The sequence below is a fragment of the Clarias gariepinus genome, chromosome 10 (genome assembly GCF_024256425.1).
Source record: "Clarias gariepinus isolate MV-2021 ecotype Netherlands chromosome 10, CGAR_prim_01v2, whole genome shotgun sequence".
NCBI classification, from domain to species: domain Eukaryota; kingdom Metazoa; phylum Chordata; class Actinopteri; order Siluriformes; family Clariidae; genus Clarias; species Clarias gariepinus.
In genome coordinates, this window is record NC_071109.1 from 5,303,064 (window position 1) to 5,591,421 (window position 288,358).

General features: G+C 38.2%; 17 protein-coding genes, 1 long non-coding RNA gene and 1 other non-coding gene across 32 annotated transcripts in view; 8 read left to right on the plus strand and 11 right to left on the minus strand.

Moving 5' to 3' along the window:
* The window catches only part of si:ch73-43g23.1 (uncharacterized), a 5,279-nt gene extending 3,105 nt beyond the window's left edge, over window positions 1-2,174 (minus strand). The window contains exons 1-2 of the mRNA XM_053505963.1: window positions 2,148-2,174; window positions 383-504 (exon numbers count right to left, since the gene is read on the minus strand). The gene's annotated coding sequence lies outside the window, so the exon portion shown is untranslated. The remainder of the gene's footprint in view (window positions 1-382; window positions 505-2,147) is intronic.
* Window positions 2,175-5,224: 3,050 nt separating this feature from the next.
* Window positions 5,225-14,763, plus strand: slu7 (SLU7 homolog, splicing factor). 2 transcript variants are annotated; one of them, XM_053506523.1, is made up of 15 exons: window positions 5,225-5,327; window positions 5,734-5,973; window positions 6,415-6,568; window positions 6,661-6,741; window positions 7,223-7,387; window positions 7,473-7,538; window positions 9,208-9,339; window positions 10,971-11,068; window positions 11,250-11,317; window positions 11,511-11,650; window positions 11,757-11,918; window positions 12,164-12,268; window positions 12,352-12,423; window positions 13,291-13,401; window positions 13,519-14,763. In XM_053506523.1, exons 2-15 carry the CDS (start codon window positions 5,819-5,821, stop codon window positions 13,696-13,698), a joined length of 1,689 nt encoding a protein of 562 aa, XP_053362498.1. In that variant the 5' UTR covers window positions 5,225-5,327; window positions 5,734-5,818; the 3' UTR covers window positions 13,699-14,763. The 2 variants fall into 2 exon arrangements, with proteins under 2 accessions (XP_053362498.1, XP_053362497.1); XM_053506522.1 differs by having other exon boundaries at window positions 5,231-5,327; window positions 5,767-5,973; window positions 13,519-14,762.
* Window positions 14,764-14,874: 111 nt separating this feature from the next.
* On the plus strand, window positions 14,875-18,506 carry c1qtnf2 (C1q and TNF related 2). The gene is made up of 3 exons (XM_053506211.1): window positions 14,875-14,991; window positions 15,191-15,441; window positions 17,581-18,506. The coding sequence occupies exons 1-3, from the start codon at window positions 14,957-14,959 to the stop codon at window positions 18,219-18,221; spliced, it is 927 nt and encodes a 308-aa protein (XP_053362186.1). The 5' UTR covers window positions 14,875-14,956; the 3' UTR covers window positions 18,222-18,506.
* A 3,976-nt stretch (window positions 18,507-22,482) lies between these two features.
* nocta (nocturnin a) lies at window positions 22,483-29,831 on the plus strand. Of its 2 annotated transcripts, none has more exons than XM_053506440.1 (3): window positions 22,483-23,129; window positions 28,233-28,502; window positions 28,591-29,831. In XM_053506440.1, exons 1-3 carry the CDS (start codon window positions 22,949-22,951, stop codon window positions 29,427-29,429), a joined length of 1,290 nt encoding a protein of 429 aa, XP_053362415.1. In that variant the 5' UTR covers window positions 22,483-22,948; the 3' UTR covers window positions 29,430-29,831. The 2 variants fall into 2 exon arrangements, with proteins under 2 accessions (XP_053362415.1, XP_053362416.1); XM_053506441.1 differs by lacking the exon at window positions 22,483-23,129 and adding an exon at window positions 23,220-24,081.
* Window positions 29,832-32,762: 2,931 nt separating this feature from the next.
* Window positions 32,763-49,498, minus strand: elf2a (E74-like factor 2a (ets domain transcription factor)). Of its 3 annotated transcripts, none has more exons than XM_053506124.1 (9): window positions 49,119-49,498; window positions 44,769-44,916; window positions 43,254-43,452; window positions 37,734-37,826; window positions 37,013-37,123; window positions 36,767-36,847; window positions 34,830-35,022; window positions 34,453-34,737; window positions 32,763-34,212 (listed from the first exon to the last, which is right to left on the minus strand). In XM_053506124.1, the coding sequence occupies exons 2-9, from the start codon at window positions 44,841-44,843 to the stop codon at window positions 33,774-33,776; spliced, it is 1,476 nt and encodes a 491-aa protein (XP_053362099.1). In that variant the 5' UTR covers window positions 44,844-44,916; window positions 49,119-49,498; the 3' UTR covers window positions 32,763-33,773. The 3 variants fall into 3 exon arrangements, with proteins under 3 accessions (XP_053362099.1, XP_053362100.1, XP_053362101.1); XM_053506125.1 differs by lacking the exon at window positions 49,119-49,498 and adding an exon at window positions 46,127-46,272; XM_053506126.1 differs by lacking the exons at window positions 43,254-43,452; window positions 44,769-44,916; window positions 49,119-49,498 and adding an exon at window positions 40,317-40,459.
* A 3,187-nt stretch (window positions 49,499-52,685) lies between these two features.
* Window positions 52,686-72,769, minus strand: mgarpa (mitochondria localized glutamic acid rich protein a). Of its 3 annotated transcripts, XM_053505106.1 has the most exons (7): window positions 72,570-72,769; window positions 69,304-69,404; window positions 68,484-68,589; window positions 59,200-59,511; window positions 56,223-56,915; window positions 55,722-55,773; window positions 52,686-54,400 (listed from the first exon to the last, which is right to left on the minus strand). In XM_053505106.1, the coding sequence occupies exons 1-6, from the start codon at window positions 72,655-72,657 to the stop codon at window positions 55,754-55,756; spliced, it is 1,320 nt and encodes a 439-aa protein (XP_053361081.1). In that variant the 5' UTR covers window positions 72,658-72,769; the 3' UTR covers window positions 52,686-54,400; window positions 55,722-55,753. The 3 variants fall into 3 exon arrangements, with proteins under 3 accessions (XP_053361081.1, XP_053361082.1, XP_053361083.1); XM_053505107.1 differs by lacking the exon at window positions 59,200-59,511 and having other exon boundaries at window positions 72,570-72,768; XM_053505108.1 differs by lacking the exons at window positions 52,686-54,400; window positions 55,722-55,773; window positions 56,223-56,915; window positions 59,200-59,511 and adding an exon at window positions 62,131-62,431 and having other exon boundaries at window positions 72,570-72,751.
* Window positions 72,770-76,764: 3,995 nt separating this feature from the next.
* On the minus strand, window positions 76,765-79,648 carry ndufc1 (NADH:ubiquinone oxidoreductase subunit C1). The gene is made up of 4 exons (XM_053506336.1): window positions 79,546-79,648; window positions 77,957-78,060; window positions 77,778-77,840; window positions 76,765-76,841 (listed from the first exon to the last, which is right to left on the minus strand). Exons 1-3 carry the CDS (start codon window positions 79,589-79,591, stop codon window positions 77,781-77,783), a joined length of 210 nt encoding a protein of 69 aa, XP_053362311.1. The 5' UTR covers window positions 79,592-79,648; the 3' UTR covers window positions 76,765-76,841; window positions 77,778-77,780.
* A 2,223-nt stretch (window positions 79,649-81,871) lies between these two features.
* On the plus strand, window positions 81,872-96,528 carry naa15a (N-alpha-acetyltransferase 15, NatA auxiliary subunit a). Its single transcript, XM_053506281.1, has 20 exons — window positions 81,872-82,146; window positions 83,771-83,855; window positions 84,021-84,125; window positions 84,519-84,676; window positions 84,783-84,917; window positions 85,350-85,503; window positions 85,701-85,820; window positions 85,908-86,003; window positions 87,140-87,246; window positions 87,372-87,444; window positions 88,507-88,679; window positions 90,953-91,105; window positions 92,384-92,512; window positions 92,624-92,837; window positions 93,118-93,311; window positions 93,459-93,567; window positions 93,652-93,750; window positions 93,860-94,003; window positions 95,285-95,382; window positions 95,530-96,528. Exons 1-20 carry the CDS (start codon window positions 82,093-82,095, stop codon window positions 95,734-95,736), a joined length of 2,607 nt encoding a protein of 868 aa, XP_053362256.1. The 5' UTR covers window positions 81,872-82,092; the 3' UTR covers window positions 95,737-96,528.
* A 1,586-nt stretch (window positions 96,529-98,114) lies between these two features.
* ugl (ureidoglycolate lyase) lies at window positions 98,115-110,454 on the minus strand. 2 transcript variants are annotated; one of them, XM_053505555.1, is made up of 16 exons: window positions 110,434-110,454; window positions 108,662-108,727; window positions 108,314-108,442; window positions 108,022-108,240; window positions 107,808-107,898; window positions 107,597-107,673; window positions 107,397-107,507; window positions 106,475-106,534; window positions 105,848-106,004; window positions 105,546-105,744; window positions 104,108-104,186; window positions 103,926-104,018; window positions 102,661-102,733; window positions 101,620-101,687; window positions 101,410-101,543; window positions 98,115-98,426 (listed from the first exon to the last, which is right to left on the minus strand). In XM_053505555.1, the coding sequence occupies exons 2-16, from the start codon at window positions 108,665-108,667 to the stop codon at window positions 98,258-98,260; spliced, it is 1,665 nt and encodes a 554-aa protein (XP_053361530.1). In that variant the 5' UTR covers window positions 108,668-108,727; window positions 110,434-110,454; the 3' UTR covers window positions 98,115-98,257. The 2 variants fall into 2 exon arrangements, with proteins under 2 accessions (XP_053361530.1, XP_053361529.1); XM_053505554.1 differs by lacking the exon at window positions 110,434-110,454 and adding an exon at window positions 109,662-109,813.
* On the plus strand, window positions 110,112-119,837 carry rab33ba (RAB33B, member RAS oncogene family a). Its single transcript, XM_053505556.1, has 2 exons — window positions 110,112-110,652; window positions 113,223-119,837. Exons 1-2 carry the CDS (start codon window positions 110,425-110,427, stop codon window positions 113,697-113,699), a joined length of 705 nt encoding a protein of 234 aa, XP_053361531.1. The 5' UTR covers window positions 110,112-110,424; the 3' UTR covers window positions 113,700-119,837.
* Window positions 119,838-120,220: 383 nt separating this feature from the next.
* On the minus strand, window positions 120,221-126,829 carry zgc:113425 (uncharacterized protein LOC541425 homolog). The gene is made up of 7 exons (XM_053506367.1): window positions 126,766-126,829; window positions 124,684-124,889; window positions 124,496-124,555; window positions 123,375-123,506; window positions 123,130-123,276; window positions 122,879-122,939; window positions 120,221-120,565 (listed from the first exon to the last, which is right to left on the minus strand). Exons 2-7 carry the CDS (start codon window positions 124,846-124,848, stop codon window positions 120,462-120,464), a joined length of 669 nt encoding a protein of 222 aa, XP_053362342.1. The 5' UTR covers window positions 124,849-124,889; window positions 126,766-126,829; the 3' UTR covers window positions 120,221-120,461.
* A 1,720-nt stretch (window positions 126,830-128,549) lies between these two features.
* setd7 (SET domain containing 7, histone lysine methyltransferase) lies at window positions 128,550-141,027 on the minus strand. Of its 4 annotated transcripts, XM_053505597.1 has the most exons (8): window positions 140,839-141,019; window positions 139,275-139,404; window positions 135,711-135,912; window positions 135,441-135,630; window positions 134,237-134,318; window positions 132,179-132,296; window positions 131,612-131,769; window positions 128,550-129,465 (listed from the first exon to the last, which is right to left on the minus strand). In XM_053505597.1, the coding sequence occupies exons 1-8, from the start codon at window positions 140,876-140,878 to the stop codon at window positions 129,264-129,266; spliced, it is 1,122 nt and encodes a 373-aa protein (XP_053361572.1). In that variant the 5' UTR covers window positions 140,879-141,019; the 3' UTR covers window positions 128,550-129,263. The 4 variants fall into 4 exon arrangements, 3 of the variants coding, with proteins under 3 accessions (XP_053361572.1, XP_053361574.1, XP_053361573.1); XR_008361210.1 differs by lacking the exon at window positions 135,441-135,630 and having other exon boundaries at window positions 129,286-129,465; window positions 140,839-141,023; XM_053505598.1 differs by lacking the exons at window positions 128,550-129,465; window positions 131,612-131,769; window positions 132,179-132,296 and adding an exon at window positions 132,443-133,160 and having other exon boundaries at window positions 140,839-141,024.
* Window positions 141,028-147,431: 6,404 nt separating this feature from the next.
* On the plus strand, window positions 147,432-151,109 carry scocb (short coiled-coil protein b). Its single transcript, XM_053505600.1, has 4 exons — window positions 147,432-147,589; window positions 148,237-148,307; window positions 148,446-148,544; window positions 150,278-151,109. The coding sequence occupies exons 2-4, from the start codon at window positions 148,289-148,291 to the stop codon at window positions 150,418-150,420; spliced, it is 261 nt and encodes an 86-aa protein (XP_053361575.1). The 5' UTR covers window positions 147,432-147,589; window positions 148,237-148,288; the 3' UTR covers window positions 150,421-151,109.
* A 2,894-nt stretch (window positions 151,110-154,003) lies between these two features.
* zgc:154054 (Alpha-1,3-mannosyl-glycoprotein 4-beta-N-acetylglucosaminyltransferase B-like) lies at window positions 154,004-186,117 on the minus strand. 2 transcript variants are annotated; one of them, XM_053506209.1, is made up of 15 exons: window positions 185,812-186,117; window positions 178,881-179,075; window positions 178,676-178,786; window positions 177,090-177,223; window positions 175,981-176,027; window positions 173,912-174,025; window positions 173,730-173,805; window positions 172,577-172,691; window positions 171,400-171,530; window positions 169,871-169,978; window positions 168,513-168,706; window positions 163,337-163,415; window positions 162,614-162,689; window positions 158,143-158,255; window positions 154,004-155,730 (listed from the first exon to the last, which is right to left on the minus strand). In XM_053506209.1, exons 1-15 carry the CDS (start codon window positions 185,897-185,899, stop codon window positions 155,713-155,715), a joined length of 1,599 nt encoding a protein of 532 aa, XP_053362184.1. In that variant the 5' UTR covers window positions 185,900-186,117; the 3' UTR covers window positions 154,004-155,712. The 2 variants fall into 2 exon arrangements, with proteins under 2 accessions (XP_053362184.1, XP_053362185.1); XM_053506210.1 differs by lacking the exon at window positions 185,812-186,117 and adding an exon at window positions 184,697-184,795.
* A 27,828-nt stretch (window positions 186,118-213,945) lies between these two features.
* On the minus strand, window positions 213,946-219,947 carry LOC128532155 (uncharacterized). The gene is made up of 4 exons (XR_008361273.1): window positions 219,875-219,947; window positions 219,658-219,768; window positions 214,294-214,395; window positions 213,946-213,986 (listed from the first exon to the last, which is right to left on the minus strand). It is a non-coding gene; the product is annotated as an uncharacterized LOC128532155 (long non-coding RNA).
* Window positions 219,948-237,573: 17,626 nt separating this feature from the next.
* Window positions 237,574-247,381, minus strand: mmp17b (matrix metallopeptidase 17b). Its single transcript, XM_053506286.1, has 12 exons — window positions 247,304-247,381; window positions 242,459-242,701; window positions 242,007-242,139; window positions 241,742-241,895; window positions 240,890-240,998; window positions 240,578-240,755; window positions 240,303-240,479; window positions 239,820-239,940; window positions 239,543-239,616; window positions 239,221-239,370; window positions 238,867-239,088; window positions 237,574-238,770 (listed from the first exon to the last, which is right to left on the minus strand). The coding sequence occupies exons 2-12, from the start codon at window positions 242,606-242,608 to the stop codon at window positions 238,379-238,381; spliced, it is 1,860 nt and encodes a 619-aa protein (XP_053362261.1). The 5' UTR covers window positions 242,609-242,701; window positions 247,304-247,381; the 3' UTR covers window positions 237,574-238,378.
* A 5,887-nt stretch (window positions 247,382-253,268) lies between these two features.
* trnaa-ugc (transfer RNA alanine (anticodon UGC)) lies at window positions 253,269-253,340 on the minus strand. Its single transcript has one exon. It is a non-coding gene; the product is annotated as a tRNA-Ala (tRNA).
* Window positions 253,341-253,576: 236 nt separating this feature from the next.
* Window positions 253,577-264,578, plus strand: simc1 (SUMO interacting motifs containing 1). Its single transcript, XM_053505713.1, has 10 exons — window positions 253,577-254,007; window positions 257,232-258,269; window positions 259,235-259,488; window positions 260,840-260,909; window positions 261,005-261,165; window positions 261,297-261,392; window positions 262,240-262,371; window positions 263,049-263,205; window positions 263,770-263,854; window positions 264,005-264,578. Exons 1-10 carry the CDS (start codon window positions 253,879-253,881, stop codon window positions 264,214-264,216), a joined length of 2,334 nt encoding a protein of 777 aa, XP_053361688.1. The 5' UTR covers window positions 253,577-253,878; the 3' UTR covers window positions 264,217-264,578.
* An 898-nt stretch (window positions 264,579-265,476) lies between these two features.
* cnot6b (CCR4-NOT transcription complex, subunit 6b) lies at window positions 265,477-279,225 on the plus strand. 3 transcript variants are annotated; one of them, XM_053505715.1, is made up of 12 exons: window positions 265,477-265,734; window positions 269,191-269,312; window positions 269,748-269,934; window positions 270,638-270,723; window positions 270,825-270,929; window positions 271,582-271,650; window positions 271,817-271,974; window positions 272,068-272,222; window positions 274,492-274,646; window positions 274,743-274,979; window positions 275,116-275,318; window positions 276,277-279,225. In XM_053505715.1, the coding sequence occupies exons 2-12, from the start codon at window positions 269,201-269,203 to the stop codon at window positions 276,487-276,489; spliced, it is 1,680 nt and encodes a 559-aa protein (XP_053361690.1). In that variant the 5' UTR covers window positions 265,477-265,734; window positions 269,191-269,200; the 3' UTR covers window positions 276,490-279,225. The 3 variants fall into 3 exon arrangements, with proteins under 3 accessions (XP_053361690.1, XP_053361689.1, XP_053361691.1); XM_053505714.1 differs by lacking the exon at window positions 265,477-265,734 and adding an exon at window positions 266,635-266,913; XM_053505716.1 differs by lacking the exon at window positions 265,477-265,734 and adding an exon at window positions 266,678-266,913 and having other exon boundaries at window positions 274,746-274,979.
* The last annotated feature ends 9,133 nt before the right edge of the window (window positions 279,226-288,358 follow it).

The window sequence follows — 288,358 nt, forward strand, 5'->3', positions numbered from 1 at the left end:
TACTGTATTTCCAACAGTTTTTATATGATTTTATTAACGCACGGAAAATTTGGAGTTCCTTCAAATAACCTGCTTAAATTCTTTTCCATTTTGATTTTATTAAGATGTAAAGTATGTGTGTCCAAACATTGTCTAATTGATCACATTAATCATATACCACCAATCATGCTAGTGCACAAATTAGATTTGAATCATTTCCAAAAAAAAAACCATGAACCTATATGTTATAATTTCATTCAAAGGTCATCATTCAAATCACATGATTTTTTTTAAATACGTACTTGCCATCTGGTGCTATACTGTGGTGCTATCAGGCCATTTTGAATGGAATAGCACACCCCCTGCTCAAAGTAACAGAACAGACACAAGACATGCACTCTACCACAGAGATGAAGATGAGGCTCCAACAGGTCATCTGCGTTTCTGTGTGATACAACGACCCTTCGTCCAGTCAGGTCACTGAGCACTGTGATAAGTCCAGCCCCCTGAACCAGCACCATAAACCTATAAAAGAATATCCACCAAAGCTTCAGGCTGCTTCCATGTAGCTCCAACGTGACCTGATCCTGCTAAAGTGGTGGGTTTTTGTTCATTATAAAAACAAGCACATACACACAAACACACACACACACGGAAAACCCAACTTGATTTTGCTTTTTTTAAAATACAGTTTAAGCTGTACTGTATCTCTGTATCCTGTGCTAAGCTAAATAGAGTGTTACAACTAGCAGCAGGTGCTACACCAGTCCAGATACAGCAAGCTGCAATCTGACACGCAGAGCTAACAGTCACAGGGCCTCACTAATTATAGCTCCATCCTTGCAGGAAAGCACCTACTAGAAAGTAACACATTTACATTGTGATCCTTCAATCGGATATCTTGCAACAAACATGATTTCTGGAGATTTTTCCTAACCCAACGCGTATCTGACTGATTCCTGTTTAGACTTATTTTTTTACCAGAGATGACCTTAATATAGAGTACTAGTCAAAAGTTTGGACACACCTTCTAACTCCATGATCCTTCCTGATTTTTTTTCTTTCTACAGTACATCGTAAAACAATGCTAAACACATCCAAAATATGCGTTAATCTACTTTAAACAGTTGATATTGAGATGTATCTGCTACCTCTTAAATTCTTTATAACGGCTCCCATCTGAGGTGCTGTTTGTTAATTGGCGGGTAAATCTAAATTAACTTCTCCTCTGGAGCAAAGGTAACTTTTGGTCTTGCTTTCCTAGGAAGGTCTTCATTAAGGAGTTTCATCATTGTGTTTGATGGGTTTTTCAAATGCACTTGACAATACTCTTCTTGTTAGAACTATTCCAGAACATCTGACCTTTATGTCTTAAAATAACAACTGACTGTTGATGTTGTTGTTCTTACTTAATTCCATATGTGTTATTTCATAGTTGAATCATACATTGAATTAAAAGGGGTGTCCAAACTTTTTACTGGTACTGTAATTGTCAAATAGTTACTTACGCACAGCTAGTTAGCCCATGTGAATGTTCGCTAGCTTTACAATAACTATGTACATCACTGGTTTTCACCTTTGTCCTGGAGGCCACACTGCTCTGCATATTTTGGTGTCTGCTCTACCACGCACTGGTCAATTTAGATTTTCAGATTTTTAACCTCATTTAAAAAAAATAGATTCTTGCTTTTCCGATCTGTTTCAAAAGCCAGTTAAACAAAATTTAGTTGTTAGAGATGTACAGTAGATGCAGTTATGGTCAAAAACCAGGGACTTACATTAGATTTACATACATTTACATTTAGGCATTTGGCAGACGCTCTTATCCAGAGCGACTTACAAAAGTGCTTTGTGGTTTCCATTATTGATGGAAAACATAGATCCTTACACTGGGTTACTAGGTTACTAGGTTACTAACTAAGTACTATCAGTCAAACACTGTTGGGAAGTTTTTTTGGCACGGTATTAGTCCAAGTACTGATGAAAACAAATACAGTATGTCTTAAACTGTCGTTATTTGATGTAATGTAGAAATTATCATCTTAAGCCAGTTATATTTATACAAATTATAATTATACAAATGATATGTTAGAAATCATACTCCTTAGTATTAGCTTAGTACTTAGCACTGTTGCCTTGCACCTCCAGGCTCTGGGTTAGATTCCCACCTCGAGGTCTGTGTGCTTGGTGAATTTCCTTCGGGGACTCCACTTTCTTCTCACAGACATGCAAATGAGGCTAACTGGCCTGACTTCCCAAATTGCCCGTAGTGTGTGAATGTTGACCAGAGGTCCTACTACAGTCACAAAAATAGGGATAAATACATTGGTCACCATTGGCCTCCACCGTTGGACTATAGAGGTTCCTAGATGGATGGATGGAATCATACTTCTGCTTAAATCTTTCAGTTTTAGGCTTTAGATAGATTATGGTGATCTATTAACTTATAAGAGCCTAGACCCTTTTTTTCTTTAAGGGACATTTCTTGGGATATAAGACAGACCAAAAAGGCCATAAGGAACACATTTTGAAAGACATCACATTGCATTTTGCCCTGACAACTTTATATGTGACATATGGCAACCTTTTAATTTGATTTGTTCAAGAAATGCAGTCCGAACAGGTTAAATATAAAATAAAATATGTTATTAAATTATTATAATTGTAAATAGGACGAAACTTACTACTTTAGTTTATTACTTTTCAGTAATAAAAACCAAGTTTTCTCTTTTTTTTAATGAGCTAATTCTGTCACATGTGCTTCCCAGGCACCCCACCATTATGGAAATGATGTCATGGGAAGACATGCTCTCAGGATGTTCATTAGCTGTCACTTAGGGACTTCTTGAGTTAATGTCAAGGTTAAAGCTGAATAAGGAATTTTCCAGAACATTTAAAACGTTGACCCGTGTCACCGTGGGTTCTTACGAGCTATGATCTATGGATTTCTTGTCATGACAACATTGTAAAGAATGCAATCATCTTGTCAGGAAGGAATGCTTAGCATTTCTTAAATTCAGTTATGACTCAAATCCCAAAGCGTAGCTGAACAAGAGTTCTAAAAATAAATCTAATGAGCAACAGAACAAACTCTTAGCTTAGCTCCTGCACTCACATACATCATTTTAAATGGTGAACTCCTTTTGGCTGATTCTGATTAAATGTCTTTGAACTAAAATTGTTAAAATTGCTAAAGTTATATTTTCTTGCAGAGACTCTCTCTCTCTCACTCACTCTCTATGTGAAGCTTTTAGCGGCATATTGTGTAGGTGTATCTAACATCACAGGTGAACAAAATTAGTTTGCTCTGGTAAACTTAGGTGAATTTAAATAAATTAATAAGATAAAGTAAATTCTGATAACCCACATCGTGTGAGCTAGTTTAATTAGCAGTTAGCCAACAAATTAGGTATTTAGTAGGAAAGATGCAGGATTTCTTTCTTTCTTTTATTTTATTATGAGAACAGAGATTTTTCCCGAGCAATAGAAGAATTAGTTTAAAATTTCACAATGTTCAGGAAATGCGCAACACTTCTGTTTTCTTGTTTGATGCATCAAGTGATGCAGTACATGAGCTTTCTAAAAGGATTTTGTCTGACTAATGCGTCGACTTTTTTTTCAGCGCTGTTCATGTACCGTGCAACGATGGATGAGGTTACCCGAAAGCTGATTGTGTTTTGCCATATACTACACTATATGGACAAATGTATTTGGCTAAACCTGCGATGACATCATATCTGAATGCATATACTTCAATATGGAGTCTTTTGTAGCTATAATAGCTTTCACTCTTCTTGGTGGGCTGTCCACAAGATTTTGGAGTGTTTTTGTAGGAATTCGTGACCCATGCCTTAATGCTTGCTTTGTGCACTGGGGTGCAATCATGTTTAAATAGAAAAAGGCCTTCCCCAAACTGTTGTCACAAAGATACAATGTAGCAATGTCCAAGATATTAAAAAATCTAAGATTTCAAAATTATTGAACCTACTAGATTAGATTTTAATGGCTATATAAAGCTAAGGGGACAAAGATAGAAATGGGAAATCTCAGAGGTAGAAACATGAGGCCGGGGTCATGTCTATTCTAAAACTTGACTGTATTTTGGACAGGACTCCAGTGTTTTGAAAATGAATTACATTTTGCCAGAATACATTGACACAATAAAAATGGCTTAATTAACATGTAACAACTAAAAACAAGCCAATCTCACAAATTGAAGATTTATCCAGTCATTCATTCATTCATTTATATGTCTTCAGTAAGGTCTTGATCCTGGTCAGAGTCTCGGTGAATACATGATCTTAAATCATTATGAACACACTCATTCACACACACATACACACAACACATACACACAACACACACACACACACACAGTGTGTGGGAATTAATTGGAGAACCAGAAGGAAACCCATACAGGAAATATATGCACTGAACATTTACACAGATACATACAGTTGTTATTACAATTTAAAATGCCATCTAGTGTAATGAACAGTAATGAAATTCATACTTGTCTATGTCAACTTTTATACAACTTGCTTATGACATACAAGCAACACTTAAGCCTAGTGGAAAAATGCCAGTGTTTGACAGATGTTTAAAGCAAAACAAATCTAACTTTAAAGCAACTTACATTCAAATGTCAAAATGATTAGAGCAAAAGAAATGGCATGGTTTGCCTGCAAATTGTTGCTCGCGAACCTCAACCGCTCCAACTTGCTCATCATCTAGACCGCTTTATCCTGTTTACAGGGTCGTGGGTCTTGAGCCTCTCCCTATCACCCTTTAAGCATGAAGAGAACATGAAGATTTTCACCAGCTGATCCAAGAGAACAGAAAGAGTGAAGACAATCGTTTTTGGTATTCTGAAAGGTATGAATATTTCATCTCACTAAATAATTATTGCATTGTTTAAAATCCAATCAGAAACTAATCACGTGTCTCAAAAACAAATCGAAATCTAACTGAATCCAATCAAAATACAATCCAGCGTCTACAGATCCTCTCGCAGCTCCAATGTTTCGACAATATGACATAAAAGGTATTTTTTTATTTTAAGGTGTTTAACCATTTACATTTTCGATCTATTATTTAAAACAATAACTCATACCTATGAAGTAAGGTCATACAATAAATTATTATTATTATTATTATTATTAACCTTTTACGAGGTTGCCGCTACTTTTATTTTGTAATGTGCATGGGTTCCGGTTAGTTTTGTAATGTGCATTATCCGGTTCCGGTTAGTTCGTGTTCACGCTTGTAAACAGTAAGCTAGCAAAAGTTTAGCTGCAGTTTAAGGCTAATTAACTCCGTAATTCCTACGCAAGTCACCAGGTTTAAAGGTAAATATGATGTAGCTTGAAAAAGATTTCTGGAAAACAAAATGTAAAGTTTTTTGCAAAATATTCGTTTTTATAACATTATTAATGATAGCTAGTTTGCTAGCTAACAGTAACTGTCTTAAATGGACTTCACTGACTTAAAGAGGGTTCCTTAGGTTAATATAAAGTTGTATGTTTGTTATCGTCTAAGAATTTTATGTGTTGTGTACAGGCTTGGATTTATTCGAACAGAACAAAACGAATTAAAATGTTTTTATATTTTAGCTGATATGAAGTTTAACACTCATCCTCGTGCTGTTGTAGGAAAATAATCAACGATAGAGAGGTTATATTTCATCCATGATTATAAGTCTAAATTTACAAATGAATGACATTTTCTTAATCTATTTTTTGTGACTTCTATAAGACATATATCACAGCAGATATTTCTGTCATCCAGGCAGAACTCCTGATCCCTGTTTTTCGTGGCTGCTCCCGGTGCCTGGAACACCATGCAGCAAGAACCTGAGACCAGCTCGGGTCAGGAAGGGGTCGTGGACCTCGAAGAGCCCAAGAAAATGACCCGAGAAGACTGGAGAAAGAAAAAGGAGCTGGAGGAACAAAGGAAGCTCGGAAATGCTCCTGCTGAGGTTGACGAGGAGGGAAAGTACGTCCACGAGCAGCAAAAAGAGCTCCTATGATCTAATTTTTACACACACACACACACACACACACAGACATTTTATTTCTCTCATACACAACCATGCGCAGTGTGATATGTAGTGAAATTCTTGTATGACTGTCCGTGATCTAAAAAGGAAGGGTTTCTGTATGATAAAATAAATTGCTCTAGAAAGGACAATTAAAAATAAAATGGAATAAAAGTACAATAAGAATTGAAAAAATTATTCAAATAAAAATTTGGTCAGAAAAAATTACAATAAAACAAAATTAAAGTAAACAAAGTTGCATGAATGAAACTAGAAGTGTGTAAGTTGTACAGATACAACTCCCCCAACACACACACACACACAATCTGATTGACTGCTTTTTATTTACGACGACAATGTGTGTTTTTTTTTTTTGTTTTTTTTTTGTTTACTTTTAGGGATATCAACCCTCACATACCGCAGTACATCTCCTCCGTACCGTGGTACATTGATCCCTCGAAGAGACCCACCCTCAAGCACCAGAGACCACAGGATGAGCAAAAGGAATTGTTCTCGGCTATAGGCGATTGGTATAAGAAAGGCGTGCAGGAGGTAATCAGTTTCCTGACGTCTAGTTTCCTGAAGTCAGTTGAATTCTCAATCTTTGCAGATTAAAATGTAAATAAAAAAAATATTGTCTACAGAAACAAATCAGTACAAAATACAGGAAGGGGGCGTGTGAGAATTGTGGCGCTTTGACACACAAGAAGAAGGACTGTCTGGAGGTAACGGAGTGGAATTCATAATTTTTTATTTTTTTTAAAAATTGGGGGGGGGGGGGGGGGGTGATAATTGATAGTCATGTGGAGTTCAGAATTAAAAATTTATTTGTCACAGTATGATATGCAGTCAAATGCTTTAACGACCGCCCATGACCTAAAAATTAAAAAAGAAAATGGAGTACTCAAATAAAAAATATCATAAAAAACATAATAATAATAATAATAATAATAATAATAAAAATTTTACAAATATGGAAAACTTTTAGTTGTAAAATTTACACTACAGTAAAAATAATAAAATAGGATTGAAATGAAATTGTTTTAAGTGTGGTAAACATTTAAAACACAACTCTGTGGAAATATTATTGAATAAGGTCCAGCTATGATGACGTAGTTATTACACTCCTCCTCTCCCCCCAGTTCAGTGAACCACCTCTGTCTTCTCTTCTTTCGTTTATTTTTTCGTTTGTTTGGTTAATCATAGCGTCCCAGAAAAGTTGGAGCGAAGTTCTCGGGTACAGGCTTTGCTCCAGATGAACATGACCAGGTTCAGCTCAGTCTGGATTACGATGGGAAACGAGACCGCTGGAATGGCTACGACCCCGAGGAACACATGCGCATCGTGGAGGAGTACTCCAAAGTTGATTTGGTAATGTCTGAGTACGAAAATAATTGCTCTTTTTTCTTTTTTTTTTGTTAAACAGTCGTTAAACTGAGACGCTGTTGTATTTCAGGCCAAGCGCACTTTAAAGGCCCAGAGGTTACAGGAGGAGCTGGCCACCGGGAAACTGGATCACGGGGTACGTACCTACACCAAAGAGATCTTTATGATCGCTCTATGTTTAATTAAGTTTTAGATAGCATTAAAAATGTGTGAATCTGTTTCCTGTAAGGATGAATGTATGGCATAAACAGGTGGAGAATTTTTTTTTACTGCATGTCACCTAGGGTTGGAGTATTCCTTCAGCAGTTACAGTTCACTGTCGCAGAGTTTAGGAGATTGAGATTCGGCTCTCTAAAGCTGCAGTTGATTTTTAACATTTTTAAAAATCTTTTAATAGACCAAAATCAATAAATATTTTATTCCCCATTTACCACTCAGTTACTACTATGTATGGACTTCATGATTACGAACAAATAACAGAAAGACAGCAACGACCTCTCCCTCCTTAGAAGCACAGGAGTTTCCCAATTACCCATTTCCTGTTTCGTCAGAGCATTCGTCACTGTCTTATACCTCAAATTGTATTCAGTCATCTAACACACCTACTTTAAACTAACAGTAAATCCTTATATTTTTTTTTTTTTTAAGTAGGGCTAAAATTTTTTGACATTTATCTTTTTTTGGATTTTTCCCTGATTTTCTCCCTAATTTAGTTGTATCCAATTTCTCCAATAGCTCCCACGTTAAGCTACAACTACTCAGTCGGGTGATAGGGGGATAGCACTTAGGCCCTTTGGAATTTTTTTAACCGAAAGTTAAGAATGTTAACAATAATCAATAATTGATCAATCGTTTAAAGGGTTTGGATTTATTTTTACTTAAACAACCCTTTCTTCTAATTTTACTTTTTGATTTATAAAGTACTATATCTATCCACCCATCTATGTAGATAGGTTATTCATCTTGTTTAAACTATTTAAACAAGATGAATAATTAAAAAAAAAGGCTGTAAAAAATACTGCGGTTGTCTCTCTTTCCTCATTTTAAAATGACTGATGGATATACAGTGTGCAGTATTGAACATCGTCTGAACTGCATTTGCGCCCTCTTGTGGTGTACTAGTTATTGGAAATGGGAGCTGCAGAGAAATGTCTCGCAAAACAAAGAAATAATCGATTGATCTGTTGTTAATCTGTTAAATGCTTCACAGTGATTAATTCTATATAAGGTTATAATAATTCGCATCCTTTAAACAGGTTTTCATATTTGTTTGATTAATTTCTATTGTTAAATATTGAACAGCATTATACTCATTTATACTACTTGTGTTTGCTTTTCATTTCTTCGCTTAATTAGGACAGTTTATATCAGTGCTGTTGTAAACCACCACACAGATATTTGAAATAGGCATTTTTATACAAAAAATTAAGAATTGCCGGTTTATTAGATGTGTATTAATTAAATGCAGTAGAAATGTCCCGTTTGTTTGATTGTAGTAACTGATAATGATCAGGGTTTAAATAAAGTGGTGAAAAGTGATATCTTGTGATGCACATTGGGTCTACAACCCTTAAATGTAAAGAAATTATCAATCAAAATCGTAAGAGCTGATTAAATCGTGTAATGCAGCTTATTTGAATTTTAAGCTTTTTTTTTCTTTACATTTTGATCCCTGAGGAAAATAACTGACTTTGAAAATATCAGTGTTATAAACTTTAAGTATTTTTAAATCTGTATCCATACATATGTCTGTGTATTTCCTTTAGTTAAACTTAAATCTGTCCTGTTTATTTTTTCTCCCACAGGAGCGAGAACACAACAGCGAAGACGAAGACGAGGACAAATACGCAGACGATATCGACATGCCCGGGCAGAACTTCGACTCTAAGAGGCGAATCACAGTGAGGAACCTGAGGATCAGAGAAGACACAGCGAAGGTAACGTCCTCATGCGGCGCATCACAGTCGTAGGTTTACTGACCAGATTCTCTTAGGCGATAGCGCACACGTACCAGTAAAAGATTCATGTAAATACTTTAGTGCACGTTTAGACAGCCTGGAAAGAGGATTTATTTTAGTACTGCTGTGAAAAACATTGCGTAAAATATTATGCTTGGGTCGAATGAGCCCTCTTGTGGTGTGAATGTTTAAAGACGTAAGTTAATGAAATTATTATTAGTTTTTACCAAAGTTTTTTATTGGAAATTTAAACAAGATACATATACATGCGTAGATACATGGTACACTATTTTTATTTTTTCCTACCTATTCCTCTTCCCACACTCACAAAAAGAATGAGAAAATAAATAAATACACAATAAACAAAAGAATAATAATTTTGTAAAAATGCAATAGAAAAAGAGACGAAAAAAGAAATCTTCCATTACAGATTTTATTTATTTGCATCAATATTTCTTAAGTGGCTTATAAATGGTTGCCATATATCGTTAAATTCCTGAGCGCATCTCTTCATGTAAGAGCGAATCTTTTCTAGATGACAAAAAATACAAGACATCTTTAATCCAGTGAGCACCCACTGGTGGCATCGACTCCTTCCACTTAACCAGGATTATTCTTCTAGCTAGAAGGGGAGCTAAAGGCGATCTATCATACCGTCCTTGGCGTCATTCAGACGAGCACCACTTGAGTCAACACCAAAAAAATGCATTGAACAGGGATGGTTCTAATGGTATTTGGCATATTTTTGACAAGTTATCAAAAATAAAACTTTAAAAATGATCTGACTTTAGGCGTGTCCAGAACATATGCAGTAGACGTAGCTGGATCGGTCACATGTGGGATCAAAGTCCTCTCTGATATTAGATAGTTTTACCTTGGAGCAGTGAAGACGATAGAGGCCGTTTAAGGCCAACTGATGACAAGTAAATTCTATGTATCATCTTTTGCCAGAGTTTGTCTCAAATTTGTTCCTGTATATCATTTTCCTTCTAAGTAGGTCTAATGTGGCTGAATTACTTGTGTATATACAGCACTAATTATCTGTTTAGCGTCTGGTTTAAATCTATAAACAGAATCTAAGAGAAATAGGGAAGGAGACAAATGAAAAGAGGTATAGAAAAAAAAGTCATTTCTCAGCTGTAGATATCTATAAAAACCTATAAAAATGTGTCCTGGGAATGTTAAACTTTTTGTACAAGTTGTTCAAATGGTCGAAAGGTTGTTTAATGACACACCACCACATTTTAACAGTACTCTGAACAATCAATATGTTTTAAAGGGTTAATTCTTCACGGCAATTAAACAATTATTGATTGATTATTAACATCCATAATAATTACATGACCAGCCTCTTAAACAGAGCTTCATCAGTTGAAGACTGGTTGCAAACATAAACCAATGATGGAGATGGAGGCCTTCCAAGTTTATTTTATAATTTAATTTATATTTTTATTTTATATTTTATTTATTTTTCAAAATATTTCTTTTTTTTTTAATACTTTAAGAACATTATGTTTTAAGTGTATTGTGCACCAACAGATGTAACCTGTAAGGTTTTTTTTTCCTTAATGTTTGGCCACATCATTAAAAACACATTGATTATTTAACAGTACCTGAGGAACCTGGACCCAAACTCGGCTTACTACGACCCGAAGACCCGCGCCATGAGGGAAAACCCGTACTCCAACACCGGCAAGAATCCCGAAGAGTACGTTTCAGTCTAATAATTTCACTTTGATCAGTAAACATTAATAAAATGAGCATTATATGTACAGTGTGTGTGTAGAGTGTTTTCTCTGTGCCAGTTATAGTCTATTAGATGAAGACATGCATGAAAAAAACATGATATTTCTAATGATATTGGTTTGAACCGAACTGTTTGTTTACAGAGTGGGGTACGCCGGAGACAACTTTGCACGTTACAGTGGAGATACAATCAGCATGGCACAGACGCAGCGTAAGTGATTAATCTACACGGTGTATTAATTAAGCGCAGAATCCGTCTGTGCTTAGAGATATTTTGGAATGAATAAATAAAGCTAAACAGGTGCTCGTTTTTTTGTTTGTTTGTTTTTGTTGTTTTTATTTGAGTGCAATCTCTTTTTCCTATTAACATTCTTGCTTGCTGCACTGTCCACTCTGTCGTTCAGTCTTCGCATGGGAGGCTTACGAGAAGGGGACAGAGGTCCACCTGCAGGCTGACCCCACCAAGCTGGAGCTGCTCCATCAGTCCTTTAAGGTCAAGAAGGAAGACTTCAAAGATCAACAGAAGGAAAGCATCCTAGAAAAGGTACGACCAAAGACAACGACTACTACTACTACTATACTTAAAGGTTATTCTTTCTTGTGTGTGTGTATGTGTGTGAGCATTGTCTTATCTGCGTCTCGTCTCGCAGTACGGAGGTCAGGAGCATTTAGACGCTCCTCCGCGGGAGCTGCTGCTTGCCCAGACTGAGGACTACGTAGAGTACTCTCGACACGGCGCCGTCATCAAAGGCCAGGAGAAAGCCATCGCCCGCTCCAAATACGAAGAGGACGTCCTGATTAACAACCACACCGTGAGTGCTGCAATTCAATTTCAATTTTATTTGTATAGCGCTTTTAACAATTGTCATTGTCGCAAAGCAGCTTTACACAATCAAGAGAATTATTTAAGTCTGTATGGAATGAAAGTGTGCATGAATCAAGATGAGCAGATTGTCCCTGGTGAGCAAGCTGCTGCAGACGGCCAGAGGGACGTAAATAACCTGCGCGATATTTAATCATAACAGATTGACTAGATTGATCTTATTTTATTTTGCAGTGTATCTGGGGATCATTTTGGAAAGATGGATACTGGGGTTACAAGTGCTGCCACTCGATGGTCAAGCAGAGCTACTGCACCGGAGACGCCGGCAAGAAAACAGTAGTGAGTCAGCTCTTTATTTTAACTTGATTTTAAAAGACAATGCTTACATGGAATCGCTCGTTAACCAAGCTTTACCTTCACAGAACACATCCGGCATCCAGTTTGATGAAGAGGCAGAGGATGAACACGAGGAGGCGCCAAAGACGCTTCTAGAGGTACTGACATTTCAGCTAATCGCATTCTCGCTTCTGCAGGAAGCGGGGGGAGGTTCCTGATGACTTCAACTGCTAGAAAAATATTTTACATCCAATCCAACAGGATGTGGGGGGGAATCTAGAACTGTGCAATAAAATTGATCATGCAGTTCTACCGTCCTTCCAGGTTTTGATAATGTGTTCTATTAAGTAAGTTTAAATATCCTTAGTTGTTTTCTTTGCTTGATGCAGCCCGGTAAATTGAACCTTCTGAAATTGCGTTTTTTTAGGGGGGTTTTTTACGCAGCGGAAAAAGGAGTTTTATATACAATACCACTCAAAAGTTTGGGATCGCTTGCAAAATTCTTTGTTTTTATTTAGTGATTTATTTTTGTACATTCTACAACAATATTGGGGATTTCAAAACTATAAAATAACACATATGGAATTAGGTAAATAAGTAACACCAAGTCAGTTGTTATTTTAAGACATAAAGGTCAGCTGTTCTGGAACAGTACTCGCAAGAACAGTATTATGTCAAGTGAATTTGTAAAACCCATCAAGCAGCATGATAAATGTCTTTCATGAAGACCTTCCCAGGAAAGCAAGACCAAAACGTTACCTTTGCTGTAGAGGAGAAGATCATTTAGAGTCACCAGCCTCAGAAATCACCAATTAACAAACAGAACCTCAGATTAGAGCCGTTATGAAGGATTTGCAGAAACATTATTGCATATTTTGGACGTCTTCAGTATTGCTTTACGTTATTAGTGTACAAATAAATAAAATCAGGAATGACCATGGTGTTAGAAAGTGATCTTGAACTTTTGACTCTTTTTCAGAGCTATAAAATGTATTCAGATTCTATAATGTTTCTTTTTTTTTTAGCTGCACCAAGAAAAGATGAAGGAAAAGAAAAAGAAGAAGAAGCATAAGAAAAAGAATGAAGACAGCAGTGATGAGGAAGACGAAGCCAAAAAGAGGGAAAAGCTAAAAAAGGTGAGTTAAATCAAACTTTTTATGCCAAAGGTGTTAAGAAACAAATTTCTTCAAAATAGGGCCACGAAAAGTGTGTCCTTTTGCGCAATGTGCTAAAAGTTGTGTGTTGTATGTCAGGCACTGGGCGCAGAGGAGCAGCGGCTGAAGCAGGTGGCTGAGATGATGCAGATTGACGAGAGGAAGAGGCCGTACAACAGTCTCAAGGAGGTGCGCGAACCCACCGAGGAGGAGATGGAGGCCTTCCAGATGAAACGCCCTCGTCCCGACGACCCCATGGCCTCTTTCCTCAATCAGTGATTCAGAATTATTATTATTGTTGTTATTATTATTATTTTACATATCAACACGGGAATTGTGATAGAATGTGAACAGGATGTTCCGCTGTAAATATAGCATGTACTCCACAAACATGTTAACTCAGTGTCTTGATGTTCAATATAAAGATCGAACCTAAAGTTTGTGTGTAATCTCATATTATAATATTCAAACACAGTAACATCTGTCAAGAATTCTGTGAGGAATAAAACACACCAGCTGTGCTGTCAAATATAAATATGAAAATAATCAACGATTGATTTATGTGATGCAGCCTGATCCAATGTGTTGTTACTCCACCACCCTGATGTTGATTATTTTCCTTTTATTCTTCAGCAATTTTCTGCTGATTACCCTATTTCCATTAAAAATAGACAACTTTTTCTGTGTAATATAACTTTTTGTCATCACTTATGTTGCAGCTGCAGATGTTTTTTTTTTTGTTGTTGTTTTTATTAGCTCTGTTGACAATAATAATAATAATGTAAAAAAAAACTTGTTCTTGTTCACAAGAAACCTGGAAACACACCCGCATCCGAGACCACACATAATAAATACACGCCTTCTTCCAAGGCATTAGAACAAGCACATGAATACAAAGTTGTGTTTTGAATTACAACCAGGCAACATGGTGGCGTAATGGTTGGCACTAGTGCGTCGCAAATTCCGGAATCGAGACTTTGATTCTCGACTTTGGTCTGTGGTCATGTTCCCTCAAGCTTGGTGGGGTTCCTTCAGGTACTTCAGTTTCCTCCCACCGTCCAAAGACTAATTGGCGTTCTCAAATTGCTTGTAATGCTTGTGTGTCCTGCAATGGATTGGGACACATTGGGATTGGGATAATGTGTGTGTGTCTCATCCGGGGTGTGTCCCAAGTCTCCTGGGATAGGCTCCATGCCCCATCTTCCCATCAGTGGTATAGAAGATATATGAATTACCACCAGAGCTGCTGCTGATTTTTTAAATCAATCCACCCTTCCGGACCAATCAGAATTAAGAATAAAATTGTGCATTTGTATAAAAAAATGTATTTGCTGTATGACTTTGAATAAAAATTCAAAGTTGCTCTATATGAGCATCTGAACTCCAGCTGAATTTCACGATTTCCTCTGAAAGTCCCCTCCTCCGATTCCAATCTGTTACCTCATGCCCAAAACATCTGGAGCGAGCGAGTAAAAGCGGGGTGGCTGCATCTGCTGTTGTGTGGACAAAACCAAAGATATCCAGCTTTATTTTGAGCATGGGGTCTGGCGTCGCACGTGAACGAGACCTGCGGTGAGTTCTTCTCCTCATGCATTTGGAACAAAAATTCATGAATGAACGACTAATCTTTGCAAACAGGATGTTCTAGATATAAAGAAGGATAAACTGTAAATAAAAACTTGTAATATTTCAGTCTCTTAGCCAGTAGTATAACACACACACACATGTATATATAGAGTGTACTGCGTGAACCTGGTGTCATGTTTTGCAGTCATGGCTGCGTCGTGCAGCCGCTCTTCCTGGCCACTTGCCTGCTGTCTCTGTCTTTTGTTTTAACTGCGAGGAAAGATCACAACTTCACCGTCCAGTCATCTCAGCTTGTGTGCAGTTTGCCCGGGCCTCCAGGAGCACCAGGCAGCCCGGGGCCTGCAGGACCCACCGGGGGGCCAGGAGGGATGGGATCGCCTGGCTCTGATGGACAAGATGGCAAGGACGGGGACAAGGGTGATAAAGGAGTGAAAGGTGACTTAATGCCAATTCGGGTTTTACCGAAGTGCATATAATATAGGGAGTCAAAAATGATCCTTAGAACTTCTGTCTTATCAACCATTTCTAGTTATATTTGTAGGAGCCGCTGTTAAAGGAAATGAATCGACGCCTTTTGACCAATCAGAATCAAGAAGGACCTGTAGGGAGCATCGGGACCGTCCATGACTAATTTTAAAGATTAAAGTTTCGTCCCCGATTGAATGAATTTGCTTACTTAGGAAATTAAATAATTAAAACACAGAAGAATACTAAGCTTGTACTCCTGGCCGTGTACTACAAATATGCAATTTTGCAACATGTCCACTCACATCTCCTCGAAAAACAAAAGAAAATGAGCCTTGATATTTGCATGTAAAAAGAGGATGGCAGAAGGCTAGGCAGATTATCCACACAAGCGCGGTGTCGATTCAGGAGCTGTTATACTGGATGTAATAAACATATTACAGTACAGTACAGTAGTGATGGGAATCACCAGGGGTCGTCTGTAATATTCTTTGGTCGTCTTGCATTCAAAGCTCTTTTAAGAGCTACCCACAAATTTTCAATGATGTTTAAATCTGTGTTTAAGTTTCAGTATAAGTTTAAGTATCCGTGCAATGTTTCCTTGCCACTGGCTGCAACACAACCCCAAAGCATGATAGATCCACCCCCATGCTTAATAGTTGGCAAGGTGTTCTTTACATGAAACTGTCCACCGCACTTGTTTTCAAAACGCATCAGGCTTCTGTAGATGTTCTGTTGCATACTTCTTACACTGGATTTTATGATGGGATTTTATGAAACACATTAGGCTTCTGTAGATGTTCTGACACTGGATTTTATGATAGGGATGCAGGTAAGATTTTCTTCTGCTGACTCTTCCATGAAGGTCTTGTGGAACGGTGCACCACCACTCCTGAGTCTGCTAAATCTTCCTGCAGGTTTTTTGCAGTCAAATGGGGGTTTTGATTTGTTTTTCTGACCAGCACATGAGCAGTTCTCTCTGAGAGTTTTCTTGGTCTTCCAGATCTCATCTTGACCTTCACAGTTCCCCTGAACTCCCATCTCTAAATTACATTTCTCACTGTGGAAACTGCAAGCAGACAACGCTTTGCTATCTTATTGTAGCCTTCTCCTGCCTTGTGGGCATCAATAACTTTCATTTTCAGAGTCTTACACAGCTGCTAAGAAAAACCCATGGTTGTTGAGTGTCTGCAAGTGTGTGCACAAGGTTTGAAGAGTCAAAGTATTTGTAAAGCTGGCTTTTACTAATGAGAGTTGTTGCCATGAATCAGATCTAACGAGCTGACTAAGGTCTGAAACCTTGTAAAGAGAATCTGAGGCTCTGGAACTCAAAGGGTGCCCAAACATTTGCACCGTGCCATAATAATGTTTTTATTTTTTATTTTTGTTTAATTTAGCGCATAAGAAGTAACAATGCATAAATGTTGTGCATTTTTTCAATTTCAAAGAGAGACTGTGTTAACATCTTTTTACTAAAAAAATCATCAAAATCTGTTATTCATCAAGGGGTGCCTAAACTTTTGCATAAGACTAGAGGAACTACAACATTTTGCCATCTCAAATGCAAACATATCTAAATTTTAAAAAATTCCTATTTTGGAGTCGTGAATTGCTGCTCAAAAAAACTGTGACATGCAACTGAATCGACTTCTTCACCCCTATCTCTAGTAAACAGCTTCTGTTACCATATCTCAGGTTCCGTTTTCTAAAGAAATGCATTTAATAATTGTCTTTACAGTTAAACCTTGGATTGTAAGCATAATTCATTTGGAAGCATGCTTGTACAGTAAATAAAAACACTCGTATATAAATATATATATATATATATATAGAGAGAGAGAGCACTTGTATATCCTTGAGCATCAGGGATAAGAGGGACAAGAGAGAGAAGAACCATAGGCTCAGTTGTGATCTCGTGACGCTCAGCAGACAAAGCGCGGGTGTCCTACTGTACTCGTATATCAAGACAGTTTAAAAAAGTTAAAATTTATTTTTGAATTCTGCCAAGGTTCCACTGTATTTCAAAATAATTCTGTACTTTAAATCTTTGAAGGAAGGTGGTGTTGTTGGTGCTGTAATAATTATAATAATACTAATTTCTAATCTTAGGCGAAGCTGGCCGCACAGGGAACCCAGGGAAACCAGGAATGAAGGGTCGCCAAGGAGTTGTAGGCAGGGCGGGGCCAAGAGGTCTGAAGGGGCCACAGGGGGCACCTGGAGTGCGTGGCCCGGGAGGACTGAAGGGTGAAATGGGAGACTCGGGTAACGCTGGCATCCCCGGTGAATGCGATTGTGGGACGCAGGCACGCTCTGCTTTCTCGGTCGCAATTAGCAAGAGTTACCCGAAGGAGCGCACTCCCATCCGCTTCGACCGCATCCTGATGAACGAAGGCGCCCATTACAACACCAGCAGTGGCAAGTTCACCTGCGTTTTCCCAGGCGTGTACTACTTTAGCTATGACATCACGCTAGCTAACAAGCACCTGGCGATTGGACTCATCCAAAACGGCAAGTACAAGATCAAGACATTTGATGCCAACACGGGTAACCATGATGTAGCGTCAGGCTCAACTGTGCTCCGGCTCAAGAAAGGAGACCAGGTCTGGCTGCAGATCTTTTACTCCGAGCAGAACGGCTTGTTCTTCGACCCGTTCTGGACTGACAGCTTGTTTACAGGGTTTCTTATCTATGCAGATCAGATTCCTCAGAGAAACAGTTCTGCTGCTGCTGCTAGCTCCGGGTCGTCCTGAAAGAAGTTATATTGACCACAAGATTCAGGCATATTTTGTTTAAATTTACTGTAAGCTCTTGAAAATTTAACACCATTCTTATGCATGCTGCTTTTTTTAAATTAAGTGACTAGTCACCATTTTCAGGGGTTTGTGGCACCTAAAATATTGTTCCTTTGCTAAGAAATAATATTTTATACCAAAACTGTTGCCATCTGAAGGTCCTTAGATGTGCATATTATATCATACTAAAACCCACGACTCTAATTTACCCTTATGTGTATGTATTTGACAATTAAACACATTTGTACATAACCCTTTTTTGCCTCAATGCCTGATTTAGCTCTAGAGAGTTACAATTGCGGTAACATGGTGGCGTAGTGTTTAGCACTGTGGCCTCACCTCCAGGGTCAAGGGTTCAGTTCCTGCCTTCAGATCTGAATGTGTGAATGGGTTTTCTCTGGGTACTCCAGTCCAAAGACATGCAGATTCGATTACTTGGTGTTTCCAAATTGCCTGTAGTGTGTGAGGGAGTGTTTGAGCGTGTGTGCTTGTGCCCTGTACAGGCCTCCTGTGACCAGGTACAGAATAAGTGGTATAGAGAATGACCGTCTGAGTAAATGAGTGAGAGGTATAATTGCACCTAGTGGTCAAAAATGGGAACAACAAGCACTAAGAGATGCCCACTGGGACAGGAATCATGATGCCCAGTGCTCACTATATGAATATTCTTTGGAAAAGGATCACCACCTCCTAAAAATGACTCGGTCAGTTGAAGCTAATCACCTTCTTAATGGCACACAATGCTTTGTGTATCTAGACTTTGCAATATTTCCCCACTCTTCTTTAACTCAACTTGAGATAAATTTGATGTTGACTGTTTGTGGACTGTAGACTTCAAGCCATTCCACAGATTTTCAATGGGGTTTAAGTCTGGGCTCTGACTAGGCCATGCAAGGACATCCACATTTTTCTCTTTTAACCACTGTGCGGGCAGTTTTGCTGTGTGCTTTGGGTCATTGTCAGGATTCAAGGTAAACCTTCTTACCAATGACAACTTTCCAGCAGAGGGAAGTAGATTTTCCTCAGGAATGTGACAGTATTTTGCTGTCCTGACAAGTCCCTGCTGCAGAGAAACACTCCCATAACAGAATATTACCAACTCCATGCTTTACTGTATGAAGGGTGTTTTGTTATCTTCTGGCGGAAATCCAATACAGCTCATTTGGTGTTTGACATTTTAGTCTCATTTAATTATACCACCTTTTGCTATGTGGCTTCAGAATCATCAAGGTGTGTTTTTGGAAAGCTCAGTGACGCAGACTTTTTTCCTGCAATTTTCTCCCGGAAAATTTATGACACAATGACCGCTCTTTGTCATAAATTCCTACAGCTGCTTCAGAGTGTTCAGAGTGCTGTGGGCCTCTTGCTAGCATCCCTTTGACCAATTTTTTAGCTCTCTTGTCCAGTTTGGAGCAATGTTCATGGCGCTAGGTTGATCCTTTTCCAAAATAGTAATTGTTTTTTTATATTTTTTTCTGACATGTTTTTGGATGTTACAAGGTACAAGAGTAAATACAGCAATATAAAACATAAACTGTGTCTGTCTTCAAAGCAACAAAATGTGATTATTTTAAGGGGGGGGGGGGTGATTATTTTCAATACCCACTGTAGCTTTCAAGATCCTGTCATCAATCCTGATTATGCCCAATCCAATATCTAATCCACAAACAAAAGCAGTGATTAGAAATGAGGAATGAAGGGTGTGTTGCTTGAGGGAGTAATTAGGAATGCTGAGGGAAAGACGGGGGTAGGATCTGTTGACTACAGAGAACAACACAGTGAAGAAGTGCTTTGTTATATTAATTTGAGTTATAATTGAATCACTATAATGTTGTTACTCACATGAAACAAAAAGTGTAACATATCTCTTCAAACTGACCGTGATAAACTAGTTATCACTTCATGCCGTGTTATTGTGTACACATAGCTTTAAATTTATCAGTGTAAAGTGTGTGATTTTGATAAAAGCGCTGATAAAAAAGATCCTGAAATTGTGAAACTGTCTCTGATTTAAAAACAAAATAATAAGAAAACAACTAACTGGTGATTGCAACACATCTGTTTAAACATGTTCCTGAAAAGCTGTAAACAGTCCTGTGCAAACAGGCAGAACGTGCAATTCTTTTAACTGTGTGATACTATGATAAAAGTCCCAAGAGGATTTTACACGAAGCAGAAATGATATTTTAGTATAATTTCATTGTTTATACCGCATGTCTTCTTGGATGTCAGGGTGTAATGGTTAACCGCTTGCTCTGACATGATCTAATTCCATTTCCTAAAATTAAAAACCCATAACAGTGCTATTTAAAAGTTATTTCACAGAGAAGTGCTACTTTTCCAGACAGCATCGTTTCCTCCACACATCCAGTGGAACCGTGACGTGTTTACTGTCAGCACTTAAACACTGCAGGAACAGATTAATCAGAAATTTGGTGTTCTTCTTTTTTTTCTTTCATTGAATTTTTTTCAGGGGAGTTATACAAACTTACTTACTTGGTGTTTTGGGGGGTGATTTAAAAGGTCAATGTCTTACCAAACCTCAGAAACTGAACATCAACCATTAAATGTCATGCCACAGCAGTGCTCAGAAAATGACAAGGGGAAGAGGATTAATGATTAATACACAGCGTGTGTAGAGTGTGGGAAACAGACATGCGTTATTCCATAACTGTACACTAAAAGGTGAGGAACAATATAAGTGTGTGTAATAAAGTAATGAAGTCATTCTGAGAGGTTTTATAAATACGATATAAATTATTGGATCATATCATGGGGTTAAATACAGAAAATATTTTTATATATACTCAGCAAAAAAAGAAACGTCCTCTGACTGTCAACTGTTTTTACTTTCAGTAAACTTAATGTGTAAATATTTGTATGAACAATAAAAGAGTCAACACCATAAGACATAAACTAAAAATGTTTCACAATGTGTCCCTGAATGAAGGGAGGCTCAAAATCAAAAGTACCAATCAGTATCTGGTGTGTCCACCAGCTGCTTGAAGTACTGCAGTGCATCTCCTCCTCATGGAGATTTGTTTGTAACCATTTCTAAATGCCTTTTGAAGTGTGTTTCGGGTCATTGTTCTGCTGGAAGATCCATGACCTCTGGTGGAGACGCAGCTTTCTGACACTGACCACTACGCTGCGCCCCAAAAGTCTCTGGTAGTCATCAGATTTCACAATATTGTTCACACAGTCAAGGCATCCAGTGCCAAAAGCAAGCAAAGCAACCCCCAAAACATCTTTGAACCTCCAAAATTTTGACTGTAGGGGCTGTTATTTTTCTTTGAAGGCTGCATTTCTTTTTCTATAAACAGTGCCATTATGTCTTTTCCCAAAAAGCTCTACTTTTGTCTCATCTGTCCATAATACATTCTTCCAGAAGGATTGTGGTTTTGTCACATAAGTTTAGCGAAAAGCCAGTCTTGCATTTTAGTGCCTTTGTGTGCGCAGTGGTGTCCACCTGGGTCTCCTACCATAGCGTCCCTTTTCATTCAGATGGCGACGGATAGTGTGAGCTAACACTGCGTCTGCAAATCAGCTTGTTTGGAAGATCTCTGGAGATGGACCTGTAGCCTTGAGATTGCCCACAATTTTTTCTCTTAAATCCACAGACAACTCATTAGATTTTTCTCCATGCTCAGTGTGACACACACTCCACAAAGGTGAGGTCAACTTTTCTCCATTTTAACTGGTTGCAGGTGTGACAACTATATTGCCCACACACACCTGTTACTTTCCACAAGTGTGTCTAAATACAAATTAAAGGAGCATCACAAGCTTGAAAAACAATTTTCTTACAATTTTAACAAGGTGGCAATAATTTTGTCTATTTCATTTTTTAGTTCTGTATGAAGTGCGCCCCAAAGTGTGACTTTAAAGTGTGAAGTGTGACTTTTCTTGTGTTGTCCCAGTGCAAAGAAGACAATAATCACGAGAAAATATTTTTGAGAGAAGTGAATTTTCTGACAGAATTGCAATATATATATATATAGTTATATGAATATATATAGTTTTGTATTTAGACAACAATATATATATATATATATATATATATATATTATTGTTGTTGGTATAGTAGTAGTATTTGTATATATTTAAGCTATTTCCGGTGGTGAGATCAGCCAGAGAAACAGAAAAGGAATTTCTCATACGTCATCGGTGACGCACACACTTCCCGCCCCTCCGCTCCACCCAGAAAGTACACGTTGTCTCCTCGGATCCGTACTGAACCATTTTGCCTCTGTGTGTAGGGGTTTATATGGGAATCTTCTTTTTAATTTTTTTTCTACGCGATTGTACGTTGGCTAAAACGTGTCTAATATATTTCGAAACATTTAGATATTATGTAATAAGATGTACGAAACGTAAAAAAACGGAATTATTTCGTGAAGTCGCTCGCGCCTCCCCTGCCGGTTGAGTGGAGTGTCTGGAGAGAGAGAGAGAGAGAGAGAGCTGGTGACTGATGAAACAGGGGGCGGAGCTCCTGTCTGGCTGTACCGGTGTTCGGTGAAGGACCGGGTTAGAACTGAGACGTCTCGGTTTAAACGGCTTTATTTATTTATTTATTTATTATTATAATTATTTTTGTGATTATATACCCGGTTGTACTGATTCGTTGGTTGTCGGACATTAAGTTGTACGGTTAGCGGTGATTGTTTTATGAAAGTTACGGTAGAATGTTCGCAGTAAGGCGCTGCTCCGCGCTCATACCGAGGGACCTGAGGGACCTGGCCGCGCTCTGCTTCTCCTCACCCGGACCCACTCCGACAAAACCTCCCGCTGAACTGAAGCACGCGCGCTCCTCGCCTTCACTGCGCGCGCCCAGCCGGTCCCAGTCTCCTCCAGCACGAGTACACGGTGAGTGTGTGTGTGTGTGTGTGTGTGAGTCCTCGGGAAAGATCAGTCAGGCCTCACCCTGAGAGTTAACTCACGAGATGATGATGGTGATGATGATGGTGATGGTGGTGATGGGCAGGACAGGACACGGTGTCTCAGTGATTCAGAGTAATGGCATGGAAAGGTCGGCGCGGGTGACCGACAGGTGCGCGTTCTCGCATCACCATTTTTTTCCATGAACCTTTCTGGTCACGTGGTTGGTTGACATTTCCTTCATTTAACCTTTATAAGGCGCTATCTGTCTGTCTAACACCTGTCTGTCTGTTGGTTTAACACTGGTTTCCCTCTCTGTCTGTCTGTCTGTCTGTCTGTCTATCTAACGCCGGTCTCTCCCTCTGTCTCTCTGATGGTCTGTCTAACACTGGTCAGTCTAACCGGTCTCTCTGATGGTCTGTCCAACACCGGTTTCTCTGTCGAGACTATTTTTGTATAGACACCCGTCTGTCAGTTTAAACATCACATACATATACAGTATATCATCTCCCTCGGCCTTTCTCTCTCTGTTTTTTCGCATGTGTGTGTTATGAAGTCTCCAGGAAGTAACAGGAGTGTATTTGAGTAGTAATAGCGGATGTGCCGCCCAGTGAAGTTTCTACAGAGAGTTTCAGTGTTCTTCCCCCTGTGTGTAACACGAGCAGTGTATTTTTGCACCCGAGACAAGTTTAGCATGAAGGCACAAACCTGAAACAGAAACCTCTGACCTTTCACCTTTTGTCCAGATACTGCGCTGAATCCAGAGGAGTGTAAAACACACACACACACACACACAGTCACTTTTAAATGCTTTCAGATCGACTTTACACTAACACTTTGGCTCGAGCACGTGATCAGATCAGCGTTCTCCAGTAACAGGCAGATGAGATGGACGTGTGTAAGACCAAGCAGAACCCGGAGGACGTGGTCACACTCGCAGGTCAGTCCGCTTCGAGGCGACAGTACAGGCACGGTGTTTGTGTGTTGACAGGGAGGCAGATATTAAAGGCAGTGACTCGGAAAACAAACCACGGTGAAGGGGTCCAGACCTACGGAGGAGTAACTGTAGCACAGTTTCACAGGGTGGGATCAGCTGTGTTAAAGAAAAAACGTCATAAAAAAACTGCAACAAAACCCACTTTGATCTGATTGTTGTTTTCCTGCATGTGTATAAAGTTCCACATTTTTTTTTTTTTCTTAAACAATACTTCAAAAGTCATGTTCAATCTGACAGAAATGACAACATGGTTTAACCTTGTGTTATTACTAACTGTGATTATTATAACTAGCACAACAATACTAAAGTAAGTTACTATTTCAGTGAAAGTAATATATTAATATTATCTACTAGTTTTCTTACAGTAATATGTTACTATTAGTAAAGGTTATCATACACAACATGAAAAAACCAATATAGTAAGCGTTGTGACACTTGGTGCTGGGGAGCAGATTGGGGGGCTGGGAGGCAACGAAAATGGAAAATGAACACTTATGCTTTTTTATTATTTGTTTATTTGAGCTTAAAATAAAAAAGTGTTTTTTTTTCTTTTTCATATTGGTTTAGGAAATGAAATAAAATAAAAAACAACTTATATTCTTGTATCTAACACAACACATGAAGAAACAAGTAAAATAGTCTGGGAGTCCGTGTACCATCTTGGTTAGAAAAAACAAACATAAAAAGACAAAAAAAGTAAAAGGAAAGTAATATTTGATTTTTATTTTAAAATTCATAAAAAGAAAAGTAAGTAATTTTTTTTAGTATGTGATGAAATGTCAGACAGGTTTTTAGAATTAGACTTGATTTCCTTTCCTTGTTTAAATAATGAAAGTTGAACACTCGTTATTCTTTTTTTAATTTTATTTTTTATTTGAGCTTAAAATCAGAAGTTGGTTAATTAGGCTTTTTTTCCTTAAACATAATGATTAAGATTTAATTATTTATTACATGTACCTTCGCAGCACAGTGAATATTAGTTTTTTTTATGGGGTCAGAGCGCAGGGTCAGCCAGGACACAGCGCCCCCTGGAGGAGTTATAGGGTTAAGGTCCGTGCTTAAGGGCTCTACAGTGGCAACTTGAACCCCCGACCTTTCGATTAGTAACCCAGACCCTCGATCGTTTGAGCGCTAATAGTAGTAAAATAAAAAAAGTAATGCGCTATTATATCTGCGGTATTTATTTTAAAAAGTGAAGTGTTATTACTGTTAACTAACAAAACTAACACATATTACAATGACGAATTTTGTACACATTTATGAAATAGAAACCTGCGCTGCTGTACAGAGTTAACCTTGGCTGTGTTCATACGACCACCCTGAAGCGACTCAATTCTGATTTATTTAAAAAAAAAAAGATGAATTCATGCATCTAATTATTATTATTTTTTACACTAGCAGTGCTAGTAACAGCTGATAAAACAGCTCGAGTTAGGCGTCCTGGCTTTCTTCCTTTTTCTGGACCTCAGTAAAAACGTCTAACGTTACATCCACAGTTCGCGATGTCTGAGTATTTGCACAAACGTTCAAGTTCAAATTCAAGTTCAAGTAGGCTTTATTGTCACTTCAACCATATACAGTCAGTACACAGTGAAACGAAACAACGTTCCTCCAGGACCAAGGTGCTACATGCAACATAAATTTACAACATAAATTAACAGAAACACTAAACTAGCTAACCAGGAGGCCTAGTTAACTGGCTAGCAGAGACAGGACAGAGAGACCTACCATAAATTTACAAAAACTAACTAGCTAAGTATAATTACAGGTTCTATAGACAACATAAAGTGCACGTGCAAATGTGCAAACAAGAGCAACAACAAAGGTGTTAAAACGTGACGTGTTTAACCCAGGTGGCGTACACACTGTTTCAGACGCATCCACATCGATGTTGTCATTATGAACGTGAACTGTCATGACTTTGTGACATGGTTCGTGATGCGAATTCAGGCTTAGCACTTTCTGACGCAGAATAAATATTTACCTCAAACACCTGGCCTTTGACCCTTCACGATTGAGTGAAAGTTAATATCTGGTGCTGACACAGATACGCGAGACGTCTTTCTTCACTGATCACGCATGACACACACGTGACCCGAGCTGTTGGATCGAGACTCCGATCTTAAGAGAAAGTTATGCAAGTTGAGCTGAACAAGCGCTTCTGTTCATTCTGGAGCAGGTCAGAGGTCGACTGGACAGGTAGGGGGAGGTTCATCACTTGAAGCACGAGGCGGGGTACACCCTGTACCATCTCGGGGCACGCGCGCGCGCACACATACACGCAAAACAGGGAATTTTTTTAAAAATCTATGATGTTAGTAATTTTAAAGTTATCCCTGTTTTCCATGGAAATGGTTCTCTTGTCCTGTGTGTGTGTGTGTGTGTGTGTGTGTGTACACACGCGCGTGCGTGTTTGTGTGTTTTTCATCCGGTCGATAGAAAGTGAGTGAACGAGCACCTAAAGATCCAGTAAGTGCAAAGGTTACCTTGGTGTTGCTTAGAATGTTGCAAAACATCACTTGGATTAGCACTTTCTGTGTACGCACACACACACACACACACACACACAAACATGTTATATAATGCTCACCGCCACACCACCGTTACATTCTCAGCCCTTATTGGTTCAGAAGCTATTGATTCAATCCCAGGTTTATTTTACTGCCCTCTAGTGGCGAGACAAATGATTGACACAGTTGACTGGAATTGACGGCTGAATTTTAGTTACCAACGAATTTTAGTGATCGATGAGTTTGGTGACATCATAATATCTTGATATTGCTCGACTAACTCGACACAGCAGCTCGTCACTTCCTCAGTGTGTTACCATGGCAACGTTAAGTGCCTCGGATACCTGTGTGGAAGTTTCACACTACTGAAATAGAATTTCGATCATTCATTAAAATAATTTTTTTTTTAATAACATGCGCTGTGGAAACGTAACTCGGGAAAGATTTCACAGAAAGTGCGGATAACATTAAGGATTTATTTATTAAATAGAGACCTTTAAAGCATCACATTAGTATGATGTCATCCTTCATGATGATGATTAATTATACACTTGCAAGTCGGATAAGACGTTTATATGATTTTCGAGAATGCACGTAGATGTTGCGGTGGAGGCGGCGTGGTCAAGTGCACAAAAGGCACGTACGCACAGCCCGAGGCGAACGCGGCTCTAAGCCGTGCGTGTGTGTTGCGGAGAGCCGACTTTACATTTCCAGTTTTACTCAGAGACAGTTTTAAAAGTAATTTATGCAACACACACAGTTTCTGTCCTCCCTCCTGTGGCGTGCTCTCATGTTATTTGTTTCTGGCTTAGGGGAAACACCCACCCACCCACACACCCACCCACACACACTTATACACACTTATACACACACTAATTAGCCGCTCCATATTCTCCTCAGGTGTGCGTCATTTTGGTGAGGCTCAGGCCCTTCAAAACAGCACACACACACACACACACACACACACTCTCTTGTTGCTACTTTGCTAATCCTAGGATTTTAGATTTCTTTTTTTGCATATCAGCAGGAAATTTTATTAAAACATTTATTTTTATTGTTAGTTAGCACAAGAGCTAAAACAAACTAAAGCATTTTTTAAAAGTTCTGAGGGGAGAAAAGGTAAAAGATCTATAAGAGCCGAGTGAGTTCACGATGTGTAATAGTCGGCAAATAGTCGATTGTTCGTTTGAATAATCATAAGTCGCTAATCGAGAGTCAAAATAGTCGTTGTTTTCAGCTTTAATACACTCCTTGGTGTTATCGTTTCCATAGCAACAGCTCTGTGGCGTAGGGGACGAGTGTGTAATGTGGTTTCTGGTAAAAGCATGTACAAGTATGACACATAAGCCCTTTTAATCTGCGCACACACACACACACTTCCTAAATCTCATGTCGAAAGCCCTTAATCCTGTTTCTCAATAATTCATGTAGATGTCGTTACTAAGAGTGTTTTCTCACGCGCTTGCTGAGAGAGACACACGCTAACGGACAGACGAGCATCTCTGACTAATCTCAGCAGTTTCAGTTGACGTTTGTGATTCATTTCTCTGTGTGTGTGTGTGTGTGTGTGTGTGTGTGTTGCAGTGTGTCAGATGGGCGGCAGCAGTAGCAGTAGCAGCGTGCGGCTCTTCAGTTCTCTGGCTCAGTCTCTGAGCAGCGTGCCGCTGCCGCACACACACGCCGAGACCGAGGAGAGCGAGCTCGAGCAGACGGATCCCGAGACGCTCCTGCGCGAATGCGAGGAAGTCCTGAGGAAGCGCCCGCCCCGGCCGCATCGAGACTTCATCAGAACCAGAGCCAGCGCCGCGCACAACCCGCAGATCCGCGTCATGCAATGGAACATTCTAGCGCAAGGTAACGGCAGTGTCGGATTATATTCTCTAAAAAAATATATTCCAGTGAAAGATCTGTCTTAAACGAGACGTCTCTGGTCTGTGTTTAGCTCTTGGCGAGGGCAAGGACGGCTTTGTGCGCTGCCCGATGGAGGCGTTGAACTGGGCAGAGAGGAAGTACCTGATCCTGGAGGAGATCCTGACCTACAGACCCGACATTGTGTGCCTGCAGGAGGTCGATCACTACTATGACACCTTCCAGCCCATCATGTCCAGCCTGGGCTACCAGAGCAGCTTCTGCCCCAAGCCGCGCTCCCCGTGCCTGGACGTGCGCGGCAACAACGGCCCCGACGGCTGCGCCCTGTTCTTCAGCCGCGAGCGCTTCCGCTCGCTTCAACTCCATCACCTCCGCCTCTCAGCCATGGCGCTCAAGACCAATCAGGTGGCCGTGGTCGCCGCTCTGCAGTGCCAGGTCACGGGGCGGGTCTTCTGCGTCGGCGTTACGCACCTGAAGGCCAGGAGCGGATGGGAGACCTTCCGCGGAGCCCAGGGCGCCAATCTGCTCCAGCAACTCGAGGGCATCTTGGATCAGGAGGACGCCGTTCCTCTGTTGGTGTGCGGAGATTTTAACGCCGAGCCGGGCGAGGAGGTGTACCGCCGCTTCCTGGACTCTCCGCTCGGCCTCGATAGCGCGTACAGGACGCTAAGCGCAGACGGCGTCACAGAGCCGTCCTACACCACCTGGAAGATTCGTCCTAGCGGAGAGTGCCGCACGACGCTCGACTACGTGTGGTACTCGCGGCACGGCTTCAATGTCGATGCCGCTCTCGGCATGCCGAGCGAGGACCAGATCGGCCCTGACCGCCTTCCCTCTTACCACTATCCGTCCGATCACCTTTCGCTCGTCTGTGACTTCAGCTTCATCCAGGAGCCCCACAGGCTCATGTGACCGTAGATTAAAACGGCACCAGCACAACTTCCCGAACATTCCCGAACCTTTTCCTGAGCCACCGAGTACCCTTAACTCGGACGTACAGACTCTCCTGGCTGATCATCGAATTCTCTGTGCAATATGATCTAATTTATTATTTCCTCAGTTGATGTAGACAGTTGATTGTATACCTGACTGATAAGAAAAGAAAAGAAAAAGAATGTATTTACTACGCACAAGTTTATTCTAGTAACGAGTTATATATCTGTTAGCAAATTAAAACAATTATTTAATTTATTAAATGATGAACAGGAGAGAATTTACTGTGATACATCAATTCTCTCTCTATATATTTAACTCAAGTCAGTTTAATCCTATGGACTTTATGGCCAATTAATCCATTAAAATCTTGTAAACACACAGATTGGTCTCTTTTTTTCCACAGCTATAATGTATTTATAACATTGTTTCTTTGGGGGGGGACACAACCTTTTTTCCCCCAACACAAAATTGATCCAACTGCTTTTTAAACTTTTTCCCTGTGCAGAGAATCGATCTGAAATAATGCTGAAAAGGAAAAAAATAAACAGATTTGGCTAGTGGAACAAATCTGTGATTAAATAGAGAGCAGGAAACTTGATTTTTTTTTTCTTTTTTGTGTCAGGCTAGGATTTGTGTGCTTAAAACGAGAAAATATAAATACTCGGGGCAATTATAATGACATTCTTGCTCTTTAAATTCACCTACAGGTCATATGATTATATTTATTTCTCCACATCGCAGCGAGTCGTTCTGTTGTTTCGTCTTTATTTACCTCTAAATTAGAGCATTCCTGACTTACGATTTATTTATATTTTACTTAACAACGATGTAAAAGTGATACACGTTCAGTAGAAAAGCAGAAACTAGGGATGGTGAGGTGAAGCCTCATTTAAAGTGTCAAAGTTTTCCAGTCAATAATTTCACCTAAAAGTTTATTTCCTGACTTTTTCATTGTACTGCCCTCTAGTGGACAAATAATGTGTAGCAAAATTATTCAAGGGCTCATTGCACTGCCCTCTAGTGGACAAATAATGTGTAGCCGAATTATTCAAGGGCTCGTTGCACCGCCCTCTAGTGGAAAAATGATGTGGAGAAGAATTATTCAAGGGCTCATTGACCGCCCTCTAGTGGACAAATGATGTGTAGCACCTAGATCCTAACATCGCAAGGCAAAATATTTAATGCGTTTTCTCTTAACATTTATTATATATGCCGTAATTGTAAAATTCATTGAGGAATGCAATTTTTTTTCCCTAAATCTTTATTTAAGAACAAAATAGTTCCAATATAATGACAGTCACGTGATTCCGACTAACTCCTGGCTTAGTTCGTTGTTGGTCAAGTGACGCTCAGGGACCGCGACACGCGGCTCGAAGCAAGGCTTTATTTGGACACGCCCCCTTCTGATCGATACAAGCTTCGGAGCTTCTCTGTCAGTGACGTCACTATCTAGCGCTCGCCACTCGTTAAATTCGTACTAAATACCAGAGGTGTCAAGTAACGAAGTACAAATACTTCGTTACCTTACTTAAGTAGAAATTTTGGGTATCTATACTTTACTGGAGTAATTATTTTTCAGCCGACTTTTTCCTTCTACTCCTTACATTTTTACGCAATTATCTGTACTTTCTACTCCTTACATTTTAAAAATAGCCTCGTTACTCTTATTTTATTTCAGCTTTTCATTCCAAAAACAAACAACAACAAAAACATCCGGATATATTGCGCCAGCCGGATGAAGGGAATTTGATTGTGGTTGGAAGAGAAGTATAAACACACCATTCTGACACCCTATTGGTTGGTACGAGATCCATCGCACCTCCACATGACGTGACGTCACTCCAGCAAGGACGTATAAATAAAATAGCATTTTCGGTTGATAAGGTTGTGATAAGTAGACGAAGATGTCCGTGATAGAGACTCAAGATTCGAGCGAACCAAGCAATTTTTTTTATCACTTGGATTAATCCTTCATTCTGACAGCACTAATGTTTATTGTAGACAACCATACAAGGGTAACATGTTACTAAGCCTGCCCTGGGTGCACTAATTTTCTTGTATGTTGCCTTCACAGATTCCTGCAGCTAAGCTTGAATGTACATTTACATTCCAATAAAGGTTACCGATGACACGCCTCTAAAGTTTGACTTTTTGCACCATTAAAATACTTATAGGCAACTAGTTATCATATCATCTTCTACATAAACATGTTAATGCTCAGTAGTACACATATATGGTTCTTTAATGTATTTGCATTGTACTAAAATGCATTCTTTTTCAATTGCCATATACAGTATCCCAAATCACTATGGCTGTTAAAAATACAACAAAAAAAACTAATTTTTCTTTTTTTTAATGTGTTAGTGCAGTATATAGGCCTGTGGCACAGCCTAATCTTTTATCCTTGATGCTTTTCCCCCCTCACGTTACTTTTACTTTTATACTTTTATACTTTAAGTAGTTTTGAAACCAGTACTTTTACACTTTTACTTGAGTAAAAAGCTTGAGTTGATACTTTAACTTCTAAAGAAGTCTTTCTAAACCCTAGTATCTATACTTTTACCCAAGTAATGAATGTGAATACTTTTGACACCACTGCTAAATACACAGTAACTTTGATGTAGCTCAGTGGGACAACAACGGTTTAACAGAGTTTCAAACTTCGCAATTAGTGTGTAGAGCAGGAACATTTATAATGAGCAAGAGTTATTGTAAGAATGTACTTAAATGTGCCTCAACTTTTATTTTATTTTTGATGAACACTTAAGAAAAACCCTGAACTATTAAAGAAGCATTGTACTGCATAGTTAAACCAGCTATAAATTTGTCATAAATTGTTATACTCAAACCAATGATTACAAAACAATAAATCAAACTGAAAATTTTTTTAGGCTTGTAATATTCACCAGTGCAATACTCTCTGGTGATGCTAGGTGGCAGGAGTGAGACAGGACCCAGCTATCTATGCAAACAAGGTTGTTTCTTAAACACATTCCCGATTTTTAATAGTTTTTATATATTCATTAGAATGTAAGCGCATTGTTAATCGATAAGTGTCTGTAATTCTTTTCAAAAGACCTAATGTTTCAGTTCTACCGAACCTTGTGAGTTAAATATAAAGAAATCTGAGCCGAGTGTCCTTGAGTGACAAAATACTAGAAACATGAGACTCTTACTTTGAGTACTTTTTGAGACCACCGGCTAAACAGCATGTCCGCTATGACATCCTGTTCCTGTCCATCAATTCCATGCAGATGTTTTCCTGGCACGCACACTCGCTCACACATTATAATAATAATAAGCTTGATATTGATGTCAGAATATTGTATAATGACATAAGTAAAAAAGTAACACTTTTACAATCAAGAAAAAGAGAGAGAGGACGAGTAAAATTCTGAGGGTTTGTTTGATGGATTACATCCTATATATTTAAATCTACTTGGATACAAGCTTGGATAGAAATACAACAAAATATATGCTTCAAATATTGAACATTCAATAAATTTCAGTCCAGACAGACATACACATGAACGTACAGACAGACATACACATGAACGTACACAACTTGTCTCTCCCTTTTTGTGTACACAAATCAAGAAATGTGCATAACAAGTATGATGAATATAAATGCAAAAAAAAGAACAAAAAGATATTGAAACATATTGAAAGTGAAATGATTAAGGTCTACAAAGTTTTAAGATGAATGTTTGTTTGTTTGTTTTTTTAAAGAAAGAAGAAGAAATAAACGAACAAACACTGCCTGATACAAAATATCAAAAAGTATATATTTACACTGTAGGGAAAAAATGTTTAAGGGGGGGGGGGGGAGCCATCCGAAGCGGATATACATTTTGTTCACTACGGGTGCTGAGTCTCTTTATATACACGGCGTCCTTACGTCCATTGGTGCTGGTGGAAATTTTTCGTTTCCCCTCACTGGGTTTGTCCAAAGCGTTTTAATCTCAGGGGGTTTTAGAACCGGTTACAGCTCAGTGCTGTAACCTCATGTCTCCATACGGTGGTCCATCTGGACAAACTTTGGGTCTCGGGTGTTCAGAAAAAAAAAAAAAAAAAGTCTGGGCTGCTTGGTTTCGAAGCGGAAAACTTCAGGAAACTAAAACCGAGTCAGTCATAGTGTTGGGACATGAAGGTGGACGTGAAGGTGGGAGGGGCTTAGCTGTAGTGCTGCTCTCGTCCTCGTGAGCACGGCTGCCATAATGAACCTCGTCGGTGTGGTTCCTGTTCTGACGCAAGCGCTTGATGTTGGTCGGTGTGTGTGTGTGTGTGTGTGAGTGTGTGTGTGTGTGTGTGTTCGGTGTCTCAGCTGTGCATGCCCATCTGATCTACAAGTTCGCTTTGCTCCACGGTCTCCACCTGGATGATCTTGACTTCCTGTGTGTTCATCGCCGCCTCCGCAGGAACCGGGTTGGCGGAGGAAGGCATGGCGAGCTGGAGGACTTGCGCCCCTGTGAGCGGTGCTAGGGTGCGCAACGTGAAGGGCGCGCCCGCTTTGGTGGAAGCATTGGCGGGGAGCGTGATGAGCTGCAGCGTAATGCGCTCTCCGTTCTGCCCCTGTGTGGGCATCAGCGTGGGCACGGCCTGCAGCACCACTTTACCCCCGCTGTTCCCCCCACCCAGGATGCTGCCCGCTGACAGGACCGGAGAGGAGCTCGTAGGAGAGTTGAGGGTCACTGCCGAGACCTTTTGACCTTGCGGCGTTGTCATGACGACTGGCACCTGCATGGCTAGCCTCACCGTCCTGAGAGACACACACACACACACACACACACACACACAACGTGAGAGATAAAAACAAGTAATAAGGAAGTGATGGTGAGATGGACAAAAAGAGCGGGAAGACAAATGAAGAAAGAGAGAGAGAGATGGAAAGAGACAGCAAGAAAGAGAAATGAAGCTTCAGAAAGATGGAGAGATGATGTAAGCGAAAAAAAAAAACTGTTAAAAGATCGGATCTGTTCTGAGATGTTTCCTGTGTTACCTCTGGCCAGTTGTCGTGGCGACCGGTGACTGTTGCACGGACACGAGTCCTTCGTGTCCCGAAGCGATGCTTATGACGGGTGGCGAGGAGGGCGAGAGTCTGTCCTTTCTCCGGCGGTGGGCTGAGCAGTCGGCCGCGGTGGGACTCCCCTGCGCATTGCCCTTGTCCATTCCGTCCTCCATGTCCTCGTCGTCAATAAACACGATGTCTTTAGGCATCTCCTTGAACTGGTACACCAGCCTCTGGCCTTCAACCTTGGAAAGGATTCCTCGCTGATAATAATACCTGTACACACACACCTGTAATTAGCAACACACACAAACACACTCTCTCTCTCTCTCTTCAAAGTCTGTTCTGACATGCTCTTGTGCACTTGCCTGAGCGCTCGTCCCATGGTCTCATAGTTCATGTCCGGTTTGTTCTTGTGTTTACCCCACAGCTTGGACACGGCTTTGGAGTCGACCAGTTTAAAGATGCCCTTCTCCTTCTCCGTCCACTTGATGTACTTGGGGCAGGTTTCTTTATCCTGAAGGAGATCGAGCAGAAACTCCCACAGGTACGTGGTGGTGCCTGTACAGCACAGATCACACACACAATATAAAGGAAAGGTCACACCAGTTCACTCCTGGACACATGCAAGTTTACAGAAAAAGAAATGTAAAAATCAGTGATAACAGTGGCACCTTGTGGACAACGTGTGCAATAAACAAATAAGTATCAGCAGCACTAAAGACTTTTTTTATAGTTTTTTTTTGTAATCTGACGCAAATAAGGTAAGATAGGATTTCGTGACAATTCAGGTAATTTTTCCAATTACGCACTCTTTAGGTCATACCTGCTAATAGTTCCTGGGCGCATTCGTTGCTTTTAATGTTTTGACCCTCTAATGTTTTTTTAATGTTACACCAAATTTCTTTAGGAGACTGTAAACGTGAAATCAAGACAGGGCTTTTATTATTTTTGAAAGATGCATGACATGTATCAATCGCATGAAACTGGAAGTCATGTAAAGGTCTAATTCACGCTAGTTTATGTGATGTGCATCGAAACAACCTTTATGATTTAGGGGAAATAATATCTATTCAGTTATGAATCATGATTCACGTATTACCACACTCCAAGATCTATACAAAAAATAATTTAAAAAAATTATAATATAATAGTGATGAACCGGTCGATCGACCAGTGACCATTCAAAAACTGTGCGTTCGGCCTCCGAGTGGCGCAGTGGTAAAGCGCTCGCCCTATCATCCGGAGATCGCTGGTTCGAACCCCGGGTGATGCTGTTTTCCTCTCACAGCCGGAGGCACAGAGAGAGCTGATTGGCCGAGCTCTCTCAGGGGGGAGGGATGAGAGGTACTTGTGCTCCCACATTAATCACGGCCCTACAGCCAATCAGGGGCGTCTGTGAGCTCGCGCACACGGAAGAAGCGGCTAGCGCTTTCCTCCGAGTGTGTTACTCCGCCCCTAATGTTGCGTGAGCGAGCAGTTCGAAAAGATGCGGTCGGCTCGCGTCACGTGGTTCGGAGGAAACACAGGATAGCTTTTGTCCTCCCGACTGAGTGGTTGTAGTAGCCTTGATGTGTGTGGGAGCCTCCTAGTGACGGGGAGTAATTGGCCACGACTAGATTGGGGAGAAAATCGGGGAAAAAGAATTGGACAGGACTAAATAAAAAAAAATATATAAAAAAAAAACCCTGCGTTCGAAGCTGCAAATGCCCGTGTGCTCACTGTTGAGTTTTTGATAATATAAAAATTCTTATAATAATTTCTTTATAATCTTTATATAATTATAATAATTATAGTGGATAACAAAGATAAGTGCTGCTCAGTTGAATGTTAAACGTTTGTATTTGAAGTTAGTTTGTGTTCTTTAAATGCTGCTCTTTGTTTTTTAAGTGAGAAAACTAATGTTATACATAACAGGCTACATTTAATTACTCTTAAACTAGTAAAATTACTTTTTTAAAGGTTTTAAAGTTGCAACAAAATCAGAAGGAAAATGCAATATCAAATGAAGATATTTATAAATTCGTGATACTTATAGAATATTAATCGAATCGTCACCGGGGTATCGTGATATGATATCAAAGGGTGACCGGTGATTCCCGTCCCGACTGACTACAATTTATTTATTTTTGTATTGTTATTTATTAGCATTATTTATAAAAATAAATGAATATTTATTTTGGGGGAAGATCTGTGTCACGTGATACAAACTGCTTTAACTAAATAAATATTTTAACAGCCATTAACACAATTCTGTGATTAATGTGTAAAAAGTACAGAGAAGTTGCACACGACACACACTCACCCTTGTTCTCTCTCGATTTCCGCTTATAAATAAGATCAAGAGAGCCGTCGCAGCAGGCCCGCGGCAGTTTGGACTTCCGTCCTGCACAAGAAACACCACCATCTGATATTAGCCATGTGCGCCCACACACACACACACACCTCATAGAAGTACAGCAAAAGAATAAGTAATAAAGATTTCTTTAAGTTAGTTGTTTCCCCCCAACAAATTTGTTGTGTGTGAGAGCACAGTCTTATTGTGTGTTACCTCTTTTCTTTTTCTGCAGTTCTGTTTGCTGCAGCACACTGTGAGGATCTTCCACGACCTGCCCCATGTCCTCAGTGCTCACCTCCACCTCCATCTCAGACACAAACTCCTCTACACACACACACACACACACATACAAATAAGACATTAAAACTGACTGACAGGTCGGGATTAAAATATTTTATGTGGTTTTATATTATAAAGGCATCCAATAAGTGAGACAGGCATCCAATAAGTGAGACAGACAGACTGATAGACAGCTTTGCTTCCTGCCAATGAGTACTTTAGGATGTAGCTTTACCTGTAGGATGAAAGAGGAACTGCAATATTTTACTTTAAATGCAGTTTTATCACAGCAATGTAATGAGGTCAACAGACTGATAAATAAATCTCTCATTAATAATATTTAATGTTTATATAACATAACAAAAAAATATAATTTACAGTAAAACATACATGACAGAATGAGCATATGTAATTGAGCCATTTTTTCAAGACAGAAGCGCACGGTGACATCTCACTTAGCACACCACGCATCTACTGAATCACATCTGTGTCAGGTACACATACTGTAGAAACACCAGAATGGTGCTTAATGAGGCTCCACACAGAACTCTGGATTCCGTTGTGTGTGTGTGTGTGTGTGTGTGCGTGTGCGCGTGTGTGTGTGTGTGTGTGTGTGTGTGTGTGTGTGTGCGCGAGTACGTGCGTGTATGTGTACCTGGGCTGTGTTCATCATGAATGCTGGCTGGAGAATCCATGTGCAGCAAAGCTTCAGCTGCTTCAATGGTTTTGTCATGAACTGATACCTCCACTGGAAAAAAAAAAAAAGCAGATGTTAACCTCTGGTCCTTATAATAACAACAACAATAATAATAACAAAAAGAAGAAGAAGAAGAATACAGGCAATTCTCAATTTATGAACGAGTCCCCCTCCGTGAGCACGTTCGTAAGTTGGATTTGTTCTTAAGTCCGACAAAGTGAGTCTTATACGCCGTTGACACTATACTAATTCTGTTCCCTTTAAGCTTGCATATTATGTTTCTTTAAGGTGTTTTTTTTCTACTCATGTGAGTGACTCCCCCTCTCGAGTTGCCCGATTTTGAGACGCTGAGCCAACAGGCTGGTCGTCTAAACCCAAAACACTACAACAAATTTTTCTGAACAGAAATACTTGCCCACTCAAAAAAAAAAATTTGTTTATTTATTTTACAAAATGCTCTACATGATGTTTTCAAGGTTAGCTACAGTTGCACTAATAAATAAAAACTATTAACTATTAGTCTTTTAAATGATTAAAGCAACCGTAATATATAATAGAATAAGCGTACAAGCAAAACCCCAGCTGTGCAAAATAAAAAAAAATTACATAACATATTTCTAGTAATTCTACTTTACTGGCATAATTAAAAATAAAATAAAATAAATAAATAACACAAATAGTATAAAGACATTTTATTAATTATAGTAATACTGCGTGACTGGTTTAGTTTCTGTATTTTTATGCATATTTATAGACAGTTGAGAAACTGTGAAAAAAGCTTGGCTTTTATGAGAGAAAACTAATGCTATAAGAAACAAGCTACATTTAGTTCAGTTGTGAAACTGTTAAATAAAATTAAGGTATACAACTTTCTCAAGTTATAAATTTTTTTCAAGCACTAATATTTTTTAATTAAAAAGTCAAAAAAAATTATATCTAATCAGAACACAGTCATAATACTCACAGAATTACAGTAGAACTTTTGGGCAGCTCTCACACTGTATCTTATATACACACAGGGTGTCTACTGACATATATGCAACATATGTGTTTTATATACTAACTATACAGTGTGTACAGTGTGCAATAACATCAACAAACCTGTCTTTGTGTTACCATGTCTATTAATTTTCTTTGGGATCAATTAAATATCTATTTCTCTAGCCAGAAATGTAATCAACAACCGTCATGAATCGCATCATATATATCTGGTGATCCTTGGTGATTCCTCTCCCTACTACTATACAGTGTTAGAAATAGATTTTACTTTTAATGTCAACATCTTTAACTATTCAGACAGTTTGCTGCAGGCCTAAATTAAAAAAAAAAAACGACTTGATGTTTTTAAACTTATGTTTTTTACAACAAGAACCACCCAGGCAGAATTAAAAAGTCCTTTTTAAAGTAAAAAAAATAAAGTAAAAACTTTAAATGTGTGTACAAAAATATACTGCATGAACAGATTAAACTATCTATACAGACTGTACATGTCCATACAGTAATTATATCTGCAATTGTGTTTTAAGTAAAAAAAAATGAGTCTAACTCAGAACATCTGTAATATTTTCCTGCACATAAAAAGCTGACTCTGTAGTGTTTTGGTGTTAAAATAAAACCTTTAAGAGGTTCTGACTTCCTTCGGGGATAAACAAAAGACAAACTTCCGTGTTTACACTCACACACACACTTTCTCTCTTTTTTTCTCTCCCTCCTAGCAAAACCCGCCCCCTCGCGGTCTTTGATTGGCCGGCTGGTCACAAAATATTTACATTCAAGCTCTCCGATTGGCTGCGCGAGAAATTTTGAAAAAATGTGCGTCAATCATAAGGGGAAAAAACACACCCATTAGGTCTGAAACACTTCCGCCATCAACATCAAAAGAGGGGAGGAACAATATAAATATTCCTTTATAATACACCAAACAGCGCTAAATGCGATTTAACGTAATGTTTAATAAATACAACTTATTATACGAAGACTAAACGCTGTATTGATGAGCAGAGACAAATAAAAAAAAATAGGCCTGATAAAGCGATCAAATCCATTTGTACAAAAAACAACAACATATAATAAGTGAGACTCAGGAAATGAGCTCAAGAGAGGAGTCAAAAAAATAATAATTTAACCAAAACAACAAACATCAATCTAAACTTCCTGCTTTCCCTGCACAACTCACATCTGTCCCGTTACAGAGGGAGAACACACACACACACACACACACCTCGAAAACATTGCATTACAATACAAAACAACACACACTCAGGACTGCTGCATACCCACAATCTATACACAAACTCATTCATGCACTCATGCACCTAGAAAGCACCTTGATTTCTCTCATATAAATTTTTTTTTCTTCACACACACTCGTGCACTTCCGGATTAAAATAAAAACCAGCACCGTTGCATCCTGCGCTTCCGAAAGGGACACATCCGCGCGCACACACACAGCCAGACAGACAGGCACGCACGCGCGCCCACTCGTGCAGTTAACGACGCTTTATAACGACTTAGATCGTAAACTGATTTGTTTTCCTTTACCCGCTTTGAGAAGTAAGTCCAGTTGGTTTTCGGGTTCCGCGTGAATCCGAGCCGCCATATTCCCCCCTCTGTGTACGGAGTAAAGCCGCGGAGCGCAAACGCGCACTACTTTCCGCACTACGTCTGCCGCTTTACGTCTCGCGCGCGCGCGTCTTCGCCGTCTCCTTCCGCTGCTACAGACACGCTTCCGCTTTAGCACTATATACACATATCTATGATCTTTATTTATCCTTCTACATACTATATATTACATACTACATACTATATATATATACACACTCTTAAAAAACACTCTTAATAGTCACAATAACTTAATCGTAATTTCAATGCGCGCGCCGCTGACTTTCCCATCTGACGTTACGAAGGAAGGAAGTAACTGGGCGACTTTGTTTTTTTTTTCAAACCACCAGAGGTCGCTCTTTAGCCATCAATATGTTAAACCCCCTAAAGAATAAATCAATTAATCACTCCACATAACTCCTGACGAAAACAAACGACAAAAAATAGCACTACATTTAAATTTGGGCATTTGGCAGACTTATCTAGAGAGGCAAGTTTCTGTTATTAGCAACTGGACAGCAATGTAAGATACGAAGTGTGTAATCGCATCTAAAAACTGTTTTTTTGCTGTTATTGCTGCTGAATATCTGCATTTTTATTCAGGATCAATGAAGTATCTATTACTAGCTGTAAATGTAATCAGCACCTATCATCATATCTATTTGCTTTGGGATCAATAAGGTATCCCTTGGCTCTTTTTATTTTATTATCAACTTTAACTCTGTAGGCGAAAAAAAAAAAACAGATTTCTTAAAAATCAATTACAATTTTTTTCCTGAAAAAATATTTTTGTCGTGCAACAATCCATAAATAATTTTCTAAAAACAGTATAAATTTCCTTATAATTTCTTTTGACACAATTCAGACACAAACAAAATTTATTTCATATTTATGGATTCACATTATTATTATTGCAGGCATACTGTTTAAAACTTTTTCTTTTTTTTACTTTTTACCTGCTTACTTTTTAATCCGAGAATCACTTTGGAATATTTTTTCCGCACATAAAAAGACTTACAAAAGTGCTTTGAAGTTTTTGTCATTGGATAGATACACTGGTTAATAACCAAGTACCATCAGTCAAACAACAGTTGGGAATGTTTTTTTTGTTTGGTTGTTTTTGTTTGTTTGTTTGTTTGTTTGTTTTCCTTGGGGGGGAGGTTCAACAGGTTTGGACAAATACTTTTTTTTACTTTTTTGATGCGTGTATAAAATGTTTTTTTTTTTTTTGGGGGGGGGGGGGTGGTTCTGCAAGTGTACAAAATAAAAATAACAGTTAAAATAAGTTACATTATCGTTTCAAACGCTGCATGGCTTGCAGCGTTTCCATTAATTTAATTAATGAAAATGTACTAAAATTGTGTAATAATTAGATAATGGCCCTCTTTTGATCAAAAAATAATAAATCTTGTACTGCGTGCTTGTGTCTCTTTCTGTTCAACATCTCTTTCTGACTCAGCCGTTTTTCTGCCAAATATTCTAATACAATATAAGGTTATTAGCAAAACTTAGCAAATTATTCAGTCCCACCACACGGGCAGATGCCAGGGTGTGAATAGTTTAGAGCGTCACCTGGAATTGCGTGGAATTTTTAACTTGAAGGTTATAGCGAGTGAATAATGATCCATCACGGCTTCTTATTCAAGGCTTCTGTCTCCCCGGTCACTGCTGCGCAGGTGTGAACGTTTTACATTTTTTAACGAGGGAATACACAAGGTTGTTGACGGATGGACAAAGTGTAGTGGGAAGCAAGGAGATTATGTCGAAAAATTGTGTGTTTGTCTCATAATATGTTCTACAGGCAAGAATGCGAATCATTTTTGACTCGTTTTTTTATACGGCTCACGATACCTGAAACTAAATTTTGAACTGAAATGTGCAGAACGATCTTAACCCTGGAAAACCCAGACCACCTTATCCTAATAGGAAATTAATAGGAAATCTATCTCCTTTGGCTGAAATTATGATACAGACCCAGTGAATCCTAAAACAGGTGTTTTTTTTTTAAATTAACCCTTTCCTACTACATGTAAAGACATGGTCCATATATGACCCCTTGGGATGTCCAGTATGTTTTACCAACTGGTTACGTTCACTCATGACATAAATTTTCTAATTTCAAAATATATTTATTGATATTATCTTTTCATCAATCACTATGCACATCAAATTTTGCTCTAGGGCAGGAACTAAAAACACTGGCATCAAACATGCCAACCTATCAAAAAACATGTAAAATGAACAGACCTGCAAAAAGGTTTACTACAGTAGCAGCTATGATTGATGTGAAAAAAAATCAGGTTAGTTCAGTCAGTTACCACTAAATGTCAGTGTTATGGGTTCACATAGGGCACACTAGGTTGTAATGCAAAAAGAAATCGTTACTTTGGTGAGTGGGTTGAATATAACGGTGAAGTAAATGTCTGGGTCAAATATGACCCCAGGGGTGCTCCAGGGTTGCTCCAGGGTTAAATCTAGAATTAAAATTAAAGGTCAAGTGTTCCTAATTTAGTTATCGTTCTGTCACACATATTCAGTGTTTCCCACAGAGAGTATATTTGAGCGGGCATCCCAAGGATATTTGCTGACTTAAAAATCAGTCCGCGTGTCTAGTTGGACTAACCCTTAAACCTATAGCACTTGAACCGATAAAAAAAACAAAAGCCTGATAAAGCGATACCATCGTGCAGTTGTGTTAGGACAGAGGAGACTTCGAAAAAAATATTCCTGCTCTATCCCGAGTTCAGTAACAGAAACTGGTTCTTGCTTTCCCATCTGTCTCTATCAGCTCCTCATTGCAGCACAAAGCTCCTCATCTGTAATAAAACTCTCACTGCGAGTGGTTTTCTCAGGTGAGTCTCATCCAGAAGCACTTACCGATGCTTGTGTCTTGCACCTCCGTCTCGACCACCTGCTCCTCCACCACCTCCTGCATCAGGTAGGTGTTCTCATCGTCGCAGACGAGCACCTGAGCGGCGTAGCACTGCTCCACGTCGGCGCTGTTAACCTGCTCCACGATCACCGCCGGACACTCGGCGTCTTCCTCGGGGATCACAGTTTCATCACAACATACCTCCTGATCACACACACACATACAGACACACCAAGCGCCGAGATCAGTATTCTCGAACTGATCTAATCAGCGATAACATACAGACATTCTAGCTCTACTGGGTGTATCAACAAGTTCGTTTCTATAGTAACAGCTCATTTAGAGATTTTAGCCAAGCCTCAACAGTTACAAAGAAAAAAAACGGTGGTCATGGTCATGTTTTCGTGTTGTAGAATTTGATTTACCGTTTTACAGAGGGAGTCTCTTTAACAAAGCTATAGCAATTTTCCCTCAGGACTAATAACTCTTCACTTTCTCAATAACTTGACTAACCTGTTTTAAGATAACTGTAAATGTGTAAAAACACGCAGTAATAAATAGAAAACTGTTAGAGATAAGACACGCTCTGGTCGAGATTCGTACTGATTTTGAGAAATAAAAAAAGTGAAAGCAAGAACTAGTAATTGCGTCCTCTTTTTTTTTTACCCCCTATTACAAAATGTGTGTGTCTTCTTCAGCATCAATCTAACTGTGATGCGTAATGTATCCAAACATCCTAAATAGTTCCAGTATAGTTACAGATAGGAGTTTCCTGTCAAGTTTGTGTTTCCCTTTCTTAAGGTTTCCCCTACGCCCTATCTGAACAGGATTTGATTTGTCATTTCCTGTGTTTACAGGATTTTTATTTGTCCTGATGAACTGTGTCATTGTTTATCGCCATCCTCCCATAATAAAATTACTAAGTACTCACTTTTTCACCAAACTCAGGACTAGTCTGATGATTATTTTCCAGTTTTTTTTTATTATTGCAGGGAAAACGGGAGACGTCTGACTGCTGTTATTTTCAGTATTCAGTCTTGTAGCAAACGCTTCACTGCCACTTCCAGAGATATAACACACTTCATGCTTTCTGACACTTTGAAACATAAGTGTCATTTTATTTATTGAATCTTCATTGTAATCGAGGTTTGTTTTAAACTGAAATAAGAGCCGGTATATTTTCTCCTTTCTGACCTCTCCTTGTGAATGGAGTAAGATCGTGTGACTGTGTGATGCTGGGTCCAGGTTTGCAGACATCTCTTTTTATTTCTGTCTGGATTTGAGGGTTAAATGTATGCGAGGGATGCGAGGGTTCCAAGGATACTGGGGTTGCAGGGATACGAGGGTTAAATATGAGAGATACGAACATATAAATAAATTCAATACCATCGTCCCGCTGATAAACGAACCCAATCTGAATAAAGTCATGAGTTGTGTTTAAGCACACCACACGTCCTAAGCAGTGTGTATGTGTGCATACAGTATATACTGAGGATGTGTGTGGTGCGAATGTTCCATACCTGCTGTGCCTCCTCGTCTCCAGTGACATACTCCAGAACGTTCCCTCCTCCGTCTATTACCACCACAGAGGTCATGACTCATTCCTGAGTGCGCCACACACACACACACACACGATCCTGTATTTCTGCTCGACTTATCCAGAAAAACCTAACAGGACACACAGATGAGGTGATGTTAAAATGCAGGCTGATTGGCTTCAGAGAGTCGATTCTTGTTTCAGAAAACCGCTTTCGTCTCTCACTTTTAACCTTTCACTCCGACCGTTTACATGACTGTTTTTTAAACTTCATACCATGAGTCAGTGATAAATAGGAACTCTTCAGAGAGAGAACGCTTTGGTGTTTCATGTGTGTAAAAAAGGGGTGAAAAGAAAAAGACAGATCTAGGTGGGGCAGAAAACAGGGCTGTGACTCATCGGGTCCTTCATGTTGAACGCAGAATGTTTAAACCGTGCCGTGTCGAGCGTGAACACTCTGGGAGGGGAAATAAAAGAAAATCTGACAGAAAATTATTTGTTTAAAAAAATTAAAACAGAGGAAAAAAATATTCCTTTAAATAATCAATAAAAATTACAAACGTTTTGTTTGTCAAGATGTATGTCTTACTGCAGATCGAACCCGGTTCCAAACGAACATGGAAAATTTCCTAAATTTCATAAAGGCGAAAGCAGGAGTTAAACACGGTTGTAAGGGGGTTTGCCTTAAATAAAAATGATGGGGGGAGGGAAATAAAAGTACAGACATTTTTTTTATTTTCTGTGCAGTTATAATTATTTTCTCCACTTCATTAAAAGTTTTATCCAAGGTAACGAATGCAGAGCTGATCTCATAAACACACTGGTAATGTGCATCGACCCTGGTATGTTTTCTTCTTTTGGGGTGGCTGAAATTGTTGTTTCTGCCAGAAAGGGATTCGTTCCTGAAACAGGAAGTAAAAGCAAACATTTTCGCCGCCTTTTTTTTTTTTTTTGTATGTACAGCTGCTAAAATGAAGCCGAAAGCTGGAGTGTCGCAGAAATACGACTAGTGTGTGTTCTGGAGAAATAAACAAAACTGTTTAAACCAATCACTGCTATAATCATGAGCACTTGGGATGATATTTACAATATAACAACAGCTTGTTAACTTTTTATTTTTTTGCCACCTTCGTATTTCAGACCAATGTGTGCCTTATCAGGTCCTTGAGGCAAACTGAAGAAAACCAGCAACCAAACCGTAAGCAAAAATTTCGCCCTGAGATGAACTTAACATTTAAAAAAACAAACAAACAAACAAACAAAAAATCCAGCTACGGCTAGTTTCATGGTGGTCGGAGAAAACTAGAGAATTAGCAAAAGATGTGAAAGAAACACACGTACTTGAGAATCGAACTGTGGATTTTCTCATTGCTATAAAATTCTGGATGCATTTTTAAAAATATAACGTACAGCGTTCTGTTTTAACAAGAATCCATTCATGAAGAAATCATTTCCCTCAGTAATAAAAACGTGCGTGTTCACAGAGCTGCATGAACACAACAAAAAGGGGGAAGGAAAAAAAAAGGAAGAGATGTGCTTCCTTTCTATTCAGTCACATGGTTTCTTTCTCACACACACACAACACTCATTCTGTTTTCATCTCAAAGTCTGAATCTTGTAAAATTTGCACAACGCTCCCACCCAATGGGACTTTCACGACGTCTTACACGTACTTCTTTACACGACACGTTACTCTTTGTAGTAATTACATCCGAGTATAAATACGCATCATTAAACCACACAGGAACGAACAGGGAAGATCATGTGATCTGTGTGTGTGTGTGTGTGTGTGTGCGTGTGTGTGTAGGGTTCAGTGTTTTAAATGTGCATCTGATAATCTGAAATAAAAGTATGAGTGGAGAAGTATTAAAAGAGACGGGTGTGTGTGTGTGTGGGGGGGGGTTCGACATATTTTGACTTCATTTCCTGCCCAGCTTGTTTACGCAGCCTTTGTTCTTCTGGAGCAAATCAAATGCTGGCTCAATTCCACAACTTCCTAAAGAAAGAAACACGTTCACATTCACTCGCAGAATTCTGAGGAACGATTATACGCCTCAACGTATAAACGAAAATTCAAACGCAGATCTAAGATTAACCATTATAGCGAGAAATAATTCATATACAAGGTCTAGATTAAAGGTTTTAAGGTTGAAAAACTGTAAAAAGTGTCTAAAATGCAAGCATAGAGGGTCTGACAAGTTTTTCCTTCTTTATTATATTATCTACAGATTCATGCATCAAACTAACTCAGCTCAGATCTAATTTTATCTCTCACAAATTTGTTATTACACTGATACAAACAATTATTTGGAAAAGAACATTAAATCTCATTTATCAATCTTACAAAAAATTAAAGCTGTGTGTAAAATGTTGTGTAAAATCCAAACTGTAAATCCTAAGCATACAGCGACGCCGACAACACTCCATAAAAGGGCATGTGCCCTGAAAGCTGGGGGCACAAAACGAGCGCTCAGGATAAATCTGATAAACTGAAGTGGAAGTTATTTTGACTCACATGCATCAACAAAATAAATAATAATAATAATTATAATATTTATAATAATAATAATAATAATAATAATGTGTTTATTCAGTCTGTACTGTATATATATCACCTGCTAATCACTAAAGTCATTTTATTTAATTTAGTTTCAATTTCTTGCTTTATTGAAAATGTTTAATTATATAATTAACACTTATAAATTTAAAATTCCAAGGATTTCAGTGCATTGGATAAACTCTGTAAAAGTAATATTTTAAAGATACTTAAGTGCAGTAATCCATGATAGACATCTGAACCAAATTTACAAGGTTTCCATATAACATGTTTCTTTTCTAACCAAAAGTACAAATTATATATGTCCAAATTTGTTTACATTTAGCTTGTTAAACAAGACCTGTTATTGAAACATATTCCAGCAGCACGATGGTGTAGCATTAGCATTGTGACCTCGAAGCACCGCCAGGGTTTAAGGTTCAATTCCCGCCTCAAGGTCTGTGAGAGAACCGTTTGCATGTTCTCTCTGTGCTTGGTGGGTTTCCTCTGGGTATTCCGGTTTCCTTCCGCAGTCCAAAGACATGCAAATTAAGCTAACTAGCGTTCCCAAAAAATTGCCCGTAGTGTGTGATCGTGTGTGTGTGTGTGCAAGCGAGTGAGTGAATGTTCTAAGTCTCTAGGATAGATTCCACACAAAGAATAAAGCGATATAGACAATAAATGATTTAAATTAAATTAAATCTACTTTTGTGTGCAAGTTGCATATTTTATCTTCTATTTTATTTTTGAACATTTTACAATATTATAATAATAAGTATTATTATATAAATACTTTTTAATCATCAAAAATTATATTTTCATATCAGTTTCCATTGTGTTCTTTTTTTTTCAGTTTCATTGGGGATATATGTTAAAACCAGCCACAACATTTTTTAATGTAATTTAAATAAATAAATAAAATAAAATAATGTGTGCAATTAAAAAAAAAGTTAATTATTTATTATTCCTATCTTCATCCATATTATTATTACTATCATTGTTATTAAGGTATTACCATTTTTATTCTTTATGAAAAAATTTACTAGTTTGGTTTACACTGAAATTATCACTTTTGTGTCTTTTAAATAAATAACAACAATATAATAATAATAAAATACTAATAAAAACGTCGATTTGTTTTCATTATTCTTATTATAATAAGTATCATTATTAATATAGTTATTAAAACTCTTTATGTATATTTTTAGACAACCTCAGCCCAGAATTAAATATATATATTTTTTAATCTTAATTTTTAACACTACAATTAATTAGGTACATTTCCTATATTTTATATTTAACATGTAAAAGTATATAATAAAAATAATAACAATAATAATAAAATGTGAAAAATAGCTAAACCCTGAGCTGATGAAAGTTCCCTGCATAAATGACAGCCTTATTTATGAATGCTGAAGTTGCTAACACCTAAGCTAGCTTTTCGCTGTGTAACGCTACAGATATCATCGCTAGCTTAAAAAACATAATATTTATAGCACATGTACACTTGGAGTTTTATTATTTATCAGAAATTTATCAGTAAAAGAAGCTGCGACTGCTCTAACAAACCGAACTTAGCAGCTAGCATAAAACCAGCACTAGCAGGCCAGTGGCTAATGCTAATACTAACTCTAAAGCTAATGCTAAGCGGTAACTCTATTCACTGCTGTCAGTGCACTTTATCTTTAGCAGCAAATCGCTTGTTTTGTCTCGTTTTCACACACACACACACACACTTACTCACTCACTCACCCACTCTCTCTCTCTCTCACACACACACACACTGTGAGTTCTTACCTTTCAATTGTTGGTCTTTAATCCAGCAGGTCCGGTTTTGTTTCTTGTTCTAATTTAAAATGCTTTGCTAGCTAACTGCCAAACCCGCTAGCAGCTAGCCGTGTCTACGTACATAAACACATTAGCCGCTAGCTAACAGCGAAGCCGCTCGCTCTGACCAGACTGTCGGAGCTGAAAGTTTACACCCGTCCCAGATGTAGGGAGTGCAACGGAAAAGAAGAGTGTATAAATCCGATATTGCTGCACCACAGTAAGGTGCTCTGTGTAAAATTGTGTGTGTGTATATAAGTGTGTGTGTATCTGCAGTTATTTCTATCTATCTTGTGTAGGAGCCGACTGAAGTGAACTCAAGAGAAGTGAAGCTGCTCTGACAAACAGCGCTCGTGACGTCACCGCGTCGTCACTTACGACGAGCGTGACGACTGCAGGACGATTTGACACGACTGGTGTGGGGGGAAATAAGTTTTCCCCCCACACTTTTGTGTGGACTTTGATGTCAGGGCATGAGTTAGGAGAGATTCTTTAAAAAAAGGTTATCCTCCAGAGAATGATGATAAAACCCAGTCAACTTCAACTTTAAGCTTGTTGAAGGTCTTCCCGATCTTGCATCATCTTCCAGTAATGTTCTTTCCCTCTTGAAGTGTGCTGATCAAAACACCTTGAATGACTCGTTGCAGCATCGCTGTAAACTTGCCGAATCATGTCTAATATCTCTGTGGCAGATTCGCCCAGTTTCACACAGAATTTCACGTTCGCACTTTGCTCTAACTTGCTGTCCATGATGAAGTAGCAGACATGGTAATGCATGTGGTCAGAATCGCACCAGCTGCACAGCTCCCGGTGTACACTGGACAATGTCTTTTGGCACTTTGGCACACTGACTTATGAAGGTTGATTCAATTTGTTTTGTGATTCTGTAAGTATTGCAATTTAATAAACATTTTCCAAGATTTCTTTAGAATTCACTTCTTTGATACAGGATGCTGTGCTGCGTGTATGGTTTACAGTGCACCACCTGTATGATTATAGCAGAACTGCAAAATTTTACCACCTTAAATGCAAAAATCTATATATTAAATGTTTTTGGAGTCAATTTGGCGATACATAAATTGTTGCACAAAAGGATTATGATACACAACTGATTCAACGTTTATCCCCATCTCTACTAGACAGAGTACACCCTGGACGGGGTCGCACACTCTCAGATATTTACTCACTCACTGCGGGCAATTTGGGAATACCTGTTACCCTATTTTGTATGTCATTGGACTGTAGAAGGAAATCAGAGCACCCAGAGGATGCACCAAGCACGGGGAGAACTTGCAAACTCCACGCATGCACTGAGTGGGAGAAGTTTTTGTGTGGTTTCTGACTGTGCCACAGTACTGACCCAGCACTACTCCATGTTTAAATGACTTACAGATGACTGCTGAATTGGGCTGTTCCTCCACTCTGATCCTAGTTGATTTGACAGCCGGAGTCGACACCATTGACTATCTTACTTGTGTCTTTACAAGGTTTGTGGACTTTCTGGGTCTGCTCTGGGGGGGCACCTATTATATATGTCAGTGATCAATGATCCGAGTTCGGATCATTGAAACCCTTTCATTCTCCCTTGTGGTGTCCCTCATGGGTCTGTTCTCGGGCCTATTCTTTTCACAATGTACATACTCATGCTTGGTCATAAGCCAGTATAGAGTATTTTTTTCATCGTGACTCTAGCATGTCACAGACGCTCCATCATTAACTTTTGTCATACTGAGTATGTCACAGGCTTTCCTTACTGAATGTAACAGTAGTGTCGTCTATGGCAAAAACGGGTATGCTAGGCTGAGCGCATAGCTACTGAAACCCGAATCAGACCGCAACGCGTCTACATTGATGGTGCATACATCAGAAATAATTAAGGGCTGCAGAAACATTGAAGCAGCAGTGAGTTGACCCCACACTCTATTCGCAGGTATTGGTAGCACGCAGGCTTCGGGATCTTAATGTAGGCAGAGACGCAGGTAAAACTCTAGCTTGTATACTCAGCAAAAAAAGAAACGTCCCTTTTTTTAGGACTGTGTATTTCAACAATAATGTTGTAAAAATCCAAATAACTTTACAGATCTTCATTGTAAAGGGTTTAAACAATGTTTTCCTTGCATGTTCAATTAACCATAATCAATTAATTAACATGCACCTGTGGAATGGTCGTTAAGACCTTAACAGCTTACAGAAAGTAGGCATTTAAGGTTACAGTTCTAAAAACGTAGGACACTAAAAAGACTTGTCTACCGACTGTGAAAAACACCCAAAGAAAGATGCCCAGGGTCCCGGTCATCTGCGTGAACATGCATTAGGCATGCTACAGGGAGGCATGAGGACTGCTGATGTGGCTAGGGTAATAAATTGCCATGTCCGCACTGTGAGACGCCTAAGACAGCGCTACAGGGAATACCACAATCCCTCCATCAGTGCTCAGACTGTCCGCAATAGGCATTCCGTGAGAAGGAGATGCACTGCAGTACTTCAAGCAGCTGGTGGCCACACCAGATACTGACTGGTACTTTTGATTTTGAGCCTCCCTTCATTCAGGGACACATTGTGAAACATTTTTAGTTTATGTCTTATGGTGTTGACTCTTTGTGTTCATACAAATATTTACACATTAAGTTTACTGAAAGTAAAAACAGTTGAAAGTCAGAGGACGTTTATTTTTTTGCTGAGTATATATGTTTTCCAAAACCCCAGCCACTGGATGCTGTGTTGATCGCAAGCCTGAATAAAATGGGAAGGTTGCGCCAAGTTGTTTTGCGTATCAGATATTCCACTGTGGTGACTCCTCGACGGGGGCAGCCAAAAGACGTAACATGTTGCAGATTCTCTATAACCCTACAGGTGGAGCACTCTAAACTATTCACACATTGGAAGACACCACAGCATTGTTTGTTGTAGGAACAAATTATTTGCCAAGTTTGTTTTGAATGTTAACAAAATCTAAAACAAACAATATTAAATCTGGGATATTATAAATCCCAATAATATCGTATCAGGTGATCCCTGGCGATTCCCATCCATAGACAATAACACTAAATTTCATCAAATTGACATTTAATTTATAAAGCAGTAAGTTAATTTTTTATGATACAACTGAATCTGCTATTCCATGATTCATTTGTTTATTCACAAGCCAAAGTGTCAATGTTTGATTAAACAAATAAATTTACAACAAATTCATTTTTGATTCTTAAGAAAACGAGTCGATAGTTGACGATTGCTGTGACTCAACTACAATACCTAGTGTTAGGGTTTTAAATCTGCAGCAATTTGATTTAATCCATAACGATTATAATAATGATACAGTATTTAATGACATCACTCAAACCAGTGCAGTACTTTATTATTGATTTATAAGGAAAACAAATAAGATATTTGATGATACCACTGAAATACTGAAATTTTTTTTAATTAAAATAAATTTATAAATGCTTAAAAAATTTGTTAAAATGATAAATTAAGATTTAAATGACAGTGCAATTAATTGAGAAATAAACCACACCACAATGTATTACCACCACAATTTTGATTCCCTTTATTTATTTATTTTTTAACACTGAAGTGGTACATTTACACATAACCACCACTGACACACTTGCACATGCCGAACAGCAGGACAGCAACATTTCGTCAACACACCACCACCACCACAAATGCCCCAAACATGAAAAAATCTTCTGCATAAGTCAAGGTTACAGTCAGTTTGCTAACCCCGTTTTAAACTGATATGGGGGGAAAAACTGAAACAGGTGTTTGTTCATAAGAAAGCTTTAAAACCGCTGTATTTTGGCCATGTCTGGTTTTATTATTAATGAACTTTTAATGATCTACAAAATCTAGAACAAATCTATAACGCTGAAGCTGTGGTAGATGAATAATAAATCCACACAGCTACACTTCTGTATAATGATTAATACCGTATAATGATTTTGGATTCCTGATAGATTATTTAAAAAAATTTTTTAACCATTTGTTGATTCACATTTGTCGATAGCACATGCTAAGAAGACGGCGGTAATGTACAGAGGATCTTTGTGCTGGCTGAAAAAAAATTTGTACCTAGAAAAAAAACTTTTAAAATTGAAAAAAAACAACAAATAACTCCACCCTGATCGAGTTACAAATTAATTTTTAATTAGTATGAGGTAATAAAATTCTGCAATAAAAATTTTATGTTGAATTCTTTCACTGATATTATTGGTCTAGTTCCACTTAGCAGTTCCCTACATTACCCACAAAGCCGTTTGTCCAGGCTGAGCACCCTAAGACGTCAGCATAGCCAAACTATAAAACACATCACCAGCCAACAAATCAGATCCATATTTACATAACATACGACAACATACTGTATTTTGGTATAAATATATTTAATGCGCCTCAAGGTGGAGGTAAGGTTTGAGGTGAGGTAGAAACGAGTCGTAATACTCCACTGCCGAGAATGATCGCTGTCCGAGTCCAGACACGCTTACAAAATTCCTTAATGCTTCAAAATTTGAGCTATGTATAAAATATCATCTTGAGCACTAAGGAAGGTGTTTCATTGAGATAAAAGATAGCTGCTGCAAAAAAAGGTGTAAGCATACTCGTGGTTTGGTCTGATACTGTTACCATGGCAACATCTAGCTTTAGTGAGGTTTGAGGTAGGTAAAGAAACTTCTATGCACAATAATGTGGTTAGGAAAGTGCTTGAGAACGTTCAAGCAAAACAAATACCTGGTAATTCACAGTGTCTCACATCTTGCACATCGAGAACGCTGTATCCTGGCGTTATTAAGGTGTACCTTGTGAAAGCTGGTATAAGAATAGATAAAAAAAAAACATAAATATGAAATATCTTTTACTGCAGGTTCTTAACCTTGTTTCCCCATTCCTTATTTTAATGTTTTCTCTGCTCCAACACACACTTCAAATAAGAATGGTATGTTTTCTTAGCTGATTCAAGGTGTGTACAGAACAGGAGGTTTTCCAGGATCACGGTAGGAAACCTGTGCTCTAATTGTGTGTGCTGTAAAGTGTTTTGTTATTAGTGGAGTAAACATGGTTCAGTAACAGCTCACAAAATGGTTTGTGTAAACAAACAGAATTGTATAAAGAGGTTCCCGTGTCTCTGTCAAGGCCAAATCCGTGCAGGGGAATCCGTCCGAAATGAAAGTAAAAGTGTGGGGAGAGATGGGGGCTAAAATGGAGAAAGGCACATCGAGTAATCTTCATCAAGGCACAGGTGATCTATACCAGGACATCTGGTGAGAGAGAGAGACAGATTTAAATATTTTTACTTTCCCAAAATGTAGCTCATCAACTGAGATACCCTACCTGGTCAAGCAACAAAAAGTTGCAGTGTTTTTAATAGCAAATATTTATGAGCAATTTACTGTAGGTCCCCTACTTCTGAACATCCGAGTTACAAACTTTTAATAATACAAAAAAAGCACAAAGTGCACAAAGTGCAAAGCGTGCATGTTCACTTGCGGAAGTTAAATCACATCTCAGGTGTACAACGTGCATCCGGGGATGTCCAGAAGCAAGCGTAAAAGCACAGGCAATGAAGTTGGTCCTGCTAAGAAGCGCCAAACAATAGCAATGGCGCAAAAGTGAAAATACTTGAGAGAATAGAGCGAGGTAAGAAGATGGCAGACATTTCTTATTCTTTTAACATGAATCGCTCAACCATTGGCACGATTCTAAAGAACAAGGACAAGATCATGGAACATGTTAGTTTTATACTGTGTATAGCCGAATGTGTCAGTATCCTAGTACCTAAACAATGTTTAATGGACTTAAGAACAAACTGGACTGACAAACGAGCTCTCGAAATGAAACTTGTTCGTACGTCAGAGACTTATTGTACTCCAACCATTAATATATTACAGCTGGCAAAAATTACTTTAACCCCAACTGATGCAGTGAGTGGCTTCTCCTTTCCTAAACAACCATGTCAGGAGATGTATCCTATGGTCATGGAAAAGATGTTACTGTGTTTCAGAGGGGTCAAATTACAGGCCTGCTTTAAGCAAAGAAAACAACTTGCTGAATGTGTCAAGAATTAGTTGCCATGAATTTAGTTAAGAAGCGTCCAATACATTATTAAAACATGGAAGGATAGTGCTGGACCATTCCATTTCCAGCAGGGGGTCGCCACAGCGGAATATAGTTTGCACAGCAACTTGGCACAGATTTTACGCCGGATGCTGGACCATTCCATTTACTTTATGAAAATATTAATGTGATCAAACAAAATTAACAAATAAGCATTTTCGGAGATCACTTAATCGCTTGGTGAGGTTGCCTGAGACTAACTGACTCTTGATTTCTTTAAAATTATTATTATTATTAATTAGAAAGTAGAAAAAGGTAAATACTGTAGGTGAGTATTTGGTGAATGGGAGCTTGCATAATTGTAAGTATGAGCTTGGTTTTAGTCACACTGCATCCTAAAAGATATCAGTAAGCATGTGATGAGGCTGATGAAACTGGATGAAGACTGATTTTTTTAAAAACTGTATCTGATGTATAAAAAAAGTGATAAAAAAATAATTAATTTAAAAAAACAAAAAGAATTACCTTATTAACCCTCCTATCAGAGCATCTGTATCTTAAGCAGGTGGCGCGTGTCCTGTTGAGGAAGAATTCTATTGTCTTAAAGTTTCAAAGAGGACAGTTTTATACTAAAACCCAATTTCATGTAGATATCATCACCATACACTACAGACAATTTTGGAACTTTTACGTATATAATATCAATTCTATAATAAATGTAATATTTACAATATATAATTATTTTTTTTTTTAAATAGGTGGTAAACGGTTAACTTTAAACCACTTTATATTTAATCTAATATTGCTGAAAATATTTCCTAAACTGTTGATTACTGATGGTAGAGTATTTATAAAAGATTGTGACTTGTTATTCCTAAATAAAGTGATTTTTTTCAGTACTTGCTGGAGAAAATGTCATTTCACACTCGGGTTAACAGATTTTAAAGCCACAGAATCTCATTGATTTTTCTGTCATTTTCTGGGGCATATAATAAACAAGTACTTTGTGGTGTTAAAGCTAATTACCTGTAACGAGTTCTGCTGGATTCTCATCCTCTGGAGCTGGGATGTTCCCACTATTGGGGGACATGTCCAGTACCCTAAGCTTCTTTTCTGTTTTTGGGTCTTCCTCCAACATGACTACTACATATTCATGCTTAGACTCTGATTCGTCCAGAGCAGCAGGGAGTGCTGTGGTTTCAACTGCTTCTGAACCTGCTGTGACCACTGTGGCTTCAGTAGCTCCTGAGACTACTGGAGATTCAGAGGGGACTGGCACCTTGGTAGCTTCGGTTGCTGCTGTGGCAACTGCTGGCACTTCCTCTACAACTGTTACCTCCTCAACCTCTGGAGCAACAGCAGCTTCCTCTACCACTGGGGTAACTGGTATCTCCTGAACTGCTGAGGTAACGGTTACCTCCTCAATTACTGGGGCAACAGAAGCTTTCTCTACTTCTGGTGTATCTGGTACCTCTTGAACTACTGGGAAAGCAGGGTCTTCCTCTACTTCAGGTGAAGGCTTTACCTTCATAACTGCTTGGGCAACTGAGGCTTCCTTGACTCCTGGGGTTTCCTCAACTACTGGCGTTTCTTCTACAAGGGCAACCAGTGCTTCTTCAGCTACAGGTGTAGCAAGGGCCTCACCTGGCTTTTCTAGCTTAACTTCAACTGGCTCAACCTCAACTGAAGCAGCAACCAATTCTGTAAGATCCTGGGTTGCTGCAAAACAAAATGAAAAGCTGAGTTTGTACTGTCAAAAAATGTAAGCTTGTGTATCCAATTTACTTAACTGTTCCACTATTAAGGCAAGAGTATATTTTGGAAGGGACCCATCAAGAGCACAAGTGCACACACAAAAACACCTAATAGTACACTATAAGCAATTTAGATATGCCAGTCATACTACATCACATCTTTGGATTTTGTTTTGAAACCCACCAAACATGTGTAGAACATGCAAACTCCATGCAAATAAATTTGTTGCCAACTTTAGAGGTTTGTGGCAACAGTGCTAACAACTAAGGCACTGCACCATTTCTTGAATGACCAACATAACGAAAAACCAACAATACGTGTCTCAGTAAGGTTCTGGACAATGACAAGCAGTCTAAACAGCTTTAGCGTGTCTTGGCAATGGGTTTTGGAAACCAAGTCTCTGGAAGTGGTGATTAACATTTCCAAAATGAATATTTCCTTTGGCTGGTGTTTTAATGGTGTTGGTTGAGAGCACTGTGGAACACTTCACTCCAAAACATGCCAATTTGGGTTGAGATCATACATACATAACTGAAACAGTTTAAGGATTATTTAAGCATGCAAATCAGACAACTGCTACTGTACATAAAACAAGATACCAGACTTTACTGCCAAATATCACTAAGAAATGTACACACAACTGGGAATACTGTATTAGTACAATATAGTAATAAAAAAACTGTTTAGAAAATGAGGATTCACTTATAAAAATTTGGGATGTTGGTTTAAAAAACAGAAATAAAACACAAAACAGTGTTGCGTTCGAACACTTTATTAAATAGTTTGAATTTCCTTGACCACTCCACGTACATGATTATTCACAGCTTAAAAATATGAAATACTTTGGCTTGTTAAGCAATTAGTTAGAGTAAGATTACATGTGCATACTGTATTTATTTAAAGAAAAGAAAAAAAAACACACAATCACAGACACATTCGACTCCTTTTGGGTGATATTTATGGCTCATAAGAACTAAAAGGTAATTTCACAGTATAGCGGCCTGTACAAATCGAGTGATGTGTGGCAGAAAAAGCTAAACTTTTTTTTGGGAGAAAGTATGACAGATTTACAATATGACACTTGAAAGAAAAAAAAATAACAACAAATGTGTTTTCGCATGCATTTAAAGAGGTAGGGCAGGTTAAAGGTTAGTTGGATCTTATGGATTATCCTGGTACTGTATATCCAAATGTTAAGTTTAGATGCAAATGTAGAATAGCTAAGAACAGGTCTAGCACATACTGTATAAGGCACAGAAAAGAAGAGGAAACACTGCTGGTAAGATATTTGGTCACATTTTCACAGGTAGCACAAAGTCCACGGTGTTTTTTTAGTTAATACTTATAAACTAAAAGGTACAGTATTATCCCTGACCTGGCTAAGCACATAGAGGCAACAGATATAAAAATATAAAGAGATTTTTTGGGGATTTTCAGCTTCTCTCAGATATACAATGTTATCTGAAATATACAGGTGTGTTAACTTTATTAACTGCGAAACATAAAGGGAAACTCCACCCATTCTTAAATGAAATGCATAACGGCAAAAAAAAAAAAAAATGCAATAAAATGCATACGCAAATGAAGTGGCAAGTTAGTGCAAATACTCTGTGGGCTGCATCTCCCAGAATGCAATGTGCCTTTTAAACGCGAAACCGAACCCGTGAGTGCAACATTATTAAGTGCAGCGCAGTACTGGGATAAAGAGGTGCATGTATGGATAAATTAAAAGGCGAGATGTCTGGTAAGACGCCAAAAAAGAGTGCCGCTGCATCACTCACTCTATATAGAGATGACGCTAAGGTTAAATCCCGCTGGCACCGCTATGTGCAGGGAGTCAAAGGGTATTGTGGGTAACATCTTCAACCGTGAAGTAAAAACAGATGAATAAGTCAATGAATTTTTTTTTATAATTATTAGTTGATAAGTGATGTTAAGTATTAATAGTAATATGGAAGTTGTTGTTGATGGAGTTTCCCTTTAGGTCAGAATGTTACTATAATAAACTACTCTGTTTAAAGATATTCAGGCTTTGTAGAAATCTCTCAAACGCTAATAAAATAAATAACTGCAAAACACCCTTTGTGTATCTTATTTAGATAAATAAATGTTTGTATTGTAATATGTTTTCTTATTGTTTAAAATATATACCTTTTAATCTGTGTGTGCGCGCGTGTTCATGTGTGTGTGTCTCCCAACACCCCTCACGCCTCAGGTTTAGCCTCCTCCTGTGAGGCTGCTTCCGTACCGTTTCTTTCATCGGCCGTTTCCTCCACAACAGGAAGTGCAGGAGTTTCCAGCTCCTTGGCCGCAGCCTCCACCTCCTCCGCGACCTTCTCCACCTCGTGAGCCACTGCCGCCACCTCTTTAGCCGTCTCCTCGACGACGCCGGCCACCTCGGCGACCGCCTCCGCCGCCTCTGCGACTACCTCAGCGACCGTCTCCACCACGGAGGCGGGTTCTACTCGGTTAACTTCGGCAGGGAGCTCCACGGTCGCCGGCGCTGCTTCTTCCACTTTTGCCTCAGAAGGAGCCGCTACCGCTGCCAATTTCTCTGCATCTTCATGTGCAGGAAGATGGAGAAGGAGGTTAAAATTCCATTATTTGGTCAGTGGCTAAAATGTACCTAGAGGTAGACTGGAGATATTTAATATGAACAGGTGACTGCAAAAGTTTGCACACCTGTTGGTAAAATTCCTTTGAAAATCATAGGAACTTTACTCCGAGCTGGTTTTACAGATTCCTTCAGCAACAGAATGGTCAAATTTTTTGTACCAAGAAATTAAAAGTAAAAAAAAAAAAGGGGTTGCATACCCTTTATGAACATAACATTAGTTAATAATTCTTTACCTGCCTTTGACCCTTTATTATGTGAGCAGCTTTTACATTCCCCGAATCGTGATATGAATACAGGGTATTTTTTCACATCGTTCCGTAGTCTAACAACATAGTGCGTTTTTACACATCTCGTTTCAAATTTGAGATAATTTAGCGAGAATAGGCCAAGTTTAATGTTTTATTTTTTCTCCTTTTTTCAGGGTGAAGAATGATATTCACTAGCAATGAAACGCCATTTTGGTGTTAGAATATGCTCGAACACAGTCAAACAAGAGTGTGCAGCATGCAATTTCGAGGAAATACAAAAATACACCAAGTGTTACACAAAAATGTAAAAAGGAGGGTTTGTGCGGGGCGACCACCAGTATCAGAAGATACCATCAATCAGGTCCGGGAAGAATTTGTGCGAAGCCCCACAAAGTCTATGGAAACCCAGATTCCTCATACTGTAAGCTACAGCTCGTTCAAGCCTTAAACACAGCTGACAGGAAGAAAAGTGAAAGCAATCCTGTGTTGCTATGCAACAAAAATCTTAGATTAATCTAGATTAATCAAAAACTCTAGATTAAATTTTTATAATTTTATTATAAGCTAAGCACCTAAAATTGATATAGAAATTTTCAGTTTCTGAACAAATTACACAAACTTCAGATCTGCAGGATTGTATTCATTCATCTTCCATAGTTAATTCATCATCATCATCATCATCATCCAGTAATTCCCAACTTGCCCCTAGTGTATGATTGGGAACACCAAGTTGCCCGAAGTGTAACTTGGAACACCAATTAACCGAACCTGCATGTCTTTGGACTGTTGGAGGAAATCAGAGTACCTGAGGAACCCCCACAAAGCGTGGAGAAAACATGCACACGCACAGATCCAAGGTGGGACTCAAACCCTCGACCCTAGAGGTGCAAGGCCAAAGTGCTAAAACATCTTTAAATTGCTCCTCTTTCAGTTTCAACGTCTAGGAAAACGCGTTAAGGACACTCTGCTAGAAACATGTGGAACCTGGAATTATCTTCCAACAATGAGTTCCTGTATATGAAGAACACTTCTTGGATGTCTACTTTAAATAATTAAAAGATTTTACCTTTGTTAGTTTACCACATAATTCAATCTATTATTTTATAGTTAAGTCTCAGTATTGTTCTACAATGTGGATTTGTGTCTTAATACCACAAATAAAGAAAACTCTAAAATTTAAGTAGGCGTGTCCAAACTTTTGGCTAGCACTGTGTGATACTTTCTATTTCCAGATTGGCATCAGTTTGACATCCATTCCCCTTTTTTCACTGAATCACTACACATTTCTACTGACACTTCACACCTCATGGTACAATACACTGTCTTTATTCTTAAAAAAAAAAAAAAAAAAAAACACACACTTACTTGAACTGTATACAGTATAATGCATTATTATATTTACTCTATTAGAAAGATTGTTATATATGCTCTTATTTATTCCTAATAAACTTATCTCTGAAAAAAAGGTACAATTTATACAAACTGATATTTTAGAGCCTTTAACTAAATAATTACTGGAGTTATTAATTTGATGTGAAAACACATACAAGTCTTATTATACCTATTTAATTCTAATAGAGACTATTAGAGCTGCGTGTGTGCGCGCGTTATCTTTTTTTTTTATTGATTTATATGTTTTAAATAGATGAATAAATAAACTGAGTGCTGGGAAAAAGTATTTGTGCCCCCTTTAGGTTTGAATTGTAGCAGGTGGGGTTGGATGCCGCCCCCCCCCATCAATAAATGAAATCAACTGCATTTTTTATATTCACTCACTATCTATCTATAATATAAAAAAATTTGTTTGAAGATCTCTATTATTGAAGTGTGACAAATACGAAAAAAAAGGAAGAGGGCAAATACTTCGTACCTTTTCCTTGCTATAAGCACTTTAAAGCATTTTTTGAGAATAGTCTTCAGAAACATGAAGAAAGTTTCATGGACTCACCACTGTATCCCCAGTGTACATACGACACATGTACTGTATATGTAATAAACTGCTGCATTAGTGAATGTGTGTATGTAACTAAAAGATGTTTAATACATTCCTAATTATTAGGAAACTGTTAATTCCTCACATCTCTCTCCCCTTGTCCTGGTCCATGGCCTCAAACACGATTTATCTTCTCCCAAAGCTGTCTATTGAACTAAAAACCAGTTACATGGCACACGGGAAAAACAGTAGAGAAAAGAGATGAAAGGCAACCAGACTTTCGAAGAGACATGAGGACGGTAAAGATGACAGGAACATTAAACGGACTAATGCTTTCCTGTAAAATGACCTCACCACACAGACAGAACCAGAGGCACATTGGGTTTTTTTGGTTTTGTTTTGCATTGCAGGTTTAATGATTTGAAAAAGAGAAAATATGACTTTTACATGGCTTCCTGACAAAACGTTAAAAGCACAGCCAGAGCAACACTTTATACAAGAAACAAGCTCTCCTGTCTAAAGTGGTTTGAGACACAGAGTGAGAAGAGAGGCAGAGTTTTCAGGCGAGGAAAAGGACAGAACAGGACAGACAGCAGGACTCGAAGTTAAAAGGAGGAGTGCGGCGGAAGGGCAAGGCAGACAGACGGATCCGGAGACTCAACTGCACCGGTTAGTTAGTCGTCTGGAAAAAGTCAGAAGAGAGGCAGTTAGAAAAGAAAGGAAAAAAAGAGAGAAACACTACTTGTGTATGTGACTAACACTTAAGCAGTGGAAATAAAAGTGTACACTGGGGTGGCACATGCAATATGTTCTAATGGAAAAAAAGAAAAGAGAAACACTAGAGGGCGTGCATTTCCAGGAAAATACAAAATCTTTACCCATTAATTGTGTGGTTTGACAAAGCAGATGGCATAAACACATTACTGGTGTGGATTTTATTTATTTAATGTTATACATATAATACAGGTGAATGTGTGTGCCAAAGAAGCTACTTTTGAAGTTTATTCACGATGGAAGTGACTCGTCTAGCTTGCCTTAAAATCTCAAGTCAGCCGTTTAAGAGATGATTTCATACAGTATGTGGTTCAAAAATGGCCATTTTTCAGAGTTATACTATCTCGCCTTAAACAATAATCATAAAAAATGCAAATTATTCATATTTCCTTAAAAGTATTGACACTAAAAGAGGTATAAACTTTTAGAAGCATATGACCTGTTAAAATTGTTGCTTAAATTATTTTAGCATTTTGGTCAAAGCATAAAAAGAAAAAAAAAAAATCTGTAGTGTCCGTAACCATGTCAAATTCATTCTCCGATATCTTAACAGTTTAACATTTGGCATTTTAGAATAATACACTTTTTCAGGTTTATGTCCTTTTATGTGAAATCCAGATTGGCCAGTTTTATCTGAATGACAGTTAAGATCATTGAAGGATTTAAATTAAAAGAAATAAAAAGTTATGGACACTACAGACAAAAAAAGCTTGAAATTGTATTTAACAAATGTGTCTCTTTTTATCTGATAAAAATAACACAACCTTATCCAGACGACTTACAAAAAATGCTTTGAAGTGTCCATCATTGGATTGATAGTAACCCAAAAACCCAGTGTAAGTAACTAAACTTTCAAACTTTTTGGTAACAATACCGCGTTTTGTCCGAGAACTCTTCCCGTCACCTCAAAGTTGATTATTTTCCCCATCATAGCACACTCTAGCCTCCCTCACTTTTTTTTACTTCTCTCTAAAAGACGAAAAAAGGAAAAACCACAGAGCACAAATTCCAGAGCATTCATTCTGAGCGGAAAACCTCTTACAGTGGAGACAGTAAACATCACAATATTGACGAGTGTTAATACAGACTGTCAGGATCCCTGTTGATTCTGTACCAGGCAACTACATCAAGTGTTTAAGTGATCTCCATTCATGTTTTTTTGACGGTTCAGCACTATCCTTCCAGGTTTTTGATAATGTGTTAACTAGGGATGCACCGAAATTTCGGCCGCCGAAAATTTTCGGCCGAAATAGCATTATCGGTTTCGGCCGTAACGTAAGAAAGCGCCGAAAATAAAAGCCGAAATTGTCGCCACGCCTCTCCCATCCTCCCGTCTCGTTCGCGCTGTCATCACGCATCAAACACGGAGTATGTCGGCGGTTTGGAAGCACTTTAAAGTTTCAGATGAGGACAGCAAAGTTGCAATATGCAACATTTTTTTAATACAAACAAAAATATTTTAAACATGTTTTTTAATGAAGCCATTTTCGGTTTCGGTATCGGTTTTCGGCCAAGTGCATCCAAAAATTTCGGTTTCGTTTTCGGCCCAGAATTTTCATTTCGGTGCATCCCTAGTGTTAACCCTAGGTTTCTAATCCAGTTCTAGTCATTTCAAATCTCCTTAGTTGATGCGGCAAAATAATTTCACCCTTATGAAGTTGACTTTTTTTTGGCCTGGTCTGGGTTGACCGACATACTCCTCTCTCTTTCTTCCGATGTCATTAGCAAAGTGAACGTTAGTGACGGATACCAAATGTGATGTGTTAATTCGCCAAGGCTGCACAAACATAACATGTTATTGTATAACAGTTGTGCTCTGAAAGCGAAGGAATGCTGTGCAGTGCTGCAGGCTTGGAGGGACACCAGACAACACTCTCGTCTCATAGATCGACTTTCTCGCTGGTGCCCAGTTTCAAAAAGAACAGCTTTAATGTTTAAATATTAAATACAACATCAATGTTACTTTAAAGCCAGGTGATGCACAGGTTTCTACAAACAATTTACACCATTAAGCCTAAACCAAATCTCTAATAATACTACTACTACACTTTTACTCCCTTGTACTTAGATCACCTACAGTACATAACATCCTATAAAACCATGTCCCCAGTAAGGAGTTCACAGCCCTGAATCTAAATCACTGGTTGTGCTAAATGGCTTACTTATCCCCACCACTATCGACCTACAGTATATTTCTATGGGTTTATACTCATACACACACCTAAAGCGATATACTGTAATACGGTGTGTGTGTGTGTTAATGGAGGTCCAGTGTATATCGAGATGTTTGTCAGCGGTATAGAGTACTGAAAGTAATGTGTAATACGCTGTGGCCTGGTCCTAACTGCTGTGTTTACATGGAGGAACCCATAACAGAGGAATGATGGGATTAGATAAGGAAGGTTGTGTTCGGAAGTATTGCTGTATCTGGCATGTGTTTGAGATTACAGCGCATGTCTTTAAACAGCATTATGTACAAAATAAATCATAACTGGGCCATGCTGTAATAGAAAAATAAATAAACAAACAAACAAACAAACAAAAACAAAGGGCGGTGTTTATTTTTTACTAGTTTTAGGAGTTTTATTTCTAGATTAATGTACTGTATGTTGTTATATGTACAGTATTTCATTTATTTATTTTCCCATAACTGAGTCATGTAGGGCTGAAACGATTCCTTGAGTAACTTGATTATTCGAGTACTTCGATTACAAACAATAGCCAAAGAAGAAAACTTTTAGTTCTGAAAGTTAAGTTGCACAACTTGGTGTTTTTGTAGAATTATTTATTTTAAAGTTTGCTTAAGTTTTTTTGATATTTAAAGTAGGGCTGTGCAAAAATATCGATACATCTAACTATCGCGATAACTTCTTTTACGATAGTGTATTGATAGTCAAACCTCAAGTATCGATCCAAGTTGTGCCAAAAAAACTCCTCCTCCGCTCCAATAGATGTCACTAACTCGCTATTAACAAAACACTAAGCAGTACGGTATCAGAACAAGTAAGCAAGCAAAACATGAGTGAGCATGGCGGAAAATATAAAAATGCCTCCAGCTTTTAGGGCTGACGTGTGGCTGCACTTCGGTTTCAATACGATACCAGGGAGTACCGAATTAGACAAAACAAATGTCATTTGTAAGCTTTGCAAATCTATCTTAAAATATTCAGGAAACACTACGAACTTGCGTCATCACTTAACAAGACACCACGCAGATGAATTAGCGGCACTGCGACCTCAGCCGAAACCTCTTGATTTAAGGCAAACTACACTGGATAACATCACTAACAAGCTTCCTTCTACCTCAACTCGCGCAAAGAAGATAACGGAATCAGTTGTGCATTTCATTTGTAAGGATTTGCGGCCGTATAGTGTGGTTGAAAATGCCGGCTTCAGGCATATGGTGAATACTATGGAGCCGCGCTACGTGATCCCCACTCGTAGACACATAACGGACGGAGCAGTGCCCACAATTTACGAAGAGGTAAAGCTACATGTCAAAACACTGTTAATATGTAATCATTTATTAGTTATCAAAATATTTTAGACACTTAAGTTTCTAATAGTTTGGAGGCAAGAGAGTTTTGGTGACAATGAATACCTTATATTAGAGCATTATGTTCCAGTTTTATGTTTACTTGATGAACTTAAATTTTTTTGCTTAAATTTATTTTAGTTTTATAAATTGTTTATTTAATTTATATGTAACTTTAGTAGCATATACATTTTAGTTGATTGTTTAAGTGTTAAGTGTTTTATAACAATATGGACTTCAATTACACTGTGCCGTTCTAATGAATTGGAATGGATGGAAAATAAATTGAAATTGGAATTTTAATTCGGCTGCCTACTTTATCAAGTTGTCAATATAATGTGACACCCATACTAATACAAACTATTGCAATATATCACAATATGTATTGTATCGCAATATATCGTGATTTATCGTATCGTGACCCATGTAACGTGATACGTATCGTATCGTGAGGCCCTTGCCAATACACAGCCCTAATTTAAAGTCACTTAAAATTCCTTTTTTCGTTTTTGCATCTGAGAAAAGGCTTTAAAATAAGAATGTATAGCACTGTAATGCACTTAATTCATCTCCGTCAACTTTAAGCTATTCCTTGTATTGTGGATAATGACAATGTTTATTTTTGATAAAATGCTGTATGCATTTAAAAAATAAAAGATTTCTTTAAAAAGAAAAGCAATTAATTTTTGTTTCTTTTATAGATTTTACATTGCCCTTTAATTAAGCAAAAGTACATTTTATCCGGTTACTTGATTAATCGATTACATTTTTTTGTAGAATACTCAATTACTAAAATATTCGGTAGCTACGGCCCTAGACTCATGAGTAGACTCCCAAATTGATTTGATTTAATTTAATTTAATATAAAAATATATATATATATATATTAATATGCTGTGTAACTTGTGCTGTTGATAGTATACGCCCAGATATCACCTCATTTAGTGAATTGACAAAACACTGAAGGCGTCCTAAATCTACAATAATCCCCTGTGAACAGTTGAGATGTATCTGCTACTTCTGCTCTGTAAATCCTTCATAACAGCTCTAATCTGAGGTCCTGTTAGTTAATTGGTGATTTCTAAGACTGGTGACTCTAAATGATCTTTTCCTCTGCAGCAGAGGTACGTTTTGGTCTTGCTTTCCTGGGAAGGTCTTCATGAGAGACAGATTCATCATGGAGCTTGATGGGTTTTACAAACGCACTCAACAGCTGACCTTCGTGTCTTAAAATAACAACTGACTGTTGGTGTTACTTAATTACCTAATAATGTGTGTTATGTTGTAGCTTTTGAATAAATCCAGTATTGTTCTATGAATCTAAAAAGCAAGTAACATAAAAGAAAAAACAATAATTAGAAGGCGTGTACAGACTTTTGACTCGTATTGTATACTCATATACATTACCGTTCAAAAGTTTGGGGTCACTTGCAAATTTCTTTGTTTTTGTTTAGTGATTTATTTTCACATTCTACAACAATACTGGGGATTTCAAAACTATAAAATAACATATGGAATTAGGTAATTACGTAACAACAACAAAAACAACAGTTAGTTGTTATTTTAAGACACAGAGGTCAGCCTTTCTGTAATAGTTCTTGCAAGAACAGTATTGTCAAGCGCATTTGCAAAATCCGTCAAGCACCATAATGAAACTGGCTCTCATGAAGGCCATCCCAGGAGGGCGAGACCAAAACCTACCTCTGCTACGGACGAGAAGTTCATTTAGAGTTATCAGCCTGAAAAATGACCAATTAACAGCACCTCAGATTAGAGGCGTTATGAAGTCTTTACAGAGCCTTCAGCATTCCTTTACAATGTAGAATGAAAGAAGAATCAGGAACGATCATGGAGTTAGAAAGTGATCCCAAACTTTTAAACGGTAGTGTATATATTAAAGAAAGTGTCACATTTAAAAGTTAGTACCCCATCTTCTTCTAATTCTATATATATATAAAAAAGTAAACTTTACACCTTCCACATTCCGAATCCTAAAAATCAGGCAAGTTATTTTTTACTTAATCAAAACAAACCCATACCAATTTAATCACAAAAATTATGATTTATAAAAAATCCTAATAAACTAAGATCTTCTCTTCAAGTTCACACTGCACTTGTTTTTTGTAATATCACTTTAAAAAGACAGGTTCTCAAATGAGTGCGGCTCGGTGGGGCTATTTTTGGTAGGTAACCTTTCTTCAAGGTTAAAAATACACCTGACCTTTCACCTACTCACCCTCATCACACTGGGAGGGAAAAAACGGACGCTTATTGTAATCTCTTACTGACTCTGTATCTCCCCCTCCCCCACTTCTGGAGTGCACAGTAAGCACTTTAAACACTGACTAAGCTGAATAGTTTGTTGGGGAATGCTTCGCTCTGTGTGTGTGTGTGTGTGTGTGTGTGTGTGTGTGTGTGGACTTACTCTTTGGTGGCCATGGTTTAGTTTTGCCCTCGTTCTTGGGCCGTGCCGCAATCTCAGTCATACGCTCAGTAAAGCGAGCGCTGTCTCTACACACCGTCCTGTACGCCTGTAAATAATAATGAAAAGAATTATCACATAATAAAGTAAAGCTGCTTTACCTTTTTTTTTTTTTTTTTTAACACCATGCTAGCTTCTATGGTGGCTATATTCATGGCGAGAGTCAGTTTTTTTTATCCAATGTTAAAACTAGAAAAGTTGTAAATTTGAACTAAATTTGGATTTACTTGTTTAAAAACTTAAGAAAATAAAACGAGAAGTAAAAGGAGTAATAACAGGAGTAAAAGAATTACAGTTGAATAAAATATGTTTGTTGGACAGAAGGGTTTTACATGATGATGAATTTTCTCTCGATAGTAAAAATGTGTGTGTAGCTTTTGAGTCTCCTATTCTAATCTTGTATAAATTACTCAATCTCAACGATTATTAAAGGAAATGTATGTTTTGTTCCAACATCGGGATTTATTTCATGTAGTTTTAGACACTGATCCTATTCTGATTGCCATTTATTTTTGATGTATACATTAAAAATCTGTAATACATATAGAGAGCGTTTGACTGGTTTCTTTGCCAGTTTTGTCTGCATTACTAGGGATTCCTGAGTGTCCAGGTATCAAACAGAAAATTATATTAAGATGAACATCATAACGATAGGATTTCCACGATCTGTTCTTATATTTTCTGATGCTTGGAGACATGATTTTGAGTCTGTTATTATAAGCTGCTTTTCACACTCGTAGGCCTGAAACAATGTAGGACTTACATAAGTCACGGCAGCGGCGAAGGCTCCACCACAGAGCAGGACTAACATAACGTTCTCTCCAGTACCGCCAGGAACAGAGGACATGAGCCTCCGAGGAACGACTGCAGAAAGAGGGAGAGAGAGAGAGAGTGCAGGAAGACGTATGGTTATCAACAATTTAATGTTCTTATAAGATAAATAAAGTCAAATCAGCTTCTGCAAAACATCAACTAAAGCTTTTCTATGTTTTTTTAAACAATGACAAAATCATTTGCACAATAGCAACAATAGTATGCCGAAATTAAATTAGTACACAAGTACATATATAACATATTATTAAATGATGGCAATGACCATTGTCTGTATCGTCTCAGTATAACAGCATTGTAAACAAACCGCAACCCTCCAGTACGGACGCACAACAGGGTTGACATCAAAAATTAATTTTAGACCACAGTTACCTGATCCTTGTTTACAAATAGAGTTGTTGTGCCGTGAAACAGAAGAGACCCAACACATCTTAAACAGGCAATAAAGAGAAAGCTTTCTCTTGAAATTCGACAAACAATTGCACGATTTGAGACACACACACACACACGTCAGGGTACAACATATGCAAATACACAGTGTGACATTTGGTACTGGTTTAAAATTTTTTTTTTTTTTTTTTTAACTTTCTGAAATACACACATCTCTCAAAAAGGTACAAGGCATACACTTAATACTATCAGTAACTGAAAATGTTCCTAATACACTTGTTCTAATATTTAAGGAGCCAATACTAAACCAGGACTGAATGACACAAACATATAAATGATATTTAAAGATTTTTTTTAGCTATAAAAAGTTCTCAGAAAAGCGTATGATAACATAACATTCACAATATTGATGTTATTAAATTATAAAATTTTCTTATTCTATATTAAATAAATCTAGGTCTAAGATTTATTTGTAAAGGTTAATTTGGTAATGTTCCAGGATTCAAAGTGTACTCCACACACACACTCATAATCTCACAGCATGTTTGTTTAAGAGATGGCATGTGGTGACAGAGTAAACTAACACGGATTTCTGAGGTAAAAAAGGCATCCTGCTATCCGTTAATCCAGTAGGATTTTAGAAGTGTGTATGCGGTTTGGGTTTATACACTGGACAGGCGTTTTAACAAGGATGTTCCGCGTCTAGTTCATCATAATGGATGACAAGCTAACTTATCTAAAGGTTTGTGTCATAAAAAAATAATCCTAGAACACTCACTGTAGCTGCACAATTTAAGTTCCACCGCATGACCCCCAAATTTTTTTTTGTACAATACCCATCACTCTGGAACAGGATCAATCTGAACTCATCAGACCACATGACCCTTTCCCATCGCTCCAAAGTCCGATCTTAATGCTCCTGTGAAAAGTCAAAGCCTTTTTTCTGATGAGTCTCACTAATCACTGGTTTTCACACACATCTGTTTAATCACAGTCCCACAGGTTCTCGTGACTGTGTGTGTGTATGTGAAAATAATCTTACTTTCATTATTAAACACAGCTTTTTATTTAATTTTTTAACAGTTATTTTTTACTTCACAAAGTGTTTAAGTGATTTTTCCCCCGACCACATTTCTTTCACAAGATTGACGGTTCAGCTCTATCCCTCCAGGTTTTCATTATTTCCTAAAGAGTTCATAATGGAGATCATAAAAATAGAAGACGAATCAATTATGAACAGTGATTCTTCAGTGTGGTGATTCACGTATCATCAATACACTGACTCTAAAATCTATTTTATTAAAAAAATTAAAAAGGTTTTACATTTATAATAAAGATTATTCACTCAGAATTGGCTGGTTTTCAGGTTTCTTTATAATCCTACAGGTAGTGCACTCTGAACTATTTACACTATTTAAATAGAATCATAACTGTTTATCGTACACACTGCCGAGTAATGTAGGTTTTTTTTGTTTAACTCAATTCGAAGTTAAATGTTAAATTCCTGTATTTGAAGTTAGTTTGTATTATTTAAATGCTGTGCTTGATTTAAGTAAGAAAACTTAAAAGGAATAGGATACATTTAATTACTTATTAAACCTTTTAAGAGTTTAAAATTGTTACAAAATTGAGGAAAAATGGAATATTGAATCGGGATACAGTGTGTAAAAAAATTGTGAGGTTGAATCACAATTTTAATTGAATGGGCACCGGAGTATCGTGATAATATCATATCAAGAGGCAGGGGTTCCTCCCATCCCTTGTAAACATGAAAGTGTTTGCAAAAATAATGGTAACGCTGGTCAGCGGAGGGAAAAATCATTCCTTGGCGCGGTACATATCAATCGTGCCTAATGTAAAAGCGCTCTAAACAGACTCGACAACAGTTCCCGAGCCTGAAACAATTGTGTTCTTACTCAGTAAACTGAACAAGATTTTGGGGTTAAGTGGTCTTGAAAGCGATCCCTAAATTGCTTTAAGAGTTAGTGATAAGGCTTTCTCTGGACAAAAAACACTTCCGGCCCTCGACAAATCAGAGTACAGTGCAGATTATTAGAGTTTGATATATTTGTATAAATAAAGACAGATAATCAAGTAACCAATAACAACATAAAATATAATATGGTGTAGGAAGACATTTTAAACCTTGACATGTTGTTGGGTTTAAATGTGGGTTTCTCTTTAACACACACACGATTGAACAAACGTGTACGCATGCATGCACATGTACACACACACATGCACGTATGGGGTCATTTTTCCAGCCCCTCCTCCTCTCACCCCTTCCAGCTCTAACCAAGGTCATGAATGTAAAATCCTACTAGTACATTTTATCTAATAAACAAACAAAAAAAAGAATGCTCAAAATAATTCTTGATAGCAATGCTGTATAGTATTTTTTTAAACACATGATTGTGCATGCTCTCTGTATGTACAACAAAAAAACATTACAACCTATCTTACAGTCTAACAATAACTGTAATAACTGTATAAAAAGAAACAGAAAAAGGGGGTTGGAGTAATAAATTCATTTTTAATGTAAAAAAATCCTCACTTAAACTTCTTCATGCATTAAAAAGCCGGTAAATGTAACACAAGTTAAATCTAATGATCTGACCTTCACCTCCCCCTTTAAAAATGCACGTGCACATGTTTTAAACAAAAAACCTAAAATTCCCATTTAGTGCATGCATTATACATTGTTTAGATGATTGCATAGCACATAGATGACTTTTTCTGTGTCAGATATTACATTTTAAGGTTAGACAAGTTACATAAAGCATAACTTTAAAGCATGTTATCTCTCACCATCTCTGTGCAGGATTACACGGTGTGTCATGGAGTGTCTGCTCAGAGATGAAAACCTCTGCAAAGCCGCCCTGCACGGATACATCATCTTCTTCCAGGGAGAGACGACTGTGGAGAGAAAAAAGAGGCAGAGCTACAGTACAGCAGCAGCTCAAGTGAGACAGCAGAGAGCAGAGCAGGAGAAATTAAAGGGGACTGGGGAGTCGGTTTAATGAACCGAGTCTTTCTGGGTGAGTCGATTTGCATATATGTGCTGCTTATTGCATTACAATTTAATTAAAACTAGCATAGAATTCCGATTTTTTTTTGTTAATTTTTTTTTTACTGTCGGAAAACTTAAACAATTCTCGCCAGAAAATAATAACAAAATAGAAATTAACCGATTCGGTGATTAAAGTGTCAACACATTTATGCGCGAGTCAAATCGAATGAACTCATGCGTACCACTCACACTGTGCGTACTACGTAACACTCATGCGGAAGTGAATTCCTGTTTTTATTATTATTATTATTATTATTATTATTATTATTTTAAATAAAAATATTTTTATATTTTTAATTTTTTATATTTATAGCTTTATCTAGCATTTATGTGCAGCCAAAAAACACCCGCGTGCGAGTCTATTTCGTCCAGACTCACGTGACTCTTTGGGCAAATGGAGCTGTACAGTGAAACAGGCATAAGACTAAAAAAGATGATTTTCTCCATTTTAATATTTTCCTACACGTCAAAAGTTGATATAATTGCTGACAGAAATTATCATGTTTAATCCGAAATTTCAATCATATGTAAAATATACTGATGAATATTAAGACCACCTGAACTTGCATGAGATACTTCCAATAAGAAATAATGCAAATTAATTTTAGGTTTCTTACCTGCCATATGGAGGGCCAGGGTTTGATTCTCAATCAAAGCCCAAACCAGAGCCACTGGATGCAGTGTCGTTCCGAAGCCCAGGTGAAATGGGGGGGGTTGCATCAGGAAGGGCATCCAGTCTAAAACCTGTGTTAAGTTGTGTACGGATTGGAGGGTCCACTGTGACAACCCCTTGACGGGAACAGCTGAAAGTTCAACAACAACCAATCTCCAACACTATAATCAGATTTTCGCATATTAAACCATTTAAAAAAGGCATGTAAATGAAATGAAATGAAATATGAAACAAATAGACATTAAAACTTACTTAACTCTAATTTATGATTTATTTTTTAATTTCCACTGAAAGTGGCTCACATTTTTTTTCTTGCTAACATTGTTGCTAACTCTCTTGGGTCCCATGGTGCTATGCCTTCGCTAAATATTGCACAAAATCTAAAAAAAAAAAAAAAAAAACATGTAAACTTGCTTCGCATAGCTTTCTGTTGACACAGTTTTGAACAGCTCATGGACATACAAACAACTTAGACCAGCATTTGGTTCAAGTTCATTCATTCATACACTGAAAATGCTTCGTATGCTGATAAAAATGTCTTACTAAATTTCAATTCATGCAGCAAAAATTTGTAAGAGAAATCATTTATATGCCGAGCCTCCGCTCTATTTATGCCACCCCTCACCTCTATTGAAGAAATGTGACCAAAAAAAAAAGGAATGAATGAGCATGATCAGGGATTACTTAAAGGCTTGGTGAAGTTGCATTATAAAAAGCCATGCAACAGAACTATGTTTAATAGTGAAAGTATTCCCATACACACACAATGTGATTTGAATTCACAGGATTGGGACTAAACAGCTGTGGGTGAACAAGAAAAACACTTGTTAGTGGGACTAATCAGAAAAAATGGCTTTTGCTAGGAATCATTAGGATTGGGCTTTCAATCAAATGCAAAATGTCATGTGGTCTGATGAGGATAGATTGCGCCTATTCTAGAGCTATGGGCGTGTCAGGATAAGAATGGAAGTGCATGAAGCGATGCACCCATCATGTATAGTGGACACTGTACAAGATTCTGAAAGCAGTGGTGTGATCTCGGGTTAATTCATTTGTTTAGTAACGTCATGTGGCAATAAAATAAAGTCAACTGACGACCTGCATATATTTAAATTGAATCCAGGACTGTGACAGAGCGGTTCTGGGAGCACAAGGAATCATTTTTCTCTAGTAGTGTCCAGTGCATTTGATATAAAAAAACTTTATTGACGCAGGTGTTCATACTGTATATCGTTCTGGTTGCTACACTCAGATATTTGAGACGCCTGTCGTTTGGCCAGTGGCTCTTAAATAATTCCAGCATGGGATGTTTTTTCTCGATAAGTCCCGTACCTGTCTGTTCTGCAGTTAACACCACTACACTGTTATTTTAGGTTTTCTACACATTTCCGGAATATTTAATATTTTATTTTTGCCTTTTTACAAACCTCATTATACATTTCAGTATTACTTCTTATGCATTCCGGGATATTTTAATCCTGTGTATACATTTGATTTGTAAGTTAATAATTTTAGACGTTTTATAGGCTATGCTGATTTGACATTGAAACCAGGGCCCGTTTTTTCAAAAGGTTTAATCCCGATAAAATTTATCCGGATTTAGTAATCCTTTTTTTCTTTTGAAAAACCCATTTTCAAGATTTGATCCAATCCTTTATCCAAAATCCTAGTGGATTACTTTTGAAAAACTGGGCCCAGATGTCCCTTGCTGAGAGGCACTGTTCGAAGGTCATATCTTGTCCTTGGAAAAAATAATTGTTTAATTTAATGCCTTAAATTCCTCACAAACAGTGAAGCATTATTCTTCTTTCACAGTCTGAGTATGTGGAAAAAGATGGTAAGGGATTGATTTAAGTTCTACCACCGTTCTACTTCAATTTGGACCATAAAGACACAGAGATGTTAATGGTATTTAACACTGGTGTCAAAAGTATTCACATTCATCACTTGAGTAGAAGTATAGATACTAGGGTTTAAAAAAGACTTCTTAAGAAGTTGAAGTATCAACTCAAGCTTTTTACTTAAGTAAAAGTACTGGTTTCAAAACTACTTAAATTATAAAAGTAAAAGTAACGTGAGGGGAAAAAAGCATTAAGGATAAAAGCTTAGGCTGTGCCACGGGCCTATATACTGCACTAACTAAAAAAAAGAAAAATGTGTTGTTTTGTTGTATTTTTTAACATCCATTTGGGATACTGTATATGGCAATTGAAAAAGAATGCATTTTAGTACAATGCAAATACATTAAAGAACCATATATGTGTACTACTGAGCATTACCATGTTTTATGGAGAAGATATGATAACTAGTTGCCTATAAGTATTTTAATGGTGCAAAAAGTCAAACTTCAGAGGCATGTCATATATATATATATCATTCCTGTTACCTTCCTCGCTGGTGCTTGGTTGTGACATTTCGCTCGAATCTTGAGTCTCTATCACGGACATCTTCGTCTACTTATCACAACGTTATCAACCAAAAATGCTATTTTATTTAAACGTCCTTGCTGGAGTGTGTGACGTGATGTCATGTGCAGGTGCGATGGATCGCGTACCAACTGATAGGGTGTCGGAATGGTGTGTTTATACTTCTCATCCAACCCCAATCAAATTCACTCCATCCGGATGGCGCGATTTATTCAGATGTTTTTTTTTTTTAATGACAAGCTGAAATAAATTAAGAGTAATGAGGCTGTTTTTAAAATGTAAGGAGTAAAAAGTACGGATAATTGCATGAAAATGTAAGGAGTAGAAGTAAAAAGTCGTCTGAAAAATAATTACTCCAGTAAAGTATAGATACCCCAAATTTTTACTTAAGTAAGGTAACGAAGTATTTGTACTTCGTTACTTGACACCTCTGGTATTTAAACTTATGTGACAAAGTCTTTGCTTCTTTTGATGCTTGACTCTAATACATACTGACTGCTCCTAAGAGTGTATTTTGTTTGCAATTATCCATCTTCCCTACATTTCCAGAACACTCTTACTTCTTACCTCACCATAAGGATCAGAAAATCTTGCTGTTCCTGAGGTTAAATAAGCAAAGCTAAAATCTGCTCAGATCCTAATGCATCCCTAAGCATCCTACCAAAGGTGTTATAGTTGTATAGATTTTAGTAAGGAAAAAATGGATTCATAAAAGTGAGAGCAAAATAAATACCCTCACCACATGCACATTTTACCTTTAACTTATCAGACTACTGTACATTACTAATGCTAATGGGTAAAAAACAAATCTCTGTAACATCATCAGTCAGACAATGAACACATATACAGCTTTATTATACATAGTTATAAATGACAGTAAAGCAGTGGAGCCCACATGTACAGGAAAACATCTGAAAAAGAAAAGAAATATAATGAGTAACTGCCAATGTCTAATTATATTTATAAAAAAATTTACGACTCCTTTCTCAAACTGAAAATTCATTCAACATATAATGAATACTTTACACAACACAAGTCAAAAATAAGTCATAAATAAACAAAATTAACTTTGACTAATTTTTTACATAAGTAATTTTTTATGAAAAAAATATGTATGTTTTCGTCAGGTTGAGTCAACAGATATGGACAGGACAGACTTAATTCGATTCTACCTTCTGGCATTGTGATTGTTTTATTTAGTTTGATTTGTCTCAAGCAGCTTTCTCTCTTTAAAAGTACTATATGTTTCTAATAAACACTAAAATGCTGTCTAACTTGTGTTGATTTTTAAAAAATGTCAAGTCTAGTAGAAAACAAAAATAGCACAAGTTTTTTTTTTATTATTTGTATTCGCAAATGCACATTTTTTAGATACAAAATTCAACCATTAATTGTTGTACTGAATATCACATTTAGGACAGATTCAGACTTTTCTCTGAAAGATCCAGTTTATATACAGTACTATGCAAAGGTTTTGACCCTCCCCTCCCTTCTTCCAGCCACACAGTGTCACATGAATCAACCTAAAGGCATGAACCAGTGAGAAACAGGTGTGGATTCTGACAGATGATCAGGTCAGTGATTAGTATACTGCAAATGCCGAACGGCTGGAACAGACGAGAGGGGAAAAGACGTTGCTGCTCAGGTTTTTACATAAACAACCTTTAGGCACTTTGCAACCTGTGACAGTAATAATTTTTTTTAATTTACAACCACATCATTTAATTTAATGTAAAGAAATGATGGAGGGCTCAAGACTTTTGCACAGTACTGTATGTATATATTTGCCTGTTTTTTATCTTAGATTGTGTTGTGAACATAGCCTTAAATGCCTAAGCGGTTCTTACACATTACTCCAGTCCGTTTCTTGTTTTGTATTCCTGCATGTCGCTTGAACGCTGTTTAAAGAGCTAATGGAGGAGGCAAAAAAAAAAAAAAAAGAGAGAGTATATATACACATTTAATTACGTGTAGTCACTGAACAACGTATAAGTCACAGAACTAGTTGTGAAACGTGTAATATTACCATCGCCCACAGGAGAGCTGTGGTCCCGAAGGTTAGGCCCACTCTTAGCATGTTCGGTCGGGAAGGATCTGGCTTGACTGCGGTAAAAGCATTTCTGCTCACGACTTTAGGAGAAAAAAAAAAGAGGAGAAGATTGATTGTCATGGCAGAGTTTCATGAAAATAAAAGTAAAAAAAACATCAAGATGGGAAAAAAAAACGGTACAGCAAAGCAGTTTAATAAGGAAGAAGAAAAAAAAAGAGATGCAAAAGGAAATCAAACATGATGGATGATATAAAGTAGTAAATAAACCACAGGACTATGTATATGCTTCATATGACATGCAAGAAAGCAAACACTTCGGGCCACACTGCTTTAGGAAAATAATCAATGTTTAGGATGCTAACGTAAAGCAGACAGTAAAGAGATGATTCTTTTTATTTTTACCTTTAATGCATTTAATAATACACATTATATACACCACATGCCTAATACTGAGTAGGTCCCCCTTTTGCAACCAAAACAGTGACAACCAAAATCTGTGTGCTCTGTCCCCTTTCTATCAGAGCCAACCAGCATTAACCTTTTCAGCAATTTGATCTACACTACTGTAGCTCTTCTATTGAATCAGAATACACGGGCTAGACCTTACTCCCCATGTGCATCAGTGAGCCTTGGACACTCATGACCCTGTGGCCAGGTTACCAGTTTTCTTTCCTTGGATCACTTTTGGTATGTCCTGACCACTGCAGACTGGAAACATCCCACAAGACCTGCAGATTTGGAGTTGCTCCGACCCAGTTTCCTTATGCATCACAATCTGGCCCTTCTCACAGTAGCCACATACTTAATATCTCATTAGAATGGCGAATGGAAGTGAGTGGAGTATTAGGTAGCGAGTGAAGATTTTTTCCTGGAGTAGATGTATTAGAAGCAGAAAAAATGGGTAAGCGTAAGGATTTGAGTGACTTTGACAAGGACCAAATTTTGACGGCAATAGGACTGGGTCAGAGCAACTCAAAAACTGCAGCTCTTGTGGGATGTTCCTGATCTGCAGTGTGACCAAAAATGATCCAAGGAAGGTAAACCGGTAAGCTGGCGACAGGCGTCAGGGTCAAGGGTCAAGGCTCACTGATGCACATAGAAATTAAGAAAAATGTTGTGATAGAAGGGTCTCAGAACACACAGTGCATCACTACTCAATGTTAGGCAGGTGGTCATAATGTCATGGCTGATGAGTGTACATATACTGTATATTAGCTAAATGTCTCATTACCTAATTATTAATGATTAAGTGCTTCTTTTTTAATGTTATTATAATCATGTGTTTAGCTTGGAGCATGCCCTAACTACCGGAACTGCTATTGAAGACAATTAATCAACACTATCTTTAACAAAAAAAGTCAAGAATATAATTGCTTATTTATGTGGTAGTTTATACCCAGACATTGGTACACACTAAGCTAACAGGCAACTGCTACTGCTAATAAGCTAAGCTAAGGTCAGCCATGCTAGCTTAAACAACCAAATGGAGATATCTATAAAGACTTAACGGTTATAAGAAAAAGATAAGTACCAAACTCCAAGATTACACACAGATCGATACTTACTTTTATTTAAAGCTGTAACCCGCAGTAATGAACGACCGAGAGGCATTTTAACATCAGAGGACGAGTGGCTCGATTAGCTCGGTGTTCGATTAAACTCTCCTGAACTGACAGAAACAGAGACACCGAGCAATCGATTTAGCGTTTAAATTAATGTTAAAATATTAAATAAGTAAAAACTCACCATTGTTTAAAAATAGTCGTTTGGAAGTATTAGGCTATAAAGAATTGAGTAGTACACTTAAAATTAACTAGATTAACCAAAAGACAAAAACAGAACACTATTTACACTATTAAACTAGTTATCTACCATTTAACCAGTTTAAATGTCTTGCATTTCAACCAAATCCAACTATTTATTAAAACCTTATATTCTTACAATTATATCCCTCTCAGTTTTAATGACCCTGCAAAAGTTTGTCACCCCAATCATTAAACCCATATATTCTGATTGAACACTCAGGTGCAGATCTATCCCCATCTTCCCTATTTTAATAAAAACTCATCAGCTGGTGATGTCAGGGTGTCGAGGAGGCTCGAGGTCCAGTTTACAACAGTGTGTTTGAGTTCAGTCAGGGCTCTGTGCTGGACACTCAAATTCTTCCACTCCAATTTGAACACACCATGTCTTTATGGAACACTTTATTGTGCACAGGGGCATTGTCTTCCTGGAACAGGTTTGGGCCTCTTAGGTCCAGTGAAGGGAGAGTGTAATGCTACTGCATGCAAAGACATTCTATACAATTGTGTGCGTCCAACTTTCTGCCAACTGTTTAAGGAAAAACCTTAAACATTAATAACAATATTATACAATAACATGTATAAATTAAATTGAAAAAGTGAGATCGAAATCACTTTTTCGATTTAATTAATACATGTCTTATCATTCAATTGATCAAACTTGTATGGGTGTGTCAGATTGCATAATGATTGACTCCTTGCAATCTCCTGGCAATCTAAATAACTCCTATACAACTATTTATAGCTGTGTACTTTAGGGGTTGCACAGCTATAGCTATAGTAACTATAACTATTAATTTCTAATTTTTTGATTATTAGATACTAATTTTTTTAAGTATAATAAAAGTTTTTAATGGTATCTTCATCACATCTCTTCTTTGCAGTAACTGATATTTGCGTCTTTCTTTTCAACTCTACATCCTACCTTAAATATTATAATCAGCCACTGTCACATGACTATGTACGCCTCAATAAAATAAACCATTTAAAAAATAAATAGTAGTATAAATACAGATGTGTGCAGTTTTATAAGTAAAACAGCAGAATATGTGAGAAAATATGAATTCTTCTGGTAACTTTGTCACACTTGCTCCTTTCTATTTTCATGCAAAATTCAGGGGCCTATTTATTTTATTTCATTTGATTTTCCATTTGAAAGCTGGTCTGTCATGTAATATGTTGCTTTTTTTTACAGGCATGCAAATGTTCTTAAGACATCACTAAGTAAATTTTTGTAAATCTCTTTGCATAGCTCTTTGCATGGGCCCCCCTGGGACTTGGGGTGGGGTCATCTGTACCATTTGACCCACCTGACGGTGAGGCTGAGCCTTTATTATCTGACTAAGGACGAATTTTAGAAGCATTCAGAAATACAGAATTTACGAAAACATTTGCAGATTAAAAAGACATCCAGTTTTAAAACTCTTTTTTTTTATGTGGATTGGTCTCATTATACAAATGGTGATACCTTTTTATTGACATTATATGTTTATCTCTTTTTTGTACTTTTTTTTTGTACAAAAAAGTACTACCATTTTAAAATTTGATATATATATTCCTTTTTTTTCTGAAGAAGAATTTTTGAGCTTTGGCCATGCGAATGTAAATATTTGTCATGCCAATAAATAAAAAAACATGCACCTTTGAATCATGAATGTTAATAGATAAATAGACAGACAGAAACATAGTTAGACAGATATACTGATAGATAGATAGATAGACAGGCAGGCAGGCAGGTATACAGATAGATAGACAGGCAGGTGGACAGACATACAGATAGACAGACATACTGTACATAGACAGACAGAAGAACAGATACTTTATTGATTCAAAAGGAAATTCCAGTGTCCAATGTATTAACCAAGCAAATATTTTAATTATCATTTAATAATTATTTAACGAAAAAGACATTAAAACGACTAGATTTTTTCAAATAATAAGATTTAAAGTGATTTTGTACAATAAAACAAACCTTAAGTATTACTGTTAGTAGTAGTATGCACTTTGTAAACAAAAATGACGACTTCTACTAATACAACAATAAAAGCGTATTTCTGTGTAGTTTTATGAATTTACCCGGAAGAGAAGCTCGGGCAGGTGCGCATGCGCAAACGGCTCAGGTCCCGGAGAAAAGCCGAGGCCGCCATGTTGGCTCCGTCACCACGTGAAGACTCCTGATCCAAACGCCAGGGAAGTTTCAGGGAAGCAGTTCTACTAGAACCTGGTCCTGTGCGAGAGGATTGTTTACGGCCCGGCTCCGGCTCTAATTAGTGTTCACAGCACACAGTGAGAGCAGTGACAGCAGCAGCCATGCCCTCAGGAACACTGCCGCCCAAAGAGAACGCGCTCTTTAAGAGAATACTGGTGAGTTATGGCATGTTCTGGAACAAACTACCAGTTTAGGAAACCACTTAGTACCTCTGGAGTCACTAACTAACCTGGTTAAAGTTAACTAAAGTTAGAAATAATGCTTCTTTATTCGTTTAGACAGCGAAAATAAGTAAAGTGTACTGACTCAAGGGGAGGAGTGCAAATGACATGTACATTCCCTGTATCAGTGCACTACAGAGGGGGTGACGTCACGCGTCATACGCCCTTTCGATTCTCACTATATAGTTATTAAATAGGGATTTGGAACCGAGCCATGGGGTTAGCCATCGTTTAAACCTGTTTCATGGTCAGTTACAGCTCTATGGTTACTCTAATGCAGTTATTTAACGAAGTATTATGATTTAAAACTGTACATGTTGTTTTTAAAATTAATATTTATATTGTTTTATAATATTTTAATTAGTTCTTTAGTTACTTGATACTCTAGTCTAGTAAATTCTAATATTTCAGCAAGTTGTCTTATATTAATCTTTAAACAAGGCATACATATCAAAAATTACAAAATATATAGTTTACATTTAGATGTAGTATATAGATAAAATATAGAATAATATTTTAATTAACTTTAAAAATGAAAAGGCAAATACATTATTTTTCTCTTTGCTTTTCAATACGCTTTGTCCATCTTTCTAAAAGCTTTCATATTCCCTCGTGAAAATAAAAAAAAAAACGAGCCGTGAATGCACCGCTGTCTTCAGTTCTTCATCAGAGGGGAATCTTTGTCCTTGAAGGGCTGCTTTCAGAGGACCAAACAGGTAAAAGTCAGACGTAGTGAGATCAGGACAATAGGGAGGATTAACACCCCAAAACAGAGTCGAAAGTTTGGGCAGAAGTGTGCGGACATGCATTGTCACGCTAAAGCACGCAAACGCCCTCGGATATCAGTCCTCTGCATTTAATCTGAAGTTTAATCTTCAGCTCTTCAATAAGCATTTCTCTGTAACGGGCACTGTTGATTGTTGAACCTTTTTCCTGATAATGTTCCAATACTGGCCTTTGAGAATCCCAGAAAAAAAGCGCTGATGAATTTTCCAGCTGATGGGCGAGTTTTGACCTATTTCTCTGTCGGCGATTGAGGATGTTTCCGTTCCACACTCTCGTAGTGATGGATCCGTGTCTCATCACCAGTAATGATTCTCTTTAAGAAACTTTTACGTTCCTTAGAGCATCGCTCAAAATTTTGTTTGCAGATCTCCAAGCACTCCTGTTCGGCACCGGGTACACTCTAAGGCCACAACAAAAAACATAACAAAACCCAAAATCACTTTGTGCTGCTGTTCTTTCGTTTAAATCACAAGAGGGGCATTTACTTTTGCTCATGCCAGTTACAAATGAAATAATGTAACACGTTAACACGTTCTCACCTGCACAGTGACTGGGGAGACAGAAGCCTTGAACAGAAAAGCGCTGATGAGACAGTGCAGCCAACAGGAGTTTTAATATAACTGGAGTGGGGATTATTTTTTACTCACCCTCTAAAAACAGTAGATTTATAAGATTTGGTGTTCGGAGTATAATCAGCTTTGGGGTGGTGTGCAGGAGCAGAGTTTTAGTTAACCAGGTTGAAATATCTCTCTCTCTCTCTCTAATGCATCAGAGATGCTACGAGCACAAGCAATACAGAAACGGCCTGAAGTTCTGCAAGCAGATCCTGTCCAATCCCAAGTTTGCCGAGCATGGAGGTAAGATTAGTGTAAACCCTGCCTTAATGCTCTGTGTGATTTGTTTAAACCTGATTTTTTTTTTTTTGTCGTTCACTGAGTGTTCTCTCTCTCTCTTTTTCGCTTTGTCTTTGCGTACCTGTGTGTGTGTCTCTCTCTCTCTCTCTCTTTCTCTCTCTCTATCAGAGACACTGGCGATGAAGGGACTGACTCTGAACTGTCTGGGAAGAAAAGAAGAAGCGTACGATCTTGTCAGAAAAGGTCTGCGCAACGACCTGAAGAGTCACGTCTGTATCCTTTTCAATGTCACGGTGAAATAGTTTTTATTATTGTTAGTTTATTAGTAACGTCATAACCTTTTGTAATTTCTCAGAGGTGCGGTCAAGTCAAAGCATTCACATTCACAGACGTACGGCCTTGCATCGTTCAAATGTTTTGCCGCGGCTAAGAGCCTCATCACCATATTGTGCTCGAAATCTCCTGTACATTTTAAACACCTTCATTCACAACAAAACTCCTGGTTTGACTTGCGCCTCTCACACATATTTAAAGTGGAATGTATTTGAGCATAGTTTTAAAGCGCTACTAACTCCTCGAGGTGGTTGGTGTGTGTATGTGTGCGCACACGCATGCATGCGCGTGTGTGTGGTTTCCTGTTTCTCCTTGACTCCACCCCCTCCGCAGGCTGGCATGTGTACGGTTTGCTGCAGCGCTCTGATAAGAAATACGACGAAGCTATTAAGTGCTACAGGAACGCTCTGAAATGGGACAAAGACAACCTGCAGATCCTGCGAGATCTCTCGCTGCTGCAGATTCAGATGAGGGACCTAGAGGGATACAGGGTGAGCTGGTCAGAGTTAGGAAAAGCAGGGGGGGGAAAGTTGGGTTTTAAATAGAAGTGGCATGATGCGGCGTACTGAAATGACTTTTTGTGTGTTTTTCTTGCAGGAGACGAGGTACCATCTGCTGCAGTTGCGTCCGGCTCAGAGAGCGTCGTGGATTGGATACGCCATCGCCTATCACCTGCTGCAGGACTATGAGATGGCGGCCAAAATCGTAGAGGAGTTTCGCAAAACCCAGCAGGCACGTTAGGAACACACACATACACATGAGTGAATATGATCTGCAAGATTTGTCTTCAAACTCCTTTTTTTTTTCTCTCTCTTTTTTTTTTTTTTTACTCAAATTTGCATCACTCAATCTAACCAATCGCAAACACACAGAAAGTACGGTCCCTCGGTCCTGCTGGACGTTGTTCCGTCGCTTTGCTTTTCGTTTGCATGAAGTTAAACTCTGCTTCATCACATCACCTTGCATTACATCACATCATCACTTCCTGTTGCAGTAAATCAACACCAAAAAAATTAAAATAATCCCGCAGCATTTCTTCTCTGTGAACTCAGGGTTAATAGATGTCTCTTTCTCCTTCTACTCTTGTCTTTTAAATAACTACTAACTTATGTATGTGTGTGGAGGTCATGTTTGATTATTACAAAAAAAATTTTTTGGCTGCAGACGTCCCCAGATAAGGTGGACTACGAGTACAGCGAGCTGTTGTTGTACCAGAATCAAGTGCTGCGAGAGGCGGGGCTTTTTAAAGAGGCCCTCGAGCACCTGATCAGTTACGAGAAACAGATCTGCGACAAACTGGCGGTGGAGGAGACCAGAGGTGGGTTTCGTTTACTTTGAAGACCACAACAACAAAAGAAAGACAAAAAGAAACAATAACAATTTAATGAAAAGTCAGTTCTGATTTCTGTCAGAATAGCTAATTAATTTTTCGATTCTGATCGTCAGATTAATTAATGATTTGGTTAAAATGTTTTAATGATCTATAATGAAATTTTTAAAAAATCGCACGTTTAGGTGAGCTGCTGCTAAAGCTAGATCGAGCCAGTGAAGCCACAGAGGTGTATCGACATCTGCAGGAAAGAAACCCTGAGAACTGGAGCTACTACCAGGGACTAGAGAGAGCACTGAAACCAGGTACCATACACCAACACACACACACGATTGCCATTAATCTCTGCATTGCTAAGGGCTGACTGTATACTTGTGTGTGTGTGTGTTAAGGGAGCGTGGAGGAGAAGCAGCAGATCTATGACGACGTCTGGGTGAAGTTCCCTAAAGGTTTAGTGCCCAGACGGCTGCCGCTCAACTTCCTTACAGGTAAGGGTGTGCGTTTTCTCAGCCTCACTGCATCTCTACTTAAATAAGCTTTTAGCAAGACTGTCCTCCAACCAGCTGAGATCTTTGATAGTTGTGGTAAAATCGGGACGGTTTTAGCGGTGTGTGTTTTGAGATACAGTGATGGTTTACACTTTGAGTGTATTAGAACATTAGAAATCTGTTGTTGTGGAGTTTGTTTGCGTTAGAAAAGCCACACCTGAGACTGAGCACCATTTAAACTGATAAACACAGACTGACGGGCACTGGCACCACACCTCTTTCTCTCAGACTGACGGGCACTGAGGCCACACCTTCCCTCAGACTGACGGGCACTGATGCCACGCTTGCTTCCCTCAGACCACACCACTGAGGCCACACTCCCCTCCCTTAGACTGACAGGCACTGAGGCCACACCTTCTTCCCTTAGTCTGATGGGCACTGAGGCCACACCTTCTTCCCTTAGTCTGATGGGCACTGCGGCCACACCTTTTTCCCTCAATCTAACGGGCACTGAGGTTACGCCTTCTTCACTCAGACTATCGGCCTCTGAGGTAGCCACGCCTCCATCCTACTCTGACTGACTGATGGGCACGAGATGGTCACGCCTCCATCCTGCTCTCTGACTGACTGATGGGCACGAGATGGCCACGCCTCCATCCTGCTCTCTGACTGACTGATGGGCACGAGATGGCCACGCCTCCATCCTGCTCTCTGACTGACTGATGGGCACGAGATGGCCACGCCTCCATCCTGCTCTCTGACTGACTGATGGGCACGAGATGGCCACGCCTCCATCCTGCTCTCTGACTGATGGGCACAGAGGCGGCCACGCCTGCATGCCAAATTCAATAGAACATTTGGTTGTTTAGGCCACACCTCCTTTACTAGGACTAACGGGCACTAACGCCATACCTATTGCACTAGCAACAGAACACACAAGCACAGTTTTTGTTTTATTATTTGCCATATTGTTTATTAGATCAATGCACTAAGGGGTAACAGTGTGTGTAGGTGCGTCACAATCCCACAGTTTCCTAAAATAAAGGAATGTAGTAGTCTGTTAATCACAGACTGTTATATTTTTTAAAATGATACTGTGACAGAAATCACTTATGTTTTGCTCTGCATGTGTTCAGGAGAGAAGTTCAGGGAGTGTCTGGATCATTACCTGAGGGTGAACCTCAGTAAAGGATGTCCTCCTCTCTTCACTACGCTCAAATCTCTCTATCACGACAAGGAGAAGGTGAGACGGACACAAAAGCACACAGCATGCTTTCTTATAGAGAGGAGTGTCAGTATGTGTGTGTTTTTGTCTGACGGACGAACCCTCAATAACGGCGGTCATGTTTGTAACGTGTCGCGTGGCAGGTGTCTGTCATCGAGCAGATGGTGGTGAGCTACGAGGCCAGTTTGAGGAGCTGCAGGATGTTCAGCCAAAACGGTAAGTCATCAGCGTGGCAGTGAGAAGGAATCGTAAAACTTGCACAGCGTGAAACCAGGCATCCGCTGAGTGCAGACTGCATTTTTATGGAATTTGTAAAAACGTGCAGCACACACTAACGACGTTACCCGAGTTATAACCAAACCGACCTGAAATGTGTTCTTTGTATTGTTACTAGGAGAAATCAAAACAAATACACACACAAAGAGAGGTGCCAGGCTTGCAGCTGCGTGTGCTCTGACATGCAAGAAAGAAAAGCACAAATCACTAGAATAATTGCTGGCTGCAAAAAAACAAGCTGTCGGTTCACATTAACGGCACGGCGATTGAGATAATGTGTAACACGTGCGCTGTCGCTAGATTCCGTATAATCAAGTTTCCATGCTTCTTTTCAACAAATGTTTTTTTTAATTTTTTTTTTATTGTTGGTTTGTTTGTTTAAAACCAAGTGAAGTTGCAAAATGCAGTAGCAACCAGTGCAGAAAAAGGAGTGGAATTTGAGAAAAAATTACACACACACACACACACTTAAACCTAACACAGTTTAATAGTAGTTAGGAGTTAGAATAGAAGTTATTCATTAACCTAATCGTGTAGCAATGTCCAGTACAGGCGAGTCCGCGCCCACTCTACTCAACCCCATTGTGTCGTCCTCTTGTTGTAGCTCGTCCACCTTTTAAATGTTTAATGCTTTACATATCCTGAGATGCTTTTCTTTTGATTCACTATGCCACTGAAAAAAATTTAATAAATAGGATTACATTTTGGCGTATTCTGATGTTTGATGAGAACCTGAACTGAAAGCTCTTATCCTGCATCCGCACGATTAAACACGTTCTGTGCATGCTAATGCTACGTGAGCAGGTGGAAATTAGAGGCGTTCTTATTAAAGTGTCCGGTGATGGTATGATTTATTTATTGATTGATTGATTTGCTTGCTTAAATTTTGTCTCAAACCTCAAATCAGGGCCTGCTCCTGGAAAACAGACAAAGAATAACAGAACGAGTCGAACATGGTCAAGTACGATGTTGAAAGGCTAAATGAAAAGTGTGTGTGTGCAGATGATGAGGGAAAAACGGAGCCTCCCACCACCCTGCTGTGGGTGCAGTATTTCCTCGCCCAGCATTTCGATCATATCGGGCAACACACAGTCGCCCTGGAGTACATCAACACGGCCATCGATAGCACGCCGACGCTGATCGAGCTTTTCCTCATCAAGGCCAAGATCTACAAGGTAGAACACACACACACACACAAACACACTCGATTTTCCAGTGTAGTCTTCCTTTAAAAAAAAAATTTAATTCTTCTTTCACTGATCTTGTCTTGTCTTGCTCTGAAAAACTCTCAAACTCTTCCTCTGCTCTTTATTACTCGGCACTTCCACGCAAACACACTGCTGTATTTTCTTTACAGTACCGCTTCACCTCTCTGGGTGGAGTTCTGTATTCGTATTCCCAGGTCTCGCTCTCCCTCAAGACTTTTCCACTCCATTCTTCCTTTAATTCTTTAATTTAATGCCTGCTTTCCTGATCAGTGACTTCACATTCTGTAGACTTTAAACACTCCCCCTAGTTCTCGGCACTGTGCCACCATATCTATCGTCTCCTGCACTTATTTCCAGGAGCAGAACGAGCTCCTCAGTCTCATTTTCAAATAAAGTGCTGTTAAGGTTGCTATGTCCAGTTCTTGATGATTAATACTTCCTCTTTTTGTTTTTACTTTATCACATCTACTTTGGCTTGTATTAAATGTGCATATCTCACTTTTGATCCATTATGCCAGTGGTATGGCTGCTTTTTTTTTTTTTTTTTTTTCCTTGTTATTTTTTTCCTCCTTTTCCAAAGTTAATGTTGATGTGGAGCGTTTAATAGAGATGTGTGTCACCAAGGATATGATATCACAGTGTACATACCAGTTTGATTTGTATTGCAATAATTTTTTAAGGTATTGTTGATTTTATAAATTCAGTAAAATTACATTTCTTGTTTTTTTTTTTATATTATGATTTTATAAATAAAATAAAAAAATAATTTTAGGTATTTTATTTATTCAGTAAAATATATTTTTTCAATATTGTGATTTTATAACTAGTGAAATAAAAATAATTTTAGGCATCGTGATTTTCATAAATTCAGTAAAAAATAAATCATGATTTTATAAGTTCAGTAAAATAATTTTTTTAACATTTTATATAAGGTATCGTAATCATATAAATTGTGTCAAATAAAAAATGTATAATAATTCTAGGTACAGTGGAACCTCGGATTACGAGCATAATTCATTCTGGAAGCAGGCTCGTATTCCAAAAAAATTTGTCGTAAACCAAATTTAATTTTCCCATAGGGAATAATAGAAACTTAAATTATTCGTTATACAGCCCAAAAAAATAAATACATTAAAATTATTAATACGAAATATAAAGTAAAAACAAAACAAATTAACCTGTACTTTACCTTAAAATTTTTTTTTAAAATAAATCCCGACAGATAAGTGTTTTCATTTGTGCACGCAGGGTGTGTGTGTGTAATATGTGCGTGCACACGCACACACACACATTAACGGATAGACCATTTTTAAAACCGTTTAAAAATTAGCAAGGAACATCCTTAGTCACACTCGCGTGAACGCATACTAACAGGATCATTGCTGTAAAGTAAATCAACAACAAAAAACAAATTAAACAGCTCCTCACCTTTTGAAAACAATCGCGACAGAGAGGAGTTTGTGTGTTTGTTTGGCAACCTGAGAGGAGGGGGGCTGAAGGGAGGCTCGCTCGCGTTTACAGCACCCTTGCGTGAAACATGATACTCGGTGCTCGTAAACTAAGACAATGCTCGTTTTTCAAGTCAAAAATAATTAAAAATCGTTGCTCGTCTTGCAGAACACTCGTAAACCACGTACTACTCGAAATCCGAGGTTCCACTGTATTGGGATTTTATAAATTTTATTTATATTGTAATTTTATAAATTTAGTGAAATAAAAATTAATTTTAGGTATCGTGTTTTATAAATTCAAAATTATAAATTTTATAAATTTCATATTTTTGCAACTCACATGCGTGTGTATACATAATAATAAAAAAAGATTTTCGAGTCCGTATGGTGCTGCACATAAAAGTCCCGTTAACTATTTTCAACTGCTCCCATCAAGGGGTTGCCACAGTGAACCATCTGTAAATAACTTGACACAGGTGTTTTTACAACTGAATTCCCTTCCTGACGTAACCCTCTTGGGATTCGAAATGGCTCCAAGTCCTCAGATCCTCAGACCTAGAGCCTTAGCCTCCTGAGCCACCACTTCCGTACACAAAAACTTCTAATACATCACAGAATCTATGTACATATTATTCCTTTCCCCATCTCTAACATTTAGTCTAACCCTGGTGGACTAGTGGTTACTATATCACACTTTCATCTGTTTCTTTTATATTTATAATTTTTTTTCCATAAAGTTTGTATAAAAATATGTGACAGGTTTTAAAAGTTTTGCTCTTTCGTCTCTAGCATGCCGGAAACATTCAGGAAGCCGCACGCTGGATGGATGAGGCCCAGGCGCTTGACACTGCAGATCGCTTCATCAACTCCAAATGCGCCAAATACCTCCTGAAGGCAGGGATGATCAAAGAGGCAGAGGAGATGTGCTCCAAATTTACCCGGGTTAGTGTGAATCAGTGCAGCCGTACTGTAAAGATCAACGGAAAAGTCAAACTAAATTTTTTTTTAAATACAAATTTAGCAAATACTAGCTGAAGTATGCGTCAATGCAGCGTAGGTGAAGAGTTTTTAAAAAGGTGAAGCTAAAAATAATCTGCTGATCTTTAATGTAATCAGTGATATTATTATTATTTCAGGTTGAAGCCCACGTACATGTGTCTGTCTTTCTGTACAGCAGAACTCTCTGTCTAACGTATCAATACAAAGAAATCACATTTTGTAAGGTTGAGGAGCTTACACCTTGTTTACACTAAGTTGTAAATCTTTGGTCTTTGTCAGACAAATACACTACCTGTTTGGTATCCGGAGAGTGAATCACAGATGAGAAATGGAAAAAGTAGTTTGGATAAAGATGAAGTTTTGTTTTAAAACTTAAAACTTCAGCGCGTTAAAATAAATATACACTTGTACCACTTAAGCAATTAAAATATTAACTAATCCCAGTAAAAATATTTAGTTTAGCTTCTTTAATTATCCTATTGGTGCTAGTGAATATAAATCGAGCAAGTTAATTATAAGTATCTTATTAAATCCAGCACATAACTGTTCATAACATCACTTTTACTCGGGGTTTTGCTCAATCATTTATGGTGCAGTTTAAACTCCAGGCAGATATCCAAGTACTGCAAAGGTTTCATAAAATTCTAAAGGCTTGCGTGATTTTGTGACAAAAGGACAGACAGACAGAAAATATTCTGAGACTGGTTTCTGGTTCTCCAGTGTATGAAATGTTAAAGATATCATTGAAAGAGCGGGTTCTGACCAACTACAGACAAAACCTTTGTTTTATTTATTTATATAGTAGATCTCCTTACGGTGGTCATCTGGGGTTTTAGCACGGCTCCAGCTCTGGAAATGGAAAAGAAACACAACACACTTTTAGCCAATCATAAACAGGGGGTGTGTTTGTTCTCAATAATGTTTTATAATTGAGGGAGATTCTGAGTCTCGCGAAAGCTGCGACACTGTCCGTACCTTTTGGGGGACAGAGCTTCTGAAGGGAGGGGTCTGTTTTTTTGCGGAGTGGGGGTTGGGCTCAAATGTTAATAGTCGTCCTCCTTTAAAATGAATGTGTATATCAGAGAAAAGTGGGATTTAAAAAAAAAAAAAAAAGTTTAACAATCAGCCTGTTTTATTATTATTTTTTAAATTTCTCAATGTTTTTTTTTTGTTGTTTTATTATTGTATTTACTTATTTCCATGGGTTTGTGTGTTTTATAGGAAGGCACGTCGGCGGTGGAGAACCTGAATGAGATGCAGTGCATGTGGTTTCAGACCGAATGTGCTCTGGCGTACCAGGCCATGAACAAATACGGAGAGGCGCTCAAGAAGTGCCATGAAATCGAGCGAGTAAGTCAACGTCGTCTTTTATTTATTTATTTTTTTTATTTAATTTGTGTTGTGACGCTTTTACTTTTATTCTTTTAAAAAATAAATTCCCCTTCATCGTTCTGTCTGCAGCACTTCGTAGAGATAACAGACGACCAGTTTGACTTTCACACGTACTGCATGAGGAAGATGACGTTACGATCCTACGTGGCTCTGCTCAAGCTGGAGGACGTGCTGCGCATGCACCCATTCTACTTCAAAGCCGCACAAACCGCAATTCAGATCTACCTCGGTCTCCATGACAACCCGCTATGTGATGACAGCAAGGAGTCGCAGGCAGACAACAGTAAATCTCTCACACACATGCACTTTAAAGGTTAAAGAAGCGGTTAGTAAATGTTTTGGCGCGCCCTGCTGTCTGAAAGGGGAATTACAACGCATCAGGTTTGACCCTGTCAGCAAAACCTGAAGATATGTGAGGATGAATCGAAAAAAAGGGGGCGGATTTTCATCCATGCCCAGAAACAGACACACCGTTTAGATTTAAAAAATAAATAAAAAGCGACACAGTTAAAAAAAGTTTGTTTGTTTCGCAATGTGTCTTGTTTTGTTTTTCCCCCATAAAGTCAGCTTGACTGATAAGGAGATGAAGAAACTGCGGAACAAACAGAGAAGAGCGCAGAAGAAAGCCCAGCTGGAGGAGGAGAAGAAGAACGCGGAGAAGGAGAAACAACTGAAAAATCAGAAGAAGAAGAAGGAGGAGGATGAGGAGGAGATTGGAGGACCAAAAGAGGAGCTCATTCCCGAGAAACTGGCGAAGGTAAGCGTCTAGGAAAACAAGGACCTGAAGGAAAATAAAATAAATCTTTAAATTGAGATTGGATGAAAATGTTTAAAGCACTTAATCGAATATCTACTTTTTTTTTTTTTTTTTTTTTTGTCTCTTACGTGCTGATTTCTTTGTCAGATTGAAAATCCCCTGGAGGAGGCGGTAAAGTTCCTGATCCCCTTGAAGAACCTGGTGAAGAACAGAATCGAGACGCACCTCCTAGCCTTCGAAATCTACTTCCGCAAAGGTGAGCAGACGAGTAAAGCTGAGACGGTAACGCTCATCTCGTCTTGTCTTAGCCCCATGTCTCACTGTGTGTGCGTGTTTACAGAAAAATACCTGCTGATGCTGCAGTCGGTGAAGAGAGCACACGCTTTAGACCCCGACCACCCCTGGCTTCACCAGTGCCTCATCCGGTTCTTCAAAGGAGGTGTGTAGATGAGGCACATTTTGTATTTTGTTCTTGACACACTTATGAGCGTGTGCACCCTGTCTCACAACCTCATTCCTTTGCACCGTGTGTGTGTGTGTGTTGACAGTGGCTGATGGGAAGAGTCTGCCTCAGCCCGTACACACCGTTCTGAAGCAGGAGATCACGCGTCTTTTCGGAGAAAGTGACCCCAAGTCCTACAACAAGAACTTCCTGAGCAAGCACTCCAGCTCCATACCTCACAGAGTAGCAGGTACACACTTAAGGGGAGGAGGTTGTAGGAAGATGTGTGTGAAGAAGAACTGAGGGAGGAAAAAAAAAATCTATAATCTTTATAAAAACGATTTATAATGGAGATGAAGCGGTCGATCAGCCAGTGACCAGAAAGATCTTTCAGAAAGACCAGAAAGTTTTCAGTTTTTGATGGGCCGTGAACGGTGATCCGCTTGAGATATAAACGATTCTGTACCGAGTGTAGAAGCTTCCAAGCAGCGCAACAGAAATGCATTTTTAGGGCGTTAAATTATAAAAAATTTCACAAACCTTCCGATCTGCCTTTTTCTCCAAACTTAAACCTGTGAGGGAATTAATCTCAAACCCGCTCATTACACACGCTTACACCGGTCTCATAACACCTGCAAGCGCTACTTAGTCGAAAAAATCGCAGCCACTCTCTCATTGAAAACAAAGTTTGAACAAAGAAAGTCTTTTCTCTATAATCCTACAGGTGGCGCACTCTGAAGTATTTATACATGTTCACTCCGTGTGGTAGGCAGAGAAACGCGCTATGGAGTTAAATGTTAAACTCTTGTATTTAAAGTTGGTTTGTATTGTTCAAATGCAGCATTTTTTTTTTTTTTTTTTTTTTAAGTAAGAAAACTAAAAATGTTTCCACGTTTTAAGGAACGTGTTGCGTTTACTGTCTCATTAAACTTTTTAAACGGGTTAAAATTGTAACAAAATCAGGGAAAAATTAAATATCAAACTGGGATATTCATTATGTAGTAATTAATCGAATCAGCTCTCAGGTATCGTGATATCATATCAGTGTCCTGTAATTAAGTAAAAGTAGAGATTCATTTCCTTTGGCAAATGTTACCCAAGTAAAAGTACAGGTTGTCCATTTGTGTGTGCACTGAAGTCATCACCTTCAAGTATCAAGCTCACAATAGCTTTTTTCTGCATATTTCAAAATAAATCTTTCTTTCTCTTATCCGATTGTGAACATGCTGTTTTTGTCTCCATCTGCAACCAGCTTCGCGTTATTACGAAGGAAGGTATCTTGAAGGAAAGTCGTCACGTAGTTACGCATAATAAACAGCAGATGGTGACATTTACGCTTCAAATACCACAAAACCAATTTGGTTAAGTAAAGTGAGGCCGTGCAAAAATTTAGTAAAGTACAAGTACAGATATTTGCTCCAGTTTTGTGTGGAGTAAAAGTAAAAAGTATCCTGTAGTTAAACTAAAGTACAGGTGGGTAAAATGCGCCCTTGAGTACATGTACTTATTAACCTTTCACCTCTGCTCAAAGGCGCGAAGATGATGGTGTATCTGGATCCCTCGTCTGAGAGCACAGCTGCCGAGTTGGCCACATCACTGGATCGGTCTCTCACCGGCAGAACCATAAAGGTACCAGTAGTACATTAAAAATTAGTTCCTGTTTGCGTAGCTGAGGCGGCTGTTTGGAGAATATACAGATGGTGGTTCATTTATACAACACATAACGTTTGCTGTTTTCTTTTCATAATCACATTTATCTTTGTGTGTGTGTATTAGACGTGCACGGACGTCTTGCAGGCCTTAAAGGATGGCAGCTTGGGCTCAGAGCAGCAAAAGGTTCTGGAGTCGTACCGCGCCTCCTGCCATGCCCTCTACCCTTATTGCTTGGCGTTCATGCCGCCAGGTTACCACGACAACGCCTCCATCACCACCAACGGAGACGTGTCATCCGGCGACCACGAAGACGTGACCAATGAAATATAAGACGTTTAAGTGGGGGGTGGGAAGGGTGGGGGGGGTAAAGTGTGTGTTTGGATTTGAATATGCCTGAGATGTGTGACTCTACTGTAGAAACCGGACCAGACTGTCTGTCTGTTTTTACGTTAGATTTCTCTTTGCTTTCTTTCTTTCTTTCTTTCATTCTTTGTTTTATCATAATCGTAGCTAACGACTACTCGAACCTGTACCAGAGAGAACGGAGCGTAGATGAGGACGGCGCGGATGAACCGCGCGTCCGATGCGTGCAGCTGCTTCTTATGTTTTTAAGAGTAATTTATATAAAGAACAATCGACAAGGAGCGCTTCTCGAGTCAGTGTGCCAAATGAGAGGGGCGGAGCTTATGACAGGGTGTGAATAAAGGGAGGGGGGGGTCAGCGGCAGGGGTGATACAGCTGCTAAGGAGAGACTGATAGTTGTTTTTTTTTTTCACTTTGTCTGCTTTTGCTCTTCTTCTATCGTCTTCCGAATTTGTTAGAAGTCCTGGCTTTTTGCTAGTTAACTACTATTACCCATACAAATCCACTTTCCCTCTCTCAAATTATTATTATTATTTTTTTTTTTTAACAATTGGTTTTGAAATCTGATGCCGTATTTTCCAGGACAAGAACCTCTCCATCCTACCGCTGTCTAAACTCTGGGTTATTGTTGTTTGAGAGACACACACAAATAAAAACCAACTGAATTTCAAATGATATGACGAGAAAATTAATACACAGTCAGGTGCAGAACACCTTGCACACGCTTTGGACAAAATAAAGAAGAGATTTATTTAAAAAGTTGTACGTCTATATGTAATTCTTATTTTTCGTAAAAACCGTATGATGTATAGAGTTCTCGAATACTCTTGCTTTTATTTCTGCCTTCATTATTGTCTGATTTTAGACAAGGTGTTAGTTGGAGGGCCTCCTCTTTAGGGCCCTCAGGACCGGGAAGCTGTATCACCCTAAATTGTGCACATAAAACCTATCTAAATGTTTAGTCAGGTCTTCCTGAGGTCAGTGGAACGGGGGGAAAAAAACTCCAACCTTGCATGTTTTTGGTCCGATTGCAAAACAAGAGGGGAGCTAAAAAAAAAATGGTAAAAATGTCAATTAAAAAATTATTCACTCTCAAAAATGACACTAAAATCCCTGCAGAAATCACTCCATAGACTATAATGGGATCAGCAGAATGGATGCACTAGAAAAAAGACAAAAAAAACACTTGGATAAACTGCCATCCTGAGCTTAATTTTTAAAATACACACCTGAAACTTGATTTCCCACGAATTTAAAGCCTTCTCTTTCAAACAAACCAAGAATGAAAGCTCTAGCATTTACAGGTTCTCTGATATAAGTTAAAACAACATAGGATTGCCATTGGCTTTAATGTTTAAACTGGCTATATAATCTATACCTGTGAGTTTCGTGTGCAGGGGAGGGGCAGCTGCAAGCCACGCCCCCATTGCCTGTCTCACACATGCTCTCTGGAATCACAGACAGTAAACACACTCGTATCTTTAGAACTGTACTGTATGGGCTGGAACTGTGCATTTTCAGTGTTTCGCACAAAAAAAGGTTTTTATGCCTACCTTGTGTTCCTACTTTAATTTTTCAAAGAATTCTGAAATAGTTTCATTTAGTGATTTAATATTGAAGTCAGTGTAGCGCCACAGGAGTGTAAATTAGAGACGGCTGGTCATGATGGTAGATATGAGAGGAAGTTTGAAGTCAAAAGTCTATCAAGAGTTCGGCAATAAAACAGTGTTGTGAAATGCTGTATATTGTTGTTGTTGGTCTTTCGGCTGCTCCCGGCAAGGGGTCGCCATAGCGGAATATCCGGTCCGCACAACAACTTGGCCCAGGTTTTACGCAGGATGCCCTTCCTGACGCAACCCTACCATTTTATTCAGGCTTGGGACCGGCCCTGCATCCAGTGGCTGGGGGTTTGGGCACTGGCTGGGAATCGAACCCGGGCCTTCCGCATGACAGGCGAAACACCTGAAATGCTTTATACTACAAGTTTGTAATAAGAATGATTAGACTTCAAAGGAAGCTCAATTCCTCCATCAGTCCATCATCTATATGTTTCTCCTGTAGGTGGAGGGCATCCCAGTCAATACACAAACACGTTTTTTCACTACAGGCAGGTTGTAAACCCTAAAAAGCCTGTTACTGTTGGAGGAAACTCACCAACGTACAAACTCCACACACACACACAATATTCGAACCTGCAGCACCGTCTTTGGTGATTATGCTTGAACCTACAAAAGTCCCAAACATCTGATATGAATACCCAAAATAAACCTTAAATAGTTTTTCTGGTCTGAATTATTTTATTTTATCTCGTCCCTTTGGTAAATAACACCCTGAATTCACATTGGTGTGTAACAGATTGATTTAATTCACACAGCAGAGGCTCGTTCACACACAAACGTGTCTAATCCCAGGCACCGCCATGATCCTGCCTTTATTTCATCCATCATAACGTTTACTCTTAGGTCACATGACAAAAGTAGTATTGTGATTAAAGCCTGGCTCGGTGAGAGCTGTCCATGCCTCCGTCTTCATGCTGAAGCTGAGCGTTCAGGAACGTGTGGTCCAGGTACAGATAGGTGGTGAGGAATTCTGGGAAATCGCTCTTTTGTACCAGCTCCAGAAACATGGACGCGGCTGTGAGTAACCTCTCTTCATCTCTGCTCAGGAAAACAGGAAAAATTGTGAACGATTCAAATAAATTATAAATCACATAATGATGATAAAATTTTTTTAATAAAAGATCAGTAAAGGGGAGTTGTGGTGCTATTGATGAGAATTCTGATTCTCAAATTTAATCATTTAGGTCAGCTCATCACCAAGAGTCGACTCTTAGTCACAATCTCAAAGACGCCACTGATAGAATTTTAGATTTTAAGCAGCTTTATACCAAACCGCAGGGAGCATAAATGTTCAGTTCAAAGGGAACTGCGAACGGTGTAGGGAATGAGTGAACAGGTGTTCACTTCACCGGAAAAGGGAATGAAAAAATGTGTCATCAGTTATTGCGTCTCGCTGGAGTGTGAAAAAAATGGAGCTTGAAAAAGGGTTTATTTATTTATCATTATTATCAAAGATGACCGTATTAAAAGAACACAAAAATTTACATTTAGTTTTTTATATAGGCTAGTAATCAGTAAAAAACATCTTTAATCAATTATTATTATAATTAATCAATGATTTATTAACAAGTTATGCATGTTTCAATACTGTTTTATAATAGTACCAGTTCTTGTTCCAATAAAAATTCAATATTTATTGTCCGTAGTGTGAAATATTCAGGTGGGGTTTTGTCGGGAAAGTTCACTTCAACAACATTCCCTGCAAATGGAGCAGGGAGTAGGGAGCACCCTGTGAAGTACACTTTGGAATGGAACACAGCCGATATCTTTAGTATTGAAAAAACATTTTATTCGATAAAATTAAGACACCGACAAAGTGTAACAAATGACAAGTGTTTTAACTTAATATGAATCGATTGATCAGGAGCTTGTTCAAAGAGTCAACGCTTTCACGGAAAAAACGTTGGCACATTCAGTTTTCCATCCATCTATCCATCCATCTAGGAACCTCTGCAGTTCAACCAGGGACTGTAGAGGCCAATGGTGACCAATGTATTTATTAGCAGTCCGTGTTCACACACTACGGGTAATTGGTAGCTCCAAGTACCCTAATCTGCATGTCTTGGGACTGTGGGAGGAAACCTGAGTACCCAGAGGAAACCCACCAAACACAGGAAGAACATGCAACCAGGACCCTGCAGGTGCAACAGTACTAACCACTACGCCACTGTGCCGTCATATTGAATATAAAAAAATATATATATATAAAAAGATTATATATATATATATATACAGGCCCGTAGCCAGCCTAGTGCAAGGGGGGGTTCTTTTTTTAAAAAACTTTTTGTATTTGAGTATTTACTTATTTTGTATTTCATTTTGAGGATTAAATACTGCATTTTAGTGACATGTGCTGGATTATCTTGTCTGCTGGTATCATAATGTGCATGCTTTTGATGCACCAAAAATATTTGCTACAATGTTGTCAAATTGCTTATCAAGATCACGTGCGCCTTTTTTCACTTTAAAAACACACCCACACACACACACACACTCAGTGTTTAAAAGTTTAAAAACCACACTAACAACAGAATACATTTAAGGAATTTTTACTGGAATATTATTAAACTACAAATTCAACTTCTCTCATCAACATGCTCTCTCATTTCTTTGTCTTTGCCTCTTCACTTTATTGAACTTATATAAAATATATTTAATATTCAACGAATTGTTATTTATATAGTCTATTAATTAGGCGAAATATAATAAAATATGTTAAATTCAACCTTTAAAATCCCAGTCATATAGCTTAATTTAATCTTTATTGGCATGTCGAGCATTTACAGTAGGCTATCATTTACATTCAGAATGTAAAGAGATCAAAATGAGGGGAAAAATCGAATATAAACAAATATAAAAATATTACCAATAATTATCTAATAATAATAATATACAAATATTACGGGGAAAAGACGATCAGTTAATGTACTTACAAGACTGTGGGATGGATAAAAAATATTTTTTGTGGGCTTATTTTATTTTATGTTTTATGTAACAATTATTTATGATAAACTTAATTCGAATGCTGTCTATACCGCGTATAGACACCAGACAGCATCACCCATGGTTAATAGAATAATTTAATAAATTTACTAATTTAATAGAATAATTTATTAATTCAAAATAAAATGTTAATAAATCCTAATATTATGCATGGTCAAGCAGGTTTGTTTACGCATTGAACTTGTCGTTCTTTCTTTTCTTTTTTTTTGTTGATGGATTAACATTTTTAACATAATAAATTCACAGATCCATCAGATAGGCTCCTGTCTGTTAATGTTTATTTAAGATGTTACAGACTTGTCATAGCCATTCAGACTGCTCAAGATAAGGCACAAGAGAACCATTCTGTGTGTAATGTGGGGTTGACGATTAGCTACCACTTAACTAGCGTTAGCGATTTGATCTTGAGGTAGTAACAGACTTACTCTGTTTGGCAGTCTTTTTGAACATATGTTTAATATTCTGCGATATTGACGCTGCTGCCTGCTTTCTCTTCCGTCTCTCCTGCTCTTTTCGACCCATATTATACACCGCCGGATGCCGCCTCACAGATTTAAAAAACGTCAGTTGCTGCGCAGGTTTGTCACGTCGCGTTTTTTTTTTTTTTTTTTGTAAATTGTTTTGTAATAAACTGTTATTTTAAATAATGCCCAACAATTTAAATCTGTCTTAAAAATAATTTTTTTTAAAAATAATAATAATAATAATAACAAAAAATTCTGGACCTTTGGCAGTGGGGGGTGGGTCGTTCGAACCACCCGAACCCCCCCTGGCTACGGGCCTGATATATATATATATATATGTTTTTTTGTTGTGGAAAAAAATGCTTTTACGTTTCCAAGATGTTTTTTTAAAGTCTAAATTCATTACGTAACAAAACTACAAAATAAATAAATAAATAAGTAAACATTTTTTTAAGTAAGCATAATAAAAAGTCGGCTTAAGGTTTTCCAATTTTCATTTGCTGTGATGTCTTTTCCAAACACATAAACAAAAAAAGTTTAAACACTGAATATACCTTTGACTCTGACAGCGCGTCGCTGCCCTCAGATCTCCCATCATGCCTTGCGTTAAGCTCCTGACAAACACACAAGTCACTTCGGTCCTCCCATCATCCTCCAGTTTCACGCGGTGTCTAATCCACTGCCACACCTGAGTCAGGACGGAGGAGTTGAGACAAAGTCCGCGTGTAATCAAATAATCATCTCATGTTCAATTAATAACTCACCTGAGACCGAGAGATTTCTGCAGTAGCAGAGTCTTCCACCTGTCCCTTAAAGAAGAAGTGTCCTCTACCTGAGACACACAGAAATAAACACTTTTTTACATTTTTAAAAAAGTCAACGCGGTCAAAGATCAGCATTATACAGTTATACTGTATATAAGTTGTTTTATTCCGTATTGTTCCGTGATTGAAAAAAGAACTTCTTGTTTTGAAAAAAATTCTGAGAAATTAAAGAAATAAAATGAATAGTTACACACCAACACTTAATTATTTTAAACTGAATCTGAAAATAAAGCATAATATAAATGGTTTATAATTATACTGGGATTAATTATTCCTCTTTTGCGCTTTAGCGAAACAAGAAATCTTCTATGAAAAAGCAGATTTTAAACATAGAAATTATTCTTATATTTAATTTTTGTTTAAGTAAAAGTTTTTTATTTTTTTTTAGATTTTTCCCTAATTAAGTCGCATCCAATTCCTCCCTGTCACATGGCTCGGCCAATGAGCTCTCTCTAGATCTCCGGCTGCGAGAGGTTACAGCATCACCCGGCAATCAAACCAGCGATCTTCAGATGATAGGGCGAGCACTTTCCCACTGTGCCATTGGAGGCCAAAAGTATATTTATTATTGCATTACCTCTTTTGCCCTTTTTTTTTTTTTTTTTTTGTAAATTTACCATCATTAAAAAATTTAAGGAAAAAAAAATCAAGAAAGCAAAATAATTCAACATCTAAATTTACCCCAAAACTAAATTTGAAGGTGAAGCGTGTTTGTTGTGATTAAAATATGAAACTTTTATGTTTACTTCGAGAATAAGTAGTGAATTAATCCTATAAAAATTAATTAAGTATACAAATTACCAAGAAAATGTCTAAACGATAAAACTAAAGTAACAAAAATGTTTATTATTATTATTTTATATTATACAACTCTTGTGCTTTTTGTAGTTAAAAAGTGATGATAACTAAAGTATTTAGTTTAGTCCTCTGTTTCTCATTAGCAACATTAGTGCACTTTCTATTGCTTGTTTTTTTAGTTACCCGAGAGCCACGCTTCGATAAACAACACACCAACTGCAATGTTGTGCTTCAATCCATTCAATGTTACTCCACCCTGCGGAGACATATTACATCAGAATGAAAATTTAGTAAGCTTAAAGTACAAAAGTTAAAAAAAATTTTAAAGCATACAAAAATATTACACTTGAACAGTAAAGTTTCTAGAAATGTATTTTATGTGATTTATACACTAGTGTGAGGATGTGCAAAAACAAATCGAAAATAATGTTACTTATTTAAAAGGTTAAATTAGAGTTAATATATCATAAAATATAAGAGCAAATTAGGTTGAATAAAACCCTGCACATGACTTTACCCAGCTTCATCAAGGAAAAGTGGGTGGAGCTTATGCATGTAAGCGTTCATCATTTCTAGGGTGACGAGTACCGTATGTGTTTCTGTGACTTCACGGCAGGAATGTTAGCTTATGGTGGCATTAACGTGGCCAGATTGTAAAGTTCGGGACGATGTTGGTGTTTTTGGAAAGTAAAAAAAACAAACAAACATCACTTTGATGAAATAATGCCAAAACAACTCTGACTACATGATGATGGAATCAAACAATATTTATACTATCAAACAGCAATTTAATGAAATCTAAAATCAGAATGCAGTAAAAAAAAAAAGTCACTTAACATCTGAGATGTCTTTTGTGAAAGTAACCATGGTGCAGTTTACACGTTGCACAAACACCATATTACAGTGGAATAATTTTGGTGCTATGATGGACCATATAACACTAAGGGATGTATGACATGAGATATCCCTGATTGCACTCTGCACTAAATATACATTCCCCTTATACATCATGTGACTGTGACTGGTTCCTCTCAAGGTTTCTTTCTTTCCACCGTTGCCCTGCTTTGCGTCAATGACAATTGTTTAAAGTGCTTCACAGATAAAATTTAATTTAATACTTACACAGGGTGTTTTGGTATTAAGCTGTTGTTTCTAAATCCTGTTAGACATTTGGACCATGGATGTGGTCAGATGTTGTGCGAATGAATGTTAGTCGGCATGAATGCTTCAAATAAAGTTTAACATTTCATTGTTTTGAAGTTGTATTTGCATTGTATTTGCGTTTGGGTCGTTTATTCAACGTTATCTCAACATCATTTAATAAGAGTCGTTCTAAGTTTAAGAAAAAACACCATTGTCCCGACGGAGAACGTCAACGCAAGCTCAACAGCAATTTGTTATTTCATCACGTATTTTCATTAATGTTAATTTGATGTCTTCTGACTGACCGCTGGCATAGTGAGCAGATCTTTAGGGGTCACACAGACGTCAGTGCGTAGCTGCTGGAGCTGGTTCTGTCCTCTACAGTGGAGCTGGAACAACTGTAAGAGAAGACATTTATATAAATGCAGAGAATGTGAACGGTAAGGCCGAGAGGACCGTCGTGTCATATACCTGAAACGGGTTTTACCTTTTGCATGGGCTCAATCAGGTTCATGTCGTACACCATGAAACCATCGACTCCTGCTTTAATTTCCAAAAGCTTGAGTCTAAAATAAACAGATAAAGCGGTACATGTGATGAGAATACAGCAATGTTGTGGGACACCGTGAAAACCAAAGGTGACCGTATTTGGTAGGAAACATTCACTCACACATTTACACACAGAGAACTGGCCACATTGGAAATGCCAGTTAGCATAATCTGCATGTCTTTTGGACTGTGGGAGGAAACAGAGTACCTGGAGGAAACCCAGCCAGCACGGGGAGAACATGCAAACTCCATTGACACAGACCTCAAGGTGGTAACTGAACTCAAACCCTGTACTGTAGGTGCAAGGCAACTGTGCTACTTACTAAGCCACCATATGACAAAATTGAGGACACCCCTCTAATTTCGGCAAACATTTTAGTTATTTTTTTCAAAGGACAATACTATAGAAATGCAACTTGGATATATTTTAGAGTAGTCAATGTGCAGCTTGTAAACCAGTATAGAGTTTCTGTCCTCTGAAAATAGAGTTGAAGAGGATCCCAGCAACAACATGTGCAGCTCTGGTGAAGTCCAGGCCCAGGAGGATTAAGGCCGTGCTAGATAACGAAGGTGCTCACACAAAATACTGACACTTTGGACACAGTTTTGACATGTTCACTTAGGGTCTACTCATTTCTGTTGCCAGCTATTCCGACAATAAAGTCTACATGTTGAGTTATTGTTAGAGGACAGTAAATCTGTACTGCTACAAGTTGCACACTGGCGTCTCTAAAGGAGATCCGATTTTCATTTCTATATTATTGTGCCTTGAGAACATATAATAAAGCGGTTGCTGAAATGTGAGGGGTGTACTAACTTTTGTGAGATTCTGTATATATACAATCCTGAAATTTACATTTAGAGCTCTAGAACCACATTTAATTAGCTAATAGTCAGTAATATTTCATTTGAATATTATCTGTTTCATTTCAAGTCAGCAATTAGACATATACAGTGGTTGATGTTCCTCTACTGATGCATACACTATGTACAGTAGAACATCTTAGAGTAAAAGTTCCTTTTTCCTTTAGGGGTTATTACTTGGGGAGGCTAAAACAATAAATGTCTTGTTGGTACGAATGACATTTCTGGAGATGACACAATTACATTGTTAAACATTGTTAAAAACGCTATATAAAAAAATTGAATTGATTTGAATAGATCAAAAGGATTTTCAAATCTCCAGAAGCTCGGTAACCCCTGATAACGAGAGTTCAAAGTGAAAGAGTGAAAAGGAGATGCTAATAACTGGAAGGTTATGAGCTCAGATCCCAGAGAACCAAGGCTTGGACTCTTTAACACCATCTAGCACTTTGTTTAAAACCTAAACCTCATTTCTGTAACTTTTATCTAGCAACAGATCTGCCGTCTCTTGCCTGGTGACGGTGTTCAGTACGGTATCGTACAGATCGCTGTCTCTGTTGGGGGGTAACAGGAGCGCCGCCATGCCCCCGGTAGCCAGTGCGCCCCTGCGATGGCACGTCTGCACCAGCAGCTCCATGTAACTGCGCAGGAACAGTTTCTCCATGTTTACATACTTACTGCGGTCAGGCAGCAGGAACTCAGCACGATGACCTGCATGGAACAGAACAGAACAGAAGCGCTCTCTCTTATTTCTTTTTTATTTTTCTCTCTTTTAAACCTGGAATTATTAGCACATGGTTTTAAAAACACACACCGAATTTGTTGACGAATGATGCGGAGTAATCCCAGATGCCACAGTTCAGACCGGCAGAGTGCTCTTTGAGCTCGTACAGGATCTCTTCCATCTCAAACGTAGCCAGGACACACTCGATGAGAACCGTCGCCTTGATACTGCCCACTGGCAAGCCGAGCTAAAACATTCACACACAGATTAGTTTTAACATCCTTCCGATGATGAATATTAACGGAGCTAAAAATCTCAAATCTAATCTGATTCTCAATTTATGCAACAAATCAGGAATAAATTAGTAACATTATTAGAACCCTGTAATTATCTTTTTGATATTTAATTCTTTGTTGAGTTCAAACTTAAACCAAAAAAAGCAAAAACCAGCCACTTCATTAGGTACATCTTGGTACTACCTGATTGGACAACTCCACTGATAGAAAGGTAACAGTAACTGAAATAACATCTCATTTCAACCAAGGTATGCTAAAGAGCAGCATAAAACCACACCGAGTGCTGCTCCAATCAGCTAAGAACAGGAAACTGAGCCTATAAGTTACATGAGCTGCAGTTTTTTAACTCAGAAGTACCAAGGTTTGACTAATAAAGTGGCTGGTGAGTGTATAATAGTGATTAAAGACCAAACATCCTTACCCTGTCCTCGGTCCAGAGAAAAATCTGATTCCACAACCTGGCCTCCAGGTAACTCTCCACCTAAAGAAGATTTCACATGTATGTAGAAATGTTTCAATCTGCGCCAGCTGAACATAAACAAGATCCATAATTTCAAAAGAAGTTAATACGAGTGTGAGTCAAAAATTATCCGCACTCATGATGTAGAATTTATTCTAATTAACTTTTTAAAAAAGACAAATATATAATTTTTTAACATAATCTCCTTGCTTGTCGATACACTTTGTCCTTCTGTCCATCACAAGGTTTTCATATTCCATCATTAAAAAATGTTTGAGGCTGAGCTGTGAGCCACGAATGCACCCCTGTCTCCACTTCTTCATCAAAAGTGAATCTTCATCCTGGTAGGGCTGCTTTCAGGAAACCAAACAGGTAAAAGTCAAACGCAGCAAGATCAGGATGCTAGGGAGGACGCTTTAACACCTCAAAACGGAATTAGAGAGTGTGGGCAGAAGTGTGCGGACGTGCGAGATTTATGTGAGATCACGACGCCCTCGGATATCAGTCCTCTATAGCGTCGCGAGAAACTGTAACGAGCACTGTTGATATTAAACCTTTTCCCTGATAATGTTCCAATACTTCTGGCCCTTGAGAATCCCAGAAAACTGTAAGCATTGATAAATTTTACAGCGTTTTCTTGGTCGGCAATTGAGGATGTTTCCGTTTCATTCTCTGTCGTTTACTCTCAGGCTCGTAGTGATGAATCCGTGTCTCGTCACCCGTAATGATTCTTTTTAAGAAACTTTTACCTTCCTTAGAGTATCAGTCCAAATTGAAGTTTTAATATAACCAGAGTGTAGATAATATTTGACTCACCCTCGAGCCAAATTTAGAAAAAAGGAAAGTGATCATTAATATGTTGATCTACTGCGAAGGTTCTGACTTTGGACAAATAGAAAAAAGGTCCGCTCTGGTTCTGAAGGAGCAGCTTTGCATTGTGGAACATCAGCAAGCCGAAGTCAAAGAGAGGACCAGGAACCTCCCGACCATTTACCTGGAGATACAGGAGACACAAACACAGACACATGACACAATTCTTCTGCCTACTGTATAGCAATGCTAAAGTTAATCTATCATTATTACCAACATGTTGTGCTCCACCATGTTCCAAGCACGAGGGCGGAGCATAAGAACTGGGGCGTGGGATATGGGCGGGGCATCTAGGTGAAGAAGGAGGAAAAAAAATTAGAAGTCGAAAGAGTAATTCTTTCGCTCATTAATCTTTAGTAAGGGCTTTATTCTGATCAGGATCACAGTGGATATTATTTGTGAGCATCATGTATCAAAAACTCACCATAAAACTTATTGTGCACAACCTTATAAATGTTATAGATGCCTTTTATCTGATTGTAGTATGTCGGGCAGTTCCCGTCGTCAAAATCTACCTGCAGATGAGCACAACAAAGTGACGTCTGTGTTACAGAAACGTTTGCTGTTTAAAAAAGTGAACGTCTTCTGGAGAAGCTTTGCTTATCTGAGGTACTAAAAAAAGATCTTAAGTGTATTACTTGTATTCCCTGTGCTGTCGATTTGAGGCCCTGCAGAAATCGCTGCGTGTCACAGGGTGAAAGGTCACCGATGTCCACATGTCTGCAGTGCAGTCGGACAGGGACGGGACTCACTTTCCAGGACGGATCGTTCCGGATGTGAGCCGTGTCCTCCAGGAAACCGGGCAGCTCTTCCCCGAGATCCAGCTGCACCTTCCGCAGGATTCTTATCTTCAGGACCTGACGCACAATAAAGCAAAGAATTCTGTAGCACTTGTTATTGCTGCTGGGATTGTTTTTCTTCTTTATTTACCTTGTCGACCTCCGGCTGAAACCTGGAGCACAGATCTGACAGGAACTGCAGAGCTTGAGTGGTGAAGAGGGTCTCAAACTCCATCTTCAGGCCCCGAGGTGGAGGCACCACTTCTGTATTGTACGGTACCTGTGTGCCAAAGGAAATAACTCAATGGTTTCTGCATCATAAGCGTACTGTTAACTTTAGGCCAAAAACATGCTTTTTTTTTATTTTTTATAATTAATCGATAAATGCCAATTCTAAAGCATATACACTCAAATCTAAAGCATACACACTTGTTTAATATTTAAAAAAAAAGCAATTACATTTTAATATAAATTGCTAAATAAATCAACAGAGACTTACCAGCATTCTCCTCGAACACTCAGTTCCTTTTGAGTTGGACTTTGGTAAAGGTCATCGCACTTCAGGCTGGAGAAAAAAACAACACTGACAATCCAAACATCAGCAAAAATACCTCACTCTGTGACTCGTCTCATAGTTTAAAACATATTTATATCTTTATTGATAGGTTGTAATGTTTATACACTCAAATACTGTAGACAGTTCTGGTTCTGGAATCTTACTTGCAGAATTGCTAAAGTGCATTAATTAAAATAGGTGCTGTAAGGCAAGTGCTTCATGAGAATAGTGTAGTACACATGTTTTATCTCTGCTTGGGATCACTTTAATGGTATACAGCCATGTGTAAAACTTAGTACCCCCTCATTTAATTATATGTGGTTTTGTGTAAAAACATAATACAAACCATCTGATCGTAACAAGTCTCAGTATTGGGTGAATACAACCTCAGACGAACAACAACTTTTAAAGATTGGTTCAGACTATACAACATAAACCTTTACACAATAAATAAAAAGAATAATCATAGAAATGATGAATTATACCATTATAGTCTTGGCCTTGCACATCTATCTATAATTTTTTTTTTGAAAATTGTTTTGTGCAGCCTGTACTTTTAGTATGCTAATTAGGCCCAACCTCCCTTCTGAAGCACTGAGATCACATGACATATAATTTTCTCCAAAAAACAACCATCATGGCCACCATCACACAATTTATTTACAATAGTGAAGCCAAAAAGAAAACAGGTATAAAGGTATACAGTATTTACTTCTTCCACAAGGTTTAAGAGAATGTGGCAGCAGGTGTGCAGATCTTTATAAATACAAATGTTTTGGCAGTTTGCTGGTCTGGAGGATTTAGGTGTGTGTTTACACAATGCACAAACCACAAGTTTTTTTTATGTAATTATATAGGTAAGTAATTATATAATTTTATAATAAACGTTACATAAAATTATTTCAATGTATAAAATAAATTGTATAAATGTAAAACTAGTAACCTTATCAATCTATCTGTCTTCATGTGAAATGTTCTTTTTGAGCGAATCTTTAACGTGAGAAGAACGAGTAGTCTCGGGGAGTGATTCGTTAATTTTACACTGGGAGCGCATGCGCAAAGCATCGCAAAACCTCCGTAGGTTATGTACAGGAAACAGAATTAAGCGACTCTTTCTCAGTGACTCTTCTACTCCGAGTCGTATTGGGGGGTATCTCTTTTATTGAAAATGGAACATTTTATTTTATCTATTATCAAAAGAACGAAATGAACTAAATGATTCAAAAAAAGTTCAAAGAACCGAGTTACTAAAATGATTCAAACTTCCTATCTATCTATCTATCTATCTATCTATCTATCTATCGGTCCTGTAAGTCTCGCGAGATTTCTGTGCGATGTCATCCTCTTGCGCGAACACAGTAAAATATCGCGAGATCTTGTTTGCTGGGTCAGTACGTGGCTGAAAACCAAAACAGTGCAGCAGCGCCAGTGCAGAGAAACAGACAGACAGAGAGACAGCTGTGTATGAGCGGTATGCAGATGATCTGATTCCCGACAGGAGAAAAACAAATACACATTAATCTGTGTGCAGGACACAGAGACAGAGAGGTGTACAGTACTGCAGTGTTGCTCAGGGTTACAGTGACTCAGCTAGGGTCGGGCTGGCGCATCTATGTGTGTGTGTGAGTGAGTGTGTGAGTGTATACATACACTCACACTGCTGATCATCATCACTGATCACACACACACATACAGGCAGAGTGAAGATGTCGGACCTGGAGTGTTCCCTGGAGTTCAGTAGCTCCCTGAGCAGCTCCACACTGCCCCCTCCCCGCACCCGGATCTTTAAGATCATAGTGATCGGAGACTCCGGGGTGGGGAAGACCTGCCTCACGTACCGCTTCTGCGCCGGCAGGTTTCCGGACAAGACCGAGGCTACCATCGGGGTCGACTTCCGGGAGAAGTTAATCGAGATCGACGGAGAAAAAATAAAGGTGAGAGAGCGAGAGCGCGCTGGGAACCGCCTACCTGGGGCAATGACGTCACCCTTGGTCGCTGGCCGTGTGGCGTCACGTTTAGTCGCCGTCCATGTGACGTCATGCTTAATATACTGTAGGTGTGCTGCAACGTTTGTCTGTCGCTTATCTCGGCATGACGTCACCGTGTCACAAGTGTTTATCATCAGATAGCTGAAGAGTTTATTTTTATTTTAAAGTTTCCATCATTAGCTGATATTTATGAAAAGTTTGAGTTAAAAGTGTTCACTGGTCCAGGCTTAAACCCAGTCCAGAATGAGGGATGGGGGGGCGGGGGCGAGGTATCAGAGTCAGTGGTCATGATGGGGTTTAAACACATAAGAAAAGTCTGATTGAAATCCGATTAAAAGTCTGATTTAATATCAAAGGGGAAAAGTGTAACAAATTAACCTAAAGCAAAATGAACAGAGTCCTGGAGAAAATGTAATAGATCGGTGTGAGGGTGCCAGGATCAGATTGGTACCGATAGAAACCCTGGTTGGTTACTGGGAGAATGTCAGGATCTAATACTGATATAAACAATCGATCGGCTGCTGTGAAGATATCAGGATCGGCTGATGGAAACCCAGCTTGGATAGGTTGACGGGATGACAGGATTGGATCAGAACTGATAATTTACATTTACATTTAGGCATTTGGCAGACGCTCTTATCCAGAGCGACTTACATTTTTTTTTATCTCATTACACATCTGAGCAGTTGAGGGTTAAGAGCGTTGCTCAAGGGCTCAACAGTGTCAACTTGGTGGTTGTGGGGTTTGAACCTGGGATCTTCCGAACCGTAGTCCAATGCCTTAACCACTGAGCTACCTGGCCCCGATGAAGTCGGGTGATAAAGTCACAAAGATTGGTTACTGTGAGGAATCAGGATCAGATAGTGCTGATAGAGGATGATATCCTGCTCATCGGATTAGAACTGATGGTGACACTGGGCTAGTTGCTGTAAAGCTGTCAGGATCAGATTGGTACTGATAGGGACCTGGGTTGGTCACTATGAGGATATCGGGATCGGGATCGGACCTGTACCACGAGAGACTCAGCTCAGTTGCTGTGTATGGAATAAGATCACTGTCAAAAATAATTGTGCTAAAAAAAAAGATTTGTGTGTAATTCTGTCTTTTGTCTGAGTTGGATTCCAAAATGTAAGTCACGACAGCTTACAGATAGGGGATTTTGTGTGTTTGTTACAATACAACTCTGAAATATACAAAACTCGTTTAAAAAAAAAAAAAAAAACAGTGGCGGGGAGCATGCACCGAATCGAATCCTCTTCCCTCGGATAGTAATGCCTGTGCATATGGCCTTGATGATGTATTTTTGACAGTGGTTTAACACACAGCATTCGTGTGCGTACTTTCGCAATTCGTCCGTGAAACAGAGGAGTTGTAAAAACGAGTTTTGTATATTTCAGAGTTGTATTGTAACAAACACACAAAATCTCGTATCTGTAAGCTGTCGTGGTCGTAGATTTTGGAATTCAACTCAGACAAAAGACAGAAATACACACAAATTTTTTTTTACGCACAAATATTTTTGGATCAGATCAGGATCAGATTGGTTATTATAGAAACCCAGCTTGGTTACTGGGAGGATTAAAGGATCGGATCAGAACTAATAAAAACACTGGATCAGATGTTGTAGGGTGATCAGGGTGTTCGGATCGGTGCTGATAGAGACATCAGATTAGAACAGATGGAAACACCGGATTAGTCACTGTCAGGATGTCACAATCAGATTGGTGCTGATCGAGACCCGGCTTGGTCACCCAGTAGGATGATGGGATTAAATCAGAACTGATTGAGGCACCAAATTGGTTTCTGTGAAGATGTGAGGTTTGGATCTGTATCAGATATCGATCTTTTATTGAAATGTAAGACGGGTAAGCGTTTATTCCTAATCTAATCTGACTCTCCCCCTCAATGTGTTACATCACGTCTCTGATTAAACTCCTACGCATGATTCTTCATCATCGGCCATTCCCTGTTCAAAGTAATCATTCTTTTCTATAACTTTCTTGTCCTTGAAATATTGTATTTCAGTTGAATCTTTCTCGGCTCTTCCCGGCTTCGCTGCTGCTGCTTTGCATTACGTTACAGGAGGAAAGAACATGACACTAAATCTCTCAGTCTTGCAACACACACATATATATTCAAGCTCTTATCATTTCATCATCATCCTCATCTCTATCGTTATTCCCTCCATCTCCCTGTGTATCAGTACACACTCTTCACCCCCCGCCCCCCGCCTTTCTCTTGTCCTCTGTCTCTTATTTGTGGCCTTTCACACAGAATCTCTCTCTCTGCTGTCTTTCCCACTCTCACATTCTCAAACACACATGCACACACTCTCTCTCTCTGCCATCTATGTCTCTAATTTCCACCCACTCACTCACTCACTCACTCACTCTTTTTCTTTCTTTCTCTGTACCACCCCCTCCTCTCTCTCACACTCTTTTATACTAGCTTTATTCTATTTTATTGTATTATATGATATTTTGCTCTCCATCTCTCTCTCTCTCTCTGTCCATAAGGTCCAGCTTTGGGACACCGCGGGACAGGAACGTTTCCGGAAGAGCATGGTGCAGCACTACTACAGGAACGTGCACGCCGTGGTGTTTGTGTATGACGTGACGAGCGCGGCGAGTTTCCGCAGCCTCCCGGCGTGGATCGAGGAATGCCGGCAGCACGCGCTGGGCCATGAGGTACCCCGGATCCTGGTGGGCAACAAATGCGACCTGCGCCACGCCGCTCAGGTGAGCACGGAGCTGGCCCAGCAGTTTGCCGATGCCCACTCCATGCCCTTGTTCGAGACGTCGGCTAAGAGCCCACAGGGAGGGGGCAACGACAGCGACCACGTCGAGGCCATCTTCATGACGGTGGCACACAAGCTGAAGTCACAGAAGCCGCTGGTTCTGAGTCAGCCAGCCAACACAGTCACGCTCAGGGGGCGGGACCAGGACGAGGTGGAGCAACGCGGGAGCTGGGGATGCGGCTGCTGGAGGAGCTAGTGAGGGGCGGAAAGAAGGAAAAGGGTTTAAAAGGGACACGTTGGACAGATCAGCGTGATCTCACGATGCTACCTTGAAGCAGTATCGAAAAACCGAACCCTTCACCTGTGCTCCTTAACTCGAGGCTAAACCTCGGTTTATCGGATCCACATCCAGACATGAACGGGTTATATATTTTAATAAGGTATGACGGCATAAAGATTACTCCATGCTTAGTAGACGCCCGAGGCTGTAATCAGCTTCATTAAGGCTGAATAATAGGCGAAATAGCTACATCAAATGATTTAGACGCTTTAAGACTCAAAGAGAAGACACTATCGCATGCGAAGACAATACCAGGACCTTAAGTTAAAGGTAAATGGACTTAAACACTTAAAAAGACGTAGCCGTTCGGTGGTGTTTTTTTGTCTTTGTACTGTAACTCTTGAGACCACTGCGCTAGGAAGATAACTGTGCTTACGCAATACGCAAAATGTTTGTTTACTCATAAACGTCCATCACAGGTTTGCATTATAGTTTCTGTGGCTCGTCATTAAGCTGGGAGCGCTTCCGTTAACATGACTGTACAGTGAAGTATAGTGTGTGTGTGTGTGTGTGTGTGTACAATAAGCAGAAATGAGTCTGTATTTTTTGCCCCAAGAGAAGAAAAAAAAGATAAACAACGGTTGCCTTTAACAGTCGTGCCGTTATAATGCCTGATCCTGAGCACGTGACATCGCAGGGTGGAGGTGCAATGCAGGGCAGGACGCCTCATTAAAGGTCTCACTCAATTAAACACTCACGCACGTTTATTATGGGCTTTAATAATCTGGCAGTTTTAACAAGAATATGGAACAAGATTTAAAATCAGCCCGTGCGAAGCAGAGCGCTTAGTAGTTATTGCCCTGTGTATGGAGGTACATCACCGTTTATGATATAATCACAACATTTCATAAAATTCCCTCCTTAATTCAATTTAATTTAATTCTTCTTACAGAAGCACGCTGCGTTCACAAAAGAACATCTCGCCAAATCTGCCTTAATATCTTGTAATTATAAGATAGTAAGTCAGAAGTACAAAATAGCAACTCATAATTATGAGATAAGGTCTCCGTTAAAAGATTATTATGGCTTGCTGTCTATTTTTCCAATCATAACTATGACTTATTGTCTGAGATCCAGGTCATATGATCTCATAATTATGAGTAAAGACAGTTTGTCATAATTATATTATATATAACTAAGGTTCCAAACTTAATTTATTTGATATAATTATGACTTACTATCTTGTAATTACAAGATAGTAAGTCATAATTATGATATAATGTCTTATTTTATAAACAATTGACAGACTGCATTTTTTTAATATAATTGTGACGATCCCAAGGTTACACTCTATGAGAATGCAGATTATGTAATCACAATTATGAGATAGGAACTCATAATGATGAGATAAGGTCCCCTTTAAAATATTATGACTTGCTATGTATTGGTTTTTAAATCATAACTATGGCTTATTATCTCATAAGAAAGTAAGCAAAGACAGTATGTCATTCCTTCCTTATTTTATAATTATGACTTACTGCATCATAAGTATGAGATCCATATCTTATAATTATGAGGTAACAGAGGCAAAATTATGTGATAGTAAGTCATGATTACAAAATAGTAAGTCATTAATCCTTTAGACAAAAACACATTATGGCTTACTATCTCATAATTATGCAAGCTAGGTCATGAGACAAGCCATAATTGCGAGATAGTATGGCATATGAATAAGATAGTAAGTCATATTAAAGAAAGATAAATGTGGTCATTTAATAACTAGTTTGTTAAATGGAGACCTAGTGTTAATTGACATATTATCTTGTAATTAACCTACTATCTCATAATTATATAAAAAAAAAAAAAAATTATGACTTTTTCTTGAACATAAGTATGAATTACTGTCTAATAATTATAACATCTAGATTTAATAACTACAAGATAATAAGTCATAATTATGAGATAAGGTTCTTTTAAGAAAACAAACTGTGTCTTACTGTGTCTCACTATTTTGTTTTACTTAATAATGACTTACTATCTCATAATTATAATGGAATCTCATAAATACAAGATAGTAAGTCATAGTTATGAGATAAGGTCTACAATTTGTACATGCTGTGCGCTTTTCGTACGCACCCCCGGCTCGCATTGTTCCTGGAAAGGAAACGTTCTGCAGCTTATTCTTAGGGCTGCAGAGTAAACTCAAAGAGCAGGCGTCCCTGTGCTGCTTTCTAACTGGGACAGCCTGTCTTCTGAAAGACTAATGCGTCCCTAAGCTGCTTCTCCAGTATGCAAAATTCCAATATTATTGCTTACAGTAAGATGTATTTTTTCCATCAGCTGGCGAAAGCAACTTTTTTGTCTGTTATACCAGGACACCTGTAATGTAAATCCATTTTAAAAAAGTAATCAGTGCTTTTGATTTTAATTCTACATTAAACCTTGTTTTCTCATGCGCGTCATATTCAACGTTTGTTACAACAGCTGATGCTAAGTGTAGCCACAACGTTGTTTTTCACGCTGCTAGCATGATCGAGAGTTTAAATGGAATTTGCATCGTAACTAACTGATTATTCAGGGTCAAGGTTAGATCAAGGTCGAATTGTCTGAAAGTTCTACGTCTATTTTAGTCATTTTCCAACATGTTTATGGGGATGATAGTGGTTTATGTTTCCGTTTTTATTTTCATGTATACTTCAGCACTGTGCAAGTCTTGAGAAACAGACTCTGAGCATAAGCTAGGGGGTATAAACTCTAGCATCTTTCATCCCAACAAAACTATAAGGAATGTCAACGTCTTACTTGTAATTTCAGCATTTAAACATGCATTTAAAAACACTACAAAACCATCAGTTCTTGGAGCGAGAGAGAAGTCATGGTCAGCACAAAAGTGGAATGTTGATATCCAAGTAAAAAAAAATATTGGAATAAACCTTTTTACAATTGATTATAACTTTTTAATGTTCCAGGCTAGATCTGTAATCATGCTTTATTTTTTTCCTGAAGAAAAAGGAACAAAACAAGAACTGAGTTGCACAGTGCCATTTGAACAACAGTTTTAATGCACACTAGAGTGCTAGCTTCAACACTTAGCGCTCTTACTCTATAAATATACACTGATCAGCCATGACATTATGACCACTCGCATTAGAGTGGCCCCTGGAAGTGGGTGGGATCTATTGGGCAGCAATCAAACACTTGGTCGTTAAAGTTGACATGTTGGAAGCAGGAAAAATGGGCAAGCATAAAGCATTTGTGAAATGTCTAGATGACTGGGTCAGGGCGTCTTCTAAACTGCAGCTCTTGTATTGAGATGTTCCTGATCGGCAGTGGTCAGGATGTATTAAAAGTGCTCCAAGGAAGGAGAACCGGGTCGTGGGTGGCCGAGGCTCACTGATGCATAATCTGATTCAGTAGAAGAGCTACTGTTGCTTAAATTAATAGAAAGCAGTAAGGACATGCTAGTGGCGGATCTGACTGCACAGCTGTAGACCGGTCAGGGTGCCCATGGTGATCCTACTCCTCAGAACTGGATCATGGAGCGATGGAAGAAGGTGGAATCATGTGTTCATCCAGGTTCCTGTGTGTGTCACTTACCTTGGGGAACAGATGGCACCAGGATGCACTATTTGAAGAAGGCGAGCTAGCGCTGGCGGTGTGATATCCTTTCTTGAGTCCTGCTTTTCATCTGGATGTAACTTTGACATGTAGCACTTACTGAAACATTGCTGCAGAGCAAATTACACCCCTTCATGTAAACAGTCATCCCCGCTGCCAGACGTCTCTTTCAGGACAATACTGTGACCTGACACACTGCACACACGGTTCAGGAACAGGTTGAGGAACATGACAGCGAGTTGAATGATTAAAGTCTGATCCATGGACCTTAAAACTTCCAGGATTTGAAGGATCTGCTGTTGACGGTTTGGTGCCAGATACCACACACACACACACACCTTTAGGGGTCTAGCGGAGTCCATGCTTTGATGGGTCTGTTTTTTCGTGGTTAAAAAAGGGCTCTACTCAATATTAGACGTGTGGACATAGCATTACGGCTGATCAGTGTGTGTATGTGTGTGTGTGTGTCTGTATCTATGTGCACACCGAGTGTGTGCCGAGTGGCGTTATCGTATTACTCAAGCAGCAGGCTCAAGTATCATCTCCTCGCTCAGCCTGCAACCTTTCAGGATGACTAAGAGAGCAAATGAGTGTGTGTGTGTTGCCTGATCAGGCTAACATGGACGCCTGCTCTGAATCATGTCTATTTTTTTCCCCGTCCTTTTTGAAAGCTGCCGCTGCCACAGCAGGTCCTGTGGTGTGTGTGTGTGTGCTCTAGAAACCCCTCAGGCATGGACATTTTTAACGCTGTAATTTGTGATGAACACTTTGTGATGTCTCTCCGACTGCCCTGGGCATCCACAAACCGTGGTGCAAAGGAAGTAAGGCTAGTGTGTTCAGTGGGGCAATTTCCTGCATGCAATTTTATCTCCAAGCTCATAAGTTTGCACACCCTGCCGTGAGTTCTCAAGCGCTTAAAAGAACCTCTGCTTTACTACTCATCCGCAAAATTCAGAACTGCCAATATTTGTGTTTTGAGCTCCGTACAGTACTTTTAACATTTATTCAAACAAGCTAATCTCCATGTGAACGTTGGAACGATCGACTCCTTTATTAGTGATGCTTTTCTCTCTGCGTTTTGTTTAAGGTTGAATTTTCCCGCTCTAAAGATTTCCAGTGAATCCCTAATAAGTTTCCGTTGAAACAAAATCTATCAACTTCAGGCAAATATATTGTTAGATGAGCGTATTGCAGGCTATATTTATTAGCAATATTACTAAAAAGTGACTGTTCGCCGAAGGTGTGAAAAGAAGTGATGTTTCAATAAAACGTCAGTTCTTACACTTTCACAACCAATTTTAATGGGAATGATAATTAGAAAGATTTCTCCTATTGTTTTCTTTCACAAGCTCGAACACGTGCGAGCGACCCGAACGTCAGCACAACGGAGAAAAAGTCAACCATGTTGAACCGTTTTTACGATTTCTACAAGTTCAAGATCAGACAAATCATTTGTAAAAGGATTTTATATATATATATATATATATATAAATAACAATTATGGATGGGCTGCAAGAGGAGCCGAAATTAAAGGAGGGAACCTTAAAGCTGACATCTTTCAAAATCCAAGTTTACATGCAGCTTACAAAAAATATTTCAGATACTTTAAAGCTGATATTTAGATTTCTTCCAGGAGTAATTTATTATGATCAGAGGTAAAAACTAACTGAGCGCATGTACATTTGTTACAGTGCTTGAGAAATACTCAAATAGTTATTACTTATTAGAGGAAACGTTTTAACTTTTACTCCACTTCAAAGTAGAGAAAACCTCTGTACTTCTAACTAATGTACTACTTAAGTACATTACTGCATGCGGTTGCGTGACTTTAGAACTTCTACTCAAGTACACAAGTAAATGGAAAACCTCTGCTTATACTTAAGTAATATTTGTGCTAGGGAATCTTTTCACTTTTACTCAAGTACAGGATTTGTGTACATCTGATTAAAACATTATTTAGCAGCTTGTTACTTCTAAAATCTAAAATCATACACGATTAAGATGTCGCTTGGGTGATAAGGGTGTGCAAACTTTTTGGACTTTATTATAGGATAAAAAAAAAAAAAAAAGCTCTAGCAGTGAAGAGAATCTGGGTCGTGTGCTGTACAGGTTGTTTTTGTGCTTCATTTTGCGCATCGTTTCATTTAACATAATTTCTGTGCCTAAAAAAATTCCGAAAAGGAAGCTGGGCCGCTCGCGTCACATCCTCTGGGATGATATTGTTTCTCAGGATGCTTCCAACAAACCTGTGTTTCGTTCTTGAGAACGTTTTTTGATCAACCAAAACAATACGTGCTGTAAAAAATAAATAAATAAATAAATCATACACAACTGGCCAGTTTTGCCGTCCTGTCCTGGTTCTGTGTCTGATTACTGCCATGGGACAAAGAGAAAGAAGTTAAGTTTGATACTGGATCATTGTAACTTTGCATTTTAAGGAACATTGCTTGTATTTTTTATTTTTAACGGATGAAATAAAGTGCTCTCCGTTTCACAGAGATGTGTCGTGATTTCTTTCGGGTAAAAGTAACTCATGGACAGACATTTGACAAGAGCATTTTATTTCCTTGTGGTTTGTAATTGTATTTAACATAGCTGAACAAACTGCAAACTACTTTACAGGGAAAAACTAGCGATCAGAACGCAGGCTTGGGTCTCGAAGTTGACGTGTTGGAAACGTAAAAATGGGCAAGCTTGAGGAGCGACTTTTCTGAAAGTCAAATTATGATGGCTAGACGACTTTATAATAATGTGAAAACAGTAAACTTGGTTAGAAAAACAACTGAAAAATTATCTCAGGAATTTCAGAAAAATAATCAGAAATGTTCCTACAAAGGAAAAAATGCATTATAGCTCAAAGCGGTGTATGCTGGTTAAAACTATTTATTTAAAATGTGTTGTTTATTTCACAATATTTACAGACATTTCATTATATAAATTATATAAATTAAAAATGATGTATAACAAAAACAATGTGCACACAGTAAAATAAAACATTCAATCAGTAAAAAGAAGTGCAAGGAAATGTATAGAACTGAATTCAAAAGCTTCATATTCCTGAGTCTGAAAGGCACGAGATGTTTAGAGCAAGTGTTCACTCAGAAGTGTGCACTTCGGTGCCTACGCCAGTCTGCTGTACGGAGGAAGTGCAGAGAGTTCCTCTTCGTGTTCAGGGCAGCGCTCCATAAACGACACAGGAGAGTTAAACACGCGTTCGTCTCCACCTGCAGGACATCACATACGAAAGACAGTCCATCCTGAAACACTTGAATATTTATCTGTATCATAAAGGTGATTTTTAAACCAAGATACAGTGGAACCTTGGATTACCAGTATTTCAAAACACTCGTAAACCAAACTGAATTTCCCCATAGGAAATAATGGAAACTCAAATTATTTGTTCCACAACCCAAAAACTTAACACACAAAAAATAATTAACACAAAATATAAAGTAAAAAAAAACAAATTAACCTGCACTTTATCTTTAAAAAAAAAAAAGAAAAGAAATCCCAACAGATAAGTGTTTCCGTTTGTGCACTCAGGCGCTGTGTGTGTGTGAAGCTAAAGTAAGAGGAGAGGAGGAATCAGACCCCCCTCTTCTCGTCTTAAACAGTAACACTTCCTCCCCTTTTATTTGAGTTTTTTACACATACGCATGCGCACGCACATTAACGGAAACACTGTTTTATTGGAAAAATAAACAAGAAATCTCTCTGACACTCGATTGAGCGACACACTAACAGAATCACTGCTGTAAAGTAAAAATAAAACTAATTAACCTGCACTTTACCTTTAATAAGGATTACGACAGAGCAGTGTTTCTGTGTAGAGCAAAACGTGCGTGTGTGTGCCTGTGTGTCTGTGAAGGCGAAAGTATGAGGGGTCTGTGTGTGTGGTGCACGGTGTCCAATAATGCGCACCCACACAGACACAAAGAACAGCTTTGAGCAGAGAGAGAGAAAATAGATCTTAACCTCTCTAATAAGACTTGCTTTTGCTTAAGTTATCACACACGCTGTACACACACGCATACAGACACAAAATAAAATGTTTTACACACACATATAGTATATAGTACATATAGTAAACAGTACACGCGCGCACAGATGTTGATTATACCAGTAAGAGACGAGCACTAAGACCCAGCAGGGGAGACGATTACCCACAATTCCACAGTGCAAGTAAGAGAAAAACTGTTCTCAGTTGTGGTCACATGACGCTCGGCGTCAAAACAAGAAGCTTATTGGTGATACTCAGTAAGACTTGTTCGTTTTCCAAGTCAAAATTTATTAAAAATCTTTGCTCGTCTTGTGGAACACTTGCAAACTGCGTTACTCACAATCTGAGGTTCCACTGTACACATTTTATTCTGGAACAATTTTTTTTTCTCTCTTCACTTAACAAATATATCACACATCATATACATCATATCATTATACATTTTATACAACAGTTTCAACTGATTAATCTGATTGAAGGCTTTCAATGTGTGGTGATAATAGACAGTAACAGCACTGGAACATTTAACTAGATGGGTGAGACATGGGTCCACAGTACTGAGAGCAGCTGCCTGCCAAAACCCACATTCATAACCACTCACATGAGCACTTTCAGCAAGAACACCTATTTGATAACGTTATGTCGTCTTAAACAACACGCTGTCTCTGCACTAATTGTTTCTACATCATTACGGATTGCCTTCATGTTACGCCTAAGACAAGCCTCAAAGCTAACTAGCTTCTAACACAAGGCTGAATCCCAATTCCATCTCTAACCCCTGATCAAGGGCACTATTTCTGTATTGAATGATGGACTTTACACCCTACATAGCACACTAGCTTTCCATTTAATGTTGTTTGGTATTTAACCCCAGAACCTGGAAATTAAAGAAATATAATGAAATATAAAAGTAAATCTCGTAAGGTTTTCAGGATTGTCCATGGTTTATTTATTCTCACCTCTTTGGCTACACAGTACCGGTAAGAATTTAAAGCCACTTTCACCCGTTAATAACACTAACTGTCAGTCGCCAGCTCCACAATTCGCTGTTAGTTAGCTTCGCTAGTCTCGGAAGAATATGTGTTGGCGGAGAAAAATAATTGGGTAAATAAACGAACAAATTATAACATGCTGAAAATGGGGCGGTGGTGATGGCTCAGTGTGTTAAGGCTCTGAGTTAATGATCCGAAAGTTGGTGGTTTGAGCCCTGTTGGCTCCACTTGTTGCTGCTGCTTGAGCACGGCCCTTAAGGTTAATGTCTGATCCTGTGCTCTGACCCCCCCCCCCCCCCCAAAAAAAAATAAATTCATTGTGTAGTAACGTATATTTGACGAATAAAAGCTTTACTTCATAACCAGCACAACAGCAGGACCTCGAGTGTGATATTGCTTAAAAACTATATTATATTTACCACTTAATTACAATTTTTTTTTATGATGATGACTTTTTTTTGGAAATGAGAAACATTTCTCTGTTAACTTTTCTACATCTTCCTTGCCCTGAAGTAGAAGACTTCACACACACACAAACATCTTACCGTGCCACGAACAGACCAGTTCACCTGAAGCGCTCGGGTCATCTTGAGGAACGAGTGTCTCCTATAAACAAAAAACAAAACACACACACCCCTTATTTGTGAGCTTGCAATTTTCTTTGAGCTCACTCTGTAAACTAGAAGGAATTCCTAGTTGAGAGACAAGCTGGAGTTGACCTGTAGGAATGTTAACCTGGAAGGAGGAAGGGGGGGGGGGGGGCATTTGCTTGTGTGTGTGCGTGTTGTAGACTCACCATTCCTGTGACTGAATCATAGCAGCCACAGAGCGGCAGACTGCGACACCCTGTATACGCGATGAGGGAGGAGAAGATGAACGATCCGACTCCAGCGAACACCATGGTGCTGTTCGCTCCCTTTACCACTCGGCTCAGAACGAACTTCTACAAACCACACAAACACACAGAAGACACTCAATAAATGTAACAGAATGTAAAAGAACAAACAAGTCTGAGTGGGTTTGATGTGGGGAGTGCTGTACCACTTCAGCGATGTGATCGGGATGGAAGAGTTCGTCGTCCTGCTCCCCGTAGCTGAGCGTCACGCCGGTGTAAATGAACACGATCACTGTGGCGACGTGAGAGATGACCGATGAAGCAATCATGATGGTGACCTAAAGGAACAAAGATCACAGTTAATATCATCTCTCTAACTAAACGTTCTTTTATTAGGATCATACTGAGGAATACTCCAGGACTTTTTAAATTGAAAACGGAAAAAGTTGTACTACATTTGTTCTGTGTGTGTGTGTCTCATTACTACAGCCAAAAAATTTAATACACACCACTCTTCACTATCGAAACACACATCAGGTAATTTACTCTAAAATCATTTATCGGATTGCGAGCAATTTTGCGAGTGTTCCACAAGACGAGCAAAGATTTTTAATAAATTTTCACTTTGAAAACGAACAAGTCTTGGTTTACAAGTACCAAGTATCATGTATCACGCATGCGCTTCTTGTTTTTGACATCACATGATCACAACCGACCCAATGGTTTTTCTGACTCTTTTGCTGTGGAATTGTGGGTAATCGTCGCCCGTACTGGGTCTTAGTGCGCGTCTCTTACCGATATAATCAACATCTGTGCACAGTGTACTGCTTACTATAACACTGTGACCACGTGTGTGTAAAACATATTTTATTTTGTGATATTTAGATCCATTTTCTCTCTCTGGGACAGCTTTGTGTCTGTGTGCGCGCGCATCATTTGACACTGTGCCCCTTTACATACACACCCCCTCCTTTCGCCTTTACACACACACACACACACACACACACACACACACACACACACACACACACACACACACACACACACTCTTTCTGCTTTACACAGAAACACTGCTCTGTCATGATTCTTTTTAAAGCTAAAGTACAGGTTCTTTTGTTTGTTTAGTTTTACTTTACAGCAGTGATTCCGTTAGTATGCGCTCACGCGAGACTTATTAGCGATGTTCTCAACTAATGTGTGAAACTCACATGAGCTTTTCCGAATGTTTCATTTTATTAAAACACATTAAAAACACATTTAAAAGTAATTGCAGTAACTGACAGGTTCCGGTCCAGTTACATCACACTAACACTAATCTGGAACTCACCAGCGTGGGGTTTTTTCTATGTGAGGCAAAAAGTGCGAGCACTCCAGGTAAAGCCATGATCTAAAAAAACAAAAATAAGGCACAGATAAAGAAATATTAATGAAATGAAAGCAAACTCATCCTGTTAATAATTCATAACCATATTGAGTCTGTAACTAATCAAAGTCTGATCAGACAGCAGCGCTCACCAGTCCGGCCCACAGGGGAGCTCTGGTCTCGCTCAGGGTGGTGTCCACACGGAACGCGGCGTCTATAAACCCGCACACCACACACAGGGCGGCGCAGGCCACCTGCAGCACCCCCCACACCACCGCCAGCTTCTGGTTCAGGATGAAGTACCTGTAGCGCTCCATGCTCAGGGCTCTTCAGGAACACGCGCAGAGGTCTAATGACGCTGGGCAGAAGATCATAGATTAGATTACAGACAATCAATCGGTTCCTTCTCGTTCAATAAAACGGATCAAATATTAATCATAAATATTTATTTATGGTCGAGGAAACATTTATTAACTACAGTCTGTGTAGCAACGCTCTACATGTCCTAAAAGTCTTCATATGTACAGCAAATTAAGACTTCATACAAGACTTCAAAGAAAGACATAAATTTAAAGACAAAAGAAAGCATGAACGAGACACGAAAACATTTATATAGACAGAAAAAGAAAGGAGTAGATAGAAAGATATATAGAATAAAGAAAGCAAGAAGCTGATACATATAGAGAAACAAAAAAGAAAAAAAGGACAAAAAACAAAGACAAATTGATAGAAAAAGATATAGTCAGACAAAAAAAACAAGCATGAAAAGAGAAACCAAATAAGAACACAAGAATTAAAAAATAAGACAAAAATAGATATAAAAATAAAGAAATTGACAGAAAGATATTAATGAAGATATAAAACATAAAACAGAAGGAAAGAAAAAGAAAGAAAGGGAAGCGGAAATATAGAAAAACAGACATAAAAGAAAGAAAACAAAAAAGACAAAGAGAAATTTAGACAAAAAAAAGAAAACAAGATAGCAAGAATGAATGACACAAAAAGGAACAAAGAAGCAAAGCAAGCAAGCAAAAAAGAGTAAAGATAGACACTAAGAAAAAAAAAAAACAAGAAGGCAAGAAAAACTGAAACACAAAGGATTAAAGAATTGGACAGAGACACACACACACAGATACATCTTAATAAATTAGAATATCATTGAAAAGTGGATTTATTTCAGTAACTAAATAAAAAAAAAGTGAAACTCATATTATATAAATTTATTACACACCGACTGATACATTTCAAGTATTTACTTCTTTTTATTTATTTTTTTATAATTATGGCTTACAGCTAATGAAATCCCGCAAATTCAGTATTTTAGAAAATGTAAATATTACTTTTTTTTTCTACTACTGAAAAAGTGTACAGCACTCAATACTTGGACCAACTAAGTTCATACTTTAAAGTAGTCCAGCATTAATTTGTTGAAAAGCTTTTTTTTTTTTTTGGTCTAAATATTTTCATTTTCTGACATAATGAGTTTTGTGTTTCTCAAAATTTAAAGCAACAAACACTTGAAAAATATCAGTCTGTGTGTAGTGAATATGTATAATGAGTTTCACTTTTTGAATTGAATTACAGAAATAACTTCTAAAAATCTAACTTATTGAGATTCACCTGTATACACACACACACACAGTAAAGACATTATGACAAGGTGTGTGAACACGAGTTCTTGAGGAGGGCAGAGGTGACTTCATGTGTGTGTGTTTATATTAACAGGTTATTTAAATCACATTTAACATTTTATATCTAGCAAACCAGTAAGTGGTAAGTGAGCTCCAGTGTCTGTAAACATGTTTTATAAAACAGGATGATAGACTTCCTTATAATCTTCAACTACTTTTCCACACTCTCTCACTCCTGTCTATTTCAGCATTACTAGTCTAATAAGCTTTAAGTTACAGAGTCTAAAAATATGAATTCACTCACAATTCAGACGCATTAAGGTGTAAACATACAGTAATGTAACTGTTGTTAAATCTCTCGAGCTAGTGTAACTTTTTAAATTAAACTCTAACTAGTGAATGTGTATAAAAGCACAGTCATACAATTATTGGTAAGAATTAAAGCCTTTAAACCTGAACATTACAATCCGCGGATACTCATTTCAGTTTAATTTCAACAGAATTAAACACAAAACACAAGGATGTGACGATAAACACAGGGTTTAGATACAAAAACACAACACGGAGAAGAAGAATAAATAAAGAGCGCACAGAGTTTTTTACCTTCACTTCCTGAACGACTCGTCACTTCCGGGCAGCGATCCAGCGCGTGCGAATTACCTGCAAGCCGCGCAGGTGCAACGTACATGCCACGCCCACTTTTACTTTGTCAGCGAGGGATAGTGGGCGGGGCCTCAGGCTGCCTCAGAGTGTTAGGGCTTTTATCACAGTTTGGGTTCAGTGTGGACCTTCTACATACACACACGTGTATATATATATTTGATTATTATAACTTAAAACTTCACCCCTCAGTTACTTGTTCTTGGCTAACAGGAGTGCCACATGATGTATAAGCCTGTCCACCCCAAAGTTTACCTGAGAAGCTCTTCTTCTCACAAAATTGATATGAGCTACTACTCATCTATCTTTCCTGGTCACTGTGGCCTCACACAACCATGGTATGGGTTCGGTTCCCACCTCGGGTATGTGTTCCCCCCCCATGCTTGATGGGTTTGCGCCACGGACCACTGTTTCCTCCTACAGTCCAAAGACATGCTAATTTTCTGATTAGGCTAATTCGAGTTCCCAAATTGCCTGTAGTGTGTGAATGACAGTCTGGCATTGAGCTGGCAACCCAACCCCTGGCACAGAAACGACAGATATACCTCATCAGTCACCTGATTTGCCAAATGGCATGTGGACGGACCAAAATAGCAACAAAAATAAGTAAATCTTTCCTGGCAGCTCAACCGATCTGGCCAAACAAGCGCCAGAAATATCTCTCTCTCTCTTTCTGTTTGTTCTTCACGCCATTCCGTTTAAACTCTAGAGACTTGCAAGGATAAAATATAAGATTAGATTCAACTTTATTGTCACTGTACAAAGCGCATAGAAAAGCAGTTAGCATGTAACCACAAGTGCATAAGGGGATTTAGAATAAATAGCAATGTGGTTAATGAGCGTCTGTGTTCATATGTACAGAAGGTGCAGTAGATAATAAGGATATGGTATATACAGTATATGGTAACTGTGGCTTAGTGGGAAGCACTGTCGCTTCGCACCTTCAGGGTTAGGGTTCGATTCCCACCTTAGGTTTTTGTGCATGAAGTTCACATATTCTCCCCCTGCTTGGTGTGTTTCGAAAAATCACCCAATCTCAGAGCATGTGTACTGAGGGTGTTAAGATTCTCAGGTGTTCAGGTGAGGTGATCTGGGAGTTGAGTCATGTCATCTGGACTTCATGATTTAGTAGAAACGTTTTTACTACTGCTTCTTCAGTCGGAGGTAAGTTCTAAAGTTATTGTATCCTTGGGGTCAAAAGGATCCTCGAGTCCGAAAAGACTTGTTACAAGAGCAACGGAGAAGGTTAGAGTAAGAGGAGAGAGTCGTTTTATTGATAAATCCTGGATAAGAGATTTTTCACTTAAGACTTGTAGATGGCTTTTTTTTTTTTTTACCCCTCTCTCAAACCATCTACCCTCTCTGTTCATCCTGCATACACTGATTAACACCTAGGAGTAGTTCACAAAACTAGGTGGATTAAGCAGTTTGTGAATGAGAGCCAATGAAATCCTCAATCCTCAGGCAGATAGGAGTGAAACCCAATGTTGTCTTTTACTGCTGCAGCTCAACCACTTCAAGGTTTTCTGTGTTGTGTGTTTGGAGATACTTTTCTGCTCAACACGGTTGTAAAGAGTGCTTATTTTACAGAAACTTGCAGTAAACTTTCTGTCAGCTCAGTCCATTGGCTGATCGGATACCTCCAGGTGTACAACTGTAATTCAGTACTTACATTCTTAAAAAAAAAATATATATATATATATATATAAAACACTGGTGACTCATGGTCATGTTTTAATGTTTTATTGATAAATCCTGGATTAGAGATACTGCATACTGTATCAAAGACCTGAATTCATTTCTTCTTTTGTGATCTGCTACTCATTCCAGTCTCTCTTTCACTCTCACACACACAAACATAATCGCACTTTTATACTTTTCTCCTTAAAGGTTTAAAACAAAGGGCAAAAATGAAACCTTTACAGTACATGAGCAGTTCTAATACTGTTCTTGGAAACACAACTACAATCAAGGTTAACTCATCATAGCTAGACTGAAGAGACAACGCACTGCAAGAAAGTCATTTAGCGATAGATATGGGAGTTTTATTACATACTGATGGACTGCATTGCCGGTGCTTGTAAAGGCTAGCGTAGCAGCAATGAACACCTGCTGTGTTCTGTAGTGCATAGTTCTCACTTCATGACGAGTGACAGAGCTAATTCACCATCATGCTGTGCTTTAGTCACTCTATACAGCTGTTGTGATCTGTACATATCGTAGCACCTTCATAATTTAAGTCAAGAGTCTGCAGAAGCCAAGAGCTTTGCCTTCAATCCAAAGAGAACGATGTAGAGTAGAGAGCAGGTTAACAGGATACTGACAAAAGTATTAAATACACACTCGTTAACTAACAGCAAGACAATAAAAGAGGCTGATTTAGGTGTTGCTTGGCATTATGCAAAATTTTTACTATTCTTTTATTTTAGAAAGGAGTGGGGTTAACAAGAGTCCTTGGCTCTTCTTTCAGCTTCTCTTTCCTGAAACTCGTGTAGCTCCTGTTTGTACCAGTCAGGAGCCTCCGGACCTGTTTTCCCAGAAGGCTCATGGTCGTAACCGTAGGCAACTGTGAGTTCCTCGTCTTTCTGAACCGCTCGGATTGTTCGGATGCATTTTATTGGCCCGAAGCGAGGATGGACAAACCTACAAAAACGACAAAAGATGAAGATTTCAACAGTTTTAATCGGTATAATACAGTAGTCTACACTTAAACAGAGGTTTCTATTTAAAGGTACTGTACAAGAACAATATCAAGTAGGCTATGAGTATCACCAGACAAATTCAGTCAGTCACGACTTGATTTAAAGTACTACACTCAAAGGCATTATTCAGTACATGATATATAAATTATTCTGTAATGTCAAGAACAATAAACAAACAAAACAAAATTTGATGCGAATTACTAAATATGAAGGTTAAGACATTAATGGTTTACGGCATACCATAACGTCAATAAGAATATTCCCCCCCCCCCCACCCCCCCAAAAAAAAACCTAGAATGGAGGAAATTACACTGTGATAATGTTCTCATCTGGAAATTACATCCATTTTATCAACAACCAAAATATTTAATTAATTAATTAATTTTCCTTAAAAGAACTTTAATACTGACAGGACACAAAAAAATAAAGATTTTGTGCTATTTATTTTATACATCATGTCAAATCCAAAACAAAGAGATACTAGAGGAACAGGTACAACTTAATCAAGGAACTTCTAGTCATGCGATTGTTATGTCTGAAGTAATTTTTGTGATTCAGTCTTTTCTACATAAAATCATATCATATCAAGGAAAACTTTACTGGATCACATTTTGTTTGCACATAACATTACTTGAGCAACGCCATACCTATGCTCACGGGGTTAATTTTAAGTAAATTTTTCTGTGAACACACATTAACCTTCTTATTCTGTTCAAGATAAAATATTTCCTGAACTCCTTGTCATGCTTCCATTATGTGCCATATAAATCTGGGGACCATAAGGATGACCTCATGACGAGACCAACTTCAAATATATACTGTACATTACATCACATAACTGTTTGTCACAGCCAATGAAATGATAACTCTTGCACATTAATGCAAATCTGAGTATCGTCTATATACTATAAGATAAACCTACTTCTTATTATACTTCTTATTTTGCCACTGATTGGAAACCACTAAGTTTGATTAACACAACAATCAAGACTAATGCAGATGGATTTGTGTAAACGGATCTGGGACGTGTCCATGCAGACGACGCAGTTCAAATGGCTTGCTCCAGCATGATAACCAAAATGCTTGTTCAGTCTCAGGGACGCATTGTACTGCTATACAATGGGCCATATGGCCATGAGAGATCTCCAGGGTGGAACAGAGTGGTGACTTAGGGAGAGTAACAGGTCTCCTCACCAGCTGCTCAGTAACATGTTCCATCTAAATTTTAGGAAAATTAGCAAAAATCTTGCACTATATATAGCAAGGATTTCCTTGTCTACAAATCCAAGTTTATCCAATCTGTCAAGGTTTAAATCCACTATGTTTGTCAAATCCAGGTTCGTGACAAATGTTCTTTTTCACATTTTTGCACTCTGTCATCTCGTTACAGTCTTCTGTCTGAGCACAACTTTACAGGTGTACAGTACATTGAATAAGTTATGATGATATACTGTATGATATAAAGAACCATACATCTATAATCATCATACTAAACCCTGTCTAAAAAAAAACAAAATCAGTATGCACATTGAACAGTATGTGAGCAGCATGAATCCTTACATAGAATGTGGACACAATTTAAAAAAAGGAAAAAAAAAATTACAGACCAAGTAGACTATGCAAAATTTGACTATTATTATTACTATTTTTAAATGCTTAGTGGTTAGCACTTTCTCCTCGCACCTACAGGGTCGGAGTTGCATGTTCTCCCCCATGCCCCAACCCTAATTGGCGTTCACAACTTGCCCATAGTGTGTAAATGAGTGTGTGAGAGTGCAACCTATCGAGGGTATACCCTGCCTATCTTGGGACAGGCTCAAGGCTTTCAACTCTGTATAAGGAAAAAGGGTATAGAACATGAAGATTTTCATTTGTCTTTGCTTGGAGGATGCAAACTTTTGTACACAGTTGGATCCAACCTGGATCGAATCGATGGCACCATTTTACCAAGTAAGTTTGAATGCACTGCGATTGTTGAGGCATTCTAAACAAATTATAAAGAGTACTGTTCTGAATGCTTTTTTAAATGCTCTTTAGAATAAAGTGCGTTCAATGTTTTCACACACACACAACATTTTCACACTTACGGGTCGTATTTGCAGTTGGGGGTAAATGAGTGATTGGCTTTGTGTCCAAGCGATGCACAGTAATTCTCTGTATGATTAAAGGGTTCAGGAACATCAATCACCGTGTCCTCATCTAGTGAGATGGTGTTTCCATTTAGGGACCAGTCACGGGCATCCACCTGGTGACCCGAACCATAAGATTAGTTACAACAGAATTTTATTCTCTTCAGTACATTTGTAGAGAAAAAAATAATGTAACAATATTAGGGTGGTATGGAGTTTTCCTGCTGCCTGTTGGGTGAACCATGAAGCAGAAGCGAGATCTAAACAAACTAAATGTTTCACAGATTTTTAGGGAACCTTAAATGTGCTACAATGTAAATTTTCACGTCACATTTTTGATTTTCAAAATGAATAAATAAAAAACAAAATAGTGATATAACAAATGTAATAAATGACAAACTGCATCTTTGAGCCAAGCATTAGCTAATTTCCTTTTCCAGTTAACCATTTGGGAACAATGTCCAGGTTTTGGATGTAAACAATACTGACATAACATCACACACAAACACGCACACACAAACCTACCTCCACGTGTGTGATGCGCACTCCATTGTAAAAGGCCATGACTGTATCGGCATCCGCGTCGACTTTGGTGAACAGGCCTTCTCCTGCTCCGGAGATGAGCGACTGCCCCACATACACACTGTCATAAACACACACACACAGTTTTTGTATATTTTGTATATTTTTTTCTTGTCCTTTAGTACACCTTGCTTGTTGCACATCACCAAAAGCAGGTTATGTGTACTGAAGGACAAAAAAAATAAAAATAAAAAATAAAATAAAAAATAAATAAATAAATAAACAAATACAAAATCTCTCCTTAAAAACCCAAGAAAATTTTCTTTTATTGCTAATTTTTATCTTTCAAAACCCTGAGTGACTGAAGTCTTTTAAACTGCGAAGTGCCCCCACAACAACTTATAAATCAATTAATTATATATAGACATGGTCTGGACTAATTAAAAAAAACAGTAAAAAAAAAAAAAAAAACATTGTGCAAAACACACAACTATGTACTTTGTGCTCGTAATTTTCAAAACAAAGAAATAAACAAAAACAGAGTACTAATATTACACAAAGATAACTCAAATAAATACAAAATGTAGTTTTTAAATGCTTTTTAAATGTTTTAAAAAGTTTTTTAATAAGGGAAAAAAGCTGTCCAAAACTTCCTGACCCTATGTGGAAAAAGTAATTGCCCACAAACCTAATAACTAGTTGTGTTTGTGATAACAGGCAATGAGTCTTTCACATCGCTGTGGAGGAATTCTGGCCTGCTCTTCTTTGCAGAAATGTTTTAATTCAGCCACAATGAAGGGTTTTTAGGCATAAACGCCCTGTTTACCTGAGGATCCCAATCAGATTTAAATTCAGACTTTGACTAGGCCACTCCACTTTTTTTTGTCATTCAGAGGTGTTTCAGATCATTGTCCTGCCACCTAGCCCAAGTGTGCTTGAGCTTGAGGTCACGAACTGATGGCCAAACAGTCTCCTTCAGGATTTTCTGGAAATCAGAATTCATAGTTTCACAGATTATGGCAAGTCGTCAGAACATTACGCTGCCACCACCACGTTTGATGTTCTTTTTATGAAACACTGTTAGTTTTAGCCAGATGTAACAGTTCAACTTTTGTCTCATCAGTCCAAAAAATTTAGTTTTTTTTTTTTGGATTGGTTTGGACAGATTTTTTTCCCCTTAATAAATTAAATCATTTAAAAACTGTATTTTGTATTTGCTCAAGTTATCTTTGGGTGATATTAAAATTATATACAATTACATAATCCAATATACACAAGCATTTTGTTTACACACAGTATACAGAACAAATTGTAAATCCATTATAAAATCCATATGCGTATGCCGCCTTCCTTTGCATTTCAATCTAATGCCTGAGAAGCGACCGGCTCATTAGAACAATGCAGACGTTACTGGCTGGTCCATTAATCACGTTAAAACCATGGCCAATTGTTTTCCTGGAGCCATGAGGTTAAAGAGTGTACAGGGTACGACTGATAGCAAAGACAACCATAGCTGTTATTCAGGAAATATAGAAACAAATCATTAGCAATTCAGTAGTTTGTTAAAAAGTTATTCATTATATATTAAAACTCTTGTCAGCTTATGACACTGTTATTTGCGGCCATTTTGGTCTTCCTTCTCCGGTCTGAATTTAAACAAAAATGTTTCAATACAAGAAAATGTATGTGCATTTATCTCTCTATCTATATCCATCCAATAAAAATGAAAGGTACAATACAAGTTGTTAACTCAAGCATACACCAGAACACCAATTAGCTCATTACTCGGTCAGTTGCGAGTTGATTTTCTCAGGAATCATTTGCAATTTCATTTATAGTGGAAACTGAAAGCACTAATTTACTAGTGGAAGAAACTACAGGTCACGATACAGTATGAATTCTCTCAAACAAATCAGTGTTACAGTATTAATATATAAATCATAGATACAGTATTTAAACAAATCAAGTGGGGGGGGGGGAATAAAGTTGAAATCTTTCATGTCATTTATATTAGAAAAAGTCACCTATCCAGGGATATGAACGGTTCTGGATTTTACCAACCGTTGGCTCTCGTACGGGTCGGCCAGTAATTTGTGAACAGCGATACAGGAGGAAGTGGATTTGTCATAGTGGTAAACAGGACCTGAGAAAGAGACAAGGAGAAGAACTTTGTATCAGTGCTGCAAACTTGTGTTTTTCTTTCACGTACGAGTACACAGATACCAAGAGGGGCGTTCAAGTCAAACCAGGACTTGTGATGAAATATCTGGTGAATGATGGTGTAAAACTGGTTGACATTTCCAGAAGATTTCAAGTACAGTACGTTGATAAGACTCTTAGTTGCAGTAATACATTTAAAGGTGCAAACATTTTAAAGAAGGCTGTATATGTAGGAATGACGATCCCACTGGAGTCTAATCCTTCAAGGTCCATCTGTCTGTGTGAACGTTACACACAATCATTCACCAACACCACTTGGAGTTAATGCCACATCCCCCGTACATTCATTAAAGGAGTTTGTGGGAGGCCGGCGCTTCAGACAGTTTGACCTTGATGGTATCCAACCACTAGTAAAACACTGGGATAAGTGCATTAGTGTAGAAGGGGGGTTATAGAGAGAAATAAAGGGAGATTTACCTCTTAGAACACAAAAGTCCCGGTTGGACTTGAACAGCCCTTATATAAATAAGGGCTTCAAATTTCAATATTTTTTCTTAACTATTAGTTGAACATGTGAACAAAGAATAATCGAGTAATCGTTAACAATTAACTTGGACAAGACAGACATTTTCCCTCCATCTAAATTAAACATTTCAAGCAGTAACAAACGTACAGTATTGCCTAAATGCAAGTTTGCCCTCTTGTGGTGTATGTTTTAATACAAGTGAGCTACGGAGAAATATAATGCAAAACATCAGTTAATAAATTTTTATTTAGATTCTTAACAGCAATTATAATTGATTAATGATTAACACTCGTATTACGACGCACTATTTTCTGTCTAAACGAACGACCTGTTGCTGTTTCTAGTGTGATATTTCTAATATTTAGTTCAGATCTAAAATCATAAAATAATGCTGATTTAAAAGGTGATCTATGATTATGAATGTTTGTGATGGTTTTTGAGTGCGAGTCCTGTAGGAGTCTGACGATGACCTCATGCGAGTTAATGCTCACTAACAGACGTCTGCGCTATTTGGAATTTCCCATTAGGACAGGATCGAATTTGAAACTTGAGTGCTGACAGCAGTGCGGCGTTACTGACTGTCGGGCTGTATGGTGAAGTGAGGTCTGCCGTTCTCCTGATCCGTCAGCGTAGCCAGCTGGGCCTCGATAAGCTCTCCATCCACAAAGGTCCCGCGCAGAGCCATGTGTCCGTCGGGGTAAACGTACGCCACCGCTTTGCCCGTCATCTCCCCGTCCTCGTTGACCTCGCCCACCACACAGCCTCGGTCCTACGCGCAACAACCGTCTCGTTATAGCTATAGCAGTCAGACCTGCCGCTCGCTAACACAACCTCCTCGCTGAAACATACCGGGTAGTAAATCCAGCAGATGCCACAGCGGATGTTGTCCCTGTACTGGCCCTTGAAGATGAGACGTCCCTCGGGGTCAAACTCCTGAGCGGGACCGTTGAGCTCTCCATCCGCATAGGTGCCGTGCAGCACGCCACCGTCCTCGTAAGTGTACACACCCTGGCCCTGAAGTGCATCGTCCACATAGAAGCCCTCTAGAGTGCTGGAAGGAAGGAAAAGCTAAATTAGTTACAAGAGGCTACAGAAGTGCAGAGAAGGAGTGGGAGGTACGACTGTGTGAAAAACAAAAACTGGGATTGTTCTATTGTACTGAAACACACATTCCCTCAGTTACTCATCCATGCTGGTCTACTCTTATTTTTCTTTTTTTATCTACAAAGTATTTTTGAACTATACAGTGATGTACAAGCTTGTTCAGTAGTACACTGCCATGATGTCCAGGAACCTTTTAATTTTATGATAATATAACATAATACCAGGCATGACAACCATCACACCTTAAAAATAAATAAATACATAAACTATGAATTATGTGATTAAAGCAAGGTGACCATGAAATGGCAGTAAAAAAAACAAAACAGGAATTAAAGCAGAAATTTATAGTTAAACATTAACATGAAAAGAATAAACATAATTGAAGTTTATTAGACGTTACATATGTGTATAAAACAGAAAACGACAGTATGGAAGATTTGTTTGAACTGATCAAATCAATCATGCATTTAATTGAAATAAAAAAAGCTATTTGTTATAATTTTACCCCTGATTTAGCCTCTTACAGTTCTGTGCGCCAAGATTGATAAAGTTAGTACATTACATAAATAACGTCTACTAATAAACTATCACTGTAACAGCAGCAAACTGAATAAAAATACACACCAATTGTGTATACAACCATAAAATACAGTATGTAATGATTTAGAGTCTGATTCATTGGTGAATGTGACACCCACATTGCTGTGCTGTGTTTAACAGCAACTTTAAAATTTCATTTTATCTCTGCACCATCCCTTTAAATGCTGCCTTGTTGGCATGACTTAGAAATCGCTATGGCGATACTAAGATAAATACTTTTTTCTGAGTTAAACTATACTAAAGATTTCTGTGAAAATCTCTTCACACGATGGATGATTAGTGTGAAAGTTTTTGACAGTAAAATATTTTTTAAACCCAGAATAGAAGAATAAAAAAACTTGTCTCGCGCTAAACGTACAATATCCGATATTGCGCGTTGCCTAAATGCTATTGTAACGCGATTTACAGAGCAATATGGTGCAAAACAAAGATTATTGGTTAATACCTTTTTCTTTAATTAACTGATTATTAATTAACATTATTAACCACTGGTACTACAAATCAATGTTTTACAGTCTATTAAAAATTCGAAAAGGGCGTTCTGATTTATAGTGATTTGTCCAGTACATAGCTCTAACACACCCATATAAAGTGTGCAATATGTAAGAAAATATAAACGTGTGTGTTGACATATAAAAGGTTCAGTTTGATCACTTTTGCAATCGGCTGTAAAAATGTACGCCGCGGTCTTCGTAGACTTTTATATTATACTCGAATTACACTAGCTCATCGCGTCTGATTTTAGCTTCATGATAAATATGTTAAACGTGTTACTTCATGAAGCCTGTACTGTATGTAACCACAAATACTTGTTTGATTATTTAGAGAAATAGAGATCTGAGGTCCGTTCTTCGTACGTCGCTTGACACATTCGAGATGAACTGACACATCTAAGATGAGATCATCGTGCTAATTACGATCTGGCTAAGTCGGTTCTTTGAGCACACCTGTGGTTGATGATTAGTATAGCTGGACTAAGTTGTCTAGGAGTTGTCTAGGCGCTCGTGCGTTGGTTTAAAAGGCGATATGCATCGACAGTAGAAACACTGATCACAACCCCTCCGATTGGTTGACGAAATGGAAAAAGAGCGGCTCAATTTTTTTTATAACACGTGTTATGCGCTGAAATGCCCCCCTGCCATGGATTGACCCCCCCCTACATAATCGCTATCAAATATTATATTAGAACATAAATTCATAGGTTAATGGTTTACAAATTACAAATTACATGAGACAATAAAATAAAATAAGCAATATGAAAATAAATATGTTGTATATGAAAAAATAGAAATATTATGTATACTTTTATATTGTTTATTTTATAATAAAATTAGTTTCGTCCAATTTATCATTATAAAATATTAATTTTAAATATATATATAAATATTTATTAGCATATTTTTATGACAAACCCCTGAAAAATAAATGTTACAAAATAAACATTATACAAGAGTTTGTAATAATGGTCTCGACGGCTGTCTCATGCCTAGGGTTTATTATAATAGTAATATCATATTTAATAATAATAAACCTATGAATTTATGTTCATATATAATATTTGATAGCGATTATGTGTGTGTGTGTGTGTGAGTGGGGGGGAGTCCATGGCAGGGGGCATATACTTTTCTTTTTCCACGTGAGTCAGTCATGCTCTTTAACCAATCAGATGTGACCTCGCCATTTCAACCAATCATAACCTGGCAGGAGCGCAGCCTAAATCCTGTTTACATGAAATAAACCTGCTTCCGAGCAGGTTCAAGCTTACGGATATGTTGCTATGACAACAAATGCTAGAAGCGCATCGAAGAACGAAACAATCCAAGATCAGGACAAATCCACAACAATCAAATCCAGCTAACTGAGTTAGCGACGTACGAAGAACGGACCCCTGTAGTCTTCCTATTAGGTGGTTATTTACTATTATTATTATTATTACTACTACTACTACTACTACTACTACTACACATACGGTATATATGTATATACATGTATATTTTTTTAATACTTAGGCATCACTTGCTCTGTCACTTCTGAAACACACATGAGGTGCAATAAGGAGACATACATGGTGCACAGACACAGTCTCTAAACCATAGAGGCAATTTTTTAAAATAAATGTATAAAAATAAATTAAATCAGAGGTGAGTTTATTAACCCGGAGTTGCACATCACTTTTTCTTTGTGTTGGCTTTCTTGTCTTAGAGTTTAAAAGCACTTCTAATATGAGCATGAAATGCATCATATTAGATCTTATTTTCTATATCTAAAAATGTGTATCATGCTCTGTGTCAAACAATGTAACAGGGAATCTCTGAAATACAGAACAACTCTGATTGAGACTTTAAAACACTGTCTATAAAATCACTTTACCTGGACAAAACTAAAGCTTGAAAAGTTCTTTTTTTTAAGACATTACTGAAAATTTGAAATCTGTGCACGGCCTGCTGGTAATGAATGATTAGGAGTTATTGCCAGACTTGCAGTATATACATTACATATGACTCAGACTGAGCCAATTACAGCCACACTGTCTATGTGAGTGTGTGTGTGTAGACTCTGACTCATCTGAAATATGAGTCATGATCATGTCTGAGAAGCTCTGGCTTGTGTAAGTGTCAAAAATAACAGTGCTGTAAATCAACAAAAAAAAAAGAAAAAAGAAAGAAAGAAATGGATGTTTAACGCAGAGTTGCCTGCACAGTTTCGCACCTGCCGTCGAAAAAGAAGAACTTGCCCTTTCCATTTTTTTCTCCGTGGACAAAATGGCCTTCGAAGCGGTCGCTGGAGGAGTAGGTGACGGTACAGAAGCCGTGAGGGAGCTCGTCATCATCTAGTGGGCCTGTGATCATACAACACAGTCAGTCAGCGCACTCAATTCCCACACACACACACAAGCTTCAGAGCTAAAAACAGCCTGTAAACTTGGCCTAAAAGTATAGAAAATAAATAGTGAGAAATAATCGAGTCATTTTCTCAATCTGTGCTTTGGACTCGTTAGTAACGAACATCTTAAAATGTTACTAGTGGTAAAAATGGACTGTCCTTGTGACCTCAAGGTTGTGAATTCAAATCCCACGCCTTCCAAAGAGCCAAGGTTGGAACCTTGAGGAAAATGGTTAATGCTGTACGTAAGCAGATTTTATGCATATTAGATAAAAGTTTAAAAAATACCAACATTGCGATATTTTAGAGCACCTCTTACCCGAGTCTGAGGTGAAGTAACACATCAAATTTAATCTATTTTATCGTATCGGTAATCATAGAATACAAACCTCACATCCTGGAGTGTTTTATTCCGCATACACAACAGATATTTATTTATTTATACCCGTCACTCCGCCGTCAGGACTACAGACCTGGTTGGACGAAGGCTATCATGCGTTTCCTCCGACGCTGCTCGCTCACACACTGTCTGGAGCGGTGTAACACACACGGAGGTTAGCGCTATCTACGCCTTCCGCTAACTCACAGGTGCCCATGATTGGCTAGACCCACGAGTGATGTGAGAATGCTTAGAGCGCCTACAATCCCACCTCTCTGAGACAGCTCAGCCAATCAGCTCTCTAGGCTCCCGGCCGCAGTTTGGGATCTGAACTTGTGATTTTCAGGCTATGACACGGTGAGTTCGTTACTACTCCTCCACTTGGTAGATCACTTCTACTATTTAACCTTTATTCTTTTTGAAACCATTTTAACAAAAACTTTTTTAAATGTTGTGTAATTTTATAACAGTGCTGGAACTGAAGACTCCTTCCATTAAAAGTACTAAAACAAAGCTTCAACAATCAACCTTATCTATTTCTGATTTTTAATCCGATTACTAATAGGTTTAAATGATGCACTGTAAGATAAAGGATAACAAATAAGAACGAGTGTGTTAACATAAGATACATCTACAGTCAAAAAAATCTAATAAACACCTTTTGAGTATAATCAGATTCGAGAATTCAGTATCATTGTGGTATTAATAAGTTGCAATGAAGACACACGAGACTTCTATAATGAAGATGTTGTGACGTCACAACATTGCAAATGCAAAACAAGGCTGCTGTAGAGAAAAAATAGAGAAACTTAGGTATCAAAAAACAAACATTTGTGAAGAGTCTTTTTTTTACTTAAAATAAAAGTAAGATATATATAAACAAATAACACAATAAAAAAAATAAGCAGATACAGGTGAAAAAGTTGCTCACGCGCCATGAGCGTAAACACACGGCGTTAAGTTCATTCCGCCCGCGCAGCGTTTCGTGAATAAGGATGATAATGATATTACCTTCTACAACCTCCTCCACGTTGTCGTCGTCGCTGTCCATGTTTTATTGAAACAGTTACTCGCAAAAAGTTTATAGAAAAAAAAAATCCAGCTTTTTATCCCGGTGTCGGTCCCGTTACACGGAACGTGCACGCGCACTTCACTTCACAGCCGCCATGACAAGTGGCGCTCCAAAGCGCATGCGCACTGACAGACGTTTCCCGGATGTTAGTTTAAACTCACGAGGCGCACGGGCGCGAGCACACTGAGGATGGTGAAATCACTCGGATCGCGCAGACAGGAAGAAAGCGGGCGACGATCGACACGTCATATCCAGACCTTAATCTCGATGACTAATGGTATTGATATCGGCGATTTGGATGAGGTCACCGTTAAACATGCGTTACATTACACAAGGACGATTCCATATTGTGTGTGTGTGTGTGTGCGTGAGAGAGAGGGAGGGAACTCTGCGATTGCGCTTATACTTAAATATATAAAATATGTTTTTATCCAGAAGATAAATATAATATATATAAAGTGTGCTTTAAAGAAAAGGTAATAACCTTAAACATTTATAAAACATTCAGCGCTTTTAAACATACATTTTGTATTCTGTATTTTGTAACTACACAACTACACATATATAAATATTACGTTTAACAATTCCATTGATGACCACATGGTTAGGCTAGTAGTCTGGTATAGGGGAAAAAAAGTGTATTTAGGCATTTATTTAACCTCCCCCATAAAATATTTGGAGAGTTCCACAAATCACGTGTTCAACACGAAGGTTAACATTTCCCAACGAGCATGCGCTAAATAAAATCAAGTTTTCTCAAACTTTTTTTAAATTTGTTTTTAATGACTGTCAATGTACAACCACATTTATCATAAAAATTACAGAAAGAAAACAAAGCATTAATATCATAAAACAATTCAAATTAAATAGTCTTGAAATTAATACAATGTGTTTCATTTTAAATGCTAATTAGGCACGTGTTTGTTAATTCTTTGCTATACAATTAAAAAAAAAAAAAGTTTATTCTGTAATACATTCAAGAGGATATTAATTTACCATTTTATTTAATAAAAGCTATTTAAAAACTGACAGACCCTACATGGTTCTCAAAGTTTATATTACATTTACATTTACATTTAGGCATTTGGCAGACGCTCTTATCCAGAGCGACTTACAAAAAGTGCTTTAATGTTTACAACATTGGATACATACTTACACTGGGTTAACTAGGTTAATAACTAGGTACCATTAGTCCAACACAACTGAGAAGAGTTTTTTTTTTTTTTTTTTTTTTTTTGGGGGGGGGGGTTAGTCCAAGTACTGGAGAAACAGATGCGTCTTGAGTCGTCGTTTAAAGATAGTCAAAGTCTCTGATGTACGGACATCTAGAGGAAGTTCATTCCACCATCTAGGTGCCAGAACAGAAAAGAGCCTGGATGAATGCCGCCCTCGATCCCTGAGAGATGGTGGGATGAGGCGAGCAGTGCTGGAGGATCGGAGGGAACGTGGTGCAGTGCGTGGTGTAATTAGCGCAGAGAGGTAAGTGGGTGCTGGGCCATTTTTGGCTTTGTAGGCAAGCATCAGTGTTTTGAATTTGATGCGGGCAGCTACAGGAAGCCAGTGCAGGGAGCGGAGGAGTGGGGTGGTGTGGGAGAACTTGGGAAGGTTAAAAACGAGTCGTGCTGCTGCATTCTGGATCAGTTGCAGAGGACGAATCGTGGACAGAGGCACGCCTGCCAGGAGTGAGTTGCAGTAGTCCAGTCTTGAAATAACAAGGGACTGAACAAGCACCTGAGTAGCCTGTGAAGAAAGAAATGGGCGAATTCTTCTGATATTGTAAAGAAGAAATCGACAAGAGCGAGTAAGGTTAGCGATGTGTGGGGAAATTGACAGATGATTGTCCACGGTTACCCCAAGATTGCGGGCGGTGGTTGAGGGAGTGATTTGGTTGTTGTCCATGGATATCACAAGGTCTTGACCTGGAGATGAGTCACAAGGGATAAACAACAGTTCGGTTTTACTGAGATTGAGCTTCAGCTGATGAGCAGCCATCCAAAATGAGATGTCTGCCAGACATGCTGAGATCCGGGTGGAAACCTGAGTGTCAGAGGGAGGAAAGGAGAGGACAAGTTGGGTGTCGTCTGCATAACAGTGGTATGAGAATCCATGCGATGATATGACCTTACCAAGAGACCGGGTATAGAGGGAGAACAGAAGAGGACCAAGTACTGAGCCCTGCGGGACACCAGTAGAGAGTCTGCGTGGGGCAGATGTAGATCCCCTCCATGTTACCTCATATGACCTATCTTTAAGGTAAGAAGCAAACCATTGCCACGCTGTTCCACAAATTCCAAGGCTTGTAAGAATAGATAATAGAATCTTGTGGTTCACGGTGTCAAATGCAGCTGACAGGTCCAGGAGGATGAGGACAGATGAAAGTTTAGCAGATCTAGCAGCATGGAGCTTCTCAGTGACTGACAGAAGGGCAGTCTCTGTGGAATGTGCCACTTTGAATCCAGATTGGTTTGGGTCATTAAGGTTGTTCTGTGAGAGATAAAGAGACATTTGATTATAAACCGTTCTTTCAAGAATTTTGGAAATAAAAGAGAGCAGTGATACTGGGCGATAGTTGTTAACTTCTGATGGGTCCAGGCAGGGTTTCTTGAGGATGGGAATAACCCTCGCCTTCTTAAAAGCGGCAGGAACATGACCAGATGATATGGATTGGTTGATGATGGCTGTGGTGAAGGGAAGGAGGTCTCGTGAGATGGCCTGGAGCATTGTGGAAGGGATTGGGTCTAATGAACAGGTGGTGGGGTTAGATGACGAGATGATCTGTTGAATCTCGTCAGATGACAAGTTGGAAAATTCTGCTAAAGGAGGGAAGGAAAGGTCCTGAGGTTCTGCCGTAGGAGTTTGGTTGAGAGCGAAGGACTGGCGGATTGCTGCAATCTTCCCATCGTAGAATGTGGCAAAATCGTCAGCAGTCAGAGAGGAAGGGGCAGGAGGAGTCGGTGGGTTGAGTAGTGAGGAGAAGATGTTGTGGAGTTTGCCAGGATCATGTGCAGACGCTTCCAACTTTTGTCTGAAGAAGGTAGTTTTGGCAGAAGTCACATCACATGAGAATTTGGAAAGAAGAGTCTGGTAAGAGATGAGATCTGCATCAAGCTGTGATTTCTTCCATCTTCTCTCTGCAGTTCTTAATTCTCTCCTGTTGTTGCGCAGTACATCAGATAGCCAAGGAGCAGGACGAGATGTCTTCCTTGGTTTAGATGACAGCGGGCAAAGGAGATCTATGGATGAGGAGAGAGAGGAGAGTAAAGTTTCAGTCGCAGTCTCTAGTGGTAAAGAGGAGAAGGAGTCTGGGTCTGGGAGGAATGATAGGGTGTATGAAGACACAGAGGAAGGGGAGACAGAGTGAAGGTTTTTGCGGGTAAAAGAGACATTTTGGTGGTTAGGTTTACATAGAATGGGAAGGGTTATAGTGAAGGATACCAGGTAATGATCAGATTTATGAAGAGGAATAGTACTGATATCTGTGACTGGGGAAGGGCGGCAGAAAACAAGGTCGAGAGAATTTCCTGCCTTGTGTGTAGGAGGGCAGCTGTTTAGGGTTAAAGAGAAGGAGTTAAGGAGAGGGAGAAGGAAAGAGGATTGGAGTTTATCAGATGGAAGGTTGAAATCTCCTAGAACAGTGAGAGGAGTGTTAGCAGAAGGAAAAAGACTAAGAAGTATGTCCATTTCATCTAGAAAGTTTCCTAGAGAGCCAGGAGGACGGTAAATAACTAAGATGTGGAGGTTAATTGGAGAGGTTACCTTAACTGCATGAAATTCAAATGATGAAAAACTGAGATGAGACAGGGTGATGGGCGAGAAGGACCACCTCTTGGACAACAGGAGACCCGTACCACCACCTCTGCCAGTTTCTCGTGGAGTGTGAGAGAATACATAGGCAGAGGATAGGGCAGCCGGTGTAGCTGAGTTCTGAGGAGATATCCAGGTCTCAGTTAGTGCCAGAAAGTCAAAAGAGTAATGAGTAGCTAGGGCAGAGATAAAGTCTGCTTTATTTACAGCAGATTGGCAGTTCCAGAGTCCACCTACCACCAGTGCAGGACAATGAGACAGTACTGGAGGGTAGATGAGGTTTCTGGGAGATCTGCCTCTGCTGTGTGAGTAAAAACATCTTGGTCTGTGAGAACTGACAGAGATAGGTTGAAGACACATGCTAGACTGAGGTAACTGTCTATAAAAACTTGTAACTTCTTGGCAAACAAGAGTTTTAAATTAATTCTCTGTGCACTACCTTTGTTGCAGGATATTCTTATTAACCGCTACAGACACTTGTGTCTGTAGCGGAGACACCTTCAATATATGTAGCTAAGCCCTGCCCACAATTCACACCTTAAGGAAGCCTGAAACTACTCTTGATTAATTACCTGAGAACTAATTGCTTTAGTCCTACTTCAATCACACTGCAATCAACACTACCAAACAGCAAAAACTAGGTACAGTATACAGTATGAACTAATTGTGTTTTCAAAAACAGTACAAAAGTTAAAAACCTACCTTACCAGTGGAGAAGAATCCAATTTAGAAAACTAAAGCACACTAAAGTATGAGCTAGATTCACCTTCAATATATGTAGCTAAGCCCTGCCCACAATTCACACCTTAAGGAAGCCTGAAACTACTCTTGATTAATTACCTGAGAACTAATTGCTTTAGTCCTACTTCAATCACACTGCAATCAACACTACCAAACAGCAAAAACTAGGTACAGTATACAGTATGAACTAATTGTGTTTTCAAAAACAGTACAAAAGTTAAAAACCTACCTTACCAGTGGAGAAGAATCCAATTTAGAAAACTAAAGCACACTAAAGTATGAGCTAGATCCACCTTCAATATATGTAGCTAAGCCCTGCCCACAATTCACACCTTAAGGAAGCCTGAAACTACTCTTGATTAATTACCTGAGAACTAATTGCTTTAGTCCTACTTCAATCACACTGCAATCAACACTACCAAACAGCAAAAACTAGGTACAGTATACAGTATGAACTAATTGTGTTTTCAAAAACAGTACAAAAGTTAAAAACCTACCTTACCAGTGGAGAAGAATCCAATTTAGAAAACTAAAGCACACTAAAGTATGAGCTAGATTCACCTTCAATATATGTAGCTAAGCCCTGCCCACAATTCACACCTTAAGGAAGCCTGAAACTACTCTTGATTAATTACCTGAGAACTAATTGCTTTAGTCCTACTTCAATCACACTGCAATCAACACTACCAAACAGCAAAAACTAGGTACAGTATACAGTATGAACTAATTGTGTTTTCAAAAACAGTACAAAAGTTAAAAACCTACCTTACCAGTGGAGAAGAATCCAATTTAGAAAACTAAAGCATATTACATGTGTAAGAATGTTAAAATGAAAATAAGGCCACTGTTGCAAATACATGTTGTATAAACATTGAAATATTTGAACAAAGACAAAGCTGCTCCTGTGTACACGCCTATCTTTGGCAGATGCTAATAAATATTAATGAGTAAGCAAAAGAAACGATTACATTAAGGTGTCAAAATAAAGATGTCGAAAACCAAATCAAGTAAAGATTTTAATTATCATATTACTAAAAAGCTTGCATATTTTACCAAGTTGGCTTTGTGTTCTACATGGTGGTTTAAAAAAAAAATCTTAATGAGGTCTCAGGTCACATGATCTCAGCGCCCCGAAAGGAAGTTTGGGCGTAATTAGCAAACTAAAAGTACAGGCTGTACAAAATTTTCACAAATCATTTTTTTTATATAGAGCTGTGTAAGGCCAAGAAAATAGTGTATTTTTCAATTATTGTGAATTATAAGTAAAATGTGTTGTACAGTCTGAATCAATCTTTAACATTTATTTATTGGAAGGAGTATCCAGTGTCAGTGCTTTGTAAGCCTCAGTTAGTTTTCAGACACAGGAAAATGTTCAGGATAAAGGGAGAGGGGTTGATGGTTGCAGTTTTTCGATGACATGACAAGCTGTTTTTACTATTAACTTCAAGAAACAGAAACAGAGGCAGTTTAGAACTACTAAAGCATAAGTGATAGCAAGAACTTACTAATAGTTAGTTAGCTTTAATAATACTTAAATAACTATTTTTATTATTATTATACATTATGTTGACATTAGTGGTTCAGTGGTAGGTTTCTTACCTGACATATTGAAGGCCCAGTTTTGATTCCCACCCAACGCCAAAACCCCAGCCACTGGATGCAGTGCCGATCCAAAGCTCGGATAAAATGGGAGGGTTTTCAGCGTAAATCCTGTGCCAAGTCGTGTGCAGATTGGAATGGCCCGCTGTGGCGACCCCACAAAGTGAGCAGCCGAAAGCATTAGTGCATAAAACCTTAAAGTTAAGACTCAACATTTATATTTTTAGTGGTCCGAGGTCTTAAACCTGCAACTAAATGGAAAAAATTAATATTGAATTGGGGTATTTATAAAAATTGTGATATTAATCGAATCTGCACCTAGTTATCATGATGATATGGTGTCAGGTCTCCCCTGGATATTCCCTCTCCTGATCTTTTCTCTTACACACTAGGAACACTACACTAGTGTAGGCTTTGGATCAATGTAGGCTTTGGGAGGATCTCAGGATGTGTCTTTATTACGCAACTGGCAACCCGTTCTAGGCTTGTACAGCATCCTGAATCTCTGATCAGACATCCTCTGATCCATTTCAATCCCCTGATTTGGTGAGTATCCATGTTTTAAAGGTGTTTTCCCCCCAGTGTTTAAGATTGTACAAAAATGTTACTAATTTGTCGCATATATAAGTAATTAAAACCTGCTCGGGCGCTGTTTATCATCTTGGCCGGTTACGTCATCCTGTTCGGAGCTAGCTCGCTAGTTTGTATTAGCATTTAGTAGGATGCAGGGTGTTTATATCATAGCATATAAACTTCTTATTTTGTCGTTAGTGTTTTTTTTTAATCAGTCATTGTCATATATTTTAAGGCTGCCATTGAATAGAAATACTACAGTACGCTGTTATTTCCTATTTTTTACTCGCTTTTTGTTAAATCCCGCCTCCTGCGGTCAGGAGCTGTCCTCTGATTGGATACTGAGATATTAAACATGTAGATTAGCCAATCAAAACGCTGAAAACATTCTAGCATGTTTGTTTAACGCCTTAGTTTATTATAGGCTATAATTAATCTCATTCTCTATTTTCCAGTAGTCATATATACGAACATAATCATTCATATATGACCTAATTGACTAGTCTGGCTATTAATTAACTAATGAATCAATTCAAAATATATAAATAGAATGCATTATTGTGCATTTACTTATATAATTAATTAAATGCACAATAAGTGATATCTTGTTTCATTTTCAGTTGCACCTGAGCCGCAGCCCTGCATCCCAAAAAGGAAGACGATTATTTCACCATGAACTCTGATATAGACGGTAAGAAAGCCACTAAGCATGCTGTATTATATTATGAAGATGAGTTAAACACAGGATAATCAGACAGCCATGACCGTCAGGATGTTAAGTATGGGATGTGAGACATGATAATGATGATGATGTTGATGATGTTTTCAGGGATGCTCTATGATTCAGGTGATTTGGAAAACCAGGTGGAGTTGGAGGAGAAGACGAGGCTCATAAACCAGGTCCTGGAGCTGCAGAACACTCTGGAGGGTAAAGACAACATTGCAGGATTTATCTTATGATCTTAAACACCAATTCAAGCATAAAACTAGTGGTTAAAATCATATTATGCATCAATACTGCCTAATTATTATTACTATAAATACTGCTTAATTGGTAAAATCTTTTCTAGAATTTTTGCCTTTCTTTCCATCAGTGTCCAGTGTATGGTCGAAAGTTTGTGGACACCTGAACATCAAACCCGTATGAGATCCTTTTCCAAAGGTGCCGCAAAGTACGAGGTTTTTTTTAATGCAGTGACCTACCAGATTTCTCTTCAGCGGAACCAAAAGGCCCAAACTTCTTAAAGATCTGGAATGCCAGTGTTAGGGTGGGAAAACCTCACAAATTAACAGCTTTAGCGTGGATTTGGACACCCCAGGACCTTCTTATCAGACATTAGCTCCCTAAAGAGTGAAGTTTATTAACAACCCCAGTTACAAAAAAAAAAAAAAGTTGGGAAGGTATAAAAATTGGCAATAAAACCAAAGTTGCTTGTTGCCTTGTACTGTATTGCAAACACTACAACTCATTATTTGATGATTTACAGTTTGAATGTAATTGCTGCACTCATTTGAAAGTCCGGTGACTGGCATCATCATCCTTCAAAAAAGGTTGGGACAGGACCAATTTAAGACTAAATCAATGTGACAAGTAGAAATTACAAGGTGATGAGAAACAAGTGTGTTTAAACAGGTGAACGAGGTGTTTTAAAGAAAGGCCTAGACCTTTTAAAGAGGAATCATCTGACCTGGATTGAGTAACTGTTCCATCTGCACCCTGATGCTTTTTTGATAAATTAGAAGCATTAATATACCAGTAATCAAGCTTTTTTTCCCTTCATAGTGGGCGTGGCTGTATGTATCACTTAACAAAGCCAATCAACTTAATAGTTTACTGTGTTTAAACAGAATGTGTGGAAGAAACAGAAAGGAAAGTGCGTCAGAGCATGGCTTACTCCAAAAAAAAAAGGAATGTAGAGCATGAAAATTTAACCTTCAAAGATGAATGAATAGATCAATATACACTATACGTAAGTATTCACTAAGCTTAGCAAGAATGGACAAAAAATCCCATAAACACACTACTAAACCTTGTGGAAGGCCTTTCCAGAAGAGTTGAAGCTGTTATAGCTGCAAACAGGGCGTATACACCATATTCAACTCTATGGATTAAGAATTTGATGTTATTGAAAATCATATGCATGTGAAAGCAGGTGAGCCAATACTTTTGGCAAAATAATGTATATTTATTCTTTCAGTTTGTCTCATACTGTATGTTTTGAAACTATGGTGATAATAAAAAGCAGTAATGTACAAAATCCGAATTTAAAGCCCGGTATGACGGAGCAATCGGAGTCCTTTTACAATCATTTACAGTCCAGCAGCACACAAATAAAAGTTCATTAAAGAGTGTTGTTGTATTTCATGCAAATACAAGGAAATCTACACGGATATCAAACTTCAAACTGTCCACATGTTTAATGTAGTTACTGAGAGTTGTTGTAGAGTTTTCAATATAGTACAAGGTGAAGACACTTTACAGACAATATTTTTTTTGGTTTTAGGGCAATTTTCATACTGTCCCTGGAACGAGACACGCCTTTAACAATTTTACGATGCATGTGGCTGTAATGGTGAGGTGTCCATAAAATCTCGTCCATACCCTCGTGAAACATAATTTTCCTTACTCATGAGTTCTAATGAATGCTTCCTTCCGATCAGATCTCTCAGCACGAGTGGACGCCGTGAAGGAGGAAAACCTCAAGCTCAAGTCTGAGAACCAGGTTCTGGGTCAGTACATCGAGAACCTCATGTCCGCCTCCAGCGTCTTTCAGACCACCGACTCCAAAAGCAAACGGAAGTAATGGAGGGGATCCTGACCTCCCACTGGCATCTAGAGTCCGTTAACTCTCCCTCATGGTTTACTTTACTCACTCTGTTATACAAGATGCCACTGTTACGTTTACAACTCCTTTTTTTTTTTTATCTGCTCATAATATCACATGACTAAAAATATCATATTAACTTAAGAAGGTGTTGTATTCTATGATGATAGGAGATCATTTTTCTTTTAAGTTGTATTTTATGTTATAATTTTTGCCTTATGTTAGGGCAGAGTATTAAAACATCTAGTTCTAAGTATTTCTTTCAATTTATCGATGCTGTTTATTTTGTTATTGGTTTGTAGGATATTATTATTAGTTCATTGATTGAATATAATTTTGGAGCTGTTTTAGTTTTGATTTTCGAGAGCACAGCAGTGATGAATGTGCCTGTGAAACAGCTGTGTGTGCCATCGCCATGTGTAACCTGATCATTTAGGTGAGTTCTTCAGGTGCTTTTGTTCAGGGAATTGACATTACTGACCTCCGAGTGATTCTCACTAAGGAGTTTTAACAGGTTTGTGTTACAGCTGTGTATACACACACACACACACGCACACACACACACACACACACGCAACATTCCTGAGCTGTATTTAATGTTTGTGTAATGGCGTTTAACCATTGTTTGGTCTTATTAGTGCCTGTTTTAATAAACCTATTTAACTTGATGTCTGGTGCTCCTTAATGTATTAGATGTACTATTCAAGGATTACATGTATTTAAAACATGTACATTTCATTGGTTAATGTCAATATTAATATGATTAATCATTATTAAGGTGCATTTCACTATGAAATTATTATAAGAACAAGTTATAAATTTTTTTTTGTAGAAAAAGTCCCAGTTTAAAATGAATCATGTGCAATGGAGGTGTTTTTTAGCCGCAGTAAAACATTTTAAAGGTGCAAACACCTAAAAAAAAAAATTTTTTATGGTTCTGGCTCACTGACAAAAACGTTCTACCTCCAACGTCGGATATTTCATACTGCACTGACTGCAGCCAAGAAGGTTATTTTCTCAATGTGGCACGAACCCACATTTCCAGCGGATAAAATGTGGCCTATAGTATTAAAAAATATTGCGCTGCTAGAGCGCTCTACAGCAAGGATGAACAGAGCTAAACCCCATACAATCAAAGCATGGTCTGAGTTGATTGAAAAACTTTCTATTATAATAACTAGATATACTAAAGTGTACTGTAAGGCAAATAGTAATACATCCCAGTTGTAGGTAGGTTGTTTGTCACCCTGGAATTTTTTTTAAATTAATTTATTTATTTTTTCCTCATTTATGGTCTCATGTACTTTCTGTTAATGCAAACCCTGGCTTGTATATAGTTGTTGCTAGCTAGGTAAGCTGGCTTTGTTCTTCAATAAATAAACAATCATAAAAAAAAAAAAAAACGTTCTACCTTGATGGTGTCCAAGCACTAGTGAAACACTGGGATAAATGCAATAGTGTAGCAGGAGATTATATTGAGAAATAAAAGGTGTTTTTACTTTTATATACAGTAAACGAGAAGTGTAAAACAAAATAACAAAACCGAAAACAACACAAGACATAGCCTAAAACAGAATAGCAAATGTGGGAAAAAAAACGACGATTCAGTCAAACTGGAAAAGGTCGGTATAGTTTGCCAATGAAATTCTTATTGCTGATTGGAAGAGACATCCGTCACTTAAGACATACAAGCAGTACTGCAGCCATGTGGCATTTAAATGTTTTTGTTTACAGTTAATTTGTTTTTGAATTCGTTATTTTGTGTTTGGCTTTATTTTGTTTTCAGATTTTTGATTGTTATTTTGTTTTGCACTTCTTGACCAACATACTCATAACTGTGTCCTGGTAGTCTGCACAATCAAAAGCCGTTTCACAGAACAGTTCTCTTATTAGAAAAACTGAGAATGTGAAAATCAAGGATATTTCCTATATCCTCAGTTGATCTATAAGAGTATTACAGTATAGAGGATTATGATAGCTGGTGTTTTGCAGCTTTTTTGAAATGCGAGAATTTCTGTAGGAACACTTCAGAAACCTTGTTGGTAAAAGCTTGGGCTTTACGGGTGAAGGGATGTTTACCATTCGTGACATGCAAATGACTAGAAATCAGCTTTTAAAAGATACAATGCAAATGGACAAAAGAGTCGAATTCTAATTCTCTGCAGCCTGTTGATGGTATGTTGATGTTCTCAGTATCTGGATTTACTCTATCTTTTTTCTCTTCTCGTTTCTTCCTCTTCTCGTGCCTGGTTCGGTCGTTAGGGACCTAACTCTACATTTAGACTTCTTTTAAACCATAACAGAATACACACGGTCTCAGGAGTACGAACACAAAGAGATTAGCAAGTTAAATCTTAGACAAAAATAATATTTACAAAACAAAACAGGAGCTCTTTCATAATTTAGAAATTATAAAATAAAAAAATAAAAAAACTAGTAAAATGAGCTGCCAACTAAACAAGACATTTTTTTGCTTGCAACTTTAGTAACATTTGTCTTAATAATTTTATATTTGTTTTATTTGATGTCTTATATAATATATATTTGTTTTATTTTTATTATCTTACTTTATAAAATTATAAATAAATTGGCCATAGTGTGTGAGTGTGTGTATGTGTGTGTGTGTGTTAAGTTACATTCAAGAATATTTTACTTATAATTTTGGGGATTTTGCAATAAATATCATTGCAAAAAAGTGATTTCCCGGGTGAATATGTCTTGGATTTGTTCAAATATATACTGTATAGACAGTATATATTTTATTATTATTATTATTATTATTATTATTATTATCATCATCACGACAACCAAAAAAATATAAGATTATTAAGCCTATTTTAAGACCATTTGGACACTCGTTATCACCTTTTATAATCTGTCAAGATGCATCGTTTGAATAAGATTGATAATTGCAGTTCATTTTGTAGTTTAAAATCTTTACGGAAATGTACAATTTAATGTTTAATATAAAATAAAAAAAAAATCCATAATAATAATAATAATAATACAGCCAGGAAGAATGTCCACAATGTTACAAGCGACCAAATATGCCTGAGAAAATCAATCAAAATAAATATGTCTGATTTCTGTACAGCCAAAACAAAGTATATATTAGTGCTGATTAAATATTTTCATGGTATAGATAGACTATCGAAAATGTGTGTAGCAAAGAAGCTACTTTTGAAGTTTATTCAACATAAAAATAACCAATATCGCTTCTTTAAAAATTTTATGTTGCTAACTTTAGACGTTTTGGAGAGATGATTTTATATGTGCCCTAAAATATAAATTTTAGTGTTATACTGTCTTGCTTGAAATTATAATCATTTAAAATGCAAATTATTAATATTTCTTCATAAGTATTGATACTAAAATTAGAGTAGGCTTCTAGTTAAAGCAAAATTAAGGACTCTTTCCCCCCAAATCTGTAGTGTCCATAAACAAAAGTTACAGACACTACATAAAAGGTGTTTCTTTAAATCTGATAAAAATATAAATGTTTATATTATTAAATATGTTTTATTATTAAATATTTACAAAAAAACAAAGTATGGATCAGGAGATAAGAAGCAATAAGTATTATGAATAATAGTGTTATATGATCCTATCAAAAAATTCACTTTTTCACCTAAGTGAGACACTTTTTAGCACCAGCACTATGTAAAGTATAACTATAACAGTAATAAATAACATTAACTAAGTCAAGAATTACAGACATGAGAACTGTGCCAAAGTGTAATTTATGTAAACATTGTAAAGTTAATTATTTCTCCATTTATTATCCACATGGGCAACGAACATTTCATAAATAAAAAAAAATCACAATCAAAATTTTATTCAAAGTGCTAGACGGCAAAAAATTATAGCAAGTAAAAAATATGCTATCTTTAAAATGTCTTGCTCTATTAGCAGATATTTTTGCTAGTTTTTGGAATTTATTTCTTGAAAGAGCCAAAATGATCTATGATCAGAACAAGAAAAGTTCACTTACAATTTTACTATAATTTGATTAGAAACTAAATCTTAATAGTCCTATATTTGGTTTGTTGTAAACTTTATAGATAGATAAATGATAAACTATAGAAATATAAGTAGATTTGGCTAGATTCAAAAATATTTCACTTGCTAATATTCTAAGATGCTAAGATTTTTTGCAGTGTAGTTTGCTTGCCAGTGTTTCATTTCTTTCAGCAATTTGTTTAAACAAATACAAGATATGTTTATTTATTTAGGACAGAAACTGGACTCACCTATATGAATAAATAACACTAAAATTAAATCTGACCTATTCCTGTTTTAATAGGAATAAAAACCCGGCTATACACCAATCAGCCATAACACTTAGACCATCGCCAGGTGAACTGAATAACATTAATTCAATATAACATCAATGATATACCAGTGAGCTGGTGAAGCATTATGGACTCCCAAGGCTCATTTATAATGTTATGGCTAATTGGTGTATATACTTTATACATTTAAATCCTTTCTAGAAAAAACAAACAAAAAATCTAAACAAAAAAAAATTTATGACAAAAATGGCATTAAAAAAAACTCTTCAATTTAAAAAAGAAACAGTTGATGTGACATGTATGTCATTTAAATAGTTAATTCCATAAATTTCTATAAAGTACCATACTGACTTCTGTCATGTTCACTTCATTTCTGGGATCCCGCCGTCGCGACTCCTGTTTAAGGTAGGGCGTTTCATGGAAATTACATGCATATGAGGTTAAACTGGAGTGTGCTGCACGCATACGGCATGTAAACAAGGACGCATCATTGAATTGAATGCAGATTTGGACATATGTCATTTGGAAAGAAAGAAAAAAACAATGAAGATTACCCCTGGGTGATGTATTTGGGGTAAGTGAACACGGTAAGAACTGTGATGTAATGACTCAGAATCATTCTAAAATAGGTCCATTAATATCTGCCAAAATACAGAACATATGTCACTTTTTTTCCCTCTTCTTGTGCAAATGTAGGAGTGTTCAACAGTGTTTACGCCAAGTTCCTACGCTAATTACGAATTTGAGACAAATCCGCTGAGACATACATGAAGTAATTCTCAGCTTACGTTGTTGTGCTGGTTTTAACACACACACACACACACACACGCACACACACACACTGCAGCAAACCAAACTTCAAAAAAGTAGAAAGGTTAGTAAGGTTGCGATGTGCTCGTTGCCAAACTTTTTTTGACCACCGGGGGCGCTGCTGCTCAGAAAGAGACTGCGAGTTTTTTCTTCATTTGGTCCTCTTGAATCACACTTGAATGAAGATCTGTCGAAGAAAAAAATGAAGAGCACGAGAGAGAGAAGGAGAAAGAGAGAGAGACTGATATTATATCGAGTTATTATTTTAATTCAATTACCTTAAATTAGTTGATTGAGAATTTAAATAAAAATCTGTTTTCATTTTTGTGTGGAAAGTTGAGAATAATGCATGATATTTTCTTAAAGGTTTCGAGCAAAGGAAATGTTTTGGGACAGAAGTTCGGACCTTTTTATGTTAATAAAATGTAATGAAACGACAAGCTGAGAGACAGACAGACAGAGAGACAGACAGGGAGAGAGAGAGAATAATTCTAATTTAACACAGAGTGAGGGATCACAGTTTAGAGACAGAAAATGAAACACACACAAAAACCTATAATCCCCCTAAACAGAGACTCTGTACACACTGTGAGCTACAGCAAGCAGAAACAGAGTCTGATCTGAAACACCACGGAATTAGACGGGAATTTCCGTGAATTCACAGGGTTCGTCCCAAACGTCTCCTCTCTGAAGACGGAGCGGAAACTCATCAAACGTGATGGAGGTGTGGTATCCACGCTTCACCGTATGAGGACCACGGATCACCTCTAATCTAATCTAATCTAATCTAATCTAATCTAATCCTAACACTGTCTGTTCTAATATTACTTATTGCTGTGTAATTTGTATCTATACTGCATCTTTCTATACTACTATGTCTATTTATTGGACTGGTTTTGTTGTTATTTAGAAATAAAAATCAGAATTCTATTTTTATTTCTTATAATTTGCTAATGATAATCTGTGTATATCGCTTGTTATTTTAATTTGCTTTGGCAACATTGTTAATGCAGTCACACCAATAAAGCACACTTTAAATTTGAACAGAGAGAGAGAGAGAGAGAGAGAGAGACAGACAGACAGATAGATAGATAGATAGACAGATTGATATTAAAAGTGAGAATGAGAGAGATAGAGAGAGAAAAGGACAAAAGGATACATACTACAGAAAGAGAGCGAGAGAGAGAGAGAGAGAAGAGAGGGAGAGGGATACAAAAAGACAGACAGATAGACTAACAGAGAGAAACAGAGAGTATGAGACAGACACATACATAGACCATTTTGTAAATGATTTACGAGACCTACTAAAGGGATGTGCGTTACAGCGACTAAGGGTTTTCTCTAAGGGTTTTCCTCCTCCTCCTCCTCCTCACGTCATGACTGCGTCACTGTAACTCATATCCTTGACTGGCTTATTGCTCTGGTGGCCAACTATGTGATGATGCTCATAAAATACATCTGTACAGGTAATGAGGAAATAAGGGTAAAGTGGAATGTTCACCTGTATACACTCTCAGACAGATTCAGTTTGTGCTTTATTGTATTTCTAATCACATTTGTTTTTTTATTTTTTATACGCGTTCCCGGTCATCGTCACTTTCCCGTATACGAATCAGTGAGAAAGACCCCTGAACCCTGAAGTGAACTCAGGATACTCGCTGGATTTGACTCATCAGACTACTACGTATGTCAAAGGATATTGATAACCTTAGATACGTGCTCTATCGCATATGTCGCATTAGTGTACAGTAGTGTATGTAACCCACTGCGATGCTATAGCGCCATAAATACTTTTAGAATTTGTTTACGTAAAGAAATCTTTTTATATAGATTATGTATTTAAAATGTAGAATATTCTCTTCCAGATGGTGGATTTAGTGTAAGGACCCATGTCATTAGTTCAAGGATGTGGTATCCTCTCTGTTGACTTGGAGCTTCCACGCTTAGCCTGATGAGGACGGGGTTAAAGCAAAATGCAGGAAGAACTTAATAAGGACGTATTTAACGATGGCGTTGACCAGTTAACGGTGTAAAATACCTCTTAGTGAGTTCATTGACGTACTACAAGCATGGCGCAGACGGGAAACATTGCATGTCGTTCTAAGCGAGTCGTCATCGGCACGTAACTTTGTTGTTGCTACATCAACGCCATTCTCTATGACCACATTAGGTCCATGCTATGTTGTAGAAGACTGCATTAAGTTCGTATCATGTTTCTTTGGTTTATGCGTCTATGTCACGTACAGTAGTGCGACCCCTCGACAGGAGCAGCCAAAAAAACACCACTGGATCCAATTCCATTAAGTGGACACGATGAGTGTGTGATAAGCACCTGGTAAGAGTGCAGTGCCATCTTTAATAACTCGAGTTTGGACCTGGTGAGCACATAATTGTGTGTGTGATCGGAAATGAATGAAAAGATGATAGACGCATTGAGAACCTGACATGAACGTGGCTACAAAGTAGTATGAGCTCGATAAATGCACATTTTCCCGTTTTTGACTTAGTTGCCGCTTCTATATTTTTGAGGACGCAGTAGTGAGAACTTCATGGTCTTTGTCACGGTGTGAAGGCGACTAATTTACTGCAGATCACTCACTTCGCTCAGGGCGACCCAGGAGTCTGAAGCGGAATGGACAAAGAGACGCATGGCTTCAAGGTCACGTAGCTCTCCGACAATTGGTCCCTCTGCTAATCCGTTTATAAAAGAGCCTGCAAGCGCACAAACACACACACACACAAAGACGTAAAACATACTGAAACAACAAGCGACACTTAGAAAACCTTTTATATAATAACAAATCTTAATGCACATGCTTCAGTTGAATTGAAGTAAATAAAATTCAGTGTAATTTAATTTGATAAACTTAATAAAAAGTGAACATTTTGATTCCCGTTTGATTTGCATTGTTTTTAAGCAAGCTGACGCACACGGTATGGTCAAAACCGGCACAGAATAAGGGTTAGGTTATTCTACTTTCTAGATTTACACTTTCATTACTAGATTGTTCAGACTGGGCGAAAAACAGGATACAGGATGTAGCAGTAACATGTGCACCAGCTACAGATATGCCCCCCACCACACACACACACACACACACACACACACACACACACAGTATATACACTATAAGGAAATAAGTATTTATCCATATACTTCAATATGAAGTCTGTCCCCCTTTTGTAGCTATAACAGCTTCCACTCTTCTGGGAAGGCTGTCCACAAGATTTTGGAGTGTTTCTGAGGAAATTCGCGCTATTCATTCTGTAGAGCATTTATGAGGTCAGGTGCGAATGTTGGAGGAGAATGAGAAGGCCTGCCTCCGTTCCAGTTCATCCTAGTCAAGTTCTTCCACACCAAATTCATCAAACCATGACACAGTCACTGATTTGTGCACCGGGGCTACAGTCATGTTGGAACAGAAAAAGGTCCTACCCAAACTGTTCCCACAAAGTTGGAAGTATGGCATTGTCCGAGATGTCTTGGTATGCTGAAGCATTAAGATTGGCCTTCACTGAGGATAAGGGACACCTGAATTCAAAATGAACAGGTTTGGTCATAATTCCATACCTGTCTAATTAACAATTACTAGTATGATTCTAAATAATTGGCAGAAGCGATTATGGGTCCAAGCACTTTCTACCCCTTAGTGAAAAAGGAAAACCAGTAGCCTTTACTTCCATTACTCTTGTGTATAAGAGGTACACTAAACTGAATAGCAATAAATACATTAAACCAGTGGAGGGGGTGTGGTGGCTCAGTGGGCTGAGTCTGCGTTGCTGATTGATAACTCGGGGGTTTGAGTGTTGTATACTTGAGCAAAGCCCTTAACCCTTCAACTGCTCGAATGTATTAGCAGCTGTTTAGATTTAGTGCTTGTCCCAAGCCCGGAGTAACCTAATAGCATAGGTTGCTTCAGTTTGCAAATAGACCGCCCAATCTTAGATCCACCGTCTTCCTTAGAAACTTTGAACTTTTGTCTGAAACACTTGGTTTCACAAGAAACTTGAAAACTGCACTAAACGTATTTGCATAAAATTGTTCTTATCATCTGGTTATTTATAAAGTACGTAAATAATAAATGCAAACACTGAAAGCAGGTGCATGAAACACTTCAGCAAGGGTTAAAATTCACAGCTGTTGTGTCACTTGTCATCGTTCTTCTTCTTCGCAGTAGTATTATGAGTCTCGAAAATAGTATTAATCATAATTATTTCTGTGATTTTTTAACATTCATAGATCTGGGAAGTGTAGGTATAATTAATAGCCAATGTATATATTGTCGTAATGAATTATAGGCACAAGCACTGGTTACGGGGCTAAGCAATTTCTGCCTGTACTGACAGATATACACATGCTCCTGATCTTAGAATGGTTAGAATTATTAATTAATTAATAATTAATGATTTTTTTTTTTACTTTTTGTAAAAAAGTGTTATTAGACACTAATTATAAGATAAGTTCTCTGAGTGCAATCAAGGTAGTCTAGGCTAAGCTATTATGTTCAGTGGGTTAGATGTAAAGTAATTAACATGTATACATGAGGTCATTGGTTCAATCCCCGGCATCTCTAAAGGTAAACGTTTTGGGCACAGTGGCGATTCAAATGCTTAAAGCTCTGGGTTACTGACCAGCAGGTCTTGGATTTAAGCCCCAGCACCACTGAACTGCCACTGTTGATGTTTTAAGCAAGGCTCTTAACCCTATCTGCTCCAGGAGTCCTGTATCCAGGCTGACCCTGCACTCTGGCCAGTTTTCTAACTGCGAAAAAATTATTTCACTGTGCTGTAAAGGACATGTGACAAATAATTGAATCTTAATATTTTAACACAGAATGAGACATAACCCCCTCATACATCTGGGACAATCTGTAGTCTAGAAGCCAAAATAACCATCCATCAATGGGATACAGCCATTGTTGAAAACTCATCATCCTCTTTAAAAAATCATTCTTTGGTCTGCCAAAGTCGCTTATATATAATACAAAACACAATGTGATTAGTCTGATTAGATCCATGCCCGAGTACAGTGTATCGTTCTTGAGACCACTCTTTCCAGCGGACTCGGGGACACCGTTTTCAGAAACGATCCCCGGGGGCCCTAATATGAAAACGCCCTAAGAGACCAATCGACCTAGTCAGTCTACGTAGTACTTTCCTTTAAGATTTGTTACAAGATTGTCATTGATTTGAAAGAATTCGGACTTAGAAAAGTTCTTGTCATTGGTTTTGTATTTGGCTTTATTTTGCAGAAAGCTTTTTTATAAAATATCAAGATGGCTTTGAGTAAGTACTGTAAATGTGTACTATACACAAATCACAGGTGGCTTAGTTCGCAAACAGACGGTGAATAATAATAGTTTCACAAGTGCATTTTTAAAAATAAATGGTCTTTGTATTGCTCTATGTAGCTGTTGAGTGGAGTGGAGCTGTTGGTGTAACTGTGGACACGACTGCAGAAACGAGACTGATGCGTTCTCACTGTCACATTTAATACCATTATCCTGTTCTGCACATTCTGCTGATGACCTGCTTATTTTATGCTATATACGATAAATGTAAAAAGGTGAACCCAGGTGTGTAAATTTAAATGACACGCTTCAGTAATCATCGTACCCATAAACAAACACAGCTGTTATTTTCTCATGCAAATTGTGGTCAGCACTGTGATATTTATGGCAATGGGCAGAAACGTACAGTGAGCTTATGGTTATGCTCTTAAAATATTTATAGATGTTTTGTTTCAGGTGTATGCCAAGCCTTCAGTGCATGCTATGTTGTCAGTGATGGAACTGTTCCTGGAATTAAAGCGTTGTAACTGTACAGGATCTGTTAGCTCTCAGATAGGAACTTGTATTACGTGTTTATTAACCTTTTAACATCATAAAAAAGGCAATGCATTTTTTTATTTCTTTGGGGCAGTAATAAAAAAAAACCCTTCCAAATAATAATAATAATAATAATAATAATAATAATAATAGTCTCTTCCAAATGGTTGAGATGTCACTTCATGGTAAAAGTATTGATAACCTTATATCGAATACCAATAAGACTAGGTGCTATGGTATGCACTGTAAATCAAGGGCATGGAGTAAACACATATGATAACAGTTATTAACAAAAACATATTGTAAAAATAATTAGCAAACAGCAAACTAAACCACACAGAACAGATCACAACAAAGCAGTAGTATCGTAGCAATTCAACCAATTGAACACTAATTTAGGACACCTTTGAACAAGCAGCATGAGACAGTTTAACACCATTTCAAATTGAAATTCCCTAGCATCAAATACAAAAACAACAACAACAACAACAACAACAAAAAACACAATAAGTCAAATGGACTTTATGTGTGGTGGAACATCAAAAAATGTTCTGTGGTATTATATCCACTGTATTTCTCATGTCATTCAACGAACCATCCAAAAAGGGATAATATTTAAGGACACAGAGTCATGCAGTAGATTTGTCTAGCAGAGCTCAACCAAATGGTAGAGATGGCTTATTCAGATTAGGTTTGAGAGGATTTTTCGATTACAGTGATTGAGTTTTACCAAGAAATTGAGCAGATTGTTAAAGGGTTAATTTTAATAAATCATTTCCATGATGACAAATTTGTGATTAATAATCATAGTGTACTATGATACTTTGTATTTTAGTAACATAACTTGCATCATGGATATGGCGAAAGGATAAAAAAATCAGCGGAATTCTTGAAGAAGCAAGCAAAAGTTTAAGTAGTTCCAAGGTCAAGACTTAAATGTATGCCATAAATGTAAATGCTTACCTTTGATTAAAAAAACAAGCGAACTGTGTAAATTGTAACAAACATTAAATACATTTTAAATGTTAAAAATGAGTTCACTTTTCATAACGGATTATTTTTTCCCCTTAAACATATTTATGTGAGTGTAGGTCTATAGTGTGGAAACTACGGTAAGGCTCACATTTAGCCTCCTGGCCTCGTCATAAAGGAGCCATTTAAATCCTTTTATCATGCAAATGACACCTGGAATTAAACTAGAAAAAGAGTGACCTGAAGCAAATGTAAAACAAATGACGATACCTATTATGATGAAGCCATCATCAGAAAGTTTGCAACATGGAAGCTGTCCCTGTTCCACACGCTCCCTTACAGAGATCTGAAACACACAGATACACACACACACACACCCACACACACACACACCTTTAAGTCTGGACGGCAACTGAAAGTACTGTATAAATGATCACATCTTTCAGTAAACCTAGAATTACAACAGGAAGTGTCCTGAAACCACAGACACGCTGTCTGTGCTGTGTGTTTGTGTCTCTCTCTGTGTGGGAGGAAATTGCACTCGAGTGTAGCAAGTCAACACACTAACCCACTCTCACTTACACGCACACTCTCACACTCGCACACACACACACACACCCACACACACGCAAGGCTTAATGTCCTTATGGAGACCGTCTATTGACAAAATTATTAATGAGCCTAATGAATAATACACTACACTTAAAGGTCTTACCTAACCTTATCATTAATAAATTAGGAATTATGATAACAATCATCAATAAATTAAGTAATAAATTATTACTTTTGTAAAGTACTTTTTTTAACATACAAATAAACAAATAAACAAATAGGCAGGTTTTCTTGTGTGTGTGTGTGGGGGGGGGGGGGGGGGGGTATCTCATAAGGTCAAAGAGAAATTTGGGCCCGACCTAGATTTAAAACATACACACACACATAGAACATGGTTGATCTGGGATGCCAGATCGCGTGTGTGAGTGGAACGGTACCTACATCACTGGAAAGCACCTCCACGGTGGTGTTGTAAAACTTATCTCCATTCACTTCGATATTTCCACTTCTGAAGAGGTACCTAGACACACACGCACACACACAAAACAGTATTAGTATTAATTAAAAGTGACAAAAATACCTTAGGGGTTAAATTCTGCAGTAACAACGTGCAAGTAAAGTCCTTGAAGCCAACAAGTCATAACTGCTAAACACATCAGAGATAAGACCGATTATTAAAAAAGTTGCAAATAACTCATAGAACTGAAAAAGCTGCGTGACCGTGCAAACAAGAACAGCTGCTAAACGCCCTGTTTCATCTCAACAACCTAATCGCTGATTGTACACTGTTCAGCAGTGTACATTTACACTGCTAAAATCATGACAACACATCATGGTGAATATAGGCGAGTTCTAATTAATGAAATACTAACTACTGAATAGCTATAAATATGTTATATGTATTCATATGTCTTATTATTATATGTATTTTCTTCTTATTTATAGGCCACATTACATTTACTAGCATCCTTACTAAGTAAAAAAAATCAACAGGGCAATAATAAAAACAATCAATGTTTATTTATTTCCCGTTTTTATGATCCCAGTAAATGCCTCTTCCAAACGGTTGAGATATCACTTCATGGTAAAAGTATCAATATGTTTTATAATAATAATAATAATAAAAAAGTCCTAACATTTTGCAACAGAAGAAATGCTTTTGAGAATGAGATCCACTGAATTTCTTGTGTCATGCTACAGCACAAAGCATACTATTTAAAGACACAGCATTTTACTGGCAATTCGTTTAGCTTATTTCCTCATTTTGTGGAACACCATGCATGGCACAAGAGAAAGGGAAAGAGCAAAAACCAAACCAGAACAAAGACACACCTGCCACTTCCTTTAAAATAAAGGTGTCCTTAAATATAGCATCCTACATTTAGAAAAAGATATAATCTACACACAATGTGACAGGTTAGTGTCGAGTTTATCATTTAAACACCTAACATACAATGTTTAATATGAAATAATATAATGTTCAATAACGATAACCATAACACTGTAATGTTATTTAAAAGAAACCATGTTTATTAATGAATGTATGCTTTATAAATGAATTCATATAGTACTTGTGTTGCAGTGATCTGTTACAAGTGTAATTTCATGTTAAGTACGAGATAGCTGACAATAATTAGCTAGAATTTTGCTAGAAATTTCACAGTAGTAGTTCAGGCTATACTGTAGGTGTAAGGGACTTTCGAGAACAAAGGTACATTTATACTTCTGCAGCTATAAATTGTATTAGCTGCTAAACTACGTTCCCTTTTTAAAACGTTCCTTTGGGAATGTTAAACAAGAATTTCCCGCCAGTCTTCCATTGTTTTTAGCTTAAACACAATTAACAATGAAAAAGCTTTTATCCTCAAATAGCAGAAATGTTTATGCTAATTTCATTACTGTCATATGATTTTAACATAATGTGACTTTTAGGTTGTAAATCTCATGATTTACGTATTACCATTTTTAAAAGACAGAGTTTCCACTCACGAAAAATACACTGCCTGGCAAAAAAAAACAAAAAAACATCAGTCAACATTTCAGATGGGTTAAATTATTGGGCTCCATTAAGCAAAGAAAACAACTAAGGAGATGTTAAGTTACTAAAAGTAAATTTAGAAACCTTTGAAAAATTATCAAAACCTGGACGGATAGTGTTGAACCGTCAACTTGGGTGACTTACACATTTAATAATGTTGCATAGAAAAAAAGCAACAGTAAAAACCAGAGCTGTGTTTAATAATGAAAGTACGAGCATTTCCACACACACACACACACACACACACACTCACAGGATTGTTACTAAACAGGTGTGTTTCCATAAGAAAACCACTTGTTAGTGAGACTCAGAGAAACAGTTCGCTAGGAAGCACAGACTCTAGAGTGATGAAAAAAGGCCATGTGGTCTGATGAGTCCAGATCCTATTTCAGAGCGATCGCGCGTATACAAGTGGCAGCTGTACACAAGCCTCATCAATTGGCCAAGTCCAGACTGAGTAATGTTAATTGGCAATAAAATGTAGTCACAGCTGACGACCTGAATGTACTGAATAACCAGGTTATTATAGGATGTGGAATCATTTTCATACATGAACTGGCCACCACATTGTGGACCGTCATCAAAGCTAAAGGTGACTGAATGAAACCTTAGAACGAGCAATTGGTTTTGGCCAAGCAGCATGTGTGAGTGGAACAAAAATAAATCGTTAACTCATATTTCATTAACCTATTAAATAGAATTAGGTAGATTTGCAGAACAAACTTCACTTATTGTAGTAAGATAGACATAATAACAAGAAATAAAAAGCTACAAGAAACTACATATAATACATTTTTGAGTGTAGCTACAAATTAATTGACTTGCATCTCATGTTTGGCTTTTTAAATCAGAGTTGGCCCAAATTAATTGGCTATTCGTTAACATGCAAAAGCTATAAAATATAGATTTTTTCTTTAATACTACAACATTTGTGTACATCGGAGTGCCGCAGTGTATCACAATGTCAATTAATACATTTGTATGCGTAAGTGCTTGTAGGCAAAATTCCGAACGCCAGAAACATCCTTTGAGAAACCCACACTGATTTCTGCTGTTGCTAGCAGTGCACGTCCTGTCCTCACGGATGTCACTGTTTAATACGTTCACTACTCAGTGATTGTGATTACGATCTGCACTAAGAGAAACACTACCCATGGGACGCCCCTTTAGCACTTGTTTCCTCTTGCTTTCAGTTGAAATGTCAAAAGAACAGTCTGATCTCTGGTTTACTGTAAAACACACACACACACACACACACACACACTCGCTTCGGTAAATAACTCAAGGGAGTCCGGAGAAGTAAATCTACAAAGTTGCTAGGTTTACTCTTTACGGTTTGTCGCTATTTGGGACACGGATCCAGCGCTGTTGGGACACACCTTTCGGAAGAAATACGGTTTTAGAGTTTTAAATAAAGAAAGAACTGCTTCGAAAACATCTGACTTAAATGCTGAAGCGTTTCCTCTGTCATTGTTTCATTGCTCGTCCTCACTTTCGTCATGTGGTTTCTAGAAGAGAGGTCAACTCAAATGTGCTTAATGCGCGGTCTGAATCGGAAGACGCTTTGCTTAGACATGACTTTACAATATGCTGGACGCAATGCTGGGGGCTGATCGTGGATTCTTGCATTATTGGGATCTGACATTTAAAGTGCTCTATTTATTGTGTATTAATTACATTTATTTATGTAGTATTTATATCAGTAAAACTACTCTAAGATCTGAGAAAGCATCATAAATGTAAAACTTTTATTTATTGGAAGGCAACATTTGCAACATATTCCATTATCTTACTATTTCATGTAGATTATAAAGAAACTGAAACCGATACAGTATCCTGTGCTCAACTAAAGAGCAAAACTTTTCCATTTCGTAATTAACTAGCTTCAAGTGGTGCACACACACACACACACACACACACACGCGAACGCTTATCTAAAATCCGTCTACCTTGTGATGCTTACTCATTATAACATGCAGCACTCGGAACAAGGCTGCGTCAGTGACATTCTGCACCAATTGTTTTTAAATAACTTTGTATTTGGTGAGCCGATCATGGCTACTAATTAATAAGCAGCGAGGTCAGAAATTTTTTATAAATATCAAAATTTCTGCGTTTTTAAGAAACAGTCTGTTCCTCTTATCGTCCAGAATGTGTATAGCCGTGCTGAATAGTAGCTCACTGTCTGCCCGCATGCACAGAGCGGTAAGGTCACCCCGGGGTCGCCTCAATCACAGCTAGGAATGGCTTTTATTTTTGTCTTTATTATTATTTATGCAATAATGGTTTTAGCCTTTTTACGGCATTTTCACAGCAGGCACGATTAATTTGTACCGCGCTCGAGAACTCACCTCTACTTCATTGGCCAGAGTTCACATTGTTATTTTTGTGCCTCATACTCGGGTATACCTGTGCATTTACACCCTCCGATACAGCCGATGGCAGTGTAAACCTATTTGGTTTGTGAGCCACCATTAAACACAGAAGAAAAGAAGAGAATGAAGAAGTTCATTGAAGTCTAATATTATCAATATTTTGGGAAAAAATGTCGAGAGTAAGGTTGGTCGGGGATGAGATTTCGGAGGAGACAGACGGGGCACTGACGACATATCAGTCCATATCTGATTCGATCCGAGTCTGGAACGATTGTGTTCTCACTGATCAAAATAAACCTAATACATGATTTTGGGGGTCAAAGTGTTCTCTAAAATGATGCCGGTAGCCCTAGTGTGAAAACACCCTACTCTCAGCAGAGTCAGGTTCAAGCTTTTTGAGGACTCCTACTCTAGGTGCTTGAGTGAGATTTGACGTACAAGATGTAGCTGCTGCCTAAAAAAACATAGCTTTTCATACTCAAATTATTCATGCTGGTTGTTCTTAAGTGGCGAATGAGGTTTGTTGTGTTAAAGCTTATGGCGGACGTTCCCTCACGTTGTTTTGCTTTGGCAAAACTTTGCATATTTCAAATGTGACGTCTTTTAAAGAGACTTGGTAACATACCCAGACTGGTGACGGCATGCTGATATGGCTGTCGACTCGTGTATTTGGCGCCATGGCGACAGTATCGGTTTATGTGACAACCGATTGACAAAAATGAACTGATTATCGGCTGAATTTGATCAGCGGCCGATCGATTGAAGCACCCTTGGTTTTAAGAAGGTCTTAAATCTTAGAAGACGTCAATATCATGCAGGTTTGCAAAAATGTAAATGAGTGTAAAAAAAAAGAGAACGAGCCATAACAGCCTCACTGAGCTCTTTTTAAGCCTGTTTAAGAATATTAAGGACTTTTTACTAATCTTAAAATGACAAGAACCATACCGATAAAAACATCAGCCACTGACATGGACAAAGGCCACGCCTCCTTTACCATACTGACTCGGACAATGGCCACTCCTCCTTCACTGTTCTGACTCAGACAAAGGCCACATCTCTCTTTTACTGCGACTGTCAGGCACAAAGGTCACTTCTATTTTCGTGTGCTGCCATTGACAAAGGCCAAGACTGCTTGAATGTAGTAACAGGCACAAAAGCCGCACCTCCTTTACTAGACTTGAATGCGCTCACGTGGTGCTCTCACCTTTTAATAGTTTGAGGTGTGTTGAACCTGATAAGAATGTAATCTCCTTTGTTGGGTGAGAAAGCCCACAGGAAGTCTTCACCTCGATAAGCCCTGTCCAGTGTATGGCTCTGATAGTGCTTCAGGCTGGTGCTCAGCTCGGCCGGCGGGTTATGGTGGGCTTTATGCAGGACCTGCTTCCCGAAGTCTTTATCCTGAAAAACACCACACACACACGTACAGGGTGAGATCGACTAACTGATTCGTAATTACTGAATATTATTTCCAAGTTAACATTAGATTAGATTTAATTGTCATTGCACGTGTTATCTTATCTCCTAGTCTATACCGCTTTATCCTGTATACAGGGTCACGGGAAGGGGGCCTGGAGCCTATCCCAAAAGACTTTGGGCACAAGGCAGGGTACACCCTGGACGGGCTGTTAATGTATACACACACACATAGACTACGCACAATTTGAGACCGCCAATTAGCCTAATCTGCATGTCTTTGGATTTACAGATTACAGATTACCGGAAGGAAAGCCACTAAGAAGCCCATGGGGAGAACATGCAAACTCAACGCACCTAGCCGGGAATCGAACCCTGGAGGTGCAAGTTGTCAGTGCTAACTGCTAAGTCACCGTGCCACCCGTTATGGTACAAGGCAACGAAATTCAGAAAGAAAGAATTATTTACAAATAAATGGGGTTACGTACAATGAGTGTGAATGATTATAGGTGGATGCAATGAGGACAGATACAGCTCTGGAAAAAAATAAGAGACGCTGCAAAATAATCAGTTTCCCAATTTTTTTTTTCTTACAGGTGCATTTGTTAAGAAGATAACCAGTTTTGTATTTTTTTTTGTGAACACTTGACAATTTTCCTCCTAAATTGAAAAATATAACTTTTTTTTATTTAGGGTGTATATGTAAAAGAAATGACATCATCACAACACATCAAAATAACCCAATCATGCAGTATTTGCAGAGAGAAAACAAAATGTATCTGAGTAATCTTTTGGCTAAATAACATTAAAAAATCAGTATTTGGCTTTTCCACATTGCTGTCGGGTAACTTTATACTTTTTTTTTTTTTTTGGCACAAAAGCAAACAGCTCAGCTTTGCATCATGGTTTGTGACCCTCCATCTCCTTCCTGATGACATTCCTAAAGTTTTCTGGAGTAAAATGAACTGCTCACTTATTTTTTTTTTCCAGAGATGTATTGCATCCCATGGTTATGATATCATTGTTTGAGAAGGTTATATACATTGTTATGGAGAGTGCACTGAGAGTGCATAACATATGACTATGACTCCTTAAAAATGACTCAACCATAAAGTGCAGGGAAACGTGTGATCAGAGAAGAAGCCTCACTTTCAGATTCTGTATTTTGCCGGCCAGAGAGGAGTGCACCCCAACATGCTGAAACAGGGAGGGCTTGATAGTGCGCTTCAGCTTCGCCTTCTCGGCGTTGCAGTGTTTCTGTAAAGCAGAAGCAAAGCCATTGTTTAATATAGTTTGTTGAATCTCAGACATACACACGTCTCATTCTCACAGCAGCTTCATGCACAGAGACCTTTATAGTTATAAATGTTTGTAGTTTTTTTATTAACATCAAAATGTTATTTTAATCCAGACTTACTGTATAGCCAACTGCAGAATTATTGGCACCCTTCATGATAACAAGTAAGCAGCAATAAAGTATATCTGGAAGGACGAACATTAGTCTCTGACCTGTTTCTAACATACATTATAGCGCATTATATACTGGAGACTGGCAAGATTTTCATAATATCTGCCAACTCTGCCGACTTTTCCAGCGACCTGAAATCTTTACTCCTAGTGGTCGCTTTAGCAGCAGGATCATTAACATTGTAGGACGCTGAAATTATCAGGTCCGATCAAAACACAATTTTGTTCTTGAACGACGGATTGACTTTGATGATAAAATGATGTTTGACGAAATAAATGTATCTTTGTACCAAAGATTTTCTCATATATTTCAGTTGGGAAGCTTGGGTCAGTGTGCAGGGTCGCCAGAATAGAGCGCCCCCTAGAGCAGATAGGGTTCATGCCTTACTCAAGGGCTTAACAGTAACCCAGTAACCCAAAGCCTTAACTGTCTGAGCCACAAATAAGTCACAAATACGACCTCAAAACAACAGAATTTTTGCAATAATTTATTTTATTTATTAAAGATGTAAAAAAAAAAAAACAATTTAGTAATTCTTCTGTGTTGCAATTCATGTATCACCACACTGACTACAAAATCCAGAATCCAGAATCCCCTATTTTTGATTTTTTAATGATTATTTTTACAAATGTAAATAAGTTTATATTTGTGCTGGTAATATATTGCAGTTCCTTTAAATTCCAACAGGTGGCACACTCTAAGCCATTCACATGCTGGAAGGCAGCACTGTGTGGTAGGAGCTAATTATTTGGTGTTTTTTTAGAACTGTAATAAAATCTAAATAAATAAATAAATATTGAATTTAGATATTTCTAAGATTGTGATACTTTAGAATCGCTATAGAACTAGAACCGGCACCTGGGTATCGTTGTAATATCACATGCCTGGCAATTCACATCCTTATCATTTATGCAGATTAATTAAGTTAAATTAAGTTTGCACGACCTCTGAGGCACAAAAGGTCAGTTTGCACAGAACAAATCTCAAAAATCCTGTACACACTCATCATCCTGATGCTAAGATTCCTCTCTTTTAGCTACTTCCTGATTTAATGTTTTGCTAACTAGCGGTTGTCTGCGCAGGCTAGCTGGTTAGTTGGTCCTAACTAAAAAGTAACTAAATATCATGCAGTGGTTTAATGATTTGTGAGTGAAAACAGTCGTCTCTTTTAACCTCTGAACTGAAACAAGAAAATGTTAAAATGTCTTACACTGTCCCTCTCAGGGTTACACGCTTTGACCCACAGGATGTGATCCAGCAGCCAGTCGATGGGTTTATCCTTGTGAAACATCAAAAAGAACTCCACAATAGTGGGCAGGTCCGAAGTTCGGAAAAGCTTCCCTGTAAAGGAAGGGAAAGTGTATTGTGTGTCAGGGCGCGTCGGACTGTTTATGCTTGATTCATATCGCGCGTATCCGTTTCAGAACGCTGGTGGTGTCGATACACACGGTGGAACTGCACATGGGTTTGTGAATAAACCTCGAAACCAGGATTGTGTCTCTGTTCCAATCACTCTCTGTGTGTGTGTGCGCGCGTGTTTGTGTTTGTATGTGTGTGTTCATGTTCTCAGGTTCTGTTTGTAAAAGAAAAGAGTTTCTCCCATCGTATCAGATATGTTTACTGCTTTGTTTAAACTAGGTCGAAATCTACCAGCCTGGTGTCGTGACTACTAACGGCATTCGGGTTGGAACGCAAACCTGAAAAGATCTGACACAACAGGAAGAAATGTGAGAAGAGAATGGAAGAGAAGAGACCAAAGAACCAAAGTAGAGAGGAAAAAATGATGGAAAGGTGGAAGATCCAGAAGAGTACTCGCATGAGAAGAGAAGAGAAGAGAAGACAACTGAGAAAGGACGAGATCATAAAAAGTATGAGAAAGAAGAGAAATCATGGAGGAGACAAGAACAAATTAGTGAAAAGTAGAAGAGAAAAGAAGAGATAGAGAAATATGGGAATAGGGGAAAAAACAGAAAGAACGAAGAAAAGAAATTATAGAAGAAATGTAATAAGAAGAAGAGAAGAGAGAAGAGAAATAAAGGGAAGAAAAAAGAGAAACAAAGAAAAAAGTAGAAAAAAGATGACAGAAGAGAGGAGAGAAGAAAAAAGGAAAGAAGAAGAGAGGAGATAAGAGAAGAGAGGAAGAGAAAATAGAAGTGAAAGAAACAGAAGAGAAGAAAAAAAGAGAGAAAAAGAGGAAGGCAAAGATAGAGATAAGAATAGAAGAGATAAGGAGAGAAGAGAAGAGAAAAGGTACAAGGATAAGATATGCAAGAAAAGGTAGGAAGAGATAAATAGAAGACAAGAGGAAAGGAGAGATGAGGAGATAAGAAGAGAGGAGAGGAGATAAGAAGAGAGGAGATGAGAAAAAGAGGAGAGGAGAGATGTACCTATGAAGCCCAGCTGTGAGAACTCCAGGAACAGCCATGTCTCAGTGTTCAAGGTAATGATGTGCTCCTTTATAGTCTCACTGTATCCTGACTTGGCCACAATGTCATCCTCCAGCTGTAACACACACACACACACACACACACACACACACACACACACACACACACACACACACACACACACACAATGAATGAAAGGACATAAAAATGAGAAGAGAATTATTGAAAGAGAGGAGCTGAGAGGAGAGAGAAATATGAAAAGGTGAAGTGAAGAAAGGCAAGAAATGTATTAGACAAGACGAGAAAATATAAGAGAAAAGTATGAGAAGAAAAAAAAATCAAAAAACTGAAAGGAGAGAAAAGGTGCGAAGAGAAGAGAGAAAAGAGAGGACACCGAAAAGAGAAAATGAGACAAAAATGACTGAAGGAGAGAAGCTGAGAGTAGACAAAAGTATTAAACACAAACTAAGAAGAAAAGCAAGAAAAGACAAAGAAAAAGAGACAAGAAGGGAAGAATTGGTTTAAGAGGAGAAGAGAAAAAAAGGAAAAGAAGAGAAAACGTGTGCAAAGAGAAGAGAAGAAAAAAGGCATAGAAAGGAGAAGAAATAAGAAGAAAATGAGCGGGGAGGAGAGAAAGCTATGAAACAAGGGGCTCTGAAAAGAAAAGCAAAAAGGTGTATAAAGAGAAGGGAAGAATATGTGAAGAGGAAAGAAGAGAAAACATCTCTAGAAGAATCAAGAAAAGAAAAAAAATATGCAAAGAGAAGAGAAGAGAAGAGAAGAGAAGAGAAAAAAAAAATCTTGAAAAGAAAATAAAATGAGATGAAAAGAAAAAAAAGTCTGGAAAGGAGGAGACAAATATGACAAAAAGGACGAAGATAAGAAAAGCAAGAAAAGGCAGTAAGAGAAGAGAGGAGAGAAGGGTGGAGAGGAGAAAAGTATGCGTTTGAAATATTTTATATTTCATACAGTGTGTTGTATTTTATACTCAACATACATACACTGATACTTACACACTCACTAAGGTGACACAGCACACACCCTGCTAGTTAAACCTACAGGAGTGTTCTATACACCCCCCCCCATCCCTCCCCCCCCTCCCGCCTGCATGTTATGTGACACCCGGCGTGCGAGGTCCGTATGGTATCATCACCTGGACGTAGTATGTCCCCTTGTCTTGAGCGTACAGCATGAGGTAACTGTAGTCCAGGTTTTGTTTGGTCCTCCACCTAAAATACACACATAGTATAAATCGATAAATTAATATATGCTGTTCCATATATAGACATTACATTAGGTCAGAAAACAACAAAAGGACAAAGTATGAGCTCATACTTCACTCGCTCTTTTGTGTCACCAAACGTTTCCTTCAGGTTAGACAGGTTGGGATAGAAGTAGGGTGAAGGCGAGATCACTTCCACCAATCCAGACTTCACGTCATCTGGAAAACTTCACACAGACACGCACACAATGCAAGTTCATTTACTATACAATAAATGAAACACTATGGATACAGTAAACACTATAATAAGGCGTAATACAGTATTTAGCAATACGATTACTGATGTTTTACCAGTGTATCGCCCTGCCCGTCAGTGGAATGCTGTCCAGAAACTATTTTGCTGCACTGATTTTGTAGCATGTCTGTGTGTGTGTGTGTGTGTGTGTGTGTGTGTGTGTGTGGGGTGCAGGTTCGAGCCGGTATCAGGTACGGACATTTGTAACTGAGAAGCCACAGAACCGCTGTGGTTAAAAAGTGACACTCATGAGGGCTAAAGGAAGAATTCTACACATTGTGCATGGAACATGATGAGTGCCAGTCTCGAATCATTCACCAGGAAACTGGGCCAACAAGAAATGTTAAACAATACATGGTGCACATGTTAAAAATATCTCAGCAATGCTGCTGTTCCTGATAAACTCAAAGCAGAAAGTCTGGCTGGCATTCTGGCACAAGCAAATTCACAGATCATTACTTTAAAGTGATTGTACTTTAACTTTTTATTTATTTATTTATTTTTTTCAAAATGAGATTGTGTGAAGGTACGTACAATCACAAAGCTCCGCTGAGACTGGTGAACAACCAAACAACTTACACACTGATAAACAAACAAATAGTTAAAACAATCAACAAACCAAAAAATCAAACAACAAACCAACCAAGAAACATACAAAATAAATCCTAACAAACCAAACAACCAACCAATTGGCTGATCAACTCTAAAACCAAGCAAGCAAACAATAAACCAACCAACAAACACACCAACCAGCCAACCGACATCAACACGCCAAACAAACAACCTACAAACCTACCAACAAATCAACTGACTGATGGATGAACCAATCAAGCAACAAACCAGAGTGATAATAACATGAGCAGTATGAGCATTTTAAGGATGTATTTATTTATATCAAGTATTTTATTTATTATATTGAGAAATATTTTGGAAGCATTTTTGATTTGGTTTTGTTCATCTCAGTGTCGTGTAGTCAGTGATGATCCACTCTCATTTTATCAAAGTAATTCTACCTGCCATAAACATCCCGATACCAAAAGTGCATCAATTATAACAGATTTTTTTTTTATTGTCTTATTCAAATAATACAATAAAGTAGACATGATAATTGGATACCCCATTCAGCCACAACACTAACATCACTGCCAGGACAATTGGAAAACATTATCAGTTAATAAACCATTACATAAACTGCTGACAAGCCCGTGGACACCCACAGGTTGCTCATGTCTGTGGGGACTGAAGGCCAGCCTGTCTGTGGCCCAGCAGGTTGTTGATCCGGCTTCCAAATTCCTCAGATCGCAATCAGACCGAGCGCTCATGGAATGCACCAGACAAACTGACAAGTCTGATTCATGCAGGCCCCACCCCACAACCCAAAGGATTCGCCTCTAACAGACGAAATGCCCCCCCCAGGCCCTGTGTAGGCATGCCCCGAGGGCTGAGAGCTGCCCCGGCGGTACTGGGGGAAACGACACAATGCTGAGTCTGGTGTTTTGGGTTTTAATGTTTTATTCCAGTACAGGCACGCTAAGGCAGGGGATGGGACATACTGTACTGTATGTATGACACAAAAGTCTATTTAATTCATAATAAGTGCTAAATATTTTATATACGATGGTCCTCCAACCCTCGGTATGTTTCATATCCTTAAATAATGAGTCAGTGTGTCTGGTGTGATAGGAAATGCTGCCCTTTTAGATAATAACTGCTAGATGAACTGGCATTTTTTTGTGGGTTTTAACATCCTGTGCTTGACAAAATCCTGTTTGTGGCAAACAGTACAAGCCTGAGCGAGTGTTTCTGCAAATTAAACACCAGCCCAGCCCCTTCAGTACACTCGACTGTTGGGAAATTACAGTATAATATATAGAAAACCATACTTACTTCTCTTCAATGCTTTTTGCTACACTGGTTACAAATGCAGTATCTGTCTGTAAAGAGAGAGAGAGAGAAAAAAACACCAGAAATTAGAAAAGTGAGATAAAAGGGGGGAAAATAGAGATCACGTCCAACTACTGTAAACTGACACATAATGTAATAAAATACTACTACTACTACTAGGCTACTGTAGGTTCCAACACTGTGTAACACGTATACACAGTTTACACAAGCCGGAGATGTAAAACATCCACAATGCAAAACCTGTTCTAAATAAAACATCAGTTTCAATATTTACTGAGTGACTGAAACAGAATGATTGTTGTTCCTTTCTTTTTAAATGACATTTTTAGTACATGTTCCTTAAGAGCATAAAAAGAAGTGTGGTTGAAAATATTATCGCTATGCAAGTTCTTCGACTTCCGCATGTTCGAGAAGTTCGGCAGGTTCGGCACGTTCAACTCTTCAAATGATGTTTGGAGACTGTAGCTCACTTACTGAGCAGTTTAAGTTCCAACACTCCGCATACAGCCGTGACCAAACGTTTTGAGAATGACACAGATATTACTTTATTATAATAAGTCCGCTGCTTTAGTGTTTCAAGATCTTTTTCGTCAGATGTTACACTGATGGTATACTGATGTATAATTACAAGTATTCTATACGTGTCAAAAACTTTTATTGACAATTACATCAAGTTTATGCAGTTTCCTGGCCACGGACCTGATATTTCTATGTTTTGTTTCCCAAGTCACTTAGTAATCACTTTTGCCTTATGGCGAGGAGCTCCATCAAAAACATAGTTCGTCACCAAACCATTCTTGGATGGTTGGGAGAAGTTATGTTTTTGTACCATTCTTTATTTATGGCTGTGTTCAACTACACACATGAATAGTCCCAGGATGCTTTACTGTTGGCATGACGCAAATATTGACTCTTTGCATAAACTTAATGCAATTGTTAATAAAAGCCTTTAATACTAATTATACTTCAGTATACTACAGTAACATCTGACAAAAAGATTCAAAAGCAGCAGACTTTGTGAAAATGATTATTTGTGTCATAAAAAAAAAAAAAAAAATTGTCCATGGCTCCACTAATCAACCATCAGTTACCTCTGCGACAAAGACGACGATGAGGATGTCCTCCTTCTGTTTGGGTGTGAGGTCGAAAAGGAGAGAGTTCACCGTGTTGACAAGATAACTCTGTTTCTGTCTGCGCACTGTAGGGACCCCTAATACTAAGGACACTAAGGGGACGTTAAAACACACACACATAAACACACACACAGACACAAAGAGGACAAGGGTGCATTAGATTGTGTTCTTCACAGCTTGACAGCTCATATTAAAGCACCGGAGCTATGAGCAATGGAAACACAGATTTAAAGGCTGTTTGAGTAGGGTTAAATGTTAGAATGATATTATATAATCTCATATAATGAGATAATAAACCATGTGACGAGTAGCACACTATGGGATAAAGTCAGGTTAATGTGGACTGTAGTCAAATACGTGTGGTAGAAAAGAGTTCACAGAAACCTTTCTGGTGCATCATAAGCCAATATTTGCATGCCACCGACTACACAAAACCACCCTAGACAAAGTTGATATTTCTGCCAATTCGTTTTTTTATGTGGATTTTGAACATACCCCCCAAATACAGTTTATGCCATATTAAACATTTATACAGCAATACTTTATTTATGTAAGACATAACTATCACGTGCACTGAGCTGGCAGTCATTTATAGACAACTTACAGTAGTGCCTCCAGGAAACTACAGTAAATTGACCATGAGAAGGGTGCTATAACTTGTGGTCCCAAAGAGAAACTCTATACAGAGGGTAGGAGGTGCGTAGGATCGAATCAGGGATCGCTGGATCATCCTTGCCATATCAGTTTGGCTACTTTTTCCCTCGACCCAGGTTTGTGGAAGGGTGAGATGTTGTCACGGCAACGGATCAACCTCCGGATCAAATCCTGAATCGTTATAAGCTTATCCTAGTGCTCGTTTGTGATCAGGAACTGACATCAGCTGCCTGTAACTAAAGCATGTGTGGGATTTCTGATGGACTTTTAAAAGGATGATGATTAATTTAGTAAAACTGATTTCTATTTTTCATATAATTCCAGTTAGCAAGCTGGGGTCTGACACAGGGTCAGCAGGATACAGCATTCATTGAGAATATAGGATTAAGGGCTCAATGGCCTGCGCAGCGGCTCATCAGTGGCAGCTTAGCCGGTGCTAGGGCTTGAACCTCCGACCTTAGGATCAGTAAAGTCATTAAGATTATTCAGTATTTGATGAAAATCCTCTAACGATAGGCATTCTGCTCATGAATGTCATAAACTGGGAATGCTTAAACACAAACGATCTTCATGTTTGAGGATAAAAAAATATTTTTCTGTTTACCGACTAGGTTTTAGTTTATATTTTGCCATCACCGCTACAGTATTTTAAGCTCTGACACGAGTCATGCTTTGTTGGAAGCATATAGACGAGCATCGTTAGCAGTCTGAGATTTTAGCCAGAATCTTATTTAATCTTATCGATCTCTGTCCAAACTTCCAGCCTTTCCATTGCTGATGCACAGGTTCGATGAAAGTTTCTCATTCTATGCATTCGATTTATTTATTTACTTATTTTTAAATCCTTATAGACAAAGATAGAAAAAGCACAACTTGAGACAGAAACTGACCCTGGCTGCGCCCATGTCCAAGGTGAACTCTAGGCTGCAGGCTGTCGCGGTTTTCTTTGAGGTGCGGCAGGTACAGGAGAGCGTAGGGTAGTGGGAGTGAAAGCTGTCTAGCTAGAAGGGAAAGAGACACAGAGAGTGAGAGAGGGTGAGAGAGGGTGAGGGTTCGAATGTTCTGAGAGATCGTACAGTACACGCTCTTACTTACCCGAAGAGTTGCTCAAGAAGCTAACCGAGGAGTTCTTTAAGGAGTTGCTGATAGTCAGGTTAGCTGTAGTGTTGTTTAGGTTCTTGAGTTTCTCCAGCATTTGAAACAGTTTGTATGATAATTCCTCTCCACGTTGCTCAGCTCTTAGCAGCCTCCAGTAAACATTGTGGAATTGCTCGGGAGACGCACCTATATCTTAAAACGAGAAGAGAGACGCATGTTTTTTTGTTACGTCTGAAAAGCCCACCTATATGAGTTAGGAAGTGAAATGTCCTTAGTCTCAGTACTGTTTTTATACAGTTATATGTAAAAGTTAGTGCCCCCTTTTTTTTAATACTACAGTATGTGTTTTTATGTAAAAAAGGAAAAATGTGCCACAGCAAAACAAGCCCAAAGCATCACCCCTTTCTGACAGTGAGTCTTTTTTCGCTAAAATGTTGCTTATTTTCGGCCAAACATGGTAGACAACTCCACTTTGGACTCATTTGTCCACAGGACATTGTTCCAGAAGTCCTGTGGTCTGTTCAGATGCAGTTTTGCGAACCTCAGTCATGCTCCTGTGTGAGAACACAGAGAACTTTAGACTGAAGAGATCATTTCTGGGAAGATCGGCAACTGTCTTAAAAACTTTGTTTGAAATGTTTTTTTTTTTTTAGATTGATGTGCAACCACTATTTCTTCCATTGCCAAGACCATTGCTTATCTTTTTCCCTATTGGCCTTATGTTGATACACCTGGATGCTTCAGACCAGCAAACTGCCAAAACTTTAGCTTTTATAAAGGCCTGCTGTTGATCCAGGGCTGATGATTAGCAGCACCTGGCCGTAATTTTCTTTTCCACAATAAGGGGAACTTAGTATTACTCCCATTTTTGTTAGATAAATAATGGGAGTATCTAATACTAAGATTCACTATGATTTGATGATTTCTATTATGTTTTTACACAAAAAAACCATAGAATTAAAAGAAAGGGCACTAACTTTTACACACGACTGTACACCCTGGAACATAATAATCACCATTATATAAAAGCTACCAAACAGGATTAGCGAAAGCTAACACACGTTTCCCTCCAGAGACGTGAAGGAGGTTTCAGCGCCAGTCTTGAATTTGTTTAGGCAAATTCCACCCAAATTCATTAACAAATCCTGCAGGTCCTGGCAGGTCTGTGCTGTAGCTTTAAAAGTCACCCTGGTTTCAATTCTCCCAGTATACAGTACATTTTTCAAAACTATCGTAAAAACTCTTCAAAAATATTGGCACCATTGATAATTATAAACAGAAACATTTGTCTTGTATAGTGTAAGTGTATAATGTAAATTATTTATTTTTCTTAGCTGAACATACAGTATGGTTCAGTACTGTGACTTTTTTCAGCACAAAATAGGCAAAATGATGAACTGACGTTTGGTTCATTTTAACCAACTACACAATTATAATTGAGCAAAAAATGCAACAAAAAAAAAGGTCACATAAGCGAAGAAATAGCAAAGATACACATGATCAGGTGTTTTTACAGTTGTTTTCGGCTGTTTCTATAAGAAAATCTTAATAAAAATATGAGCTAATTTGCTCATTTTGAGAGTTCTACGTCATTCCAATATTCCGATAGTGGTAACATTTACACGTTATAAACATAACGATATTTTCCATTCTACCTGACATATACAAAAACCCAAGTTTGGCTTCCATATGAGCACATAGATATATTTTTATCGTCACTGTATCATACACACACACACACACACACACACACACACACACACACACACACACAGATCTGTGCCACATAAGTTTTAAGGGTTAATTTTAAAACTCATTTTAAAGGTATGTGTTTATTATTTAGACCACGCTTGAAAAATCCTTTTCTGTTGACATTCATAAAATAATAAATATACTGCACTGTTACACTTCTGAAACCTGTATTAAAACACTAAGTACAATTACTTTTTTGTATGATCTATTGGAAGAAAAATTCCCGGATTGTAAAATGTCAATTATCATGACTTTATCAGAAAATGTTTTCTTCTAAAAATGCTCATTACTTAGCAGGATAACTGACAGTTCACATGCTGTGACATCATGCATTGCCTAATATGCCACTTGTGGACATAGACAAAGATCAGATAAAAAACAGCAGTGTTCATTTAATTCACAAAGGCGGGTCAAGAACAAAGAAGTGACAGATAGTTTTTATAGCATTTTACTAGCAGCTATAAAAACATAGTACGGAGTTCTCAGTAAAGTTGGAATGACATTATCACTCACTCACTCACTCACTCATCTTTTGTACCGCTTTATCCTGTCTTCAGGGTCACGGGGATCTGGATCCTATCCCAGAAGACTTAGGGCACAAGGCAGGGTACACCCTGGACAGGGTGCCAATCCAATCGCAGGGCACACACACATATACACACACACACACACTCATTTGGACCCTACGGGCAATTTGGGAACGTCAGTTAACCTTACCTACAGTACATGTCTTTGGACTGTGGGAGGAAACCAGAGTAAGAATGACATTATAATTTTGAAAAATAATTTTATGATATATATTTTTTTCTACAAATATGGCTTTACAACCTTGCTGCAACATTGTGGCAGAATAACACACATGAAAGTAGGAAAGCACTCTCCACCCTCTTCTGCATACATGAGCTCACTCATGGACATGATTGGTTAGCGTTGCTATGATTGACAGGTTATACTCTACCTATATAATTTCCTTCCCTTTTCTTTTGACTACTAACTCCATGGCGGTAAGGAAAACGCTTTTCTGTTGAAACAACTTACTTACGCCATGATATTCCCTTTGTGAAAAAAAGAGCAAGGATTTAAACATTGCTACGCAGACGGACTGTTAGTCGGACATGACATTTTAAAGAGAAATTCCATGCTGATTTCATGAAATTATTGAAATGTTGAAATGTCTTAAAGGATTTTTTATTTTTCATCTGTTTGCCAGGACTCAGGGACCATGACAGAGTCGGATGATTTAGAGTTGGATGAGTCAGAGTTTAATATCCATACTGGAGAATATTTCCTATGATTTAAACTTCCTTATGTTAACTGTTGCGAGAGTTACCACTTCCCTCTTATTGTCGTTAGCCTTTAAGTTAGACTTCTTCTTTCTGAAGACTAACACACCAACACTGCATGAATCAGCCATAACGTAATGCAGGACACTGTACACCCTAGACTGAATATTATATAATAGGCGTATGACAAAAGGCAGTTATGAAAGTAAAAATACAGTCATGAAAGTAAAACGCAGTTATGGAAGTAAAAACTCCCTTTATTTCTCTATAAAATCCCCAGCAACACTACTGCACTTATCCCAGTGTTTCATTAGTGAAGGGATACCCTCAAGGTAGAACGGTTTCTTAATAAAAAAAAATGCCTAAGCCATAATTGGACTGCCTGCTTCACTAATGAAACGCTGGCCTCCAAGGAGCTCCTTTAATAGCATGTAGAACATGTAGAAATGGCTTGGAGTGAGGTCAGGATGTGGCGGTATCTTCCACCTATAATCTGTAAGTGGTAAATAAGTGTATATACAGTTCCCACAGACAGATTCATCTCTTACGCAATTTGGCCACATGTTATCGTTGATTTTCAAGAAACAGACGCTCCACTTGCTCAACATTTATGGGAACTGTGCTCTGAGCCACCATGGCATTCTCGAGATCGTCATTCACGGACATACTGTACAACCTCATTTAAAAAAAGTTAGCACCGTTCAAATGTTTTACTGCGGCTTTTGTAAATGTAAACTGGTTTTATACCTTCTTTCACCAGCAATTTCATCACAAGTCCCGGTTTGACTTAAATAAATCCTCATAGAATAGCACACCCTGTTGATTTTTTTTACCCGATAAATAGTTTTTGCTTTAAATAAGGCTTATTTTAGAGAATCCTCTATAAAACTCCTCTATTAAACTCGTCATAAAGTTAATTAAGCAGAATATAACAAGTAAGTGTTTTATAAGCAGGTTTATCCAAACATCTGACTGATGGAGGCGTATACAGCAAGCTTACATATACTGTTATTTGTATGCAGTAGAGCTAAAGAGCAGATTTGAGCAGCTTTCAGAAAAAAACCTACTCCAATCATCCATTTTCTTCTTTCAGGAGATCAAATAGGTGAAACTAGATTCCTCATTTCAGTGGGGCGTAAATATTTCACAGACCGCCATAATTACATTTGGTCAGTTTTTTTATGTTGGTAAATGATGTCACAGCTTTCGTCAGACAATTGTCTTGCGGTTTGCTGGTGGGCTCAGCGCCTTGTCCACAAATGATGTATGTTTCAGAGTTGCAAAGCAAGACATCTGCAATTTTGAAATTGCTGCATGAAGAACTTGTAATTGTTGGTCTAATGAGTGGATGCGTTTGTCGCAGGCCTCTCCGCTTACATGCGTATACTCGTGTGAAACTTTTCAAGGGAACAACTTCTTCTGTAACTTCTATCTAAAGTCTGTGAGAAACATTCCATAAAGCGCAATTCCCTGCTTAAAAATCTTCAATTTATATCACAGCCTGCGTTTTATGTTAGGGTATGATCCTATACTCACAATGTTTGTATGCTGCTGTGAAGAATGAAACGAGCAGCCTATGCAAACAATGACATTCGAGATTTGCAAATAGATTTTTTTGGAGGTGTGTTTTACCTGGGTGTTTGTATAGAAGCATGACTGCTGGACAATACACATGTTACTGGATATCACGTCTCGTGCACTACACTTCTCACAACACTAAATAATTATCATTAGCGCAGTGTGCTACACAGGTTATTGTACCTAATACTGACCCTCGTTGTTCTCATTATTGGGAACACTTGTACACCTGCCCGCTCATGTCATTATCCAAATATTCCAATCGGGTGTCAGTTGAAATACTCGAAAATATCTGCTGGGAATTTTTAAACACAAAATGTGCTAGAGTTTGCAAAGGATCTGCAGGATGTACGAGGTCAGAGAAGAATGGGATGACTGGTTCGAGCTGATAAGAGGGCTCAAAGATTACCGCTTGTGAAGCATAAGGCCAGGATTCTTAGGCTACAGTAAGGACAGTTGGGGGTCATACAAGTTTAGGTTTCTATTTTTTAATAAGATAATTTCAAGCAACAATGAGCGGGCCCAAGCACAGACTCATTACTAATGGCAGCAGATTCCGACCTGTGTGCTGATTGTCATGAGTTTTTGTAATAAATAAATAAATAAATAAATAAATAAATAGACTTTAAAAGAACAAGAGTGCCTTCGCACATTTATGACATCAACACTATAAAACAACATTATCAAAGCGATGGTGATAATGTCATAATCATGTCGTTATCGTGCTGGTGTCAATTATACACTTTCTAGTGTGTTGAAGGTGTTGTCCATCTAGTGCACTGACCAGGGTTCTGGACTATTACAGATCCTATAGTGCACCAGTGGGCTAGTCAAAGGGAAAGCCATTTTCCAGCTTTCTTATGATATGGCTGAATTCATGTACGAATATTGTGTCAACTTGTCTAGCTGTAATTCAGTTGTAGAACAGCTTCCTTTCAGTCAACAGCCAATAAATACTATCGTTTTTTCTAGCAGGGCTGATATTTAGGTAATGTCACACTCGCAAACCACAACAGCACAGTTACAATTGTACAAATGATTTATATATAATGGTTCTATTAATAGCAAACCACAGAAGTTTCAGGCGCAAACGTTGTGGTTGAAGAAATGTTGCTTACGTTTTTAACCCAGATCTTTATTTGTTACACACACACACACACACACACACACACACACACTAATGCACAGTAAAATCCTTACTTCATAACTTGGGTCAGAGTGCAGGGTCCGCCGTGAAACAGCGCCCCTTAACCGAGAAAGTTCGGAGCCTTGCTCACTGGTGGATACAACGGGAAACTGGTGTAGTTGGGGCTTGAACGTAACTCAGCACTCTAACCTCCTGAGCTACCACAGCATTATTACTGAGCTACATTTGCTGCTTAAAAGGAAACGGTTCCCAAAGCTGGATAAAGCGTTGCATACTACTATGCCATAGCACACACTCTTTCTGACACCTTCCAAATGGGATAAACTGAAGTGATACAAACTGTGAAATTTCTATAGTGCCGTTATACTGAATAATCAACACTATTGGAATGACTAATACTAATTACTCAAATAGGTAGCCTGTTGTACAGTATAATAGGTTTGGTTATGTACACTATTGCCGTTTTAATTTTAATCAGGTCTCAGATAAAGTTCTTACAATATGGTTCAAAGGTTGCAGTGTTGCCAGACGCACCTACAATATACAGTACATTCTCTTTGAAGCTAGAGCTTCAGTGCTTCAGACAGCCTCTAATGAAATGGTAGTCTAACGTTTATAGATTTCATGAGTGATATGAGAGACACTTCCTTTCACAGTTTGATACATCTTGAACAAAGTGAAAAAAACAACAACAAAACACACACACGCACACACACACAGTAGCCTACTACACAGTACAGTATGTCATGTCTGGCAATATACAGTATATCAAACCAGTGCCACCAGATACAATTCAGGAAATGAGTGTTTTTTATTTTTTTTTAAACTGTAAGAATAATTTGTCCATGGACAGAAAGCTGTGGCTCACTTTAACTGAGTTGGGCAATCTTTTACTTTTTTCCATCCCAATCTCTAGAAACGTGTGGGACTGCAGGACGCCCCAGGACTGGAGAGATCTATCATCCACAGTATCACCTATTAAATCCCTTCCAAACAGCCACGAGGTCATTCTGTGACGTATGACTAAAGATCTCTTAAGAAGTTCTTTTTGTTGTTGTTTAGAAAACAGATGGAGCGACATTGTAGCGATTAACCCGCGCGTGCCTCCTTTTGAAGTGTAACAGCAAAAAAGTGAACGAGTAGCAGAAGTTGCGCGCGCCTACTGTACCTTCTCTCGTGGCGTGCCAGGAGGTGAAGATCACGAGCCCTCCACACAGCAGACCTGTGAGAATGAAAAATCTCTCAAGGCATCTCATCCCAGCCCGGACAGGTGCCCTGTGCTCGGTACCTTCACGCGTTAAAGTGCGCTCCTCAAAGCGAAACTTCCCCGAGCACTGGGTCACATCTGGTCATTGTGCCTCAAAACTCCGAGCAGTTCTCTCTCATCACCAAACGTGAGAAGTTGTCGACTCTAAGCATTGTGACATGGAAGATGATGTTCATAATGATGGTGGTGACGACGTGGGTGGGAGAAGTTTTTATACAACATCCTTTCCCTTCTGCTTGGAATTCGCTTACTGTTTAACATACAAGCTCCTCCCTTTTCACCTGCCCTGACGTCCTAGAAGTGCAATGTATAGGGTCAAACTTTCAGAAGTGTACACATTATTATTATTATTTATTATTATTATTATTATTATTAAAAGATAAACAGGCAAGGCAATGCAAAGTTTATTAATAGGGGATGCTTTATACACCAGGCGTTTCACAATGCTTTAGAAATAAAATAAGAAATATAAAAAGACAAAAAAAAAAAAGTTTTTGTGGATTTTTGCTTAATGAACTTGCTTTTACTACAATGTACCAAGTTACCTTACTTCTATAACTCTAAACTGTGCACATGATCACAAAGAAGCTTTACACAGAGCTATGTTAGAGAAGTATAGTACATTTTATTTACCACACATTTCAGAATGCTTTACAAATTAAAAAAAGACAAAAATATCTGTGAACTCAATTTTGTTTACTAATTAACATCATTTTACTAACTCTTTTAACCATGCACATGGTCACAAAGCAGAACTGCACAAATATAGTTTCCATTTGAAATTGATCAGTTTAAATGTTTAAAATAATAAAAACATATTCATTTCAAATGTATATCTGAAAATGATAATTTTTTGTTGCAGAAGATGACAATGTCAAGGAAATTCCCCTGAGGTGGCATAAGCAAGAAACCTTTAGAGGAACAAACCACAAAAGGAAGCTCTTACTCAGCTAGGTACAGTAACATGCTCTCTAGCTCAGTGCCACCAGATAGTGTGATTATACATATCTCATTGCCTTATATAACTATACAGGCTAATATATATATTTATAAGGGCAATTTAGCCCTTGTCCCAATTTCTCATTACAATGGCATCTGGAAGTGTGTGGGATATATTAGACAGCAAATGAACATTTAGTCAGGTGTTAAAAGCAGAAAAAATGGGCAAGAAAAAGGATTACCGTGACTTAAACAACTGCAGATCGTGTGGGATGTTTTTGGTCTGCGGGGGTTAGGACCTACCGTAAGTACTCCAAACAAGTGAACCAAGTGCCAAGTCAAGGTGAGTGAAGGATGGCCCGTGTAGTCAGATTCAATAGAAGAGCTACTGTAGCTCAAATTGTTGAAAAAGTTAATGCTGGTTCTGATAGAAATGTGTCAAAACACCCAGTTAGGAAACACAATATTAGATGGATGGTCATAATGGTATGGCTGATCGGTGTAGATATACAGTAGTGTAAACTAGGTTTATTTCCCATTACTTTGTCAGAGATGTATTTAGGACCATTTTTTGTCATCTATAAACTAAACACACCACCCTGAAATCAGTTCTCTAACTAGTTGGAAGCCAAGGTCAAGATTTTATAGTTATATGCTCTGGTGGAACTTGGGTAGCAGCATTTTGCATGAGTTACTGGTTTCTGTTAAGGAAGCAAAATAAATGTTTAATGTGATGGAATGTAGGTGACATATACATAACATATCGAATGTAATCTTGAAATAAATTAATAAAATGCAGCAATAATTTAGAAATTTCTCTGTTTTAAAGTTCTGACACAACACACATTCCTATGAATGGGTTGTTTGTATTAAAATAAAACAAAAAACCTATCAACCTGTTACCGGAAGTGCATAAAAATGATTTTGGGTTGTCATTTGCAGCTGCAATTCAGATTTGAACAGTACTCTGGTATAAATTTTTATAAGGGTGATTTCACAGGAGTGGTGTAATTTTAAGAGTTTTAACTCTTAAAACTTTTAAAATTCATTTAAAAAAGTACACAATCTACAAAAGGGCGACATGGCTTGCACCTCCAGGGTCTGGGTTCGATTCCCATCTCTGCTCCATGTGCATGGAGTTTGCATGTTCTCTCCATGCTTGGTGGGTTTCTTCCAGGGGCTCCGGTGTTCTCCCACAGTCCAAAGACATGGAAATTAGGTTAATAGGCGTTCTCAAATTGCCCATAGTATGTAAATGAGCATCTCTGTGCTCTGCGATGGATTGGCAACCTGTCCAGGATGTACCCTGCCTTGTGACCTAAGTCTCCTGGTATACTCTTGTGATTAAGTGAAATAGACTATGAGTAAATGAGTGATTATATCATACAATTAATATAAAATGTAGCACCAAATTATCAAAAAAAACTTCAATTTAATGGATATTAGTTACCACCTCCAGGGTTCAGTAGAAAAAAATTACTGGCTAGTCTAAAATAATCTAATAGTGAATGAGCTCTTTAACTTAATAATTAACCAGACAGTTACGGTAAGGTGTTAATTCGAATTTGTTAAAGTTAATTCAATAATGTAAATGTTTTAATTCAGCTTAGTTTGAAGGAACTGATTGCACACAGTTGAGCTCTTTATTTCTAAAACATCTTAACCACACAGTGAACCATTGTGGTCATGAGAACTGTTTTTAGTTTTGCTTTTTGTCAGTGTCCTTTATATCCTCTTGGCACAATTCTGCAAAAAACACAAATACACAATTATTATATGTGTTTGTGTAATACAAGTAGCATCAGGATGTTTTAAATAATATAATTAATATATTTTTTGCTGTATTGTGAACAGCATTAGACAGATTTACACACATTTAAAGTGCACAACACTGATTTGTTAAATTTTACTTGCTAGATATTTTCTAAAATGCTGTATCTCATAAACTGCATGGAGAAATGTATTATTAGGCATTTACATATTACTGTTTTTGTTATCATTTAGTGATAGAAAATTATTTTATGCATAAAGTATGGTATACATCACTCATACTGACCTGATACTGTACTGTAAAAAGTGAACATTTTAGGAAATCCCAGGCACTCAGCTTGCTTTTTGAACAAATCCATTGATGATGTTGAAACATTGTGTTCTCTAGCTAAAACATGACACAGACACACAACAACTTACTGAAACTCTTGTAAAATTCATGAAAAGTTCAGAGCATTTGAGGTTTAATGGCCTTGCTCAAGGGCCCAGAAGTGTTCCACAACATACTGTATGACATAATGATAAGTGAATTAAATGCATGTATCCTAATCTACTGAATGAAGATGATATTTACAGAATTGACAAAATGCTGTTGTACTGCATGCATACATTACTATCAACTCCAATTGACTTCCTGTTTTGCTGCATCACGTAACCCTGTCATTGATTAATTTCTGATATAAGCATGCAGATGCTCATGTTATATTTCTGACAGGGATAAGTTGATAAGTCCATGCCATGATTGTAAATTCAGAAATTTAAATAGTGTACAGTGCTCTGTTCACAAACAATCTTAATTTTACAATTAAACAATCAAAGCTGTGTTTTCTTCCATGAGTGCCAGAATGATAGCAGAATCTGTGCATGCAGTGCCACTTTGTGGCACATTTAGAAATTACATCAACAAGACAATTCTAGTGAATGGTCAGTATTGATGTTGTGTCAATGGGTAAAACACAAATTGTCCAGACTACAGACTTCCTATTATACTGTATACACTTAATATATGATGGTAAGTAAAAACATATATATATATATTTTTATATATATATGTTATCAATTCTTTTTAAAACTGCGGTGCTGGCAAAAAAAAGGATGTTTGCAGCAGCAGAGTATGGAAACATCCTTAATCGCCAATCGCTGAGAAAAAGTTCAAAAGTCAACCATCAGGTGGAAAAATCAACAGTGTTCGTTACAGTGAGAAGGGCTGAAGCCTGAACTTAAACCTTTAATCAGAGCACTGCTATCTAAGGGCATTGTGATCTTGCAAATGGATGCATGTCCGCACGCTTCTGCCAACACTGTCGACATTCGGCAAAAACTTTGTTTTGAGGTGTTAATGATAGTCCTCATATATATTCTTCTTATAGTCATGTCATTTTGCTTCATCAGACTTTCACCTGTTTGGTCCCCTACGAGGACGAAGATTCACTTCTGATGAAAAAGTGAAGACAGCGGTGCATTCGTGGCTAACAACTCATCCTAAAACATTTTTTTTAAGTGGAAATATGAAAGCTTGTTGACAGTTAGACAATGTGTATTGAAAGCAAGGCAATTATGTCGGAAATGTTATTTGTATTTTCTAAAAGTTAATAAAAATTAATTCTACAGCCAGAGTGCGGATAATTTTTGACTTATCTTCATAGTTAAGTAGGTATAGGTATTAAAATAGCCAGTTACAGTATGTGAATTAACATAAAACAAAGTGACTTACAAAATAGTAAAAGTGCTCTGGTGAAGTTTTCTTTATTTTCTTGGCTAAGGCTGAAGTATTCAGTGAGACAGTTGGAGCTTGATGGTAATAAATAGTACTGGATATTTCCACTATTGTCTGTCAATAGAAATATAAAATTGGGAATAAAAGGGGTAAAATCAAAACAGTGTATCATTATTGGTCATAGCATGGATCAGAAGATAGTTAAGGACTTACCGGGTTCATGTAAAGGATTATGTTTAAGAGGGTATTCATTGGTTTCAAACGTACAACTGTTGTCTATTCTGTGTAGAAAAAAAAGAATAAAAATATGAAATCATAAGGACTAAACTATTCCAGTGAAAATATTTAGTTTGAGATTGGCACACCAAACGAATCTCCCCCGTACACCTGTACCTGTTTAGGCAATCAACATTTCACCTTTAAAAGCACACAGAGAGATTCATTCGATGCCACAGTATCTCACTCGTGTGCTTCACATTTCCTGTCCATGAAACCCTAGTGATCTTGATTCATTATCAACCCTGTTTGTCCCTTGGATTAGTTTCTTCTCCTCGTCCCTCGCCCGACTCTCAAATTTGGTTTAAGAGTCTGTAACACACACTCATATCCACTTTAGGACTCGACTGCTCTCGCTGCTGGATAATCGCATGACGACTCTCAACTAGTAAATAGTAACTAGAACTCTGAACTAGACTTTGATTTTCGCCTTCATCTATGGATTGTCTATTTTCCCTGGCTTCAAGCCTGTCTGTCCCTCGACCTGTCCCAATGACCCTTGCTGTTCTGCCTTCAAGACATTGATGGAGGAGATCAGGAGGGCGTTCAACCTGTCCCGTTCAAGCAGGAAGCTGGCAAGGCAACTACTGGAGCTTTGTCAAAATCCCAGATCTGCCTATGACTGTCATTGAGTTCCGAACCTTGGCGGCCACTACCCAGTAGGACATTCAGACCTTGTACGATCCTTTTCTGAATAATTCCTCTGACTCTTGTGGGTGGATTCATGCCTTAGATAGAGATGCCGCAACCCCAGCCAACCCCAGCTCAGAGCCTGCAACCCTCCTACATCAGCCAACCTACCAACAGAACCAATGCAGATCGAGCAAACCTGAATTTCATGGTTCATGATGGGGACTTGCCTCTACTGTGGTCGGCCCAGACCAGTGCCTGTTACAAGTAAAGCGTCCTTTAGTGACCATCCACTCATTCCTGTCATGCTCATTCTTTGCAATCAGTCCTGTGTGCTTCAGTGCTGCAAAAATCCATGAACTAGGCATTTCCTCTCAGTGTCTGGACAGTTTATTATTGGTTTAAGCCCTGAATGGGACAACTCTACCAATAATTACCCATCGAACTGCTCCTATCACCTTGAGAACGTTAATTACTCATAAGAGATCTTCTTTCTCGATACACCTCAAGGTCACAAATGGTCCTTGAACAACCCTGGCTAACCCATAATTACCTAAAAATTGACTGGAGTAACAACTCAGTTCTTGGATGGGGCCCTGTCTGCCTAGTCTCTTTCCTGAGTTCAGCCCTCTGCCCTCCACTGGTCACTAGCGTGTTAGAAGAGTTCGCCAATCTCTCTGCTGTTCTCCACAACTACATAGATCTCGAGATGGTGTTTAGTAAGTCCCATGCTTTCTCCCTTCCTCCATTCCGAAAGGAACCATTATTCCTTTCTTAAAATGTCTACAGCTTTTGATCTTTTGAAGGCGCCTAATTCACTAAGGTGAATCTTCGTGGCAGATACCACCTGATCAGATTTAAAGAGGGAGAGGGGTGAAAGACTCTGTCTAGCCACTATGACTATCTGGTCGATATTGGCCAATGCACCAGCAGTATTCCATGCCCTGGTCATTAACATGCTCAGGGACTTTATCAACCTTTTCATTTTCATCTACCTGGACAATATCTTGATCTTTGTACATTCTACCGAGGAGCATAAAGTGCATGTGCGTCAGGTACTCTAGAGGCTCTTAGAGGACCAGTTTATGTCAAAACAGAGAAGTGCAAATTCCACTGCAGCACAGATTCCTTTCTTGGCTTCAAAATTGCGCCATCTGAAATTCAAAAAGACCCCGCCAAGCTCAAAGTTGATTGACTGGACAACTCCAACTACCAGAAAGGATCTTTATCGTTTCTTTCATGCTGGATTCCATTCAATTTGGATCCACCTCTTCTCGCCGACTTCCATTAACGACAACCAGAGGCACCATCATCAGGTGGCATTTGTAGAAGGGGGTGTCCTGTCACGATTGCCAGATTGACCCGGCACTTCCAGGTAGTAACTGCACTTCAGAATTTCCCCTTGCCAAAGTAACCTTCCCCGCACACCTGTACCTGCTTAGGCAGTATCTCGCTTGTGTGCTTTGTGTTTCCTGTCTGTGCAACCCCAGTGATGTTGATTCGTTATCGACCCTGCTTGTCCATTGGTTTTGTTTCTTGTTTTTCCCCCTTGGAATCTTTGTCTATTGTTTTCTGTATATGACCTAGCCTGTTTTACGAACTCTCGAATCTGCGCTTCAAGACTCTCCTGCTGTTGGATAATCACATCACGACTTTGAATTGGTAAATGGACTTTGATATTCACCTTCATCTTTGGATGATGCTTCCGCTACATATTGATTCTAGCAAGATCATCTCTGAGTATCTAATTCATCATTGTTTTAATAAAACTTCTTAAAAATACCTGTAGGTCTGCAATTAGGTTCACATCAGCTCAGTCCTGCCCATGACAAAAATATCTGGTTACCCATTTCAAACAGGAGAAAATTAATATAAAAATAAATATAAATAACCTACCTCTACACAGTAAGCAAAAGAAATTTAAACAATGCTTAACCTTAAAGCTTGTCTCAAAAGGAAAGTATCGTTGTTTGTGCCGGGTGAAAGCTCCATCCAGTGTGTGTCCATTTGTCTGATCATTCCCAAACTACCCTGATATGCTCCAACAGCAAGTATCCACTTCCCCATAATCTAAAACATTAAATCAAATTAACATATGAATATGAACATTTAGGTGAAAATTTTATATCAAATTAAATTATTTATATCCAAAGAAATGGGAACAAATATTTTTCTGCGAAATACCTAAAGATACAATTTAAAAATTGGTTGTTTATTTAACAACATTAGTTTTACACCAGGTAAGAGAGCATATCTATGTCGCTTTTATGTTAAAGCGAAGCGAGAAAAGCCAAAGAAAAAATAATTTAAAAGAGTTATGTTGGAAAACAGTAAGATTATGTTTCAAGGGTAAATAACTTTATGTTGATTATAAAGAAAAAACAAATGCATGTATTTTTTTAAATGTATTTATTTTTATTTGTGAGACAAGGCCCATCTGCACGAGACAGCTTTATTTTTAAAGCAGAAATTATCTTAAAAAAGTGCACAAACTTGTTCCTGCAGTCTGTTGCCACAACGCTAACCCCTAAACCTGCAATTCCAGGGCGCTTTAACATTGCGTGCTGCTCAAAGATAACAATGTGACAGATAAAATAAAAAACATTCCTCTGAACCTGCCCAGGTACAGGCACTGGACTAAAAATAAGAGACAAAAAAGTGCTTTAGAAATCCATATTATTTGTATAATAATATGTAAAAATTGTAAATTAGCTAATCCCATTTTGTTAGCTTTGCAATAATGGCAGCTAACACACAACATAGCTTATGTTAGCTAACAGTACTTTTTATGTCTTTGTTCGGTCTAACATTGGATCATGTTATTTGTCTGGATAAGGCTCGCAAAGGGTTTTTACAGACCCCAAACACAAGTTTGCTAGCTGGAAGGGATGGGATTATTTAGAATAACACATACAGTGAAACCTCAGATTGCGAATAACGTGGTTTACGAGTGTTTCGCAAGTAAAAAAAAAATTTACTTGAAAAACGAGCAAGTCTTGGTTTACGAGTACCGACTATCATGTATCACGCATGCGCTTCTTGTTATGACGCCGAGCATCACGTGATCACAACTGAGCCAATGTTTTTTCTCTCTCTTGTGCTGCGGAATTGTGGGTAATCGTCTCCCCTGCTGGGTCTTAGTGTGCGTCTCTCACTGGTATAATCAAAATCCGTGCACGCGTGTACTATTTACTATAACACTGTGACCATGTGTGTGTGTAAAACATATTTTATTTTGTGTCTGTAAGCGCGTGTGTACAGCGCGCGTGTACTGTTTCTTATAACACACGTGTGCGCGTTAGAGAAAGCCTAGTTAGAGGTTAAAAATCCATGTTCTCCCTCTCTGATTTAACCTGTCATGTGTGTGCGTTATGTGTGTGTGTGCGCGTAATTTGACACCGTGCCGGTTTACACACTCTCTCTCTCTCTTTGTCTTGCCTTTAGTGTGTGTGTGTGTGTGCGAAGCAGAGAGGTGGTGCTTCGCACACACAAACACACACAGAGGGGGTGCTTCGCACACACACAAACACACACACTCAGCTCTACACAGAAACACTGCTCTGTCACGATTCTTTTTAATGGTATAGTGCAGGTTTTTTTTTTTTTTTACTTTACAGCAGTGATTCCATTAGTATGCGCTCACACGAGTGTCATTAGCGATGTTCCTTGCTAATTTTTCCGACAAAACAGTCTTTTCATTAATGTGTGTGTATATGTGTGTGTCCTCTTACTCTAGCCTCACACACACACTAACACACACACACACATACACAGCGCCTGCGCGCACAAATGGAAACACTTATCCGTTGGGATTTATCTTTACTTTTTTTTAAAGGTGAAGTGCATGTTAATGTGTTTTATTTTTACGCTATATTTTGTATTAATTATTTTTATGTATTAATTTTTTTGGGCTGTGGAATGAATAATTTGAGTTTCCATTATTTCTTATGGGAAAAATAGATTTTTACGTTACTTAGTTTACGAGTGTTTTGGAATACAAGCGCACTTCCGGAACGAATCATGCTCGTAATCCAAGGTTCCACTGTAATTGGAAATGCTATTCTTGGTAACAGCACAGGAGATGCTACCTTCCTTGTTAGCGTATCTGTTGATTAACGAACCTACACGCAAAATCACTGTAATAAACAATATCACTGGTTCAATTTCTGGTTCAATTCCTGGGTGATGCTGTAACCCCTCGCAGCCGGTCATCGGCCCTCCCGACTGAGTGGTAGTAGTAGCCTTAATGTGGGATGTGGGGGAGGAATTGGACATGACTAAATTATGGCGAAATCGGGGGAAAAAAACAATAATAAATAAATAAATAAAATCACTGTAATATGGAAAGTCAGTGAAAATTCCAATGTGCTTGTGTTTTTATGAATATTGCAGGTGTGTGCACACTTGTTTGCTTGCATGACATTGGTCTGATGAGGATTTATAATTTTGGATTTTGCCATGTAAGGCAGTCTTGTTGTGTCCAGGGGAGAGGACTAGGGCAAAGGAAAAAAATATAGCTGCAATACATGCAGGCCATTCCAGTTTTATATTTTATTTTATATCCAGTACTAGTTTAAATGTTGGACCCATGGGATACCCTAATTGTTTAGTTTTTTTTACTCCAGTCTGGAGAGCTCTGGCACTTAGGTTCAAATTCCCCTTACTGTAACATTTTGCCAGGATCATTTACTCCAGCTTTAACAAAAAGGCATGACGTAATCAAAGTCTGTTAAAACTCATAAACATCCCATAGATGATTACCTAAGGACCATATTTCATACTTAATTGACATATTAACCAATTAAAAACTAACTACAAGTAGTAGAAGCTCAGAGTGTTAATGATCAGTCATTAAACAAACATTAGACAGTGACCTCTTTACACGGTCACACCAACAGTGGACGCTAGAAACACATCAGTTCTAATTTTTGAGCTTTTTCATTTGCATTTTACAGAACATACTGTATTTTAATTAAATGCTAATAGTCAAAGATCTATAGGGAACATTTATAGTTTAATTTCTGTGAAGGGTTCCTGAAATGTTATTTAAAAAACTCCCAACGAGTTTAAAGATTTTAAATGTAACTTTTTGTACAACGTGTTATAGCTGAACTTACTGAGCTGTGGTTGTCGTCCAGCTCCAGCGGCTTTGTGAGTTCCTTACAGTTTATTGAGTTCCATACAGCTTCATTAAATATGAAGCTCACCAGGCCAGTCAAAAGAGCCAGAGTAAAGATGTATATCAGGAAAGCCATGGCAGATCCTCGTGCTGAACTACAAACAGGACACCAGCGAAAACTTTATACTCCTGTCGGTTTGGTCTAGCTTACTTTTATAGTGATGCAACAGGTCAAGAAAGTGTGTGGAAACTTCCCGTTATTGGTACAAAAGCTCCCAATCGATTTGTTCAGTCCCTGAACTGCATTTTAAAAAACAGTGTGAGCAAAGGTTGTTTTTTTTTAAAACCACCTTTTATTTACAACTACTATTATTGCCAGCTACGCAGCTACAACACTAAACTTTTTAAAAATATTGTGTAAAAAGTGATTTCATGCCAAATCAGGTTGGAGGAATTCCTGCGTAACCATATAGTTCGGGTTGTTTTAAGATATTAAATACAAGCAGCGCTCAAGTCAACTTTATGGTGTTTAAAGGCAGAAAACTGATGGACATTTAAAAGCGCAGATCGGTGATGAGACTCTAAGCCGCAGTAAAACTTTCAAAGGCTGGAAACATTATTAATTTATATTATTAATGAAAGATTTATTAAGCGTATTTCTAGTCAAATGTTTCTAAACTAAAGAATATTGTAAGTGAAAACTGTCTTGTTCTATTGGCAGATAATTTTACTTCTTTCAAGTAACAAATTCCTAAAAACTAGCAAAACTATCTTCTAATCAGAGGGTGGAGTTGCTGCTTCCAATCTGTTACAGTTCATTTGACCATGTAATAGGTTTTACCATAAGTCCAGCTTTAATTTAGACAATAAAAACATGACACACATTACACAGAGCACTTTATTTCTTAAACTCCTTAATGATGTTTAAAAGGTCTCTCTATGGATAATTGTGGAATTAAGCCATTGTTCTGTTTTCAGTTTTGCTCCTTCTCACTCTCCTTTGTATCCTCCGGGCACAATTCTGCAAAAACACAAATACACAGAATATCTGTTATAACCCATATATTTATGACTGTATATGTGGAATACAGTTAGTGTCAGGATTGTTGACCTGTATAATTGCTGCTCTATTAAATCAAGGTGTTACCCAGGACTTATAACGCCCGGAGTCAAATTCCTTGTGTGTGTCAACATAACCCGCGAATATAACCAGAGTCTGATCCTGATTCTAATGTTTTGAAGGTATTCAACTACTGTATCTTATAAACTACATGGTGTAATAGATTATTAGACATTCATAACTTAATGTTTCTGTTATTAGAAATAGTTTTTGGAAATAGTTAACAGATTACAGGTAAAAATAATTTGATGATCTTTAATATACAGTAATCAGTGATATTATTATTTCAGGTTAAAGCCCACGTACATGTGTCTTTTTTTCTGTACAGAAGAACTCTCTGCATATCCTAATGATACAAGTAAAGGTTGAGTATCTCACGGCTTGTTCATGCTACTGTAAGTTCAACTTCTTTCGTCATCAGCCAACAATAGAAAAAATAGATTAGATAAAGTTTACGTTTTGTCTTAAAATGACTCAAGCTTCTTAAAATTCACTTATTCAGCACTGGTCACCAGTGGTTAGCACTGGCCTTGTACCTCAAGACTCTGGTCTGTGTGCATGGAGTTTGGATGTTCTCCAATTTGCTTGTTGGGTTTTCTCTTGTGTGTGTACAGTATGTGTGTTCTGCAATAGATTGGCAGCCTGTCCAGAGTGTACCCTGCCTCGTGCCCTGAGTCTTGTGGGACAGAACCCCCCCCCCCAAAAAAAACCCTACAATCAAACACCTGCTCCACTCAATCACTCACTTATTGTCTATGGGTCAATGACGTGACGCCCCCTTTTTCTGTCCGGGTTAATTTTATTTTGCAGAAAAAACTAAAAAATACATAAAAATTTCTCATCTACTTGTTATACATTCTTTACCTACTAAACCACTCTAACTTTTCCAAATTTTTAAGTTTTTCATCATTTTTCTGCTATCCGAAGTGCCAAAACACCATATGGGGCGACCGTCCGGCCTTGACTTTAGTTAGGACAACTGGTTTAAAAACACTTTAAACCAACTTAAATATATCCCTTTTCCTAGTTGGCATAATTTTAAACATGTTTTACATCCATTGACAAAACTATAAAGCATTTGCTCATATATTTCTATCATGATATACAAACTAATGTGGTCCGAATTATGTAGATTCTATCCATTTCATCCGGGGCGACCATCAACAAACCACAATTTTGGGACCTTTTTTTAAAAAAAAAAACATATCAAGGATGGGATACTGCATGCGCCAGACACAAGTGAAGACCCCCTGGAAACAACTGTATAGTAAATCAGTCTCTCTCATATAGTTAGAAAAAGCTGTTTTTTAACTGCTGTAATGTCGTAGTCACTTTTGGTCATCATGTGGGGCGACCACCCCAAAACTGTGAATTATAATTTTTTTTCACAAATCTATATTTGAATGATAAATTTGATAGTGCTTTGTCACTAGAAGAAACTAGTTTCTAACTGTTAGCCTGTTATACTTGAGTAAACTTGAAAACATCATATGGGGCGACCGAGTATCATGTGGGGCGACCACTGCTGAGTGTTTTAAATGATAGATATATGTCCTATATTTGTAGTTTTCATATTCTATACATCAATTCTATACATAGAGTTAATTGTTTAAGTATAATTATTTGTATATTTTATCTTTTTTTTTTCTAAATTCAGCCATTTTCCATTCCTTTTATAGGGATAAACATTTATTTTAACTGGATAATGAAGGAGACTCTGATATTATAGAATAAACTTGTGAAATAATGGTTTTCATAAAATGAAAGGGCACTAAAGTTTATCTTTCTTCATCAGTTTATCTACTTATTGATGAGTTCAACTAGTCTTAATGATACATAAAAATGTGAATTCTGAGATATATTACGGTCGCCCCAGATGACTTTTTTAAGGCTGTTTTATTAACTTAAGTGTAAAAACACTAAAATGACAATTTTTTTTTACTTTTCTTTATAAAGGCATGTGTACACTACATTCCAAATGTTTAGAAAATGGCCAAACATATCCATATTTTTGGTATTTTTAAATTGGCCTATTAAAAAGTCTTATCCGTCAATGACCCCTATACTGTACCACTTTTAGCTACTTATTAGTAGCTTATTTTAAAGTAGATTATTATTAAATCCGGCCCAAAATTGTTTAGGACATTACTTTTACTTAAAAATTTGATTTCGCTTATGGTGCAGATTAAACTTCAGGTAAGGATTTACAGTGACTTGCAAAAGTATTCATACAGTACTGTATCTGCTTGTAGAACACTTGAATTAAGACTCAGTGTGACATAATACTTTTTCTCTCTTTACTGTTGAACTGCAAAAATACAGACATAACTATGAGGCGCCGTATAGGGCTTAAATCAAACTTCACTCATGCACACATATATGAAACACTCACACATACATATATATATATTTCATATATGAAACTGCTCAAACAACTACATATGAAATGCGTGCGCACACACACACACACACATACATACCTTCCGCGCACACACATACATACTTTGCGCGCACACACATACATACTTTCCACACACACATATAAACTTCTCAGTGTAACCGGACGGCATTTAAGTGTAACCGGAAGTAAAAAAAAAAACTAAGCACGGAATCTGTGGCAAATATGGCGGAAAGTATGTGTGCGCGCGCGCGCATTTCATATGTAGTTGTTTGAGCAGTTATTAGTATATATGTATGTGTGAGTGTTTCATATATGTGTGCATGAGTGAAGTTTGATTTAAGCCCTATACGGCGCCTCATACATAACAGCACATTGTACACATGTTTCTGTTTGACATTTTCTCTCAGAGCTGCACTTGTAAACGTGCACATTAGCAACACTTCGGGACAGCAACGTTTACTAGCGTTATACTCCCTCTTGTGGTGAGTTTTGGTAACAACACTGTTTTAACTTACAAGGCACTGTCTCTGTTTTGAAACTGGTATATGGATGTTTTATAAAAAAGAAATCACACCATGAAGCGAAAAGAAACATTACATATAATATTAATTCGATCTAGAAAATTATAGTTGGGCAAAATTAATAATATGTAGAGAAGAGCTGCACGATATTAGGAAAATATGCGATATGCAATATTGTTGAATATTGCGATAACGATATTTCTTGCGATATAACATTTCCCCAGAGAAATGCATTTTTTATTATTATTATTGCCTATTTGTTTTAAATCATTTATATCTAATGATCATACTAAAATAAACAGGTAATAGATATTCGTCTGATGTAATTAAATCTAATTCAGGCTAAAAAGAAACTATATGTCAAGGAAGTTGCAAATATTTAGACTTCAAAACACTATGAATGACTTAAAACCCTCAGCAGATATTCTGATTTCTGGTTTGCTGTTACCATAGACCTGCCAACACAATATGAATTACTTTCAAACATTACTTTTTATTTACGTGTAACCATACCTTCTTCAAGAGTGTCTTAAAACAAGAGCATCTTTTAAACAAAATATTTCCTTTTGCTTGCCTGTTTTTTTGTTTTGTTTGTTTTTTTTTTAAATAAAAAATATTTTTAAACAAAAATTAATTACTATTAAGTAAAAAGATATAAGTATAAAGATATAAGCAGGTATAAAGATAGTAAGGGCCCATCTGATTGGTCAAATTTGGACACAAATGCTTGGCACATAAATTAAATTTTATTTATCGCAACTCTTTGCGATACAGATATCGCGTATAACATCATCGCGATAACGATAATTTTTCGATACATCGTGCAGCCCTAATGTAGAGAGGGTGGCCCTTTAAGTGCTTAGCTAAAGTCACGTCCCTCACATCCTGAACTTTTCCACATTTTTTCCTGTTACAACCACAAACGTAAATGTATTTTATTGGTATTTTACTTTGTATTTAGTGGCACGTTCAGTGACATCACATTGAGTAACATTATAGTGTGATGTTTTTTTTCCAGAATCTGCGGCCTATTGCACACACGTACATATCACAAATATTGACAATAGCACACACATCTCTCTCTCTCTTTCTCTCTCTCTCTCTCTCTCTCTCTCTCTCTCTCTCTCTCTCTCACACACACACATACACACACACACACACACACACACACACAACAAATATTTAGGGTACAAACTGACATCCACATTTTAGTGCATAACATCGGTTTCTGAACATATGAAACACACTGGTTTTAAACTTCTCAGAAAAAAATAAACATAGATTGATCTGTCCAATCATCTTTAAAGGTTCAGCTTTCATAGTCTACTTTCCCGTTTTTGGAGTAAAGCCATGCTGTGTTGTGCTTTCGTTTCTGTTTCTTGAGGATATTGGCTGCTTGTAGGTGCATTACAGTTGTTTATATACCCTGCCTATACTCGGTAAACAGTGTTGATTGTTTCTGTTGAGTGACGTCTATAGCCACGCCCACGTCGGGGAGAAAATCAGTTAAACAGGAGAGAAAAAAGCGCTAGGTATGGTGACATAATCTGGCACATAACTGCTCATAACTTCATTCCACTCAACATTTTGATTTCATTTATGATGCAGGTTTAACTTCAGGTAAATACTTGAATACTACAAATGTTTCATTAAATTCTCTCATACATACAGACAAAAACATTTCTGGGACTAGTTTCATGTCCTCCAATGTACGAAATGTAAAGATATTATTGAAAGTGTGAGTTTTGACCAATGTACAGACAAAACCTTTCTTTTATTTAGATAGATAACACTCATACTGACCTGATGTTGTACTGTAGAAGGTGAGTGGTTCAGGAAATCCCAGACACTTAGCTTGCTTTCTGAACAAATCCACAGCGGATGTTGAAACATTGCGTTCTCGAGCTACAACATTACACACAGACATACTTTTTTTTACTGAAATGTTTCTGAAATGTAATCTGCGGATGCGCTTTACATTTATAGACAATGTACAGTAATGCCATTTTACAACCTTATTTATCCAGAGCGACTTACATGTACCTACTTTTACGCTATAAGTAGTTGAGTATTAAGGGCATTGCTCAGGGGCCCAGCAGTGTTCCACAATATATGACGTAACTATAAATGAATAAAATGTATGATGCGTCTTTATCTAATGAATAAAAATGATCAGGGTTTGGAGACATTACTTTTAAGTAACTAATTACATTACAAAGTTACTGTCTTTAAAAAGTTTATTTAAAATAAATTCTACAGTCAGAGTGTGGATAATTTTTAATAGATGGTTATGGGAATGACATAGTGGCCCAAAGGAAAAAAAATTACTTACAAAACAGGAAAAATGCTCTACTGGTCTCTTTATCATCTTGTTTGCTGATGTAATCAGTGAGACAGTTGGAGCATGATGGTAATAGATAGGACTGGATATTTCCGCTATTGTCTGTCAACAAAAATATAAAAATGCAATAGAAATAAAAGGTGTAAAAACAAAACAGAGTGTCACTTACTGGTCACAGAATAGATAAAAAAAATAGTTAAGGACTTACTGGGCTGATGTAAAGGATTGTTTTTGAAGGAGTACTTCATGGATTCAAACGTACAATTGTTGTTTATCCTGGGAAGGAAAAAGAGCAAGTATGAAATCTTAAGGACTAAAACATTGCAGTGAAATTATTCTACAGAACAATAGTAAAAAAATACTATTACAGTGATATACAGTGATACTGTACACTTATATATACAAGGGTAATATAAGTATACTATATAGGGGTTGATCAAAAATGATCTGCACTCTCACTCACTTACTCATCTTGTATACCGCTTTATCCTGTATACAGTGTCGCAGGGGACCTGGAGTCTATCCCAGGAGGCTTAGGGCACGAGGCACGGTACACCCTGGACAGGGTGCCAATCCATCACAGGGCACACACACTCACACACTTATTTACACACTACGGGCAATTTGAGAAGTATGCCCGAGAATCCGGAGAACCCGGACCCTGGACGTGCAAGGCGACACTGCTAAATACTACACCATGCCGCCCGAAAATATGAATATAAATATTCAAATTCAAATTTAATTCGTCACATACACAGGCATACACAGTACGATATGCAGTGACCTTAAAATCTAAATTATCAATAAGAAATAAATTAGGGAAGGAATAAGAATAAGAATAAAATATAGAAAAACTTAGCTGCAGAAAAAAATAGAACAACAAAGTACTGTATAAAATATATTTTTTAATAACTTGGCTGTACAAATATAAAAATATGGAACAATGTGCAGTGTATCCAAAATGAAAATGAACATGAATAATGCCCCTCTACACAGCAACCAAAAGAAAATTAAACAATACTTAACCTGAATGCCTGTCTCAAAAGGAAAGTATCGTCGTTGGTAGGAGGTGAAAGCTCCATCCAGTGTGTGTCCATCACCTGTCCGATCGCTTCCATGGTACCGTGATATGCTCCAACAGCAAGAATCCACTTCCCCATGATCTAAAACGTTCAATATTTTAACATATAAATATGAACATTTAGGTGGGAATTTAATCTTTTAACATCCGTTTATTCTGTCAAAAATGTAATGTGGTCAGCTACAGTACACAAGCAAGCAAAGGTTTTTAGCCCCTAATTTCTTCAAATCATATTAAATTAAATGATGTACAGATTAAATTAAAGAAATGGGAACAAATGTTTTTCTGCAAAGCACTTACAAATACAATTTTAAAATGGGGTGTTTATGTAACAACCTCTGCAGCAACCTCATTTCCCCTCTCGTCTGTTCCATCCACTCACCATTCAACATCACCAGTGTACTAACTACCGGCCTGATGATCGATCATCATCTGCTCTCACTGGTTCATAAGTTAAATGTTTTTTATGCTTCCATGTCCACGACCCTGTATATAGGATAAAGCGGTATATAAAATGAGTGAGAGAGTGAGTGATTTATGGTCACTGTGTGAGTAAAGAGACGACACCACTGTAGAGGTGATCAGAGTCGTACGCTTATATAAGCTCCCTTGACTCGTGGAGATTTTAGTTCCACACCAGATATGAGAGAGGATCTATGTCGCTTCGGCATAGGAAAAGAAAAGAGAAAAAGAAGTGCTGAAAAGAAAATAGAAAAATAAAAGCCTTGTGTTGTAAAGCAAAAAATTACTTCATGTTTGTTATAAAGAAAAGAAATTGTATGTTTTTTTAAGTGATTTATTGATTATTATTTATTTATTTATTTTCACTTCTTTTATTTGTGGGACAAGACCCATCTGAAACAGCTTTATTTCTAAAAAGGGAATAATTATCCCGGAAAGCGTACACAATAACAAATGAGAGACAAAAAAAAGTCTTTCAGGGAGAACTATTTCTCAAGACTACATTAAAAATACAAGAAGGTCTGACTCTTAAGACACAGAGGTAAAATTTGGCACAATTGGACCCCTGGAACACCTGTTGTCTTAATGTCAGGCTGGCAAGTTCCAGCACCTTGGTTGACTGTTGAGTTTAAATATTGACAACGTTGACCAGGATCGACTACGCCATCTTTAACAAAAAAAGGCATAACCTAATTAAAGTCTGTTGAGAACTGAGAACTGGTGCACACACTGAGGATTAATAAACCAGCATGCCATAGGTGATTTTATAAACATACCATATTTCATATTTAATCAACATATTAACTGATTAAAAAGTAATTACAAAAGTAGTAGAAGCTCAGAATGTTAACGACCAGTCATTAAATAAACACTGGACATTGACCAGCAGTGGATGTGAGATACAAATAAGTTATAATTTTTGAGCATTTTCATTTTTATGTAGCAAATGCTGATAGTCAAAGATCTACGAGGAACATTCATTGCTGAATTTTTGGGAAGCATTCATTAAATACTCCTTCAAAAACTCCCAACAGGTCTTTAAATGTAATTTGGATAGCTTGTTTAAGCTGAACTTACTGAGCTGTAGTTGCCGCCCAGCTCCAGTGGCTTTTTGAGTTCCGTACAGTTCGGCTCAATTATGAAGCTCAAAGCCAGGCCACTCAAAAGAGCCAGAGTGAAGCTGTATTTCAGGAAAGCCATGGCAGATCCTCGTGCTGAAATATGAACAGGGCTGTGAAAATGTGTTGTAACCCTCAGCTATATGTACAAAAACTCCTAATCGATCTGTACAGACCCTGAACCGATATAAAAAAATAGTGTGGGCAAAGGTTGAGTGTTTTTTTTTTTTTTTTTTTACTTTTATTACCAAGTAGTGGCACTGGGGCTTAATGTTTAGCACTGTTGCCTTGCACGCCCAGGGTCCGGGTTCGATTCCCATCTCTGTGTGCGTGGAGATTGCATGTTTTCCCCATGTTTGGTGGGTTTCCTCTGGATACTTTGGTTTTCTCCCACAGTCCAAAGACATGAAGAACTGGGATTCTTAAATTGCCCGTAGGGTGTAAATGAGTGTGGGTGTGTGTATGTTTGTGTGTGCCCTGCGATGGATTAGCTGTGGTCTGTAAAAAAATAGCCTGACAAGTGTCCGCATCCCATAAGCTGTGTAGACAACACATAAAATCAACATACCCACGTAGGCTTCAATATTCACTGGGCCTACCTTTTCCAAACCTTCTCCCCTCCAGCTTTATCATGTTTATGACAATGTTAATATGCAGTCTGTGGGGAAAAATTGTGACTTGATGTCATCCACTCATCCTGCTAAAGACTGAAATGTGAATAAGGCCTTAAAAAGCTTTACATACCAGAGCTGCAAGAAAATTGCATGATTGTTGACAATGTTGCAGTTTAGTTTTTTAAAGGTGCGGTAAAAGTTGTGTTGTCGATAGATTCCCCCGCAGGTTGCCATGGAAGCCAAAAACGTGCATAAGAAGTGTGTGTGTGTCTGCTCGAAGACACCTGCATGTTAAGGTGTGGGAAAGGAGTGTAGGAATATACTTGAACGCCAATAAATATGTCATTTTCATATACCAAGAGCAGTGTTGGGTGTAACGCGTTACAAAGTAATTACTTTTTTGATGTAATGAGTAATCTAACGCATTAGGTCCGCCATTTAAGTACTCAGTTATTTAGTCATTTTTCAAAAATGTAATCCGTTATTCAGACAATTTATGTATTCCGTGAGCCAGACAGCAGTCATTCCCAAGCCGTTGGTGTGTGTGTGTGTGTGTGTGTGTGTGTGTGTGAAAGGTGTCCTACAAGCCCTGCCCCTGCTATTATCGTTACCCCCCGTTATTCCTGCTGTTATACCCCTATCTCACCTATGCGGTTTGACTATACGAGGACCGACACGCGGAAAGATGGAAACCTAATCACAGCGTCAAAACTTGCTGTAAATCATGATGAACCGTACTAACGGCCACCGCGCGAAACTGAGTGTCTTGCTGCAGGAATCATTCGTCCTTCCTCCTCCTCTGCGTCTTCTTCTTCATGGGCAAAAAGGATGGGTCATTCCGTCCCTGTGATTATAAAGGCCTAAATGAGATCATGACCCCCTTTCACTAATGGCTACTGCATTTGAACTTCTTCAAGGGACCAAGCTGTTCACCAAGTTAGACCTACATAATGCATACATCACATCAGCATTTGAGAGGGTGGCGAGTGGAAGTTTGCCTTCAACACCCCAACTGTGTTAAAGGCAATCTTCCACTCGCCACCCTTTCAGGCCCCTTTTTAATGAAGTGCTTAGAAACTTCCTTAACTCTTTGGTTTTTGTATATTTAGATGACGTCTTTATCTTCTTTCAAAACCTGAAGGAGCATCAGCACCATGTTTGTCAGGTGCTTTAGAGACTTTTGTATAAAAAAAAGCAGAGAAATTTCACACCACATCTACCACATTTCTCGGATTCGTCATTGGTCCTTTAGGCATTGAGATGGAGCTGGCCAAACTCTAAGCGGTTACGAACTGGCCCACACCCACCTCAGGGCAGGAACTTCCGTCGCTTCATCCAGGGCTACAGGGTACCATTGCTGCCTCCTGACCTTTTCCAAGACCCGGTTCTGTTCAGGCCCAGGAAGCCAAGAAAGCCTTCACGGAACTCAAGAAGTGGTTTACGTCCACCCCATCCTCACCATCCTGGACTCATCACATCAGTTTGTCGCTAAGATCGATGCCTCTAGCACAGGCGTTGTAGGCGTTCTTTCCCAGAAGTCAACAAGCTGCACCCCGCTTAACCCCTGCCGAAATTAACTATGGCATCGACAATCGTTTGCTCCTAGGCATCAAGTTGGCCCTGAAGGAGTGGAGACATTGGTTAGAGGGGTCAAAGGTTCCAGGCTGGACCAACCACAAGAACCTTGAGTACATATGAAGTGCCAAGAAGCTCAACTCCCACCAGGCTCGATGGTCGCTCTTCTTTGCCAGGTTCAATTCCTAAGCATGGTATTATTTATTATTTAGCCAAGCATTTTTAAAGAATAGATTTGCCTTAGGTAAAGAAGCAGATCAAATCTCCCTTTCATTTATGCTGTCATAGTTAGTCCTGCCCTAGTTCCTGCTTGCATTCTGTATAAAGTGAATATACATTCACTTTATACATTGTTTGACTGTCACCATACCTAACTGCCATCTCTCCTTCTCTGCTGCTCTCTCCTCTTCCCTCTCTTTTCCTCTCCCTGTCTCTCTGTCGAGCTATACATGTCGCTCCTGAGCTACCAGTAATCCAGACCGGCTCTGTCCTCTGGAACTGTCTGACTTGTCCTGGTGTCCAGCTTTGTCCACGTGAGACAAAGCACAGCAACACACACACAAAACAAATACAGCAACCAATGTTGCGGGTTTTGGTAGCCAGTATTGGAACATTATCAGGAAACAGTTTCAACAATCAACGGTGCTCGTTATGCTGAGACACTTATTAATGAGCTTAAACCTAAACTTTGGATTAAACGCAGAGGACTGTCATCCGAGGGCGTTGTGATCTTGCATGATCCACACTGTCGACACTCTAAATTTATGAATTTTTCAGTTGACACTGAAAAATTTCATTAATTTCCCCTCTCGGCTGTTCCAAACAGCGGTGGGTTAAGTAGACAAATAATGTACTCAAGTAAGAGTAGCTGTACGTCTATACAGCTGTATTAAAAAGTATTTGGTGAAAAGACTACAAAAGTACTTAAGTAACTGTTTTATCGTATTGTCTGATTTTATTATGTGTATATAAAGGATTTTTAAAGAACACCATAAAGGATTTTTAGGAACACCTGTTCAATTTCTCATTAATGCAATTATCTAATCAACCATTACTCACATGGCAGTTGCTTCAGTGCATTTAGGGGTGTGGTCCTGGTCAAGACAATGTCCTGAACTCCAAACTGAATGTCAGAATGGGAAAGAAAGGTGATTTAAGCAGTTTTGAGCGTGGCATGGTTGTTGGTGCCAGACGGGCCGGTCTGAGTATTTCACAATCTGCTCAGTTACTGGGATTTTCACGCACAACCATTTCTAGGGTTTACAAAGAATGTGTATGAAAAGGGCGAAAATGCCTTGTTGATGCTAGAGTTCAGAGGAGAATGGTCCAACTGATTCAAGCTGATAAAAGAGCAACCTTGACTGATATAACCACTCGTTACAACCGAGGTATGCAGCAAAGCATTAGTGAAGCCACAACACGCACAACCTTGAGGCGGATGGGCTACAACAGCAGAAGACCCCACCAGGTACCACTCATCTCCACTACAAATAGGAAAAAGAGGCTACAATTTGCACAAGCTCACCAAAATTGGACAGTTGAAGACTGGAAAAATGTTGCCTGGTCTGATGAGTCTCGATTTCTGTTGAGAAGAGCACAGGCTGAAGTGAAGGAAAAAATCAAGGATGGAAAGAAATGTTACAGTAGGAAACTGGAAAACAGACTGGCTCAGAACAACATGAGAGAGTTGTGAAGTGGAATAAGAACGATAACTGGGATCGGGAAAAGAGCTGACCAGGTGGTGGAGGGTGACCACAGTAGGCCCAATGATCTAAATCTTTTTTTAACAGATTTGATCAGACATCTACCCCACCTCACATAAGTATCATAAATACCATCAGTGCCTTACCAAGCTCTCAGGACCTCAACCCTCCACCTCCCTGCAATGCCCCATCGCCCCCCACCCCTCAACCACTGCAATAAATGCCCACAACCAGTCCTGCCCCCTCGACACTGTTGAACCCTTTACCCTCAGAGCTATCCTCTACATTGTCTCCAACACACTTCACAGCAGAGGATGTAGGAGTGCAAGTGATTACGTCCAGACAAGGCCGCAGGTCCAGATGGACTTAGTCCTAGGGTTCTCAGAGGTTGTGCTACTCAGTTGTGTGGAGTGTTTTCATCTTCAATCTGAGCCTAAGCATAATGACTGTACCAGACCTGTGAAAGACATCATGCCTTGTTCCTGTGCCTAAGAAAAAAAAAACAAAGACGAACAGTAAAAACCAACCTTTTGCTCTGACCTCAGATTTCATGAAATCACAGGAAAGACCGGTCCCTAAGTATATCCGGACAATCGTAGAACCATACCAGGACCCTCTGCAGTGTTCGCCTATCAGCCCCGTATTGATGTGGAGGATACCATCATCTATCTGCTAAACAGAGCATATACATACCTCGAGGAGTCAGGTAACACTGTGAGAGTCATGTTTCTTTATTTCTCCAGTGCGTTCAACACAATCAGACCTGAGCTACTCAGTAATAAGCTACTGGACATGTGCGTGGATGTTCCTTTGTGACCTGGATTAGGAACAATGTAACAGATCGTCTACAATATGTGAGGCTGCAGAACATTACTTCAGACACTGGGGCCCCCAAGGGTAAGTCCTATCTCCCTTTTTGTTTACACTCTACACATTAGACTTTAGACACTGCTCACAGTTTTGCCTTTTGCAGAAGTTCTCAGATGATTCTGCAGTCGTGGGCTGTATCAGGAGAGGTCAAGAGACTTAGTGGTGTGGACTAAATCACCTGCAGCTCAATGTTTTACAAAATAAAGCACGGGTGGTAGATTTTAGGTAGCAGAGAACTATCCCTAACCCCATAAACATCATGGGTAGTAAGGTGGACGTTGTGGACAGCTACAAATACCACATTGATAATAAACTGGACTGGCCAAAGAACACTGATGCTGTGTACAAAAATGGTCAGCGTCGCCTTTCTCAGGAGATTTAGGTCCTTTAATGTATGCAGAAGCATGCTAGAGATGTTCTACTATTCTGTGGTCTCCAGCATTATCTTCTCTGCTGTAGTCTGCTGAGGTAGCAGATTAAAATCAGTTGATACCAACAGACTTAACAAGCTCATCAAAAAAGCGGGCTCTGTCATTGGAGTGGAGCTGGAGTCTCTAGTTGAGGTATCTGAGAGGAGGATGCTAAAGAAACTTTTCAGTATTATGGACGATACATCACATCCCCTACACGAGTCACTGATGTGATACAGAAGCACGTTTAGCCACAGACTGAGACTAAAACTGAACGCCACAGGACGTCATTTATACCAGTGGCAATTAAACTCTAAAACTCTTCCCCCCTCATTCGGGAGCTGTCATGACAGAATAATCAATAGAACTTTATCATGCCCTGACACATTGTGCAATATCATCACAATAACAATATCACATGCAAAACCACTAATTATGTAATATTATGAAAATCATGTGCAATATTTATATACAGTGGTGTGAAAAACTATTTGCCCCCTTCCTGATTTCTTATTCTTTTGCATGTTTGTCACTTAAATGTTTCTGCTCATAAAAAAACTGTTAACTATTAGTCAAAGATAACATAATTGAACACAAAATGCAGTTTTTAAATGAAGATTTACGTTATTAAGGGAAAAAAAAACTCCAAATCTACATGGCCCTGTGTAAAAAAGTGATTGCCCCCCTTATTAAAAAATAACTTAACTGTGGTTTATCACACCTGAGTTCAATTTCTGTAGTCACCCCCAGGCCTGATTACTGCCACACCTGTTTCAATCAAGAAATCACTTAAATAGGAGCTACCTGACACAGAGAAGTAGACCAAAAGCACCTCAAAAGCTAGACATCATGCCAAGATCCAAAGAAATTCAGAAACAAATGAGAACAAAAGTAATTGTGATCTATCAGTCTGGTAAAGGTTATGAAGCCATTTCTAAAGCTTTGGGACTCCAGCGAACCACAGTGAGAGCCATTATCCACAAATGGCAAAAACATGGAACAGTGGTGAACCTTCCCAGGAGTGGCCGGCCGACCAAAATTACCCCAAGAGCGCAGAGACAACTCATCCGAGAGGCCACAAAAGACCCCAGGACAACATCTAAAGAACTGAAGGCCTTACTTGCCTCAATTAAGGTCAGTGTTCACGACTCCACCATAAGAAAGAGACTGGGCAAAAACGGCCTGCATGGCAGATTTCCAAGGCGCAAACTACTTTTAAGCAAAAAGAACATTAAGGCTCGTCTCAATTTTGCTAAAAAACATCTCAATGATTGCCAAGACTTTTGGGAAAATACCTTGTGGACCGACAAGACAAAAATTGAACTTTTTGGAAGGTGCGTGTCCCGTTACATCTGGCGAAAAGTAACACAGCATTTCAGAAAAAGAACATCATACAGTACCAACAGTAAAATATGGTGGTGGTAGTGTGATGGTCTGGGGTTGTTTTACTGCTTCAGGACCTGGAAGGCTTGCTGTGATAGATGGAACCATGAATTCTACTGTCTACCAAAAAATCCTGAAGGAGAATGTCCGGCCATCTGTTCGTCAACTCAAGCTGAAGCGATCTTGGGTGCTGCAGCAGGACAATGACCCAAAACACACCAGCAAATCCACCTCTGAATGGCTGAAGAAAAACAAAATGAAGACTTTGGGGTGGCCTAGTCAAAGTCCTGACCTGAATCCTATTGAGATGTTGTGGCATGACCTTAAAAAGGCAGTTCATGCTAGAAAACCCTCAAAAAAAGCTGAATTACAACAATTCTGCAAAGATGATTGGGCCAAAATTCCTCCAGAGCGCTGTAAAAGACTCGTTGCAAGTTATCGCAAACGCTTGATTGCAGTTATTGCTGCTAAGGCAATTACTTTTTCACACAGGGCCATGTAGGTTTGGATTTTTTTTCTCCCTAAATAATAAAAACCATCATTTAAAAACTGCATTTTGTGTTTACTTGTGTTATCTTTGACTAATAGGTAAATGTGTTTGATGATCAGAAACATTTTGTGTGACAAACATGCAAAAGAATAAGAAATCAGGAAGGGGGCAAATAGTTTTTCACACCACTGTATATCCGGTGTGCAATATCATTACTACTACCCTACAGTATATGCAATATTAAATATTATGTGCAATATAAATCCTGGGTGCATATACTTATACTTCTCTCTCTTTTTTTATCCTATTGTATTTGTATCTTTTAAATATGCAGCCACTGAAGAAACAATTTCCTTCGGGATTAATAAAGACTTGACTTATCTTTAGAACTGGTGCACACACTGAGGATATTAATTATATGGTATTAATATGCCATCATCCCATAAACGATTTCTTAAAGATACCATATTTCATACTTCATGGATATATTAACTAATTAAACACTAATTATAAAAGTAGGAGAAATTTAGAATGTTAAAGATCTGTCATTAAACAAACACTAGACATTGGTCAACAGTGAATGCTAAATACATATCAGTTATAATTTTTTGAGTATTTTGATCTGCATTCTACAGAATATATCGTATTTTAATTTAATGTTGATGGTCAAAGATCTACAAGGAACTTGTAGCTGAATTTCTGCGAAGGGTTGCTTAAATGTGCCTAAAGATTTTAATTGTAACTTGAATAGCGTGTTAAAGCTGAACTTATTGAGCTGTGGTTGCCGTCCAGCTCCAGTGACTTTATGAGTTCCGTACAGTTTAATAGTTCCATACAGCTGTATTAAATATGCAACAGGTCTAGGAAAAGTGTTGTAACTTTCCATTATATGTACAAAAACATCCAATCAATCTGTACAGACCATAAACCATTAAAGAACAAAATAATGAAAAACTAGCATAAGCAAAGTTTTTTTTTCAACTATTATTACCAACTATATGTCGACAATACCAAGCTATTTTGTGGAAAGTTATTTCATGCTGTCTCTTTATGTCCAATCTCTGCATAAAAACAAAGATAAATTACAATATAGAAAACACTAATCAGTTCAGATAAATCCTTTTGAAACCATGTTTTTTTAAGATATTAAATCTGAGGAGCGTTTAAGTCAAATCGGGACTTGTGATGAAAATTCTGGTGATTGAAGGACATTCACAGAAGCCTTTAGGTGCAGTACGGTGGTGAGACTCTTAGCCACAGTAAAACATCTGAATGGTGCAAACATTTTAAAGTGAATGTCTTATTTATTAATGAAAGTTTAATTAAGCTTATTTCTAGTCATTGACAACATATGATTATTGACAATACAAACATAAAACACGTTACACAGAGTTGAGCACTTTATTTCTAAAACTCTTGAATCCAGTTTAAGAAATATATTTATTGATAATCATTCAAAAAAAAAAAAAAAATGAAATGAGAACTGTTTTCAGTTTTGCTCCTCTTCACTATCCTTTGTATCCTCCGGGCACAATTCTGCAAAAACACAAATATGCAGAATATCTGTTATAACCCATGATTGTGTGTAAATTACTGTATACAGTATGTGTAATACTATTATGGTATTAGGATTAGGAATAGTGTCAGGATTTAACCCATGTAACTCCTCCTGGATTAGTTAAGGTGATACCTAGGACTTATATATTAAACAGATTTACACGCAATCTAATGTGCTGAAAGTATTCAACCTTTAAACCGACACTGATTTGCTGAATTTTAGTAACTAGATATCTTCTAAACTACTCTCTCATAAACTACATACATACACATAACTCATACTGACCTGATGTTGTATTGTAGAAGATGAACGGTTCAGATAATCCCAGACACTCAGCTTGCTTTTTAAACAAATCCACTGCTGATGCTGAAACGGTGTGTTCTCGAGCTACAACATGACACACAAATCGACTTTTTTACTGAAGCATTTCTAAAATGTAATAAGTCAGGAAGCACTTTAAATTTACAGTCATGGCATTTTGCAGATGTCCTTATCGAGAGCAACTTACATTTATTTTATACCTTTACACTACTGAGCAGTTGGGTCTTAAGAGCCTTGCTCAAGGGCCAAGCAGTGTTCTACAACATATGACATAACTATCTAAATATCTAAAATGTATGACGCATGTTTATCTAATGAATTAAGATGATATTTATTGGCAAACTGCTATTGTACTGTATGTGTGCATGTGTATAGGAAATCACTCGATTTTCTGTTCTGCTTTATCACGTCACCCTGTCATTGACTAATTTCTGATGTAAGCATGCCCATGCTCAAGTTGTATTCCTGACAGGAATGAGTTCAGGACATAATTGCGCATTGTAGTAAGAAGTTTACCATGCTCTGTTCAGGAAAAATTTTGTAACATTGATGGCACACATAATTAAAGCTGTGATCTCTTCGAAGAGCACCAGAGTGGTAGCAAAATCTGTGTAGGCAATGCCACTGCGTGGTACATACAGAAATAACATCAACAATACAATTTCAATGATTGATCAGTACTCAAAACATTGTCCAGACTACAGTGTGTACAGAGTGTACAATCAAACCTTGGATTGCGAGCATAATCCGTCCCAGCAGTAGCGAGCTTGTATATCAAAACACTCGTAAATCAAAGCAAAATACCATATAAGAAATAATGGAAACTCAAATTTTTCATTTCACAGCCCATACATAAAAATAATTAACACACAATATAAAGTAAAAATAAAACAAATTAACCTGCACTTTCCTAATTATTTTTTTTAGTGGACTGAGGGTGTACCTAGTGGCGTTATTTATCGAAGACTTTGTGCATAGTATGGAAAAAGCTTTATCTGCTAACAAAACTTGGAGAGAAAGGTAAAAGTTCATCACTACCAGCCTGAAAGTAAATTGCAGAGTATGGAACGGAAACATTCTCAATCACCGCCGAGAAAAAGTTCAACCATTAGCTGGAGAGTTCATCAACGCTTACAGTTTTCTAAGATTCTCAATTAACAATCAACAGTGGTCATTACGGTGGGATGCTTATTGAAGATCAGGGGCCGTACTCACAAAGCTTCTTAGAATTCTTTTAGAGAGCTACTATCTTAACATAAAAAGTCCTAGCTTTCATAGAATAAAAGTGATTTTGGAAACTTCTCAAAGCAACTCTCAGGAAAGAAAGTACAAAAATCTTCATCTTAGTGAGGAGGTGTGGTTGACCCCGTTGCTAGGGATGATGCAGCAATTCAAGGACTGTGATTGGTTGATAAAAATCTTTAGAGGTTTTAAAATGTGCTTCTTGTGAAAAAAAAGAATATATGATAATAGAATAGACAGTGAAATCATAATGCTTGTACAGTATATAAAGAAATTCTATAATCATGACTACAGGCTACTTTATGCAAAGTTTTTGTTATAGGCTAAATATCTTAAAGTTAATTAAAAGTAGCTAGATGTTGAAAATGTGTCTACTTTTGAAGCAACCTATGGAGCGATATCCCGGACAATATTCAAAAGGAATTGCAAATTACATTTGCAAATTACATTTGCAATTGCGTTTCCCATATGTGGACGCATAAAGTGTGCCATAATTCAAATGCAATTGCAAACTTTGCATTACCGTTTGCTGTTTCGCCTTCGTGAACGCACACTGACTGCCAAATTTTGAATAAAAAAAGAAAAGTTCATTTGCATTTGTATTTCCCATGTCTTACAAGTCATGAGCCTGCCATATTGAAATAGCAAAATTAATAACCACGTCTGCTTTTTCACTTTCTCTGCGTCGCGCGTCAAGCCGGCCAAAATTCAATCGCAATCGCTAATCCATTTGCAATTGCTTTTCCAACACGTTACACGGAAACCTGTCAATCAGCGTCAGGGGTGGGTCTATACTGTGGGGCGGGATTATATGGGGAGTGACGTCACTCGCAATCGCCGACCAAGAGGCGGGATTTTGAGCAATGGAGGTGAACCGAGATTATCTCATTTGTTTATTAAGAAATTACACGCAAAAATGACAAATCGCATATTTTCTTACTCTGAAGTGGACAGAGAAGCTATTACAAATAAATATTTTTTTTTTACAACTTCTCCTGTTACAGCCTGCTGGAGCTAAATATTTCAAAAACGCTGCTTACCGGAGCTTTATAGCAATAGAGTCACTAAGGGACTGTATAAAAAGTGCATAACCAAGACCCAACCATTTATTTACAAAAGAATACACAAGATTACAGAGAAATACTTCACAGGACATCAAACATACTACACTGTTAGGCTACAGTATGGATTATTTGTTTATTTATTTGTTTGTTTAATTGATTAATAATTATTTCAATGTACATTTTAAAATAAATGATTACACAGACAATTATTGTGGCAATAACACAGACAATTTGTTAAATGAGAGTTAGGGTGTTTTTTATTATTAAAATAATAATAAGTGTAAAGATATGTATGAAAATGAATGTACTTGGTACAGTCTATTATGAGTTGCAAAAATGACAATTAAATCAACAAAATTCATTAACTTTGCTATAGAAACTTAGCATTTAGAAAATGTAAAACCAACTGTACTATAATGCACTCTATCCTTGCTAATAACTACAACCCTTCCCTTTGCAATATTCAGTTTGATATTAATTCATTTAGTTTTTTATTATTCATTTTAAAAAAATGAAATCAAACTGAAACTGATAGAGTGGATTATAGTACAACTGGTTTTACATGTGTAATCCACATAACGAAAAAGCTATTAAACTTTTTTTTTGTAATGTTATGCGCTAAAATGCCTCCCTGCCACGGATCCCCCCCGCCCCCCACATAACCTCTATCAAATATTATATTAGAATATAAATTTATAGGTTTATGATTTACAAACTGCACCAAATGAATTTTATTATAAAATAAGCAATATAAAAAAGACATGTTGTATAGGGAAAAAATACATCAATTATATATATTTTTTCATATATATGTATATTTTTATATTGCTTATTTATAATAAAAATCGCATTGTGTAGTTTTTCATTATAAACAATAGTTATTTATTGTAAACATTTTTGTATTACATGACAAACCCCGGCAAAATAAATGTTCCACAAAATAAACATATGAGAATTTGTATTACATGTCTTAATTTTCGTGTATTAATTTGTCACGTGCCTAGGGTTAATTATAAAAGTAATAATATATTTGATAATAATAATTATAATAATATGAATTTTTGATTATGATGTTCTAATATATTTGATAGAGATTTTGTGGGGGGGTGCAATCCATGACAGGGGGCATAACGCAACTTTACTGCGGTTCACCTCCATTGCTTAAATTTCCCCCTCTTGGTCGGCGACTGCGAGTGACGTCACTCCCCACACAATCCCGCCCCACAGTATAGACCCGCCCCTGACGCTGATTGACAGGTTTCCGTGTAACGTGTTGGAAATGCAATTGCAAATGGATTAGCGATTGCGTTTGAATTTTGGCCGGCTTGACGCGCGACGCAGAGAAAGTGAAAAAGCAAACGTGGTCATTGATTTTGCTATTTCAATATGGCAGGCTCATGACTTGTAAGACATGGGATATACAAATGCAAATGGACTTTTCCTATTTTATTTGAAATTAGGCAGTCAGTGTGCGTTCACGAAGGCGAAACAGCAAACGGTAATGCAAAGTTTGCAATTGCATTTGAATTATGGCACACTTTATGCGTCCACATACAGTATGGAAAACGCAATTGCAAATGTAATTTGCAATTCCTTTTAAATATTGTCCGGGATATCGCTCCATAGCAACCAATTTCCACACAGTAGTTACTATATTAAAGTTCTTACATTTATTTACCATACTGATTTTATTACTTGTTATCCATTTAAGATTGATGGGAGCAAAATGGCTCAGCTTTTACCAATTTACATGATTGCAGGACAGACTGTTTAAGTTACACTTTTGGATGGTATGTAGTCAACAATCCAAGAGAGATGGAGGGAAGTAAACAAACAAAAACAAATTGGACAAAAGAGCAGTGTTTACTTTTAGCTTTATGTTCAGTGTTTGAAGAATATTCTACTTTCCTTTTAATTTTTACCTTAGGAGCCGTTTTTAGTGCTAAGATGTTTCGTAAATTATTTTTATCTTCAAATCTTTCAATCATATAAATTTTTTTATCGTATTGCTGTTTTGTCCACACGGATCCGCCGTTTTAGGAGACTGAAACCGCTATTTTTTGAAACCGGGTCCCAAAGTGGATAAATCTGAAAACGACACTCTTGCGGTTTCGTGTGTACAGCCAATCCGTATATTTTGTGAAACGATGATGTCATCACATTACGTGTCGGCTGCGTCACACGTAACAGCAACAACAATAATGGCGGACTACATGATTGTGTTCGTGTTGCTACAAAGCCTACTGGCTTTATTACAGCAAAATCTATTGCTTCTATTCAACTGTTATGAGCAACAAGCGATAATGGACAACACCATCTTGGTTCGTATACAGCGCGATGGTTATGCGCATGCTCAAAGTCTTCTTCTCCGTGTATAGTGTATCTCTATGGCAGAATTACAGCGCCCCATACTGGTCTGGCATATATACTACACTGTTTTCAGTGGTTTCGTGTGTACGCAGATATTTCTTGAGACGACGCCGTGTTTACGGAAAAAAAATGATCGGATAGGGAACGCACCGGCTTTGTGTGGACTAACCCTAAGATTTAGTCCTAAATTTAAGGGGAAATTATAAGAAAATGTCATAATTCTAAGAATTGTCTTGTCTTAGAATTTCATCACTAGGAGCAACTTTTAGGCTTAAGAAGCTTTGTGAATACAGGCCCTAATCTCGCTCAATTGAACTTTCCCCTGTTTGGTCACCTGAAAGCAGCCCTACGAGGATTAGGATTCACTTCTGATGAAAAAGTGACAGCGGTGCATATATGGCTTGCAGCTCAGCCTAAAACATTTTAAAAGGATAAATATGAAAACTAGTTTACAGATGAACAAAGCGTCTTAAACAGTAAGGAGATTATGTTCAAAAACTTCTTTTCTAAAAGTTAATGAAAATAAATTCTACACCCAGAGTGTGGATAATTTTTGCCTCACCTTCATACAGTAGTTAAGTTCTGGCACAGTTATGGAAATAGACTGTTATGGGAATAGACATAATATCCCAAAGAAAAAAAAGTGACTTACAAAACAGGAAAAATATTTTACTGGGCTCTCCTTCACTTAGTTTGCCGCCGTAAATAGCGTGACAGGTGGAGCATGATGGTAAGAGATAGACCAGGTCATTTTCACTATTGTCTGTCAAGAAACATATGAAAACGTAATGGAAATAGAAGGTGTAAAAACAAAAACAGTGTAAAATTGACTGATCAAAGAATGGATAAGAAGATAGCTAAGGACTTACTGGACTGATGTAAAGGATTGCCTGTTTTAAAGGTGTAATTGCTGGTGGTACTCGTACAAATGTCGAATATACTGTGGAGGAAAAAAAGCAAATATGGTTTAAAATATTCCAGTTAAAATATTCAGGCTTCTACGGAACAATAGCAGTCTATTTTAGTCAATCACTAAAACATATGTATACAGTACGAGTTCATATAATCTTAAGTAGTAGGTGCTCACTGTGCTTCTACTATTATTGGAACAATTTATTGACAAAATGCTGTGTGAATAAAACACTGGAACATCCTTAAGTCAACATCACACCATTCTGTTGTTTATTTGTCTATAACAGCACTCCCAAATGTGTTCAAGATGTACTGCAAGAATCTTTGACCACCATCATCTACATTTCATGCTATTTTTATTAACTACTCAGAGTAGTACATCTATGCTGTAACTGGTTTATATCATTAAAACTTAAAATTATATGGTTAGCCATTTCAGGTAGGAGAGTAAAAATATGAAACTAACCTACCTCTAAAGAGCAAGCAAAAATAACCCACCTTGTCCTGGATACTTGTCTCGAAAGTAGAGTATTGCTGTTTGGACCAGGTGAGAGCTCCATCCAAAGTGATTTTATCATGATTAAGAACAATCCCACAAAGTCTCCCTTTGATGCTCCTACAACAAGGTTCCAGTTTCCCATTATCTAAAATATTAAATACATTAAAATATAAATATAAACAATTAGGGAAGAAATTAAGAGGCTGCAAGATGCCTAAAAATAAAATAAAAAAATTGGTTGTTTTCTGTAACACCCACAGCAGCAGCCTCATTTCCCATCTCGTCTGTTCCAACCACTCAGAATTCAATATCACCAGTATACAACACGGGAATTCTTTCCCATTTGGAGATCCTGTAGTGTGGGTTTATTAATTGGAAACAAAAGAAAACTAAAAACAAAAAACTAACAGAACTCCGCTGTCTCCTTAAAACCTGACGAGGCTCTAAAAAATAAAAATGACTCTCATCCACTCCGGGCGATATAAACTCACCTAAAGGATTATTAGGAACACCATACTAATACGGTGTTTGACCCCCTTTCGCCTTCAGAACTGCCCTAATTCTACATGGCATTAATTCAACAAGGTGCTGAAAGCATTCTTTAGAAATGTTGGCCCATATTGATAGGATAGCATCTTGCAATTGATGGAGATTTGTGGGATGCACATCCAGGGCACGAAGTTAGCTCGCGTTAGCTCACAGGCGCCCCTGATTGGCTGTAGAGCCGTGATTAATGTGTGGGAGCACTACAGTAAGTATCTCTCATCCCGCCCCTCTAAGAGAGCACAGCCAATCAGCTCTCTCTAGATCTCCAGCTGCGAGAGGTTACAGCAGCACCCGGGAATCGAACCAGCGATCTCTGGATGATAGGGCGAGCACTTTACCACTTTTTTGTAACATTGTGCAAATGAAAACTGTTGAACACATGAACAAAATCTTCCTTGTCATTATTGATGTAATGCATTTCAAAAACATGTAATAATGTAGAAAATCTATTCAGAGTTTGTATATGGTCCTAAACTCCTTTAGTGTACTGATAACACATTTGCAATACAGTTTTGTAGAAGACTGTCTGTACTGTATGATATAATACAAGTACATTGTATTAAGAGTACTTTTATATAATTGAATAATAACTTAAATGTTGTTCCAAAATAGCCACCTTAAAGTATACTAGTCATTAGTCTGGCTGCAAGTACACTTTAATTTGCTTTGGCATGCTAGGAGTTAATATACTTAGTATCACTTGGGGCCCTTTGTCACGTACGTCTCGAACATCAAAAGAAAAAAAGTTATTAACATGTAAGTCATAGGGGGACCTGAAGACAGGCAGAAAGATAAGGAATAGGAAACACAGCAGAGACGTGCTATTTGTATGTATATTTGTCTTGACAAAGGCTACAGGAAGTATTACCAAATAAGGAAAGAGGAAGCGTTTTACCATCCACGCTACAAAGGGCTAACCGCTAAGGCTACGTATTCTGGTCTACTCAGGTTAGTTCTTGACAGAATAACTAAGCCTTCCTGTTGCTAGCGCGGCTAGCCGGCCACCAGGCCACCCGTCGCGGCGGAGTTGTGGCATCGCAACTGCCCCCCACCCCTTTGATGTTTTCCTCTCTCTACCAGACAAATGGGATGGCACGGACGGGAAGTGTAGTGTGTTCTTGACGGCTTTAGATCTGGTGTTTGAGTTCAATTCCACCAAGTATTCCACCAATCGGCTGCGCATCGCGCTACTCGTTTCGTTGCTATCCGGGCAGGCAGCTGAGTGGGCCACGGCAGTTCTCAGATCAGATTCAGACACCGCCCATTCTTACAACGAATTCACTCGTCAGCTCAGACTTACCTTTGAACATTCTGCGAGCGAGGTGGAGACCGACACCAAGCTGTACCACCTGCGTCAGGAAGGATCGTCCGTGAGCCGCTATACAGCCGGATTCCGCACCCTCGCTGTACAGACATCCGGGGGAGACGCCGCGCTCCGGACATCCTACTACAAGGGACTGGCTTCGCGTAGTAAGGATGAGCGTGCCGGACGACAGCGATCTACCCTCTCCGGCCGGGAAACGCCCCTTCCAAATCTCCACCACCAACACCACCAGCTCCCGCTTCACGGTACAGTTATTCCTCCAATTTGGCCACAAGCGGGTCCAAAGTGCCGCAGGTAACTTCATTGACTCTACTTATGCCAAAGAAATGGGGGTGAAACTGGCTATCCCAGCCAGTTTAGATCACATCTGTCAACGGCCGGCCCCCTTTCCTCCAGTCCCATCACTCACCAGACCCAACCCATCACTCTTACTATTGACCAACACCACGATCACTTTCATCTCACCTCCATCTCCTCACCGCCCATCATACTCAGCTATCCCTGGCTGCTGCAGCACGACCATCTGATTTCCTGGACGCAGAACCGGATCCTCCAGTGGGGGCCAACCTGCACTGAACTTTGCCTGCGGGCCCAAGCTGGGACGTGTTCCACGGAGTCCGAGGCACCCGATGTCGACATCAATGCCATCTCTCCGGCCTACCGGGACCTGGCTGAAGCCTTTTGCAAAAGACGGGCAACCCACCTTTCACCTCATCGCCCATATGACCTGGCGATAGAGCTTCAGCCGGGCTCCGTTTCCCCCCGTGGCCACCTCTATTCACTATCAGCCAGTGAGACTAAGGCGATGGAGGAATACGTAGCCAGCGCTCTTCGCCATGGAACTATCCAGCCCTCCTCCTCGCCAGCAGCCGCGGGATTCTTCTTTGTGAAGAAGAAAAGGGGCGAACTTCACCCGTGTGTCGACTATCGGGGGCTAAATGAGATCACCATAAAGAACCGACACCCGTTGCTGCTCACAAACTCAGCCCTGGACGCCCTCTCTGGTGCCACCGTGTTTAAAAAGTTGGACCTCTGGACCGCCTACAACTTGGTGCGTATCAGGGAGGGCGATGAGTGGAAGACGGCTTTCATCACTCCCACTGGACATTATGAAAGCCTGGTCTTCCCGTTCAGACTCTGTAACGCACCCTTGGCCTTCCAACAATTTATCAACGACATCCTGAGGGATATGTTAGGCCGATGGGTGTTTGTCTACCTAGACGACATACTAATTTACTCCCACAACACCAAGGAACATATTCAACACGTCCGAGCTGTTCTAAAGAGATTGTTTGCACACCAACTGTACTGCAAGCTGGAAAAGTGTGCTTTTCACAAGCACTCCACCATGTTCCTGGGTTTTGTTATCTCGTCCCAGGGTGTGGCCATGGACCCGCAGAAACTAGAAGTTGTGCATCAATGGCCCCTACCCAGGACACTCAAGCAGCTTCAACGGTTTCTGGGGTATGCAAATTTCTATCGTTGCTTTATCCGGGGCTACAGTACAGTTGCGGCACCACTAACCACCCTGACCAGGCCCTCTTCTCGTCCATTTCAACTCACTCCAGCCGCCATCTCTGCCTTTCAAGAACTGTCTTACCTCTTCACCACCGCTCCTATTCTTCTCCACCTGGACGCCAACAAACCATTCGTTGTGGAGGTGGACGCGTCTGATGTGGGCGGCGACGCTGTTTTCTCCCAATGAGGCCCAGACCAGAAGCTACACCCCTGTAGCTGTCTCGGACAGGGAGCCCCAGTTCACTGCCCGGTTCTGGAAGGCCTTCTACCGCCTGATCGATTCCACCAGTAGTCTGTCATCCGGTTACCACCCCCAGACTAACGGTCAGACGAAACAGACCAACCAACAGCTGGAGCGCTACCTGAAGTGTTTTGTTTCTGATCGCCAGCACTCCTGGGTCCGCTACCTCACATGGGCAGAGCTGTCCCACAACCTTCACGTCTCCTCTGCTACCAGCATAAGCCCATTTAAGGTTTGCTACTGTATGTTTTCCAACCTCCGATGTTCAACCATCAAGAACCGGAGGTTGACGTACCATCAGCCCAACAGTTGGTCCGTAGGTGTCGGCGGATATGGAATCAAGGAAACCTAGCCATCCAACGCGCCAACACCAGCTACGTCGCCCAACATCGCCGTCGACACCCTCTGGGACGTTTGTACAAAGTAGGTGACAAGGTATGGCTTTCAATACGGAATCACGGAAACTCTCATCCAGATTCATTGGACCATACCGCATCACTCTACGAATTAACCCTGTCACCTACCAGCTCCAGCTGCCTGCGGCGCTCCAGATCCACCCAATTTTCCATACATCTCAACTCAAACCCTTCATCACCTCTCCAATGATTATTTGGATTGATGCATAATTGGAAATGCTATGCTACATGAGATGCTGCGTTTTCTTGTTAGCTTATCTGATAATTTACAAACCTACACTAGTACTCCCTGTAATTATGGAAAACCTGTGTAAACTTCTAACGTGTTTTTGTGAATATTGCGTCGCTCATTTGCATGACTGTTTTAATTGACATGTTAACTAATTGAAAACTAATTGCAGGAGTAGCAGAAAGACTAATAATCAGTCATTATACAATAAACAAACATTATACATTGACATTGAAGGTTCCTTAAAAGTTCCTTAAGCAAATCTAAAGACTTTAAATGGAACTTGTATAGCTTGTTAAAGCTGAACTTACTGAACTGTAGTTTCCATCCAGGTCCAGTGGCTTTATGAGTTCCGTACAGTTCGGCTCAATTATGAAGCTCAAAGCCAGGCCACTCAAAAGAGCCAGAGAAAAGCTGTATTTCAGGAAAGCCATGGCAGATTCTCGTGCTAAAATATGAACAGGACACCTTTAGTAAAACTTGATACTTCTGTCGGTCTGGTCTAGCTCCCTTTTATAGTGATGCAACAGGTCTAGACAGTGTGTTGTAACCCTCCGTTATATAAACAAAAACACCCACTTGATATGTACAGACTCTAAACTGCAATAAAAAAACAAATAGTGTGAGCAAAGGTTGAGTGTGTGTTTTTTTTTTAAAGTCAACTATGTATTGACAACACTAAAGCTATTTAGTGGAAAGTGATTTCATGCTGTCACTTTGTGTCAAATCTCTGCATAAAAAACAAGAATAAATTATAATATAGAAAACACTAATCAGATTGGATGAAGATATTAAATACTAGCTGTGTTCAAGTCAAACGAGGACTTGTGAAATTTCTGTTGATTGAAGGCATAAAACCGATGGACATTTACAGAAAACTTCAAGCGCATTACGGTGATAAGTCTCCTAGCCACAGTAAAAAATCTGAATGGTGCAAACATTTTAAAGAAGCCTGTATGTTTGTGAATGACTTACTCATTAATAAAACATTTATTAATCTTATTTCTAGTTGAAATGTTACTCGATTCAAGAATAATGCAAGTGAAAACCAGATAATTTTATTTCTTTCAAGAAACAAATTCCTAAAAACTAGTAAAATAAAAAAAAAAAATTATTGCTTTAATTTTTTTTTTTACATTTTTTAAAAAACCTTTTAAATTCATGGAGTGGAGGTGCTGCTTCCAATCTGTTAAAGTTAAATTTGAGAATGTATTATGCTTTACTAAGGGTTCATCCAAAAATTTGATAAGTACAATACAAACATGAAACATGTTACACGAGTCGAGCACTTTACAGTGGAACCACAGGTTCATGAACGTAAATCCTTCTAAAATTAAAAAATTCTTAAGTTCTGTTTGTATCCCAATTTGGCCGGACACCAATTCAGTTTTTCCATAGAAATACATGTGAAAAGAATTAATCAGTTCTCCATCACTATGAACTATATTTATCTTTAGATTTTTGACACCACATTAGGTGTAGCACCCTGTTCGGCACAGTTTTGTTCGGATGATACAAAATTCTTTTATCATGTGCACGATCGTGTGCAAAACTGTTGATGGGCAACGCACTCATGCCCTTGTGTTCAGCTGATAGCGGCAGTGAACCAGTGAACCGATTTGTTCGTACTCAGGGGCGTTCGTGAACCGAGGTTCCATTGTATTTGTAAAACTCCTTAATGCCGTTTAACAGATCTCTCTATTGGTAATCATCAAAAAAAGTCATTGTGGTGAAGAAAACTGTTTTCAGTTTTGCTCTGCTCCAGTCTCATTTGAACCCTCTTGGCACAATTCTGCAAAAAACAAAAATACATAGAATATCTTTTATAACCCATGTATTTATTACTGTATATGTGTAATACAATTAGTGTCAGGATTGTTACTCATATAATTTCTGCTGGATTAGATCAAGGTGTTTCACAGAACTTATGTATTAGACTGATTTACAGGAATTCAAACTTTAAACCAACACTGATTTGCTGAATTTTATTAACTAGATATTCAAATAACTTTATTAATCCCAGAGGGAAATTGCTTATGCCCGGTTACAGGTGCTCACAGTTGTTAACTAAGAAAAGGTAATAAAGGTAATAAATAATAATAATAATCTTTAAAAAAAAAAAGTTCCTTAAACAGCAAGTACCATCAGAATATGACTAAAAAATATGTGATCTAAAGAGTTTAAATATGATCTAAACTACTACTTTGTCTCATAAACTATATTATGTAATGGATGGATATGGATAATTAGGCATTTATACATTAATATTTCTACTATTATGCTTTTATACATAGCGTATACAGTACAATACTCATACTGACCGGATGTTGTACTGTAGAAAGTGTACGGTTTAGGAAATTTCAGACACTCAGCTTGTTTTTTGAACAAATCTACTGCAGATGTTGAAACTTCACGTTCTCGAGCTACAACATTACACACAAATACACATTTTTACTGAAATGTTTCAGAAATGTAATAAGTCAGGATGCTCTTCGCATTTACAGTCTTTTTGCAGACGCTCTTTTTCCAGAGCAACTTACATTTATTTTATAAATTTACACTGCTGAGCAGTTAAGGGCCTTGATCGATGTCCCAGCAGTGTTCCACAACATAAGACATAACTATAAATGAAAATTAAATGTATGACGCATCTTTATGTAATAAATGAATATTATTTTCATTCGCTAATTTTACACTTCTGTAGGAAATCAGTAACACTGATTTAGCACATTGTTAAGGCTGTGAGCTCTTTCCATATACACTTAATATTGTAAAGTTCCGGCACTGGTATGGAAACAGACAGTTATGGGAATGACATAATTGCTCAAAGTGATAGAAAAGTGACTTACAGAACAAGAAAAGTGTTCTGGTGGGGTATTCTCCATACTGTTGGCTGAAGTATGCAGTTAGACAGGTGGAACAAGATGGTAATAAACCGTACTGGATATTTTCACCATCATCTGTCAATAGGAATATTAAAATGTAATGGAAATAAAAGGTGTAAAATCAAAACAGTGTGTCATTTACTGGTTATAGCATGGAAAAGAAGATAGTTAAGGACTTACCAGACCCATGACCAGAATTGTTTTTATGGGGGATGTCATTGGATTCAAACCTACATCTGTTGTCTATTCTGTGGAGGAAAAAGAGAAAGTGTGAAATCATACCTACTAAAAAATTTCAGTTACAGAACAATAGCAGTGTGATGAAACCATCTGTATACAGTATCAGTTAATTTAAGCTTTAGGAATGCATCACACCATCTCATTGTTGTTTATTTTTTTTATAACAGCACATCCAAAGATGTGTTTTCAAGATGTACTGCAATAGGTTTTGTCCACAGTCACTTACATTTCACGCTACTTTTACTAAATATTTAGGAAGAAGCCAGATAAATGCATGATGAAACTGGTTTATAGCAAGGAAAAATATGAATATCAATAATCCACCTCAATCCATTTTAACAATGCTTAACCTGAATGCTTGTTTCATAAAGAGAGTATCATCGTTGGCACCAAGTGAGAGCTCCAGCCAATGTGTGTCCATCGTCTGTACGATCATTCCCACAATACCCTCTGATGCTCCCACGGCAAGGATCCACTTCCCCATTATCTAAAAAATTAGTAAAAAAAAACATGCGAATATGATAATTCCGCAAGTGCAAAAGTGCCTAAAGATAGAATAAAAAATTGGTCATTTATGTATCTGCCTCAGCGGTGACCTCATTTCCCCTCTCGTCTGTTCCAACCACTCGGCATTCAGCATCACCAGTATAACTAATCACTTTTCTTTTTTGCTGCTTTCTGCGCTTTCCTTGCTAGCTCATCTGATTTACAAATCTACACTCCTACTCACTGTAATTTTTGAAATTCATGTGCAAACATCCAACTCAGATGTGGTTTTATAAATACTGCATGTGTGTGCGTGCTCACTTGCACGACTGTTTTAATCGACATATTATTGATTGAAGACTAATTAGTCCAAAAAAAAAGCTCAGAACGGTAATGATCAGTCATTAAACAAACATTAGACATTGACCTCTTCACATGGGTACACCAACAGTGGACACTATACTGTATCAGTTCTAATGTTTTTTGAAAATTGCATTTTGATTTCCGTTTTACATAATATATTTTAAATTAAATGCTATTATTCACAGATGTACATGAACCATTCATAGCTCAATTTCTGTGAAGGGTTCCTTAAATGTTCCTTAAAAAACTTGTAATTGTATAACGTAAGCTGAACTTACTGAGCTGTAGTTGCCATCCAGCTCCAGTGGCTCTGTGAGTTCTTTACAGTTCGGCTCAATTATGAAGCTCATAGCCAGGCCATTTAAAAAAGCCAGAGTGAAGCTGTATTTCAGGAAAGCCATGGCAGATCCTCGTGCTGAACTACAAACAGGACTCCAGCGAGAACCTTATGCTCCTGTCTGTCTTTAAGAGTGGCGCAACAGGTATAAATAGTTTGTAATACTGTAACTCTCCCCTATATGAAAAAAAACAATCTGTACAGACCCTGAACTGCATCCAAAGCTAGTGTGAGCAAAGGTTGAGTTTTTTTTTTTTTTCAAAGTCAACTATCATTACCAACTACGCAGCTACATCACTAAACTTTCAGTAGTTATTTTTTTTAGGAAATGGTTTCATGCTGTCTCCTTATGTCAAATCTCTGCATAAAAACAAGAACATATTAAAATATGGTAAACACTAATCAGTTTGGATGTATCCCTGTGTAACCATATAGTTTGAGCTGTTTTAACATATGACATAAAAGGGTCGTTCAAGTCAAACTGGGATTAATAAGGAAATTTCCGATCAATGAAGGCGATGACATACACTTACAGAAGACTTCAAGCGCAGTACAGTGAGCGTTAGTAAAACATTTAAAGGGTGCAAAATATTTTTAAAAAGTTGTACGCCTGTGAATGACGAGCCCAGCCGAAGTGGCTCGAAACCAGCTGCAGTCGTTCTCGTGAACATTCAGCGACTGGATTGTCGGAACTTTGAAAATTATTTGCTAAATTGTCAACAGAGAGATGCACCTGAAGGCCAGGTCATCTGATGCAGCATCCATTGCTCTCCTGTTGAACAAATAGCTTTTATATAACCTAGAGGTGTGTTTCGGGTCATGTTCCCGTTGGAAAACAACCCTTAAGTACACACCAGGTGGCATGGCATGTGATTGCAACAAGCTGTGGTATCCATGCTGGTTAAGTGTGCTCTCAATTTTAAGAAGGTTACAAAACATTTTATGAGAAGAACATCTCCTTGTGCATGCTTCACAGCATGAGCTTCACATTCAGAAATTATCTGTTTACTCCCTGTACATCTAACAAAGAATCCCAAAATTGGAATCATCGGACCAAAGGACAGTCTTCTACTGATCTAATGTCCATTGCTTGTGTTTCTTGGCCCAAGCAGGTCTTTTTAGCTTGTTGTTTTTCTGAAGTGGAATGGTTTCTTTGCCACTGTTCAACCATGGAGGTCTGACTCACGCAGTCATTTTCTGGACAGTGGATACTGAACTACTGTATGTCTGCCACTTGCTACTTGGAGCCACTTTGGCAATCTAAAGTACAGTATGAAAAAATATTCTGGGTTGTTTAACTTTTTTCTTTTTTTACTACATAATTAATTACATGTTCATTTATAGTGTAGTTATACAATGTTGAAAATAATAAAGAAAAACCACTGAATGAAAAGGTGTGTCCGAAATTTTGACTGGTACTGTACAGTATGTGTATAACTCATTCAAAATATATAAAAGAAATTACATGCATTCTTTTTTTAATGTCTTTTTTGTTTTGTTGATGCTTTTGTTGTGTGTATGCTTTTGTTTGTTTGCTTGTTAGTTTGTAGAATCCAAACAGTATAATTAATATACTAATATATAATATAATAATAATAATAATAATAATAATAATAATAATTAATTAATTATAAAAACACATTCAATTAGAATTAGTAGCCAAGTTTAAGGTCCTTAAGGAAGAACCAGCTATAATCTAAACTAGTCCATGAATGAATGAGCTTCGTAACATATTTCATATATATATATTTGTAACGTATTATTTGAGACGCAATCAGACAGCGGAGCAGCTGTAAATCTTTAAAAGTTAATTTGTCATATAAGAATCTAAAGATTCTACGACTATTGACAATTCAATCATGAGACTTGTTACACAGAGTTGAGCACTTTATTTTAAAAAACTCCTGAATCAAGTTTAACAGATCTCTTTATTGATAATCATTGAAAAAAATGATTGTAATGAGAACTGTTTTCACTTTTGCTCTGCTTCAGTCTCCTTTGTGTTTTGTGCTTCTACTCCGGGCACAATTCTGCAAAAAAACAAATACACAGAATATCTGTTATAACCCCTGTATTTATTACTGTACATGAGTACATTTAGTGGATATCATCACCAAGTTACCCAGGACTTATGTATTAGACAGCGTTACCTACAGTCTAATATGCTGAAAGGATTTGACATTTAAACCCACATTGCTTTGTTGAATTGTCAAAATACATTGCGTAATAAATTATTAGGCATGTATACCTCAATGTTTGTCATTGGTTATACATTACTTATATAATTCCTTTATACACAGTGTGTACATCACTTATACTGACCTGATACTTTATTGTAGAAAGTGAACAGTTCAGGAAATCCCAGACACTCAGCTTGCTTTTTAAACGAATCCACTGTAGATGCTGAAACGTTGCGTTCTCGAGCTAAACCATGACACACAAAACTTTTTTTATACTTAAAAAGTTTCTGAAATGTAATAAGTCAAGATCTGCTTTACGTTTTACTGCCTTATCGAGAGCAACTCACATTTATCTTCTACATTTACACTGCTGAGCAGTTGAGGCTTAAGGGCCTTCCTCAAGGGCCGCGCAGTGTTCCACATCATATGACAGAACTATACTTTAAATGAATTAAATGTATAAAGTATCTTTATTTAATGAATGAGAATATATTAATTGGCAAATTTCTGTACTCTATATGTCTAGACTTAGGAACGTTTCAATCAACTTCCTGTTTTGCTGTTTCATATCACCCTGTTATTGATACATGTCTGATATAAGCATGCCCATGTTGTATTCCTGACAAGGATAAGTTCATGACATAATGGTACATTCAGGATTTATGTAGTGTACAGTGCTTGTTCACAAACAGTTCTGATGGAGCACATTGTTAAGTCTGTAAACTCTTCCACGAGTGCCAGAGTGGAAGCAGAATCTGTGTAGGCAGTGCCCTTTTGTGGTACATTCAGAAATTACATCAACAAGACAAATCTAGTGACAGATTAGGACTCAATACTAATGGTGCAGACTATAGACTATAGATTGATTGATATTTCCCGGGAAATTATAGTTAAGTTCTTTGACAGATGTGGGATGAGAGAATTTTGGGAACTCACTCACTTACACACTCATTGACTATACCGCTTTATCCTGTATACAGGATTGCCGAGGCCTGGAGCCTATCGCAGGAGACTTAGGCCAGAAGGCAGAGTAGACCCTGTATGGGCTGCTAATCTGCCACAGGGGATGAACCTAATGGTCCAAAGGGTTTGAGTGTTTCACAGCATGGGGCAGTGGTAGCTCAGTGTGTTATGGCTCTAAACTGCTGATTAGAAGGTTATTGGTTCATGTTGTTCCTGTTGGGCCCTTAAGCAAGTCCCTTAGAATTTCCACAAGAATTTCACACTGCAGTAATGTATATGTGATAAATGATGGCTGAATTTAAAAAAAAGAATACTTACAAAACAGCATAAGTACTCTGCTGTGGTAGTATTTGTCTTCTTGGTCGAGGTATCCAATAAGACAGTTGGAGCAGGATGGTAATAAATAGTACTGGATGCTACCATCATTGGCTGTCAATAGACATATGAAAATGTGTTGAAATTAAAAGGGATATAAACAAAACTGTGTGAAATTATATAGTTGTAGCATGAATAAAGGGATAAATCAGGACTTACGAGGCTCAGGAATTTTATCGCTTGTAAGAGGGAGTTCCATGGTATCATGCCTGCATGTGTTGTCTAGTCTGTGGAGGAAAAGGAAGAAAAAGTGCTAAAACCTTCTAGTAAAACCATTCAGGCTACAACAAGAGAATTAGGGCCGCGCTAGATAATACAAATCGTAACACTTTAAACACAGCTTTGACATGTTCATTTAGGGTGAACTCATTTTTGTTGCCAGCCATGTAGACAATAAAGAAAAGTATAACTTTTTAAAGAAAAATAACTGCAAAGTATAAATATGGGTTTGGATATACCACTTCTAAAGAGCAGGGAAAGAGTAGGGAGGCTCATAACCTGTAGGCTTGTTTCACACGGATGGTTTTGTCATTAGCACCAGGTGAGAGCTCTATCCAGTGTGTCTCCATCGTCTGTATGATCATTCCCACAATACCTTCAGATGCTCCTACGGCAGAGGTCCACTTTCCCATGATCTAAAATATTAACATGTAAACATGTACATTTACTGTAGGTGAGAAGACATTTAGTGCATTTAAACTATTGAATAACTGTCAGCTTTATGTACTAATTGAATTATTAAGTGAATAAAAATTAATTACAAATGAAAGAGAGGCTTGTGTCCTGTTACATCTGTTGGGAAATTATTCAAAGCGAGATCTCAACCCGTTATAGGGCATTTTAGGTTTAAATCGTCCAGGACGTTCCAGAGCCATGTTGCGCGTGGTCGGCCTTGTTTCCGCCTTACTTTTGGGGCGTCCATAATCAAACCAAATTGCTGATTTTGGGAACCATGGATGTTGTTGACGGGGTATGTGGCCCGCAAAAAAATGACTGTTGTCATTTTAATGATGCAGATCAATCAGTAAAGTTACCATATATGGTTCTTATATACCGTATCTGTGTACAATCTATGTCTGATTAGGGCTTAAAATGTTCTCAAAATGGAAGAATTTAAATAAACCAATGTCTGTCTTTCTTTCTTACTTGCATACTTTCTTTCTATATTTTGTAATTAAATGCGCATTAATTTAAAACGTAAAAAGGTGCAAAAATACAAAAATATTTTTTTTCTAAGGGTGGGAATTACAAGGAACCAGCCGATACGCTATTAGCACGATACCTAGGTGCCGATTCGATCTGTATTGCGATTTTGTTAGTATCATAATTATAATTAATCATAATTATGGGAATGCTCCCATTCAATATTATGTATTTTTTTTAGATGTTGTTACAATTTAAATCAAACAGCAAATCATTTTCTCATCCCAAATAGCAAATTGTGCTGCCTGCCGATGTGTGAATAGTTTAGTGCAGATCACCTGTAGGATTATAGAAAAATTGCAACATTTTATCACCTCAAACACATACACATAAAATAAATTATTATGGAGTCCATGTAGCAATATTTATAATAATAATAATAATAATAATAATTTCCTTTAAAACAAAACCTTCATACTACCTTAAATACCTTAAATACCACTGGTCAAGCACAGTAAAATCGAACTGAACACTTACGGAGCTGTAGTTGCCATTCAGCTCCAGTGGCTTTACGAGTTCCTTACAGTTCGACTCAATCCTGAAGCTGAAAGCCAGGCCACTCAAAAGAGCCAGAGCGAAGCTGTATCTCAGGAAAGCCATTGTGGATCCTTGTGCAGAACTTCAAACAGGACACCAATGAGAATTTATACTGCTGTAGGGTTGGTGATGCAACAGGTCTAGACAGAGTGTTGCAACACTCTTTAGTATGTAAAAAAAAACACCCAACCAGCCAATCTGTACGCACCCTGAACCTCCTAAAATAACTTGTGTGAGCACAGTGTTTTTTTTTAATCAACATAAAATATGAAATTCAAATAGTTTTTCTGCAAAACTCTACAAAAAACATTTCCTTTCTTTTCACTTTTTTTAAATCAAACTTTTCCGCACGTCTACATACAAAATCACAAAATGCACAGTGTGGACAAGTGAGACAAGCTAATATTTCGAATGAAATATGTACGCTTTTAATTGATCACATAATGAACAATGGTTTGACTGAATGCAATTTAGTCGCTTCAGTGTGGCCTGTTAGAGACCACTTCAATATTCTCCTAGACTCTTCACAGTCATTTCAGTGATGTAGTGATATGATTATAGGATGACACTAGGATCCACAGGATACAGTCCTAATATTATATCTCATATTTATGAAATGTGGAGCCTGTACTGTATATACTTTTTTTTTACAGAATTGAAAGTTGATGTGGAAATGGTGTCAGGGCTCAAGTCGCAACCATAGCAGACATGGTGTTAACTAATGATGTAATCAAACTGTGATCAAAATTTAAATAAGAGACAACGCACCCATGTTCACAAAAATACATCGGGTCAGACCTTCCACTGACTGTCTCCTACAGCAATCAACCATTACATTGTTATGCAAAACATTAAACCCAATACTGTGGAGGTTCTTCTTGTGTCACCGGGGCAACTCTGGCTCTGCTTTTGGCCAAACATTGGCAGTGGATCCTTTGAGTGCTGCGGGATGCGGGGTGGGGCCTCCGTGGAGCGAATTTGTTTGTCTGGCGCATCCCAGAGGTGATCAATCGGATTGAGATCTGGGAAGTTCGGAAGCCAGGACTACAGTCTTGTGTTCTTTGCCTGCTGGGTCGCATGCACGGCGAGCGTTGGTGTACTGGGTGTTCTGGTGCCTTTCTATCGACACCAGCATTGATTTTTTCGGCATGTTTTGCTACATTTTTTTCCTATGGGATCAGACCGGAAAGGCTGAGCTTAAGTACCTATTGGCATGGGTGAGACCTTTGGGCGCCCAAAATCCTATCAGCAGTTTACTGGTATATAATTGATAATCAACATTAATGTGTTAACGTGACGTGGTGTTAATGTTATGGCTGATCGATGTATGCTGAAATCAAGTGAAGCAGTGAAGCAAGTCTATCATGTGCAATTTAAAAGGAAATATTGCTTTCGATGTGGATGAAATCTTCAGGGCTGATCAGAATCAGAAGCTGTTTATTTAATTTTATTTTATTTTACAGCAGGTCAACAAAAATATGACATTCATTTTTGGAAAGATTAATTTTACAGATACTAATAAAGATTTTCTGCCTTACCGTATTGACTTTGTTTATTGATTTTGTATACAGTATAATAGACCATGGTATGGCATCACAGCGCTGCTAAAAATCTATTAAAGAATAAAGCAATTTTACACTATTTTATTTATTTTAAAAATATACCATGATCCCAGAAGGTTCAAATAAACAATATTGTAGTGCTTGTGTTATTTATTTTATCTACTGTATGTTTAGTGTCAAATCATCACCAAGACCTCTTTATATGATATCCTGTGTGAATCAACTTGATGAAGTAAATTTTTGTGGAGGGAAAAAAAATTAAATGGTTTTAAATCCATAAATGCATTTTGCATGAAGGATTTGTGCAGTTTTAACAAAAGGCTACCAGTTACTATACTTTGCATGTAGAATTTTAAGAATTTAAGCCATAGTTTTTAGCAAATTAGTTAAAACGATGGAGAAAAACTGAATATAAACCTGTAGTGTTGGAGATCATGGGTAAAGAGTCATGTTGAAACAGCTTGGGTTAAACAAATGTTCTAGCGATAATTTCTATCACTGTTAGACACACTGCATTTTACATTCATTAATCATTAATAGATCATTTTGCAAGTCATAGAAGTTTTATAAAGATACCATGTCCAATGTTAAGTGTTATCCAGTGAGACATGACACAATAAATACTAACGCCTTAAAGCAATCATTTTCTGTGGTCTAAGGAATATAATAATATACAGTAAACTCAATATAATAAAAAACAGGTCCAGAGCTTTGGATACTTATGTTCAGTATTGCCAGACAGCTGGTTTGAGGATTTTAAATAAGTCTGTGCATAACCTGGAGTTTTATCCACAGCATTCTCACATGGAGACCATGGTAATGGAGTTAGCCACTCTGTACAACATGGTGAGAGGAAAAGCATGGCAGAAAAGATAAAAAAAACAAAAAACATGTTGAATGTTTAGATACAGTGAACACGGGCTCCCTTAAAGTTAAAAATATGTAACAATCTGAAAGTTATGAAAATCCCTCCTTAGGGACGAAAGCTGAGCGAGTAAATCCTGATGGACAAAGAAACAGAGTAAGAAAAAAAGTCTCATAAATCCCCATGAGAGGTTCAATTATGTGTAAGAGACATTTAAATTATGGTCTAACAAGCTCTACACATTTACATACTATATAAACAATATGATCAGGATGTTCAAATTAAACCTGGACTTTTGATTGTACAGTATAACAGATCACAGTTATGAGAGTAAAAACTCCCTTCATTTCTCTTATTATAGTACATATACTAAAGTTATGCACAACAGAATTACCAGGGGAATTAAACTCATCCTCCTTTTGACATCTCAAAATAATTCATACCGCTATGAAATGCCACCATGAAGTGGTAAGGTTTGTTCTATCACTGAATCTCTGATTAAGAAACAGAGGAGCACAGGAGCACACAGAGAGGTCTTGTACTCATACTAGGTGTTCTGCTGTATATTTCTTCGCTGCTCCGAAATCGCTCAATCTTTTATGTTCTAAGCATTAAGCAGAAAGACTGCTGATACCAAGGCTGGCTATCCATCACGGGGCACACACACAATTTGAGAACGCCAATTAGCCTAATCTGCTTGTCATTGAACATGAAAACTCCATGCACACAGAGACAGGAATCAAACATGGCCGAGAATCGAACCCGAACCATAGAGGTGCAAGGAGACAGTGCTGACCACTACACCACCGTGCCGCCTAATGCCAAACCTCTTTTATATAAAATATAGACAGACACTATTCTCAGGGTTTCATTTTATTGTAAATTTTAATATTATTATCATTATACAGTAACTACAGGTTGTATCATCATCTCAGAAATACAGGCTTTTTGAAGTCAGATGGAGAGATCATGGTATTAACTATAAAAACTGTAAAATGTGTAAAAAAAAATGTTGAAGAAATGTTCTAGTGATAATTTCTATCACTTAAAAAGCCCCACTGTTTCTTTAATGATTAACAAATAGTTTTACCAGGGATAGAAGTTTAGTACAGATACCATGTCCAATGTCAAGTGTTATCCAGTGAGATATGACAAAATAAATATTAACGCCCTTAAGCAATAATTCCCCTTTTTTTCTTCTTTGGGGAATATAATGATATGCAGTGATATCCATATAATGAGCTTTAGTTAACATTTACATTAAACATCAGAATAAAGGTGAAAATTATGATCTCTGTGACTTTGACTGTTGCATGTTCAATGATGCAAAAAATACTAAAGAACAGCTGGTTTATTGATAAAAGGCCACGTTCACATTACAAACCATTTTGTTCAATTCAGATTTTTTTTTTTTTTGCTCAGATGGGATTTAAAAGTCATGACAGATATATTTTGGGAAAAATATGCTCCAATTGGCAAGTGCTTAGACAGCTGAATTTGTTGACGACCAGAAGAAGGACAGAAGCCAGACAGCTGTTTTAGCGACTGTTGCCAGAACTGTTACGAAATCCCCGCGCTGAGTGATGATGTCACTGATCGCCGTACACATGTGCAGAGGCAAAAAGTCACATGCATTCCGGTCTGCCGGTATGACAGAATATGAAACACAGACTCACTGAAAGGTACATTTATCTAAAGACGGACTGGATGCGAGTATGTGGTGAAAACTGACACAGACAGCTGAGAAGTCAGAGTGTATACGAGCAGGCTAATCATGAGGAAATGCAGGTTGATGTTAGCTGACGGTGCGCTGTTGGAGCAGGGACACCGCTGAGGATTCTCGGTATGTCTCGTTGTGGTTTTGTCCCTGCGCCTGATCTGCTCCAAAGCTCCTTCCTCGTTTTTGTCTTGCAGCTCCTTCTGCCCAATAACGGACGTCATAGAGATATCACCAGAGTGATCAGGGGAGGGGTCGGGGCAGTTCAACCAGTCTGAAGCCACGGGTCGGGGAAATCCTTCTTCAGGGGCGGAGCCTGGGTGGGCAAACTTCCAATAGTGGGCGCCTTTGAAGAGGAACAGAGAACCTGTTGGAACAAGGAGACAGAGAAGCCTTGTAAAAGACATGTGAGAGGTTTGAGTTAAGGTCTATCGGGCTCCCATGACATGTCTCTCCTCCTTACCATTGTTCTCTGTAATGATTCCGTTCACTCCTCCGTCAATGAGCTCCGCCCACACTTGACCGGTCTCTCCTTGATTTCCTCCAGGCCCCCAAACCACTCCTTTATCAGCGTCCCAGTGCACACCCTGTTTCTGTAAATCCAAGCCTGTAGGATCCAGAGCAGACAACGGCTGGGGGAAACCGTCCTGCAGAATCAGGTCCTTAAACAACCAGAACTGAGAATCTAAAAATATACAGCATGGCAATGAATTATTAAGGATGAAGGATCAAGTATTTTAGTTTCTTTCATTTCCATTCTCATACTCGTACAGTATGTGATGTTACATGAAGCATGAGGACGACTGGAGGAACTGACCGCTGATGAAGATGATGGCGTGATCTTCCTGCCTCTCCAGTACGGCCCTCAGTGAGGGCAGAGATGTGGGCAGAGCAGCCCAGAGTTTGCGCACGGACACGGCTCTCCGTGAAACCAGACCCCCTCTTCTCACCCTCCACATACTCGGACCTGTTAACGCATTCCAGTTAGACTGTATCGACACGTCATTACCTTATGTCTATACCTTTATATCTACTTTGTAATGATGATCAGAAAAGTAATAGTAGCCTATTACACCTTTAATAACAGGAGATAAACCAATCATAAAAAAATTACTTCCGTAAAGATCCTGAGATTTTACCTTTAAAGAAAAACGTCTCGCCTCGGATTTTAGCAACCGCATCGAAACTGGTGTTGCAACGATCCACAGAAGGGCTAAATTTAGAGAGGAACACACCACTGCTCTTACGCAACACCACTTTTAGAATATTTCACAACTCAGTGCGGTCACACAGTGGTGTACAAAGTTTTAATTAAACAATGAACAAAAGCCAACATGATCTATTAACAATAACAACAAAAGAACAACCGATTATGTATATAACAAGGGCTTCCATTATTCCCTATGTTTATTATACCTGTCCGGGTGACTGTGAGTGTGTCGGTTCCTGTGTGTGAGTCTGTGTGTCCCTCTGTGTTGATGTTTCAGTTCAGCCTCTGGAGCATGACTGTCTGTCTGTACATCATTACTTTTCTTTCCTAAACAAAGTACATTACATAGAAACTTCAATATAACTTCAACTTTAATATACTGATCTCTGTCTCAGCAAATGAGAATAAAACGAGTGGATGGATGAATGAATAGGAAGATGGATTAACAGCATGATTGGTTGATAAATCAACTACTGATGTACATATAAATGGTTGAATTGATTAATTAAATTTAATTAGATAAATGGATGGACGGATGCAATAGATTGTATTGTATTGGATGGATTGATAGATTGATTGACAAACCTACAGCACAAAAGGATTGTAGTTATTGATTTCCCCCTACACATCCCTCTGTCGCTCATCACTCACAATTTAAAACATTTTTGGTGTAGTCTGGTGGAAGTTACCGTAGAGAGCGCTGATCTGCTCCCGGTCTGAAGATCCCAGGCTGAAGTTGAGCGGGTCTCCCAAGGGCCCTTGGTAATACGGCCTCATAACGGACCCCCTTGCTGAAGAGTGGGAGAGTCCGAGAGCATGGCCGAGCTCGTGCACCAGCACCGTGAACACATCCGTGCCTTCAGAGGCTGTTGGCACACAGAGCACGCTTTTAAGTAAAGAAACTGAACTAAGCACTCAAAATGTTGTCTGGTGTGTGTGTGTGTGTGTGACGTGGGTGTGAGACCTGGCTGTCTGAAAGCCCACTCCTCTTCTGCATCCAGATGAACTTCACCTGCTCTTTTTGGGTCAGATGGAAAGAAGGCGTGGCCAACAGCTCCACCCACCCCATCAAAAGGATATCCATCATCATGTGGACCATGCAAGAAATCAATCAGGAGATCCGCCCCTTCAGGTTCTCCGACCTATCGGACATCAGGCACCGAATAATAAACAGGAGGTTGCTGTTGCTAAACCAAGTGGTAATTGTTCCAGATCAGATAAAAAGATCTGTATAATGGGGTAGTTTAAATGAACATTTGCTCAGCTAACATCTGACCTCGTGAAACTCAAGAGCCGTCGGTTCTGCCCACACTTTCAGAGCGTAGAAGACTAAAGAACGAAATATCTCATGGGGCAAAGCAGAGGAGGTGGGGTATGTGCGCAGTCTGAGAGCAAAAGAGCGAAAGCGAGAGAGAGAGAGAAATAAGAGATTAATGTTATTGTAGCATTTTGAGTGTTTAAACGCTACAATAGCGTATCATAGCAAGCAATATCATACTTGGGGTTGTGCTGTCAGCACATCCATTTGGGTGATTTTACAAGACAACAATAGATGGGTGGATGGATGCAAGAATGAAGTGATTAATGAATGCAATGATTGATACATTGGTGGACGTATGAATGCTTGTATAAATGAACTTGGATGGATGGTTGATGGATGAATGGGGAATCACCCAAATAAGGATGGGTTCCCTGTTGAGTCTGGTTCCTCTCAAGGTTTCTTCCTATTGCCATCTCAGGGAGTTTTTCCTTGCCACTGTAACCTTCACCCTTGGCTTGCTCATCAGAGACAATCTCATTACTTTCTAGACACTTTTTTTTTTACACATGCATACTTCCATAAATTTTCTTTTCAAATTTTCGTTTTATTTTTGTGAAGCTGCTTTGAGACAATAACCACTGCTAAAAGCGCTATATAAATAAAATTGTTATGAAAGCTGCTTTAGAACCAAGGTGAGATCCAGGAACTTGATTTTTGGTCCAGTGAATATAGTCACATTTATGTTCCTGTACAGGATCAAAGCCTTCTCAAGCTCTGAACTGATCCAGCCCACCAACATGAGTAACAAGTTTGTAAAGTGTGTATGAAAAGGTTGGTGTAAAACTATGAGATTAAAATAACACACACTTCCAGTTGATGTTACTCTGAGTCCAGCTCGACACAGTTCTCTTCACCCTCTGGCTGTGAAGCTCAGTATCCAAATCTGAGTCAGCAATCTGACTGCCTTCATCATCAGGAAGTGAACAGCGTGGCGTCTGCATCAGTGTGAGTGTTTCATTATCTGAAAGAGAGAGGGGGGGGGGGATTGGAGGAGACAGAGAATAGAAGTGATTGGTCACTGCTGAGCAGATGGAGAGTGACGTGGAAGAGAAGAGGTGTGTGTTTTTCCTACCCAATGCTCCGGTGTCATCTAATCCAGCAAATCTCTGCATGGCCTTCAGAGCGTGTGTGACTGCGGTCCAGGCTTGAAGCTGCCCCGTGGAGGGGTCAGGAGGGGGCAGATAACCATACTTCATCAGCCAATCCTGTTCAGAGACCAATAAAAGTATCTGATCATTGGTTAAGTACATTTACTTGAATTATATTTTGCATCAGTGCTCATAAATGGATAGATGGATGGATGGATGGATGGATGGATGGATAGACTTTATTGATCCTAAATGGGAAGCCCTTCGGGTACTAAAAAAGATTTTAACATTTAGTATATACTATATAAACTTTTAACTAGTTTTTGAGCTATGCACTTAGTCATAAATCATAATTGAGTTAATGTTACTTTCACTTTAATGAGTATATGATTGTTTATCTTTAAAATGCTTGTGTTTAAGGGTGATGAGCCCTCACCACCAGCCTTGCGCTCTCATCCACTGTGGGTGAAACAGAGGGAGGAGTTTCTAGTGTTAGTGATGCAATGGGCGGAGCCAATGGGACCGAGACAGCCCATTTGCATCCACACAGGCTGAGATTAATCATCATCCACTGCAGCACCTTCATACTGAGAAGTTGTCGGATATTAGGTAAATGATCAACACTGTCCTCAGTCAGGGGGAAATGTTCTGAGTTCCATCATTTTTGGTCCGGTGGTCCCTGTGCAGGAGGAACAACAAAAGAAATCACATCATGACAATCAGTGACATCTTCCTAATGAGCACTTTATACAGTTCAATTATTATTTTTTTTTACTAAAACAGTGCGAACTAGGGTCAATAATAAATAAATAAATAAATGTAATTAAATAAATAAATAAATGTAAATAAATTAAATGTATCATTAAATAATTAAATGTATCATTAAATAATTAAATGTATCATTAAATAATTACATATTTTAAAGTAACTTATTTAATTCCTGTTTAAATTTTTATGATTTATTTAATTGTCTTTCATGATTTCCTTATTTTAAAATGTATTCAATTATGTATTTCATTATTAATTTAAATGTTTATTTAATGATTTATTTAATAATTTAATTATTTATTTGATAGTTTATTTCATTATTTATTTCATTAATTATTCCATAAGTTAGTTAACTATTAATATAAGTATTAATTTCAAGACTTATTTCATAATTTATTTTAAGATTTATTTCAAGATTTATTTTATCATGTTATTTAATGATTTATTTATTTTATTATTTACTTATCTATGTTTTTCATAATTCATTTATTCACAGTTTATTAAATTATTACAATTGTTTTTAATTTAATAATTTATGTCAAATGTATTTAATTATTTATTTCTTAACTTATTTATTTCATGGTTGCTAGTTGTACACACCATGAAATAATTAAATCTGTCAAAGTCACCCATCTAACTCAGTGGGTGGAGTCTAATGATGATCCACTCAAGGCGATTGATTTGGACTGCTAGCTACAGCACTACGCTGTAGAATCCTTCAATTAATTACATTTATTTATTTAATTAATCAATTTATATTCCACCTTCCATAAGAAACAAACCAAATACAAACATGTTCTTGTTTAACAAAGGAGAAGATTTATTTTATTAAAGATATATTCATTTATTTTATTTTTAGCAGATGTTTGAACATTTATGGAATAGTCTCCAGCAAGTATAAATAAGAAAATGAGAAGTTTAACAATTTAATAAAACATGTTATAGATGTAAATGGGGTGTTAGTCTTCTTTTTTTTTTCTTAGGAAGACGAAACAAAAACATGGCGGCTGGTGCAGATGTGGGAGTGACTGTTTATTGTTGTGATATGATCTAGGATTTGTATCTAAAAACCAAAAAAAAATTGTTATGATAGAAGAGAATAATAACAATAAAAACAAAATTTTAAACGGTTTACAATAAAATTATGCACTTTACACAAATGCATGTGGTTTGGTGGTTGGCGCTGTCGCCTTACACCTACAGGGTTGAGGGTTCAAATCTCGAATCTTGCCTTCGGTCTGTATGCACAGAGTTTCCATGATCTCCCGATGTTAGTGGACTTTTTCCAGGTAATCCCGTTTCCAAAGACATGCAGATGATCGCTGTTTCCGAATTTTCTTTAGTGTGTGAGTGTGTGAGTGTGTGTGCTTGTAGGTACCAATAAGAATGGGATCCTTAGCTAATACCTCTTCCTTCCAGAAGTGATCAATAGCAGGAAGTCGTGGATCATTTCGGCCAACCACTAGTCGTGCTGACGGCTTTAATAGGCAAGTACAGAGCCAAAAAAAAGAACTGATAGACGTGTGTGCTGCACATTAAAACCAACTTATCAGAAAAATACAGTCATCCTGTAGACAAATACAGAACAAACTAAAGCTAAAATGAGGCTTGATTGAAGAAATGCTCACGCTCATGACTATTACACACAAGTCACAAATGATGTCACAAAACTACAAATAACACAGCTTCACAAGAAAATACAACAAGAGCATGATTGTGTCTCGGTCACACATCTCCTTGAACATCTCCTCGCTGAGCGGACCTTTCCTAATTCATCTCCGTCGTTCCATAACTGTCTCGTTTCATCCAGCTTCTCGTGGACTCATTTCCTCCAGCCGCTTTCTTCCTTAATGAAATGACACCTTGTAATTGGATTAAGTCCTCGTGTCCTACAAGCTGCTCAATGCCCCTTATACCATCTCTTTTGCTCGAGAATAAATCCGCCTTGTACTCCTCCTACTCCTTCATGTTCTTTCCTCAATCATGCAAATCGGGCGGTCTTCAATCCACTTACCCGTTTTTACAAGCAAAAACTTCCCGGCAGCAATAAAGAGATTTCAACCTTTTTACCGGATTAGTCATGTGATGAAAGGAAGGACAGAGAATTGAAATCTGCAGAGGATTTTCTGGGATACTTTCTGTTATACGTTATAAGTCAAATGAATTAATGTATTGCAACGTCTTTCCATTCCATGTGTGTAAGTCATGAGTCTTTGTTGAACTCTGACTGCCTTATTATTTTTCAGATCCTTTACTTATTGGATTGTTCTTTGGATCGCTCCTCGGCCTTGCTTTTTATATTTAATGGAGTTTTGGCCCATTTTCTGATGCCTGACCTTGATTGCAGCTCACGTTTTCACTCTGCTTACTGAGACTTTGTATCTGATCGTAGCTCTGCATCTGAGTTATACATTTACAGTATACATTACATGTCCAGTGCTTTTAACGCTGCTTCTAATAGGAATTTCAAGCATTTTTTAAGCAAAATTTTAAATAAATAAGGATCAAGATTTCAGCTCAACACAATCATTTACCAACACCACTTGCACGTTACAGGGACTCAGCTGGTAGTTATTGCCACATCCTCCGTACAGTCCTGACCTTGCTCAAAGCCATTTCTGCATCAAAGGAGTTCCTGGGAGGCCATCGTGGCTCCAGGGTACTGAGAAAACTTTCTACCTTGATAGTATCCAAGCACTAGTGAAACACTGGGGTAAGTGCATTAGTGTAGCCGGGGAGTATATAGAGAAATATAGGAGCTTTTACTCTTATAATGCGTTCTGTTTTTCTGCACAGTCAAAAGTCCTGGTTTGACTTAAACAGCATAATGGGATTTATATCATCTCTGTTTCCAGTGTTGATCTGCCATGAATGCAGTGAAATCCTGATCGAATGCTAAGTAGAATTATGATTTATATTGATTTACAGTATTTAAATTATTTAGTTTTAAAAGGTTTTAATGGCTATTTAACACAAAAATAAATGTCAAGACATTTTCAAGTCAACTGACATGAAACAGGCATTAGGCATCACAATCTAATAATTGAACAGAATCTAATAACAGAACCTGAACTTTACACTACTTAAAGTCTTGCCATAATGGTTAAGTATAAAACAGGGATGCTTGATTTCTTAAATCTGATCAGTTATAAGGTGTTTATTAACAGCAGATCTGATTTCAGATCTATTTCTATTGCAGGTTATTAATGTAAGGTATTAATGTAGCCCTATACTGTACATTATTGTTGCTACAGTACAGTCTCTGTGTCAGAGATTAGGCTGTACGTTTTCCAACATGGGAAAGTCTTCAGGATGGAGGATGATGTGTTTTCCAGTTTTGGGACGACATTAAAAGTTGGTTCTTCCTTACTTCAAAATAAAGAAACAGAGTTGGTGGTGAGAACGATGGTTTACAGTAGTAATCATTTCTAATTCAATAATTTAATGCTTAGCTTTTTCACAGTTACTACTGCAAATGTTTCATGTACCAATCAGTGCTGATTCAGATACTCATCGTCCATACTGCTTTACCCTGTATGCAGGGTTTTGGGGGAGACTTAGGACACGAGGCAGGGTACACCCTGTATGGGGTGCCAATCCATCGCAGAGCACACACATTCTACGGGCAATTTAGAAACACCAGTTCCCAAGCTGTTTCTCCGACTGCAGATTGGTCTGGACTGTTGGAGGAAACCCACCAAGAATGAGGAGAACATGCAAACTCCATTCACACAGAACCCGAGGCAGAACTCGAACCCAGATCCTGGTGGTGCAAGACATCAGTGCTAACCATTACACCATTGTGCCGCCCTGATTCAGACACGTCACATCCATAACGTGAAAATGTCACATCCATAACTCCAGGTAATCTAAAATTATTTATTCCGAAACCATTTATTCCAAACATTTTCAAATCTACACTTTTTGCGTTCATTCAGGTCTCTTTCTGCAGCATTCTTTAAAACTCATAGTTTGTACTAAACCTGTATTGTTTTATAAAAGTTTGTTTAACGTCACATCCATACCACTGATAAAATTCGGATGCAAATGTTTACATGAATTTAGAGGATTTGCAAGTGATTAGCTGAAGAGATTACATTAACATTTATGCACATGGATTCACTGATACTGTACTAAGCTTGTCTATGCTCTGAGGCTTTTTGTTCATCAATATGAGTCCAAGATGAGTCACATCCACGGCATTAGACCTGCCCACTTGCTTATTTTCCAATATTTGGTATATTGTACACACACAATGGAAACTAAACTACTTGAAAAATTATGAAAGTTTTTTCAAATGTTATTTAGTCCAAATTCAGTGAAAATATCATTTATTTAAAGAATACTAAATTCAGCCTCTGTTGTGAAAAAAAATATGGCACATGGCAACTTAATGAAGCCATAAATAACACTAATAATCACACACTTCTACAAATCTATTTTAACAATTTAAAATGAGGAAAAAAATAGCAATGTATAGTTTGTAAATCATAGAAACCAAGTGAGCGCTTACCTTCTTCCCTCTGTCCTTAGGACTCTGTGTCTTTTGCCTTTAATTCGCCCACTCTGTCCTTCACTCCCTCCTTCTCTGTCTCTCTGAACAGATGTGTCCCTCTCATCTCCTGAGCTCTCCCCCTCCCCTCTCCTGACCGCCCTGCTAACACAATAGCCCCTTAAACACCCCCCGAAAAACAGGCAGAACACACTGTGTGTGCGCGTGTGTGTGTGTGTGTGTGTGATAGGCACACAAGCATAGGCTGTTACTTTTTAAAACCAAATTGATTTAAAACCATCGCAGGCCAAGATTTCACCAGGTTTCCTGCACTACACTGAAATTCACACTAGATGTCCAAGCAAACTCGATTTCTGCTTTAATATTTTAACTGTAAATTAAATGTCAGATGACAGAGAGGACAAGAATGATCGAACGCCGGGGTCGGATGGGGAATGATTTTGAGATAAGTACATTTACGCATGTCCGAGCCTTACATGCTGTCTTGGGCGAATTTCGGATTATAACAGAGATTCCAGATGTGTTGTCAATCTCTCCAGAGCGGGAGCGTGTGGGTCTGAAGGGAATTACTTAATCAGAAAAGCACACAGGCAGGATGCTTAATGTTTACAGGACAGTTTTTTTTGCTGAATGTTGTTATGGACAGTAGAATGCAGAATTAGCAGGAAGCCAGGGCGACTGGCAGAGATGCTGGCAGGGAAAATACATAAAACATTCTGAACGATGGGATTCGAGAATCCGACAGGGTAGTCCTTTAAAAATCTTGCACTAGGATCTGAGGACTGTTAATGTTGCAATAACTAAAAGTCATTCACTTCTTTTTTTTTTCTTTCCACAAATGTCATTAAGATCACTTCCAATATTTTTTTTATAATATTCTTAAAAATAAAACAAGGGACAAATCAACAGCCGTAGTAGTTTTAGACAACTTAAACACTAAGAAATATAAGATTTTAAATTAAGAAAATGATGGGAAGTAAGCACAAGTGGGTGTTCAGGCCAAACCGGGACTTTTGATTGTGCACAATAACATTACTCAGTTATGAGAGTAAAAACTCCTTTATTTCACTTGTGCTTGGGTACCTCCAAAAATGCCCACTTTATGCCTGAAACCCTGGCCTCCCAGGAACTCCTTGAATTTCACAAACATGTGGAAATGTCTGGAGCAAGATCAGGACTGTATTAAAAAATTACAATAATACCCTGTCAAGTTATTCATTTGTATTTATAATTGTTTAAAGAGTTTTGTCCTATTTGGACACATATTTCAATTAATTAAAATGTAAAATTGACTGTTATTTAAATTATGGACATGTTGGAGGAACAAGGTTAACAATTTCCGCTTATAAAACATTTTTAAAAGTTAAAATACAGTATATTTTTATAGACATTTTTATTAAAACATTCAGTAAACTAACATTCAATAAATGTAGCCATTTATTAAGGCCAGGTTACAAAATGTGACGGCATTTAGAAACCACAATTGTAAAACCACCCGTGTGGAAAAGAGCCAAGAGGCCACATTATTGTCCGTGTCGTCCTGGTGACAAGGCTGACCCAGGTCAAAGGTCAGCGCCGGCTCTAGGGCCAAAAGGGTAGTGCGCACTGTATTTTAAGCTTGTTCATGTGTGTGTGTGTGTGTGTGTGAATAGGGTTGTGTGTTAGAGGCAGAATGATCGAAAAGCCACAAAGGACCTTGTGAACTCGTGTCTCCGTAACAACTCAGTGCGCTGTTGGAGGAACTCTGGAGTCACATAGACGTCCATTGTGAACGTCACATCAAGGCCGTGTGTAGGATCTGACGAGAGCGAGCGAATATGGTGTATACACTTCCTGATGTGTAGTGATGACTGCAGGATCAAGCATTATGCGCTGGAAAGATGTAGACGGATGATGCGTTCATGAGGCTTCGGGAATGTTCGGGAGATGTATCAGTAAATGGAGACTCTGTCTATGAAGAGCCCTGTTTTGTGGATTTGGGACGCTGAAATTTCCTTCAGCTCTGGCTCTGAGGTCAATACTAATTATAACTACAGTATCTGTGTTACTCCATTCATAAATCTTCAGACATAATGAACAACTTTTCCAAGTAAAATGTTTACGTTCTGAATGATTCGGTGTTGTTTTCTTTTAATTCGAATAAACTATTACATAGCTGTACTTTAAACTTCCTAACATGAGGAAGTCTTCAGGGTAGATAATTGAACTTTTCACTTCTTTTTCTATTAAAAGATAAAGTTTTTTGTTTTATTAACTTGAGTAAAGAGAGAAAAATTAAAGACCGTACAGGGCACGACTCTTTATGTTATCATGTAAGAGATATCGAGGTTAAATGTTACAGTAAATGAAGCTAGACAGTTAAAGATATGACGAAGGAAGAACAAACAGAATCACACTGTTCTTTGTTCTTTGGGTAAATCTGACACAAGAGGAATTCAAGTAGCAGCCTGACCTAAAACGTCTAAATCTACATCACTTCCTGTACTTCCTGTAATTTTAGTCCATGAGAGATGGTAGATCTATATCTTATCGGTAAATGCAAATGCACTCTAACAGATGAGGAGAAAACCCAGGGTTACGAGAGGTTACTGCACTGCAGGTGCAACCAAAAACGTTGGAGATGTGATCAAACGAAACCATCGCATGGCATACAGAGTAACTGCAAAGAAATGATGCACAGGATCGACAAGCGCAAAACAGGAAATTTATTATACATACTGCATATAATTCATGATACTAAATAGTGAGTAACAGTAATTTCCTGATGTGTTGTATGTACAAAATAAAAAATATATGAATAGAGACTATAATAAAGACAGAGCATAATAATAATAATAATAATAATAATAATAATAATATACTCCTACTACTACTGCTAATTATAACAATAATATTAATAATAAACTGTTATGTCATACAGTATAACTACTGTACTACTAATGGTAATTTTTTTACCTAAATTGTCACAATGTTAAAAATACAGAAATCTACCATAAATGTTTTAATGTTAGTTTTCTGGACACTTTGTGGTATAGAAATAAACTAAGCCTAACAGTGCAAATAAAACTGTTAAAATCTCAGAATTCATTCATCCTGTATACAGGACACACACACCCACACACTACGGACAATTTGAGAACAGCAATTACCCCAATCTGCATGTCTTTGGACTGTGGGAAGAAACCAAAGTACCCGGAGGAAACCCACCAAGCACAGGGAGAGCTAACAAACTCCACACACAGACCAGAGGCAGGACTCGAGCCTCGACTTTGGAGGTGCAGGGCTTGAGTGATAACCACTACGCCACCATGGCCCCAATGTCTGAGCATCATGATCATTGCTTAGATCCTTCTACTAGTTATTCCTGTATTATATGTTTCTGTTATCTTTCTTTTTTTTTATCACTGACTCAGACACCTTTTGCATGAACAAATCTTATGCTTTTATACTGTTGGTATGCAAACAAATTGCAAAAAAACCCTCTTGAATCAGTGTTCTGGTATAAAGAAAAAAGAAGTGAAAAAAAAATAATCTACTGCGTCACATCCTTTTTTAACATAGAGGTGCATTCAAGTAAAACTTTTGATTGTGCAGAATAACAGAACACAGTTATTATTTCTCCATATAACCTCCTGCTACACTAATGCACTTACAGTATCCCAGCGTTTCACTAGTGCTTGGATACCATCAGAGTAGAAAGTTTTCTCAGTTCATCGGAGCCATGATCCGACTGCCTGCTTCTCGTCTGAAACGCTGGTGTCCCAGGAACTCCTTTAATGCCCCAAACATGTGGAGATGGCTTGGAGCGAGGTCAGGACTGTACTGGGGGATGTGGCAATAACTCCCAGCCTAGTTCCTGTAATGTGCAAGTGGCGTGTACAGTTCCCACAAACAGGTGCATGTCTTTCGCAAGTTGAATACAAGTGATCTGTTGTCATACAAACTTCTTTAAAACATTTGCACCATTTAAATATTTTACTGCTGCTGCTTTTATTGAAAATCGCCACAGCTTTGATTCGCCCCTAGGTGGCTGTTTTGACATTCAGTACAGCATAATTGTGAGTGTGTAATTACAGGAAATAAATGTAACAGAGTGTGGTGAAATATTTAGTTTATACTGTCCCCTTTGCTAACTGGCTCTATTACTAACTACCCCTTTACCAACTGTCCCCTTTACAAACTGTTCATTTTACTAATTGCTCCTTTAAAACTTGTTTCCTTTACATATTGTCCCTTTAACTAGTCATTTATTTTCATACTTTAATGTCTCCCTTATTAACTGCACCTTTACATACCGCCCTCTTTACATACAGGTTACTTTACTTATTGTCCCTTTATTTAAGTGCCTTCTTTACACACTGTCCCCTTTAGTCGCTTTTACATCACATACTTATAGGGCATAGGGACAGGTCTTCCATCACTACAGGACATTTTCAACAGCAGGACGCACAAGCGGGCCAGCAACATTATCAGGGACCCCACCCACCCAATTTACACATTTTTCATCCTCGTGATGTCTGGCAAACCGTACCGGAGAATTACAGCTAGAACATCCAGACGCCGGGACAGTCTGTATTCACAGGCCATCAGGCTGATAAACATTTGTCACCCACTACCATTTCCACAGATGTAACATGCCTAAGGCTACCCCTCCTGCTCAAATGTACCCTGAACTTTACAGTGTACCATCTTGCACAACTCTATGTTATCTGGATTAGAAAACTGTACTGTTTACTTGTACCACAGTGTTCCAGGAGACGGTTGTTAAATAGGTTAAACGGGTTATTTACACTGTAAATTCAAAATTCTATCCTACTTTTTTCATTGTTGTTGTTTCTTATTTATATTCATCTCTTACTGTCATTTTATTGTTTACTGCCCTTCTACCACTCAATTATCGAGAGGCTAAGACAAAATAAGATTTTCTTTGTACCTTGGTATATTTGACAATAAAAATCTTGAATCTTGAAATACTTAGTAATAAATAATAATAATAATAATAATAATAATATATTAAATGTATATTAAAAACGTTTAATATACTTTAAACGTTTACTTTTTAGTTTAATGCAAATAGTTATGAAAGATCATGGTGTGTTGTCATGACAACAAGTTAAGTAACTAACAGCTGCAGTAATACTTGTAGTAACAGATTCAGCATAATCTAGAATCAGTGCGAAATATAATTTAGCATATTTCATTTAATATTATTATTTTAAATCATTTCAGCATTTTTTAAACACCACTTGTTGAATCAAATGGAATCCATGTGTAGTTTTAAATTTTTGCACGTATTTGTTACCATTTGAAAAGGATTACTTGTTGCTTAGCAACAAAGTGCAGTAATGGAGATTCAAAGACTGTTAACAAACCAGAAACAATTAACATCAGTGTATAAACATTACTGTTAGTCCAAGTTAGTCTAAACACAGTATTTAAGGACTTCCTATCTGCAAATAGTTATCAAAAATCATTTTGTGTTGCCATGCCAACAAGCCAAGTAACTGTAACTGTCCTAATAACTGTAGTAACGGTTTCAGCGTCTCAAACTATTGCTAGAATCAGTGATAAATATCATTTAGCCTATTTCAGTTAAAATATTTGTTGAATCGAATAGACTCGAACGTGTAGTTTTTATTTATTTGGTAATGCTTACTACAGCCAAACAGATTTCAGGGTTGGAACTATTTTGTTTATAACATAACACGTCATCTGAAATATTAGTTAGCTAGTTAGCTTGATTTAAAAGGTAAGTTGTGTCTAAACGTTTGTTAACACACCGGGAACATTTCTCATCTCTGTATAAATGTTAGTTATTCCTAGTTACTCTAAACACGGTATTTAAGGATTTTAAAAAAAAGTATATTTATTGAGTGTGTCACTGTATGATAAGTACAGTTTATTTATTAATTTGTAATATTTACTGAAAGAAGGGAGGGGGAAAAAAAAAAAAAATGGTTTGGAGTGGAGATGCCGGGGATTGAACCCGGGGCCTCATACATGCAAAGCATGCGCTCTACCACTGAGCTACATCCCCATCCATACTTTTACACCTTTATCATTGGTCTATATAGATACTAAATAGCCTGCTAAAACCGCTAACTACATTTATGAATTATATTATAATAAGCATCATAATGTTACCTAACCACCTGGTTTGAAGTGTCTAACAGTGTTATAACTGCGTATATCCTTACAATTAGCTAGTAATACATTGTATATTTATCTAAGCTGGCTACCGCTTTCAGTTTCATTAAGATTAAGCGCCTCGGTTTCATTAGCGCCTCCCACGAGCTCGTCAGTTCACCGGCTTTTTTTCGACAATATGTAATAAAATGTTTTAGTCATTTATATTCATACACGTTTTATTTTTTTATTGTGTATTACGAAAACTCGGCGGATCAATAACCAAATGGAGCGCTATTTCATGACGCTAAACCACTAAGTTAGCAGCTAGCTGTTTATTTAAAATTCACTTCCCGTTTGTTTTTAGCTCTCGGGGCTAACCACGACATTTTAGACTGGCTCAGCTATGTTTTTGGTTCGACTGGATATTTATATTTTAAATCGACATCATGGATGATGTTATTTTGCTAAGCTCTGGAAGTGACGAGGACTCGGATATCGAGTTTGTTAGCAGTTACAGAGATGACAGCTCTAATAGCATCCCGTTTATCACCGCTGAGCTGCTGCCTGTCACACCTGTAAGTAATAAACCTTACTGATTTCTCTACACTAAACTCACATTTCATCATATATGTATGTTTAAAGCTGCATTTATTACTTAAACAAAAAATACCCCTAAAACATAAATTATATTATTATCCACCTGCTTTTTTAAACACACCCACCCACACACGTGTAATCACTTTTACTCTTTTGTTCAACACCTTCCCACTGTATAGAACTGTTACAGTATTATACTCTACATAACTGTTCATTTATCATCATTTACTGTACATCACAGTATCAACATCTTGGATTTCTATATTCCTAGGGGGGAAGAAAAGCACGTGAGGAGCATGTGCACTTAATGGCTGGGGCGATACAGGCAAAATATTATATTGTGATACTTTTCTGAAATACCTGATATGGACCGCAGTATGGAGGAATAAAACTGATTAAGTTATCAATCACGATTGTTTTGTGCGGCGTTTCAGGCCTCCAAAATTGATTTTAAAAACCCTGATTAGCCTCATATATAAATTCAAATTTTAAAATTTTGTCACATACACAGTCATACACAGTACGATATGCAGTGAAATGCTTACACGAACGCCCATGATCTTAAAAATGTAAAAACAATTAACAACAAACAAAAAACAATAGTGGAATAAAATAAGAATAAGTTTAGCTATAGAAACATAGCCGTAGGAAATAGAACAAAATGTAAAAAAATATATAAATATAAAAAAAAACTTATCTATACAAAGTAGAAAAAATATGAAGATGAATTTGAATGGAAATAAATGGAATGTCCAGAAAGTGTGCAAATGTGCATGTGTGTGTAAATGTCCATGGTCCATATATGTCCATAATCTGCCCTGCATACATGTGCAAAAGTGAGATGGAAGGTTAAGGGTTAACGCAAATGTGCATAAATGTGCAAATGTACAATATCCAGGAATCTCTGGGGTATGTGCAACTGTGCTTGAGTGTACAGATGAGTAATGTCCATAAGTGTTTATTACTGTGCCAAAATGCAGAGATAAGTGGTCCTGTATAGTGTCTAAAATAAACGATTATAAACCAATACAACAACGTGTTTAAAGTACCCGAAATAACCCAGAATTTTTACCCAGCATAAACCACCCAACGATGTGTTTACAGAAACGACACAGCATTTTTAGTGAATCTTTTTTGAGTTATTGTAATATTTTATTCTGAAAGTCTATTTTACCAGTTATTTCTATATTTAAGTTTGATGTATTTTTAAAATAACAGTAAACAGATACAAACAGAGATAGGCTATATAACCGCTCATTCTTTGTACAAATAAAATTATCAGCTAGTGAACTTGATCATATGTCCAAACAACATTTAACCAATGTTTGTTTTTTTAACTCATTATTATACAATAAGTATCAAAAGCTCTGGTTCAGATTTTTAATTTTTGTTGTATAAAGTTCTTAGATGTGAAAATTACAATCACTGTGGTATTTCTTCGATACAACATATTGTTAAGACTTTTTTATACTTAATTATACAGTACGTATTTAAAACTGCGGCGAGTGAAAAATGTCAATTTGCATCACCTGGCGGTCATTTTACTAATGACTTTAAAATGCAACTGATTTATTTTGGCTGCTGCTGTTTTTCCACGGCGGTGAGCACGATGGTAATAGGCATTCTGGTTGTCTACCTACTGTATAAATGATTCTTTATCGAGTGCAGAAGCTTCCGAGTGGCTCAACATTATCAAAAATCACACATGTTAAAAGCGTCTGATATGCCTTTTTCCTCAAACCCACTTATTACACACACTTATACTAGGTTAAAAACACTGCCAGCGCTAATTAGTCGAAAATTACATAATTTTAAACCGTGCGATCACTGTCAAGTTGAGTTTTCTGACTTTGGAGGTCTTTGAAGAGATAAAATGCCACTGTTTTTTTTATAATCCTACAAGTGGCGCACTTTGAACTATTTACACATTTTCATCACGTGTGATAGGAATGAATTATTTGCTATTTATTTTAGAAATTATGAAGGATGACAGATATGAGCTGTTCACCCGCACAATACTTTAATTTGTAAAATTTGGCAGATGACAGAGGGCAGATAAAATAATAGCCAGGATGGTCATAAATAAATGTTTGGCGTAAATAATTTTTTCATGACCAAAACAAATCATAATGTTAGAATGCAAAACAAAAACTGATAGCGTTGTTGTTGTTGAATGAGTGCTATGAAACATGTACATTTTTTATTTAGGAATGTTTGGTTGAATTTTTATGAAGAAAAAAAAAAACATCATCATTGAGCTTTACAGCATGTGAGTATCATTTTGTCAGTAGCTAAGTTTTTAGGTCACAATTAAGGCCCAAGAAATCCACTCCGTAATAGAACTTTTGTATGTGAAGTTATTTTACAATTTGAACATTACACAAGGTTTAAACTTAACGTTCTGGCTAATTAATACATATTTAGGTTTGGTAACAGCTGTAATGCAGCGGTAAAAATGGTGGAACATCTGTACATTCATAAATAAAAAAATAAAATAAATAAATATCGTACAATTTCAATTGCTTGCTAAACAACCCTTGTATGTGCAGCAATGGTAGCTTGTTGAGGCTGCGGTTGGAATCTACCCGCTTACTAACTGCCCTCCTAACTTACTGTCAATTTTACATACTGTCCCCTTTACTAACCATCCTTTTTACATAATGTCCCCTTTCCTAACTGCCCACCTTACTTACCGTCCCCTTTTCTAACACTACCCTTTCTATAATGCCCTCTTTACTTTTCTAACCATATGTATAATGTCCCCTTTACTAATTTTCTTTTTTTACAATGTCCCCTTTACTAACTGTCCTTTTTACATAATGTCCCCTTTACTAATCCTCTTTTTTTACATAATGTCCCCTTTACTAACCATCCTTTTTACATAATGTCCCCTCTACTAATTCTCCTTTTTACATAATGTCCCCTTAACTAATTGTTATTTTTACACAATGTCCCCTTCACTTACCATCCTTTTTACATACTGTACCCTTTTCTAACTCTCTCCTTTACATACAGTCTTCTTTTACTAACTGTCGATTTTACATACTTCCCTCTTTACTAACTGTCCATTTTAAATACTTTACTAACTGTCCATTTTACATAGTGTCCCCTTTACTAACTGTCCATTTTACATACTGCCCCTTTTTACTAACTGCCCCTTTAAATATTGTCCCTTTTTACTAACTGCCCTCTTTTCTCTCAGGTTCTTATCGATATCACAGGTCACCGCTTCTCATCAGACGGAACGAAACCTTCAAGAAGACTAAAGAAACTGTGTTCCACTATAGAAGTCATCGATCTGAATGATGTATCCGAATCACTTGTCAGCTCTACAGCCAGGTCGCCTGGAAAAGTTCGCCAGTCGTCGTGTTCAGTGGATCTTGAGAAAGATGTGATTAGTTTGGACTCAGGTGATGGGAATGACAGTCAGTCACCTGGTCCTGTGTCATGTGATCAAGAAAACACTTACACAAACCACTGCAACAGCGTTCAGTCACACTTACAAGATAGCAGCATGCAAAGCTCAGGAAACATTTTGCACCATTCAGGTCTAAAAAACATTTCGCTTGAATCTGAGACTTCTAATGGACTCCCAGATTTTTTTGAAGCACAGGACACTAATCAAATATCCACATCACCTCCTGCTGAAAAAAATCAAGATCACAACGAAAGTTTGGACTCCCCACACAGCTGGCTGAACAAAGCGCTGTCGCCTTTCACCCTTACCAGCCCATACTACTGCCCGAGTGAAATCGATGCAGCCGTGTTCTCTGACGAATCCCTTAATCTTTATAATGAAGACATGGACCTGAAATACCCAACATGCAGCTTTGATAAACCAGAATCCCCATTTAATGTTGATGAACCCCAAGAAAAAATGCACACAAACACTTTATCACCTTCTTCAGTGCCTGTTAACCAGACGTTATCTACCTCATCCCAGTCACCACTGCTCCTCAGTCCCACGTCTACAGAACTCCTGGCTGGAGATTCATCAGAAACGGGGTCTGATCTGCTCATTGAGAGTCCACCTGTCAGTCCTGTGAAGTTCTCTTACCCTCTTAGTCCACCAACTCAACTGGTGTCAGGTATAAAAGGCTCTACTTCAGTGTTACAAGCAAGCGGCATGGACAGTGATGGTGCAGATATTTCTGAACCCCATGCAGAAGACAGACAGCAGATTTCTTTGGTGCAGTACAGAAAAATGAAACGTTTATTGGGAGGACCAGTTCAAGATATGGTAAACAATCTCCACTGCTTATTTCACAAAAACAATTATGATGATTAGCTGGATGCACAGAGAGCTAGGTTATAAATCCCAAACTCCTATAACCGAAATCCTCAGATCCTAAACCTAGATCCTAAATTCCTAGAGCCCAACTCCCCAAATCCTAAATCTATATCTTAAATCCCTTGAATCTAAATCAACAGATCTAAAAAACAGTTCTAAATCTAAATTGTACATTTTCTGCAAATTTACAGTGCAAATATACTTTCTAAATCCTCTTAGACCCTAACTCCGTAGATCCTAAATCTAGATCCTTATCCAACTGTAATGCCTAAACCCTTAATCCCTAAATCTCTTGAACTATAATCCCTAGATTCTATAGTCCTAGATCATAAATCCCCAGATGCACAAACTAGATCCTAAATCAAGATCCTAAATCCCTAGATCCTAAATCTAGATCTTAAATCCCTAAAACCAAAATCACTAGATCTAAAATGTACATCCTAAATCTAGATTGTAAATTCCTGGAGTGTAAATCTACTTTCTAAATTTCTAGAGTGAAAATTCATATATCATAAATCCATAGATCTTAAATTTCTTAAACTTTAATACTTAGACCCTTAATTGCTAGATCCTAAATCTTTTTAATTATAATCTCAAGATTCCAAGATCCTAAATCCACAAATCCAATATCTAGATCCTAAATTCATACATCCTAAATATAGGTCCAGGATCCTAAATCCCTATATATCCTAAATACGTAGAGCCTAAATCTAGATCCTAACTCCCTAGATCCTAAATCCCTAAATACAAAACCTAAATACTGCATTCTTCAGTAGTTCAAACATTTTACTTTGTTCCCAAGTTTATCGCTCTGTTTTACGTGGCAAATCCATACCAAGCTTTTTTCCTGCTTTACTTTGAGGACAGACAGTCCGCTAGCCAGTTTAATCTAATCCGCATTTTCCCTCTAACAGCACACAGGCGATGAGGACAACAAAGAGTTCGGCATGGCTGAGCCTCTGTGTAGGCAGAGCCTGAGTCTGGTCTACAGCACCATAGAAGAGAACTACACTGAGGGCACATTACAGCTCCTCTCTGACCTGATCCAACCTTGTTATTACCCCCCTGCCGATATCACGTCTCACCTTCTGAGGGGAATCCTGCTGAAGCCGCAGTGCTCTCGAGTGCTGGCGTTGGAAGCCTTCAACCTGCTGATGAGGACACAGAAGTGAGTGACAGCGTCATGGTGATCACCATCATCACAACCTTTTTACCGTCTACGCTAATATGTCAAACTGAGTTTAAGTTACCTATCAATATCAACTATTTTCTTGTACCTATAGAGACTGAGAGTTTTTAGGTACAGAGCTACATAGACAAGAGATAACATGCATCTAATATCTTTTTTTTTTCTTTTAAAGGCATCGATAGGGAACTACCACAGCCCTAGGCTTTCTTGTTTTTAATTGGTCGCAAGGTTTTTAATAAATGTTCTATAACAGCATATTCGAATCACGGGTTTACATTAATGCGTTACATTTATAATAAAAGTATTACAACATTGATTTGGTGAGGTTTGTTTATGGTTTCTGCCAAACTACAAGTCATAGAAGGAGTTTGCTCCATAATGTTCTACAATATCAAATATATTAATAAATGGATAAATACAACATAATAAATAGAAATTGTAAGCATTGCCAACTTGCTGTGGTATCAGAAGAATAACAGACTTCCGGATGTGCTGTTATAGGAAAATAAATCATTCTGAGTTGTGAAAAGTAACTCGACTGTAATCATGAATCCCTTTAAAGCCTAAATCTAGATCTTAATTTCCTAAATCTCTCAAACTATAACCCCCCAGATCCTAAATCTTTTGATTTTTTCAACCCCTATATCTTAAATTTCAATCCTAAATCTTTAGATCCTAAACCACCAAAATCTAGAACCTAAATCTGTATATCCTAAATGCTGAATTCCCTTAAACTATAATCCCTAGACACTTAATGTCTGGGACATAATGCTTAGATTAAAAACTATAAAAAAAAAAACTATAATTCACAACAACTTAAATATATAGATGCTAAATTCCCAGATCCAAAATCTAGACCCTAAATCATTATGTTAGAAACAATATATATATATATATATATATATATATATATATATATATATATATATATATATATTGTTCCTAAAATAATGAAGCCTAACTCCCTAAATCCTACTGTACATCTACATCCTAAATCCCTAGATCCTATATCAAATTCAAAAAGATCCAGATAAAAAAATCCAGAATCAAAATCTACATTCTAAATCTAGATCCTAAATACCTGCAACAGATCCGTAATGCCTGGATCCTCCAGTAAATCCCTCAAACTATAATTCCAAGATGCTAAATCCCCATGTCCAAAATCTAGATCCTAAATACCTTGCAACACAACATTTGATAATTGACACTTCAATATAAAGGCTTATCCAAAGAAGGAGACAAAGAAAAGCTAAAGGAGTGTCAAACTACTGTATGTGAATGACATAAGAGTAAGTCCTGGTCCACTAAATCAAGAAACCTTCTCTTCCAGATACCACCCTGCGGACAGATCAACTATCCCATGGGACTGGGAGTTATTATCATCTGTGATGGCTGAACAGGTAGGAAAGGCATCGACGCTACCATGTCGTGGTTTTATTCTCAATCTCCTTGAGCATTTCTTCCACTTTGTTTAACACTGTTTTGTGTTTATAAGGACGAGGCGAGGAAACTGTGCGGTGAGGTGCGCCTTCTCCTGCTTCAGTACGTGCTGCAGGTTTTGGAAGACGACTTTAATTTCAAGCTCACCATGCTGCGGCCCCACCTCTCCATCGCTAACGAGATACTCTCGTGTGATTACAGGCACGCACAGGTCAGGTGAGTCACTGGCATATCAGATCAGCCCGAAAGTACTTCATACTGTATAATGACAACGCATGGAGCCATTAGTTAGACTGCATTTTATTTATTTTGGACTTAACATTCCTGTAACTTTTTTCTTCTCTTAGTGAACTCTTGACCTGGCTATTAGATGCAGCCAAACAGTCATTCTGTACTATTGAGGATAAAGAAATGCAAAAGAGGGAGCGAAACTGCTGTCTTAAGTAAGTTTACGTGAATGCATAAAGTGTAAGTTCCCCAAATGTTCTCAAATTCTCATATATATAATAAATAAAAAAATAAAAAAACAGGCAATTATTTTAATTGTCATGATTTATGTCTAGATATTTCCACCAACATCAGTGGTATCCAAACATTCCCAAACTTAATCCTTTGTCCCCTTAAAAATGTGGAAAAAGTATATGAGGTTCTCATGTTCTCCCTATTTCTGTGTGGGTTTTCTCAGGGTTCTTCAGTTTCCTCAAAATTCAATTAACCAATTTAATTAGTTAAGATTTGCTCCTAACTCTAAATGGGTGTGTCGGGTGTGTCGATGTACAGAGGTGTGTGATGGACTGGCATGTTATCCAGGATGTATTTCTGTATTGGCTCTGGATTCTTCACGACCTTGACTTTTTGTCCGGACTTATAATATTTTGTATATTTGATAAAATCAGTTTGTCTGTCTTTTGGCTGCTCCGGGCAAAGGCAGAACATTAATACCAAACCATAAAACTCAGCACAGGTTTAACACCGGATGCCCTTCTTGACACAACCCTCCCATTCTATCCGGCACTGGCACTATCTGGTGGCTGTGTTTTGGGAATTGGCTGGGAATCACAGCCAGGCAAAGAGCCTAGAATGATCTGTCTTCAAGAAAAATCCACTCAAATTTCTACCAAAGGACAAACTTGGCAGCAGAAACATGGTACTAGTGTACATCACACACAACCTGTATGCACCACGGGGCTAGTGAGGATATTTCAAAATGTGAAATGTTGATAATGATAACTAAATATCAACACAGATAGCTATTATAACATGAAATGTATTGAATTTTGTTTAATGCAGGATGCTGCTAATTCTGCAGAGGATGCTGTTATTAGCCATGGAGGTGGACCTCAGACCCACCTGCAGCTCCAGTAAGCTCTCTCAGGAGCTGTGTACCAGTCTCAACAGCATGGCACCATGCAGGCGGCTCAGGTAAAGAAAAAAAACAAAACAAAGACAACAGTATAAGATGAGGAAACCATGAGTCTGTTAACCATGGGCTTCATTTATTAATCTTTTTTCGCCAGAAGTGGTTCAAACTTTTGGACATTAACACAAGATTTGTTAATGAATCCTAATTACTCTTAAACTTCCAGGCATGCTGATTTTGCATTTGTTGACAACCAAAAACTTCATAAAAGGGGCAAAGCTAGAAAGATTTATCTTAGACATCTTATCGAAATTTATTTTGAAAATGAAAAGGCAACATCCAGGTAACAAACTATCAAAAAAGTGAATTAGATGTACAGTTCCATGCAAAATCTTAAATCAGTGAGAAACAGGTGCAGATGTTGACAGATGATCAGGCCGGTGATTAGTATACTGATGTTTACAGCCAGTCACAATAAAACACTTGTTCAGATTTTTTTATTTACATAATTCAATTCAATTAAATTTAAGATGGAGAAACAAGGTAATTCACTTCACAAATTATTTCTAGAACATTCACTTAATTGGGATAGGGTTTTAAGGGCCCGAGCCTGTGTGTGATGATGCAGTTAATGCAATAGAGATGCAAAGACGATGGAACAGCACACGTTTAAAACATCATGTGTGACTAGTCTGCGATTCATGCCTAATGATTTTAGCATTTCCTGCGTCTTCGTTAGGTTTTTGTTGTTAAGCACGCTGCAGAGTAACCTGCTAAGGTGTAAGATGGTGGAGCTGCTGCTGGATCAGTCCTGCTCTCAGAAGAGGGTGTTGCCCATGTCCTTCAAACTGCTGCTGCACTTCCTGCACACGTCCACGCTTGAACCAGATCCATCGGTGAGACCACAGCACTTCACGCGTCTTCGTTAAATCATCATCATAATCACAATGTATAAGGTCGTGATTTAGGTTAATCGGGTTCTAATTCATGTAATGAACATGCCAAGGAGAAACAAATTAGCAGTGTGAATTTAGGCGTTTTCATGGGAAGATATTAAATACTCCTGATTTTTTTTTGTTGTTGTGTTTTACTCCGAAATGAGTTAAGTTAGTTATGTAGCTGGTACTAGTTAAAACTGTTAGGACTGTTGTTGTGGTTACAACGTATGCGTCATATGAGGTGTTTTTTTACAGAACAGAGCTGACAGATATTTTGGATTGTACACTGATTTAATATGTTATTAGTTATTTAATAGCACAGCATGTAAATAGGTGCACTTACAGGGCGAAACTTGTCTTTTCCTCTAAATCCGTTGGATGTCAGGAACAAAAATAAAAAATCATGGCAGTGTGACGCCTACACCAGTCTTCAACAATGGGTCTCCAAAGAGGAACTGAAGGCAGCATAAAGCATTTCCTGATTCCTCTACCACACATTGTGTTGTTTTTTTCTTCTATCAGGATGGCACGGAGAGATGGAGAAGGTGGGATGAGCTCCTGCAGCTTGTCTGGATGCTCATGCTCAGCTACCAGGAAGTTATAACAGGTACAAAACTATATCCCAATGCCTCCTTTTTCTTGTCCCTTCAGTAAACTCTTTCCTTATGATTACACACTGAGTGGGTAAAACAACGAGATTGAAGTTCTGAAGCATAAAAGTACATTACTTACTTAATCTTCCCTTTCCCACCATCAGGTCACCTTCGCTACTCCATTACAGAGCGGTTTAAGCTGACCCGCGCTCCCATGTGGACCCAGAACGACCACCTGACCAGGGACGCGGTCCAAGAAGCAGCAGAAGTGTTTCTGTCCCGTGCCGTGGAGGATCTCGGCCACGATCTCCCCTCCCAAATCCAAGAGTCATTATCCCAGCTGCAAGAACACCTACTGAGTATCTCTTTGCAATAACAGACTAAAGAAATTAATATATATATGTATATACTGTATATGTATATATGTGTGTGTGTGTACACATTGGCGGCACGGTGGTGTAGTGGCTAGCACTGTCGCCTTGCACCTCCAGGGTCCGAGTTCGATTCCTGGCCTGGCTCGATTCTCGTCTCTGTGTGCATGGAGTTTGCATGTTCTCCCCGTGCTTGGTGGGTTTCCACATTCCAAAGGTATGCAGGTTAGGCTAATTGGCATTCTCAAATTGCCCGTAGTGAGTGTGTGTATGTGTGTGTGCCCTGCAAAAGATTGGCACCCTGTCCAGGGTGTACCCTGCCTCATGCCCTAAATCTCCTGGGATAGGCTCCAGACTAAAGAAATTAATATATATATGTTAACAGATTAATGTTGTATAGGATTGGCACCCTGGACAGGGTGCCAATCCTATACAATGAGTACAACAATGAGTACCCTACAACATTGAGTGAGTGAGTATATATATAGTGTATATATGCTAAAGTTATTTTTGTAGATATTTTATTATTATAATGATTAATCGTTGTTAATTTAAATAAAAAGTTTTTTGTGAGTACAGTTGATGAATTGACTGAAATGAGTTTGAGATTTTTGTTTGTGGAGCATCCTATAACCAAGACCTTAAAATAATGGTCAGATTAATGATATATATTCAATACCAGCTTTTCCAACGTTAATAATATTAAAGTTCATTATATTAAGTATTAACAGTACACACAATTTTGCACTGTGGCCTTGCACCTCAGGTTTCGATTCCCGCCTCAGGTCTGTGTGATTAGAGTTTGCATGTTCTCCTTGTGCTTAGTTAACTTCCTCCAGGTATTTTGGTTTCCTCCAACAGTCCAAAGACATGCAAAGTAGGATAATCGCCATTTCCAAATTCCCCATTTGTATGTGCGTGTATGCTTGACTGCCCTGCGTTGGATTAGCACCCCGTATCCCCTGGGATAGACTCCAGGCCCCCCATGACCCTGTACAGGATAAGCGCTATATAGACCGAGTAGGAGCAAGTGTATATTCCTGCCTAGAGTTCCTGGGATAGACTGAGGAATCACAACAACAATCCCAAAGCATTTACTGAAGGTAAGGATGTTAAGCCAACTGCTTTTGCTTCTCTAGTCTATACTGCTTTGTCTTGTATACAGGGTTGCGGGGGGCTTGGAGCCTATCCCAGGAGATTTAGGGCACAAGGTGGGGTACACCCTGGACAGGGTGCCAATCCTTCGAAGGGCAGATACACACACATGCTCGTTCACACACTACGGGCAATTTGAGACCGCCAATTAGATTTGCCATGTCTTTGAACTGTGGGAGGAAAACAGAGCACCCGGAGAAATCAGAGAACATGCTCAATCTGTAACCTGGAAGTGCAAGGGGACAATGCTAACCACTAAGCCACCGTGCCACCAAAGACCTTACTGTAGATGAAAATAAACTTGTTTCTCCCTCTCAATACTGCCAGAAGCTGTGACATGGACTGCCAAGCTTGAAAGAAAAGAAAGGGTGAAAGGAACTGACTTTTTACTGACTTTAATCAATAAATAATAATAATAATAATAATGCACTTAATTTCACATCCTAATTTTTCGATGAGCAAATTCAGGGTGTATTTTTGACCTCACACCATGTCTTGTTATCAAGTTCTGCATCCACCATTACCTAGGCTTTCATAATCAACTCACTCTCGTGAGTAAATGGATCAATGTGCTGTCTCTGCTGAAATCAGTAGACCAGACAATTTGAAAATGCCAATAAGCCTAATGTCATATATTTGGACTGTGGGAGGAAACCCACTAAGAACAGGTGAAACTTGCACACAAACCCAAAGCAGGAAACAAACCTGAAACCTGGTGGTGCAAGGCGGCAGTGCTAACCAGTAAACCACCGTACTGCCAAAAACATTGCTGAAGATGAATTCAAACTTGTTCCTCTGTTGCTTTTTGGGGGCAAAATCGGGCATCGGGTTGGCAACCAAACCCCATAAGTAACTACTACAGAAACGACAGATATATCGCTAGGGTGGGGATAATCTTTTGCCTGATGTGCCGGATGGCACGTAGATGAACCCTTATTTGTACCTGCTTTTGTTGTCTTGGGTGTAAGTCAAAAAGCTTTAAGTGGCTTTAATAATAATAATAATAATAATAATAATAAATTGCTTAATATCACATTCTAATTTTTCAACAAACATGTTCGTTTTATTGTGTATCTCTGATTGCACACCTTTTCCCCCATCATAAGCTCTCCACTCACTACGACTTTCATAATCAACTCACTCAGTTGAGTAAACACATCAATGAGCTGTCTCTACTGAGATCAGGAGGCCCCAAAAGTTTAGGCACCTCTATTACAGCCAGGCTTGACCTTCCTTGCAGCATGGGCATGAAACATAAAAGCATTTGTACATCTAGAAATAATCAGTGTACACTGTTATGATTGTGCAGCACTACTAGAGAGATGCTGCTGCTGCTGCTGATGCACCTGGGTGAATTGGGCTCAATTAAAGCGAGCTTCCTTCGCTTCAGTGCCATGTAGGCAGAAATAATAGCACCCACACGCCATCATGCTGCTCTGCTTACTGTATCCTTAATCCAGCAGCGGAGAAAAAACAAAACTAAACCCGAGTTCAGCTCTCAGACGCAGCTCACTTCGTCACTGCACGGGCTTGGTATGCTTTTAAAGGTAAATATTAAACACGGTACATCATTTATCCTTAAATAACACGGCATACATGTGATCTGTTTACTTACTCTTTAGCTACCTGTCTAGCTAGCTCTTTGTATTCATAACCAAAGAAAGACACATAATTAATAAAAACGAAATCACACACACACGCAACATAAATTACATACTTTATTATTGCAAACAAATATATGAAATATAAATTAATAATAACCCAGCGGACTAACACAAAGCACTTTGTTTATGTAGAAATCGCTTGCTAGCTACGCGCTAACTATGCTAACTACGCGTCGATGTCGCTAAGTAGCAAAACAACAAAACCTTACTCAAGTTAATAAACTTAAACACCTAAGTGTAACACAGGAAAAAACGTCGAGTATTTTATATCATTAATACTACTAATAAATGTATTACCGCGTTTCTTCGAGTTGTTTTTTTTTGTAGCATTAGCATTAGCTAGCATTAACATCAGCTTTAGCATTAGCATTCGTGTTAACTAGCACATTAAAGATTAGCGAAATTACGTAACATTTATTTAGGTGAGGTAAAATCTGACTAAATGTTTTTTATCTTTATTTTTGTGTAAGTTATGAACAGTAAACATTCGCGAAATGGATTATGAAGTAAACAGCTGTTTGTGTGATCAGTCCGTGTATGAGACATTATAATTATGTTTATTAAAAGCTGCCAAACATGTCTGTTATATTTTTAAGTCTTATAATATAAACAAGTGTTCATGTATGTATTTAATGTTATTTAAGATGTCCTGGGCTAGTTAAGGTACTAAAAGGAGGGATTTATGCTATATTTTGGTTAGAATGATTAAATCTTTCTTTGCACCTTTGGTCCTAGAACTAACTCAGTCATTTAGTGAGATGTTCAAGTTTGCTTAAATACAAAAGTATGATAGAACAAAATGTGTGATGAAAGCATAATCTGCATTATTAACTCTAAGATAATAAAATGTTATGTTTAAACAAATAGAACAAACAAGTACAAAAAGCGAAAACAAAACACCAATGATGAATGTAAGCGAGCAATAAAACAGTCACACTGTTATCGAAATGTAGTCAAGGACAGGGTTGTGTTTCTGTTACTTCCCTAAAGTTCCTGAATAATTTTTCAAAAATCAGCATGTCGTTTAAGTGTGTTATTCCTTTTCTACAGCATCAGTTTGCAAACAACTATTATTAGAGAATTTCTGACTAATCAGATTTGAGAATTCAGCAGTGTCTCTAGTGTAATTCAGTTTAGAAATCCTACAAGCAGCGTTTAAGTCGAACCGGGACTTATTATGAGGCTTCTTGTCAAATTTATTGTGATTTAAAGAAGATTTTACGCACAAAGATATGATAGTAAGAACAAAATGTTTATCAAAAGCCTTATCTGCAACTTGCACTATTGATTCTAAGGCAATAAAATATAATGTGGAATGCCGCAATAAAACAGTCACGCTGTTATCTGAAAGTAAGCAAGGATAGTTTGGCCGTCCGGTTACTTCCCTAAAGTTTCATAAAATTATTTTCCAAAAATTATTATTATTAACTATTATTAGAGAAAAATCACCAAATTTCTTACCAATCAAGTTTAAGAATTCAGCAGCACCTGTGGTGTAATATAGTTTATGCTGAAACTCCTTGTAAAACAGAACATTTACAAAAGATTTAGCCGCAGTAAAACATTTAAAACAAAGGTTTTAAAGAAGGCTATAGGTAGGTGAATGATAATCCCGGCCCGGTGGCTACAGTAGTTCCCATGAACGTAAAACACTTGATCCTGATAAATTGATAGATAACTTGTCTCCAACTTGCGGAAGAGGTGCATCTGTCTGTGGAAACTGAACACACCATCATTCACCAACACTGCTTGCACGTTGGAGAAACTCGCCTGGGAGTTATTTCCATATCCTTTGTACAGTACTGACCTCACTCCAAGAGATTTCCACTTGAAGAAGTTCCTGGGAGGCCAGCGTTACTGATCATGGCTCTAGTTTTCTGAAAGAAATACCATCAATACCTTGATGGTATTTAAGCACTAGTGAAACACTGGGATAAGTGCATTAGAGTAGCAGGGGATTATATAGGAAAATAAAGGGGGAGGTTTATTCTTATAACTGTGGTTTATTTTGCCCAATCAAAGGTCCCAGTTTGACTTGGAACGCCTTCTGCATTTTTAAAAAAAATAAAAAAATTAAATTATATGTATTTCCTGATAAATATACACAATGGCTTTGCTTTAGGTAGTGTAAATATAAATATATATGTATATCTTCTGTAGTGGTTCAGGGATGCCCAAGGAGAAATATGAGCCGCCGGATCCCCGGCGGATGTACACGCTAATGACCAGCGAAGAGGCAGCGAGTGGGAAAAAATCCCACTGGGCTGAGCTTGAGATAAGTGGTGAGTATTAATGTGTTGTATAGTTTGTGCTGGACGTGTTGATGATGGCTGAACTATACGACTATCATGTCAGTAGCATGATATGTGGTACAAGTTTCCATGTTTATTAGGCTTTATTTAAACACTTACTGATGAGTAAGAAATCAGAAATTATTCTATTACCATTTGTTTAATTTCTCCTTCATTTCTTTCTAAAATATCCCCTATACGTCGCAGTTTTCATTATATGCTGTGCTTTTACACCACATGCCTGTATAACGTACTATTCTTTAGATTAAAAAACATTGTTGTATTAAGTGACAAACCTGTTGGGCATTTGATGTTGAGTTTTAGCTAAAAACAGTTTGCATTATAGTGGCTTTAACATGTTTAGTTGGGGTAAGTGAGTTTGAATCATTTTGATTAAATTTTTTTTGCGTTTGTCTCATCTATCAGGTAAAGTCCGGAGTCTAAGCTCGGCCCTGTGGTCGCTCACTCACCTCACTGTTTTGCACCTCAGTGACAACTCACTGTCACGTATCCCCCCCGACATTGCCAAGCTACACAACCTCGTGTACCTGGACCTGTCGTCCAATAAGATCAGGAGCTTGCCAGCTGAGCTCGGCAACATGGTGTCTCTCAGGTGAGCTGGGCGCTTCATGGTCAGGTTCAGGTCCTTACTATAGAAAATATAAACTATGGTCAAAGCTGCTCTAAACAGCTTCAGACCAATCAGCATTGAGAATTCAACTGTACTGTGCTATAAATTATATTAACACATTTATTTAGTGTTGTGTCAAATAAATCACGGTAAGGTCCATAAGTATTTGGACAGCAGCAAAGTTTTCGTATCTTTGCCTCCTTAAACTATGACAATGGATTTGAGATGAGGCAATAAAAAACGTGATGTTTAGTATTGATTCGAGGTGTTTAACAGAAATAGTACTTCATATCTTTAAGAAATTTTTAGAACCTTCCCCACTGCGGGACAAATTAAAGTACATTTTATCACTTAAGCGATTGTGGCGTTTAAAAATACAAACAAACAAACAAAATATATATATATTACACACACACACACATGTACACATACATACATGTATAGACACAGTCTCTGTGTTTTACAGGCTCAAAAATAATTAAAAACTAGAACAATTATAAATATTGGTTACTTAATACTCAGTCAGTGACGACATGATGATTGGAACTCATGGACTCGCAAAAAAAAAATGACCTGATTGCAAATAAATGCCTAAACAGTAAATTAAGGAAAAATAGGTTATGCTGTGAGTTTCTAAATGGAACGTTTGTCTTTAAGTGTGCGTTTCCCTGTGTGTCCTCCACAGGGAACTGCTTTTAAATAACAACCAGTTGCGGGTTCTACCTTTCGAATTGGGGAAACTGTTTCAGTTACAAACACTGGGGTTAAAAGGTAAGTTTGGTCATTTCTACATCCTGGAATCTCCATAACGATACTGATGATGATGATGATGATGATGAAGTTGAGTAACATGTTTCTGTTCTTGTCCGCAGGAAATCCACTTGCACAGGACCTCATGAGCCTCTACCAGGAACCAGATGGCACCCGCCGACTGCTGAACTACCTTTTGGACAATCTTGCCGGTGCTATTAAACGCAGTAGGTTTTCTCAGAGTCTCTGTAGCTCCAGTGTTTTTCACTCGCATTTCAGTCCTCAATCATAAAATAGCGAGAGCTTCTTTCTATATTTCAGCATCATTAATAAGAAATCCGACGTAGAATTCATGGAGATATCGGATCAAACAATGGAACAGAATGCAATGCAGGTGTATGATGTGCTTTGTAGGGTTCTGCCAGAGATTTGATTCGAACAGGTAGTTAGCTAAAAGATCATCAGGATACAGGAGGTCCACGACTTACGAACATTCGAGTTACTAATTTCCGCAGATGCTTTCGGTTCAATCGCTTACAACACTTGCGTGTATTCTACCAAAAAAAAATAGACACTGCAGTGCACCAGATACCTGACTTAGTCAGGTGGATTGGTATGCTTCACATTGTATATTCTTGTCAAAGAAGTATAATACTTACTTTGTCTGGCTTAAGAACTAATCGGACTTACGAACATGCTCTAAGAACAAAACTTGTTTGTAAGTCGGGGCCTACTTGTATTAGCATGAAATTTGAAGCTTAGGGTCTGACATGTTTTAAAAGGTGTGACAGCTGGATTAACGGACTGTATATAACTGACGTGTCGGGATGTTTTTAACTTGCCTGTTCAATCTAACCTTTTTTTTTTTTTTTTTTTTAGTCCCAACTGAGCATCCGCCGTCCAGGTCGTGGATTGTACTGCAGGAGCCGGAGCGAGCCAGGCCTGCAGGTACTCATTTCTCATACCTCTCAGTATCACAGAAGTGCGTTTTGTTTACACTGCTTGTCGATTTGCATGTTCAGCGCTAGCGGTTAAACATTAACTGAACTGGTGGTTGGCAGGCGCTAAAACAAAAGGCCCTATTGTTCACACTGCTCTGTCTCTCCGCACGCAGCCGTGTTCTCAGTGATGTGCTACAACGTACTGTGCGATAAGTACGCCACGCGCCAGCTGTACGGCTACTGTCCTGCCTGGGCTCTCAACTGGGAGCACAGGAAGAAGTCCATCATGCAGGAAATCCTCAGCTGCAATGCTGACATCATCAGCCTACAGGTACCATCTGAAAAAAACTAAAGATAAAATCTGCAAAGCATAATGGTGTGACTCTATATAGAGTAATGCTGTTCTCTCAAATTTATCACCCAGGAAGTGGAGACGGAACAGTATTATAACTACTTCCTGGTGGAGCTAAAAGCGCAGGGGTACGATGGATTCTTCAGTCCGAAGTCCCGAGCGAGAACCATGTCCGAGTCAGACAGGAAACACGTGGACGGATGTGCAATATTCTACAAGACCGAAAAGTGTGTAAAATCCATTTCACATTTCCCACACAGTCATGCTCACGCAAATCACAGTTTTGCCTGGTCCAGCTCGCCAGGCATGAAAGGATCAGCTCAATTTCAGCTTGTGAGGACAGTTTATGAGACTGTGTTTAATATTAGCTTAGCATTCCAGTGAATGGAAATCACAACACACATTTTAGTTACTAGTTATTGTATCGGTTATTGAGTTCTTCTAGTTATTAGCAGGTTTGGATGTTCACTTGATCTGAAAGTGTTTAATCTAAACCTTGGTTAACTAGTAAAAAGAAAAACGGGCATTCTGAAGTACAAATGGTTAGGAAATAGCCAGAATATTATAGCCAGCTTAATTTTTGACAATTAAGCTTTAAGGTTGGCAATAACACACAAAATATGGTCATAAAAGATAATTAATGTCGAACCAAATTGTAGTGATGGTTGGGTGAAGTCTTATTTAGATGTTGAGGTTTCCCCAAATAGTTTCACCAAAAACGTTCATAAAGCTTCATTTAAGGGCTCATGGTACTGCCATCTAGTGGACGAATTTTATGTAGCAACTGCATTGTAACATCGCAAGCCAAAAGATTTTGAGTGCATTTTTCTCCAAGATGTAAATGTGGAGTTCATTGTGAAATGCTCTAAAATGAAGAATCTTGATTTATGAATTAACAAACAAAGAAATCTCATAAAATAAAAATTATAAACCTCATTAGAAATAAATAAATAATAATAATTCAGTCGTGTGACTCCGACCTCGTGTGAAACGCGGAACATTGGACACGCCCCCTTTTGCTCAATACAAGCTTCAGAGCTCCTGTCTCATAGTACCATCACTACCAAACAGATCAAATCTTATGAGGGATGAGTGTTTTCTCAGCTCCCAGCACAACTAATTTAACTTGAAGAACGTTTTTTCCCCAGTGAGCTGTGTATGTGTAAGCAGGGAAATCAAGAAAACCAGGGTTGAGAAACAGTTATAATCACATGAGTGCTGGGGTCCGTTCTTTCGTACGTTGCTTGACGTATGCGAGATGAACTGACACATCTAAGATGAGATCATCGTGCTAATTACGATCTGACTAAGTTGGTTCTTCGAGCACACCTGTTGTTGATGATTAGTATAGCTGGATTGAGTTGTCTAGGATTATTGCACGTTCGTGCGTTGGTTTAACAGGCGATATGCGTCGACAGTAGAAACACTGATCACAAGTCCTTTGATTGGTTGACGAAATAAAAAAAAGAGCGGCTAAATTTTTTTTGTAACACGTGTTATGTGCTGAAATGCCCCCCTGCCATGGATTGCCCCCCTACATAATCGCTATTAAATATTATATTAGAACATAAATTTATAGGTTAATGCTTTACAAATTACATGAGACAATAAAATAAGCAATATGAAATTAAATATGTTGTATATAAAAAAATAGAAATATATATATTTTTCAAATACATGTATACTTTTATATTGTTTGTTATAATAAATTTAGTTTCGTCCAATTTATCATTAAAAAAATATTTATTTTTATTATATATAATTATTTATTTGCATATTCATGACAAACCCCTGAAAAATAAATGTGTTACAAAATAAACATTATACAAGAATTTGTATTAATGGTCTTGACGGCTGTCTTGTGCGTAGGCTTCATTATAATAGTAATACTGTATTTGATATTAATAAACCTATGAATTTATGTTCTAATATAATATTTGATAGCGATTTTTATATATATAGGTGTGTGTGTGTGTGTATAGGTATATGTGTATATATAGGTATATATATGCAAGATCCTTTTCTTTGTCCACGTGAGTCAGTCCGCCTCGCCATTTCAAACAATCATAACCCGCCAGGAGCGCAGCCTAAATCCTGTTTACATGAAATAAACCTGCTTCCGAGCAGGTTCAAGCTTACGGATATGTTACTATGACAGCAAATGTGAGAAGCGCATCGAAGAATGAAACAATCCAAGATCAGGACAAATCCACAACAATCAAATCCAGCTAACTGAGTTAGTGACGTACGAAGAATGGACCCCTGGATGGAATCGCATGGTTGTTGAATCAAATCTTATTGATGCTAATTTATATAAATATAATTAAATATGTTTACCTGTATTATATTGAGCTGTGTAATATTTAATTCTGAGATTGTCTGAATAAGGGAGATTCTCATTCCTAAATAGAAGTTTATAGTTTGTTTTCCTAAACTATTTAATAATTTCAAAAAGAGTTTTAATCACATGTCGCATGTGGTGTTTTTTGGGTTCAGGTTCAGTGTGGTGCAGAAGCACACGGTGGAGTTTAACCAGCTGGCCATGGCTAACTCTGAGGGCTCGGAGGCCATGTTGAACCGCGTAATGACCAAGGACAATATCGGAGTGGCGGTGCTGCTGGAGCTACGCAGGGAAATGATGGAAATGACATGTGAGTCTCTCTCTGTAAAATCAATCATCTGAGTTCATTCTGTTCTGATCCTTCTGCGTGAACTCCTTCTCTTTACCGTCTTTTTCTTCATGCAAGCAGCGGGCAAGTCACTCTTTAGCCTGGAGAAACAGCTCCTCCTGGTGGCCAACGCCCATATGCACTGGGACCCGGAGTACTCTGACGTGAAGCTGGTCCAGACCATGATGTTCCTGTCTGAGGTGAAGAACATTGTGGACAAAGCCACGCGCAGCCTCAAGCTCTCGTCCATTTCCGGAGAAACCAACGCCATCCCTCTGGTGCTGTGTGCCGACCTCAACTCGCTGCCTGACTCAGGTTTGTCCTTGGCTGATTTAAAGTGGTATGAAAATGCATCATGTCTCTTCTGCTCTATTTGCTCCACTTTGGAGCGATTTCAGTTCTGTTTCTGATTTCGAAGACGTGTGTGTCATGTGGTGTATCTTTCTTCCAGGTGTGGTGGAATTCCTGAGCACGGGCGGCGTGGACTGCACGCACAAAGACTTTAAAGAGCTTCGTTACAGCGACAGTCTGACCAACTTTAACTGCAACGGCAAGAACAGCTCGTCCAACGGCAGGATCACGCACGGCTTTAAGCTCAAGAGTGCCTACGAGAACGGGCTCATGCCTTACACCAACTATACCTTTGACTTCAAGGTCAGTCACAGGGTGGCGCAGAAGCCTTAATTAAGTTAAAGCCTTAAAAGTATAAATGAAGTCAAACGTACACATTAAATTAGAGCGAATGTTGGAAAATTCGAGTAGTGTTCGGTCTGGTTCTACTTGATCTTCTACATATACGTACATTTACGTATGGTGATAAATCATATGGGCTCTGAATTGAAATAGTGCTGAATTGAATCATATTGGGGTTAAGGTAACTCAAATCACAGGGGTGCTAAATCGAGTCAACATTGAATTGAATCATATGGATGCTGGATAAAATCTGTGTTAAATTTAATCATATTTGTACTAAATTGAATTAATGAATGAATGTTATAGAACCATAAGCGGACCGTGTGGGTGCTGAATCGAATCAGTGTTAAATTGCATCCTATTTGTACTGAATCGAATCAATGAATGTTATAGGATCATGTGGATGCTGAATCGAATCAATATTGAATTGAATCATGTGGGTGCTAAATCGAATGAATGAATGTAGGACCGTAAGCAAATCATATGGGTGCTGAATAAAATCACATTGAATTGAAGATTTTACTGCAGCTGGTTGCAAATGTTGTTCATGTAACAACCTCATTTCCCTGTTCAGCATCACCAGTATACTAATCACCGGTATGATCATCTGAAATCATCTACCTGTTTCTTACTGGTTCATGCCTTAAATTAGATGTTTTAAAAATCTTAAATGATTTGTAGGTCACGTAGGTGTGGTTTACCAAACAAGGTAAAAAAAAAAAAAAATTATTGTCTGATGCCGGAAGGGTTTACATGGACTGGACTGACAATGAGAGCAGGAAAAGTCCTTGCTCAAGACTCAAGTCAATTGCTAATGTGTTCATTGATTGCAGTGTAAAAAATTATCCACACAATGAGATTGTCGTTTGCAGGATTTTATATCAGTATTAAATTGTTTCATTCCCCTTCCTACTTATAGGGTGTGATCGATTACATCTTCTGCTCTGAGCCTCAGCTGAACATTTTGGGTGTCCTTGGACCTCTGGACCACGACTGGCTCTTGGAGAACAACGTCAGAGGCTGCCCGCACCCCCACATCCCGTCAGATCACTTCTCCCTGTTTGCACACCTGGAGCTGCTCCTGCCCCAGCATCCCCCTATCAACGGGGTGCACCTGCCTGCACGCAGGTAGTCTGACGACGCGGGGCCCCTCTGGGACGCCTTGGGGTTGGATTGGCTGGCGACGCTGCACACTCCCACCCACCTCTGACATGTTCTTCTGGCAACTTACTGAAAACAACTGAACCTCTAAACTACGCCATTCTCTTTGTGCTTCTTTTTTTCAGCTTTTAAATTTCATGAATGTCTTTATTTTTATTTTCCTTTCTTGTTTACTCGATGGAGCCAAATTTGCTTCTAAATGCTATAAGAGGCTTGTTTTCCTCTTTCTCATTCTCTTCTTAAGCTTTCTTTCTTTGTTTTCCAGTTGTTTTATAGTCGTATGCATGGATTTCTGTTCCGATCACTACTTTTCCACAGCGCATTCGGTATTCTCATAAAAATACAAAAAAAAAAATACAGGCGTATGTAGTTTGTAGGCATGTGGTCTTGTATCAGGATGCAGTACCTGTAGTTTAGCTCACACACGTCAGGTTCGCGTGTCAAGACGCACTCGAAGGGAGTCTGGGCTGAAGGAAACGGAGGTCATAATGCCAACGGCAGTCGGATGTTTAATAATCTAAAGCCAGCAATGATTCCTGAATCCTCACCCAAGTGCATTAAAACCTCCTTGTTCCTTTCGAAGCCCTGAACGGATTCAAACAAACAAAACAAAAAAAAAAAACAAGCAATAGCTCACATCTGGTTCTGCTTTTTGTATCTACACGTGTGCTCAGATTTTAACTTCTTCTCCATGTCCTTTTAGAGAAGCTCTGGAAAGCTCATATGGGTGCCAGTCTTTTTTTCTTTTTTTTTTTATCGTCCTGCAGGACGCCGGGAGTGTCTCGAGCTCTCGTGTTCACTCCTTAAACGGTGCAATATTCTCAAAAAAGCGTAATCGCAAAGTTTTAAAGCTAAAGCCGAAGCCGCGGCGAACATTTTTTTTTCTTTATTTTTTTAAATACGAGCTTCAATATGAAAACTCCTCCAGTGCACTTATTCCGAAAGGGTTTACTGAGACGGCGATCGATCGGCCCGCTTCAATCCTGTTCAACGCAAAGGCATAATTCGGACGCGTCGCCTCGGTCACTGGTTGCCCATGGATTTATTTAAAAAAAATTTTTGTTTTAACGTTTATTCGACGTTTTATTTCGCGACTGACCTATGCACCTGGAAACGTTTCGCTTCTAGAAAACATCGGACGTGAGGTCACTGTGGAGGAGAGCGGCACAGGGTTGCCGGGAGAAGACTTCAGCGGGTCTGTATTCAACCAGCATCCGGTCACTGTGTTTCGTGGAAAAGTGAAGAACATTCCGGGTTTGGTTTATTAGTACAAGTTTTTTTTCTCTCTCTCCTTTTCCACAAACTACAAACCGCTCATTACTTCTAATCAAGGTGTGTAGCACTGTCTTTTGCGGTCAGTAGTTTTTTTCTGTTTTGTTTCTCTCTCTCCCACCCAGTCGTTCCTCCTGTTTTTGTTTTTTTTAATTCCATAAGTATTTTACAAACATATAGACATGTAATCTATAATCTATACTCTTTACTTGATTGTACATGAGCCAACACAGAACTTGTTTCTTTTTGTACTATATAATTAAATTATGATTCGGATTTTTTTATTTTTATTTTTTGTATCGTATAAGCGTGACTGCATTTTTAAACACAGGAATAAAATTTAACCAGCTTCCTTAAAACAAACGAACGAGGGTTGACGAGGTTGTTCCCAGGTGTCACTGCCACACTCTTGCACTCAGTGACGTTTATTTAATAATAATTAAAAAAAAGGTTTATTTTTGTTCCTTTAATCTCTGTCTCTCTTTACCGAGTCCTTGCTGCGTCGTAGAGGTCCGTGTCGTGCCTCAGTGTCTTTTTCCTTGCACTACCAGTGAACACTTGTACAACCTCTCATCCTTTATAAAACATCTTTTGATTTGATTCATTTTCCCTTTTTTCAGTAACACTTTTTTTTTATTATTCTCCTAACTACTGTACTACGCAAAGGAATCAGGTCTGTAATATTACAACTTAAAAAGAAAAAAGTTATTTTTGTAGCTAAAGTATCTGTGGTAGGGCTCTGAATATCTTTCCTAGTTTTGAAACGCCACTCGACGTTCTGTTTTTTTTTTCGTTCCGTGCATGTTTCTGTAGGTCTGTTTATCTCTGAACTGACTTTATGACTTTATAAACCCCCTTTTCCAATTCTGTTGGTGTCTAATGTTGGTAATAGATATATATATAGTATGGCCATACTTTTTTTTTTTTTTTTTTTCTGTTTCTTGTGTAGTGCCACGTGGTGCGTTCTTCTCCTCCAAAGCCATCAAGCTTAGGGACGGGGACGGGGCTCGTTATCGTTTATTTTTTTATTTTTATTTTTTACGCATCTCTGTCGAAGCTTTAGGACCAAACTGCAATCTTGTAAATCTTCAGTGGTTTATCGGTATCATGTTTTCTTACGCTTTTAGAAAGTAGACGAAATGCATCAGTTTAGCATTTGACATGAGATGAACGTGAAACTTTTAGCTCGAATCTCTCCATGAAATGGTAAATCATTTTTAGCAGTAAAGATAGACCAATATGTTAAACTTTTAAATTCTGAACAACTTTTCTTTCTTTTTTTTTTTCTTTCTCTGCACCACATCGTTTTTATGTATTGTGTAAATGACACCTTTTATTCCTTGTTAATGACCTTGACTTGCTGAAGGTATTGTAGATTTCGGTAGCTTTTTGTAAAGTGTGAATAAAATGTGTATTGCCTATTTTCTTTCTACAAAAAAAAGACCTTGTGTAAGTGTGTTTGTCTGTACCGTTTTCTAATTTCATTCAGCTCACTAATGAGTCGACTCTCAGCTGTTTTTTTTTTTTTTTTTTTTTTTAACAGGACGAATCTTCCGACCATCCGTGGAATTCTTTAATGAAATCTTAAACTAGGTTTAGATAAACGAAATAACTTTACCTTCCATTTTAAATTAAACTTTTGTACCTAATGTCACAATGTCTGTCCACTTTCCATTTTACTGTATTTGGGATTCAACCCCAGAACAGTTAGCTATTAATAAAAAATCTTGAAATATTACGGTTTAGTTAACGTTACCACATCTTTTTACGAAGCAGAAAGCGCACAACCATATTACCATCTCATTTTCAAAAGTAGTACTGAATGAGCTAACGCTAGCAAACGCCACCAAATCCAGGAGCAATCAGATATTTATACAGCGTCTGAGGTAATAACGTTATGAGCACAAATCAAATTAAAGTCCTTATTACTTTCACCCAATCTCACTTTCTCTTTTAAATACGTTAGAAAGTCCACCAAGACATACTGTGTATTAAAATAATCAGCAGAGGTTATCAGTTGCTAGGTTTCTCTTTTATCTCGGTGACATCAGGAAGTTTATTTTTTTTACTTTTTGGCTCTAAAATACACCTTGAATGTAAGTAGCGATTAATCTACAGTAGCCTAATGTCGGTTAACTTTGCTTCTGCCGTCCGCTGTTGTGACTGACCTCATGGTATTCATGTGTCTGCGAAAGCTCTATAATTACTTGATTGTTATATCAGCTAAAAATATTCAGCATAGACACAAATGGATGTGTCTATGCTGTCTTGAGATCTCTGGGTCTCAGAAACTGTTTTCCTAGCAGCCTGAAGTTTCCAAGTTGATTGCGTATCATTAGAAACTTGTGACGTATACTGTCCATCCCTGGTCCTCAAGAGCTGCAGCCCTGCATGTTTCCCGATGATCCCTACCCTACTCACCACTGATTGCCTGGAGCAGGTGTGTTCAGTCAATCAAAAGCTGCAAGACATTAATTCACACTGTAGTGAGTAGGCCTATTCCAGGGATCACCGTGGCTTTTGAGGACCAGGTGTGGCCACCTATGGTGTACAGCACATGGTAAGATGTAAGTCACGTAAGATTATGGACGCTAACTGTTCAGTAGGTGATGCAGTGGCTCAGTGGTTAGCATTGTCGCCTTGCACCTCCAGGGTCAGGGTTTGATTCCTGCCTCTGGTCTGTGTGTGCATGTTCTGTGTGCATAAAGTGCTCGCCCTATCATCTGGAGATTGCTGGTTCGATTCCCGGGTGATGCTGTAGCAGCCGGGGGTCTAGAGAGTGCTGATTGGCCGAGCTCTCTCAGAGAGGAGGGATGAGAGGTACTTCGTGCTCCCACATTAATCACGGCTCTACAGCCAATTAGGAGCGTCTGTGAGCTCACGCAAGTGGATGGAGTGGATGCCCTCCTGACTGAGTGGTAGTAGGAGCCCCCTAGTGACGGGGAGGAATTGGACACGACTAAATTAGGGAGAAATTTGGGGGAAAAATCCCCCCAAAAAATCTGTTTGGCTAACTGGCGTTCCCAAATTGCCCGTAGTGTGTGAAAGTGTGTGTGTGTGTGTGTGTGCCCTGTGATGGACTGGCACTCCGTCCAGGCTGTACCCCATCTCGTGCCCTAGGTCTCAACTGAGTTCAATAATCCTTGTTGTTTATATAAATGCGATAAATCTAGCGAGGCAGCATCACGCTATTTCATTATGGCTACATTCACATTACAAGCCAATCCTGATTTTTTTTTTTTTTTTTTTTTGTCAGATTGGATTTCCATGTCATGACGGATCACATTCCTAATTACAAGTGACTTTTATCTGACTCTAATGTGGACAGGTCTGTCCTAGACATTTTACCGCAAATCCATGTTCGATTGTCCGACATCAGGAGATGGACTACTCTTGGATTTTAAATTTCTAAAAGTGGTACTTGAGTGTTTGTACCTGAACACATGCGCTCTCTTGAGCTACACAAGGTGGTGCTGTGTGTCCAGAAAGGAAAAAAAGACGTCTGAACTGATCCAGAGTCTGAGCACTGAGTAATATATGAAGCCATATTTACATGTAGCTTCGAGGAACGGACTTGAGAAGACAAGCGACATGACATGCAATTAAACATTCATTAGTGATTCATAAAACATTCACAGAGGTGTTACCTGAATAATAATTGCGCACGATTATTAATGATGTTCAGAGCAGATTACTGGAGGCAGAATGAAAACAGCAGTCATGCTATAAACGGGTCGTAGGAAATGACTAATAAATAAATAGCACATTAAGGAAAAGTATTTAAGATCCAAATAATTCTTCAAATTATAGTAAGTCAAGATTAACAGAATGCCATGGAGTGTTTAAATCCCTCATACCATCAAGTGATGTCCTGATTATCATGGCATAAAACTGTTTATTTTCTATTGATCCAAATTTAATGAGATGAAACACACTTCAAATCCAAACACACACCCATCTCTGTCACATGATGGAACGTTTACTGTCACTGGAGACTCCTTCCATATATGTTAAATAAACATGAAACTTCTCCAAAGTGGCTTAGCGGTGAACACTGTCGCATTGCACCTCCAGGGTCTGGGTTCGATTCCCGTCTCTGTGTGCGTGGAGTTTGCATGTTCTCCCCGTGCTCGGTGGGTTTCCTCCGGGTACTCCGGTTTCCTCCCACAGTCCAAAGATATGCAGATTAGGCTAACTGGCGTTCCCAAATTGAGCACTACCACGTCATACAGATGGGGATAAATACAATGGTCACTATTGGTCTTAAAACGTTCCTAGTTGGACTAGTGAGGTTCTTCGATGGAAATTTCTCTGTATAGATATTAGACCGAGCACATTATTATAACCCTGTGATCTGAGTTACAGCAGGAACAACCTTCAGAGCTGCTCTTATAGAAAATTAACTAACTATTAGCTCCCGTATACAGATCTGATCCCACACGCGTAGCTCCGACAGTATGTGTAACCAAACTGGGACTCACTGCATATCGATCTGGTTACTATGACCTCCAGGTTAGCGACATCATCTCTAGACATGACAAATTATACAGTCAAATTTTCATGGATGTAATTTCTGATTTAAAATATGAAACATATTAAATGAAGGTGAAAATAAGGAGGGAAGCGAATTCCATAGCTAGGCCAGTTAGCTAACATAGACATGCTGTTAGCTTGTCAGAAATCTCACGGAGTAAAAAATAAACAAAATTCTATAAGCTTAGCCCTATTGTGTCCAAAATGTTTAATTACCTCATTATTAATTAATTGTTTATAGAGCTGCTTATTCCAGGAAACCTAAGTGACAAAGCAGGGTACGTACTGTACACCACCATGATAGTGTGCCAACTTATTGCAGGGCACCAACACACACACGCCTTAGGGGCAATTCACAAACACCAATCAAACTACTGTGCATGTCTTTGCACTGTAGGACAAAAACCAAAGAACCTGCTGCTAAAGGTAGAAATTGTAGTAAAATTAGTGTATTTTCACTTATGTACAGTGTCTAAACAGTGATAATGACCACATGGAACACATTCTCACATGGCACATGGCATTATATCTGACAATTTTAGGTAGAATTCCTAAGTAACATGTCACAGCGATATAAAATCAGTTTGTTTAAAAAAAAAAAGGCAGTCTGAACAGGTTAAATATAAAATATGAGATGTTATTAATAAATCCCTTAAAAACCAAGCGGCGCTGATCCGTGCCAGCAACACAGCATAGGTCACTGACCTGTGAATGCTTATATGGAAATCTTGCCGGTGTGTGTTAACGGAGAACAAACAGGGTATTTGGGTTTTTGGATATGTCAGGTAACACAAAGCTTATTATTACTCTTATAAAGGGTAGATTTTAGCACTACTGGAATATGGGAATGACGTCACAATTTTTTTAAACTAAAAATTAGCATTTAATTACTATAATAATAATAATAATAATAATAATAATATTTGGTCATAGAAACAACTAATAACAACAATAAAAACATGTTCATGATCATGTGTATCTGCTATTTCTTTGCCCATGTGAACCATTTTTTATTTTTTTGCTCAGTCATGTTTATATGACTGAGCATATAATTAATGCTCCGTTATATAAACTTTGATTTTAAATGAATTAAATCAAAGTTTATATGACTAAAAATGAATAAAATTTATATATTGCATATTTTGAGCTGAAAAAAAAAAAGGTATGTCTCTCTGTACTGCGCAATTCTGAGCCCTATATATGATTATTTCAAATTTTGCAAATCAAAAAAGGGCTGAATTTTTTAACTGCGCTTTAAGAGTTACATCATTAGAATTTTGAAACAGGATGAAACTTACTTTCAGGACCAAAAAACAAAACAAAACAAGCTTTTCAAAAATAACCCAGTTCTGTCACATGTGCGACCCAGGAACACCAGCATTATGGAGATGGTGCCATGGATACAGAAATCCACAGATTGTCATCACATGACTGCACCAGGATGTTCATTAGATGTCACTTCATGAGCTAAAGTCAAGAATAAAGCTGAATAAGGAGCGTTACTGATCGTTTAAAAGGTTTGCGACACCGTGGGTTCTTAGGGGCTACGGGATGTTATTTCTGGTGAAGTTTTCTCAGCACACATGTAGAGCAGGTGAGGATCATAAACACAACCAGAAATCTTTTAACGTGGATTTATTGGGAAGTTCATGTCCCGAACGCAATTCTGTCAAGTCTGGAGAATTTTATTATTTTTTTTAAACAAAGGATTGAAGTAGTCAAAGATATTTACGTTTCATCCACTTTTTATTTGTGCTGTGTTCCATTTGATAGCCGTGCAGTAACCGACGCTACTTGCATGGCTCGTTTGGACTTTTCTTGACGTGGCAGCGAGACGTCTCGGTAAGTGTTAGCAGATGTACTCCCCCCCTTTTCTTTCACATCGCTCTCTCCCTCCCTACCAATTACTCACTCACTCAACTTCTGTACTGCTTTATCCTATATTCATGATCGCAGGGACCTGGAGCCTAAGGGCACGAGGGTAAGGGTAAACCAGAGTACCCGGAGGAAACCCACCAAGCACGGGGAGAACATGCAAACTCCATGCACACAGAGACGGGAATCGAGCTTGGCTGGGAATCGAACCCGGACCCTGGAGGTGCAAGGCGACAGTGCTAACCACTACACCACCGTGCCGCCCTCCCCAATCACGACTGCTTTTATTGTTGCATCTGACCGCAGTTTATGCCGGCACCGATGGAAAACATGACCTAGTCTCTTCACACATGATTTACAGTGGGTTTGGCCCTCAGATGGGACTCAGGCCAAGCGGTAGGAAGCCACAGCTCCTGCTTCTTTAGTAGAAACAAACACAAGAGCTGGCTATGAAAGATTTCCTTCATTCATCATTATGATTGTTTCTCTTTTTCTTAGAACTGAAAAGCTTATTTGAACTCAATTTACATTTTCAAACACGATAAAATCTTTAGCTCTGAAATGCTAGAGACAGTTTACACTCAGCAGTATTCATGCAAAACTTTATTTACTAACACCGCAGAATTATTTTATTTGGTTTATATATGGTAAAATAATATATGGTAATGTTAACCTCATATCTTATTGTGTCAGATATTTTTATCATGTGAATGTCACTGCTAGCTATCTAGCGCCTCGGGGTCTGTGTGCATGGAGTTTGCTTGTTCTCCGCATGCTTGGTGGGTTACCTCTGGGTGTTCCGGTTTCCTCCTACAGTCCAAAGACATGCGGATTGGGTTAATTGGCGTTTCCAATTAGTGACTGGCGTTTCCAGTGTGAATGCGTGTGAATGTTGACCGGATGTCCTACTATGGGAGAAAAATTGGGAATAAATATAATGGTAATCACCATCAGCCTCCACAGTCAACAGAGGTTCCTAGATGGATGGATGGATAGATGGATGGATGGTTGGAGGGTTGGATGGTTGGATGGCAACCCATTAGCCGGAGAATAGAAAAGCTGGGCGGAGCTGAGCATTGCGCCAGGGGAGGGCTCTGAAGGACGATATATGAGGACAGAATAGGGAGAAAATCGAATTTTCTTGTTTAAGCCCCAGCAAATACCAAACTAGAAAATGGAAAAACAGCAAACAATGTCCTCCGGGTGCGCTGGAGTCCTCCCACAGTCCAAAGACCAGCAGATTAGGCTAATTGTTGTTCCCAAATTGCCCATAGTGTGTGAACGAGTGTGTAAATGTGTCCTGTGTTAGATTGACACCCTGTCCAAGGTGTACCCGGCCTCATGCCCTAAGTCTCCTGGGACAACCTCCAGGCCCGCGCGACCCTGAACACACGATAAAGCGGTATTGACGATGAGACAGAAAGAGAGAGAATGAAAGCAAGGAATTTCGAATAAGGAAGTAAATTTTTAACAGTTTCTATGTGACTAAATATACAGTAGAGGTTAACGTGTATCAAACATCACCATAAAGCCCCCAAAAAACTGAATCAACACAATGCTTTACACTAAGAAACCAAACATACGAGACCGTCGAGTAACCGTTCAGACTTTGATTTAATATCTCTGAATAATAGAAAAGTAATAATAAAAAGATCTGCCCATATGGAGACACCCGGCTTCATTCAGTCATGATTTTCTCTCACGGCAGTGACATGCTGTTTTAAATCTGTCTGGCCTTATTGTCAATATGGAGACTGATTTACTGCATCAAATTGGTGAAACTTTTACACTTATATTATTTTATTTTCATTGAAATCCATTTCACATCATCGTATTATCAAAGTAACCTCACTACCTGCTACGTGTAAACAGAAGGACTGGCTAAAACCTTGTTACTGGAGATAAGCTACGACTCTAACGTTGTGTGAAGCCTCTCCAGGGCCGATTACGGTCTTCATCAGTGCAGCCATAAATGTGAAAATGAAAAGGTCTTGTGTTTAATTATGAGCATCCAGGACGCTGCCTGTGCAACACCGCTGCCGGGATGCCATCACCTTGGTACCCAGTGCCAGCTGTACTTTCAGGGATTAACTGTCGCCGAAGGGTGATCCGAGAGCACTCATTCTCCACGGCAACCATGAAATTCAGGCGTGAAATATGAACGCTAAGGCCGCCTTAGCGACCATAAACATGACTTGGGGCTTAAGGGGCTTCTAGCGGTGCGACGTAGGCGCTTAAAGTGTCTCGTCTCCATGGTGAGCGTCCTCCGATAGCTCCTAATGACAGACGAGCAAACAGGTCACCTTGTCTCTTCGGCTTCCTCTGCATCGTCCGACGTTTGTCCCTTTCTTTCTTTTTTTGCTTTGTTGCAAGATGTATCAGTTTATCCTGCATTTTTAAATAGATTTGTTTCTACCACCAGTCTGCAAGATCTTGCTTCAGCAGAACCTCACATCATACTTTTTTTCAATTTGGATCAAATACTGTCTGGTTTGACCTCGATCGATAATCTAGTCCACATCTCGATTAAGTCTCAGTGTGTTAGACTTCATCATCAGACACTCGAGATAATTCACACTAGGTCAAACCAAATGTCTGGAAAACCTGACCTTCCTTATGGAGTGAAATCATGCATATAGCCAGTTGTCCTTGCACATAGTTTGTGAATGAATTCCTATAAAACAGTGCATATTTAATATTATAAGTGATATATTACCCAAGCTTAGAGTTAAGTCTGCTGCATTTACCTGCATTTCATTCTAATATTATATCCTTGCCAGTTTCATGATCTGGTTTCCACGGTAACAGACAGAAACATCTATGAAGCTAACCCAAGGTGGCCCAACAGCAAGAGACATTTTTTTTTTTTTTTTTTTTACACTTTCACTGATATGTCAATGAAGCTTTATTAATAACAAAATATCAGTATTTATTATATAAACACTGCATTAATTGCACATAAACTAGAGGACAGACTGCATTTAGTCTTCAGTAATGTTGTTTTGTATATATCATGTTGTGGCTCATGAAGTATGGATATGAGATTGCAAAATTTGTTTTTAAACCATCTCATATCCAACCTCCATATGATAAAAGTTATATCTTATAAACATTCCCGTGTTTTGCAGGTACAAATAGATTCTGGAATGTCCTTATCAGCTTTGGACATTTGTATCTTTTTTCTTGGCAAGAACCTCTGACAGACTAGATGGAGAACATCTCTGAATGATGAACAAAGTGTTGTCTTAGGATGCTTAGATGGTTTATTAAGAGATTTGCTTTGATTGAATTAATACCTGGTCTTGAACCATTTCAGTTTAATGTTGCTTATGTCCTGTTGAAAGTTTAACCTCTGTCCTAGTCTCATGTGTTTGGCAGACTGGGCCTGGCTTGTGCCTGGTTTGTTCACCCTGACTGCTTTCCCAGTCCCTGCTTTTGCAAAACATTAGGCTAATGTAATATGATGCTTCCATCACCATGCTTCACTGTGCACACATTCTCACTACCAGGCTTTTTATCAAACATAAATCTTAATTTTGGTCTCATCACAGCAGGAAACCCTTTATCCTCATCTTCTCCAAGTTTCCTCCTGGAAATTTGTATATTGCTTCTTTCTTTCCCGCTACTATGAAGCTGAAGCTGTGATTGTCTTGTCAACAGCTTCTCATGTCTCAGCTGTGGATCTCTTTAACATCTTTAAGAGTATTCCTTAGCCTCTTGCTTGTATCCCTGACTAATTCCCTCTTTACATGCATCAAACCCTGATGGATATTTTTCCAGAATTTATCCTGGACTTTTTCCAGTACGATTATGGGTTCTCCCAGGATAAGGTATATGTTGAAGGGAACCCTTTGACTTTACATTGACATGCTCCATCCAACTAAATGTATAACTTTTAAAGCTCAATATAAATTAGGGTGTTCAAGTTAAACAGGGACTCACTGTCCCATGAAAATCAATATGAAAATCAATAGATCAACTTGTCGCAACTTGCAGAAGAGACGCGCCGTCCACCAGCACCACTTGCACATTGTGGGAACTCAGAGTTATTGCATCATCCCTTATACAGTCCTGACCTCGCTCTCCAGGCCATTTCCACATGTAAAGGCATGCTTTATTCTTGGCCAGTTGTGATGTGAAGCAGGCAGGCCCATCATGGT

Bases quoted from the DNA above. Each gene is read 5' to 3' on its own strand.
- slu7 (XM_053506523.1), top strand. From the start codon at position 5,819: ATGCAGCAAGAACCTGAGACCAGCTCGGGTCAGGAAGGGGTCGTGGAC. The intron at 6,742-7,222 runs GTAACGGAGTGG...GGTTAATCATAG, and splicing joins AGAAGAAGGACTGTCTGGAG to CGTCCCAGAAAAGTTGGAGC. The intron at 12,424-13,290 runs GTACTGACATTT...TTTTTTTTTTAG, and splicing joins CGCCAAAGACGCTTCTAGAG to CTGCACCAAGAAAAGATGAA.
- c1qtnf2 (XM_053506211.1), top strand. From the start codon at position 14,957: ATGGGGTCTGGCGTCGCACGTGAACGAGACCTGCG. The intron at 14,992-15,190 runs GTGAGTTCTTCT...CATGTTTTGCAG, and splicing joins GCACGTGAACGAGACCTGCG to TCATGGCTGCGTCGTGCAGC. The intron at 15,442-17,580 runs GTGACTTAATGC...TTCTAATCTTAG, and splicing joins GGGTGATAAAGGAGTGAAAG to GCGAAGCTGGCCGCACAGGG.
- nocta (XM_053506440.1), top strand. From the start codon at position 22,949: ATGTTCGCAGTAAGGCGCTGCTCCGCGCTCATACCGAGGGACCTGAGG. The intron at 23,130-28,232 runs GTGAGTGTGTGT...TGTGTGTTGCAG, and splicing joins TCCTCCAGCACGAGTACACG to TGTGTCAGATGGGCGGCAGC. The intron at 28,503-28,590 runs GTAACGGCAGTG...GTCTGTGTTTAG, and splicing joins ATGGAACATTCTAGCGCAAG to CTCTTGGCGAGGGCAAGGAC.
- elf2a (XM_053506124.1), bottom strand. From the start codon at position 44,843: ATGACCTCTGTGGTGGTAATAGACGGAGGAGGGAACGTTCTGGAGTAT. The intron at 37,124-37,733 runs GTACACATACAC...GTGTGTGTGTAG, and splicing joins TCATGATGAACACAGCCCAG to AGGAGTTTGTGTCTGAGATG. The intron at 34,738-34,829 runs GCAAGTGCACAA...GTGTGTGTACAG, and splicing joins ACCATGGGACGAGCGCTCAG to GTATTATTATCAGCGAGGAA.
- mgarpa (XM_053505106.1), bottom strand. From the start codon at position 72,657: ATGATGTATCCGTGCAGGGCGGCTTTGCAGAGGTTTTCATCTCTGAGC. The intron at 59,512-68,483 runs GTAAGTCCACAC...CTGCACATGAAG, and splicing joins TAAACCATGGCCACCAAAGA to ATGCAGAGAAATTGGCAGCG. The intron at 55,774-56,222 runs GTAATTAGCTTT...CTTCCTCAACAG, and splicing joins TCCAGCAGAACTCGTTACAG to GACACGCGCCACCTGCTTAA.
- ndufc1 (XM_053506336.1), bottom strand. From the start codon at position 79,591: ATGCCTCTCGGTCGTTCATTACTGCGGGTTACAGCTTTAAATAAAA. The intron at 78,061-79,545 runs GTAAGTATCGAT...TTTCTCCTAAAG, and splicing joins GGTTACAGCTTTAAATAAAA to TCGTGAGCAGAAATGCTTTT. The intron at 77,841-77,956 runs GTAATATTACAC...CTCCTCCATTAG, and splicing joins CAGCTCTCCTGTGGGCGATG to CTCTTTAAACAGCGTTCAAG.
- naa15a (XM_053506281.1), top strand. From the start codon at position 82,093: ATGCCCTCAGGAACACTGCCGCCCAAAGAGAACGCGCTCTTTAAGAGA. The intron at 86,004-87,139 runs GTAAGGGTGTGC...GCATGTGTTCAG, and splicing joins GCCGCTCAACTTCCTTACAG to GAGAGAAGTTCAGGGAGTGT. The intron at 92,513-92,623 runs GTAAGTCAACGT...TTCTGTCTGCAG, and splicing joins AGTGCCATGAAATCGAGCGA to CACTTCGTAGAGATAACAGA.
- ugl (XM_053505555.1), bottom strand. The intron at 104,019-104,107 runs GTAAAACCCGTT...CTTCTCTTACAG, and splicing joins TGATTGAGCCCATGCAAAAG to TTGTTCCAGCTCCACTGTAG. The intron at 101,688-102,660 runs GTAACTAAAAAA...TGTGTGTCTCAG, and splicing joins TATCGAAGCGTGGCTCTCGG to GTAGAGGACACTTCTTCTTT.
- rab33ba (XM_053505556.1), top strand. From the start codon at position 110,425: ATGTCGGACCTGGAGTGTTCCCTGGAGTTCAGTAGCTCCCTGAGCAGC. The intron at 110,653-113,222 runs GTGAGAGAGCGA...TCTGTCCATAAG, and splicing joins TCGACGGAGAAAAAATAAAG to GTCCAGCTTTGGGACACCGC.
- zgc:113425 (XM_053506367.1), bottom strand. From the start codon at position 124,848: ATGGAGCGCTACAGGTACTTCATCCTGAACCAGAAGCTGGCGGTGGTG. The intron at 123,277-123,374 runs GTACAGCACTCC...TGTGGTTTGTAG, and splicing joins CCGATCACATCGCTGAAGTG to AAGTTCGTTCTGAGCCGAGT. The intron at 122,940-123,129 runs GTGAGTCTACAA...TTTTGTTTATAG, and splicing joins ATGATTCAGTCACAGGAATG to GAGACACTCGTTCCTCAAGA.
- setd7 (XM_053505597.1), bottom strand. From the start codon at position 140,878: ATGGACAGCGACGACGACAACGTGGAGGAGGTTGTAGAAG. The intron at 132,297-134,236 runs GTTGGTAAAATC...TGTTTATGACAG, and splicing joins GACCCGTACGAGAGCCAACG to TGTGTATGTGGGGCAGTCGC. The intron at 131,770-132,178 runs GTAGGTTTGTGT...TCGGGTCACCAG, and splicing joins TGCGCATCACACACGTGGAG to GTGGATGCCCGTGACTGGTC.
- scocb (XM_053505600.1), top strand. The intron at 148,545-150,277 runs GTAAAGACAACA...CCTTCCGATCAG, and splicing joins GCTGCAGAACACTCTGGAGG to ATCTCTCAGCACGAGTGGAC.
- zgc:154054 (XM_053506209.1), bottom strand. From the start codon at position 185,899: ATGAGATGCCTTGAGAGATTTTTCATTCTCACAGGTCTGCTGTGTGGA. The intron at 172,692-173,729 runs GTGATGATACCA...TGTGTGTTACAG, and splicing joins AGGGGACATACTACGTCCAG to CTGGAGGATGACATTGTGGC. The intron at 168,707-169,870 runs GTGAGGCTTCTT...GGTGTTTTTCAG, and splicing joins GCAAAATACAGAATCTGAAA to GATAAAGACTTCGGGAAGCA.
- mmp17b (XM_053506286.1), bottom strand. From the start codon at position 242,608: ATGAAGGTGCTGCAGTGGATGATGATTAATCTCAGCCTGTGTGGATGC. The intron at 242,140-242,458 runs GTGAGGGCTCAT...GTCTCTGAACAG, and splicing joins ATGAGAGCGCAAGGCTGGTG to GATTGGCTGATGAAGTATGG. The intron at 240,999-241,741 runs GTGTGTGTTATT...TTTTGCTCTCAG, and splicing joins CAGAGTAACATCAACTGGAA to ACTGCGCACATACCCCACCT.
- simc1 (XM_053505713.1), top strand. From the start codon at position 253,879: ATGGATGATGTTATTTTGCTAAGCTCTGGAAGTGACGAGGACTCGGAT. The intron at 254,008-257,231 runs GTAAGTAATAAA...CTTTTCTCTCAG, and splicing joins AGCTGCTGCCTGTCACACCT to GTTCTTATCGATATCACAGG. The intron at 259,489-260,839 runs GTGAGTGACAGC...CTTCTCTTCCAG, and splicing joins CTGCTGATGAGGACACAGAA to ATACCACCCTGCGGACAGAT.
- cnot6b (XM_053505715.1), top strand. From the start codon at position 269,201: ATGCCCAAGGAGAAATATGAGCCGCCGGATCCCCGGCGGATGTACACG. The intron at 269,313-269,747 runs GTGAGTATTAAT...CTCATCTATCAG, and splicing joins GGCTGAGCTTGAGATAAGTG to GTAAAGTCCGGAGTCTAAGC. The intron at 274,647-274,742 runs GTGAGTCTCTCT...TCTTCATGCAAG, and splicing joins GGAAATGATGGAAATGACAT to CAGCGGGCAAGTCACTCTTT.